This window comes from Pristis pectinata, chromosome 4 (assembly GCF_009764475.1).
Source record: "Pristis pectinata isolate sPriPec2 chromosome 4, sPriPec2.1.pri, whole genome shotgun sequence".
Classification (NCBI taxonomy): Eukaryota; Metazoa; Chordata; class Chondrichthyes; order Rhinopristiformes; family Pristidae; genus Pristis; species Pristis pectinata.
In genome coordinates, this window is record NC_067408.1 from 29948295 (window position 1) to 30154325 (window position 206031).

At 39.9% G+C, this 206031-nt stretch overlaps 3 protein-coding genes across 7 annotated transcripts; 1 reads left to right on the forward strand and 2 right to left on the reverse strand.

Moving 5' to 3' along the window:
- Positions 1 to 1940: 1940 nt before the first annotated feature.
- LOC127569131 (glutamine--fructose-6-phosphate aminotransferase [isomerizing] 2-like) lies at positions 1941 to 53639 on the reverse strand. Of its 2 annotated transcripts, none has more exons than XM_052013503.1 (19): positions 39181 to 39311; positions 34006 to 34113; positions 28526 to 28627; positions 27082 to 27207; positions 23594 to 23652; positions 23371 to 23505; positions 21168 to 21229; positions 19519 to 19598; positions 18434 to 18545; positions 15791 to 15954; positions 13850 to 13945; positions 13608 to 13705; positions 11020 to 11140; positions 10591 to 10748; positions 8320 to 8434; positions 6929 to 7056; positions 5147 to 5314; positions 3459 to 3620; positions 1941 to 2734 (listed from the first exon to the last, which is right to left on the reverse strand). In XM_052013503.1, exons 1-19 carry the CDS (start codon positions 39185 to 39187, stop codon positions 2690 to 2692), a joined length of 2046 nt encoding a protein of 681 aa, XP_051869463.1. In that variant the 5' UTR covers positions 39188 to 39311; the 3' UTR covers positions 1941 to 2689. The 2 variants fall into 2 exon arrangements, with proteins under 2 accessions (XP_051869463.1, XP_051869464.1); XM_052013504.1 differs by lacking the exon at positions 39181 to 39311 and adding an exon at positions 53574 to 53639 and having other exon boundaries at positions 2152 to 2734.
- A 14676-nt stretch (positions 53640 to 68315) lies between these two features.
- LOC127569133 (CCR4-NOT transcription complex subunit 6-like) lies at positions 68316 to 126725 on the forward strand. 4 transcript variants are annotated; one of them, XM_052013505.1, is made up of 12 exons: positions 68316 to 68441; positions 82512 to 82633; positions 84645 to 84831; positions 92737 to 92822; positions 103744 to 103848; positions 103925 to 103993; positions 108418 to 108575; positions 109304 to 109458; positions 109928 to 110082; positions 112641 to 112874; positions 119677 to 119879; positions 123005 to 126725. In XM_052013505.1, exons 2-12 carry the CDS (start codon positions 82522 to 82524, stop codon positions 123215 to 123217), a joined length of 1677 nt encoding a protein of 558 aa, XP_051869465.1. In that variant the 5' UTR covers positions 68316 to 68441; positions 82512 to 82521; the 3' UTR covers positions 123218 to 126725. The 4 variants fall into 4 exon arrangements, with proteins under 4 accessions (XP_051869465.1, XP_051869467.1, XP_051869468.1 ...); XM_052013507.1 differs by having other exon boundaries at positions 68369 to 68519; XM_052013508.1 differs by lacking the exon at positions 68316 to 68441 and adding an exon at positions 68932 to 69077.
- A 14387-nt stretch (positions 126726 to 141112) lies between these two features.
- LOC127569822 (interleukin-8-like) lies at positions 141113 to 143043 on the reverse strand. Its single transcript, XM_052014762.1, has 4 exons — positions 142960 to 143043; positions 142680 to 142809; positions 142505 to 142585; positions 141113 to 141584 (listed from the first exon to the last, which is right to left on the reverse strand). The coding sequence occupies exons 1-4, from the start codon at positions 143021 to 143023 to the stop codon at positions 141569 to 141571; spliced, it is 291 nt and encodes a 96-aa protein (XP_051870722.1). The 5' UTR covers positions 143024 to 143043; the 3' UTR covers positions 141113 to 141568.
- Positions 143044 to 206031: the final 62988 nt, after the last annotated feature.

The window sequence follows — 206031 nt, forward strand, 5'->3', positions numbered from 1 at the left end:
GCCGTTGACCTTCGCCTTCCACGAGGTCTCAGATCCCTGGTCAGCGTGGCAACAGCGGCACTTGTCGTACATCTCAGAGTTCACCACTGACGTCCGCCATCTGTCGGGGAAAGAGAACGTCGTCGCGGATGCACTGTCATGGCCCACCATCCAGGTTTTGTCCCAGGGGGTGGATTTCGGCACCTTAGCAGAGGCACAGCAAACGGACATGGAGATGCCCAGCTATTCACACTGTAGTCTCGGGCCTGCAACTGCAAGACCTTCTGGTAGGCCCCGGTGAGTGCACCCTGCTCTGCGATATCTCCACGGGTAGACCCCGTCCCATCGTCCCAGCTGCCTGGCACAGACGGGTGTTTGATGCCATCCACAGCCTTACTACTGTCTGGATGGTGTCTGACAAGTTCGTCTGGCATGGCTGCGTAAACAGGTTTCCGAATGGGCCCAGACCTGCACTCACTGCCAGACCTCAAAAGTACAGCAGCACGTCAAGGCCCCCTTGCAGGATTTTCAGCCTACCCGCTGGAGGTTCAACCATATCCATGTCGACCTGGCCGGCCCACTTCCAGTCTCCCGAGGAGCGCGGTACCTCCTCACAATTGTCGACCGTTTTACCCGCTGGCCTGAAGCCATTCCCCTCGCAGATACCTCCGCCCAGTCCTGTGCACGAGCCCTTTTGTCAACTTGGGTGGCCCGTTTCGGTGTCCTGGCCCATATCACTTCAGACAGGGGAGCTCAATTCACCTCTGGCCTGTGGTCTGCCGTCGCCGACCTGTGGGGTTCCCGGATCCACCTCACCACCGCCTATCACCCACAATCCAATGGGCTGGTGGAGAGGTTCCATCGCCACCTGAAGTCGGTGGTCATGGCCCGCCTTAAGGGGCCCAACTGGGTAGACGAACTCCCCTGGGTCCTGCTAGGGATACGCACTGCGCCAAAAGAGGACCTGCATGCCTCGTCCGTGGAGATGGTCTACGGAACACCCTTAGTTGTCCCGGGCGAGTTCCTACCAGCCCCTCGGGGGCCAGAGGAAGAGCCTGCCGGGGCGCTCGACCGGCTGCGCGAGTGGCTTGGAAGCCTGGCTCCGATTCCCACCTCGCAACATGGACGGGTCCCGACCCGTATGCCGACTTCCCTCTGAGACTGTAAGTTTGTCTTCGTCAAGACGGGCGCGCACCGATCACTGCTGCAACGGCCGTATGAAGGGCCATTCCGGGTCGTTGGGAACAATGGATCTCTGTTCGTGCTGGACATTGGAGGGTGTGAGGAGGTGTTTACGGTTGACCGGCTGAAGCCGGCTCATTTAGACTCGGACCAACCCATGGTGGTACAGCGAGCGCGGCACAGGGGCAGGCCACCCAAGTCATAGTTTATTTAATTCTGGTTTTCGCGACGGTATTGCCGGTTCTGGGGGGGTTATGTAGCGGCTCAACGCACCATTATCGAACCGGCTCCTGACATCGCAACGTCATTGGAGGCCCCGATCCAAGATGGCGCGGGGCCCTCCTTCTTCCCCAGCGTTGGGTTGGGAAAGACCACACGCGGGAAGGTCAGGTGACCCGCGCGGGAAGTTTTCGGCTATTAAAGGCGCACCATGCCCCGGTCGGCATTCGACCTCTGATTTCGAAACCAGCGACTCTGTGTCTTCATTTAATGGTGTGTAGCTAGCTGCTACAACACATTGATTTGATGAGAATATATTAAGTTATGAGAAGGGAAAAGATGATGCAGTGGATCAAGGATCTGGAACTCTAAATGTTACAAGCTGGGAATAAGGATATACACGCACTATTAGAAAGATTATGGAATATGTTACTAGAATAAGTGATTAAGGCTGAGAATGTCAATTTTTAAAGAATTGGTCAGATTGGTGGTTGAAGAGAAGGTGAAACACTGGGAACAATATGGTCATGTAGGATTAAAACCACTGCTCATGTGGACCCGTAAGGTCAAATGACTGTTCCTCGTTTTAATGATAACCTGCAAAATGTTTGGCTAAAGTCTATGCATTTTGAATGCTGAAAAAGCACATCATAATTAAATGATTTACTCTGTTTACAAATCATTACCAAAGTACAAGACACATATACACAATGCACACCTTCATTTTTTTTTGAAAATGGCTTTTATCATGGATTTAAATACAAGCAAACGGCAAAAAACACTTCATCTTGCTTCTTTACTTAATTCAAACTTCCAATAATTCCCTTAGACTTAAAACGATATACAATAAAATACATTCAGTGAACATGACCAGTATAGATATTCTCAACAACCAGAAAACTGAGGGATTTTTGTAAAATTCATAAATAATCTTAAAAGGCATAAAATAGAAAAAAGGACTATGGATAATGTTTTAAAATTGATTTCCTTCATTATTAATATTGCACTTTTGTATGTATCCATTCTATGTAAACATCAGCTTCCTCCAAATCATTCAATCAAGGTAGCTACAAGAAGATGTATTTACCACATGGATAAAACACAAAGGAAGAGGCACTTAATATCGTAACCCAGCTATGTATAACCTCATTTGATTTGTATCAGACATGCATATATTCTTCTTTACTGGAGAAACCTCAATTAGATAATTTAATTAGAAGCATGTTTTCCACCAGAAGAAATGATAACCAAAAAAAGAACAAAGGTTGGTCAGAACATCGAACTTCAAATGGGCGAGGTAGTCATATCCTCATTCAACAGTGACAGACTTGGCCAGGTTTCGAGGAAAGTCAACCTGAAATAAGTAATTCAATGTAGTTAATGATCACCCACTTTTAAAAACATTCTTTCCTGTCCAAGAATAAACTAAGATTAACAGTAAAAGACTGATGAACCCCCAAAATCTTTGTCGTCAATAGTGTGCTCCTCCAAGCTTTCTGGAGGAGCATCAGGAAGATGTCACTTCTCAGATCCAGTGATATTCTTGCCCATGCCCAGTTAGGACCACTCTACCAGTTAGGATAATTAAAGGGTTTAACTTGATGAACCACCAGCAGTACAAGGGAGTTCCTAATTATTAGATGTGGTTCCCAAGGATGATAGGGTAAAAAGAGTGAAGAGGAAATCTCTTTTGTCATTTTGAATTGTCCTAGGGATGTCCAATGCAATATTTCTTTCACTACAGCTTCCTGAGCATGAATGTTTAAAGACTCAGAAACTAAGATGACTTAACAGACCAACTCAAAACCTGCCATTTCCTTTATCTTCTCCTGACCTGCCTTAAACCTACTTGAAGAATTCAACGAGACATACTCTCTTTACCACCAAATTTTATATATGTACAAACAATTGACTCTAATAGCTCAGGTATCAAACAGAACCTGTTTATAATTAGATTCAAGCTTTTAAGTGCATGATATTTCAAAAAGATTCACATTTTAAAATATTTGGATACTTTCACTTGAATAAATCACTTTGTTATTATGGTTAGTACATCTTAAGATGTAAAATTAACTCACATCATATCCTCGAAGAACAGCCAAATGGAATGAAAGAAGCTGAAGAGGAATTACAGTTAAAATACCCTGTAAGCAGTCAACGGAATGTGGAACTTCAATAGTTCTGTATGCAAATTTCGTACTCTCCTCATCATTCTTTGCACAGAGTACTATTGGACGGCCCTAAAAAAGGAAGTACATGTTAGAACTGCTGAACAAGTTCATTGTAAACACAAACAAAAAAGTTCCAGTTAAATATTTTGGTTAACAATACAATATCATATGAGGATCTGGAAGAAGAAACAACTAAAATATTCTGTTGAGAACACAGAAAAACTACATCACAATTCAGGCCCTTCGGCCCACAAAGCTGTGCCGAACATGTCCCTACCCTAGAAATTACTAGGCTTACCCATAGCCCTCTATTTTTCTCAGCTCCATGTACCTATCTAACAGTCTCTTGAAAGACCCTATCGTATCAGCCTCCACCACCGTTTCCGGCAGCCCATTCCACACACTCACCACTCTGAGTAAAAAAAAAACTTACCCCTGACATCTCCTCTATATCTACTCCACAGCACCTTAAACCTATGTCCTCTTGTGGCCACCAGTTCAGCCCTGGGGAAAAGCCTCTGACTATCTACCCTATCAATACCTCTCATCATCTTATACACCTCAATCAGGTCCCCCCTCATCCTCCGTCTCTCCAAGGAGAAAAGGCCGAGTTCCCTCAACCTGCTTTCATAAGGCATGCTCTGCATTCCAGGCAGCATCCTTGTAAATCTCCTCTGCACCCTCTCTATGGCTTCCACATCTTTCCTGTAGTGAGGAGACCAGAACGGAGCACAATACTCCAAGTGGGGTCTGACCAGGGACCTATATAGCTGCAACAATACCTCACGGCTCCTAAATTCAATTCAATGCAAAGTTTATTTGCATTCAGCCCCCAAATACATAATGTACATTACAGTGGACTTTTCTGTCCATGCAATTCAAACAAAATAATTTTAAACACCAAGTATGCATGGGTGATATTCATTTCTCAGGTACAGTTAATGTGCACACAAGATCCAAATTTAAAATTAGGCATACAAGTCCAATTGCTGCTCCTGTAGCTCAATTTCAAAAGCTACCTTCATTTAAATGATTTGAACAAAAATACCGTCTTAGTATACAGTCTGAAAGTAAGACCTTGGGCTCTTGGACACCTGCATCTATAAAATTCTCCATCCCACTTCCACTCTGATTTCTCTACCCTTGGCCTTCTACAATATTTAAAATCAGGTTAAATACAAGCTTGAGGAACACTTTTTAATGTTTTGACAAGGTGCATTACAGCCTTCTGGATTCAGCATCGACTCAGTTCACTTAATGATCCTATTTTTACTATTAGGATCCTTTCCAGACCCATCTTTTGTTCCTTTACATTCCATTACCACTCTGCCTTGTACCATCATCAATTGTTATTCAACATCTCCTGTCTTCCACTTTGTTACAGACCTTTAGTTTGTTCTTTCATTGCCTATCCTGAAACATCAACTCTCTCGTTCCATAGGTGTTGCCGATTATTTTTATCTCTTTCAGTTATTTATGATGGATTTAACCTTATCAGAAAGTTAGAATTCAACTCCTCAAACTTGCGGTTGAATAGGGTAACATACAAAACACAACATCAGATGCACTCTAAAATAAATCAACAATAACTCTACCTGTCGTGCAGCGACCTGTTGCATAGCATTCTGACACTTCGTGTAGCATGAATCCTTCATAACAATCATTATAACAGGCATCAGCTTGTCAACTAAAGCTAAAGGACCATGTTTCAATTCTCCAGCCAGGATCCCTTCAGAATGCATGTAAGTGATTTCTTTGATTTTCTATTGACATAACAAAAAAAGTTAATTACCAGAGTGTTGTACTCAATATCTTATAGAAAGCTATATATAATTAAACCAGAAATGGTCAAAAAGAGAATAGCTTTTCCTCACACAATCAAGCACTTATAAATACTTCACAGCTAATTTCATCATTTACATTCAAGACTGCAAAACAGATATACAAAAGCTTGCACACAATTAGAGGAATATGAAGTTGTGTGACACAATAGGAAATTTTTTAAAAAGTCATATTAAATGGGTGAGCAAAAACCATGTCAGCTGGAGTTTAACGTGAAGTAGTATGAAGTCATTTGCTTTGAATCAGGTTTATAAAAAGAGTATTTTCTTAATGTTAAGTGATTTGTAGCAATTATATATAATTAGGATTTAGGCGTTCTTTCTACAAATCACTTTTGCTTTTGATACATATAGCAATGAAAAACCAAGTATTGTACTTCCCTAAAAATGTTTAGAGTAACATCATCTGAAGGGAGATGGAATATAAAAGGAAGTGATGTACCAGTTAGACTGCAATTTTTTTTCCCCCTACAGTCTTCATCTGGGGTAATCTGGACACCTCAGTCTCAAGAGACACTTAATAAAGTTAAGTGCTCCATAACATTACCAGCATTTAAATTATGGGAACACATTACATGACTGTAGTTCATATCCCCAGTGTTTACAAAAGTGAGGAGTGAGTCAATCAAGTATGATGTAAACAATACAGGAGTTGCAATTGGTCCATGCAGATGAACTATGTTGTTCACCAGGGAAAGTCCTGCCTGAGGGAATGTACTTAATAAATTAAAGCTAGGGCAGTTACGAGCCCAACCAGAACCCCCACCCTCACAACGCAAATTTGACATTTTCTGCCTCAAAAAGATGGGTACTCTTAAAATTTTGAACATTGAAATTGACATTTCATTCTAAAGGCTATTGAATGTCAAGGTGCAATGATGCATAAATGGAGTCGGAGAATAGGTTAGTCTAATCTAAGCAAATAGCTAAGGGGAAATCATAGAGCTGTATTTATTCTACATTTTTATGAATACACAAACAAGAAAATAGTCAAATTGGGATAAGGGAAGATAAAATGCTTTTCAATACTTCTCGGGAAATAAAGTGTGGAAACATGGAATTAGTGGGATTGATATGGAGCTGCCACATAACACAACTAGCATGGGGCTATCCATCAATGCACAGAATAGACTTAACAGACAAGGTTAATGAGTGGCATTACATACACGTGTAGCATATACCACAAAAAAAATGAAATAAGTAGTAAAAAAATTATATTGGTTGCTGTTATTATTATTGCCAAATGTCATTCATTGACACTTTTTAATAAGTGGACTGACAGCTAGAAAAGGTGGCAGGAGATGTATTTATATCAGAAGGATTCATCGAAGGATGGGATGAAAGGGGAGAACACATACAAGTGAAGAATCCAAAGAGCACAATGGTCTTTTCAAGTGAATGACTTGAAAAAGTTAACTCTATTTCTCTTTACAAATGCTGCCAGATTGCCTTAGTATTTCCATTTTTTTTTACTTCAGTTTATAGCAGCCTCTGATTTTTTTATTACAAGGAGGATTTTATAGAGGTTCTACTTACTAAAGCTCCTTCAAGGCAGGTAGCATAATGATACCCACGGCCCATGACTAGGAGTGATTTGTGCTGGAACAGCTCTTGGGCCAATTGCTGAATTTTTTCATCCAAGGACAAAACTTCTTTGATCAAGTCTAAGAGAAGTGACATGGAAATAAAAATAAAGGGTTAGTAAATGAGGGCAGTTGTAAGGCTAATAAATATATCTGAACTGATCTAGTTATCTTCTAAATTTATCAGGGATTTGCAATCAAAGCAACTTGCATGCAAATATTTAATAAGAAAAGCATGTTTTCAGATACAATTATGTTTATCACAGAGAAGGAGCCTGTTTTCCCCAAGTTCAATGCCAGATCTTTCCCAAACTAGACTTAATCACAATGGCCTGTTCTTCCTTTATAATCATGCAATTTCATCTGCTTCAAACACCTTAGTCGAATGGAAAACTATTCCATGCTCTGGCAATTAGAAGTAAAAGGAAATTCCTCCAAACTTTCAAATTGATTGATGCTCTCTCATTACCAAGTTCCCAAGGTGGATTCAGAGAGGATGTTTCCTCTTGTCGGGCAACAAAAAAAAACTAAGGGTCACTGTTTAAAAACAAGGGTTTGCTCAATTAAACCAGAAGTTTGGAGATTTGTTCCATGAGTTTTTAAGAACTCTTCTTCAGAAGTGCAGTGTAAACAGATTGCCAGTGTAATTCCCTATGTTTTATAGGGTGAAGAATGAATGATATAAATGGTTATGGTGCCAGTTGAGTAAATGTGGTGATGGCTTGTTTATTGCAACCAATCTGTCTGGAGGAGATGCAAATAAAAAGGTGATGAATGAGACAGAGTGAAGAAACAATGCTGGAATCACGAGATGTAGAGCACTGCAATTGCTGCAAGTTTAAAATAAAAGAGAATGGTGGAAATACCCAGTAGGTCAGGCAGCATTTTGGGAGACAGAATTTAATCCCCAATTTAAACTCAGCTGGAACATGGCATTTAGACAAGGGAATTCTGAATTACAAGTCTGCACAATTACACAGGCAAGAGAAACAAAATATTTAAACCCCATGTCTTTGTTCCCATCTTTTAGAACTGAATCCTACCCAAACATAATGTAAATGATGAGGAGGCTGATGGGCAGGAGGCCACAACCTGAAGTCAAAGGGAATAATCCCCAACTTCAAGTTTTGGGAGTAGCAGGTCAAGAGATGATCAGTGATGGTGGAGAGAGCGAGGGGAAAGTCCAAGATTTCCTAGTTGGACCAGTAGAAACAAACAAGCCTTAAAAAGTGGTTCAACAGAATACAGCAACATTTAATAGATGAATCTAGTTAATTTTATGTAATTTAATAAACAGTTGTCTGGTTACATTTCAGTTATGGTTTGATAAACAATGATAACCACCTGGTAAAAATTGAAGCCCAGCAATGATGTCCTTTCTCCTTTCCTGCATTGAGATGCGATCCTCAGACATCATGAGGCCAAACATAATTAAAGAAACAAACTGGCTTGTATAGGCCTGTAAATAAGTTAAGATAAAACAGTTATCAGGAGGTTCACAATGATGTATTTAAGAAATGTTTAAAAGATCTGAAGAATATTGTGCTGGTATAGGGATTATCAAGCATTGCTCATTTTAAAGAAAGATTTATTTTATCATTTCACTCAGCTACTTGCATGGCTGGCAAATAGCATTCAATTTTTATTTCAAAGCAGCCAATGCAATGCCAAGTTGAGATCTAATATGAACAATAAATGGTTCATATAATACAATGTTGTCTACGTGGATTTTAGTAAGGTGTTGTTTGACAAGGTCCCTCATGGGAGGCTCATCCAGAAGATTAAGATACATGGTATTCATGGTGAATTGGCTGTTTAGATTCAGAATTGGCTTGCCCATAGAAGACAGAGGATAGTGGTCAATGGGACTTATTCTGGCTAGAGGTCTGTGATTCTGCAGGGATCCATACTGGGACCTCTGCTGGAAAAGGGAAAAGAGAAGGTTGGTCAGTGCCAACGACTGCAGAATAGACATCTCAGAAAAGTTCTTTGATTTTGGAGCTTCATGCATTTACTTTCTTTGAAATAATTCATTCCAAACAAAAGCTCTTTTACGGAAGAGTTCAGCTTGAACTCCAGCGGATGGCAATTCAAATAGAGAACCTAATAGAGAAATTGAAGACTAGAAAAAGATAACTAATATTATCTTGATAGAACGTGGGAGTTAGACAAGCCTAAATTCATGTTCTTATGTCCTTGCAAACATACAAATTAGCTTGTTAATTCTTTTTATACCATCCATATACAAATGAAATATATTTGATGTAAAGAAAATCATGTTACTTATTCCATCACATAGCACGATTTCAGCTGGGGATCACAGTAAAGCTCTGCTAACCCATCATGCTCAGGACTTTTGAGGTGCTGGACTGTCATTCTGACTACCTCATTAATTCCTATTAATACCCCCAACATATATTTTACATGTTAACACTGTAGTATAATAAATTTTCCAGTGAACAAGTTTAAAGGGAGTGATCGAAACAGTGCCCCAGTGAGCCATATACCAAACCATGGGGATTTCCAAACAACCAGATAACAGGAGTTTCACCACACTACTTTTTCCCTTTATGTCCAGGTTCATTCTTCTTGCTTCAAAATTGATTGAGAATGTCATTACGTCTTCCAAAGAAAATTCTTTTAATCCTTTTTTCTCTCTCAACTAGCCAGGAACTGAAGACCTGCTTCTTTCAACAGCTAAGATATAAATTTGACTAAACAGAGATTAAATCAGCATAACTTATTTTTGGCAAAAGAAAATTATGAGGGGTTATGCAAGATCTTTTGCTGTTGTAGTAGGCGTTCTATTTCACCAACTGTAAGGCTATCACTTGCAGTTTCCACTAGATGCACTGGCAGATTTTCCAGATGAACAATATAAATGGCTAATAATGATTTTATTACCATAGTACCTTCAGGGTTTCTGTCAGAGCTACAGAGATCAGGACATCCCTGGGGAAATTCAGTCTTGATGTAAATAGGTACAGTGGGTACCAATTGCTGGGAAAGGGCCATGATATTTGGTGAAAAATTTGAAACTCTTATCAGTTGAAGACAACATGGATTAAAATGCATCTCCCCAAAGCAGGGAAATACTGATCACACAAAACATCACAAAATGTCACATCAGTGGAGTACAGTCCCAGACCTGAAATGGTAATTGTTTCACTATCCATAGATGCTGCCTGACCTGCTGAGTATTTCCAGCATTTTCTGTATTCAGGTTGCACAATTAATTTGCATCAGTATTCACAGCCAAGAAGATTGTATGCTGAACCTCACAAATAATATTGAATCAGTGACAATACACAAGGTTTCCTTAAATAAAGTAATAAAGAAAATAAGACAAAACCCCAAATGGTTCCTATCCCATGGTTTTAAAGGACATGACACAAGAATAATCTTCTGATTTCTCTCAATTAGGGAATAATTCCTTTAGATTGTAAAATTCCATCTGTCTCTGCTATTGAGATGAAATGTTAACATTTTTCTCACCTGACCTGCTAAATATTTACAATGTTTTCAGTTTTTGTTATGAAATTGCATAGTGTTTGTTTAGTGGTACTCACAGCATAAATAAAAGATAACATTGATCGTTTAAAAAAAGTCATTAACCTTTGTACTTGCTACTCCAATTTCAGGTCCAGCATTAATATGTATACCACAATCTGTTTCTCGAGAAATCGAGCTTCCAACTGTATTTGTAATGCCAACAGTCAAGGCACCACGATCCTTACAGTATCGCAGAGCCATGAGGGAGTCTGCAGTTTCACCTGTTAAACAGAAGTAGATTTGGGCATGATACAAAACGATATCTTGGCAGGATAAAAAAAATTATTTTACAATCATCTTCTTTCACTTTACTTCAGCAATTAAAATTACTATAGACAAACTTATCTTCTGATGGAAGAATCTTGTTCAATAAGTAGTTTTTAAGTTATACCTTCCAAAGTGTCAGAGAGCTAATTTGCTCATAACTACATGTAGATGTATATTATTACAAGAAATAACAACAAAATTCAAAACTCAAGTTTTAATACATACCTGACTGGCTAATGAAAAAACAGACGTCATCTCTGAAAACAGGAGTACTTCTGTCCAAGAAATCACTAGCAAGTTCAACCATCACCGGTAGTTCAGTTAATTCTTCCAATATTTGACGTGTCTAAGTTGACCAAAAATTAAAATACAGAGATCTATCTACACTGGTTACAGAATAAAATGAACACCTCGTTATGAACAATTCAAGGTAAACTTTGCTCAAGCTTCTTAGAATCATTGACTGTTCAATCACAAGCAGATGTCAGTCACAACATTGAATATGATTGCTGTTTTATTTATGTTTTTTTATTTTGAGGGATACAATTTAGCCAGCACTTCCAGATAATACATATGTTCTAGTGCAATAGAATCTTTTACATCAATTCAATGAGACAGATGGAGCTTCCAGTCAATGTTTCTTCTGTTGCAAGCCTTTTGACCTATTATTAGAGGAGAATGAAATGCTATTCAGTTTCCTCAAGCCTAACATAGTTGCAATTGGCACACTGGAGAAAAAGAAGTCTGGTGGTTCTCCAAGATGGCTAATGAAGGTAATAGGGAAGAGACTGACTCTTCCACATAATGTGGCATTGTGGGTGGTACTTTCTCAGGTGGCATGTTCCTTCCACTAGGTGCACAGAACCTAATGTGTGCTTCAGATGCATGGCCAGGTGGTTCTCAATGTCAAATGCTCCTTCTCCATCTTGAGTCCCTAGGAGTAGGTAGCGATGTTGCACTTTCAGGAAGCTTTAAGGACATCCTTGAATCTTTTTCTCTGTTCAACTGGCAATCTCGTTCTATGACACTACTTGGAATAGACTGTCTATCTGAGGAATCCAGTGTCAGGTATGTGCATGATGTGGCCAGCCTGAAGGAGTGCAACTAGAAACTCAATGCTGGGGATGATGGCCTGAGAAAGAACACTGAAATTAGTTTGCTCATCCTTTCAGTCAATTGAGGATTTTACAAAGGCATTTTTGGTGCTATTTTTAAGTGCTGAGAGATGCCTATAGTTCTAGTCTCAAAAGCACATCGGGAATAATTAATGGGAAAGGGAACGTCCACAGCCAACTGCAGTATTTTTTTTTCTCCTCCCAAATTCTCCAAAAATGTTTCAGAATGAGATTATCCGAGGATGCTCAGATACAAAGGCCAGTGATTGCACCTCACCATGGCTCTCACCATTTGTATTTTGAGGTCTCAGATGGAGTCCTAAAGACCATAGATATTTGCAAAGGCAAGAAGCATTCCTTCATGTTTCAAGTCCACACCATACAGTCAGTCATCTAAGAGAAATGGAGGGTTATGGGCTGTGTAGGAGGGAAGGGTTAGATTGATCATAGAGAAGGTTTATATAGGTCAGCACAACATCATGGGACGAAGGGCCCATACGGTGCTGTTTGTTCTGTGTTCTATGTTCTATGTCTACAACAGGTTGGCCCAGGACATTCAATAGATGACACAATTTCTTCCAAGTTCAATTTTCCAGATGATTAAACACTTTCAATGAGAAATGTGTGAATGGCAATGGAAAAAAAGAATGTTCCCCAAAAAGGTACCCGATATTTTTCTGCAACATTAATCAGGGAGAAAGATTTAAAACAAAAACCAAACAAAACACAAAACATTGTGAACAAACCAAATCTAAAACAGAATTTCTGGACAACTATTTTAGCACTAACACATAGCCCAGCTCCTAAATGCAACTGTACTTTGTGCTCCAGTGCATTTCCAGATTTTTGAAAGAGGTACTCCATGCACTTCTAGAAGCAGCTTGACATGCAGTGACACAAATAGCATGCAACATTTGCTTTGATGTCACTTGTAATAACTTATACTGCACTTATTGTACCTGTGCTTCAAATACTGTTGCAGTACTTCACTGGAAAGCCAAAGCAGGTTTGGCATTGGTTAAAAACCTCCACCTTATCTCAGCTGCTGCCAGAGATGCCAAAGTCTCTAAGAAAGTTCTTTAAAGTATGGGTAATTATTGCTACCCATCTTTCCTGACCTCCTCAGTTTACCTACCATAAAAGTGATCACGTCCCCAACAGACAGCACCTCCTCCCCCACGTGAACTCTCTAATAAGCTCTACCTATCCGAGGAAACCCAACCCTGTTTATTACCTTCAATGACCTTCCCCAACAATCTTACTGACCTCTCCCACAGCCTCCCACCATCTCAATCTCTGTGGCTGATCTCTGCACTGCCCAAATGCCAGTACAAAATTCTTCCCACATTGGTCTGCACCCAAAATCTGTCCAGTCCCTAAAATTTTCTCCTCAAACCCTCTCTTCCCTTCATCCTTCTTAATTATCTGCCCTTAAACCCACTCCAACGCCAGATGTATTTTCCTGCACTTTTCCTCTGCAAGCTTCAGTCTCTGCCATGGTTGCAAGTTTTTTCAAGGCTTTAGGCCTTGCTTATGATAAAATGGAGCAATTAGAGAGTCTTACACAAAACTGGACAGGCTTCTTCATGCAGTGCTGGTTTAACTCCTGCTTATATGTTTTTAGTCTACTGTGCCTGAAGACTCAGGCAAGGTAAACTGAAAGAAAATGAATAGAAGACACTGAATGTTCAAACTTACTGCCACTGCAGCATGGTAACTGGTGCCACACCCAATCAAGAGCAAGCGTCTGCATCGTTTTATTTCTTTGACATGGTCTCTCAATCCACCCAGCATTACTGTAATAAATAAGAACGGCCCATGTAGTGACTCCTTATAAAAAAAAATTGCATTCAAAATACTAGTAATTTGCTAGCTGACAAATAACATAATAGATATTGAAACTAAATCTTGTGCCACAAATGTAATTATATATTTATTACCTGTGCTATTTGTAAAATTTACTCTTCCTCGCAAAGTATTAACTATAGATTCTGGCTGTTCAAAAATCTCTTTCTGCATGAATGCTTTGAAGTTACCTGCAAGAAAAAAAAATATTACATTCCAAATTATTTTAAATTTAACTACAATAACAAATCTTTACAATCATATCTACTGTTCAACTTAGGGATCATAAACCATACTCATTTTATCCAGTGGTTAGAACAAAATCAACAGGACATCCTCAACCCAACAGGGGATGCAAGAGTAATTAGAAAGAATTGGGGAAAATTAAAGAAATTAACTGTACCCCAGGATACAGTAGAAAGAACAGATCAGATAGGGTAATTGGAAAAATTCGATGCTGGTAAATTACTTCCATGTTTTTGAATGATTTATGGTAATAATATATGAAACCAAGGAGCATGAACAAATTCTTTCTGGAACCATTAATGCAACAGTAGTTTCCTTGAGATGCTTAAAGTGTAATGAAAATAAATGGATGATCACTTTCTGCAAACACAGTCTGAGGGATAACAAAAATTAGCCATTTTTTAATAACTTGTTTCCGTGCGGAATTCCACAAAGGAGGCCATTTTGCCCCACTGAGTCTTTCCCAGCTTACAGAGCAAACCTATTCCCTCACTCATTCTCCCTGTAAACTACTCTCTACAGATTTCCATCAACTCACCCTCAAATTTAACCTAGTGTACTAGTGGCAATTAGCCTATTAACCAGCATATTGGGGACAATAAACTCGACTTTGACACTGAAACCGAAGACAGAGGGGTGGGGCGTTGGGGGGTGGGAGTGGGGGAAATCCATGTGGTTATAAAAGGTGAAAGTACCAGAGACCAGAAATGAATGCAGTTCTGCAGTTTGTTGGAGCTGCAGGGCAGCAGTTCTATTAGCTGTGCCCCTGTTCCACCCAAAGATGGGGGCATTTCAGTTTGAAACTGTATCTAAGAGAAAAAAAAATCTGTGGTAAGGTTTAAGTAGTAAGAGTGCACAAAGCCAGCTCAAACTTGGTTACTTGGTTGCAGGGCCTTTCTGCAATTGGCAAGGTCGGCCTGAAGAAGTCAAAAATCTTTGGCAATCATTTAAGTCTGACCATCAAGCTGAACTGAGGCAATTTTGTTAGAGTTTAAATGATCGGAGATACTTAGAAGTAAATGTAATACATTTACATAATTAAAAGAACTTAAATACATTTGCCCAAATTATTTAAGATATTATTAATATTTAATAATTACTAAAGGAAAAAGCAAACCCCTTAGCTAAGCATATCTGGCCTCTCAGTTCAGTATGATCAGGAACCACTCATGGAGTCACTGCCAAGTCCAAGAGCTTTGTTTAGCCATCAGGAGTTATTCCTTTTCATTGAAGTAAATGGAGTCATTGAACCTGTGGCAGTTGGAAAATCATCAGCTGTCACCTGAGAGGTAGCTTCAGACTTCTATGTTCATGAATACTCTGGGGGGAAAAAATCATATGCAGAACAGCCAGCATTTAAGGTAAATCTGATGATTAAAATGCAAGGAAAAGGACTGAAATACGTGAGAGAAATTGGGGAGGGAAGGTAGCAATTAAAAATGTCAAAAATTGGCATTGAGTTTTCATGAACCTGACTAATATTATTAAATAAAACTTAAGAAATTTATGATTTGAAAACTATACCCAAGAGAATACCTTTAATTCCATCATGCTGGAAATGACTATATTCTGTCATTGTAGATATAGTTCAACATTACAACCTGAAAGCTGATCTAAGAAATTCTTGTTAAGTACATTTATTAAACTGGTGTGAGATGACATGAATTTATAACACCTTTGCAGAAAGTGTGTAATCCAGCGTATGCTTACTGTAATAAATATATCATCACTGCTCAATGGGTTCTACCTGATTTTTTCCCCCCAAAACTGTTTCTGCAGATACCACCTACCTTTCATTATTTGTTGCAATTCTATCTGCAGAGTATGTATGGTTCTGGATGCCGAATCACCCACTGATCTTTCAGCACGGTGAATGGAGAGACAACCATCCACCACTGCAGCAATGTCATCATCTTCCAGAAATATCACTTTGTTTGTGTGCTCAATGATTGCACTGTTGAATAATTGATGAATGATTAAGCCACTGCTGTAATTATTTAATGTGTGAATATATATACACACACACACACACACACACACGTGTATATATATATATATATACACACACACAAACAACCTGACACAACATACTACTACAAAATGAATTTTTATTATTCCTGTATATGCAGCAATATTTATAAAGTCAATGACTGATAAATTTTTCCTGCAATTAAAATCTGCCAAGACATCATTTCAGATTTGCTTTAACAATAATGCTGTACTTTTTATAGTAATATTGTAAACCACTCTGAGATGTTTCACCACATTAAAGTCACTAAGTAAATGTGAGTTGATGATCACTTAAGAAATAAACAGAAGAACAAATACATCTTATCACATTCTCAAGATGTTCCACAACAGACACCAACCATTTAACCATTTTGAAAGCAGAGTCACTATAATGGAGTTAGATGCAATGGTGAATTGCCATAAGGAAAACACCCACGCTTAACTTTAATTAATGGGTATCCTTTTGATCATTTGACTGAAAGAACATTGGCATTTTTGTTTTAAAACACATTACAAGATTATTAATGTTTCTGAAACCAAGGCATTAAATTTAGCATCTCACCAGAACCTGTGATAATGCAATGCTCTCTCATGAATGCACCAAATTGTCAATCTACATAAACACTAAGAACCTGAAACCAACAATTGGATTTGACTAACTGCTTGAAGGCAAGAATGAAAGGTGAATGAGGAATGCAGTGTCCCTCATACAGAAGCTGGCCAGCGAGATTTATTAATGCTAGTTCCAGATTTGGACAGTGGTTCAAGTTTTCTGAAGTGACAGTGGCTATGGCCTAACTGTAGTTGAATTTAAGTCATCAGAGAGTGTTTCTTGCTATAACCTGCCTACCTGGGTACAGCCCATAGAGTGAAGTCCTCAAGAAAATTTCCAGGTAATTAAATTGTATCTGGCGGTACATCCAGAGGGTGTCCTTTGCCTGTCTGTCAAAATCCTCCTCCTCCTCTGCCATCCACTGTCCCTGTCCCTCCAAACACTTCTGATGGAGATGTCTCAGGCAAAGCCCGAGTCCTCCTGGCAGCAAGGTTGTGTAGGAGCCAACAAATGATAACATATGAAGTCAACTATAGAGACAACTACCTGGCACCCTAGGAGCAGTGAAGACATTAGAATCACTCCAGAGGTCCCCACTGGCTTTCTTCACTAGATGCTTCATGGTTCTATATAGCAATTGTTATATTGGAGAACAACAATAGATGGAAGTCACAGAGAGAAGAGGAGCCATTATTGTCTGAGATGCAAACCCCAGGACACAGCAGTGCCCAAAACACAGCAGACAATTTGGACTGCCTAAAGAGTCCAGGATACAAGGAATTAACCAGGAGAAATTTCCATTATAACAACTCATGGTAGAGCATAATTAATATTTCAAGGATTGATTGTTTGAGCTTCTTGAAGAGTTGCGGTTCTCCAGTGGTGTCTGACACACATCATTCCCCGGACTTTCAGGAAGACTGCGATGTAACATTGTCACTAACAAAGCAGACTACGTCCCCTTTCCTCAAGTACAGATAAACATGACTTCCCCAATGCAGCAGTGCTGAAAACTACGAAAAGAGGTGTAGATTAGCCACTGAAGCCTGGATTGATCTGGAGGCTAGAAAGTTCAGATGATAATGACGTTGGCCTCTACAGGAAGAGCTGTCCAGGTAAGAGTGCTTGCTGTAGGTCACGCACATCTGTTATTATTGTTGTAAAAAACCTTTGTCTTGGAATACTTTGTTCAGCAGAGAGCTAGAGATAAGAGCCAGGTGCAAGTAGGGGCACAGGCCTCCTTGATAATCATCCAAAAATGTTTAATTTGGAGTTTATGAATGCACATGCATATTTTCCTCATAACATTATGCCCATCTAAAAGTTGTGAAATTTAAATACTTGTGAATATCTTTCATATTTGTCCTAGAACTCCAGCTTGTGCACTGAAACTACAATGGAAGTATGATGAAGAAGTAATACATGAGAAATGACAGTGTACCTCACCCAAAGTCACTAAATAGAAGGCTTCTCCTAAATCCTCAGAGATCCTCCAGACTGCAGAATTAACTGTCAGTGTTTGCATGGTCTTTCAAACTGCACAGCTACAGTAAATACTGCACTATAAAGAAGTGCTTCTTTTTGAGTGGCCAATTATTTCTCTAAAGTGGAAAACTCTGACACTTTCACACGGCAATTCTCAAAATAACCATTGGATGATAAATTACATCATCATGTTTGTGTCCCACATGCAAACTGCTTGATGTGCGTCACAACTGGAATTGCCAGGTCAAATTTCATGAAAATGCAAGCTTCTTGTAGGTCAAATAAATTTTGCATTTTCCTTCCAAATGACAAATTTTTAAAATTACATAATGATTAAAAATTGATGCCACCAGATTCAATTTCTCGGCAATGGTTTTACACTTACCTAGCATCAGATGCAAAGTAAAATTCAACAGTTTTGTCCTCTCCAGGGAATTTAAAATCTTCATGCTCAATTTTGTGTGCTTTGGATATTGGGTCATTTTTGTTATTTTTGTCTATAATGAAAAAAAAGTACTAAGTAATTTAGTTAAGTTCTTTCACCATAAACAAACAGAATGGGAAAAAAAACCAAGAAATTCCTTCATAAGATGTAAGTTAGGAATAAAAGAAATCTTTGTGTGTCAAAGTTTCAAAAGTGCTCTACGAATTTACTTGAGAGAGATCTGCATGGTCTTTCAGATGAAATGTTAAACAGAAACTCTGCCAACTCTTTCAGGTCAACCTAAAAGATCCTAAGGGTTGACTTAGAAAAATAAACAGGGGGATCTTCTCGTGTCTCAGCCAATCCTCACTAATTTGAACAGTTTAATTGGTCATTTGCTGCTGTTTGGATTTTTGGGTCCTCATTGTGTGAAATCTGAGTGCCATATTTCCATACATTACAATAGTGGATATTCTTTCTGTAAATTCCAAGTACAAATTTCAGAAGGCTATTTAGATAAAGCTAAAGGGAACATTTACTGGTTTAAATACATAAGAAAATTTTCCTCATATTGGAGTGAAGTTTAAAATTTAATGATTCAAAGACAGCAACTTTACAATATTGGAGACACAAGAGATTCTGTAGATGCTGGAATCTGGAGCAACACACAAAATGTTGGAGGAACTCAGCAGGTCAGGTAGCATCTATGGAGGGAAATAAACAGTTGACGTTTTGGGCAGAGCCCCTTCATCAGATAAAGAGTCTCGACCTGAAATGTCGACTGTTTATTTCTCTCCATTGATGCTGCCTGACATGCTTAGTTCCTCTAGCATTTTGTGTGTGTAACTTTACTATATTCTCATCATCCCCAGTACATTTACCATTAACAAGAACAAACTGATATTTGAGGCCAGAGCAAAAATTTGTTTGAGTTTAGCTTGAACCAAATCGGTTCTTTTTGGTTATACAAGTTAATTAAGAAGACAGAACAGTGATACAGTTCTGAACAATTAACTGTCCTACTTATTCATTGATGGCCAACTTACGTGCTTGGTACAGGATTGGAATTTGGTCAGTGAAGAGCCTATTCTTGCTGCGAATACCAATCAGCAGAGGGCTCCCTCGCCTAAGGGAGATAAAAAAAGAAAATACTGAATTTAATTTAAAGCCATATTAAAAAAATTATGGAGAATTGTACAAATGGAATTATAAAGGCGTTACCAACTGTGCAGGTACATAAAGTAAAAAAAATTACAATAGTGTAACATCCAGATTACCTTATTATTGATTCACGTCTTATTAGTTCTACTTTTAAGATGTTCTAGTGATAAAGTGATTTTTGAAAATTGTCCATAGCTTTATTTTTGGGACACCATAACTAAAACAATAGGATTGGGAGGCAATATGCAAGCATGGATTACAGTCTGGAAGGATGCCATTTGGCCTACTGAATCCATGCTGGTTCAATGCAAGAGCAATTCAGCTTGTCTCACTCATTTGTTCTCTCTCTGTAGTCTTGTTTTCTTTTCAACTACTTATACAGTTTTCTTTTGAATTTTCCACCGCATTTCAACATTGTGGGTTTGGAAAGGGGGTGGAATAAAAGAGTAGGAAACTAATGACTGCCTCAACCTGTTTGGATGGCTCTCGCTGAAAGATGAAAGCGGTACTTCTCTAAATTAATTCTGGGCTAAATAGTGTGGAATTTGCCCTATCGTCCACCTGTTATTTTGCTGCACTGAATTGCTGATTCTCTACAGATGGGCAGATTAGTGTAACAAGGCCACATTGGTGAATAGGTCTTAAGCAAGGCCACAGTGGTGAACAGGATTTCCAAAAGAAAACTATAACATTCAATGAACTAGAAAAAAAGTTACTGAAAAACACTAGATCACATACAAATCAATGAAATCATTAAACCTAATTAAAACAGGTTTTCTAAGAGTCACCCATCTTCACTATTCTTCAGGTCAGAAAAATGGGATCTCTGATCCTATGCCAGGTCTGAAAGAATACTGGGGAATCCCAGGAAGGTTGGCCTCTGCTGTTAAACTCTATGTGGAGTTCAGCAATGAAGCAGAGTGACAGGTGCAGTAGCAACTCAAGACCAATGGTATGAAAAGGAAATCACCATTGCCCTTCATTTCATTACTTAAGATTAATGTTAGTGCACCTGTTTTTGTACTACAGAGAGAAAAAAAAAGAGACAAGAGGCTGCAGATGCTGGAATCTGGAGCAAAAGATGTATTGCTGGAAGAACTCAGTGACCAAGCAGCATCTGTGGAGGCAAAGGGATGGCCACTGTTTCAGGTTGAGCACCTTGCATCAGGGACAGAAAGAAAAACTGTGACATATACAAGAAGTTTTTAATGAGGGATTCCATTCATAACCTTACCAGAACATAGAACTTCATGCAGCAATTTTGACTATGGCTGTGCATTTCATTTTCAAAGTTCATAATAAACTTATGCTTGTATTCAAAGACTACTTATTTTACTACTGATTAACTTTATGTTAGTCTTGACACAACAAACAGTAATTGGAATACCCATTTTATGATTTTTAAAAAGTCCTAAATAATCTGCATGAAATAAACATTGGCTGTTATGAAATTAAGAGACGTGCTTGTTAGAAGTAAAATAGGGTTCAATGATCTGGCAAAGAAGCTCAAATTGAAGTTATACTAGACACCAACCTGGTAGCAACAGCTTCACCTGGGAAATGTCTGCTCTTGAAAACAAGTGCAAATGCTCCCTCCTGCAAGGACAAAAAAAAATTAAAAGTTCTCTTTCGTATCATCTTTCTGACACCAAAAAATTGGCAGTGAGGAAATCAAGAAGATCTTTTCAGTACAATTATGCACAATGTTCTGGATTGTTCAGCATCTTTACATTTAGAAGCACAGTAAAGTACCTGTTTTAGAATGGTGATTACATAATCTTGGGAATACTATGTTAATGATAACGTAATCAGCATAAACAGATAACCTCAAAAGTTATACGAGTCATCAATCTCAATTAAACCATTCTATCTGTGCAGCTTAAAAGAATAAATTGTAACTTTCATTATTGTTTTATACTTAGACTTCATAAGAAAGCTCAAACCAGCACCAAAGCATAGGTTAACTAAAATAAATGTTTTATAAATTACATGATGTCTCAAAATTCAATTATTTCAAAACTAATTATAACCATACTAATGATATTTGAGCCACACGTGCCAGATGATGATCACCTCCAACATGAATCTAATCGTCGTCTCTCAACATTCAAGAATGTTACCAATGTCAAGTCCTCTGCCATTTATTAAACAGAAACTTAACTGGTCCATGGCTATAAGAACAAATCAGGAGCTAGGTATTCATAGCAAATGACTTACCACCTGCCTTTCAATGCATTTCCACTATTCAAGTCAGGAATATGATGGAATACGCTGCACTTTCTTGGATCATTGCAAACAAACAAGAATCCCTACACCATCAAGGACAAAACAATTGACCAGCATCCCTAATATTACTTTAGATTTACAGCACACTTGCACCAACTACACAATGCACTGGAGCAGCTCAATGAGGATTCTTCACATTATTTCCCAAACCTGCAACCTTTACCACAGAAGGACAAGGGCACCAGAAGCATGGGAACACCATCATCTCCTACCTTTTGTCAAAGACACAAACTGTGCCTTTTTGGAAATTATGACCATTCCTTCATCAATACTGAATAAAAATCTGAACTGTGAAAGTTCCTTATTATACAGACTAGGCAATTCAAGTGCAATTGGAAATATACATTAATTCCTGGCCTTACCTGTAATGCCACATTCTCTGTAAGCACAGCAAAATTAATATAGCTTTATTTCAGGGCAGGAATGGCTGCTGGATATTCTAGGGTTTAGATGTTTCAAAAGGGACAGGGGCGGAGGTAAAAGAGGTGGGGGAGTGGCTTTGCTGATCAGGGACAGTGCCACAATTGTAGAAAGGGAGGATGTCCTGGAGGGATTGTCTACCGAGAGCTGCCAAGGTAATGTTGCAGCTCTATAGAACTCTGGTTAGACCACACTTGGAGTATTGTGTTGAGTTCTGGTCGCCTCATTACAAGAAGAATGTGGAAGCAGTAGAGAGGGTGCAGAGGAGATTTACCAGGATGCTGCCTGGATTGGAGAGCATGTCTTATGAGGATAGGTTGAGCGAGCTAGGGCTTTTCTCTTTGGAGTGAAGGAGGATGAGAGGTGACACGATAGAGACGATAAGAGGAATAGATCGAGTGGACAGTCAAAGACTTTTTCGCAGGGCGAAAATGGCTAACACAAGGGGGCATTATTTTAAGATGATTGGAGGAAGGTATAGGAGGGATATAAGAGGCAAGTATTTTTTTAAAAACATAAGAAAGTGGTGGGTGTGTGGAACGCACTGCCGGCCGAGGTGGTGGATGCAGATACATTTGGGACATTTAAGAAAGAGACTCTTAGATAGACACGAATGATAGAAAAATGGAGGGCTATGCAAGAGGGAAGGGTTAGATAGATCTTAGAGCAGGATAAAATGTCGCCACAGCATTGTGGGCTGAAGGGCCTGTACTGTGCTGTAATATTCTATGTGTCTATTTGTATGGTTATTTAATTGAAATACCTGATAGTAGACTCTACCATAAAATATTTTACATGGAATATTTTGCATTCATGCAAAGTGTCTCATTTTCCAAAGCCTAGCACATAATTAATGAAATTCTACTGGAAAACACTGAAAAGAGTAAATGAACTATAATACTATGAATATAGAAATATATGAACCAGATTACTATGAATATATAAATAACCTCAATTTGCTATTTACCACATACTATAAATAAATTTGTACTTCTTTCTAAAAAAGAAAAAGACAGACAATTACAGCTCACCAGTTGTTGGACAACTCTTTCTACTAAAGCAGAGAATCCAATATCTTCATTTTCTCTGTTGTCATATAGATACTTTGTTAGTTTGGGAATCACCTCAGTATCCGTCTCAGATTCAAACACATAATTTTTGCTCTCCTATATTGATAGAGCACACAGTGAATTATTGGAACATATTCTTATGATGATGATTAATTTTTGATTAGCTTATCAGTATTCTACTTACCAGAAATTTTCTTAAATCTTTGTAGTTCGTGATAATTCCATTATGAACTACCACAAATTCTAAAAAAAAGTACAGTCCAGTTGAATCTGCAAGTCAAACTTTTAAATCCAGACAAACTTAAAATTCAATATGATACCATAGGTCACTGAATCATCTGAATGGTGTGGCACAAATCATCACTTGTATTCCATGTCCAATGATTGCAGCGCTGCATTTCTTAGAAGCTAGAGATTTCCCTCTTCATCAATTTTAGATTAATTCTTTGTCCAAGATTCTCAAAATGAATCATTGATAGTGTCCTAACAATCTAGTAGGATATCAGATGCAGTTTTAGGTCAGTTAGATGTGTAAGTCAGGTGAGGCCAGTGGGCAGTTAAACTACAATTTGTGCTCCAGTTTCTAGAATAAAAATTACACTGAAAAATCATTGCCCTTCTTAAAAAGTGTACTTTACTCCTTTACTATAATCAACACATATAAAATAGCATTATTGACAGGGAATATTTACCCAGTATCTGCCAAAGCCATTATCAGAAATCCAATTACCAATATATGCATTCCTAATAAGCTACATTTGGCTGGTAGCTAACATACAGGAAAATGCTGTTCCAGAGAGGCCAATGATACTATTCTTATGCTAAACTAATATCCATTAATATATTTTATATTCAATAAAGTGTTCCAATAAATGTTAAGAAGTGTGGGACCAAATGGATTGTAGACAAACATCAGTACAGATATTGGCAAGAAAAACAACAGCATCTGAATGACACAGTAGGACTAATGCACAAATTGGGTAGCAACTTGCAATATCCTCTCCTGCATGGCCAGTTGTCACAAATTATCCAATATGGGCTGCTCTACTACTGGCCTCTTAAAAAATAGCACATCATGCTCATCTTCTCCAGGACTTAAGATTTTTATGTCAGTACATTGTTTGATCATTAACCTTCTAACTGAAACTTAATTTATAAATGGATGACACGGTAGTGTAGCGGTTAGCGTAACACTATTACAGTGCCAGCAACCTGGGTTCAATTCCCGCCGCTGTCTGTAAGGAGTTTGTACGTTCTCCCCGTATCTGCGTGGGTTTCCTGCCACATTCCAAAGATGTACAGGTTAGGAGTTGTGGGCATGCTATGTTGGTGCCGGAAGAGTGGCAACACTTGCGGGCTGCCCCCAGCACATTCTCAATAATGCAAAAAGACAGATTTCACTGTGTTCCGATGTACACGTGACTAATATGATTAAGTGGATGTTTAGATATTAATGATGCTTTAACAGTTTTTTGTTTAATTATTCATGAGATGGACGACATTGCTGGGGAGATGGAAGAGAGAAAATAAAAAAGTGGTGGAGAGAGTCAGCAGCTTTAAATTCCTGGGCGTTAACATATTTGATGACCTGTCCTGGGCTGTGCATATAGATGCAAATCACAAGGAAAGCATGCCAGTGTCTTTACTTCCTTAGGAGATTGAGGTGGTTCGGCTTGTCACCAAACACTCCAACAAACTTCTACAGGTGTACTGTTGAAAGTGTCCCGACTGGTTGCATCATGGTCTGGTACTGCAATTTGAATGCACAGGAATGCAAGAAGCTGCAGAGTAGTGGACTCTGCCCAATACATCACAAGCACATCCCCCCCACCATTGGTAGTATCTACAGGAGGCACTGCCTCAAGAAGGCAACATCCATCATCAAAAGATCCCCACCATCCAGGCCATGCCAACTTCTTGCAGCTACCATCAGGCAGGAGGTACAGAAGCCTGAAGTCCCACGCACCAGGTTTGAGAATAGCTACTTCCCTTCAACCATTCAGTTCTTAAACCTTCCAGCACAACCCTAATCACTACAACACCATAACCACTTTGATCACTTTGCACTAAAATGGACCATGTTTTGTTTTGTTATAATTGGTGTTCTTCCTTGTAAAAAGTGTGGATAATTTATGTTTTTCTTGTGAATGCTGCTTATATGATGCTATGTGCCCATGATACTGTGGCATTAAAGTTTTTCATTGCACTTATGCATCCATGTACTTGTGCATATGACAATAAACTCGACTTTTATTTTGATTTAATACCTTTCCCAATTTCCTTTAATGTGGTGTTGGTGAGTCAATTCCTTCAAATTCCTTCCTACTTACTCCTTTAGCATAAGTACTTCCTTAGTTCTACAGTGAATAGGGAATTGCAAGAATTAGACCAAGGGATGATGAAGGACTGGTGATACATTTCTCAGTCAGCTGGTGCATGGCTTGGAGGGGAATTTTGGGGTTGTCGGATTACACTGTGCTGATAGATGTTGCAAGTTTGGGAAATATAGTTGAGAAAAGACTTGGTGAATTGCTACAACAGTGCATTGTGCAGGTGGTACAAACTACAGTGTAGGGAGTAAATGTCTGACATGATGAATGGAACAGCAATCAAACTGGTCGAATTATTCTGGATGTTATCAAGTTGCACTTATCTAGGCAAGTGGGAGCATTCAGTCTTTTTATGCACACAACTTTGTTACATTGTGCAAAACTCTGCTCTGATCATCTTGCAATGACCTTATTTATCAGCAAGTTCACTTCAGGAAAACAATTTCCATATGCTGGTGGCAAGTGCAGAAGCTTGTCCCTGACAGCAAATTCTGGCCAATGATATTTGGAGAGATTGACATGACAGATGTTGAGAAACTGACAGAACTCGAGGGCCTACTCTCTGGATAACAAATTGGACTGAGAAGAGTTGCAATTTTTCAGAAGCTTGCAAATCTTTGTAATTAACTATCACAGAGGCTCCTTGAATACATTCAAAGATTTTTTGGACTTTAGGGGATTCAGGGATTAAGGGAAAAGTGGACTTGAAGCAGAGGATAAATCATGGTTTTATTGACTGGTGAAACGGGTTTGTGGAGACACACAAACCCATGTTGAAGAATACAACAAACCCTAGAAATTCACAATCACCACCACGTAAAAGGACTAGGACAGCAGGCAAGTAGAGCAGCAACATCACCTCCAACCTTCCCTCTAAGTTACATTCCATCGCAACCAAAGTATATTGCCATTCTTTTATTGTTACTGGGTCACATACCCCTAACTCTCCCAATACCATCCCATTCCTCACTACCAAATAACATCCTGACAGTACCTTTACTCCACAGATTCAAATAGTTCACAAAAACTTACCATCACTTTCAGACTGGCAATTAGGGATAGTTATTAAACATTGACTTTACTCATATCCAAGAAACAAGCTAGGTTTCATTTTGTCACAGCAGCTGTCTCCATTTTATTTCCTGTATCTACAAATATATTCAGCATGCATACTACTCAACTGCAAGAAGTACTTTGTAGGTTCTATTTTAAATGGTTAACAGAGTGTTTTGGCTTTACCTCAATAATGTGGTGCCCCACTAAGATTTAAAAAGTTACTTAAACAATGTTTCCAATTTAGATTATCTGTATTCATCATTTTCGATGTATTAAAAACACGTACCATTGCTTTTATCAGAGCGATGAGGATGACTGTTCACTTCATTTGGAACTCCATGTGTTGCCCAGCGAGTGTGAGCAATCCCAAAATGTATTTCAAATTCCTTATCCAAGTCCAAACATTTTTGCTCTGAAAACGATAATTATTGGACACAAAAATGATGTTTAAGTATTAATATTCATCAATGCAGATTAACAAGGAAATGTTTCAAAATTGAATTTATAACATTCCATATAGCAAATTGGAATGCAGAAAAACCAAATCTCACATTTAACTTCAAAAAGGCCTTTATTTTTGAATCAAGGTATACCACCTATCTCCATTCCAAAAGATGGATCATGGAGTTGTCCTTCTACCTGCCACAAGATTCAGGATGGCCATTTCAAAACCTACCTGCACTCAAGAGAATATTTCCAGACAGAAATTGTAATGAACAGTCTTTATAGGTTATTGGGGGTTTAAAAAAAAATCAAATTTCACACAGTGACTTCTCAGTGGAATGAATTCTTCCGAAATATTTTAGCCACTACATGTGGAAAGGCTCTTCCTCTCCCGCATAATGTAACTAAGACAAATTTTCTAAAATTATACTAGCAAAATAAAGTGGGCTTGATTTTGTGATAAAAAAATTAAAAGCAACCATGGCCAGTTTTAAAAAAAAAACAAGAAAAACCTTATGATCTTTTAGACTGATTTCCTCCTATCTAATGGCACATTACACACAGATGACTTGTGACATCCAGAAATAATCATGCAAACTTAACATAGAATAGAATTTTTGTGCATGGCAAAACAGGGTGTGAAAAATTATGATATACTAAATTTTTAGCACTATAAATAAAGAAAAAATAAAGAAAAGATTAGGGGGGGAAATCCTGTCTAATCAATTTGATTAAATTTTTCAAAGAGTTAACAAAATGCATTGATGAGGCCAGTACAGTTAATAAAGTACACATAGACTACATCAAGATCTTTGACAAGGAAAACTCATCCAAAAAGGTTCAAGCCCATGGGATCCAAGGCCAGTTGGGAAATTAGATGTATAATTGGCTTGGTAGTAAGAGGAAGAAGGTAATAGGGGAGGGTTGTTTTTGTGAATGAAAGCCTGTAACCAGTGGTGTACTAGAGGCACAGGTTTAAGGTGAGAGAGGAAAGATTTAAAAAAGGGATCCAAGGGGCAACTTTTTCCACATAGAGGGTGGTGCATTTATGGAATGAGCTGCCAGAGGAAGTGGTAGAGGTGGGTACAACTGCAGCATTTAAAAGTCATTTGGACAGGTACATGGATAGGGAAGGTTTAGAAGGTATGGGCCAAATGCAGGCAAATGGGACTAGTTCAGCAAGGCAACTTAGTTGGCAAGAAAGAGCTCTATGTACAGCTCTATAACAATTAAATTATGTATCATCAAAATAATGAAGTGAGAATTAATAGCCATTTATCACTTACCATAAAGCTTTTCAGCCAGGGCCTTCACTTTGCCTCTATTTCTGAAGAGACAGATATATCTAGTTTTTTGATCTGTGTCATTACCATCATCAACTGCCATACCTGGTATTTAAAACAATTGTTATTCAGAAATTAAAGTAGATTCTATCAATTTCTACAGAAGAAACTTTATGAAGTGTTAGCATAAGACACAGCAAAGAATTTTCAGCTTAATAAATTCATAATGTAGCACATTTTTATAGGCTACTCCAGTGGTTATCAAAAAAAATTGTATTGTTGACTCCTTATTAATTAAAAACATTTAATATACTACAAGCTTTTTTAACATTAACATCTTTATATTTTTCTGCATTCAAAGAAAATGTATTGCATCCTATTAATGTCATAAGCAAAACATTTCATGATATATTTTGGCTTTTCAATACCAGAGGTAATCATACTGGATAGCACATGTTAAATCACTTTTTGGCAGTATTTAACAGAGCAGCCATTATCAGTGCCCTAATTGGTCTGTGATTTAGTACAACTCTTCAGCTGCCAATCTATTCATCTCACATCTGAACTGTCATTGTCTTGTCTTTTTGCTGCAAGCCAAATGTTGATGCTTCACTAGTGATTCCCATATGTAAGGTTGAGAACCATGTGCAGCACAATCGAATTTTATCTGAAACAGAGTCATGTCTTCCATCTTTCTCCTCTGTGCACAAAACATACACAAACACAGGGGCTGCTGAGCACAAATTGCTATCACTATCACAGCTTTTTCTTCAGTTGTGCATGGTTTTTGATAAACAACACAATCCCTGACTTGTGCAATATATTCACCTTCAAATGCATTATTTTCTATCAGCTGTCAAAAGACACAAGGTGATCTACTCCACAAACATCTTCCTTCCCCCCCCCCCCCTTACCCAAACATACAGTATATTTTGAGAACAAATCTGACCCAGAACAGCATGGCTTAGTTGGAATTGTAGTTCTGCTCCCAACATGGTGGGAGCCCAGACAGCAAGGTAAACCTCTAAGTTAGGTTAGTGGGATCTGCAGAAAATGATTTTATCCAACAGGAATAATTTACGTGCAACATACAAGGATATGGATAAAGTCAGTCAGAGGGATAACCAAAATGCTGACCAAAGATTCATCATGGGTAGATGGGAATGAAGTTACAAATCAGATCAGTGGGTGATGATCTTATTAAATGTTGGAGCAGGTTTGAGTCCTTAAAACAAACAGTAGCTTTTAACTTTGGTAGCCACCATCTTCAGGGGAGACAATGACAGATTTTTTTTAAGAAAAGGGGTGTCCAATACTTATGACTTCCACAATGGCTAAATGAATCAATAGGGGTGCAACTAAAAGTTATTCTTAAAAAAAAAGTGCTGCAGTAATGACTCATTGGTACAGTACTGAAGTGTCAGCCTAGATTATGTCCTCACAGTCTTTGAGCAGACCCAGAACCTATGACCTCTGACTGTAAGATGAGAGTACTACTACTTAGGCAAGGTTGTCAAATAAATCAAGTGAATTCAGTTCTGCTGCCTGCAACCCTGAAATGCAAAAGTTCTATTCAATGATTACTCATGCTCTTGCTAATTTACGTTGGCTCCCCATTCCACTTATCAAATAAAACAAAATCCTCATCCTGTTCTTCAAATTCCCTGTACAGTGTCATAATAGACATCTCTATCAACCGCTCAAGCTTTGTAACCCTTACTGAATGCTTTGATCCTGAATTTTTGGGCAATTGCCTTCTTTTATTCACTATTTGTGTTGGAGCCTTTACCGATCTCAGTCATAAATCTCTGCAACTTTCATCTCAGCACTTTTATACCTATTGAAGACCTATCTCTATAGCTTAACTTTCAGATACCAGTCCCTGTCCCACGGCTGCACAGTGTTATTTTATTTCAATTTGGGTATTTTTACATTAGCAGCATTATATACATTTAAATTACAGGTATCAAATTGAATTAGGTATTTCCAGCTTACACTTATGTTTTTGACACAATTTTTTCACTTAATGAATTGTTTTTCTTTCAGGTCCCTAAAGTACTATGCATGTAGAGTCTCTCCATATTCTTCAATCAAGCCTGCAATTCTTGTTCCAACAGTACTCAAATTGGCTTTATTCATCTGTACACTAGTCAACCTGGCTGAATTTGAATAGTTCTTTTAAAAAACACGTTGTACTCCTCCACAACTTCTATTTTCATCTTCCTAAGAGGGCTAGGAGGTCTCAATCAATTACCATTTTCAAGACAGAAGTTGATAGAGTTTTGGATATTAATTGAGGAATATGGCACCAAGAAGAAAAACATCAGCCACAGTCTCACTGGAGTAGGCACAAGAGGCCAAATGGTCTAAGCCGACTTCCATTTCTTCTGTTCTTTTTTCCAGTGGGGCAAGGAGTCAATACAAAAGAAAATTAGTTCCACGGAACAAGTTATCTGAAACTAGCCTGTTTCTAATCATATTTGGGCAGGAGGTGGAATCCAGCTGGTCAGTGTTGGAAACAAAGATATCATTGGTAATGGATGAGAGAAGGTAGGGAGAGATAGTTCAGAGATATGGTTAATGCCACTCGGGGAAATGATGGTCTTGCTCACAGGGAAATAGGAGCTATCAGACAGCCATCATTTAGCTGTAGCCCACTTGATTAACAATTTTAGTAATGGTTTTGACATTACAGCAGAGAGAACACATCCAAAGGGAGATATTAGAATGAGCTAGAGAGTGGGGATTCTGACAGTTGGTATTAGATAAGAAGCTGTGGGGATAGTGGAAAAAAAACGGTAAGTGAACAAAAGAAGTGATAAGGTTGAAAGTAAGTAAGTGGCACTGGAAGGTAGGCTGGCATCCAGTACAAGTGTCTCATGTCTCCAACACCATGATCGAGGTCCAATTTTTTTTTAATGCTCTTATTTCTAATGCCTCACTTCAGAGGTATTCAAACTTCCTTAAATGTCTCAATTGTCTAGGTTCTTTTATTTCTCATTGGGTTGAATATGCTGTGGAATTGCAGCAGTTTTATGCTACCAACACAAGGTAGCAACATGAATGCAGGAAGTCCCAAAGTTTCTTGCTGCTCCTTGTTGATAGCCCTGATGCTGGATGTGGCACGAGTACAGAAGTCCATTCAAATTAATGGAGAGATGGACCTTCGTATGATTTAGTGCCCAAAAATTGGATCCAGTTGTGCCCTATTTTTTTTGTTTTAAAAAGGTATACAAATGAATTGTAGCAATCTTTTCCAGGTTGATTAATGACCATTGGAAAGTTGGTCTGGGCATTTCAGTGCACTATTCACTGCTGGGGCTTTCCCCAATGTCAGTCAAGTATTTAATGACACAGCACAGATTTCCTTCAGTCCAGTAGTAAATGCAGCTTCTGGGTGGGAAAACCTACAGTCTTCACTAGTAATTTACAGAAAGCAATTAATTGGCAACTAAAGAGTCTATACCCTCAGACTGGTATCCTGCATGCAGCTTCTCCTAGCCTCACTTCTTAAAGGCCGACATTTTGTTACATTGAACACTGGAACTCTCCTTGAGAACGGCATGCAGCTATCACTGGCCTCCTAATTAGTTCAAAGCTCATAATGGCTTAGGGCCTGCTGGGCCAGTTTATCACATGGGGGGGGGGGGGGCAGGGAGGAGGGGGAGGGGGGGTGGTGAAGGAGGAGGAGGAGGGGCAAACACACTGGACAGAATAGAGTTTCCATTCCCTTATAAATTTTACTTCACCTTCATGGCAGTTTTTTCTGCCACTCTGTTGTGCCTGCCAAAGGTGGGAGTGTTTTTTTTAAAAAATAAAGCATTGTCTGACTTCACAGTGGTCAGTGCAGCAACGGCTCTTAAGAGCTGCAGAAAATGCATTTTAGCATATGAATTTGTATACTAACTACCATTGCACTACTTTTCACATAGTTTTGCCCCATTTTGTGAATTCTTTTAGGAAGTCTGAGTGGGTGTTAGCATTACAGGCAGCAAGCTTAGCATGCCAAAAGAGGGCGAATTCCAATTTTTAGGCAAATGTTTTTGAAATTCGATTAATTTAACATCAAAATATTTGATAATTAAGATTTTTAATTATTTCACTGCCTTTTAATAGTTTTTTTCATGTTTGTGGATATCAGGAATATTCAGAAGAATTATGATCAGTTTGACAGTCAGCCAAGGCAGATTCATGTTGTTTCATGGGCTGGGCTTGTTTTGTCTGCCCATGTGGTGCTATTACATTACACAAGGTTATGTTGCTGTGGAAGGCCTTGCGATTTTGGAATGGGATGGCTTCACTCAGCAACTCAACAACGGTGTATCTGGTAAACGCAAGCCTGTACTCACCATTTAGCATCAGGTCAGCACAGACAATGTGGATTGAATGGCCTGTTCCTGCCTGTGCTATTTTCTATATAGACAAGCTGCTATAAGCAAGCTCTGGTCTATTAATTTTCCCATTTTCTTGCAATATTATTTAAGTCATTTAATTTTCTGTTTTCCACTCAAACTCTTTTCAAGACAATCTATTTCCTTTTGTAAATATGGGTATATCAGTGATGGCGTACCCAGTCTATCTTCATTTCCCTTTTATTGTTTATTTTTAAATATCACTTCTCTGGAAAATCCTCCAATTGTAAAGAAGGACCCACATTTGAAATATTTTTGGAAGAAAAATATTGCAGCCTGCTGTCCGCCCAAGCTAACACTTATCAGGGCCAGCTACAGAGGAGTCCAGCACCTCTGCCCCATGTACCCTGACTCCAAAAATGACCCAGTAGTTTTAGACCACTAGCAAAGCTGAGATCTGGCCCTTGCTAACTGCAAAACCTGTCATTGATTTTAATAGTTCTTAAATGTTTCTGAACTGAATAAAACATTTATTTTTGAATAAGTTTTATAAGTAATTAAAATATCAAACTCAAGCAAAATAATTTCATAAAGTAACTTAACTTCCCCTTTGTCTCCTAAATCTTTGTACTACAATACTCATTGAAATCAATGAGGTCTTAGATCCTGTTAGGTGCAACCTCAGAAGAATTTGTTCTGGGATGCTGGGAAGCTTCAGCAAGACCGGCCTCTGCTTCTGGACTCCAAACTTAGTTCTTTATAAGTGGTTAGCAGGTCTGGATTTCCACATTTCACATAGCATGTATGCAAGTTCAAGATTTGTTTCAGTTACAAAAGCTGAATGCTGTTAAAGATCAGAATGATCCAATCTGTTATCATGTTTATTCATTCCATGGATGCTGTTTGATGTTAGACAAGGGATATGGTTCACTAGATAACCAATGACTATATTATCTATACTGAAAAATCTGCAGTCTATTAAATGTACTTTAGTATTTGCTAATAGTGATCTTTTCTAATGCTGATGAATTGGGCACATAGTACTGCACAAAATTTAAGAACTGAAACTTGTGCTCTGCAGCGTACCTCAATAGAATAGAATATATTCAAAATTGTATTTTACTGATTTACCTGCTGAGTCATAGCCTCTGTATTCAAGTCTCTGCAAACCTTTGACTAAGATCTCCAAGATCACCTTCTGCGTTTGAGGGACTCGGTAGTTCAAATATGCAAAAATCCCTGCAAAATTAGATTTTGATACACAAATTGAAGATTTCACCAAGCGCACAAAAGGCATCCAATAAAATTAAATCAATATTTTTTGTCTTTCCATATTTACTCCCTTTTGCTTTGATATTGTTTACTCTGATATTCTGAGTAAACAATATCAGAAAGCAAATGGGATTAAATTTTGAAAGACAAAAAAAAATTGATTTCCAATTAATGAGGAAAAAAAATCAGACTTCAAGAGGAATCATACCATTTTACAGAATATAAAGTGGCTAGTTTTTTTGTTCTTGTTGGGTGCTCATGGAACCCAAGATTGAGTCCTTCATCCTTCCAGGCCATTCCAACAGAGATTTTGCCTGGATTACAAAAATTGGGATAAGCACACTTTCCCGACATTGTTTTCAACTGCACCTGGGTAGATCAGTGCTCAACATCCTTCTGCGCTTGATGAGGTTTTTAAAACCATGAAACTTACACACTACATGGACTTATAAATCTGTGTAACCAATCCAATACAAAACATTCAGATAACTAGTTACTATGCATTGTCATATATGATACTGAAAAAAATTATAGAAAATAACTAAAAAAGTGGTAAAAATAAATTGGGGCATCGAGGATTAGGCAAAAGGTACCAGAGTAGGAGAGCAGTTACAGGGTTGAGCTATAAAGAAGGTCTCCCCGATATTGATTCCATACGTTGAATTTCCTGGGTAGTGATTTGTTCATATAGGTTCATCTTAAGGAAGGCCAAAGCTGGCCCTCCTCTCTTGTAAGGGCTTGTTTTTGTAGTAGTCTGTCCTGTCCACTGGCCTTGCAGGCATAAATGAAAATGGCATTACATGCTGTTGGACACCATTTCATATGTTCAAGTGCATTCATGTATCAAACACATGGAGAACCCAAAAAAAATTGCAGCAGTGTGCAAAAAAAACCTAATTAACTTTTTTTCATATAAAACATTGCACTGCTGAATAGAATTTCTAAAGTATCCCCTCAAAATAAGACACCGCAATTGAAACTCTAGAGAAAAACAAAACTACAGATGCTGGAATTTAGACCAAAAGCAGAAATGTTGAATGAATTCAGCCAGTCAAGCCTTCCACTTGCTGACTAGAAATGTTTATTGGTTTCCCTTTCCCCAGATGCAACTTGACTAGGCAAATTCTTCCAGAATTTTTGTTTATGCTTTAGTTATTCTACAACTGGTTCACTGAATATGTTACTTATTATGTTGATTCATGGTTGATAATGTAATTAAATCAGCTTGTTTTAATATATTCCCATCAGAAAGCCACAATTAAGATATAAATATGCACAACAAAATGCATTACATTTGAGAGAATATATATTGGGATTAATGAATGCAAACATAAAAATACTACCTGAGGCTCTATTGAAGAATTTTCAAACTGGTACATTTTTCTAAACGATTGAGGAAGATGGCCAAAATATCCTCATTCAGCCATTAAATGATAAACCCCCAAGAACTTCTTTTTAAACCATAAGACATTTGGTCATCATTAGTCACTTGACAGAAATGACTTATTTCAGCTCTCTGATTAATAACTGCTGATATATTTTTCCAAGGTACAATTTAGTTTGAAAGCTTGTAATGATCAAATTAAATAAAACAGCAAATAGCCAGTGCTAACTTTTACATAAAATAACCACAAAAAAACAAATGAGATTGTGAATTTCTTTTAGCATTTGTCACCAAAACATCTTATTTGGGAGGAGTTCTTCACATTGCTCTCACAATGCTCCCTTTATTCTTTGGCTGGCTTAAATTTCATTTTCAAGTGAACCCTCATTTGCTCCTGCACATGCAAACCATAAGGCTCACCAGTCACTAGAGACCACTTCTCTGAGACAGTATGTCTCAAAATAAACTGCCAAAAATCCAAATTAACATTTCCTGGACTAAAGTCAAACAAATTATGCTTTCATTATATTGAGCTTTTTCCATGCTGCAGATGCTAAATTCTGGTAGTGACATCTTCCTCTTCCAAATAAAATACTGTTCTCCAAAATAATTTTTAAAATTCAGACAACAACCCTCTTCTATCTAAAAGTGCCTATGCTTACTGACAGCACACTAGGACATAGATTACGCACAAACTAGCCATTGGAAAAGAAAGTTATGAATCAACCAAAAATGCATTGCCAAGAAATTCATCCCCAGTCATCAGAACACTACATAGTAGCAGCTTCACATTCTACTCTCATTTCCAACAGTCAATGGAACAGAATTTCAAAAACCAATTAGAATGCATCATCACCGAGGATGGAATTTCCAGGCATAACTGTTCCCTCACATTGTCCCCACAACTCTGACTACATCCTCATAACAGAGCAATGATTGTAACTGCCTCAAGGGCAGATTCTCTTTATTGCCTCTCAGTTAAGAAGTGACCTGCAATGTTGATAGGAAGTATTACAAAAAATGATTTTTTTCAAATTAGGTTCAGTAATGTTACATGCAAGTGTACTGTAAAAAATCCTCAAAAACTCATCAAGCATTATTCTGCAGATTACAATTCTTAAAAAAGGAATTTTAAAAGCAATCATAAAGATGTTTTCATTAACTTACTGAATCACTGAAGACTATCCTCAATTACATCAATTAGAAACAAGATTGTCTTCAGATCTGAATCATTTTATTTCACTTGTTTTTTTATTTAATGAACATACAATTACCAAAACTTTTGGCAGAGAATAAAATATTTAGTTAATTAGGTTAAGTAAAGTTGAAGTCATCTTTAATTCTAATCAATATGTTCAAATAAATGCATAACTAAGATTTAAAGAAACAGACATTTATTTCTCCATCTTCAGTCAAAGGTTCACTTAACTTTTCCCACAGGACTGGATACCATGCTGTATGACTAACAATGCCTGACAAAAAACAGACATTGTTTCACCATCACCAGTCTGGGTTCAGTTTTTGTAATGCAACATAGATCCATAATGCAGAAACTAATGCAGAAAAGAAATTAAAATATTCAAATTGATAGGCACTGTGTTAAAAAAAGTCTGGAACTATGTATTATTACAAATATTGTTAACTTACTTTTCAGATGCTAACTGTACTCCAGTGATCTAAGAATTAAATAGCTTATTCCCCCCTCCCCACCCAAAAGGGGATCACAAATCTGGAGAAGAGGCAGGGGAAAAAAAAAGGAGACTTCAGAAAAAAAAATCAGCAAATTATATAAAATCTTGCTAAATCAACATACCATTGAATTGGTAAACTTCAATAACTTAAACCAGATGAAAAAGATAGCACCATATATCCAAGTTTGCAGATGATACCAAGATAGGCAAGACAATTGAAAAGGAACACTGGTAGAATAAATCAATAGGTAAAACTGTGGCTGATAGAGTTTAAAATTAACCACTTTGGACCTAATAACACATTAGCATTTATTTGTGCCTTTAATGGAGTAAAACATACTAAGCACTTTGCAGGGTGATTACAGAACTGAATTTGATACCGAGCCATACCAGGAGAAGTCAGGACAGCAGACCAAAAATTTTGCCAAAGAGATCAGTTTATGTAGCACTTGAAAGAAGAACATGAGAGAAACAGAGGGGTAAGGGAACTGGAAATCTCAGAAGGTTGCAAGGTTGGACGAGTTACAGAGAAAGGTGTGCGGTAAAACATGATAAGGGCATTTTAAAATTGAGGCTTTGCAGGAATGCAGACCTGTGAAAACAAGCATGATGTCCCTTTGGGACTAGGTTCAAGTTAGAAAATTGACAGTTGGTTTGAATGAACTCAGTTTATGGAGAGTGCAAGACTGATGCTTCATCAACAAATCAAAGTCTGGGACTGAGACTGGCAATAAAATGATAACGGCATAAATAGTCTTCATGTTGAAATCCAGAAAAAGGATGCTGAAAGTTTGGCAAAAGTATTTAAAATGCTGTTCAACCATGTTCTAACTGACTGGTCCATCAGACATGAAGAGCTGAACAGCCGACTTCCATTTTGATGAACTTACTCCACACAGCTGTGTAGTAGCCAGACCCTGAAATTTCATTACTATATTAGCATAGTAAAACTGAATTCTAAATGCTCTCTGAAATATACAAAAATTAATGATTGACACAAGGTGACCAACATTTACGACAACTGGGAGTGAAATTTGTGATCAGGAAGAATACATTATACGAAATATTTTGTACCATACATCTCAAAAATTGAAGGTTCTGTAGAAGTGCAATATTCGTTAAGTACCTGATTCCAGCAGAGGTGGTACATTAATAGGACACACAATATAAATGTTTAGTTTACACAAGTGATTTTCCTGTCGTTTTGGTCAACATTTATTTTTCGACACATAACTTCAAAATAGATTATCCATTTAGTTTTCTCAGTTGCTTTCACCAAAATCTTGCTGTATGCAAGCAAATCAAACCTTAAACTACAGTAATATTAGACATAGAATTCCATATTTCAAAAACTAATCAAGGTTCTCTAAGTATGCATATTACAACAGTTAGACATACTTTTGTATTGTTTAGAAATATTTTATAGTTACTTAAACAAAAATTTTCAAAACAAAATCACTCACTTATATCTTCCCTATGTTAACTCGCACTCATTTATAGAGGCTGATATTGGGAAAAATACACAACTGCTTTAGTTCCAATTTTAAAATAGTTAACCCAGCGGTGTTTATTTCTGAAGGCTGGCAACTCCTTTTCTGGGTAATCCCACCTGTGTCAGCAGATTGGCCAAGCCAATATATATTTACTAAACCGATCAGAATTATCAGCCCCAATGGGAACTTGCCTGCTGCAATCCAACCAAAATACGAAACATGCGCATCAAAAAAAAAATCAGCTACTTATATGAGCAACCACGCAACAATATTCCAATAGGACTTGAGTATGCACATCTCGGTGAAAGCCAAATGCAAGGTTATGTAAAAGGATAAGTAAACTACGACAAAGAAAGCTAGTTCGGGGGGCGGGGGTGGGAAGGTAGAGGAGTGTGTGAGAGACCTCCGTTCATGATGCTTTGTAAAAATCCTCAGCACTTTTAAACTGACTTTCCGCTTTGCTTACCGCACATCGTGGTAGAAACAACTCCGAGACTCGAGAAGCTGTCCTAATAACTTTCCCCAGCAACTGTATGACTTTTTCCACGAGTACCTCGCTCAACCACTCCTCTCACTCCCGCTTCTCTGTCCCTACTTAAACAGCGCGGATCCCGAAGCTGCAATATCCTCATCTCTGATTGGCGCTCGGTTGCCTGACGATATGTTCAAGGAGCATTGGCTCTGAGCTGGGTGCGGTTGAAACGCTCCAGTTTGACAGGTTGGGTGCTTTCGGCCACCTCAGGCTACTTCAGTGGGAGTTTACAAAAAAAATGCTTCCTTATGACTATGCGTCAGTGCTGATGAATGAAAATATCCTTCCTAATATATTTTTCAGTCAAATCCAGAATTACAGTTTAATTGGATTACAGAACAGGGAAACAAATTATTTGGAAATAACATTAACCATGCGAGTTAAACGAAATAGATTCAGTGCACAACCAGTAATAGTTTTAAATGTAAAGACTTTTTAAAGTTTTCAAAGTATGTTTTAGTTTTCTATCTGATGGATGTGTATATAAGGTTTTGTAAGGTATTAAATTTCCTTTGGATTTTTTTGAAAGAAAGGAGACGAGATCATTGAAGACACAAGAGTTGCCGATGCTGCCTGACCCGCTGAGTTCCTCCAACAGTTTGCTTTTTGCAGATTACTGGAGATCTTCTCATTACAGTCTCCAATTTCACAATTCCCAATCATACTTCTAACTTCTTCCAATGTCCACTGGCAGGATCATCCTGGGAGATGTTTCAGCCCATTCATCTCCCACATGTTATTGCAACCTATCTTGACTATCCTCTATCCCTTTTCAGTCCCGTCCCTTCTGTATCTGCAAATCTCCCGATGCCTCTCTCCACTTTACTAACCTGCTTCATAGCAGAGACCAGACCACTCCCCATATATCACTACCTTGTCCACTTGACTGAACTCATCCCTAAATTGAACAACTTTTCATCTAACTCCACTCACTTTCTCTAAATGGAAACTGGTGTGGATCCTAGGTCAGCCCCCATTTTGGGGCTTTTTTCCCATTTATTCATTTTCTGGGATCTGCGTGTTACAAGAAAGGCCAATATTTACTCCCCATCTCTAACTGACCCTGAGAAAATGGTGGAGCTGCCTTCTTGAAATATTGCAGTCCTTCTGGTGAAGGCACTCCCACACTGCTATTGGGTAGGGAGTTCAAGATTTAGACTAAGTGATGATGAAGAACTAGCAATATATATCAAACCAAGATGTTATGCTACATGTAGGGGAATCCGCAGATGGCAGTGTTGCCATGCGCTTGCTGGCCTTGCCCTTCTTGGTGGTAGTGGATTTGGGAGATTGTGTCAGAAGAGCCTGAGTGAATAACTGCAGCGTATTTGGTTTATAGTACACACTGCAGCCACTGTCTGTAGCCGGGATGTTGTCTGCTCTCAAGGTCTTAGCTCATGGTCAGTGCTCTCAGCCATTTCTTGATATCACAAGGAGCGAAACGAATTGGCTGGACACTGGCTTCTGTGATGAAGGGGATATCTGAAGGGAGCTGAAATAGTTCACCTGCTTGTCATTTCTGGTTGAAAATGGTTGTCAGCATTCTTTATTCTAGTATTACTCAGCACCCCTCCTTTACCTAGGGCTGTGATATATTTACCTCTGTTATTTCCTTCTTTCACCCTGAAATGCAAAATTTCACAAACTTTGTTGACAATTTACATACTTCCTTCACCTTCACTTAGCCTAGCTTCTACTCTTCCCTCCTGTTTTTCTATTTATCTATCCCCTATTTCTCAGAAAAGGCAAGCAACCAATATAAAGAGTAAACTCTGTGATTCCCTCTTGCATGTCTTTTCACTCTACTTCCTGTAAGGACTCTGTTCCATTCCCTCAGTTTTTCTGTCTTTTTTATGGTGCTACCTCTTACTGAGGTGTAATCATCTTCCATTCCATCAGTTTTCTCATTCAATGACTCTCCTCCAGCAATTTCTGGCAACTGCAATTTGATGCCATCTCTAGATATATCATCACTTCACTTCCCTATTTAGCATTCTGTTAGGACATTCCTTCTGCAACATATTGGCATGGTCCTCACCCACATCCAACACCTCCCTCCTCTCTCCACTGCTCACGGTCTCCCCGCCCTATCCCCTTTCCACTGCAAATTCCTGTTTAAGCACAGAAGACACAACACTTGCTTTTTCATCTTCACCCCACTGTCTACAGCCCTAGGTACAACTTAAACTTCCACGTCAAGAGATGATAGATAGTACCTTCAAGCTCAACAGGGTGGGGTGTTCCAACTCAGCAAATAAAATGAGATGATTCAATCAAATTACTTTCCTTTGAAATTTATTGTGAAAGAAATCAATAAGTAAAATACTTCCCTGCATGCATCATTATCAAGCAATGAAAAAATCTTTCAAATCACATTTACTTTCAGTCACTTTTTTTCTATTTTGAATTGTATTAAATTGAACAGGAAGGGTAACAAAAGTAAAAATGTTTCAAAGGCACGAGTGCACTACCTGTAAGACTCTTAAAAGCACAGTTTATCAAAAACAATTTCATAGTTTAGATTTTTATCAGTTCTATTAATCATGATCAACATCTCCATGCCCACTCCTCCACATTGATCACCTTCTCATGTCAGCTGTGTCAATGCAAATGATGCAGCACCGCTCTTTAACTTTCAGCACCCAATGTTCTTTCCAAGTGAAATGTTACTTTTAGCAGACAAATTGAAGATTAGGGGACTGCTTAGTAAAACTCTATGCAGACTGCAAGCCGTAATTGCTGGTGCTTTCAAATGCCTGTCACTTAATTCTTGATCCCATTCCTACCGACATCTCTGCCCTCAGCCTCCTACATAGTTCCATTGATACTCAATGTACGCTTGAAGAAAAGCATCTCAACTTTCATCAGCCTTCCAGAGTCAGCATTCAGTTATAGTTTTCAGGTAATCATTCTGCTATTCCCAGTTTTACTTCCTTCAGACTAGATTTTTGTTCCTTTACCTGTCCCATTACGACATGATGGTCACTTAATCTCTTTGCCTTCCACCTTTCCTCTCCTCCTCCCTTTCTCTACTGCTGTATTATATCATATACCACACAAGTCCATTCAGCTTATTGTGTCTGAGATGATCAAGAAAGAGCTACCCAGCCTAATCCCACTTCCAGCACTCAGTCAGTAGCCTTGTAGAAAACAGCTCTTCAAGTACACATCCAAGCATGCTCCAAATGTGATAAAGTATGTAACCCTCCCCCACCCCACTCCCAACCCCGGGCAGTGACCCCCTGACCTTTGCCAGCATCCTAGGCAAAGGAATATCCTCTTATCCTCCTCAATCCCTCCACAGCTCACCTTATATCTGTGACCCAGGTGTTCCCATCCATCTGTCATGTGAAATAGGCCCCTTCCATCCACCGTCCCCAGGCATGTTACAAGACCTCAACCAAGTCTCCACCCAGCCTCCTCTGTTCCAAAGGAAATAACTCCAGCCTACTTAATCTTTTTTCTTAGTAAAACTCTCCAGTCTCAGCAACATTCGCACAAATCTTCTTGTGTTGCGAAAGTTAAGTGGAATTCTATTTCAGAGTTGGTACTTCTCCATTGCTTGGAGTGATTGTTCACCAGGACTGGGATATTCTGCACCTTGCTTGCAATAGTCAATGTTAGAGCTTCTGAAACAGCCTGGAAGGTCACTTCCACATCCAGACCAGTGTTCTTAGAGGTTGATATGACAAGTAGTTAGCATGTTGACCACGTCCTCAATGCTTTCATCTAAACTGGGCAAGTACTCAAAGCCACAGGTATATGTACTATGCCCATGTTGTCTCTTGTTAAAAAGATGAATGCCACACCTATATCTCACCTGCTTTAAAGAGCTATCTGAGTGGCCCTTGCACTATAACAGTACACTGTTATAGATCACCTGAACTCAAAATATCTCCCTTTGTCTTATGAGGACATATACTCTGGTGTTTTGGTCTGGGGTCCAATACTCTGATATGAAGACAACCATTCTTTGCAACCATGCTGCCGTGGGGGGAAGACTAACTTTGACCCTATATTAGCCAGCAAAGGATTGTATTGTGTCATAAGCAAAAAAAGCCATCCCAAAGGAAACCAATGGAACTGAATATCCCAAAGATAATTACAAATGCCTTTTTGGATTTGTGCGTAATTCATTCCAGTTTTTGTAAGTGAACACAATTGGTCACTTGTGAACATTGCCCATAGTTTGAATGATGACCAACATAGCACCATTGTTCAAGGTGTCACATGCACGTTTAACATCCTATTACTATCAGCAAAAAAAAAACAAGTTACTGGAGGAAGTCAGCCGGTCAGGCAGAATCTGTGGAGGAAAATGGACAGTCAATGTTTTGGGTCAAGACCCTTCATCTGGACTGAGAGTAGAGGGGAGACAACAGTATTAAGAAGTGAAGGGAAGCGGTGAGGCAAGAGCTGGCAATTGATAGGTGGATCCAGGTAAGGAGGGGTTGATTGGCAGATGGAGTCAGGTGGGGGAGGGAAGGGTGGAGACAGCAACAGAGGCTGGGAGGTGATGAGTGGAGACAACAAAGGCTTGCAGATTGTGGAACCTGCTAAGAAAGGAAGATGAAGAGTAGAACCACATAAGGGATGATGAGCAGATCGGAACGTGAGGGGAAGGATAGGGGACCCAGTGGGAAGAGTGTGTGGGTGAAGGGAAGGTAGAGTAGGTGGGGAGGGGGAAGAAAACTGGGTGATGGGGGCTGGAAGGGGGGTTTTGGAAAACAGTGGGTGTGTGAGAGGACCTGGATAGTTCAGAAGAGAGAAAGGGATAGATGGGGAGCAAGTCACCTGGAATTGGAGAATTCAATGTTCATGCCATTGGGTTGTAACCTACCCAGGCAGAATATCAAGTGCTGTTCTTCTCGTTTGCCTCACCATGGCAGTGAAGGAGGCCAAGGACAGACAAGTCAGTGTAGGAATGGGAAGGAGAATTTTCACTTCTGATCCTTCTTTCTCACTTGTTATATGCTCTTTGTTGTTCCTTGTTCCAATGTCACAGTTCATCCTTTCATAGTAGCCTTTGGCGAGGTGCTGATATGGTTGATATGTTCCATAGTTTATTATCTTAGGCCTATAAAACTTCTATTGGCATCTGGTGAAATTTATAGATTTGTTTCCCTGAATTATAACTGAAAATGCTGGAAATACTCAGCAGATCAGGCAACATCTATGGAAAGAGAAACACATACTTTTGTATTTATTTATCCATCCTTTTCCCTCCCTCCTCTAATTTCACTGCTGCCCTGTCCTCCTTTAACATCTCCCTCCATATACACTCCTACCTAGACACATCCACCTCTCAACGTTACCATCTCATTTAACTTCTTCCATCATTAAAGACAAGGGCAAATCTGTTCACTTTCTTCTTTCTCTCATTTAAGCATAGATTTGATAACCAGGGTTTTGAATGTGAGGAGAGGAAGGGAACCATTTAACAAGCATTAAGTCTTTACCGAGTGTATCAAGTGGGTGATCTTAGGATTAAGGTAAAAGCACAGAAGGCCATTTGGCCTTTTGAGTCCATGGTTCCATTCCCTTGTTCTTTTGCCAAAGACCTGTAAATTATTTTCCCTCATTTGCCTATCCAATTCCTTTTTGAAAGCCTTCATAGACTCAGTTTCCACCAGTGTTGCAGATAATGAGTTCCAGCATTCTCTGCTTTAAAAGACTTTGCCATATCTTCTGTGTCTTTTACCAATCACTTTGAAACTGAGTCCAATAATGAACTTGTACAGCTCTGACAAGTGTCCTTTCAATCCACTTTGCTCTGAGGAGAATAACAACAGCTACCACAGTCTAATCTTTCGACAGAAATTACCTGGGAACTATTCTTATAAACCCTTTCTGTACCCTCTTTAGGATCTTAATATCCTCCCTAAAGTGGAATGATCAGAATTGAATGCAACATTTCCATTGAGGCAAAACTGGTTCCTTATAAAAGTTAACCATAACATTCTTGTTTTTGAACTACACATATTATTGAAGCCCAGGATTCCATAAGCTCTATTAACTGCACCCTCAAATATGATCTGCCATGTTAAAGATTTGTGCACATCTAGATCCAGATTTTTCTGATCCTGGACATCTTTTAGAACTGTGCCATTTAACCTAAATTGTTTCTCCTAATTTTTTCTGCCAAGTATCACTGCCTATCTCTATTGATTTTTATCTGCCTTTTGTTTGCTCATTCTGCCAGCCTACATCCTCTTGTATTCCATTATCTTTCTGACTGTTTACACAGCCCCAGGTTTGATGTCAACTGCAAATTTTGCACTTTTATCCTACATACCCATATCTAAGTCACTAAAATATATCATGAAAAAGCAGTGATTCTAGCACTGACCTGAGGAATACGACTATCTACCATTCTCTAATCTGTGAAACATTGCTTTATTCTCTGTTTTATGTTCTTGAGCCACTGACCTCTTCATTCCAAAGCTTTGATTTCGCTAACCAGCCTTTTACATTGGATTCTGTCATGCATTTTCTGAAAATCCATGCAGGCATCTGTTGTATTCCCTTCCGTATTACCTTTATCAATTTTTTGTTGCCTCCTCAGAAAATCCCATAAAATTCGTCAAACATGACTTGCAGTTATCAAATCCATGCTGGCTCCCCTTAATTAAGTCAAACTACTCCAATTCCCTATCAATTTTTTCACTGATTATTGTTTCAGAAAGCTTCCTTTCACTAAGATTAAATTGACTAGTCTGCAGTTAGGGAGATAATAAAGCACATGTCTAATAATTTAGCAAATTGTATGAATTAGTCACCAACTGTGGGGTGAATACGAGTGGAAAGGTATGAGAGACTAGAACCAGAAGAAGGAATTTGGAGAGAGTGGGGCCTACAGGGTTGGAAGAGATTATAGAGAAAGGAAGGATATTTTAGCACAGGGCAGAGAAATTTAAATTTGAATTGTTGTGGAAATGAGCAGAGAGGTAATGGGTGGTCAGGACTCAAAGCAGGAAAGGATGTAGGCAGAGGAGTATTCATTGAAGGGAAGATCACGGACGTTGGAAGCTGTCCAGGAGGGAATCAAAAAAAGTCATGCTCATCGAGGAAAATCATTCATCAAGTATTGAGGGTTATGGGCAGCTGGGGCAAGAGAGGATATGATCCCAGCATATATCAGCCATGATCATATTGAATAGGAGGACAGGCTTGAGGGGCCTGGTGGCTAATTCCTGTTCCTATTTTCTTGTGTATGCTGCAGCAGAAGCAGAGGCAGATCATGTTGCAGAGGTGGAATTAGGGAACCTTTAAAGGTGAGGATATGGGATTTGAATCACAGCATTGATTTGAATAAGATACCTTTTTTTACTTGCAATTTCCTTGCACTTTGTGGGAGTGTTATGATAACTGGAATGGCACAGCCATATGTTGTGCACAAGTTGCCTCACCACGACAAAACAAAGCCTAAATTGTAGAGCTCTGACCAGATGTTTGGAGCTTCTGTTCATAATTAAAGGGTTGTGCTTGATGCACAATATCTGAACAGGAATCAAGGGGTACTTCTGTATGCCCAACAAACTGGTATTTCTCAAATAATCAATACCTCTATCCTCAGATTTTTCTTGGATTTCAGGAAACTGTTTGAACTTGTATCTGATGAATAACAGGCAATATTTTCATTTGTTACAGTTGAGACATGACTTTTTATTGGTTTAAGTGTGGTTTCAGTTTTTTTGAAATAATAATCAAAGCAGATAAACCCCAAATACGTCTTTCAAGCATCTTAAATCAGAAATATTGAGTATTGCTTATCTTCATACAACTCCTGCAGGAGAACTGAGGCTGTAAACTGAGTCAAATGTAGAAAAGAGGTCAATACAAATAAACACACATGAAAAATATCCCGTGCCAAAGTACCTTTTCTAAAAGAAATCTAGGAAGTTCAGGAGTAGACAAGCATTGAAATACAAAAGGACTCTGTAAATAAATATTCCAAATGTGCTCACTGGTAGCTTTACACAAAGCCAAGCTTATAGTACACCAGTTTACCAACTTTTATGAAATATGTAAATCATAAAACTAAAAAAGTTTGCATTTTTATACCAATCTCTCATAAATATATCCAGTTAATACTGGGGATACAGAAGATGATTGAAATCTATTCATCTTTGCTGAATTATTCAATTATATATTGCTTGTTTTCTAAATATAGATTACATTATGTTCTGAGGCTGTAATGGCAATTTCCTGTTATCACAATTTATTAATAGTTTTGTGACAACTTCAATGCCTGCTTCCATTACTTTAAATAGATATTTAGTCTATGTGCCACTGCTGACATCTCAACAAAGGTTTCTTAAACCTACCTGCCATTTAACCTATTACGATGAAACTTAACCTCAAGAAATTCCTCTGACTTACCTTAAGAATATTTAATCACATTATAATAGCTGAATTGCAGCATTTTATTTTTATCTAATGTTTCCCATTTATAGTTAGATAAAACTAAATTTAGAAATGAACTGGTTATTCCTTTATGTAAAACTGAGGAAGATGCATATGGACACTTCTTATGACTAGGAGTCATCATTGTTTCCTGAACCAGAGATAGTGTTTGACAAACTTACTACAGTTCTTGGAGAATGTAGCTAGCAGGATGGAGAAAGGGAACCAGCGGACATTATGTTTTTTGGATTTCCATTGTAAGGGCTCTTGGTATTAAGGGGTAACATATTATAATCGATAGAGGATTGGTTAACTGACAGAAACTAACATTAGTGTTAGTGTTTTTTTAATGAATCTATGTAAACTCTAATTAGACCATTCAACAGATTTTAACAATACTGTTTGGCAAAATGAATGTAAATAGTTGTGACTCTCAAATGACCATTGTTCAATCCTTCATCACTGGGGTTATGAAAAAATAAGTGAATTTACTTGACTAAATTCTGCAGGAATATCCAGCCAGAGATTGCAACCCTAAAAGAAGCTGAGCACTTAAGAGATATAAAAAAAGAAACAAACCTGAATTTATTAGATAATTAAAGATTAGTGCATCAATGTAATTAATTTCATTGTGAAATACATCAGTTTTTCTACTTTCATTTTATTTATTTTAACTAGTTTATTTTCTAAATTGATGGAAGATAATTCAATAATTTCTTCACCAAAAAACATGTTGAATTAGATTTTCCTTCTACATTTGAAATCACCTCACAATTTTCTTATAGACGTTCCATGAAAAGTAAGATTCAAAGATGCAACAATGTTGTATCAGTGATGTTGGTATTCATATTACATATATGCTATTCCAAAGTCAAAGATGTAATATTTCCATATTCTCTGCACAAGACTACTGCTGAAGAGAAAAGGGAATGGTGTGCAAGAAACAAGGATCTTCTTTAGGTACTAATCTGGAACTAGAAGTTACAAGAATATTAACAGGACAAAACTAAAAGTTCTATATCTGAAGGCGTGAATTAAACTTTTGAACTGGATGTAAATAAAAATAAATAATTATGATCAGATGGTCATCACAGAAATGTGGCTGTAGGGTAATGTAAATTGGGATCAGAGTATTAAGGGATACATCTAAGAAAGACGATAAACTTGGCAAAGGTAGAGAAGTGCATTGTTGATTGATGGAAAGGGATGACCTAAGTTCAGAAAACCATGATGTAGGAGAGGTTTAGGTAGTGATAATGAATAATAAAGGCAAGAAATGTCTTGTGGGAGTGTCATACTGGCTACCCATCAGTAACCATTTAGGAGGACAAAGTTTAAAAGATGAAATAATGATTGTTGGTTGATCGAATGGCAGTGCAGCCTCGATGGGCTGAATGACCAAATTCTGCTCCTATGTCTTATGGTTGAAGAGTATGACAAAATCATGGGATTTGTAAATTACAATGTCGAGTGTAAAAAAAACAAAGAGCAAAGATAGTCAAGATGAGGAATTCATAGTGTTTTCGGGATAGTTCCTTCAAGCAGTATATCAGTATATTCTGGAGTTGACCAGAGAACAGCCTATCCTAGTTAGGGTATAGTGCAGCAATACAAGATTAATTAATGATCTCCTGGAGAAGATATCACTAGGTATTACTATGATTACATTTTACATTCAGTTTGAGAGAGCGAAGAATGGATCCTACATTAGCATTTAAACTTCAATACAGACAATTAGAAAGGCATGAAAGCAAAAGCAGAAAAAGAACTGGCAAATTAGGTTAAAGGATCAGTCAATCAAGATGTAGTGGCAGACATTTAAGGGCATTGTTCCAAACAAACAGAATAGATACACATCAAGGAAAAAGAAAAATTCCAAGAGTAGTACTCATTGTCTGAAGTTAGTTTAAAGAGTATAAAAAAGCATATAATTGTGCACGCATGTACTGGGTAGGAAGATTGGATAATATAAAAACTTACCAGAAAATTATTAAGGAAGGAAAGAACAGAGTTTTTTTAAGATTCACTTCTTGAGATTTGGGCACTGCTGGGAAGGCCAGTGTTTAATTGTTTAATTGCCCTTGAGAAGATGGTGGTGTGATACCTTCTTGAACTGCTGCAGTCCTGCTGGTCAAGATACTCTTACACCGTTGTTGGATAAGGAGTCCAGGATTTAGACCCAACAACTACGAGGATAAGTGATTTATTTCCAAACCAAGGTGGGCTGCAACTTGGAGGGGAACCTGCAGGTTGTGGCGATCCCGTGCATCTGATATCCTAGTCCTGAGTGGTAGTAGATTTGGGAGGTGCTGTTGGAGTAGCCTAGGCAGGTAACTACAGTGCATTTTGTGGATGGTATGCATTGCAGCCACTGTGTGGCAGTGGTGAAGAGGATAAATGTTTAGGATACCTGATGGGGTGGCAATCAAGTGGGCTGCGTTGCCCTGGATAGTATCAAGTTTCTTGAGAGTTTAAAGGAAGAAGTGGGAAACAGAGCCCCAGTGAGTTTAAAGGGAGCAGGGTAAACAGAACTTAGTGAGTTTAAAGGGCACATGGGAAACAGAACTCAGTGAGCCAGACGCCGAACCATTAGGATATGTGAACAATCAGATACCAGATTATTGGAGTTTTAGCGTTATGGCATAGTTGATTAATTAATTTTAACTTTTCAAAATTCCCTTGATTTGTGCAAGGCTCTGGTAGATTGAAAAAATAGCCAAAATAACTACTTTATTCAAAAAAGGGAGCAGAAAACGACAGGCCAATTAGCATCTGTCATTGGGAAAATATTAGAAGCTATTATTGAAGATCTATAGCAGGATATTTAGAAAAATTCAAAGTGATAGTTAAAATCAACATGGATTTGTAAAGGGGAAATCATGCTTGATTAATTTATTTAAGTTGTTTGAAGAAGTAACATGCTGCAGATAAAGGTGAACCAGTGGATGGACAATACACAGATTTCCAGGAGGCATTTTATAGTCTGTGTTGAAATTAAAATCTCATGGTGCAGGAAGTGACATTTTGGCATGTCTAGAAGTTTGGCTGGCTGACAGGAAACAGAGTAGAAATAAATGGGACGTTTTCTGGTTGGCAAGTTATAATGCACGGTATGCCATTTGGTGCTAGGACTCAACTTTTTACAATTTATTGTTACGGACTCAGTGAATGTCCCTTTAAGATAGAGTGTGTGTGTGTGTGTGTGTGTGTGTGTGTGTGTGTGTGTGTGTGTGTGTGGGGCGTGCTTACGTCAATAGAAGATAAAGGACGTAATGACGTGGTTGAAGAAAGCAGAAGGAGAGAGAGAGAGAGAAGGGAGAGAGACACCAGCCTGCTAGTTTTCTCTATCAATGGATGAGAAACAATAACTGTGTCTGCCACTGAAATCCATGTATGGAAGTTGGAAGTAATCTGGTGGAGTTCACTTTGTTGCTGACCTGTAGAAGGAAACAGGTATTTGTGTGTGGACGACCACGATTCAGATGCTTTTCGGGGTGAGGAAGTCACTACCGAGTAAACACTGAAGTGTCGTTTGGGTTCCATCGTGGAACATTTGGATTTCGTATTTACTCTCTCTATGTTTCTCTACGTCTACGTTTTATCTTCAGACAACGGTGGTTGTTGAAGAAGCCCCGCTCATGTTTCACCTTATGGCTTGCGGAACTGAACTTTAAGAACCATTCCTGAACTTGGAGTTTGGGACTTTGTCACACACACACACAAAGAGTTTAGTTTTGGGGTTAACGTTCAAGGTTTAACATTTTTGAATTCTAACATACTAACATTTTTACTTTTATTTTACGTATTATCATAAGTAGTGATTAATAAAATAGTTTTTAACACTGAATCATGCTCAGTGTGTTTCTTTTGTTGCTGGTTCGTGACAAAATATAAATTACTTGGTTGAAGGCACTGAAGGTATAGTTGCTATACTTCATGATGACAGAAAGATGGGTAGAAAAGTAAGTCGTGAAGACGACATAAAAAAAGCTACAAAGAGATATAGGTAGGTTAAGTGAATGGGCAAAGATCTAACAAAGGGAGAATATGTGGGAAATGCAAAATTGCCCATTTTGGCAGGAAAAATTTAAAAGAGCATTTTATTTAAACGTTGAGACATCACAGAGCTCTGAGATACAGAGGATCTGGGTATCCTAGTTCACATTTGTAGAAAACTGGTGTACAGATACTACAAGTAATTTGGAAAGCTAACAGCATGTTCTTTATTGCTAAGGGAATTGAATAGAATTGAAAATGAAAGAAATGAGATAAAGGGTATTGGTGAAACCAAATATTTGAAGGAATGTATACAGTATTGGTTTCCTTATTTAAGGAAGGATCTAAATGTGTTGGAAGCAACTCAGAGAAGGTTTAATAGACTGATACTTGGAAAAGATGGGTTGTCTTATGAAGAAAGGTTAGATAGGCTAGGTTTGTGTCCATACAGGTTGGGAAAGATGACTTAATTTAAGTATCTAAGGTCTAAGAGGGTAGATGTGTAGAGTATGTTTCTTCTTGTGGGTGAATCTTAAACCAGGGTTCATTGAGAATAAGGTACGCCCATTTAAGACAGAGATGTGAATTTTTTTTTCTCTCAATGTCCTGAGTCTTTGGAACTATCTTCCTTAAAGGATGGTAGAAGCAAAGTCTTTCATAGTTTTTGAGACAGAGGTATATAGATTCTTGATAAATAACTGGATGAAAGTTTACTGGGGGATAAGTGAGGAAACAGAGTTGAGGTTTCTGATCTGATGGTATCTTACTGAGTGAGATCACAGACACAAGATGCTGAATGGCCTACTCCTGCTTCTAATTCATTTGTTCCTAAACCCTTTGTGCCTTCACTGGAATACTTTTTGGGGAAATCGGCACTGAACAAAGGCAGAGGTTAGAGAATTACAGGCAAGACCATTAGCTTGTTCACAAAGATACTCAAATGATGCATTTACCTGAAAATTCTGCCTCAACAGCCTCAATCACATTTTCTTCTTCACATTCTGGAAACAACATTAAAGACTTGGTTTTTAGAGTGTTGAACTGCACTCTTTCCTGGCTACAGCACAGTTGAGTGGCACTTACCTTTCTCAGGAAGAAATAAGCCAAATTTTATTCCTGTCCTAATCCAGAGAGTGGTTTGCTGTTGGCGAGTGGTACAGTGCTAAAGCCAGTACAGTTGCTACCTTACAGTTCCAGTGATCCAGATTCAATCCTGACCTCCGGTGACGTGTGGAGTTTGCAGGTTCTCCGTGTGAACACTTGGATCTCTTCTGGGTGCTTCGGTTTACTCTCACATCCAAAAGTATGAAGTGCAGGTTCACTGTCCACAGTAAACTGTCCCTATTATGTAGATGGTGGGGGAAAGGAAGTGGGGGAATTGATAGAATGAAGGAGAATATGTTGTAGGGAAAATTAGTGAGAAATAGTATTGTGCTGTGAGCCAGCATAGACGATTGTTCAAAATGCCTTACTTCAATGTTGTAAGGAAATATAGAAATCTGGTATCAATTTCAGTTCAAGCAGTAACTCTGCCTATTCCAGGAATATCTCAAAATGGCAATAGTAAGGTTGCAATCTTTCATCAAGTAGCCACCTGCTTTATGTGTTGTGATAGTCATCAGCCACCTGACCTTCACTGAAATGGAATCTTTTGTGATACATAAGTATGCCTGCAAGGTTGTCGACATCAAGATCTGTTCTATGTGGAGCCCTAGAAACTTAGGAGAGTGAGAATCATGTAATATCAACTGGCACTTATTTGATTAACCACACCGTCTGTAATGAGCCAGATGGAAAAGAACTTCTCCCATAAAATTTGGAGCTCCTGCAGGCAAAAGGGTGGAATGCAATTTAATAGAATTGGCATTTAGGTTTAGATAATTGGACTTATTCAACTGTCAAAACAAATTAAGGAGATCACATACAGTATGATGTATGAATTGCTGATAGTCCTCATCTCTTGAACTCTAATGGCTCGGCATGCTGAAACTTCTATTTATTTTCAGTGCTTCATCTTCTCTGGACAGGATGGACCACATCTGGTTTCTCCCGATCCCTTCTATTTTAGCTTCTCTTCTGCAATGAAGGAAAGAACAGGCCAATCAATAGCTACAATTAGAGCAAAACACTAGCTGCTGGTAATCTAAAACAAAAACTGAGAACGTTGGAAGCACCTAGCAGGTTAGGCAGCATCAGTGGAGAAATAAAGCCTATTTTCTAGGCCAAGGACTCTTCATCAGAATTGGAAATGTGAGAAGATGCAGAGGAGGTAGAGGTGAAGAAAACAGGGAGAGCATCTGTGATAGGGTATGGAACAAAGTTGTCTGGTGATAATTTCCTCAAAAACTGGAAGCTGGAACAAAATGCTACAAAAACAAATCAAAATACAATAAATTGAAACAAAGGTACAGTCATTTCTGTTGAATAAATGGAGGTTGTGGAGGGGGCAGGATTAACCTAAATTGCTCTACAATATTAAGTCCCCAGGGTCATAACTTGCCCATTGTGAAGATGAGGTACTGTTCCTTGAACTGGCATTGACCATCATTAGAGCAATACAGGAGAGAGAAGACAGAGATGTCAGAGTGGGAGTGGAATGAAGAAATGATGTAATAGGCAACTTGAAGCTCAGGGTCACCTTTGCAGATTGCAGTTAGTTTCACTAACGTTGAGGAGTTCATATCATTAGCACCCATCACAATAAACCAAACTGGAAGATGCAGAAGTGAAATGCTGTTACACCTGGAAGGACTGTTTGGGGCCCTGAATGGTGGGAAAGGAAGAGTAAAAGGGCAGGTGTTGCACCTCCCACAGTCACATGGGAAAGTGCTATGAAATGAGGAATGCTTGATAGAGATGGAAGAATGGAACAGAAGGCCACTGAAGGAACAGTCCCCACAAAATGGTGAAAGGGGAGTGGAGGGGAAGACATATCTGATGGTGGATCATGTTGAAGCTGGCAGAAATAGTAGAGGTTGGCAAGGTGGAAAGTGAGGATAGAGGGAATTATATCCTTGTTATTTTCAATCTTGTTATTTTCAATCTTGTTTTGGTGAACAAAGTTACTAAAGATACAGATGATGCAGATCTCTAACAATTATTTTGTAGATGCTTGTTTTGATGAGCCAGTTTAGTATATGTTTGGTATCAATTAAATATTATAAGTGAAATTGTTTTTTAACATAGTGAATGATGAGGGTTTGGAATACACTAATAGGATAAAAGTGAAGCAGACTCAATGATTGCATTCAAAAGGGAACTGGATAAGTATCTAAAAGGAAAGAATTTTCAAGGTACAAGGAAATAACACAGTAATGTGACTAGCTGCATTGCTCCTTTATGGAGCCACTGTGAATTCAACCAGCTGAGTGGCCTACTTCCATGCTGAAACCATTCTGTGATTATAGAAGCATAAAGTACCTAAGGAGATAATTAAGTGTATCGCACCTTTGCTAATCTTATTAAAACCACTCCTTTACTCTTTCTTCTCAGCCCTATAAACTTCTTCCTTTTAAGCATTTATCCAAATCTCATTTGAATGATATTACTTAATCTGTTTCCACCACTCCTTTCAGGCAGTGCATTCCTGAGCAGAGAAACTTACATGATTAAAAAAAAACTGCCTTCCCATATTATCTCTAATTCTTTTGTCTATGTCCATATTTTAATTGTTCATATCCTTGAGCCTGTCTTTCTAAATTATTAGAACCATTATTTAGATTTAATGAGGAATACTTCTTCTTGATAAACAATGTATATTATTTAAAGGCATTTCTGAAAAAATGAATATGATTATTGCAAAAATTAATAAAATAAAATTTACTTTATGAAAATTACATTATAAACTAATCATTTATTACAATATGAAAGATAGTTAATTGCACTGGTGTACCAAGGATAAGCTAAAAATGTAAATAGCTGAATAGCTGCACTTGAATTTTGGCTTCAGATTATATTAATGAAATATTAGTCACTTTAATGACTTTAAAACAGCTAAGATTTAATGAAAGTCCCAAGTGTTATTTTGTTTTCAGTTTTTGAAATAATACAATTTGTAGATGTATGGTGGTTTAAGTTAGGGCAGGCAAGGAGGTGAGGGGGCAGGTATCCATGTAAGAATGCAAGCACGGTTTTATGGAATGATAACATATAGGCTGAATAAAATGTGATATTTTTCTTTCCGTTAAGTTTATGTTGCACATCTGAGAACACAGTGCCACCTGCTGGTATACTTCAACTCTTCGAGTCAAAAAGACATACTGTACAGAAAAGGACTCATCAGTTCACATGTCCATAACAACTATCAACCACTTATCAATGCTTATCCCAGCATTTGGCCCGTGGCCTTCTTTACCCCAGGCTTTCAAGTACTCACGTAATACTTCCAAAATGGTGTTAGAGTACCTGCCTCCATTAACCCTGAGGCAGTGAGTACCAGTTTTCAACTACCATTGAGGTAAAAATATTTTTCCTCAAATCCCCTCCAAACCTCCCAGCCCTTACCTTAAACCTATGTCTTTTGATAGTCACATCTCCTTATCTATGACCCTCTTACTTTTGTACACCTCAATTAGGTCTCCCTCAGCTTTCTTTACTCGAAATAAAACAAACCCAGCCAATCCAGTCTCTCCTCATCGCTAAAATACTCCATTCTGGGCAACATCCTGGTGAATTTCCTCAGCAGCCTCTCCAATATAATCATGTTCCTTCTTATAGAGTGGCACAGTGTTCCAGCTGTGGCCAAACTAAATTTTATATAGTTGTTTCATAACACGCCTGCTTTTATGTTCTATGCCCTAGCTAAAGAAAGCAAGCATCCTGTATGCCTTCTTAAATACCATATCCTACTGCCTTCACGATCCTTGGCCATGTACACCAAGCTCCCTCTGTTCCTCAGCACTTCCTCAAGTCTAACATTTATTGTTACATCCTAGCATTATTCATCTTCCTAACATGTAATGTGTTACATCTTTCAGGATTAAATTCCATCTGCCATTTCTCTGCCCATCTTACCAACTGATCAATGTTGGCCTATAGTCAAAGACTATCTTCCTCACTATCCACAACACCACAAATCTTCATGTTATCTGCAAACTTACTAAACATCTATTCACATCCACAGCGTTATTGTAAGGGTCCCAGTATTGACCTCTGCAGTACACTGGTCACAGGCTTCCGATTACAAAAAAAATTCTTGACCATCAATCATTCTCTGCTCCTATCACCAAGTCAATTTCAGATCCAATAAGCTAAATTGCCTTGGATCCCATATGGGATCTAGTCTATGAATCCATGTAGATTATATCAACTGAATTATCCTCATCAACACAATTAGTCACTTTCTCCAAAGATTTCATCAATCAGTCAGAACCTCCACTTTAATAAAGTGTTGCTTATTATTTGGAAGCCTGTAATACACCCCCAGCAAAGTGATAGCCCTTGTTATGGACTAGGTTGCTATTGGTGAATGTCCCTTTAAAATAGAGCATAGTGGTGTGTGTGTGTGTGTGTTGTGTGCTTACGTCAATAGAAGATAAAGGATGTGATGACGTTTTTGGAGCAGTCAGTCAGAGGGGAGAGAGAAGAGAGAAGAGAGAGACACCAGCCTGCTAGTTTCTCTATCAATGGATGAGAAACAATAACTGTGCCTGTCACTACAATCCACGTATGGATTTTTGGAGTAATCCGGTGGAGTCCACTTTGTCATTAACCTGTAGAGGGAAACAGGTATTTGTGTGGACGGCCATGTCTTGGATGCTTTTTGGGGTGGCAGATACTTCGGAACAAAGTAGTGGAGTTCACTTTGTTGCTGACCTGTAGAAGGAAACAGGTATTTGGGTGGACGGCCATGATTCGAGAGCCTTTCGGGGTGAGACAGATGCAGTGGAGTAGTTAATGCTGAGTAAACACTGAGGTGTCGTATGGGTTCCAAAGTGGAATATTTGGATTTCATAATTACTCTCTACATCTATGCTTTGTCTTCAGTCAACGGTGGTTGTTGAAGAAGCCTTTGCTTATGTTTCACCTCATGGCTTGCTGAACTGAACTTCCATTCAGTTCAACTGAAGAACCATTCCTGGACTTGGAGTTTGACACACACAGTTTAGTTTTGGAGTTAATGTTTAAGGTTTAACATTCTTACTACTAACATTCTAACATTTTTACTTTTATTTTTCTTATTATCATAAGTAGCTGTTAATAAAGTAGTTTTTAAACACTGAATCATGACTCGGTGTGTTTCTTTTGTTGCTGGTTCGTAACACCCTCTTTTTATTTCTAAGTTCCAATCAAGTGGCCTCATTTGAAATACCTTTGAGGATACCTTCCCATCCTAGTGGACTCAAAGTCTGCAAGATTGAGGTTAAGGAGCCAAATTGTGCTGGCTGTGGCTGGTGGTTCACCAGCATAGAGTCTAATGCTGGAATCCACAGCATTTTGCTGGGAAATTACACCAATGCTAAGATCAGAGACCCCATTCATTTGATCTCTATCCATGCACATCTAAAATTTTAGATTTAGAAAGGGTATGTAGGGCAGTGGGGAGGAGGGTTTGTTGAAGGCAACTAGGGAACTCCCAGCATAAAGCATCCAAGCATTAATGCAAGGATCCCAATATTGACCTCTGTAGTACACCACTGGTCACATTTTTAATCTTTTTATTTGTCTTTCCCAAAAGATCAGAGTTTTGGATGAGGTGCACTGTATGTGTATGTGTGCATGTATATAATTAAGTATCACAATAAGAAAAATTAAACTTTGTAAATCAATCTTTAATGTAATGATGAAAATTATAAAAATAAATTCACATTTTTCCATATTAGTGGTGAATTAATTTTTTTTAAACAAACATTCAAGCAATTAATCAGTTGAATATGTCCCAACAGTTAAGATGGAGAACAGTAAATAATCATCTTTAAAGCTTTCATAATAATTTTTCAGTGGACTAATCATCCCTTTGGCCATATCCACATCACTAAACATTGAAATAACAACCTAACAGGAAGCTTCTATAAATACACTTCCATAACAACAAGGACATTCACGCAAACAGTTTATTCAACCTAGGTGTCCAAGCTTTTAGTTTCATGACCCACATGAGTGCATAAGGGTTCGGCTTCTACAAAAATGAGTCAACCTTCCTACTAATGTATAATCATCTCCATTTGCTGACATTAACATATTTTCTTGCAATATATCCAACATTATCACAGCTGCACTACATCCAGCAAAGTAGAAACCCACCCTCAGTTACAAAACATCATGGGCTGAATCATACTAGTTGTGGCCAGCAGTTCTGATTGGAATAGCTGGCACCCATCCATGTAAATTGAAGCCAGTCTTGAACTTAGGCCTGTGCACAGAATCCAGTACTTCCTTATAGACTTGAGGGTTGCACTTGTCATTATATTCCATCACTAGACTCTGCACTTTGGTGAGATTCACCAGCAGTTTTCCAGGGAATTACTACTTAGATCTTATGCCAGTTTAGACCTGCCACAGGTTCTGTAATCTCAATAAATTCAATGGAGATTCTAAACCCCCAGATTAAGAGAGGGTAGTAAAGAGATATTTGTAATTATTTTGTCTTATATATGTTTTTTTATTATTTCTATCTGCTTATGATTTTAAATGTTTTAATAACTTTAATTGTTTAAGAACTATTAGAATGAAGGAAATGTCTCAAATTCAGAGACATTTAAAAAAATTGTTAAAATCACTTCTCTTTTACAGCTGGCAAAGCTTTGCTCCTGGCTTTGCTGGCACTGACACTTAGCTCTAACTGTAGATTGCTCACCATTTGTTCCTCCCTGCAGTGGGCCAGCGAGCTTTTTTGTTTGACCTACCACCACTTTTGTTTCACTGGCTACCATTGTGTGAGAATTTGAAAACTTTACAGTCAACTACAACTGTCCACACATGCCGCTGATTTATGATAAAAATCTATACTCACCTAATACTGATAGTCAAAGCCCAGATTGTTGCACAAACTGGTTCTACTGTCAATTATGAGGCCCCACGTGAGTATCAAAATTAAGAATAGTGAATGTTTTTGACATTCAGAAACATTCAAAAACATCGCAAAACCCTGAAAAAAGATTCAAACTTTTAAAAATAATTGTAAAAATCCAAAACAAATATTGTTAAAAACATTTAGATAAACAATTCAAAAAATATAATTAAGTTAAAACTTATCTAGGTTTCCTGCAATTTTCCTCTGCATGCAAGTGAATGAAGGTTCTGTTCTTGTTCCAAGGTCGTGCTCCAATGTTGGACTCTGTGAACTTATTACAGAGCAGTGGGGAAAACACCAGCAAACAGGTTCTGGTCTTTAACGATCACATATATGCTGGAATCCTGAAAGTGGTGGCACTTATAAGTGCAACTGCTGACAATTCCAACAACTCTAGACCATTGTTTATTACAGTGACCTTTGTATCAAACTGACAGAAGTGGTTGTAATTGTTTGATTCTTTATTGTTGTTATTCATATGACTTTTATAATATTCATAAGTGAGATTTATTTCACAGATAATCTTCAATTGTGTTCCTAATAATAAAATTGTCCTGATTTTCCAACAACAGTTCATGGACTCAAGGGTTAGCTCAGCCCAGACAGTGAATCCTGTTGTATTTGTGCCAGGTCTTCAGGGAACAATCCATTTTGTTTCATTTCCCTACAATATATAACAATATATATTTTCTGTTTCTGTATTTATCCAATTCTAAAGATACTATTAAATCACATCCCACCACCCTATAAGGCAATGCATTCAATATCCTAAGCAGTTATTGCATGAAGTTTTATCTCATACAGTGTTTATTTCTTTAGCCAATTACCTTGCTCCCTTCACTTGTTGGCAATTCAGCCACTGATATCAGTTTTTTTTCCACTTTGCTTAAACCTATCAGGATTTTAAATGCCTCAATCAAATTTCCTCTTGGCCTTTGTTGCTTTAGCACACAAGAACTATGATCCTCCATGTCTGGTAAAACTCCTTGCCCTTCTTAAAGTGTGGTGCCCAAAAATGGCTGGGTCCAAATTAGTACTTTTAATTAGTTCCTGGCTTTTGTATTCTATGCCTCTATTTATGAAGCCTACAAAGGGCTTTCACATGTTCTGTTAAGTGCTTTGTTAACCTGCTCGGTCACATTCAAAGAATTGTGCACAAACACTCCAAGTCAATTCTTGTACACACTTTAAAAATATATAATTTTGTATGCATTTTTTTTATATATTTCCAAGAAAAATGCTTCAGCTCTTTCTTTTCATCTGCCAGGTCTCCAGTCATTGCAACAGCCTGTATATAGCATTTTGAGGTCTCTAGTTCCCTGCTTTTTGCTATATTTCCAACTTTTACATCACATGCAAATTTTAAAATTGTCCCTTGGAGTCCAAGTCACTAATACTTATCAAAAACGGATGTGATCCTGGCACAAACCTTGGGGAATGAGACCATAATCCAGAAAGGAGAAATTCAACACAACTTTAATTTCTTCATCAGCTTTGTGAACATGTTGCTCCTTCCACTTTTATCCCACAGGCTTCTAACTGCTTACAATTTCAATGTTCGGTACTTTATCAAGTACCATTTGGAAGTCCATATACATAATATGAACTGCAGTGTCAATTTGCCACTTTTCAAAAACAAATAAAGTCACTCATATGTAATTTACTAGATTATCGCCCAAGTGGCTGTTAATTTTCTTCACTTATTCTTTTAGTTACTCTTTATGCTATTGTTAATTGATCTGTAATTGCCATATTTATCCTACTTCCATCCATTGAGGGATGTAATAGTTGCATTCCTTCAGTTTTTTGGCAGCACAGGCAAGTAAAGAGAGGATTGGGTCAGCAACTTGACATTACATTGAACACAATTTGGAAGCAGCATTTAGCAAGGGGAAGAAGTGCAATCTGGATGAGGGACTTGAAGATTACACAAGGTCAATGGCTTAGTAGCACTGCTGCTCACTAAAATGGAAAAGCCCTGAATGGCCTCTTCTGAGGTGGTGAGAGAATCAACATGGGAAAAACCTTCAAAAGGTTCCAGAGCATAAAGTATATCCTTACAAATGGAAGTATTATACAAGCAATATTGTACTGGAACGCCATGACTGTTTTTGACCAGATCAAGGTTTATGTATGAATATGTTGCAATGCCTTGTCTTATGAATGAACTCTAATTCATAAGACAAGGTTTATAGATGGCCATCTAAATATGAGATGGCTCAAGTGCCATCTATAAATTCGCCGATGACACCACTGTTGTTGGTAGAATCTCAGATAACAACAAGGTGGTGTACAGGTGTGAGATAGATCGGTTGGTTGAGTGGTGTCGCAACAACAACCTCGCACTCAACGTCAGCAAGACCAAGGAATTGATTGTGGGCTTCAGGAAGGCGATGTTGGGAGAACACACACCAGTCCTCATTGAGGAGTCAGGGGTGGAAAGGATGAGCAGCTTCAAGTTCTTGTGTGTCGATATCTCAAGATCTATTCTGGGCCCAACACATTGACGCAATCAAGAAGAAAGCACACCAGTGGCTCTACTTCGTTAGTAGTTTGAGGAGATTCAGTATGTCACCAAAGGCAAATTTCTATATATGTATGGTGGAGAGCATTCTGACTGGTTCCATCAGAACCTGGTATGGAGGCTCCAAAGCACAGGATTGCAAGAGGCTGCAGAGGGTTATAGACTCAGCTAGCTCATTCATGGGCACAACCCTCCCCACTATTGAGGACATCTTCAAGAGGCGGTGCCTCAAGAAGGTGGCATTTATCACTAAGGAGCCTCACCATCTGCAACATGCCCTCTTCTCATTACTACCATCAGGGAGAAGGTACAGAAGCCTGAAGACTCACACTCAAGGATTCAGGAACAGCTTCTTCCCCTCTGCAAACAGATTTCTGAACAGTCCATGAACAATACCTCATTATTCCTCTTTTATAAATTTATTTTTGTAATTTATAGAAATTATATATCTTTGCATTGTACTGCTGCTGCAAAACAACAAATTTCATGTTATATAAGTCAGTAAAAAAAATTCTGAACCCCATACTTCTAGCTATAACAAAGTTGTTCATATGTCTGAATAATCTACGCACAAATTGTTCCAGCCCTCATTTTTTCTTTACCTTCTTTTCCAAAATATTCACCATCAAGTTTCTAAATGCATTTCTATTGCAGCACTGTGTGTTTCTTAAATAATTTCAGGGTTTCTGCGGCCTTTGTCTGGAAACCTTTACTTGTGTTAAGAATTTTCTATTAAAACTTTCCTGATATTAGTCAATTTACAATTAATTTGAATATATCCTTCTGTTCTACAGCTTTATTTTAAAGTAATGTTCTATATTTCAATTTCCTATTCCTTTAAGTATTTCATACTAAGACCATTGTCCAGGTTATCTCAAATAGTCCATCTCTGTGGAGACAACAGATAAGTCTGATTATTTTCATCTCTGCACTCACAACAAACCTTTTTGGCATTTCTATTTTCTCCAGTGATGCAAGTTTATCTGTTGACTGTTTCCTGGATATTCCTTTATAATTTTAGGTTTCCACAATTAGCATGCTTTATGTTTAAGCAATTTTATTTTTATGTTTTTGGACAGGATTGTTAAACTGGATTGAAGTATGTTAAAGGTGGTGGTGGGCAGCCTTGTGTTAGTGATTTTTTGGTTAGTTTTTGTGATAGAGATGAACTTCATGTATCTGGGAGCATCAGCCCAAAAGAAACTGCATGTAGACTAATAGTGCTAGACATTTTATCTAAATATGAATTAACTTCAAGTGAAAGAAACTAAGTGGTTAAAATGTGGAAAGTCAAAAGTTGTGGTCAGAGATGTGCAGTTACTTTTCACTTGTAGAACAACATCTGGTGCCTGGTTCCCCATTGAGCAGTTCCCATAATTGCAGGATATGAAGGAAATGGTCTACAATAATTAAATCAATTCAAATCTAAATTCCTTTCAACAAAATGCTAATTGTTAACTTTATTGTTAACTATAAAAGTGTGGAATTTCATTCCTTCTTGTTGCTTTTTTGTAATGTTTTCTAATTAAACGTTTTAATAAACAACATTTTTGTTTCTCTGTTCATTTTTCCCCTTGTGACTAAACATTGAATTCATTATTTCTTCTCAGCTTCTGTGCTATTAATTTCATAATCATTACGTCTAATGAGTTAAGAAAATACAAAGTTGTAGTGAAGAAACCTACAATGGAATGGAGATAAGTGTGTTTTCATATAACTGCTTTCACCAGGATTTAAACTGAGTGCATGAATCACTAGTTTGTTCTTACATCTCTACCCACTGCTCCACTTTTTATGGCACTTTCCCATGCAACTGTGAGAGGTACAATACCTGCTCTTTCACCTCTTCTTTTCCCATTCATCCATGGGCCCAAATAGTCATTCTTTGTGGAGCAGCATTTCACATGCATTTCTTCCAGTTTAGTGATTGCATGCAGTGCTCATGATGTGGTCTCCCTGACATCAGGAGAAACCAAATGCAGATTGCGTTACTTCTTTGTAAAACATTTCAAACTACGTAAGGATTATATGATGCAAAATTCCTATTATATTTCTGTTCATTTAGCCGGCAAAATTTGCTTCCTGGAATTGAACAGAAAAACTCAGATTATCTGGAACTCTCAGGATTTTACTGGTGTCAGACTGGAGGATTTTCCAGACTACTGTAGAGGGAAGGTGGGAAGACAGGTGGAAAGAGGAAGAAGGAAGGGCAGAGAGGGAGGGTGGGGAAAGAGAAGTGAAGGGAAGGTTGGGGGAAACAAGAGTGATTTCAGGTGGGAGAGAGGGGGGGTAAAAGAGGAAAGTGTGACTGAAGTGGGGAGGGAGAAGAAAGGGAAGGCAGAAGGGTAAAAGAGGTCAGAGAGATAGTGACTCACCCCTCTCTACCTCCTTGCAATTCTTTATATTTGCTGAATTTGACCCTCTTGATTATTTGCAGTTTTAATTGCACCAACATAAACAGCTCTGCCTTCAACTCTGTAATTGCTTCCCTTATTATTTCTACCTTAGTTTCCTCTTCAAAGATGGTCATCAAAAACTAAATCAATAAATGAGCTGTCTAATATGTCTAGTATCTGCTTACTTTGTGGCAAATTTTGTTTCCTAATACTCCTGTGAATCTACCTCAGAGCATTTTACTAAATTAAAAAAGGACCATATAATTACAAGTTTTTGTTGCTGAATGAATGAAGTGCCAACAATGTGACAAGCAATGACATCTGAGATTGCAGATGAATTGCATGAATATAGCAGAATATATTTAAGTCACACCTTCAACAAATAAATATTCTAATTGGCTAATGAGCTGGAGAGGGAAATATTAGCACAGAGGAAGCTGCAACATGCGTGCTTAACAATAAAAAATACATACTGTGGACAGAGCTATGTAATCCTGAAGGCATGCTGGAGAGGGAGGGAATTTTAGTAAGCAGATTGGAAAAAAGGAATAAGTGAAGAGACTATTAAAGAGAAAAGTGACAGAGAGGGGGTTGTTGGAATCGGAGGAAATACACAAAGGCATGATCTCAAACTGAATGGCGTAGTACCATTGGGATAGTTGGAGCAAGGGACAGTCATATAAAGCAAGGAACAGAAAACTTTGAGGGGTTAAGAGTGAGGTGGAAATAATATTACAGATAAGGCTGTGGTCAACAAGAGCCTTATTTGGAAATCATCGATGCACAGGAAGTTATAGCATGGAAACAGGCCTTTTGGCCTGAGTCCACGCCCACTATCAAACACACAATTTTTCACTTATCCTACCCTAACTCATTTTATTCTCCCCACATACCCATCAACTCCCTCCAAAATTTGCAATCCATTGAAATACAAGGGACAATTTATAGTGACCAATTAATCTATGAATCTGCAGATCTTTGGGATGTGGGAGGAAACCCATGTGGCCACAAAGAGAACATGCAAACTCCTCACAGACAGCAATCAAGGACTAAACCCAAGTTCCTGGAGCTGCTCTACTAACAGTGTCACAATTAAAAGAAAACATTTTTCCCCGAGCGTTGAAAAATCACTAATGTCACTCCACTCTTCAAGAAGGGAGGGAGGCAAAATACAGGAAATTATAGGCCAGTTACCCTGACTTCAGTGGTTGGTAAGATGTTAGAGTTCATTATTAAGGATGAGGTTTCAGGGTACTTGGAGGCACATGATAAAATAGGCCAAAGTCAACATTGTTTCCTTAAGGAGAGATCTTGCCTGAGAAATCTGTTGGAATTTGAGGAAGTAACAAGCAGGATTGACAAACCGGAGTCAATGGGTGTTGTTTACTTGGATTTTTAGAAAACCTTTCATAAATTACCACACATGAGGCTGCTAAACAAGTTAGGAACCCATGGTATTACAGGAAAGGTACTATCGTGGATAGAAGATTGGGTGACTGGCAGAAGGCAGAGTGGGAATAAAGGGGGCCTTTCCTGGTTGGCTGTCAGTGACTGGTGGTGTTCCTCAGGGGTTGGTGTTGGGTCCACTACTTTTCACATTATGCATTAATGATCTGGATGATGGAATTGATGCCTTTGTGGCTGAATTTGCAGATGATACAAAGATAGGTGGGAGGGGCAGGTAGCGCTGAGGAAGCAGGGAATCTGCGGAAGGACTTGGATGGGCAAACCAGTGGCAGATGGAATATAGCACAGAAAAATGTGGGGCTATGCACTTTGGTAGAAGGAATAAAGGCATAAACTATTTTTTTTTAAATGGGGGGAAAATTCAGAAATCGGAGGTGCAAAGGGACTTGGGACTCCTAGTGCAGGATTCCCTAAAGGTTAACTTGCAGGTTGAGTCAGTAGTAAGGAAGGCAAATGCAATGTTAGCATTTATTTTGAGAGGACTAGAATATAAAAGCAAGGATGTAATGCTGAGGCTTGATAATGTGTTGGTCAGACCACATTTGCAGTATTGAGAGCAGTTTTGGGCACCATATCCAAGGTGGCGTTGGAGAGGGTCCAGAGGTGGTTTACGAGAATGATCATGGGGATTAAAGGGTTAACATGAGGAGCATTTGAGGGCTCTGGGCCTGTATTTGCTGGAGTTTAGAAGGTTTTTGGGGGTGGGAATCTCATTGAAACTTACTTAGTATTGAAAGGCCTGGGTAGAGTGGATGTGGAGAGGATGTTTACAGTAATGGGAAAGTCTAAGACCAGGAGGGAGAAAAAAAAGTCTCAAAATACAAGGAACAGAGATGAAGAGAAATTTCTTTAGCCAGAGGGTGGTGAATCTGCAGAAATTATTGCCGCAGATGGTTGTGGAGGCAGAGTCATTGAATATAGTTAAAGCGGAGGTTGATAGGTTCTTGATTATTAAGGTCATCAAAGGTTGCAGGGAGAAGGCAGGAGAATGGGGTTGAAAAGGAATAATAAATCAGCCACGATTGAATGGTGGAGCAAACTCGATGAGCTGAATGGTCTGATTCTGCTGCTGTGTCTTATGGACTTAAATTAACCAAATATGGTAGAAAGGTAGAATAAAGCACAAGGCTGGGAAATTGCAGTTGGCTTAATCTAAAGCAGTGAGGTGGATGGAAGGTGGCATCATGTGAATTAAAAAAAAGTCAATGGTCTAGAAGGCAAAAATTCCCGTGATGAAAGAGTCAAGATCTAAAGAAAGCAAATATACCATTTATAGATGGAGAAAGAGAGCTGGAAGGTAGTGGAGCAACACACAAAATGCTGGAAGAACTCAGCTGGCCAGGCAGCATCCATGAAGGGAAATGGAGTGGAATGGGATGTTCGGCAAATTCTCATAACACCTTTGTGGAGCGAGGTCGTGGCTTCAGCAGCAACCAGAGTTCAGTGAAAATCAAAAAAAAACTGCAGATGCTGGAAATCTAAAAGGAATCTAACTGCTGGGTAGGGAATTAGAGCCAACGTTTCAGATGGGAGACCCTTAGACGTAGTTCTGAAGACCCGTTGAAGATTTCCAGCACTTTATTTCGAACCAGAATTCAGGTGTTGAAGGCATGGGAAGAGTATGCAGAAGAAACTACTGACAAGTTTGTTACAGCAAGTAGATCACAGTTGGGAGTATAGAATCACGACTAATGAATATGATTAGTTCCGGGCCGGAATTACGAGAAGCCAAATTAATTTCGAGTTTTAAGCAGGAATATTTTGATGCTCTTCGCTAATAAACTTACAACCCAGTTTGTTGGGAGAACATATATAATTCGATAGCGACCTAAGCCACTCCCAATATGTTACCTACATTCGGCGCCACTAAATCGTTACAATTATAAATCTGTTTTCAAGATTCACGGCAAGTCGCCGATAATAAATCGAACACCAGCCGTGGTCCCAGCAATAGTATTCAAAAGTTAACCAAGTTGCGCGGCGGCGTGAACATTTCCGACGATCCACCTTTTCTTCCACAAGAGACCACAGGCGCGACTGTGAGAATGAACTAGTTCACAGGCGCGGAGCTCGTACCTTCGACGCATTCACCGGAGCCTCTCCCACCTCCCTCCGTCGGTTACTGGCGAGGCGACCCGCGCCGCCAACAGCCGCCCCTCGGCTGCAACCACGAGCCCTTCCCGCCCGCGCTCCTCCTCCCTCCGTTTGTTTTTCTTCACGCGAGGCCGAATGGTACGGTCCGCGCCGCAGCCAATCAGCGCGCCCCGAGGCGGGGGAAACTCTCCGGGAAATAATGGAAAGCGGGCGCCATGATGATTGTTTGCTTTTAGAACGGGCTCGCTGGGTTTATAGGCGAAAGCAAGAAGGGTCTAGAACTTTTGTTATGTGTTCGCAGGTACAAAAGAATGTTTTTTTTCACTTCCAACCTATTGGATTAAGGTTTCATTAATTCCCTGCTTTGCTTAATCAAAAGGTATTTATTGTAATATGTAAACATATGAGCTCTGAATCTAGCGAGGTTTTATATTTAAATTCAAAACTTCCAACTCAAGTTTTTTTAAAAGATAACTTAGTTATTTTTTCAAGCTTGTCGACATCATTCGTTTTATTAGAGTATTATATTTCTTTAGAAGTCTGCAGAGTCTTGGTTGGATGGAAAAACTAAGTCGCTTCTTTTATGTAGTAAACGTGAGGCCTACACGTTGTTTGGTACTGGAGGGGAGCTTTTATTTGAACGACAGAGTGACCTAGCTTTATGGCGGAAGTGTGTGTTTGGTTTGATTGACAGGCGTACATGCCACTCAAAGGCAGGTCGTTCACCAATGCGGTGAGCGGCGGGTTTTTCAGGGCCAATGGGTGTAGTTCAGGGGCAGGACATCCGCAATGAAGGTAGGTTGATTTCGAACGTAGTTTTTGTTGCGTCCTAGTTTAATAATGGTAATACTAGGGATGCGAGATTTGGAGGTAATCAGCCAGTCAGCAAATTATTATATCTTTTTGTGTATGATATTGCATTTCATACCATCATTTGGTAAGTGAATGCAGTTAGTGTGTTAGAAAAAAAATAAAAGAAATGATTATATTTGGCTGAAAAATAATAGTTTTCCTGTGTAATTCTCAAGCCTTTGACTTTACTACCACGTTTTTATTATACTGCATATGTTTTAACTTGATCTAGTATACCAGTTAAGTTTTTAAGACTAGGTGTTTGCTTCATAGACGCGGACTTCGAATTAGATAACCAATAGAACGACGAACTTGTGCTGTGTGTGCATCTTGCAATAATAAATTTTAATTGTAATTCACAGTATTCTTTGACGGTAGTCCCAAGGAAAACCAAACCCCAATGTTTATTTATCACGTGCAGTTGCTCAATATTCTTTTGAGCTACTCTTTGGAACGTGAATTACAGGTGGAAATAGCACTTTAAACATTAAGAATTATTATATGCAGGAAATACTTAACCTGATGAGGTGTAAACATAAAGAGACATTTTTTAAAGAGTTTGCTTTGTAGATTGGACGTTTTAGTGAAATGTTTTTTCTATTTGTCCATATGTGTTCACAAAAGTTCAAGTTTGCATTCAGAAGCATAGGATTTGTCACAAATGAATTTATGATATTTACATTGTGAACTGCTCACATTTATTGCCAATTCTTTGTCCTTTTCAATGTGCTTGTATATTTTCCATCCTACCTACCACTAAATATCTATCTACTTTAAAGTTATCATTATTTCCATTTATATTTCTGGTTGGGCACTTGAATTCCCCAGTATATTTGTGTGCTTAGATAAAAACACAGCAAAAAACTTAACTTATGGAGGTTTTAAAAAAAAAATTTGTACTTAATTGCTATAGCTTCACTGAACAGTAAACAAAATTGTTTAATTTATCAAAAATATCAAATTTAATAGCTTCAGTTGGCCTTCCTTTCAACTGCTGAAAGAAAACAGAAAATTGCTGTGGCTGAAAGGTGCTGGACGTACACTTATTGTTTGATTGACTGGATTTTAGCACTCTTCTTGACCTCTTCTGCGAAGAGGCTATTTTATTTCATCTTGTAGTCATAACCACTCCAACTCTTTGTCACTTAGTAAATTTCATCTGCACAACAATTTCTGTTGGAATTCCTTATGTACTAAATAGCAAGTTTTCTCATGAGTATACAGAGTAAATGAGCTGACAGAGTAAATATGCTTTTATTTTTTATACTTTTCATGATCTCAACAACTTGTGTCTGACGGAAGGCAAAGAACTGCATATGCTGGAATGAAAAATAGGAAATTCTGGGAATACTCATCATATATGGAGAGAGAAATAGCTAACATTTCAGGCCAATGGACTTCCACTTCTGATGAAAGGTCGTGGACCTGAAACTTCCACTGTCTCTCTCTTCACAGATGCTAAATATTTCCAATTGATATTTGTTTAGTACTTTTAACATAGCAAAATCATTACAAGATGCTTTTCAAAGAAAAATCCATGAAGGATACATAAAGTTGGTCACCAAAAGCTTGGTCAAAGATTTAGATTTTAATGAGCCTCTTAAATGAAAGAAGAATGGAGAGATGGGGGTATAACTGGAGGCATGGTTGCCGATGGTGAAGCAATTGAAATTGGGATGAATAAGAGTTTAAATGGATTGTTGAACCAATATTTAGAGATAACGGGGGCAAGACAATGAAGGAATTATAAGATTTGGGTGAGAATTTTAAAATTAAGATGTGGTTTATACAGTAGTCTGCAAGTACAGTGCTGATGTGTAAATGGGATTTGGTGTGAATTAGGATACAAGCAGCAATGTTTTGGACAACCTCCTGTTTACAGGTGGTGAAATGAAAGAGGCTGGCCAAGAATATGTTAGAATAGTGAAGGCTGGATCTAATGCAGGCTTGCGTTTTGGCAACAAATGAACTGGAACAGGGAATGTATAGGGTGATGTTATGGAGCAGAAATATGAAGTCTTTGTGATATGTATGGTCTGAAATGAAACTTGGGTGGGGTGGGTGGTCACACAAATATGACTGAATCAGATTAGTTGTATCCTTGGTTTCATATAGTTGTTAGGGAAAGTGGCAGATTTGGTTAGAGATCAGAATTTATGACAGATGTAGCAGGTGAAAACCTTGGTGATAATTCAAGGAAATTTATATTTATCCAGCACTTGATTTTGGACAAGCGATTCAGCAATTTTGAGGCAATGGAACATGGTAAAGCTTGGTGTCATCCATGTACATATGAAAATTCATACAACACTTTTGGATAATGTTGCCGAGGAGAAGCATATGGATAAGAAATGGGGAACAAGGATAGATTCATGGAGGTTATCAGAGGTAACGTGGGAAGAGAACACAGGGTTGTGATTTTTCTGGCCACACTTGCATAAGTAAGAATAGATCCAGGTGAAAGAAGTTTTACTCAGCAAGATGACAGTAGTGAGGTGTTGCAGGAAGTTGGTGTGATCGAACAAGTCAAACATTGCAGACGGATCACACTGATGAGGAATTCGTAACCTTTGCCAAATTGAAGTAGGACCTGATTGGTGTTTTTTAGCAAAAGTTTTCAAAAGTGAAATGCTGAATGCTGGAAATATGAAATAAAAGTAGAAAATGCTTGAAAGCTCAGAGCTTTGTTAGTATTGTGAACATGGGAACTAAAAATAACAGGAGTAAGTCACTCAGCCCCTCAAAGATTGTATCTGATCTTTTACCTCTGCATCACTTTCCTTGCATCGCTGGATTCCTTTAATCTAAAATAATATTAAACCTGATTGGTAGTCAAATAAATTTGAGGCTGTAATACGTTCAATAAGTTTAGAAAGGGAAAGGTGTTGTTTGCAAGCATAGAGGCATATTTTAAGGAGAGGGGTTCTGATGACAGATATGAAGCAAAAGAGATTGTACCTCCAAGTAAAAAGTTAATACAGTCTGCTAATCTGCCTGGAAGGGAAGGGTAGTGCAAAAAGAAATAAAGGAGCAGGGCTAATATCTTGGGTACCAGAAGACATTGGAGAGGGGTTGAAAGAAATGGGTGAAAACTTGTGCCAAGGCTGGGACGAAGGAATGGTAAAGGCAGTTGGCTATTATGAGTTCCTTTTGATTACTTTGAAGTTAACTCTGAGGAAATGGGAGACAGTTTGCATCAAAGCATTTGGCATGGGGAGGGGATAGGTTTTGCAGGTGGTTATCTCTGCATTCCATGATTATTGTGGAATAATAACTTGATTTTTAAGAACTGTTTGTTTAATCTACACTTCTGTCATGTTAAGATTGAAAAATATTATTTTAGTTCATGATGAATGCTACCATGGCTAATTAATTTAAATGTGATCACCACAAGTTTAGTGACAGGTAAGAAGGCTTGTGTACTAATGGAAGTACTCCTGATCGCTTTTGTGCGGCTATCTTTTTAATCTTGCTTCTGATAAAAATACAGCAAATTTCTTTTTCCTCCCTTTTTCTCCTTCTCACTCACCCCATCAACTATATTTTCTGGCCTATAACCAGCTTCCTGTGTGTTGCTGCTTTCTTCTTGAATGGTGCTACAACTATGCCTTTGTGAGAAAACTTTTGTACACTTCTGAAAAGTTGTATATTCAGTTCAACATAGTTTTGACATGAAGTTTCAGCCAGTCAATCCAATGAACCAAGGCAAGTCTGTCCTTCAGTCCTGGAGACCTGGACTCCACTTGGTACTCCAGGTGTGGTTTTCTCAAAGCCCTGTACAATTGCAGAAAAACTATCTCACTTGGATCCCTTGAAATGAAGGCCACTGTATCATTTGATATTCTAGTTGCTTGCTGTGCCACATGCTAACTTTGTTTTTTGTACAAGGGGACCTAAATCTGAACACCATTTTGTGTTTCTTGCTATTTAATAATATTTTGTTTTCCTATCCTTCCTAACAAAATAGTGTCACATTTTCCAAAATGCTCCATCTGCTACTGCCTTGTCTTCTTGCTTAACTTATGTTCCTTTGCAGAGTTTCTGCATACTCCAAACTAAGCTTTATTATATCAGCAAATTTAGATTCTGGATCCTAATCAGTGTACATAAATCATTAACCTAGATTTTGCATGTAGCTGAGCCCTCAACAGTGTCAGTTAATACTGTCATTTTTACATGTCTTTTAACAATTTTTCACATGACATGGAAGGAGGGCATTCAACCTATGCCAGCTATCAGAACTTTCCTATCAGTCATGTTACCCACTAATTTCCCCATGTCCTATTGTCTCGCTCATCCCATCAACTTCTCATAATTCTCTTGCCTCCCATCTTATCTGGGAGCAATTAAAGTTAGTCAATTGCAATTTGGTAGGAAACTGGAGCACCCAGAGGTAATCTAAGTAGTCAAAGCTAAAATGTACAAACTTCACACAGTACCCAGGATCAAGATTAAAAACTCAAATCACTGGAGCTAACCAGCATTGTGTGTTGTGTCAATTTAGTGGTTATATCTTCATTTCTTGTTTCTTTTCGATCCTTCTCTTTTGTAAGAGTTATCTTTTTTTTACAAACAAATTATTATATAGCTTTGCACACACTATATTTGTGCTTTATTAATTTTCTCTCATTGTATATCATATGAATAGGTGGTCCTTGTGACTTTGTAGTTGACATGCGGTCCTCTGGGCCTCTCGATTAGCTCTCATTCTGCATCACTTCATTTTGATGCTCTCCACAAACTCCCATAAATTCTTGCTGATATGACCACACTGTACATTTATCAAATTATTTTGGATATCCCATCCTTGCTACACCGCTTTTCATTCTTTATCCTGATACCATGGCCTTTAAAGAAGCAGTGGAAATATATTTTTATTTCTTTTACTTTGATTTATTGATTTATTATCCAGGGCAGTTAAGGACATGGTAAGTGTGAAGGCCTTATCTTGCAAACCTTAATTGTTTTTGGACTGTTTGCTTTTGGCCAACATTGCTTTCTCATGCCAGTGCCTCAGTTTCAAAAATACCATTCTTGTGTTCAAATCCCTCTGATTTGTTAGCCTTTCCTATTTCTGTAACTTCCTCCAGTCCTATAGCAATCATTAAGGAGTCCCATTACCAATATACCAAGCCCAAACTAGCTGTTACTTCAGCTTGTTTCTTATGCATCTTCATGGTTTCCTTTTCCCTGTTTTCTTTGCCCTATTAGTTGGCTGTGCCATCAACTCCTGAAGCCCTTGGCTGTAGGATTCCTTCAACCTCATCTCTTTTTAAGGTGCTCCGTAAAACTTCTTCATTGCACTTTTGGTCACATATCCTAATGTTGCTGCCTTTTGTTGCCTATCAAATTTCTTTGTCACCAGTCTATTCTCATAATCTCATTTTGCCCCTCTTATTTTCTTTACCTCTGTGAACTTTATATCATCTGCTTGACTCTCCTTGTATTATCATCCCAGCATCTGCCATATCTCCAATTTTCTTTCTTTATTTTACTCCTTCCCTTTCTTTAGTTGTCCAGGGAGCTCTGATTTTTTTTTAATTGTCCTTGCATTCTCACAAGTGAATAAGGTTCTGGACTGTACGTGAATCCTCTCCTTAAAAGGCCTCCCATTTCAATTAGTTTTGTATGTCAATTTTTGTTTCTATTTTACTTGCCCAGATCCATTCTCCAGTTAGACTTTTACCATAGCTGTTGAAAACTGCTATGTTAGTTTCTGGGTGGAGATTAAAGGATATCCTGGGGATCAGTGATTCAGTCTGGGACCATTGACCTATCTTGAAAATACTAGATTATGGTTTGGTTCTGAACTACCAGGAGGCTATGATTTTACTGGAAATAATCCTAAAATGTTATTGTAAAATAGCTAAATGCAAACATTACTTACCCCATCAGAACTATCAATTTATTCTGATGACTGTTGCCAATTCTTTTTTCGCAATTAAAAAAAAAATCTGATGTTCCTCTAGCTGAGTTTCCATCTAAAAGCATTGTTTCATCTGCTGATTATCAAGGATAACATAACATTTGTGCGCAAATGTCATTATTGTAACTTGGCTTTTCTATCGGCTTCTTTGCCCAGTATACTATTTTATATCTGCAAGGTTTTACTTTGAGCACACATTCTTATAAACATTGTAGGGTAATTTGGTGACAATTCTGTCTCAAACCTGAAGGATTTTTGAAAGCAGGGGAGTAAAGCCCAGTGCTAAAAATTGTTGACTCTTGTAATGTAGCTCTCGGCAGCTATGTCAAAGAATTTGTATTTGGAGATCGGAGATTTTTGCCACTTTTTGGTCAGATCATGGACTCAAGTATTAGGCCACACAGTGTTGTCGAACAAAATTCGAGTACGTGAGATTGGGGTATTGTACAGGTATGGATTGACTTTGGATAATGGATGGAAAAGAATCAGAATAAACACATATTTCTCCGACTTGTGGGTGCCACAGGATTCGGTGCTGGAGCCCATGTGTTCTGTTTGAGTGATTTGTACAAGGAGACCAAGTGTAATCGATCCAAGTTTTGTAATGGTACAAAGCTGAGTGGCAGTGTGCATTAGGAGTGGAATGCAGAGAAGCTTCAGGTGATAAATAGGCCTCATGAATGGTTAAGGGCATGGTAGATGGAATATAACATGGAAAATGTGAGACTATATGCTACATGAAACGTTAGATGCTGCAAAGCTGAAAATAGAAAATCAGGTTTGTTAAATGGTGAGAGTTTGAAAGGTGTTGATATTCAGAGGGACCTTGATGTCCTACACATGATTCATTGAAAGTTAACTGCAGGCATAGCCAGCAATTGAAAAGGCAAATGATATGTTGGCCTTTATTGCAACAGGATTTGAGTGCAAGATTAGAGATTTCTTACTGCTGTTGTATAGAATCCTGGTGAGAGTGCACTCGGAATATTGTGTTCAGCTCTGGATTCCCCAACCTAAGGAAAAATCCCTGTTCAAGAGGGAGTGCAATGAAAGTTCACCATATTGTTTTCTAGGATGGGAGGTATCTGTCCCAGGAGGAGAGATTAAGCAAATTGGACCTGTATGGAAGAATGAGAAGCAATCACATTGGAAAATTACATATTCTTAAGAGACTTGATAAGATAATGACTGTGTTTTCCCTGCTGGAATGTCTACAACCAGGGTCACACTTTCACAGGAAGGGATGGCCTTTCAAGACTGAGATGAGAAGACATTTCTTCACCCAGTGGACAGTGAATGTTTAGAAATCTCTACCCACAAAGGTTGTGGAGGTGAAGTTGCTGAGTGGCTTAATGACAGATGGATTTTTGTATGCCTTGATTCCGTTAATATCTAAATAAAAGTAATGAAGGAAAGTGACACTGAGGTAAAAGATGAGGCTTAATTTTATTGCAGAGTGGAGCAGGCATGAGGAGCTGAATGGCCAAGTCCTGCTATTTCTTTTGTTTTTGTGACTCTTGACTTTGACCAGTGTCTGAACTTAAAATGTTTTCACATCTTTGAGCATATGGACAGATCTAGTTTATTTTGGTGCCTCCCATAACTAAGCATTGAACTTCTTGATCAAAGTAATACATTCTTGCTGAAGGAGCTGCTGTAAATGTGAAAAGCAAGTGTCATTGAGGAAAATATTATTGTTTATGAATTTTGTCAAAACATTTTTTCCCTCTTATTTTCTGCTCCTGTTATAATAGGAATTTGTAGACTTGAATGGTCTTGTTATTTAAGCAGTGAAATGGTATACATTGTTAGTTCTCAAACTTGAACTAAATACCATTAGAATAGAAGTTTGGAGTGCATATATAATGTGAATTTTTTGTGAAATCATGGCAGTAGTATTCGGGGTGGGTGACGTGGCAACATGTGGTTTGTTGTACTGAATGTCTACCATTGAGTATTCTCTGCCTATTTATTTGGTTGCACTTTTTTTAATTGTTTATAAGATTATGAGAGGCATAAATTAGACAGCCAGTATCTTTTTCTCAGGGTTGAAATGTCTAATAATAGAGGGCATGCATTTAAGGTGATTGAGAGGGGGTAAGTTTTATTTTTACAGAGTGGTGGGTGCCTGGAATGTTCTGCCAGAGGTGGTGGTGGTGGAGGCAAATATGATAGAGGCATTTAAGAGGATCTTAGATGGGCACATGAACATAATATAAGATAAAATAGCTTAATTAGTCACGTACATTGAAACACACAGTGAAATGCACCTTTTGCGTAGAGTTTTCTGGGGGCAGCCTGCAAGTGTTGCCACACTTCTGGTGCCAACATAGCATGCCCACAACTTCCCAACCCGTACATCTTTGGAATGTGGGAGGAAACCAGAGCACCCGGAGGAAACCCACGCAGACACGGGGAGAACGTACAAACTTCTTACAGACAGTGGCCGGAATTGAACCTGGGTTGCTGGCACTGTAATAGAATTACACTAACCGCTACACTACTGTGCCTGCAGTGAACATGAAAAGAATGGAGGGACATTGACATTGTGTAGGCAGAAGGGATTAGTTTAGTTAGGTGTTTAATTAGTTTGGCACAACATTGTGGGCTGAAGGTCCTGTCCCTGTGTTGTACTGTTCTGTCTTTTGATGTGAGAAGGCATTTGTGAAGATAGGGGGCACTGTCCACCAGCAAGACAGACATTCCTAGCAAGTCATTTGTTTGCAAATTGCATGTGAGGTACAATTTTGTCAAACCTGTTGAACCTCTTTGGTTTGGATGGGCTGCAGTATTTTCCACTTTTGTGAGTTAATCTACTGGCAGGTTAGTGGTTTCTGTTACTTTAATGTTTTGTTTTCACTTTGCCAATTATACCCAGTTAGGACTTATGTGAGTTGGTTCCATTTGCACTGCACATGAGCTTTAGCCTTCATTTGCTACACCTGTAGCTTGGATCATGTAGTTTGGTATCAAATCAAGGTCTCTGTCAGTAAGCATTTCCAATAAAGTCCAATGAAGATAACTTGGCCTGTTTAGCACAATTAAGTCCAGATATGGCATACTTTTACCTCTTAATTAAACTGTTCCCACTTTTGTGTTATCCGGATTTTCATGCATACGGTCAACTGTATTTATTTTCTTTTAGATGCACCAGTTGAAAAGTAAATCTTGAATCAAATCATCTGTTCACTGATTCCTTATTCGTCCTAACCTGCCCAACCTCTCCCTACAACTCAGGTCCTCGAGTCCCGGCAGCATCCTTATAAATCTTCTCAGCACTCTTCCCAGTTTAATCATCTGCCCATTTAGCTGATCAAGATGCCCCTGTAATTTTTTTTTATATAACCTTCTTACTGCTTTGGCAACTTTCTTCCTGCTTTCCTCAAAATCTGTCAAAGCAACCTCTGCTCATTCGCTTATCTATCCTCTAAAATGCATCTATACTATTGCTTCAACCATTCCCTTTGTTTGAAGTTCTGTATTGGCACCACTCCAAATATAGAAGTTGGGGATTTCTTGAGACTATCATATATTGAAGGCCTCTAGTTATTCTCCTCAAGTGGAAATATGCTGCATCCATTCTATCAAAATCCTTCATAATACAATACAACCAGTGCAATGCAATGGATAAATTGTTGATCAGAAAACTTCAAATATGTATGAACTTAGAAGCAAAGTCATGTGCAGAATCATGTTAAATCATAATGCCTATCTTTTCTGTATAAAGTATCTTGACTTATACAGTCCAATCAGAAATTGGTTGTAGATTTGGTTATATGCCTCCATCAATCTACGTCGTTAATTAGGATAACAATGAATTTAATGTATTTCTATTGTTCACCTTTATTTTCCTTTATTTAAATTTGGAACATGAACTTGCAACATCAATAACCTATCTCTTAACAGACCCATGACACTTGGGTAACTGTTGAATGTTGTGCATTCATTTCCCTTCTAGTTTTTACATAGGGTTATTAACATTGACCAAATGCATCTCAAAGGCTATCAGTGTTGGTAAATTATTATACTTGATTGTATTAATCATTACATTCAACTTCTGGCTTGTGTGGCCATTCCACTAAATGAATCCAGACTGAATAGAAATAGGGGCTAATTGTGATTAGTGATATATTGATGGCTGAAATTGAGTTTACACTTGAGAAGGATGCATAGGCTGTTTAAAACACCAAATTGTCCTGGACCTTCCCGCACTGTCAGGTCCTGCTGCTTGCAGTCCTGCCGATTGAGATATGAATGAGTTGACTCTCCACTCCCAATATCAGACAAGTTAGAGCAGCTACAGCGTGACAGCTAGGCTTCCCATATCGTGAGGCAATGTCTCTAGAATACCATGGCAGTTTAATGGTTTTGTAATTCCTTTGATAGTGGAACTTAAAAACTTCAAAATTCTTAACAAATGTATTTGAATATGACATTGAGAGAAAAATGCTTTATCTAATGTTAGTGACCTTATTCAAGTAAAAAGCTCACTGTTCATAAGCTAGCGACCCTTTTTCTTCCCCCCACCCCCTGACCCCCACTTGGTATATAGTAGTGTGGTGGATACAAAGTTCATCCCAGTCCTTTCCTTAGTGAATCATTATTCCACTGCTGAATTGGCCATTGAGTATGGTTTTGAAGCATTCAGATGTGCCAGCATCTTGCTTTCAAATGGTCTCAGGTTTTCACGTTTGGCCACCCATGTGTGAATTATGAGACTTTGAGTCCCTTTAGAACTGCTGGCTATCAATCACCATGATTTAGACCACTTTGGCTGAGGAATTATTTAAGGAGGGGAAGCAGGAGGAAGCTAGTTAAATATTGTGTAATTTAACCTCTTGTACATGTGCTCCATTAACATCTGTTACATTTTGCAGTCCTAATAATCTAAAATTGTAATTGGGTATTGTGGACTTGCAGCATCAATTTTATTTGTTGGGAGAGCAAATTAAAAGCAATCAAAGTGTCAGTATCTACCAAGAAATAACTGTAAATGGTAAAATGAAATTGAGCTTTTACTATTCCTGCAGAAGCTTCCATGTCATTCTTTGTATTTTGATGTTTTAAATGGGCTGTTGAAGAGTATATGGTTTTATAGTGATTAACCTAATAGTGAGTTTACTACAAACACATACAGTGGCATGCAAAAGTTTGGGCACCCTGGTCAAAATTTCTGTTACTGTGAATAGCTAAGCGAGTAAAAGATGACCTGATTTCCAAAAGGCATCAAGTTAAAGATGACACACTTCTTTAATATTTTAAGCAAAATTACTTATTTCCATCTTTTACAGTTTCAAAATAACAAAAAAGGAAAAGGGCCCAAAGCAAAAGTTTGGGCACCCTGCATGGGCAGTACTTAGTAACACTCCCTTTGGCAAGTATCACAGCTTGTAAACTCTTTCTGTAGCCAGCTAAGAGTCTTTCAATTCTTGTCTGGGGGATTTTCGCCCATTCTTCCTTGCAAAAGGCTTCTAGTTCTGTGTGATTCTTGGGCCGTCTTGCATGCACTGCTCTTTTGAGGTCTATCCACAGATTTTTGATGATGTTTAGGTCAGGGGACTGTGAGGGCCATGGAAAAACCTTCAGCTTGTGCCTCTTGAGGTAGTCCATTGTGTATTTTGAGGTGTGGTTAGGATCGTTATCCTGTTGTAGAAGCCATCCTCTTTTCATCTTCAGCTTTTTTACAGAAGGTGTGATGTTTGCTTCCAGAATTTGCTGGTATTTAATTGAATTCATTCTTCCCTCTACCAGTGAAATATTCCCCGTGCCACTGGCTGCAACACAAGCCCAAAGCACAATCGATCCACCCCCGTGCTTAACAGTTGGAGAGGTGTTCTTTTCATCAAATTCTGCACCCTTTTTTCTCCAAACTTTCCTGCGTCCTCACCACAACATTCAGCGTCAGAAGTTTGCAAAGGAATATTTAAACAAGCCTGATGCATTTTGGAAACTAGTCCTGTGGACTGATGAAGTTAAAATCGAACTTTTTGGCCGCAATATGCAAAGGTATGTTTGGAGAAAAAAGGGTGCAGAATTTCATGAAAAAACACCTTGCCAACTGTTAAGCACGGGGGTGGATCGATCATGCTTTGGACTTGTGTTGCAGTCAGTGGCATGGGAAAACGTTTTCACTGGTAGAGGGAAGAATGAGTTCAATTAAATACCAGCAAATTCTGGAAGCAAACATCACACCATCTGCAAAAAAGCTGAAGATGAAAAGAGGATCGCTTCTACAACAGGATACCAATCCTAAACACACCTTAAAATCCACAATGGACTACCTCAAGAGACACAAGCTGAAGCTTTTGCCATGGCCCTCACGTCCCCTGACCTAAACATCATCGAAAACCTGTGGATAGACCTCAAAAGAGCAATGCATGCAAGATGGCCCAAGAATCTCACAGAACTAGAAGCCTTTTGCAAGGAATAATGGGCGAAAAAACCCCCAAACAAGAACTGAAAGACTTTTAGCTGGCTACAGAAAGAGTTTACAAGTTGTGATACTTGCCAAAGGGAGTGTTACTAAGTACTGCCCATGCAGGGTGCCCAAACTTTTGTTTCGGGCCCTTTTCCTTTTTTGTTATTTTGAAACTGTAAAAGATGGAAATAAAAAAGTAATCTTGCTTAAAATATTAAAGAAATGTGTCATCTTTAACTTTATGCCCTTTGGAAATCAGGTCATCTTTTACTCGCTTAGCTATTCACAGTAACAGAAATTTTGACCAGGGGTGCCCAAACTTTTGCATACCACTGTATGTAGGCTCAACAACTTGCACTGCAAAGAATATTTCGTAGTTAAGTTAATTTCCATTGCATCAAGGCACAAGGTTAATTGATGCCTTCTGTAATTGAAGATTTTGGAACAGTAAAGTGATTTTTCTGCATTGAGAATGATATTACGCAGTACATTTGTGCATCAGTGCTTTAGAGGCAGGAAGGGAAAATGTAGGAACAAACATCATGCTACGGAACAAAGATTAGCAGAGGTGAAAATGTTAAATTCAAAATATACCTTTGGAAATTTTTAAATATGGAGAAAAAGGTGCCATGGTTTAGAGAGAGGAGTTCTTTCATTGGACTGCCCAGAGTCTAGACTTGCAAATAAAGGGTTGAAAGTTTCTAGAAAGCCGCGAATGAATGATTAAGGAATTTGTGGATGTTTTAATATTTGGTTGGGAACAGCCATGGTTAAGTTTTGCATGGTATAGAGATTCATAAAGGCATAATATTATGCACTAGGAGTTGGTATCAGCAAGTGGAACATAAAAGGAAATTCTGTCTGGAGGTGACAAGATCATGGTTTCAGCTCTTCAGAAGCAAAAGGTGGGAGGGAAAATGCATCTTGCGAGGTGCATACAGTTGAGAGTTGGTTCTAAATCCAACAGATCTTGACTGGTCTGGTGCAACCCAAGTGTATATATGGGAAGTTTGGAGTAGGGGCAATAGATCAGATGGCTTTGGATATCCTGGTGATTAGTTTTGAAAATGCCTTTTATTTTGGGCATTATTATGCATTGTAAGCATTTGATATTGAATGGGTCTTAGCAACTGTATATGTGTGTTTCTCAGAATTTGTTTGCATTGTTGTTTCAGTGTAACCGGAATGCCCAAGGAAAAATATGATCCACCTGATCCAAGGAGAATGTATACAATTATGTCTTCAGAAGAAGCTGCAAATGGAAAGAAATCGTACTGGGCAGAGTTGGAGATTAGTGGTAAGTATTGTGCCCAGAACTAAATTGGTTTATTATTGTCACGTGTACTGAGGTACAGTGGAAAAACTTGCATACTGTCCATACAGATAATTAAAATGGTAGCAATTATGTTTTTAAAACTGCATCAAAACTTATTATTTGAGAGAGCTTTGAGTCTAAATATTCAACTGAGCAGGATTTCAATAAACATTGGAAATTCTTAAAAGATTTTATTTGAACTGAAGGATATTCATTCCAGACAATGAAACATTAAAGCTTGTGCTGCAGATTCCAACAAGATCCAAAGAAGCATCCGTTCTATTTTTCCAACATTATCAATTAATTTTCATGTTTGGTAACCTTGACTTCTGTCTTGATAAAATTTTGATCACGTTAAATGTCAGATAATCTGATCTCCTGTACCATTCATTTATTGGTTCACTTAAATGCTCTATGAAACAGTAAGTAATTGAATTTGAGTTGCTTTGTCACCTCAAAATAAGTCTAATTATAAACAGTGGGTTTGTAGATTCAAAGTATTGATTAAAATCCTGAAAATGCATGTAATAAAGTGGAATTTGACCTTCAATAACTGTGAAACAATAGTCCTATTTATTGCTCCTTAGTTATGAATTGTTTCATGCTATGGACTTGCAGGAATGCAATAGAAGAATTATTTGGGTGGTTTAGTCCTGTTGCTCTGCATCTGAACAGGCTGATAACAAGGGTTAAGAGTTCAAATCCTACCATTGCAATTGGACTCTATAAATTGAGTCACATTTTGAATGTGGTATCAAATGAAAACCTTTTCTATGCCTCAATCAGAAAATCTCCCAACGATTTTTACAGAGGAGCAAGGATATTCTTGACAAAAAAAAAGAATCTAGAGATGATTTTTTTTTCCCCATTCAAGTTGTGATCTGGCATGCGTGCATGACAAAATGGTAAAAGCAGTCAGTGTTGGCATCAATGTGCTTTGAGATTTTTAAAATCATAGAAGATGCTATATAAAGACATTTCTCTACCATTTTTCTCTACCATTTTTCCTATGTATGATGATCAGATTAACCTGTTCAATATTGGAAAAGAGCCTGGAGTGAGTGCTTCACTTGGTGCCCCGTAGCTGGATTCCATATCCACACCCTCCACTGCTAGCATTCTTTTGTGGCAGTGCATTAGCAGGATGTGCTGCCGTAGATCAGCACAATTAATTCGATAGTCCTTTTTTGCAATCTTCGCAATGGATTTCGAGCTGAGCAAAATAGTATCATAGTGCTCTCCTTGGACTATTTACTTTAAATATTCATCCAAGTACAGCTCCACCTTCCACAGTCTGTAAACTTGTATCCATCTTTGCGAGCAACTTAATTTGTGCTACCTCCTATGTATCCAGCTCTGTGCCTGCTGACTACTTTGGATGCAGGTCTCTAAAGAGCACAAAATTAAAACTTCTCACATTGTTCAATTCCTCTACAGCTTACCTTTTATAATTTCCTCATTCTACAGCTCTAATTTCTGCATTCGTACAGTTCTGGCCTTTTATGCAACTTTGAAATATATAACAATTGGTTGCTGAAGTACCTGTGCTTCTCCTTTTTAAATTACTTATTAAAATGTTTTGATTATCTGTTTCTGCAATTTGATCTAGTTTTCTTTTGTGTCAAGTATTGTTTGATTACAGCTCTGTGAAGCACCTGGGATATTTCACCAAATCAAGTATTATTTAAGCTTGAAGTTCTTCCTCATTTTGTTTTGATAATTGTTAACAAAGACTAATATGTGTGCTGCTCTGTAATTCACAAATAAAGATTTTGCTTTCAAATTCTAAATGATTTTTTGTGGTGGGTGTATTTTGCCGCCATTTGAATTAGTAGAAGATGACATTGGGCATTTAAGTATTGCATACCGTGCTTATGTGACAGCAGCAAAATTATAATGTTTGTCAACTCATTGCATCTTAGGATTCCTTTTTATTCAAGGACATGAGAAAACTGAAGCAAAGTTTTAACATTCTTTTATTTGTGTTGCGCAGGGAGAGTTAGAAGTTTGAGTTCATCCTTGTGGTCACTAACACACTTGACTGCCTTGCATCTTGGTGACAATTCCCTTTCACGTATTCCTCCTGATATCGCCAAACTGCATAACCTGGTTTACTTGGACCTATCCTGTAACAAAATACGGAGTTTACCATCAGAGCTTGGAAATATCGTATCACTCAGGTAGATGTTCAGTTGAATGATATTGTTTATTTTTTTTAAATAAAAGATTGCATGCATGCAAGTTCTTTGCAATTTAAGGATACAATGGGAATAGTTTCAAATAAAAATAATTTGAATAACTTTATAGTTCTGTTCAATTTCAGCCCTCCCATTAACATGATGAATAATGTTATTCCAAAATCTTGGAATGCTACTTGAGATAATTTTGTTTGATATTCTATTTGGGTGTATCAAATTTATTTTTTGACCTTAACTGCTTTATAATGTATCATGGAAAACTTGGGTTAAAACTTCAATGTTATGCTTTTATAATGCATTTTCAACTAATTGCATAGTTCAGAAAATAATGATTCCATCTTTAATATCATTTCAAAAATGAATTCTATATCAGATTTAAATCATGGATGGGGAAATAACATTTAAAAGTAAATCAAATTCAAAAACTACAGCTGCTGGAAATCTGGGATACTAAGAAAATCCAAGAAACATTCAGCAAGTCAGGCTGCATCTGTGGAAAGACAAACAGAATTAGCCTTTAAGAAGACCCTTTGTGAGAACAGGGGAAGACAGAAAACTAGCTAACTTAAGTTGCAGAGAGCATGGGGAGGGATGTTTAGGACACAGAATCTTGCTGTTAGGGTAAGGCCGGGGTTGCCTTGGGAATAAGTTGTAGAGGTCATGCAGTCAATGGGGGTACTTGGAGATGGAGAGGAAAAAAATGGACAAAAGCTATTAAATGAGGGCAGTTAGTGGGATTACAAATAAAGGAACCTAGAGGTTGTGAAATAGAGCTGCAGGAAGTGCCCAACAGGACGGTCTGTCCGAGTGGAGGGAGCAAAACATAACCAGTATCACAAATGTGACTTGCAATAGGAATGACCAGTTCTGTTACAGACAGAAAAACAGAGTTGCCTGAAGTCGTAGAATTCGATATAGAGTCCAGAAGGCTGCAATGTGTCCTGATGGAAGACCAGGTGCTTTTCCTGCACCTTGTGTTGGGCATTGATATAATAACATAATGGGCAGATCAGAGCGGGAGTAAGATTGGGATTAAAATGGCATGCAGTGGGGAGCCTGCGGATTCGATGCAGATACTAGTCAAAGTAGTCAGCCAACCTAAGTATTGTTCCACCAATGTAGAGGAGGCCCCAGTGTGAATGACACATTTAGTATATAAATTGGAAGAAGTGCAAGTGCAAATCACTGTTTTAGCTAAAAGCTCTGTTTGGGTCCCGGATGGTGGGAAGGGGTAATAGGTCTGTGGTTGCATGAAAAGTTCCATAAGAAGGGGACTGGTTGGTGAAAATGGAAGAATGGAAGTAGGTATTTGCAAAAGGAATGGTTCCACAAAATTCTGAAAGGGGATGAGAGAGGAGGTTTTGTCTGGAGGTGGAATCTTGTCGAAGCTGGTGGTGAAAATAGGTGATGTCGTAGACAGTGTAGATGGTGATCAAGAATTACAGGGCCGAGGAGTGGCAAATGGGGTTTAATTCAGATAAGTGCGAGGTGTTACATTTTGGGAAGACAAATAAGGGTAGAACTTTCGCAGTGAATGGTAGGGCTCTGGAGAGTGTTGTAGAACAGAGGAACCTTGGAGTATAAGTGCATTGTTCCCTGAAAGTGGTGTCACGTATAGACAGGGTAGTGAAGGAAGGCCCTTGGCATACTGGCCTTCATCAGTCAGGGCATTGAGTATAGAAGTTGAGATGTTATGCTGCATTTGTGCAAAATGTTGGTGAGGCTGCATTTGGAATATTGTGTTCACTTTTGGTCACCCTGCTATAGGAAAGATGCCATTAAGTTGAAAAGAGTGCAGAAAAGATTTACAAGCATGGTGCCATGACTCGGGTCTGAGTTATAGAGAGGTTGAGTAGGCTAGGACTATTCATTGCAGCATAAGAGAATGAAGGGTGATCTAAGAGGGGGATAAAATCATGAGGGGCATAGATAGGGTGAATTCACACAGACTTTTTCCCAAGGTATCAAGAACTAGAGGGCATAGGTTTAAGGTGTGAGGAGAGAGAGCTTTAATAGGAACCTGAGGGGTGTTCTGTATGTGGAATGAGCTGCTAGAGGAAGTGGTTGAAGCAGGTACATCAACAACATTTAAAAGGTACTTGGGTAGGTACATGGATAGAAAAGGTTTAGAGGGATATGGGCCAAACATGGGCAAATGGGACTGGCTTTAAATGGACATCTTGGTTGGTATGGACTGGTTGGGCCAAAGGGCCTGTTTCTGTGCTGTATGACTCTATGGTGGAAATTGTGAAGGATGACCCATTCGATGCAGAAGCTGAGAGTGGAAAGTGAGGATCGGGGAGTTTTATCCTTGCTCTGTTCAGGAGGAGAGGGTTGAGATCAAAGGTGTGGGAAATAAATGAAATGTGGTCAACTGAGGAGAAATTATGGTTCAGAAAGAAGGAAGACACGGGTATCTCTTTCTGTGTGGAAGGTATCAACACTGGAGAAAATACAACAGAGGAAATGGGAGAATAGAGTGGAGTCCAGACAGGATATAGGATGGTGGGGAGGGGAAGAAGGATAGGTTAGTTTTGGCTGACGCTGTCCCTGTCTTTTTGGATACGTAGTCTTTGTTTCCATCCTACTGTGGACCCCTCCTGTCATTTCTTTTACCAGTATATCGACAACTGCATCAGTGTTTCTTGCACTGGCAAAACTCAAATTTCATTTTTTTTGCTGCCAGTTTCTACCTAACTCTCACCTTCTGACTTCTAGTTTTTCTGCATCCATCTCGGGGAAGCAAACAACAAACATCCACTACAAACCAGGGCTATCTCGACTATATTTTTCTTCCATCCTGCCTCTTTTAAGAATTTTGTTCCACTCACCCAGCAGCAGAGACTGATTTCTTGGGCATGCCCACAGCCCTGCATTTCACAACTTTTAAGTTCTGTGTGTTCTCACTGTCTAACTGTCCTCATTTCAAATCAGTTGTTCATGTCTCTGTATCCCCATAACCACTCTATTCTTGCCCCCTCAGAGTGAGAGAGAAAGAGGTTCCCTTTGTCCTTGCCACCTCCCTCCCACTCTCTCTACTAACTGCTTTCTCTCTTTCCTAGTTTTAACAAAGGGTCTTCAATCTGAAATATTAACTCTGTTCTTTTTCTACAGATTCTGCCTGACCTGCTTTGTGTTTCCAGGACTTTCTGCCAACATTTAAAAGTACACTGTACAGGAGGTAGAATAGCGTCCTGGCAGAATAGTTTGCAGGACACTCATTGTTTGATTTTAAAAAGTCTTGGTGTCTTGAACATAAAACAAAAAGAAAATATTTTTGAGTATTACGATGTTTTGATTAGAACAGAAAGCAGAGGGTAATGGTGAAAGGATGTTTCTGAGTCTGCAAGAAAGTGCACATTATTTCCTCAGTGATTGGGCCATAGTGTAATGGAATGTCTAGTATAATGGGCTGTCTAGTGGCGTGCCACAAGGGTCGGTGCTGGGACCTTTGTAATTTATATAAACGATTTGGATGTGAATGTACAAGGCATGGTTAGTAAGTTTGTGGATGATACTAAAATAGGTGGTGGTGTAGATGACTATGAAAAATTACAGGGGGATCTTGATCAGTTAGGTATGTGGGCTGAGGATTGGCAAATGGCTTTAAATCCAGTTAAGTGTGAGGTATTGCATTTTGGGAGATCAAACCAGGGTAGGACTTGTACAGTGAATGGTAGTGCCCTGGGGAGTGTTATGAAACAAAGACCTTGGAGTGCAAATGCATAGTTTGTTGAAAGTGGCGTCTCAGGTAGATAGAATGGTGAAGAAGGCTTTTGGCACAGGGCATTGAGTATAGGAGTTGGGAAGTTATGTTGTAATTATATAAGGTGTTGGTGAGACTGCACTTGGAGTATTGTGTACAGTTTTGGTCACACTGTCAGAAGGAAGATGTTATTAAACTAGAAAGTGCACAAAAAAGATTTACCAGGATGTTGCCTGAACTTGGGGGCCTGAGTTACAAGGAGAATTTGCATAGCCTAGGTTTATTCCTTGGAATATAGGAGATGGAGTGATGACCTGATAGAGGTATAGAAGATCATGAGAGGCATAGACAGGGTGAAAAGCAATGCTGTTTTTTTTCCAGGGAGAGGGTGCTAAAAATAAGAGCATAGGTTTAAGATCAGTGGCAGGAGATTTTAAAGGGACATAAGGACAGCTGCTTCATGCAAAGGGTGCTGTGTCTTTGGAATGAGCTGCCAGAAATAGTGGTTGAGGCAGGCACTTTAGCAGCATTTAAAAGCCACCTAAACCAGTACAAGGATAGGAGAGGTTTAGAGGGCTATGGATCAAACACGGGCAGATGGGACTAGCTTGCTGGGGAACACAGCATGAATGAATTGGGCTGAAGGGTCTATTTCCATGCTCTATGACTCTCTTTATAAAGTAAATTGTTAGGTCCCATCAAGGGTATTCTAGCCCATTCTGGTCATCACTCTTGAGAAATGTTAGAAGAGATTTACTAGGCCAGTACCAATTGAAAGGAACTTGAGTATGTTGAGAGATTCGAGAAACGAGCATTGTTTTTTAAAGCAGTGTTACTGATTAATGTGCTGAAAATTATGAAGGCAATAAATGGAGTCAGTAAGGAGAGAGTCTGTTACCAGAAGATACAGAAAGATGGTTATCAAAAGTAGAGTTGAATTACAGCCTTGTCTTTAACACCCTCAAGTTGGACCCTGCCTGTGTTAAGGACAAAGGTGTTTGCAGGGTTGTTTCCTCTTATTTGTTGTTTTAATTGTGCATCACCACTTAGGACTGAACGAGATGGTGACTTGGGGATAAAAGAATTTAGAGATAAGGGAGCCTCTGGAAGGATTTGTAAATAAATTTGAATTTTAGAAAAATAATTCCAAATCAAAAGTCAAGTAAACTTCTTTTGCACTGAGTTAATTTGATATGGAAGCTGGTGCCTGAAAAGGTCCTAGAAGCAGTTTCGGTGGTAATTTTCAAAACCAAATTAGATAAATACTTGAAATAAATTTACAGGGCTTTGAGGAAAGAGTAGGTGAATGAAGCTAATTTGAATAGATCTTTCAAACAGCTGGCATAAGAATAAAGGGCTGAATGGCTCTCCTGTGACTATTATGTAATTATTTTAGTCACATTTTGTATGAGGTCACAATCATGAAAAATGGCTTCCTAGATCTTTGTGACTGAATGGATTGTGGTATTTGTACAAAATTGTAGCATCTTTGTAATCTACAAAGGAGTGGTTCCCATGCTCATTTAAATTAGGGGGGTTTAGGATGCAGCAGAGTGGGAATGGGTGTGGAATAAAAAATTTTTTTAAATCCACGTTGAGTCGTGTGGTTCCTGGAAAAAGTGGTCAGATAAAAGATTAGTATGGCACAAATGCCATGAATTGTGCAAAATAAATGTTGAGTAACAGAAAATGTGGTCAGTTAGGGCTCTGGTGTATAAGTATGGTTGTTACAGTTGATTATGTTGCGAAAGTTTTCTCACGATGGCAACACTTCTGCATAGTTTATTTGCGTATTGTTTACGTGTCCACTGAATCTGTTCTGTTCTCTGATGTGATGAGTTAGAAACTGCAACCTATTTCCAGAAATGTTTAAGGATTTCAGACCAAATTCAAATTGTATTTTTTCATATTTGTATATTTGCTACCTTTATCCTGCCAGCAAGTCCTTGATCCAATATACAAGTTTTCCTTTAAAACACTAAAATGCCTCAAGCTTTCTTTTTTCTGTGACTAATTGAACTGACCAGCATGCAACTAAGTAAAATTCATTAACCAATTTTAGAATTGTACAGTTTCTATGTCAGATAGGCAAGCTAAGGTGCATTTAACTTATTGAATAATACTATAGCAGTTTGAAATATATTTAGCTTAGTAACTAAGAGCAGTCAAAAATCATCTTTTTCCTCCCCTTTGGGAAGATTAATGAATTTAAAAAGAATTGTTTGAAGCAATCATTTGTTGAGAAATAGAATGGAGTGTAGCATTAAATAATATTTTAAATCACAAAATACACATCCAAAGTGTTGTTTTATTTGGCAATTTCATTTATTGGAAAATTCTGCAGTTAAAAATGTTTGGCAACTTAACTAGACCCCACTATTTACACAGTTACTAAACTGTCACTGTTTTCCTTATACCTGGAAAGTATTGAGCACCTATTTATTTATTTATTTATTGATTGATTGATTGATATTTCCCTAACTCCCCTTAAATGTGGAAGTGAGCCTTGGACTGCTGTTGTACTTCTGATGAATACTCGGGTAGAAAGTTCCAGGATTTAGACCCAGCAGCAATGAAGGAACAGCATACAGACAATGTTGCCATGAGCCTGCTTCCTTTGTGTAGTTCGCAGGTTTGATGGAAGCTGCTGCAGTAGCCAAGGCAAATACTGCAATATATTTGTAGATTGTACATATCACAGTCGTGATGCTTCTATGTTGGAGGGGAATGCATTTGGGTAAATGTCATTTTCGTGGTTGTACTGGAACTGCTTGGCTGGCTCTGGAGCAAGTTTTCACTGCTGTAATCCAAAGTTTTCTGGTCCCAAAGCCTTTGCTGTATCCAGTACTCTTAGCATTTGCAATTCACCTGGAGTGAATTGAAATGGCTGAAGACTGGCTTCTATGATGGTAGATATGGTGAGGAAGCCAAGATGGATTTCAGCTTTGTCTTTAACAACCTCAAGTTGGACCCTTTCATTGTTAAGCATGAAGATGTTTCCGCAGTTGTTTCCTCTCATTTGTTGTTTAATTGTGCCTCACCACTCGACTGGATGAGGTGGTGACTTGGGGATAAAAGAATTTGCAGAGATAGGGGGCCTCCTGGAAGGATCTGTAAATTCATGTTAATTTTTTTTAAAAATCCGGAACAAAAGTCAGTGTTGTTCGGTGAATAAGTGAGTTTTGATTTGGTTTTAGATCGGTAATCTTTAAATTCTTGTTGCAAACAAATGTGCCTCAGTTTCTGATTTTGCCAAAGTTGAAATCATCCTTTGTATTTGTCAATGCCTTTCTCAACTTCTTCCTGTTCTCCATTGAGTATTTATGGCAATTTTGTCTAACATTCTTTCATGTACTTTGCAGATAGATTGATCAAACAAAATATTGATTTACACTACCTTGCTCCGCTCTGCTTCCAGATAACAGATTGAAAATCCTTGTCTTTGTCTCTAGTTCCCTCCCTGCCACCACCCCACCACCCCCCCCAACCCCCAACCGTGCATCCCTCCTTTTTGTCTTGCCCTTCATGCTTGAGTTTTCAGCTGCTACCTTGGAAGAGTTTCTTTGAAACTTTTATGTATCCTTGACCATGTACTCCTCATCCCCCTCGGTAGTTTGATGATCCCTATGGCCTTCTGCTTCTATTTCTCCTGTTATTTTGCCTTATTAATGGCAAGCTTTGGGGTTGTTTCTGTACTATGCTGGCACTACAAAACAGGTGATTATTGCACTTCATATTCACCTTCAAGGAGCAAGGTGAACATGAAGTTCAATTTGTTCCCTCTTGGCATGGCCCTAACAATTATGCAGTTTAAAAGAGTACTGGTGATTTTAATTGCTGACCCTAATCTTCTGTGACAATATTTGTGGGCAATTATAATGCAACTTCAGGGTTGATGGTGACATGCTGTTTGTGAAGCAGATTAAATTGTCCCAGTTTTGGATATTTGCAATGCAATTGCACTCTGATTTGTATGTTAATAACAATGTGCCTCTTCACTAATCTGTTATGCAAAATTGTAATGCTTTTATCTTTCAGTAATCTGCCCTCTCCACATTTAGAAACTGATAGCAACAGATGTTTTCCTTCTGCAATAAAGTAGATGGGGAGAAACAGCTTTCTTAACAATTTATGTTTTGCACACACTGAAAACTGTTGTAATCCTCTCTTTATTATTTCAGGGAACTGCTTTTGAACAATAACCTGTTACGGGTTCTACCATTTGAGCTTGGAAAGTTATTTCAATTACAGACCCTGGGTTTGAAAGGTAAGAGGTCCAATACTAAGTTATATATTTTATAAGTGCACGTTTCTTGTATTACAAGATATTTGTTTCCTTCATTCTGCATATTATCGATTTGCCAGTGAAGAATAATTCCACTGTTATTTGCCTTCCAGAATCTGTGAAACAATTGTTTTGAAAGTGTGAACAGTATGATTGTTGGCAGTCTACTTGATTACATGGGTGGGTGGACAAGATGGAGTGGCAGGAAAAGGTGGCCAAACCTGCTCATGTAATCAGAGCAACATGAGCACCAACCCATATAGACCTACATAAGTAAATAATTTGCAAATTAAAGCTTTACTCTACTGGTCTGTATTACTCTGCCACTTGATGATTTAACTAATAATCAAGTATTATCAACTTGCTTTTAAAGCTGTGTTTTTTTTCCATGTCCGTAAATTCCCTTGAGTAGTTTAGTTGTAAGATTTTTAATTGTAAGAATGATAGAGAATAAGAGAAAAGACCCTAGGGTGCTGACTTTTAGATTGGATGGAGCTGAGGCTTTTATTTACCATTGGTTGTTAAAGATGGTAGTTACTTCATGAATTAAGAAACTTAATTGAAGCAGAATACTGTGGCACAACTCCATATAAAATGAATTGCCCAATTGATTTTGAATGTGCAGCTTGGGGATAATAAGAAAATTGTGACCTATTTACTACTACAAATTCTCAGTTATTAAGGATTTGAGAAATTAATTGGTGCTGTTCCGTGGGGGGAAAAGTTCGAGGAGATTTGATAGAGCCGTACAAGATCATGATTGCTTTAGCAAGGTTTACTAGAAAGAAGCCGATTCTATTAACAGATGGTTCAAAGGCCAGGAGACACAGACCAACAAAGCTTTCCTATTGCCTTTTTGGGAATGTCCAAAATAGATTTGGCTATCACTCTTATCTATTATTCAATCTGATCTAAAACAACTCTCCCCACTAGCATTTCTTGCAGCTGCTTTTAAATAACCTTGGAATAGATCTACCTGACTAACTGTTTTTCAAGTCAGTTACAGTGTTATGATTTGTTTTAGAGAATTCTATTTAAATATGTTTGAAGATCAGATCACACAAACTGAATTGTTGCTGGCTGCTGTTCCTTCACACACTGCTTCCTCACTTTGGTTACTTAAGCAGCAAGGAGCTGTCCATAACTGGATGTTGCATTCCAAGGTCCAGGATTATGTTCTGAAACATGCACTGAAATTTGGTATAGCTGCCACAAAGGTTCCAGAGGAAAAGGCCACAGTTAAGGCCTCCTTCTCTTCAACACTTGAGGGGATGGAGCCTGTATAAAAGCTGTTGTCTTTTTGATTGAGGAGTGCCAGTAAAGAAAAGATAGATACTTGCTGAAAAGTTAATCTTGCAACTGAACAGAATCATAAATGGAATGATTCTTGCATTGTGAAGGGTTCAGAGATGTACGATTACATCATCAAAAAATTTTATGAAATATACTTTTGGGAAACTAACTCTTTCAGTGCCTAAACAATCCAGATAAAAAGGTGCTTAATTTTAATCCAGATAAAGCCCAGCAGGTTATATGCAGTAACTATACTTCGATATTGTTACTTGAGCTGGCAGAGGATAATTATACTCATTCTGATTTTGAAAACTAAATTGCAAGATATATTTTGTTTTAAACATGCATTTTGTGACTTTCAACACTTCTTGCTGAATTGCAAGAATTATTCACTCATTGTTATCAGCTAATATCTGTATTAGTGCATCTGGTTATCTACTCGCTAATCGTGTTTTTTTGGTTTTGATAAGGTTCAGCCTATTGAAAACAGTTCAGTGATGAACTTGACATGTTGATTGTGTTACTGACCAGTAATTTCAACAGCTAATTTTGTTTGCAAAATTCCCAGTGTAAAGTTACATAGTTTACTGACTTTTTTTAAATTGAAACTTGACAAAACTAAGTTTTTGAGTTGAGTACTGCTGTATTAGAATAGTTGAAGAGCCCATGAGTTTGGTGATTCAATTGTTAAATTAGCTAAACTGGCTCTGATATATTTTGGAAATGGAATGAAACTACAATAATCTGCCTTCCACTGCCCCCACCATAGGTGCAACACCTGCCCCTACACCACCTCTATCCAGGGACCCAAACAGTCCTTTCAGGTGAGACAGAGATTCACCTGCACCTCCCTTAATATCATCTACTGCATTCGGTGCTCCAAGTGTGGCCTCCTCTACATTGGTGAGACCAAACGCAGACTAGGTGACAGTTTCGCAGAACACCTGCACTCTGTCCGGAACGATAACCTACGTCTTCCCGTTGCCAGTCACTTCAACTCCCCCTTCCACACTATCACTGATATGTCAGTCCTCGGCCTCCTCCACTGCCAGGAGAATTCCAAGTGCAAACTGGAAGAACAGCACCTCATTTTCCATCTTGCAGCCTACTAACAGCATGAACATTTGAATTCTCCCACTTTAGGTAATTCCACTCCTCCTCCCACCCCCCCCCCCCCCCCCCCCCCTGTTGTGTGAAATCGTTCTTTTAACTGTCTTAAGGATCAAGGACCCTGGAAACGAGCTTTGTAGACCAAAACTAGTTTAATCACAAAGGAAAACGCGGGACAGAATGGATGGAACAGACACACTCTCACTCACGCACAGGATACCACGAACACGAGAGGGGAAGCGCAACTGGGGTAAAATGCACAAGCACACAGTAACAGTGTACAACTTAAGGATATAACACTTCAATGCCCGTCCCACACTAGCATTGGCTCTAAAACTACCCAGAATCTGAGTGGAACGCTCCCTGACCATGTGGTGATGCACTCTTACCAATGATCTCTGCAGCGTTGTCTCACTACTCCTGGGGTCGTCAAAAGAGCAAGGGCTAGTGGACACAGCCCTTTTTATGGTGCTAGGAGGCTGGGTGGAGCCTCACTGTTATGATTTGAACGAGCCAATGGTGTGGAAGTCAAAGACAAAGGTTCCTGCTACAGCCAATGTCAAGCAGGTTCGGAGACAAAGGATACTGGTCAGGCAGGTTCAGATGCAAAAGGTATTCTCACACCTGAGGCGTGGTTGGAGCCGCACCTTGATTGACAGTAGTATCACTTCCGATCAGAGGACCAATGCTGTCCTCCGGTCAGCAGGGGTCACTGTCGTTACTGTCACGTGACAGCCATGTAAATTTCTCACAACACCCCCCCCCCTCCCACCATGCTGCTGCTCTTCCCTTTCCTAGACCTTTTGTCCCCCTCTCTTTTCTCTGTCTTCTTACTTTTTTACCCATCCCCCGGTGGATCTGCTCTCCCCTCCCCTCACACCTGCCTATCACTATCTCTTACCTCAATCTATTACCACCCTGTGCCCACCCCACCTCCCCTCTTTTATCCACCTACCACTGCTCTGCTTTTCCCTCCTATGTATTGGTCTTCCCCTTTTCCTATCTTCAGTCCTGAAGAAGGGTCCTGACCTGAAACGTTGACCGCCTGCTTTTCTCCACGGATGCTGCCTGGCCTGATGAGTTTCTCCAGCATCATCGTGTTTTTCATCTAGGTTCCAGCATCTGCAGTCCTTCGTTTCTCTGCAATAATCTGCTATCTGACCATTCAGAAATCCTGATGGTTTACATCTGGCTCGCCAGGATCCCGGTTTGCGCACACTCTTGAAACTTTCTGGGTTCACTGAAAAATTTAATTTTCTGCTGTTTAATATCTTAAAGTATATTAAAATATGTTGAAGTGTTAATGAGTAATATCCAACAGTCTAGAAAATCTGACAGTTCAGCAGCACCAAAATTGAGTGTGCCAGATTTACAAAGTTTTACTGTTTCTATGTTGGAAGCTGAAAAGCTGCTTAAATTGATGGCTAAAGCTGTCTGGCTATTTTACAGCACTGCTTACTGCTATTGGAATAATGTTGTATTTGGTATTAGATTTGAGCTAACGCACAACCCCCTAACAATTTTATTGTCTCTACATTCAAGTGTAGTCACCTACAAGTGCGTGAACACTTCCCCTAATTTGATGCCGCGTCTCGACTGGAAACATTGACCATCCCTTTGCCTCCACAGATGCTGCGTGACCTGCTGAGTTCTTCCAGCAGTTTATTTTTTGTTTCAGATTACAGCATCTGACCTCTTATATCTCCAGTAATAATTTTAAAAGAGATTTGAAACGCGGTTAGGTTTTTTTTGATAATTGGAATTATATTGATTATTTGTCATAACCAAGAATTGTTGTCCCGATTTTGAAATCCCACTTCTGTCCGCTGCAAAGTAACACAAGTGCCACAAGGTTGATTCGATAAAGCTCATTTATTAGCAGTATACTGCGGGAGAATTCTCCTCAAACTCTCACATAGAGTCTCTATCGGAGGTCTCCATAGTCCAAAGCAGCAGGCAGTAATTTATACAGATATTGTTATGCACACTTAATGAATTCGGCTCCACGAGTTTCGGTCAGGCCTCAGAGAACCAAAGACGGACGTTGCACCTGTTGCTCAACATAATTGAGTTATAATCAAGAGATTCAAAGATAGGTATCACCGTCATTGTTTAAAACAAGCTTCCTCCAGTCTGTTTATTACACCCACCACACTTATCATCTAGTTGGCCTGCCGCCAAGGTCCCAGACACAACAATTATCACCTAGCTTGAGTCAGTAGCTTGCCTGCTCTTGCTTGCAAGTTATTTTTCCATCAGCTATATGTATAGATACAATCAGTCACAGTTTCCTAACCCTTTACTTCCTCATTCCCTCCTGTTATCATTTCATGATGATCTCGAGAGGTGCCGAGAACGAGGCCGAGAGTTTATTAATAAGGACCTTGCAACAAGTATTTAAACAGGCCAGCACCACACAGCATACTATAATAATAACGATTAACCCCACTGCTCCATGCAGCAGGTGTGATGCCCACGATCCTCCTAGTAGCCACCCCAACCAACCCGCCCCTCCTGTAAGTCCCTGCCTAAAGCTATCTACTTGCTTCTGAATGTCCTGAATGGCATGGCAAATGTAGGACTCATCTCTCACATTGGTGACACATTTGTCCCCTACTATGGCACATCCTTGCTGAGCCAACTGGTAGTCCACAGCATACCGGGTCTGCTGGACATAAAGTCAAGGCTCCGCCAGTTCCTGGTTCACGGCCTCCAGGCCCTTTATAGTACTGTTTCCCAGCACGGCCAGTCCACAAATAAGGTAGTTCTGTTTTTTTTGTTTGCGGCTATAGTTCCTGCCGAACCCCCCAGAGAGAGAGTACTCAGAAACCCATAGCCTAATGACGATAAGGGAGATCCCAACATAATAGGATCCCTCCAGTCCTCGCAGAACTCCTCACTAACTGACCGCACCACAAGCCTTCTGGGGGCAGGGGACAGTGACCAGCCCGATCGTTCTTATTGCAAACCAGACTGGCAGAGTGGGGGTGGTGGTAGTGTAAGTACCATTAAAAAGGAACACATACCCTTCCTTGGCCTGGTAACAGGTTACATTACCCAATTGCCGTGGACTGGACATCTGAGAATACCAAGAGATTCCAACAATGTTTCTCCCATGCCCTCTGAGGTAATTCTCCCTGGTTAGCCATTCTAAAGAGACGTTAGACAATTTCACATGGGTCCCGTTCCCTTCTCCACAAACCCATCGCTCCCCTGCAAGTAATGTAACACACCTAGTAGTGGCACACTCTCACCTAAACCATCTTCCCCCCCCCCCCCCCAAAATCCACATTTTCTCTCTGTACAAGTGGTGGTGGCACACAATATCTTGTGCTGTATAATCGCTATCCCACTACCCTATCCTTTACCGGTGAAGCAGCGGGAGAAGGACTGGTGGCTAGTTGTGCTACTAGGATCTGTTATTGTTCTTTGCAAGCATTTACCCGGTAGCACCCTCCTGTAAGTTCCCGTCAGCCCAATACACTTTGTTTTTGAGTGTTCATATTTTAAGAGAGTCCTGGGGCTCCAGCTTGGTGTGGCTACAAAAAGACCTTCCACTGATTCTGCCAAGGGGTAGCAAACAGTGCGATTCCCATGTAGTTGCATATGTGCTTTGTAAAACAAATTATCCTCTAATGCCCACGCAAGAGTACTGGTAATGGTAAGGAGTCCGAATCTAAGAAACATCATTTTTCTTCTGGCAGCCATCGTTTACAGCCACTCAGATGAATCCAGCGTTCCTGGCCCTGTACTTTCATAGCTTTAAGAGTTTGAAGTAGTATCTGGAAGGGGCCCTTCCACGGAGGTCCTAGTTTAGGGCGCTCCCAATCCCATATCAGTACTGAAATGCCGATTTCCAGGTCAGGCAACTCTGCGTTCTGTCCTTCCAGTGGCTTAAAGGCACTTTCCACCTGTGAATGAAGAAACTTTAAAGAGGACGTAAGTTGTCTGAAATACCTTTGCAGTTCATTCCCCATGATGTTAAGGTCAACCTGGGTGGGGGGCTGGGTGTCAGCATCCCATGGGGTTCTTCCTGGACGTCCATAGACAATTTCGGCAGCCAACACCCCGGTGGCCAAGTGGGGGGTAATTCTCATGTGGTATAATGCTAAGGGGAGAACCTTCAGCCAATTTAGACTTGTCTCTGACACTAATTTAGTTAATTTATTCTTCAGGGTGCCGTTGGCTCGTTCTGCTATACCCGCTGCCTGATGGTGGTAGGTGCAATGGAACTGCTGTTCGATATGCAGTGCCTCGCACAACTCCTTATTTATTTTCCTTATGAAGTGGGGACCATTGTCTGAACTTATCTGTCGGGGTACCCCAACCCTTGGTATGATCTCTGTAAGCAATAACTTCACCACCATTGAGGCCTTGGTGGTGGTTGGAAAAGTTTCAATCCATTTACTGAATACATCCACAATAATAAGACAGTGCTTATAACAATGTACACGCGGTAATTCAATAAAATCAAGTTGCATACATTCAAAAGGACCGCCTGGCAAGGGGGTTTTTGCCTGGGGTGCACCTCACCCTTTTTCACAGCATTGGTTTGTTGCCATATTAAACACGATCGTATTTTGCCTTGTGCTGCTTCCTCCAATCTGGGGTGCCACCAGGTACGTAGTAAAATGTTACTCATTCCCTCCTTGCCAAGGTGGGTGGCAGAATGTAGGTAGTCAATAAGCATCGGTAACAAAGAATCGGGTATACATGATCGACTGGAGTAGTCCAGAGGCCATGTGGCGCAGAGTGCATACACCCGTGCGCCTTCCACACTTATTTTTCTGAGTCGGGGTGTCCCCCTGTAAGTGCTGCACGGTGACCATGTCTGGGGTGCCCTGCGTTGTTGTCTTGCAAGCAACTGCCTGTTTTTCCGCAGTCGAAACGATTTTAGACCGCTGATGTGCTGCCAATTTAGCCTCCGTGTCTGCCTTGTTATTGCCCTGAGAGGTGAGCTGAGCATTTAATGATGGCCAATTTGTTGGGGGCGAGGAGGTTGGCTGGCTTGGAAGAGACTCTTTGCATAAGCGAGGAGTGGATTATTCAGGAGCGCTACCTCGTATCAGTTTAAGTGGGCCTGGGTAAGGTGTTGAATCTGATGGGAGGTCAAGAGTGCCGTTACGGTATGGGAGGAATAAACAACCACTGACTGTTGCAGGGCGATTAGCAAGGAACCAGGATGCCCTGTTTGCAGAATGAATCTATTAAATGGGTTATTCTGTCTCCGCAGGGGGTACTGTGGGACAGAAAGCAATTGTGCTCCCAGTCTTGCACAGATTTGGACTGGGGTGAACCCTACCTCAGCTTTCGACGTGGCCCATGAATCGGGGGTTGGTTCATCCGAAGGGAGTCAGTGGGGCTGATGGTGGCGTAAACAGTCTATCACCGAGAAAGGGGTGAGGTAGTAAGTCGGGGTCCCTTCTGCCAGTATTTGGGGAACCCTGTAAAGGGATGTGTCTGCCTGTGCCTCAAGTTAGTGTGCTAGGAATCCCAGCTCCTTTGGTTTATGACCCTCATTAACTGACAGGGTAATGTGAGGGGACATCAAGCCCGACTGATTCCACAGTTCATTAGGTACTTGAACTAAAACTGCTGTACCCTCCTTAGCCGCGGTTTCATTGAGTGGTTGTGGACAGTTTAAAATCATGCTGGGTGATACAAGGAGCTTCGAGGGTTGAGGTATTGGCCCCTGTATCTATCATAAAGGGGATCGGTTTTCCCTCAACTAATAAACTGACAATAGGTTCATTGTCTGGGTTATCGGTGAGGGCAGGGTACATGGAATGGTTACTTCTCACAGCTAGTTAGGCGGAAAACGGGTTGCTAGTTGAAAAAGGTTGTCATTTACTGGGGGTCTAGCCTGCCATTGGTGGTAGTGGGGTCAGTCCTGCTGCCAATGGTCAAGTGTTCCGCAAAGGTAGCATGCTGTCGACCTGGCACTCACTGGTGTGGGTTGTTGGGGTCCCCTGGGTCCTGGGTAATTATGAGGGGGTGGTGGTGGCACGTAAGGGGGTCCGTCCACTGGGGCTCTTGGGCCGTTGGGGTGCATTGGATCCCCTTTACCTCATTCAACATAGGTGGTGGGCTGGGATCTTTAGGGTCGTCATTATCAGTGGTAGAATTGGAGTCATAATCGGTGTCCATCTGAGAATCTACTAAAGGTCTGTCCCCTACCAAAAAGTCTCGTCACTTGTCTGTGGCCTTCGAGTGGTTCGTATGCGGGCTTTCTCTCCGTCTAAGCTGATTTCTAGTTCGGGACGCAATAGGGCCATGGAATTATCCTTGGGGCAGGACTTGGCTAACAGTCGTTGGTGGTGAGAGCAGAACGGTTTGCGGACTAGTCGCATTATATGGAGGCGGCAGTGAAACGGGGGGGTAGGTAGGGGCTTTGGGTCAGACCATCCAATCCTCCCCACTTTCGTCTGTATCATTACTTTGGAACAACAGGGGCACGCCAGACATGTCAGGAGGTACCTCCACTTTATCCTTTTCTATTTTTTTTATTCCTACGTTTTTCCTTTTTTTTCCTGATCTACCTATTCCCTCTCCCTTCTGTTTCTCTCAGCATCGTGGTCTCCACACTGAGACTTCAGAACTCCCCAACTCTTAAGATTTCCCTTTTCATCACACAGTAATCCCCCTGCTGCATGCATTATGTTCCCAACTATTCTGTTTAGATCTATTTGTTAGGCCTTCAGCTGTTTTTCTCCAAGTGGACATTAACATTTTCCATTTTTCCCCTGTGTTGCGCTCCCAAATCACCCTTTCTGCCTTTAAGCACTTATCCACATCCCAAGTTCCTCCTAATGGCCATATTTCATTTCCCAATTTTTTGTTAAGGCATGCCGATAATTTACGGAAGTTATTCTCATTTTTTGGATAGTCTTTACGTAACTTAGATAGTGGGGTATTGGACCCAGACTTATCAAGAGTTTGTCCCACTTTTTCCAACCGTATGGTACAAATTGCTGCAATTATCCATAAGGTTGGTCTCTTTCCTTCACCCACTTCAGGTTCCCGACCTTTCCGTGGAGGATTTCCCCTCTTAAGAACTGGTCTAAGGCAGGGTGGTAGTACTGGAGAACCGACCTCGAAACTTAGAGCTCAAAACCTTGGAAGTCACAAACTTAAACCCCGAACCTGAAACTAACTGGGGACTCTAACCCTGAACCTGAAACTAACTGGGGACTCGGACAGGTTCGCGAGGAGTCCGTCAGAGGATATTCGACAAGTGAAGGGATCAATCAGGGGTCTGATTCCCTGAGAGGGATCAAGGTGAATCTTACCTTGTGGGCCCTTCCATCTCAGGTAGTCGTTATCCCTGTTGATCGCTCACACTGCTTCTGAAACCTCGTCTTGGACTCCTGGCTGGCTTGCCAAATTGTTGTCCCGATTTTGAGTTCCCACTTCTGTCCGCTGCAAAGTAACACAGTGCCACAAGGTTGATTCGATAAAGCTCATTTATTAGCAGTATACTGCGGGAGAATTCTCCTCAAACTCTCACGTAGAGTCTTTATCGGAGGTCTCCGCAGTCCAAAGCAGCAGACAGTAATTTATACAGATATTGTCACGCACACTTAATGAATTCGGCTCCACAAGTTTCGGTCAGGCCTCAGAAAACCAAAGACGGACATCGCACCTATTGTCCAATGTAATTGAGTTATAATCAAGAGATTCAAAGACAGGTATCACCCTCATTGTTTAAAACAAGCTTCCTCCAGTCTGTTTATTACACCCACCACACTTATTGTCTAGTATATTGGCCTGCCACCAAGGTCTCGGACACAGCAATTATCACCTAGCTTGAGTCAGTAGCTTGCCTGCTCTTGCCTGCAAGTTATTTTTCCATCAGCTATATGTATAGATACAGTCAGTCACAGTTTCTTAACCCTTTACTTCCTCAGAATGGCTTTCCATCCAAAACTAAGTGAGAGAAAAAGGTAACTTGCAAGATTATGATCTGTTACTCGAGTCCAATTCTTCCATCAACACGAAATGAATTGTGATGATCCTTGTGCTGTTCCAGTCTTCATTATCAAACAAATTGGCTTAAACTGTTGTAACTTTTTAGCCTGATGATCTTTGCAAGACGAGCACTTTCGAATCATTGTACCAATATTCCACTGATGTTTTGATTCATTCAGTATGATAGAGCTCCAGTAGGTGGTGCTTCAGACCACAGAGTTAATGCATTAATTTAGTACTGAAAAATAAATTTCTAAAAGTTGAGGCTGTTTCAAGTCCAGGGGATTCAATTAGTGCAACTCTTAATTAGGTTGGTGTTATTTGGAACCATGATAGATTTGATGAAGTAAAAGTAAAATGTGTTGTGGTTGTCTGAACTGAAGTAGGGCATTGGTTAACTGTGCATTTTTGATTAAGTAAAGAGCCTGCAGGCATATGTAGTTAAAGCATTAATTGCAGTGATAGTGAAATAAAGTTGCTGTCCACAACTGATTTGTGAATCAGTTGGCTGAAATTTTAATATGATTTGTAGGCAACCCTCTGGCACAAGAAATCCTTAGCCTCCATCAGGAACCAGATGGAACACGCAGGCTGCTGAATTACCTGCTTGATAACTTGGCAGGTACTTCAAAGAGAAGTAAGTAACAAAACCTAGAGATTTTATTTAATTTACAAATGGTTTTGAATTAATAAGTTTTGATTTTTGTTAATAGTTCAGCCAGACCAGCCACCGCCTCGATCATGGATTGTCTTACAAGAACCAGAGAGGACGCATCCCTCAGGTGAAGAAAATTGTCTTGATTTGATGTAAGATGTTGAGTTTTAGTGGAGTAAAAGTAAACAGCAATTGCCATAAAATTAGAAGCTTTCAAAAGTTGAACATGTCATTCAAAAGGACATGAATTTAATGTTCATTATTTTAATACCTAATGCAAGTTCAGGCAGGTGAATCATTTATAATATTTAATAACAGTTTGTGATTCAGATTGTCAGAGTTGAGATTGTTCTATCTAAAGTATTTTTAGATGAGTGTTTTGGTTAAAGTTAGAAACAATTCAGCTATTCTAATGATGTGTGTTCACCTGTGGTGGACAAATAGTTCTTCCAAACAGAACCACTTCATGGGATGGTTCTCTGTAGCTCAGCAAGACATCCAAGCTTGCTGCTACACATACCCCATATTTAACTGCAGCACATTCTTAATGGATGAGGTCCTAGTACAGTTGCTGTTGGATGCCAGTGACTTAGTGATGGACAAAGAATAATTCTAACATGTCAGCTCGGTGTCCTAATCAGTGAGTCCCTAAGGAGGATTACCATCCTGTTAAGGCATGCTGCCAGGGAGAATTGGCTGCATTCAAAAATAACAAAAATTGTTCATAAATTAAAAGCATAGAACCATAGAACAATACAGCACAATACAGGCCCTTCGGCCCACCATGTTGTGCTGACCTTTAAACCACGCCTAAGACTATCCAACCCCTTCCTCCCACATATCCCCCTATTTTAAATTCCTCCATATGCTTATCTAACAATCTCTTTAACTTGACCAACGTACCTGCCTCCACCACTACCCTAGGCAGCACATTCCATGCACCAACCACTCTCTGGGTGGAAAAACCTCCCTCTGATATCTCCCTTGAACTTCCCACCCATTACTTTAAAGCCATGCCCTCTTGTATTGAGCATTGGTGCCCTGGGAAAGAAGTGCTGGCTGTCTACTCTATCTATTCCTCTTAATATTCTGTATACCTCTATCATGTCTCCCCTCATCCTCCTCCTCTCCAAAGAGTAAAGCCCTAGCTCCCTTAGTCTCTCCTCATAATCCATACTCTCCAAACCAGGCAGCATCCTGGTAAATCTCCTCTGCACCCTTTCCAACGCTTCCATATCCTTCCTATAATGAGGCGATCAGAACTGGACACAGTACTCTAAGTGTGGTCTAACCAGAGTTTTGTAAAGCTGCATCATTACCTCGCAGCTCTTAAACTCAATCCCACGATTTATGAGAGCTAACATCCCATAAGCTTTCTTAACTACCCTATCCACTTGTGTGGCAACTTTCAATGATCTGTGGATATGAACCCCCAGATCCCTTTGCTCCTCCACACTACCCAGAATCCTGCCATTAACCTTGTACTCCGCCTTGGAGTTTGTCCTTCCAAAGTGTACCACCTGCCACTTCTCCAGATTGAACTCCATCTGCCACTTGTCAGCCCAGCTCTGCATCCTATCAATATCCCTCTGCAATCTTCGACAGTCCTCCACACTATCCACAACACCACCGACCTTCGTGTCGTCAGCAAACTTGCTAACCCACCCTTCTACCCCTTCATCCAAGTCATTAATAAAAATCACGAAAAGTAGGGGTTCCAGAACTGATCCTTGTGAGACACCACTCATCACAGCCCTCCAATCTGAATGCACTCCCTCCACCACAACCCTCTGCTTTCTACAGGCAAACCAATTCTGAATCCACACAGCCAAGCCTCCCTGGATCCCATGCCCTCTGACCTTCTGAAGAAGCCTACCATGTGGAACCTTGTCAAACGCCTTACTAAAATCCATGTAGACCACACTACTGCACTACCCTTGTCAATCTGCCTGGTCACCACCTCAAAGAATCCTATCAGGCTTGTGAGACATGATCTTCCCTTCACAAAGCCATGCTGGCTGTCCCTAATCAGTCCTTGCTTCTCTAAATGCTCAGATCCTATCTCTAAGAGTCCTTTCCAACAGCTTGCCCACCACAGACATAAGGCTCAATGGTCTGTAATTCCCTGGATTATCCCTACTACCTTTTTTTGAATAAGGGGACAATATTTGCCACCCTCCAATTCTCCGGTACCATTCCCGTGGACAACAAGGACTCAAAGATCCTAGCCAACAGTTCAGCAATCTCCTCCCTTGCCTCACGAAGCAGCCTGGGGAATATTCCGGCCCTGGGGACTTATCTGACCTAACATTTTCTAACAGCTCCAACACATCCTCTTTCTTGATATCTACATGCTCTAGAACATTAACCTTGCCAACACTGTCCTCAGCGTAATCAAGACCCCTCTCCTTGGTGAAAACTGAAGAGAAGTATTCATTGAGAACCTCACCCACTTCTACAGCTTCCAGGCACATCTTCCCACCTTTGTCTCTAATCGGTCCTACCTTTACCCTCGTCATCCTTCTGCTCTTCACGTAAGTGAAAAAAGCCTTGGGATTTTCCTTAACTCTACTCATGTCCCCTTCTTGCTCTCCTCAGCCCCTTCTTAAGTTTAACGTTTAATGTTAGTAACTAAAATTTAAAAGACTGGGAAATGCTTGAGTATTTAAATACATTTAAATATTTGTTAAAGCCATTCAAAAAACATTAAATAACCTCAAACTAATTAATCTTTCTGAGGCCTTGCTGTCCAAGAGAATGGAGCACATGCAGTACCCAGATTTCCCATTAAAACTGCTGACAGAATGCAGGAAGGTGGCATTCCATCACTGGACTCCAAGTAGTTAAAATCAGTGTGCAGTTGGAATAACAGCATTAAGGATCACTCAGAACATTATGGACTTCCATGGTCATATTAATGGCCCTCGAGCAGTGTTTAGGGCTGTCAATCTAGTTCTCCCAAAAATACTGTGCATCACTGGTGTGCATTATAAACCAAGTGGATGGAAGAAGATGGAGAGGAGAATCTGCAAATGGACTAGAAATATGTCAAAAACAATTATCCAAACATAGAATGGAAAAGTAATGGTAAAAAGGGGAGAGAATTTCTTCAGTGTGTATCATATTTCCCAACCAATGTGGAAGAAAGTAATGCTGTCTGTAATTCTGGACTAAAACAGAATAAATAAAAGATATTTCAGAAAGAGAACTTCAGATGAACAGGTGGGTCAGCTGTTGCAGTAACCAGTTACTGCCTGGAAACTTATCTTTGTCAATTATAGGAGGAAGACCAGATTGACTGCTCAAAACATTGTACAAGGGTCACTGATGTGACCATGGTAATCTAGAATTTCTTGAGAGATTCTTGGTGTTGTCATTTCAACTGCAGTCGAATGTTAAAATCCTTGTGGAATCGTGTGATATCTGGATGGCAGTTCACTTTAGGATGGTCTAGAGCAGAGGTCCTGTTCCGTGAAAGCTAAGCTTTCCCTTGTCGAAGTTGTCATGAATTTTAACAGTTCTTCTATGTCTTTTGAGGTTCCATCATGACATTAATACTTCAATTTTAATAGAATTTTATAAAACACAGTTAATTGAAAGCACTCAAGGAATTAGAAGAATTAAGTAAAAGCAAATTTTAAAAATTGGATTCTACTTTCCCTTCTATTCTGCATTGAATCAATTCTTTAATTTTTGAAATCTGGCTGGTGGCAAGACCGATGTAGCATCACCCTTGAGAAGGCGATGATAAACCACCACCTTGAACTGCTGCAGTTCCTCTGGTAGAGGTACTCCCACAGTGCTTTTGGCCAGGATTTAGACCAACAATGAAGCAATATATTTTCAGGTTAGAATGGTATACAACTTGGAGAAGTGGAGTTGGTGGTGTCCCTGTACCCTTGGTATCTCTCTTGATATTATAGGTCACGCGTTACAAAAGAGCTGTTGCTGTAGTCTAGGCAAGGAACTGCAGTGCATTTTGTGAACGGTACGCATTGCAGGCACTGTGCGCTGATGGCAAAAGGAGCGATAGTTTAGGGTGCTTGATGGAGCATCGTTTGAGTGTGCTGCACGGTCCTAGTTCACGAAGAGCTTTCTGAGATTCCATGGTGCACCCTTCTGGGTTCTGGAGAGTATTTCATTGTGTACTTGACTTTGGGTGATAGAAAGGTTTTGGGATGATGGATCTGGCTTTGTATTATAATGCTGGGAAGTTCCAGCAATATAGAAAGAAGGGGAAGAGAAATTGGAGAGGTTAAGAATTAGAGGGTTTAAAAAAAACTGGCAATGCCAAAAGTTTTTAAAAAAAATTTAACTTGCTGATGGAATGAAATTGTTTTCCTCTCTACTTGTTTTTTTTCTCCAAGCCACTCAAAACATGTCTGATTTCTAACTTAACTTCTAATGAAACGTCTTGGGCCTGTAAGTTAATTCTGTTTCTCTTTGCACAGATGCTGCCACACATGCTGAGTAATTCTAGCCTTTTTTTGGTTTTCAGCATTTGCAGTTTTTTTTCCCTTTTGAAATTGAATTGTGTGTGTTTTTTTTAAGCTTTATTCTCAGTCATGTGCTACAACGTACTATGTGACAAATATGCTACAAGGCAACTGTATGGGTACTGTCCATCATGGGCGCTGAACTGGGAATATAGGAAAAAGTCTATTATGCAAGAAATTTTGAACTGCAATGCAGATATCATCAGTCTTCAGGTGAGGCATTTTATGGCTAAAATTTATTATCCTAAAGTTGGAAATACTTTATTTGTACATAGTCATTTAGTATACCTGCCATTGAGGTTCCATGTTTGCTAAATGTTTTTATTAGAAATTGTGCAGTTTCCTTCATTTCAATACAACTACCTTCATTTCAATGACATTCCAAATTTGCAAATGTATTGAGATTGAACAGGACAAATTGAAATTAGATGAACATTCTCCCAATTAATAGCGTAGTGATTGCGGAATTATTTCCATATAACTTATTATGACCACCTGCAACAGAACACTAACAGTGGTGCTGCAGGAAGTGCAGTTTTCTTACAGTTCCAGTGACTTGTGTTTAATTCTGACCTTCAGTGCTGTCTGTGACGTTTGCGTATTCTCCCTGTGACTGTGGGTTTCTTCTGGATGCTTCAATGTCCTTCTACATCCCAAAGGTGTGCTGGTTGTTAGGTGAATTAGGGTAATGTAAATTACTCCTAGTCTGGAGTGGGGGAGGGATGTGGGAGAAATGTGTGGAGGGAGAGGCGGTGGGAATGAAAATGAGCATGTGAGAGAATAAGTTGCAGGGAACTAAGTGGAGGAATGAGAGGTACAGGATTGCTCAGAGACTCAGCACAGACTCATTTGGCCAAATGGCTGCCTCCCATGTCTTGTGAAAATATTTAAAGAAATCTGTTATTTTAATCCATTTCTGTTATTGTTTACTTTTTGTGCAGGAAGTTGAGACTGAACAGTACTTTGCCTTTTTCCTGGTTGAACTTAAAGAGCATGGTTATGATGGTTTCTTCAGTCCTAAATCTAGAGCTAGGACAATGTCAGAATCTGATCGGAAGCATGTAGATGGTTGTGCAATATTCTATAAAACTGAAAAGTAAGTTTTTAATGGCCAGAAAAGGCAATTTTTATACCTTTCTAATATTCTTTATCCTAATAAACTAGTTCTAGAAAACTGTTTAGTATCAAAGCAATTTTTGAGAGAGCAGAATTTGATTTGCAGAAATTTAGTTATGTTCTGAGAGCTAGTTTTGCTAATCTTTACTGTATCCTCTAATGTTTCTTGTCAAATGCCTATCTAATTTTTAATTTCTGAAAAATATCTTTTGTATTGTTCCATGCTGTCCTTGTCATCTACGGAGAGAGTCCTTCTAACTTACTGTTTCAGTTTTGTAGTGAGATGTATATTTATGGATTGTTGATTCCAGTTTGATTAGAAGGGATTGCAGTGGAAATCATCTATACTTTGGGTTGATGCTCCGGAAATTTGGGATAGCCAAATTTATCATTTTTTTTTATTTTTATATTTTAAAGTTTCTTTTACAGTGTCGTAATTTTTGTTTTAGATTTTGTCTGATTCAGAACCATACAGTTGAATTCAACCAGTTGGCCATGGCAAACTCTGATGGCTCAGAAGCTATGTTGAACAGAGTTATGACAAAAGACAATATTGGTGTTGCTGTACTCCTGGAGTTGCAGAAGGATTCTTTTGAACTATCCCGTAAGTATTTCTCTCCAAACTGTGTTTATTGTGTACTGCTACTAATAACTATTCTTAAATACTATTTAAGTCCTCATCTTCTTTAGCGCATGTATTTAAATGGTTCCAGAATCAGAATTTCTCTCGCATCCTCTTATTTTAAGAAACAAGTTCTATTATGTTGTCCTCTGCTTTTCCTTTTGTGCTGCTTTTACTTTGCTGCATCATGTATCCTTTAGACTTCAAGCTGAAGTGGTATGTTTAATTGTCTACTGCAATTAAAAATGATTATTCTGTTGTTGGGGTTTTTGACAATTAATTATATGTATTTTCTTTTAAAGTAACTTGTGTCCCTTTCATGTAGTTTTGATTCTAATTGGTCAGAACTACTGTAATGATACAGGTTGTGACTCTCTGGTCTGGCAACCTCCATGGATCAGGATGTTTTGAATCTGTAGCATAGATCTATATTAAATAACTAATTTTTATTAAGATCTAACTTGGATCTAAAATTAACTAAGATCTGTTACTAAATAACCTACTCATGCAATTTTTGTGAACTCAGCCAACAGCCTTTCCAACTTAAGGAAACTTTGGGTTGCAGGCAGTTCTCAGAGCCCTTGCGTGACTCGGTACGTCTATACTTAAAAAGAGCAGTTCTTTTGCTCGGAGGAAGATGATTGGGGGAAGTTTCTGTGGTCCAGCACCAATCAGGTCCCATGGATACCAGACTAAAGAGTTTTGACCTGTAAAAGAATGCTTTTGAATCAAATGGGGTCTCACTATAGTTGAAGAATGAAGGAGAACATGAACTAAATGTTAAATGGATGCTTATTTAATGTGCTGGGGTGGATGCCAGGACTTGTTACATGTACAAACTTGCTGCCTCTTTTGATTTTAAATGGGGATTTGTATTTACCAACTTGTCTGGATTCGTTTATTCTGTGTGCAGTGCTGCTTATAAATGTATTCTGTAACAATGCATCTCAAAGGTTTAGTGCCTTGTTGAGTTTCTAGGCTGCACGGACAGATAACAGAAATCGTACATCATGGAAGCAGGCCCTTCGGCCCGACTTGTCCATGCTGACCATGATGCCTACATAGGCTAATCCCACTTTCCTGCATTTGGCCAATACCTCTCTATTCCTTATACCTGTCCAAATGCTGCTTAAATGGTGCAATTGTACTCGCCTCTACCACCTCCTATGGCAGCTTCTTCAATATACCCACTGCCCTCTTTGTGGAGAGAACCTGCCTCTGGGGGGGGGAATGAATACTTGATTTTTATTTTCTGTTGTTACTCTAAGCCAGCTTTCCAAATTATCCTCTGTTCATGGGTATTTTTATTTTTTCTAATGTAGCAATTCCAGCTGTAAGATTAATAATGACCACAAAATGATAGTTGTTAATGATAGTAGACTAATTGGGTCACCAACAAATTTTAAAAGGCATATTGAATCCTTGGCTTTGTAAATAAAACATAAACTTTCTTTTATAATCTTATGCTAAACCATTATAAATCACTGGTTGAAATTTTTTAGTTAGAACTAAAGGCATTTAGACGGATGGCTAGGTTTAGGAATTCTCAGTAGATATTTTCCAGAATGGCATCAGTAATGAAGATATGTAGATATTAGCAGCTGGGGCTGTTTGCCTCAGACTGGAGAAGATTAAGGGCAGGATAATTTGAGGTTCTTTTTCATAGTTATACAGTATGGAAGCAGGCCCTTTGGCCCAACTCGTCCATGCTGATCAAGGTATTGATAATCAAGTGCTCAGATAAGTAAATGAAAAGAAACTTGTATCAATAACAGGAGTCTGTAAACAGAAGACACAGCTGGGAACTGGGATGAGGTCAGACACTGAGGGATGCTGGGTCTTTGGAGTTTTCAGTGCAGTCTTCACAGCACACCTTATGGTCATTGGAGTAAATTGAGTGATGATGTCATTGGTCACTCCTTTTGCAAAGTTGTAGCTATCCTGGGGATTTCTACCCCTGCAGCTTCTATTGGATTTATGGTAAAATTTGTGCACTGTATTGCTGTCATGTAGGATGGACTATGTCCCTTTCAGATTTGGGAAGTACCATGGGACTGTTGGCAACCCTGTGTGGGAAATGCAGTATGCTATAAACCTGACGTGAATACTGAATTCTTGTATTCTAAAGAATTCCACATTCCAGCATTGGCATGTGTTGATGTACAGAATCACTTTTGTGACATTTTTAAACAACATTATATGATGGAAAAGTTGTAAAATGCAGTTGATTTGGAATGCAACCGAGTAACGTAGAAAGTAAAGCTAAGGTACTGCTTCACCACTGTTCTTGGCAGAGCTTGATTGCATGTGAAGTGCAAAAACTCTTGAAAATGTAGACATTTTAAAATAAAGTTGACAAAGCTAAACAAAAAAGTGATGTGTGATGTTAAAGGTTTTGTCAATCAGAAATGTGTGCAGATGTAACATCTTTGCATTTTAGATATTCATGCCTGAGAAATCCATCAATTTGATATACCCTGATTTAGTTTTTACTTTTTAAACTAGATATCTCCTGACAATGTATTTTTTTTTAATCATAGCTGGGAAGTCTTTTCATGGGATGGAAAAGCAGCTCATTCTTGTTGCAAATGCACATATGCATTGGGATCCTGAGTATTCTGATGTAAAGCTGATACAAACCATGATGTTCCTATCTGAAGTGAAGAATATAATTGAAAAAGCTTCTCGAACACTCAGACCAGGTGCCGTCTCAGGAGATCTTAATGTCATTCCACTTGTACTTTGTGCAGATCTCAATTCACTGCCAGATTCGGGTAAGAATCACTAATCTGCCTTTTTAATTGTAATATACTATAGCTGTGCATACTTTGTGCATTAATTAAAATTAGACTACTTCTCACCCACAAATGTTATCAGTTGTCCAGATGAATCTTGTGAATTACTAATTTAAATCATTTTAATTTGTAGTTGTCTGATGTTAGATGCAAGGCCACAGTGGTACAGCTGAAAGTGTGGCTTCAAATGTGTCATCCATCCAAGCAATTTTTTAAAAAAAACGAAATGGTGTGACAAAAGAACTTCTGTTTAATCTGTTTCTGCTTTACCTACTAGATGTTTTTTTATCCAGTTTCACTTATCTGCACTGCCTATGTCAAAATGAATATGTAATGTGATATTTTCAAAAAGTCTAGCAGTTGTTGATTATGATTTTAAAAATAAGCATCTGGGCAATGGAGTGTCATTCTTTTCCTTAACTGTAATCTCACTGCTGTTAATGTTGTATTCTGGATCATTTTCTCTGGAATATTTTCCCAGGTATTAGAATTTTATACAAATCGTATTAGTTGTACACTTTCATTGGAAATAAACCTGGTAATCCTGTAGGTCTTCCTTACTGGTACATTGATAGGCAAATTCAAGGTACAAACTACTATTGTATTTTAAATTACTGGTATATGTGTTCATAATCTGTGGCCAAATGCTGGTTAAACTTGTACATCATTGTTGAACAGCATGAAGCAATATTGCATTACTAAGATGATACTTGTTTATTTTGAGTGGGTGAATTAGTGTATCCTGGAGGAGGTGTGATGAGCAAACTATCCAAATGGTCCTTTTTGTTTTTAAAAGGTTTCCATCTTTTATTTATATACATACATACATACACACACACACACACACACACACACACACACACACACACACACACACACACACACACACACACACATATATATGTGTGTACATATAGCAAAGGATAAAAGCACACAGTCAGAGGGTTGAACTGGAGACAGATTTATTTCAACATCCTGCGCTAGCTTTTTAAACCTGTTAACATCTCGCCCTCTCTGGGCAGAAGTGACGCCCGCAGTGCATCACCAAACTCTTCCCATGTGCAGGCTTTCTCCCCTCGCTGTTGGATAAGAAGGCCCAGCGCCATTTTGCAGCCGGTCTTCCTGCCGATGCACGCTCCGATTTCGGAGCCGGTTCGTTTACCTTGAAGGTGGGTCACCACATAACACCTCCCCCCCCCCCCCCCCCCCCCCCCCCTAAAAGTCTACAGTCTGGGGCAGTCGCTGTTTGGGTAGTCTGCCCCTGCGCCGTGGAGCCTGAGCCTCGACAGTCTGCAACAAGTCCACGTGGGCCAGTTTGAGCCAGTCCACCGTGAAGATTTCCTCTTTTTCTCCCCCCAACATTCAGAATGTATGTGGACCCGTTGTTCCTCAGCACTTTGGCCCCCCGTACAGACGCTGTAGCGGTGTGCATCCCTTTGAACAAAGACAAACTTACAGTCCTGTACGTCTTTGGGTATGCAGGTCGGGGTTCGTCTGTGTCGTGAAGTCGGAACGGGGTCCGAGTCCCTCGCGTAGTCTGTCTAGGACTGCTGCTGATTCTTCCTCTTGCCCCTTTGGGGCTGGTATGAACTCTCCTGGGACGACCAGGGGTGTGCTGTACATCAGCTCAGCCGACGAGGCATGCAGGTCCTCTTTTGGTGCTGTGCGGATTCCCAGCAGGACCCAGGGGAGCTCGTCCACCCAGTTAGGCCCTTTCAGGCAGGCCATGAGAGCCGACTTTCAGTGGCGGTGGAAGTGTTCCACCAGCCCATTCGACTGTGGGTGGTAGGCGGTTGTGTGGTGTGAACGTGCTCCCAACGGGCTGGCCACAGTCGACCACAGGCTGGAAGTGAACTGAGTGCCTCTGTCAGAGGTAGTGTGGGCCAGTACCCCGAAACGTGCTACCCAGGTCGCGATCAGTGCTTGGGCGCAGGAATCGGTGGTGGTGTCAGTGAGCGGGGCCGCCTCTGGCCATCTCGTGAACCGGTCCACTCTAGTGAGGAGGTACCGCGCTCCTCTCAACACAGGCAGGGGCCCCACAATATCCACATGAATGTGGTCGAACCTCCGGTGGGTGGGTTCAAACTGCTGCGGCGGGGTCTTGGTGTGCCGCTGTACCTTGGCTGTTTGACACTGCACGCACGTTTTGGCCCACTCGCTGACCTGTTTGCGACGTCTGTGCCACACGAACCTGCTGGAGATCATCTGGGCGGTTGTCCTAATGGATGGGTGTGCCAAACCATGGATGGAGTTGAAAACTCGCCGCCGCCAGGCTGCAGGGATGATGGGGCGGGGTTGGCTGGTAGCTATGTCGCATAGGAGGGTCCTCCCACCTGGGCCTACCAGGAAGTCTTGCAGCTGCAAGCCCAAGACTGTAGTCCTGTAGCTGGGCAACTCGTTGGCCGCCTGCTGCGCCTCCACTAGAGCTGCATAGTCCACACCTTGGGACAGGGTCTGGATAGCTGGTCGGGAGAGTGCGTCGGCCACGACATTTTCCTTCCTGAGACATGCTGGATGTCCGTTGTGTACTCAGAGATATAGGACAGACGTCGCTGCTGACAGGCTAACCAGGGATCGGGCACCTTCATGAATGCGAAGGTCAACAGTTTGTAGTCCATGAATGTGGTGAATGGCCTGCCCTCTTAAAAAGTACCTGAAATGCCAGATTGCCAGGTATAGTGCCGCCAGGTATAGTGCCAACAGCTCTCGGTGGAAAACACTGTACTTGAGTTCAGGCTGCCGCAGGTGCTTGCTGAAGAACGCCAGGGGTTGCCAGCGCCCCTCGATGAGTTGTTCCAGCACCCCACTGACTGCCGTGTTGGATGCATCCACTGTGAGGGCGGTTGGAACGTCCGTTCTGGGGTGCACCAGCATGGCGGCGTCTGCCAAGGCTTCCTTGGCCTTAACGAAAGCGGCCGTGGCCTCTTCGTCCCAGGTAATGTCCTTGCCTTTACTTGACGTCAGGGTGAACAAAGGGTGCATGACTCTGGCTGCTGAGGGGAGGAAATGGCAATAGAAATTGACCATACCAACAAAATCCTGCAAGCCTTTGACGGTGTTGGGCTGGGCAAAGTGGCAGCCCACGTCTACCTTGGCGGGCAGGGGTGTTGCCCCATGTTTGGTAATCCTGTGGCCCAGGAAGTCAATGGCGTCCAGTCCGAACTGGCATTTGGCCAGGTTGATGGTGAGGCCAAAATCACTCGGGTGGGAGTAGAGCTGGCGTAGGTGGGACAGGTGTTCCTGACGATCACGGCTGGCTATGAGGATGTCGTCGAAATAGATGAACGCGAAGTCCAGGTAATGTCCCACCGCATCCATTAGCCACTGGAACGTCTGTGCGGCATTCTTCAGGCCAAATGGCATTCGGAGGAACTCGAATAGGCCGAATGGGGTGATGAATGCTGTCGTGGGGATGTCTTCAGGGTGTACCGGGATTTGATGGTATCCCCAGACGAGGTCCACCTTGGAAAAGATGCTTGCCCTGTGCAGGTTTGCAGCAAAGTCCTGTATGTGCAGCACGGGGTAGCGGTCTGGGGTAGTAGCCTCCTTCAGCCTATGGTAGTCGCCACATGGTCTCCAGCCCCCAACTGCTTTGGGCACCATGTGAAGGGGGGAAGCCCATGGGCTGTTGGACCACAGTACGATCCCCAATTCCTCCATCCACTTGAACTTGTCCTTCGCCAGGCGGAGCTTGTCCGGGGGGAGCCATCGAGCGCAGGCGTGGAGGGGTCGTCCCTTCGGATGTGGTGCTGTACCCCGTGTCTGGCTATGGCTGCCGTGAACTGCGGTGCTAGAACCAATGGGAAATCTGCCAGGATTCTGAATTCGTTGTCCGACAGTGTGACGGAGTCCAGGTGAGGGGCCAGCAACTTGGCTTCGCCTAAGGAGAATGTCTGGAACGTCTTGGCGTGCACCAGTCTTTTCCCGCGTAAGTCAACCAGTAGGCTGTGGGCCCGCAAGAAGTCCACCCCCAGGAGTGGCTGGGCCATGGCAGCCAGTGTGAAGTCCCACGTGAAGAACAGCTGCACTGTGCGGGTGCCGTAGGTCCGAATCGTGTTGCTGTTTGCGGCCTTGAGGGTGGGACCTGGCTCCCTGTTGCGGGTGTCGTGCCCTGTCGGGGGTAAGATGCTAATCTCCGCTCTGGTGTCGACCAAAAAGCGGCGTCCCGATTGCTTGTCCCAGGCGAACAAGAGGCTGTCTTGGTGGCCAACCACCGTAGCCATCAGCAGTGGCTGGCCTCGGCGTTTCCCGGGAACTCACAGGGCGGGCGACATCAGCGGGCTTCCATGCTCCACCGTTGGTGGTAGAAACACCACTGCCCATTGGCCCCTTCACTCCTGCCTCAAGGTTGTGCACGCTCCGTTGCCAGGCCTGGTCTGGCCTGCCATTGGGGCCTTGGCTTGGTGATCTGTGCGATGGACGCCTCTCTCTCCTCCTTGGCCTTCCACAGCACGTCTGTCCGGGCCGCCACCCCTCCGGGGGTCGCTGAAGTCTGCGTCGGTGAGTAACAGGTGTATGTCCTTGTGGAGTTGCTCTTGGAACGCCTGCTCGAACACGAGGCAAGGCTTGTGTCCATCAGCTTGGGCTAGCATTTCGTTCATTAGAGCTGATGGTGGCCTGTCTCCCAAACCGTCCAGGTGCAGTAGGCGGGCACCCTGATCCCTCCATGAGTGGCCGAAGGTCTTTATAAGCAGCGCTTTGAATGCTGCATATTTGCCCTCTGGGGGCAATTGAATGAAGTCCTCAACCTGGGCTGCTGTCTCCTGATTGAGGGAGCTCGCCACGTAATAGTAGCGCGTGGAGTCGGAAGATACCTGCCAGATCTGGAACTGGGCCTCTGCTTGGTCAAACCACAGTCGTGGTCACAGTGTCCAGAAAGTTGGCAGTTTAAGTGAAACAGCATGAACAGCTGTTTGGACCACCCGTTTGGACCACCAATGAAGCGAAGTGCTACACACTGAGCGAAGAATAAAAGCACACAGTCGGAGGGTTGAACTGGAGACAGATTTATTTCAACTTCCCGCGCTAGCTTTTTAAACCCGTTAACGTTCTGTCCTCTCTGGGCGGAAGTGATGCCCGCAGTGTGTCACCGAACTCTTCCCGCGCGCGGGCTTTCTCCCCTCACTGTTGGAGAAGAAGGCCCGGCGCCACTTTGCAGCCGGCCTTCCTGCCGACGCGCGCTCCGATTTCGGAGCCGGTTCGCTTATAAAAATAAATTAGCTAAGACTTGTGATGAAAACTTTGGGTACTAATTCACTTAGTGTACTTCAATTCAAAGTGTCACTGGAGTAGGAAAAGCAATGATAGGTTTTCTCCAGGTTACAGCAGGGTTCTGATCCTGTGAATTGTTCATGACACAGACAGTCACAAGTCAGAAGTGCAGTTATGAACAGAGTTTCTGGATGGCAGAAGATGCCTGCAGCATCTGGCAAATCCATTCCGCCGGTCACCCAAATACTTGTTTATATGTACAGGCTGTAAGCAAGTCAGGCATTCATAACCTGAGGAGGATCTGTACAGCGTGGCAACCTTTGAACCTGCGAGTGTCTAAGCAAAGGCTTAGTGACTCACATTTTATAAAGTGAGGTGTTGAGCAAGGAAAGTGATGTTGTGCTATCTCAAGTACAATCAATTCTGCTAGGGCAGATATATCTCAGTAAGGCTACAAAGGGAGGCTTAATAAGTATGAGTGTTGCAGTTAGGTTCAAGGAAGATAATTTTGGAGGTCTGCATCTCTGAAATGGAGACTCTTGCCACACCAATCAGTTTGCCCCCTCACACTGGCTCACTTGTCCCGTTTTATAGAACATAGAATGTTACAGCACAGTACAGGCCCTTCAGCCCACAACGTTGTGCCGACATTTTATCCTGCTCTAATCGCTATCTAACCCTTCCCTCCCACATAGCCCTCCATTTTCCTATCATTTATGTAGCTATCTAAGAGTCTCTTAAATGTCCCAATTGTATCTGCCCCCACAACCTCTGCCAGCAGTGCATTCCACGCACCCACCACTCTGTATATTTTGTAAAAAAAACTTACCTCTGACATCCCCCTTATACCTTCTTCCAATCACCTTAAAATTATGCCCCCTCGTGTTAGCCATTGTTGCACTGGGGAAAAAGTCTCTGACTATCCACTCGATCAATGCCTCTTATCATCTCGTACACCTCTATCAAGTCACCTCTCATCCTCCTTCACTCCAAAGAGAAAAGCCCTAGCTCACTCAACCTGTCCTCATAAGACATGCTCTCCAACCCAGGCAGCATCCTGGTAAATTTCCTCTGTGCCCTATTCTAAAGCTTCCCTATCCTTCCTATAATGAGGGGACCAGAACTGAACACAATACTCCAAGTGTGGTCTAACCAGAGTTCTATAGAGCTGCAACATAACCTCGCTCTTGAACTCAATACCCCAACTAATGAAGATCAACTTGCCATATGCCACCTTAACAATCCTATTGATCTGCACGGCAACCTTGTGGGATCTATAGACATAGATCCCAAGATCCATCTGTTCCTCCACACTGCTAAGAGCACTGCCATTAACCTTGTATTCTGCCTTCACATTTGATCTTCCAAAGTGTATCACTTCACACTTTTCCGGGTTGAACTCTATCTGCCACTTCTCAGCCTAATCTGCATCCTATCAATGTCCTGTTGTAATCTACAGTTTTGTAACTGTGTATCTTTATCCTGGAAGCAAAAACATTTAGTCATTGACATTTTTTGTTTTTAGCACAAAATGGTAGTGGTTTCAGAATGATTTTTTTTTCCCTTTCAGGTGTTGTGGAATACTTGGCCACTGGAGGAGTTGATACAAACCACAAGGATTTCAAGGAGCTAAGATATAGTGACTGTCTTATGAAATTCAGTAATATTGGAAAAAATGGAACTCCAACTGCAAGGATCACTCATGGCTTTAACTTGAAGAGTGCCTATGAGAATGGTCTGATGCCTTATACAAACTACACCTTTGATTTCAAAGTACGTATGTCAACGTTAAATGTTTAACAGTGTAGTCAGGGAATTTGTTCATTTGTTAAGATATCCATTTAAATATAAATTTTATATTGAATTATCTTGACAATTTGGGGTCCAATCTTTATAGTTTATTAGTGTGAAGCAAATTGTTATTTGTTTTTTTTTCCACACTTCTAGTGGTATCTTAATGTTTTTTATTTTTTTTCCCTGTCCCTTCATGTAAATGTATGCCATACTGCTGATTTCAGTTTAATAATGTACATGCTAGCATTTGTATTAGATTTTGATGACCCCCATCTTATTCTTCTCCCTTTCCACAATTAAAGTTTAGAGATTAGAAATATTGCAGTTCAATTGGGAGGAGGATCAAGAAGAGGCTATAACCCTTCCTATTTTGCTGCCTGATGTTTTCGTTATAGTCCGAGTTGGGCAGCATAGAAATGGTTCCTTCGGGCCCACCACTTCTATGCTGACCATCATGCCTATCTATACTAATTCCACTTGCCTGCATTAATTCATATCCTTCTATGCCCTCCTCAATCAAGTACCTGCTCAGATGCCTCTTAAATGTTGTTACTGTTCCTGCCACCACCACCACCTCTGGTAGCTCAGATTTACCCCTTAGATCCTCTTCAAACTTCCTTCCTCTCACCTTAAACCTAAGAGGACATATTTCCTCTATCATATTAGCTTTCAGCTGCTTCTGCTCCATTGAGGGAAAAAAAAAGATCTAGCCTATCCAATCTCTCCTGATAACTCAAGCCTTCCAATCCTGGCAACATCCTTGTGAATCTTTTCTGCACCTTCTTCTCAAGCTTAATCATGTTCTTCCTATAGCATAGTGATCAGAACTGGACACAGTAGTCCCAACTGTAGCCTAGCCAACATTTTGTACAACTAACATGACATCCCAACTGTGGTACTCAATGCCTTGGCCAATGAAAGCAAGCATACTATATGCCGCCTTCACCCATGACTGTTCTCACTTTCAGGGAGCTATGTACTCTTATCCCAAGGTGTCTGTGTTTAAACACTCCCCAGGGCCCTGCCATTCACTGTGTATTTCCTGCCCTGGTTTAACTTCCTGAAGTGCATCACTTCGTACTTGTCTGAGTTAAATTCCATCTGCTGTTCCCTTGCCCACTTTCCCAGATGATCTATTCCTGCTGTAATCTTCAGTAACTTTCTTCACTGTCCACTATACTACCAATTCTGGTATCATCTGCAAACTTACTAATCATGCCACCTACATTTTTATCCAAATTATTAACATAGATGGCAAGCAAGAGGACCCAGCCCCGATCACTGTGGCAAACTACTGGTCGCAACCCTCCAATCTGGGAAAAGAAAACCTCCTCTACCAGCCTCTGCCTCCTACCCCAAGCCAATTTTGTATCCCGATTGCTAACTCACCCTGGATCCCATGTGTTCTAACATTCCAAACCAACCTACTATTCAGGACCTTGTCAAATACTCTGCTGAAGTCCACGTAGACAATGCTTACCGTCCTGCCCTCATCAATTGTTTTTGTCATCTCTTCAAAAAGACTATCAAATTCATGAGATATGATTTCCCATGCACAAAGCAATGCTGACTATTCCTAATCAATCCTTGCTATTCCAAATGCAAATAACTCTAATCCCTTCCGATAACTTTCCCACCACTGATGTAAGGCTCGCCATCCCTTAGTTCTCTGGCATATCTTTGCTGCCCTTCTTAAATAAGGCACAAAATTAGCTGTCTTCCAGTATCTCACTAATGGTTAACAAAGATGCAGATATCTCTTCCAAAGCCCCAGAAGTCTCTTGATTCCCTTAACATCCTAGCATGCACCTGATCAGGCCCTAGGGATTTATCTACCTTTACGCATATCAAGACCTCCAACACCACCTCCTTTTATAATGTTGATATGCTCCAGGATATTACTGTTCTCTCCTTTGAACTCACGACCTCCCATGTCCTTGCAGATGAGAAGTCTTCATTTAAGACCTCACCCATTTCCTGTGGTTTCAGACGCATCACACTAATCCTTAAGGGGACCTACTCTCTCTAGCTACCCTTTTGCTCTTAATATACCTAGAATCTTTTGTGATTCTCCTTTATCTTGTCTGCCAGTGATATCTCATGGCTTTTTTTGCCCTCATAATTTCCTTGGATTACTTGGATAATTTACAGGCTAAAACATCAACACATCTCTGCAAGCAGAACAAGTATTCCATTCACTAATTCCCAACCAAAGCTGCAGCAATGGGAGCCTTAATGATCTAACTCTATGGGGTATGTGATAAATTTCCATCCTCCTCTGGTCCTCTCACTTTTTCTAATACATTGACATGGTATTGCTTCCTGCTACCTTGTTGTATTAGAAAGTTTCATCACTTTTGCTGCCAGTATCCATCTTGCTGTAACCTTATGGTCCACTTCCAAATCTTGCTTTCCCTGCCTCCATTTCCTCAAGTTCTCTACCTCTATTTCAGGGGATAGATTTAATGGCCTGTATACATACAATCCCATGGGCTCCCATGACTGTTTTTCCTCTTTCTGCTTCTTGTAACAACTCTCTTCCATTATCCCAGTTTTTCAGTGTATGTCACATTAACCTGCTTCCCAGTCTTTATCTTATGTTCTTTGGATGCTGCCTTCTGCTATGCAGTACTTGCCTATTGAGATTTGTGGTCGAGGAGGTTCTAACTTGGGATAGAGTCAGGAAGGATAGACTGGATCCAGGAAAGGCATTTTCGGCCTGTGTATACATACATTATTGCCATCCTCCCATGATGAGATTTCTGGTTGGGTTGAAACTATGACCAGGAGCCTATTTTAGTTCTCTGGTCTTAAGGCCATCGAAATACTAGTAAGAGTGTTAATTGTTTTCATGGGTTGATTAAATCAAGTTTTGGGTGCAGGGTGAACATTTGAGAAGCTGTCATTTTTGTCTTGATATTTTATTAACTGATGCATTCTGTTACAATTGGTGCTGTTTCCATTTTGAAATTAATTTGGATGCAGCTGCTTTTATGTGATATCGGTACTTTTTAAAATTTGAAGCTGCTAACCTAATGTATGAATTTTAGGACAATTTTAAGATTGAATGTTTAAAGTTAACTTTCTTTTTCATTTGACTGTAGGGTATTATTGACTACATCTTCTACTCGAAGCCTCACATTAACATACTGGGTGTTCTTGGACCTTTGGATCCAAATTGGCTGATAGAAAACAGTATAAGTGGCTGCCCACATCCACACATCCCATCAGACCATTTCTCACTTTTTGCACAACTAGAGCTTTTACTGCCTTTTGTGTCGCCAGTAAATGGTATCCATCTGCCAGGCAGAAGGTAGTTGTGTGTGTACTCTGGAGGGAAGCCTCTTAAACAATCTTGTAAAATTGTAAAATCAAAGTACTGAGGAGTGAAGTATGGCCAATAGGATTGTTGTCAAAATTATGTTCTTAATCAGTTTTAAATTTGTTTCTTGGATAGCTTGTCTAAATAATAAACAATAGTAGTCTGGTGCTATTTACAGATAATGAAATTGAGCCCTATTTCCTACTTTGTATACTGTAGACATGCTGAAAATGGGTTTCTTTACAAAGCCTGTACTGCTTTATGCTTCTGCATTTTCAGTGGAAAATGAAGCAAAATTTCCAATCTCTTTACATAAGTTTAAACAGTTGATTCCTTTTAGAATTGGAGTGGTGGTTGGGAGGGTGGAATGGCTTGGGGAGGAGGTGAACTTCACAGTTCTATTGTGTAGGAATGTTCACAGAACAGAAATTCACATCTCAAAATCCAACAGTGCACTTTGAAATATAACTAAGAATTATACATTTCAAATTAAAAAGGTGGCAATGTGGACTTTTTCTGACACAATGGGAGGTCTTTATAAGTTGCTACAGAGTGTTAAAATGCAGCACGAATGGAAATCTGAGGGAGAGAATTATAATCAGACCAAGAACATGTAAAGGAATTTTCATTAATTATTTTGGTATATCAATGATTAATCAATTGTTTTCACTTGCTCCCTAAATTTATTTTGTATTTAGTTTTAAACTCATCATGCAATAGGCAGTGCATTAAGATGGGTTTAAACATATTGATTCTTTCCCATCCCACTCCTTTCTGTTAAAAAAATTCTGCCTCAGTGTCCAGTAGCCCTCCAATTCTTCTTCCTTTTCAATAGAAATGAAAGTACTTCAAGCCAAAGTTAAACAGGGATATTAGGTTTCTATGAAACATCCTTGGAAAAACATCACCACAACTTGGCAGTTCTGTGTAGTCTTACCCCGGTATTATTGCATTGTTCATTCAAAGCAAAATATACAAGTGCAAATGAATTGTGAGTTTTTTTAAAATTGCCTACTTGACAAAATAATTTGCTAAAGTGGAACCAACTGTATATTGTTGCACAAAAATTCTGTATAGCACTACCTTTTCAGGCCAGTAATAGCCATTAAGGACCTTTCTTTCCATACTTCACTCCCACACTTTTGAGAAGTGTTTGTATAAATTTGAATTTGAATTTAGCCTTTAATGATTGTATATGAACCATAGAAGACCTGATTTAAGGTGTTTTGTACTAAAAAGATTTAAAACAGATTTGGAAAAATGATTGTATTGTAAACTAAGGCTAAATTTTTATCTGTTTCATGCTTTAAAAAAAAACATTTGTAAAAAAAAAGAAGTTGCAACAGGTTTCCTCTGCTATTATTTGCACTGTTCTGGGTTTGTAACTCATGTACTACTTTTACAGTTGAGGACACAGTTGATTTAAATTCAAGTATTTCACTCCTCAGGATTTGGTATCAGCATTTGAACCTTACGATCTTTGAATTACCCAACTTCCTCTGATTGATTTATTTTTTTTACATGATGTGCCTCATCAACTTTTTTATTTTTGAGGGGATTTTTGGAACCAGCACTGCCTGTGCACGCGGAGAAATCCTGAGCATCTTCTTTGAGATTTTTTAAAAAAAATAAAAACTGTTAAAGATTTGTGAGATTTTATGAAGACACTTTTGTATAAGCTCTGTGGCATTTTTTTTCTTGTGGAGCAATGAACACCACATATGTTGATCAGGTTGGGTACAGTTGGGTACAGAGTGTAACTTTAACCCTTTGTATCCTAGCACTGCTTCTGTCTCTTTGCACAGTGCTACTTTTCACCAAGGAAAGCTGCATCATGTGAGACCATACACCATCAATGTTGTGTGCTTTGATCTTGTAAAGAAGTAGCATTCCTTGGTAGGAATTTTAATGTTCTGAAGCAGTGTAAACTAGAACTGAGCTATGTTTTCCGTGCAGGTCTTCCAGACAAAGTTTCAAATCCATTAATTTTTAAATGGTCATGGTTTTGTGTTTTTCAGCTGGACCAGTGCTATATCTCTTCTCTCTGTTCATTGTGCCATTGGTAGCATATTCTTAAAGCCAAGTGTGCAAGCTTTAGTAGGTTAGCTTTTGCTATGCTTTTGTTTAAGGTGCTAGGGGGAAGAAAGGGGAGCCTTTGGAATTAGCTTGTACTATATTATGCATTGAATGAGCCAGAGGTATAGTTTGATCTAGCTCTTTAGTTTCGACTGCAGGCAGGGAGACAAAAGAACACAACATGGCATTCAAAAAAAATTGGACCAGTCTTCATTCCGGTTTACAGTTAATGTGGAATGCAGCTAAGTTGATTGTGACAAATTTTAACTCTTTTAAAACATTAATTAAAGACAAAGCACTTAAATAATTGGTGCAGACAAAACCAAGATGCAATGAGCAATTTGAGATCAACTTGCTAAGTTGAAAATGTAATAAATACCCATAATAGATTTATGATGAACCCTTGTCTGGGACCTGCAGTCATTTTTGTTTGTACTATTAGCAAACATGTCCAATTTATAATCAGTAAACTAATTATTGGTAGTATTGTTTGTAGTAGATTTAATGAGTAGCTTTTTGTAAAGTGTGAATAAAAGGTGTTTGCTCATGTTTTCCTTGCTTTACCATTTTATTAATGTACATCATGAAACCCCAATCTAAAGTAAATTAGGCAAAAAGTGACCTATCAGTATTGATCTCATTGTTTCAGCTTTACGGTCACTTGGGATGGGTATATATCGTACACAGTTTTAAGGGGCTGTTACTTCACAGACCAAATCCAAATGCTATTGTATACTTCATTTCTGTGATTAAAATGTGGTGTATTATTTAAATGCTGTACTGAAATTACATTTTATCTCTTTGGTAGGATATTTGTAGGAATTTTTATATGCAGTAATTTTTTGCATAATCCTACAAATGTAGAAATGTTTGATTTTTACATAATGCAAAAAAGTGTACATTTTATGTAAGATTAAGATGCCCCTTTTACATCTATTCAGGAAATTAACAAACCAGTTTACTTTGTGTACAGTCACATTCACTCTCCTGTCCAAATTTAGTGTATTCCAATGAGTTCTTGATGGTAACTTGTAGGCTACATGAATCTGAACCTTCTCCACATTTCACTAGTGATTATTACTCAGGATAGAAGGACATTTTCAGTTCTGTGCTAAACCTATTTCTACAGATTTCATTATATAAATGCACTGCAGCAACTCTTGTTTACCATTCTTCATGGGTGCACTGATCAAACCAGCAATTACATCTGCACTAAGTAATTAATAAAATAATTACAGCTACCTAGGCAGCTCTAAAGTTAAATTTGGGATGGTAAACGAGGGCTTTTTAAATGTTATGTGAACTTTTTGGCTTGAATAGCAGTTAATAGCACGATGTATTTCCCATAAACAGGGTCTGCTTGTTCCCGTGCACAGGTGTATTTTTCCTACTCACAGCTTGGACAATAAATTGTATATCTATTTCGATCTTTGTTTGCTGTGTTTATTCACTATAGAAGTATGGTAGCAACAGTCCTTTTCTAAATGCATCACATCCAGAATTTTGAAGCTTCTAAAGGTAGAGAAAAGTTGAGGCACAAGTATATCAACAAAGATTTTCAAAAGCAGTCCCAATTATGACAAACAAACATCTCCATTTGTAGGATGTAGAGGGCTAATTAGAAAGAAAACAACATTCAGGAAAGATTAGGACAGCCACCATTTACTGAGATGATGTGGTAAGAAAGATTAACTGATTGTTCTTAAAACTATCTGTTTTATTAGTTCCCATGATTTTAATTTTGCCCTGGTATATGGCAGCAGAGTTTTGACCTGGTTAGTTTCTGAAGAGGTGAAAAATGAATCAGTAAGAGCACTAGAATAATTAATGCAGGGAATCCTGATGTAGAGTTTTGACCCAAAATGTTGACAATTCCTTTCCTCCCACAGATGCTGCTTGACCTGCTGAGTTCCTCTGGCAGATTGTTTGTTGGTCTAGATTCCAGCATCTGTAGTCTCTTGTGTCTGCTAGAATAATTGAATCTGCAAATGACAAAGGCACATACAACTGCTTCAAAAACCAAGGGGTTGCAGCAAAATCAGAGGCAAATGAATGTATGTGGTAATAGGGTGAAGGAATAGATTGGAGTTAAATCTTGGTGCTGGATCAAATACAACAACATTACCAATAGTTCTGTCTTGGTGAAAGAACAGGATCTGTGGTGGGAAACAAGATTTTGAATGCTCAATGCCTTGAGGATTTAATGACATACAGTTTGAAAAAAACATTTTAAAGGAAACTAGTGTCATCACCTTACTATTGGTGTCCCCTTCAGGCAAAGAGCTAGATTTAAAAAATGCAAGAGCTGTACTTCGGATCTGGATAACAAGGATAACAGCATAATCAACTTTTAAAGTGCAACAAATAACGAGTGTAAGTTTAATGAAGGGTTCAGATCAAGTTTGAGAGAGACCTGGGAGAACAAATTTGACAACCTTGACAGAAAAGCTGATATGGAGAAAGGCTATGATTAGAAAGAACAGTTGAATTTTTATAAAGAAGGTTGTAGGTTTCGAGAGGACTGCTGACACTGTCAAACAGGCTAATTTTTACATGGATGATTTTAACATATATTTACAGAGGACTTTCTAATAGAATACTAGGCAAGTAAATGGATTATATTAGAGTAAGTGCTCAACTTTGGTATACTCTGAAGGTGGGAATTTGAATTCAATCACTTATTTTTCCCTAATTATTCTCAGCAATTATGTATTTGCAAATCCTAGTCTATTTTATAGTAGATTGGAAAGATTAGAAAAGTAGCATTAATGGATTTATGTTATTCCATGGATTTTCATTGAAATTTTAATCTTCTGCCATTACAGTAGCACAACTCCAGCCGTCTGCAAACGGAAAATAATTGGGGGGGGGGGGGGGTGTGAAATGCAGCTCCAGCATTGTTCAGTACTCAGAGGCATCACTGGGGTTTGTCAGCACAGGATGACAGAACAAAGTGGGACTGCAACTGGAAAGCCATCAGCAGAACTCGGCCAGCAAGTTCAGACCCTTATGTTCATGCGGAAATCCTAAAATGCTGTCAAAGTCCATCTTATTGTAAAGTGGCTCTAAATTGTTTCAAGTGGATTTTCTTTGAAATTTTAATAACACAAAAATAATTAACACTCATTTGGCATGCTAGAAGCTGTCCTTTTCCACAAGATTTTTCTTGCAACACATTGCAATAATTAAAAAACAAAATGCAGAAATTGGAAATCTGATATAAAAACAAAATGCTGCAAATATTTAGTGGGTCAGGCAACATCTGTGGAGTATGAAAAGGTTAATATTTCAGGTCAATGATCTTTCATCAGGGCAATGTAAAGTTGGAAAATAATTTTTTTTATATAGAGTTTGGGGGGTGGCAGAGGGAGGAGACAAAGGGAATGCCTGTGATCAAGTTGAGTCCAAGCAAAATGAATGTTGGCTGCAGGAGGGTAAAGAAGGCTTATTAATGGCAGCCAATCTATCTGGAGGAGGTGTAAATAGAGCGTGATGAAAGAGAACAGGAAGACAAACAAATGCAATGCTGGAGATGCAGAATGCTGAAGTTTCTGGAAAGATGAAATAAAAGAGAATGCTGGGAAAGCTGAGCAGGTCAGGCAGTAATGGTTATGAGAGAAAAATGGGAGTTACAATTTCAGATGGTTGACCTTCCATCAGATTGGTCAGTTGTGCACAAGGTGGAGTGGGTAAATGATCTGAAATAGATTTAGTGTTGAGCCCTGAGAGCTATAGCATGCTAATTATTGAAGATGAGATGGTGCAGCTCCTCAAATTTATACTGCTCCAATGAAGTTTTTCATAAGAGTCAACGATGGAGCGGTTAGGGAGTGTGCAAGATGAATAACTAAACTAGCAGGCAACAGGAAGCTAAAGGTTACCTTGTGGACTAAATGCAAGTTGTCACAGACACTGTGTTTGGGTTCTCCAATTTAGGGAAGACTACATCATGAGCATTGAATGTTGTGTGCTAAATTGAAAGAAGTACCAGTGATCTGTTGTTTCACCTGTATGGGTGTTTGTGCCATTAGATGGCGGGAAGGGAAGCAGTAATAGGAATGGTGTTGCATCTCCTGCAGTTGCATGGAAGTGTGTTATGAGAAGAGTTGGTGCAAAGAGAAGAGTGAATGGGTCCAACGTCCTTGCGGGAAGTTTGCTAATGCTGTAGGGGAGAATTTACGTTAACTTGGCAGGGGAATAGAACACAGTGTAGATGTACAGTTGGAGGGAGATATAGTCAAATATAGAAGGAAAACCTGGTCAGTATAGTAAGCAGAGAAGACACGGGTGTGTGGAGGAATGAAAGGCTAAATTGCATCCATTTTATTGTAACAAAGTAAGGCAGATGAATATAGAGCAAAATGGAATATGATACTGCTTTACAGATTTTTTAGAGAGAGTGATTTATGTTGCCAGAGGATAAGATATCTTTATTAGTCACATGTACATCAAAACACGCAATGAAATACATCTTTTGCATAGAGTGTTCTGCGGGCAACCCGCAACTGTTGCCATACTTTCGGTGCCAACGTGACATGCCCACAACTTCCTAACCCGTATGTCTTTGGAATGTGGGAGGAAACCAGAGCACCCGGAGGAAACCCATGCAGTCACGGGAAGAACGTACAAACTCCTTGCAGACAGTGGCCGGAATTGAACCCGGGTCGCTGGCGCTGTAATAGCGTTACGCTAACCGCTATACTACCATGCCTGCCCATAAGATGCAATTGCTATGTTTAAGAGATATTTAGACAGGCACTTAAATAGGCAAAGCATAGAAGGATACGGATGCAATGTGGACAAATGGAATCAGTGTAGATGGGCAAAAAGGTCGATGTGGACATTGTGGTTTCTGTGCTGTACTGTTCTTTGACTCTACCATTTCTGCTTTTAAATTTTATCCCTGCAAAAATGACACATGGTGTGCTTCTAGGTACATATTAATCTGTATTAACGATTTTTGATACAGGCACAACCCTCCCCACCATTGACGTGCCTCAGGAAGGCAGCATCTATTACTAAGGGCCTTCACCGTCCCAGGTATGCCCTCTTCTTGTTACTACCATCAGGTATCTGAACTCTTTGATCCCTTTGCTATTCTTCCCTACTTAGACTTGATTTCTTAGTATTTGAATACCTTATGCTGCTTGTCAAAATGTACACCCTCAACTTTATTTGAAATTAATTAACCAGCAGAATTTCCCTTGGAATATAGATGTAGATACATCCTTTGAAGGTAAATCTTTCACAGCTCCTGCTTATCTGGAAATAACATTATATTTCTGAACTTTTACCATAAACTTGTTTAGAAATTCAATATGATGTCAAATTCACTGTTGTGGCGTTGACCAAATGAAATTATTGACTAGCCTTGGTTGTGGGCTTCTATTTTAGCCACATGCACTGATTTTAATCAAAAGAACTTTGTATGCATTCACACAACTTGAGCATTTTCCATCATTCAGTGTGAATTCTTGTTATCTTTATCTTTCATTTGTTTAGAAGCTGTTCCAACTTAATAGTTGGAACTAATAAGTAGCAACCACAAAAAACCACAGTCCAGTCTGATGTTCAACTTCTCATTTTACCAACAAGCCCACATGTGCATGGACCATGCAAAGATGAGCATTAAGATCACATGTATAATTTACTGCCCTTACTAATCAAAATGTCCTTGGTCATATTGGACTCCTAGCTGCATCTGACTGTTGGTAGAGGAGGACAAACCAAACCTATGAAGCTTTCTGTGATTTATTCATGCTGATATAACTTCCCAATAGCCAGAAATTTCCTCAGAGTTGCTCCTACTTCTACAAGCATGATTTGGGTCGCATTTTTGGAAAGTTATGTGCAAATTATTCTGTTAGGTATGTGGACTGATGTCAGGAATAGTTTAACTTTGAATCTGAGGGGTTTGAGTTAAAGTTGCATACCAGGATTTAAGCAATTTTATAATGATATTGAGGGGTCTGATGTGCCCAGACTAAAGATAAGGTTTTATTCCTCAAGCTTGTGGTGGCCCTCAAGGTAATAGTGCAGGAGGCCACAGACAAATAGATCAGAAAAGGAGTAGAATAGAGAATTAAAGTGGCAGGCAACTGGAAGCTCTGGTCCATTCCTGTGGACTGAAAGCAGATGCTCTGCAAAACAATCATCAAATCTATGTTTGGGTTCTCCAGTGTGGAGGAGACCAGACTGTGAACAGCAAAAGGAGTACACTAGATTGCAAGAAGTGTAAAAGAATTGCTGCGTCACTCGAAAAGACTGCTTGGGTCCCTAGATAACGGGAAGGGAAGATGTGAAAGAACAGGTGTTGCATCTCCTGAAGCTGCATGAGAAACTGGCGTAAGATGGTTGGTGGGACCTGAAATGGAAGCCATTTATATTACTGTTTTTATTTGACTTATTTGGGGGCATGTCCAGCACAGCCTCATTCAATTAATATACTTGTTGTCTGAATAATTTCACTACTTGGACCATTTATGCTCCGTTTATGGCAATCGCAATTACATAGATGAAGACTGCAAAACACACAGATCTTATTGACTTTACAATTTTTAGAATTTTTTTAATCTAACAATTTGCCTCTTTTATTAATTCTTCAGAAACACATTAATAATATTATATATGGTATATTACTCATTTGATTTATAAAATATCCAAGCATAACTTTAAAGTTCATCATTAGATTATGGAATTTGATATTCAAAAACTGTTTTTGGAAAAAAAATTATTGCAATGATACCATTGACTGGATAATGTATTGAAAACATTGTATTATGTATCTATGCTGTGTAATATATGCTCATTATCTTTGACAAGCAATTTTGTATAAAAACTTGAACTCCAGGTTTATAATTAATTACTTCCAACACCAAAACACTGTAATGAAGTGCAAGATTTTAACCAAAAAGTGCGTAACCCTAAATTAGTAGCACATAACATATATTTTAAGATTAACTGCATATAACATTTAATAATTGTATACATCTTGGTTAACATTAATTTCTTTTTTAGTTAACCATAATGTAAGTTGAACAAAAAAATATTGAACATGTTTGAATTGTAAAATTTATAGATGACAGCCAGGGGGCAATGGAGATCTGCTGCAACAGAAACTTGCAGTTAAACACCAAAGTGAAGAAAGTTAAATGTTCTGTTTATTGACTTCATAAAGAGTAATAAAAGTGCTTTTTAGTTATATAAATTGTGACTTATATATAAAATAAAAAGCTAAGAACATTAAACAATCTGTCTTTACTTACTTGTAAAGGGTTAAAAGCATATAATAAGAACATAAAGAGCAAAGAGAACAGGCTGTATAGCCCCTCAAGACTCCCTGAATATACATTACAGTCATGACTGAATCTGTGCCTCAAGCCCACTTCCCACCCAATTGGATATCTTCATATTTCCTTAGAGTCCAAAAATCAATCAACCTCAGTCATGAATAAACACAGTGATTGAACATCCACAATCCTCTGAAGAAGTCCAAAGACTTATAAATAAATTTCCATTTATCTCAATTCTAAACGGCCCTCCATTAATCCTCTTTCTAGCTCAAAGAAACAACCTCTTGGTATCCACCTTGTCAATCCCTCTTAGAATTTTGTGTGTTTCAATAAGATTACCTCTTATTCTTCTAAATTCCAGTAAGTACCAGCTAATCTTACTCAACCTCTCTTCAGGAGACTATTTCCTCATTGCAGAAATTAGTCTTATGAATCCAAGTGACTTTAAGGCAAATATATTCTTCATTAGGAGCAGAAGCTGCACATAAGGTATTGCCAAAGCCCTATACAATCTCACTAAGGCTTACTATTGTATTTCTACATCTTTGCAATAAAGGTCTGCCTTCCTGACGTACTAAGTAGATCATTAGTTGACAGTGATAAGGCCCTGACCCAGCTTGCATCTGTCAAACCTACTATTTAAATTGAATGTTTTGATCGCCACAAATATTCGCAATCACTCACAATGTTACAAAAGATGATAAAAATTTGAAATTAAAAGAAACATGAGGGAGTAAAAGCACATCTGCATTTAAAATAGATTTCAAAGCAATTGAAAGATTTAACTTAAGTAAGTCAAATAATAAACATTATTTCCTTTATTCCCAGTAGATGATTTCATCCATTTGTATCAGTGGGCTGTACATCTAACAAGTATTCAATCGGGAGAGAACTAGGAAATCTGCAGATGTTCACCATATACCATGGATTCCAGGATGAGTTTAACTGGGCAGTCCAGAAGTTCTGCAGCTGTACTTTTGTTGAGCAAAAGTCTGTGAGGAATTGGCCAATTATGGAAAAGTCTGTCATCAGATCCATCACAGATCCCAGTGGAAAATTTGCTCCATTGTTTGTGAAATCAAATAATATAAAATTTACACATACAAATCTATATAAAAAATTCTGAACCAAATTATAGGCCTCTTCGATTGTCCTCTGTAAATTTCTCCTACTCCATCGCCTCTATTTACCCAAAGTTCCACTGAGTTTCAATTATTAACATCCATAATTTTCCTACAGATTGAATGAATGTTTAAAGCCATATTATTCTCTGTCTGCAATGTCAACTCTTCTCCCATTTTCCTCAATGAGTGGTTCAGTGGTACATCTAGTAAAACCACTGCCTCACAGCTCCTAACCTCAAGTGTTTTGTGTGTGTGTGTGTGTGGAGTTTACACATTCTTCCTGTGACCATGTGAATTTTCTCTGGATGCTCTGATTTCCTCCCACATCCTAAAGATGTGTGGTTAATTGGCCATTGTAAATTGCTTTTAGTGTGTAGGTGAGTGGTAGAGTTGATGGAAATGTGGGGAGAATAAAATGGGATTAGTGAAGGCTTAGTCTAAATCAGGCTTAATGGTTGGCATGGACTCAGTAGGCCAAAGGGCCTGTTTCCATGCCTGGTATCTCTCTATGACACTTTCCAGCTACTAAGAAAATTGAAGTGTTTGGCAATTCTTGAGATTGCATGCCAAATTAGCAGGTCCAAAAATAGGCACAAAAGACCACACTAAAATCTTCCATTGCATCTCAAAATCTAACAAGTGACTTCACTGACAGAATTTCAAAGTTTGGTCAACTGACTGTGAAAAATAAATTGATAAGACCAAAAAGATAGATGAGATTTTTTAAGGAAACCTGAGACATGAAAACGTCATCTTTCATCTAGAAATCTTGCTGAGTTGCTTAAAAGTAAAAATCTGAAAGAGTGGGATCTTTAGTACAAAATAAAGAAACACAAAATCTGGAAACCCTCAGCAAGTCAGACTTAGTAACACTATCAAATTATTTTATCATTTGAAAGATATTAATTTCATCACCACACTTTACTAAATTGAAAGAAATGCAAAGCTGAGTGTTTCAAGCATTTTCTGTTTTTCAGATTACCAGCATCTGCAGTTTTTTGATTGTTGGAATTTTTAATACTTGGAAGAAAGCAATAAAGCTGTGTTCAGATAGTCCAAGGATCAGGCAAGAAATTACATTAATTTGTACTTCGTTTATGTAGGATTCATTAGAGCATATAATGACAATGACATTCCTAAATGAATGATGAATACTCACTATGAACATATTTTTTTCATGTAAGGATAAACCAAATGCTGTTTAACTGAATTTGAAAGCTAACTCTCAGAGTATTATCTAGTATGTAAACTACAGAGTTTAAACACAGGAGCACAGATGCATACGTTATGTGATATTTTACTCGTGATTTTCAGAGGATAAGATTGGGTGATTTACAGAGCTCTGATAGGAAAGAGTTAGTACTGGTAGAGGGTACTGAGAGGGAAAAAAAGGACCAACAGCCCATATGGTTCTTCATGACCACAGTGAATCTGTTTTCACACAAAGGGAATTGGCATATATTGATGAGTGTGGTAGTTTTTTTTGGAGAGATATGTACATATATATGGGGAAAAATTATGACAGATGAGTTCATTGTGGAGAGGTTGTCCACTTTGGATCTGAGAAAGAAAAATCCAACATTTTTCTTCATGGAAGAAGACTGAAAACTTTGAAGGAGCAAAGGAATTTGAGTATCCACGTACATAAATCATTTAAACTGGTGTTCAGGAATAAATGTATATTAAAAGGCCAATGGAAGGATAGCTTCTAAGAGATTTGAGCTGCTTCAGTTAAAAAGAACCTGTTCATACCTAGAAGATTATGTTGAGGTTTACTTACTGAAACCTCTGGAAAGATACAGTATATTGTCCCCAGAAAGATTATACTGAAGACTCATTAGGATTGGATTGAATACAGGATTAATTTATGAAAACACTTTTGCACTTCCTTCAATTTAATGAGCTAACAGATGATCAAATCAATATCTTTAAAATAATAAAAGGATTTGAGAGCATTGCTGAGCCATTTCCTCTGGTGAGAATATATTTGGAGCAAGGAAGGGGAATGAACTTAGAAACAGGCCCATCAGGAATGAAGTAAATTGCATTTTTTTCACAGAAAAGGTAGAAGACAAATGGTATTCTCTTCCTAAAATTCTTTGAATGTCAGGTTTGAAATGTTTCCAGACTAAGATAAATTTTTGATATCTAAGCTATCAAGTGGTATAGAATGAAGGTGGATTTGGATTAAACAGTGGAATATGTTTAAGGATCTGAACAGTCTACTTGTTCTTACATTCTGTCAACAATCCATTGCATTGAATAGTTCTTAACCTGTGGAACCAGTTCTCCAATCCTTCTTCTTCTTCAAAGTGCTTTGTTTTGTAGCAAAATATTCAGGAAAATTGCATTGATATTCTTAACTTTCCACAAAGGATCACACAGTGTTTATATTCTTATCCTAACATTTAAAGATTCAGAGGCTGGATCTTGAGCATAATAAATCAATAGTCTCCTCTGATTCGCACTGTGGCTGCCTGGAAGGAACCTATAGCCAGCCAAAAGTTAATGCCAGTAATTCCCTCAAACACCACCTTTGGTGCAGTCCATAGAATGAACTATTCTTGCCATTGGGTGGTAGACTCTGAGTAAAGTGTTTCTGTTGGGACCGATGCTCATCATGCAATATTCTTTTGAGATGCCTGGTTGACTACCTTTGTTTTGCTATAGCTAAAAAAAAACTGCTCGAGGAACTCAGCAAGTCAGGCAGCCTCTGTGGAGGAAAATGGACAGGTGATGTTCCGGGTTGAGACCCTTCGTCTGGACTTTGTTTTGCTATAAATTGTCCACCTCCACATATTTGGACTTGTTTCTCTCAGCCCTCATACTTGTGTGCAATCAGAATAAAAAAATACTTACACTAAAATTTCAGAATGGTAGGATATCAAAATAAGTAGTGATTAATCTGAAACATATTATCTACATCATTTGATTTTCTTTGCCATTAAAGTCAATCGGCAATATACAATCAGGTGGGTTGTACAGCAAATGACTAATTTTGTATCTCCACCAAACTTAGACTTCACTCCTCTCTGTTGTGCCAATTTCTGATTCTGCTTGTGCGATAAATTGAAATCTTTCTCTTCGTTGTGTTATGAATATGTGAAAAGGACTCACTTTTTGATTGCAAGGTCTCTTTCCTATTTTTTGACTTGGGTGAGGGGATCAAGTCAAATATTTCCACATTTCTGATGATACAAATTTAGGTGGCAGGGCAGGCCCTGAAGAGGATGCAGAGATATATGTCGGGAAATATAGACAGGTTAAATGAATGAGCGAGGACATGGCAGATGGAATTGAACAAGGATAAATGGGAGGTCATCCACTTTGGTAGAAAAAAAGAAAGGCATAGTATTTTTAAATGATGAGAGATTGAAGGTGCTGCTTTTCAGAGGAAGGTGGGTGTTTTGTACATAAAAAAACTGAAATCAATTAGCAAGACAAACTACATGTTGCCCTTTAATGCAGGAAGGAGGCACTGAGATGAAAGATCAGCTACGATCTAACCAAATGGCAGGGCAGGTATGTGGGGTTGAATGGTCTACTCCTGCTTCTATTTCCTATATTTCTAAATAAATAATATTTTGTATGATCCTCATATTTGACTTCACAAGAGTATTTTGAAGTGATTAATTCTAATTTTTAGGGAAGGAGGAACACACAGTAATATTAAACATTGGAGAAGTCCATTTCTAGATATCCCTATCTGAATGAGGCAAGTACTGAGAGGTTAAACAGATAGGTTAAGTTCTAATTGTTATTGTACAACTTTTCGGTAATAAAAATCAGCTTTTACATTCTTCTTATTGACATAGTCTTCCATATGTAAATAATGTAGACACATAGAACGATACGCACTAAAGAAGGCTATTTGGGCTCTTCAATTTGCATGGATCCCATACAGAGCAATCCAATTGGACCCATTTTCTCATTCTTTACTCATGTTCCTGCAATTTTACAGAAAAACAAGCAGACTACCAGCAAAGTCAAATCAACACCCAGTGATATTGTGTCAGAAATTGTTTGGAATCGTCATAGAGTGATAGATTTGAACAGCACAGAAACAAGCCCTACAGCCCACCATGTCCATACCGACCATTGTACTAATCTATTCTTGTTCCATTGACCCACATTTGGTCTGTAACTTTCTCTGTCTCAGCAATTCAAGTGATTGTCTAGTTGCATCTTATATATTGTGAAAGTACCTGCCTCCACTACCTCCTTAGTCAGTGTGTTCCAGATTCCAACCACTCTCTGTGTGAAAAACTCCCCTCTCAGTTCCTCTCTAAACCTCCTACCTTTCACCTTATACTCAGATCCTCTTATTTTAGACACACCCACCAAGTGAAAAAGACTCTTACTATCTACCTCATCTATCACCTTCATGCGCTCCAAGGAAAACAAATTCAGCACACCCAATCTTTCCTTATAAATGGAATGTTCCAATTTAGGCAACACCCTGGTGAATCTCCTCTGCACCCTCTCCAGCACAATATCATCCTTGTCTAGTGACCAGATCTGAACACAATACTGCAGGTGTGGCCTCACCAATATTTTATAAAGTTTTAACATGACATCCCTGCTCTTATATTCTGTGCCATGGCTGAAGAAGGCAAGGATCTTGTATGCTTTCTTCATCACCCAAAATGCCTCACTTCGCACATGTCAGAATTGAATTCCATTTACCATTGCTCCACCCAACTTTCCAACTGATCAAAATCATGCTGTAGCCTAAGACAATTTACCTTGCTATCTACAACACCACAAATTTTAGTGTCATCTGTGAACTAATTGTAACTCCTACATTCACATTCAAGTCATTAAAGTTCATTAATAACATCAACGGTCCCAGCACCAATCCTTGTGGTACACTGCTGGTCACAGACTTCCAATCAGAAAAGCAACTCTGTATAACCATCCTCTGTTTCCGATTACCAAGCCAATTTTGGATCCAATTTGCCAGCTTGCCTTGGATCCCATAGGCTTTAATCTTTTGAACCAGCCTACCATGCAGGACCTTCATTGCAGATCCATGCCAAACTGCTTGAAGTTCTTCACATGAGTATTCCAAATTTGGGATTCTTCCCTAAATATGAAGTCCAGTGATGGAGTGCAAATTTATAGCATTTCCTAGCAGTTAAGCTGAGGAAGCTGCTTCCTGAACCTGCACAAAATTAAACCTGTTTCAGGAACAACAGTGGCATTCATCAACATCTGTGAAGGAGCAAGATATAATTTATATTTTATTTAATTTAGTTAAGCATTATGTATTTTTAAAGTCTGTATCTGTCCTAAACAATTTAAGTTTCTGTTTTTTAAGTATTAAGTAATTTTCGTAATTTTTAAATACTTCAATGATTTTTATTAACCATTGACTGCTAAAGATCATGAATGTGCGAGTGTATTCCACTTTGCCCCTGAAATTCATTCTATTGAAGTCAATGAAATGTATTTCACAGGCAGGGTACAACAAAGTTAATGGTTGTATAATATGTATAACATGTTCAGGGCTACTTGGGGGGGTGGGGGTGGGGATGAACTCCCCAGGCATCAAAGTTTTTGCTAGGTTTGACAGATAATTCAAGTGTGGCTTAGCCACCTGTTAAGCTTTTTAGCTGTTTTGTGGGCAAGGATGTTCTGGGCTTCCTTTCCCCCACCTCCCAGCCCCTGTGATATATCACACAAGGCTCTGCTGCCATTGGCAGTAAGTCAGCAATGGTGACTTTGCAATAGCTAGGTCTGTATTTATCACATAGTCACTGGTCAGGTGGCTTGTCATGGGCAGGAAGTTCTGGCTCATCTGTTTTTAAATTGAAAAATGAGTTTATATTTCTAGATTGTATATTTTTGTGACAATATGAAACAAATCCTTAAACAATCCTCTTTGTAATCTACATGTGGTCTATAGTTCTATAAGATAATATATTTTGAGTAATTAAACTTCTACATGTGATATTAAAACATTGTCCATTATATTTAACACAAATCTCATAATGTCTAATAACTTGGATTTCTAATAATTATTAGCTTAAAAGCATAAATATAAACTTTGAATGTTACATGTTTATATGATTGCCATCAGGCATAGACCTTAAATCAAGCAATTGACCAGCTTTTGTTCAGCATCTTTCATATCATTTTCAGAACAGCCCGAAGTTTTTAAGAAAAAAGGAAAGTCTTCTGAAGTACAGCTACACTTGCAACATAGGAAATGCAGCAGCCATTTGCACAGAGCAAGCTTCCACAAACAACAGTGTGATAATGACCAGATATTTTTATGATCTTGATTGAGGGATAAATATTGGACAGAACATCACGGATAACTGCCCTACTCCTCTTCAAAAAAGTGACACAGAATCTTGTGCCCAATCTTAGATTGCAAATGAGACCTCAATTTAATGTTTCACCTGGAAAATGTTTTTTCCAGCAGTGAAGCACTTCCTCAGAATGGACTGGAACAGCCTAGATTTTTATGTTCATGTTCAATCATAAATTGCTCTGAATCTCACTAAATCTCATGATATACCTTGAAAGCAACACTTGAAAGAATTCTGTAAAGCATTGTTGTGTTCCTGAGTATTCACTTATCAAATTTCCATCTTTATATTTTATGTGAAAATCAGAAAGAGAGAAAGAGAGTGTGAGAGTTACTGTTGTAATTGGAAAATCCTGCCTGTTTAAGCACAGCAGCCTCAGAAGCAGGGAAAAAATAAATGACCAGATCTTCTGTTTTTGAGTATTGGTGGAATGTTGCGGACGACGCCAGGAGAAACTATCTGCTCTTTTTTGAATAGTGTCTTGAAAGCTTTCAGTATCCTTTTCTGAAGACAGATGAAACTTGTGTTTGAAGACCCATCCTGTAAAGGACACCTCCAGTACTTTAACTTTCAGTACTGATACAAAGAATATAATTCTAGACCTACAGGAGTGCTTGAATCCATGATACAGGATGAGGGTGCTACACTGGTAACAGTTAGCAATTCTGCTGAATTTTGTTTAGAACCTCCTATTTACTTGTTACTTTGTCATCAATGGGAAAATATTTTACTGGCAATTTGTTTGTTGTCTCAGAGCAGATTTTATTCCCTGAAAGTCAATGGTAAATCTACCAGAACTTTCCATCAGTAAGCTGCAAGATCTCTCCTTATTCTTTTTATTTCTTGTATTGATTCAGATGATGCCCAATATGTTCTAAATAGAACTGTGGAACATTGTCACATCATTTTAACTTACAATGCAACTTAATGAATCCTGCGTTTGTTATCTTTGGTTGTCTATGTATTTAATATAAGAATAGAACACCAACAATTACCAATGTTATAATTGCAGCTTTTAATAAAATAAACATTACAACAATTCTGAAAATTGCACAATTTATATGCTTACATAAATGCCAGATAAATTGATGTAAAATAAAAGCATCACTGGTTGTCATGGACAATGAAATATAAATGCAGAAAAATTAAAAATAAAAAAGTTCTTTGATATGAAATCAACAATAAGCTGAATATTAATAGGTAATTTTATTGTATCTTGTCAAAAATAGCTTATTTATATTAGAATCAATGTTAGTTTAATTACGAAACCATAAATGACAAATTTTTAAAAATGGGACTTGTGACTGGCTTAATGCCCAGGCAATCTTTGTAACAGGTCCACATAAAAAATTCTAAGCCGACAATGTTTATTCTGCCTTCCTTCTACAGATATTTTGGTTTATAAAATGTCTAAAGAAAATTCAAAGCACATAACAAAGTTTTATTTCACTAATGATGCAATGATGAATTTTAAATTTCTGTGAAGCACAGCCCTGTTCAGACAGCAAGATGATCCATTGTTTGATACAATGGTTGTTCAACTTATCATTTTCCTGTGAAGAAACATTTTTGTCAATATTTATTTTAAGAAGGTCTGTTTCCAAAGATAGAAAGCATTTTAGCTTTAACATTTTTTTATTAGTTCAGCTGAAAGGATAGAGAAATGCATTTTTACAAAGGAAATTTCATTCTTTGAATTATCCAATTTAAAAATCATTGAAAATGGCCTAAAGAACTGGTTCTGAACCACTTCATAACTTCGCCATAGAGCATGGAAACAGGCCAGTTGGCCCACTAGTAAACTCCCATTCATATTAACCCCATCTTCTAGTACTTGGCCCTCAGCCTTGTCTAAACACTTCTTAAGTGCTGTCAGTGACTCTGATTCCACTACTCTCTCAGGAACTCATCATTCCAGGTACTCGCCACTCTCTGGGTGAAAGATGTTCCCCTCAGATCCCATCTAAACTTTCATCTCTGTACACTTCCTGGTGAATTAAGCATTCTCTGATTTATTTTTTAAACATGTCTGGTATACCGACAAGGGAAAGAAAACAAATACAATTTGAAGAGCTTTCCCTGAGTAACGCTATCAGTGGAATCTCACAAATTTTATGAATGGAACCTGATTTGAATGAATGGTGCACAAATGTAAATAGCTGTGGAAAATTTGAATATGTTGCATGAATGTGAACATGGACAGATACTTAGATAGGCAAAGCAGAAAGGAATATGGACCTAATACAGGTAATAGTGATTAGGTATCACATTCAGCATGAACGAGGTGGGCCACAAGGGACTGTTTCTGTGCTGGATGATTCCTTGACTCTATAATGGTTCTGGAAATAAATCATGTTTAAAATTCCATAATCTTTTGTGTTGAATTAGCCTATTTCATCTAGCTTTTGCAGACAAAACTGACCTAAACTTCCCCATTTTGTATTAAACCTCAAGTGCTTAACTTTATACTTACTTTCTCATAGAAGTAATCATTTTTCTCCCTACTTCTGCATCAGGATTCAAGCAAACTCTTTTCCCATTTTCCATATTGACACTAAAAGGAAATTAAGTGCAATTAAAATCAAAGTTATTTCCATCTTAATCTCTGTTTTATAAATATTAAGATGTATTGGAAAATGGTGACTTACATGATTTCAATGTTTTGACAAGAAGGTTGCTTAAAGAATATTTTAATGTTGCTGATTTTCATATTTGGTCGTAATGCATCCATTGGTTTAATGCATTTGCAACGTTTCCGTCTACTTAGGCGAGGTAGAGCTACAAAAGAAGAGAATAGACTCTTAAACTTCAATCAATACTTTTGTAACTAACACTCATTTAAAATGCATCTGTATAATAATTCATATGATAGCATATTTAGTGTTAAGTTCAGGATATAAAAAATCTCTACGTTAAAAAATATCTTACCATCTGTAAATACAAGACACAAAACGATGACTGATAACACAGTGACTGAAGTTTTGCTGAACATTCTGTTATCGACACTGTTACTTCCCCTTTGGTACGAGGTGCTTCTAATGTGTAGAAGCAAAAAGCGAGAGACTTTATACAATGTGGTATGGGGCAGTAGTGACGTCTCAGAGAAGCAAGGGAGGAAATGGCTAAGGTTCTGACCATATTTTTCCAATTCTCTCTGTGCAAAGGAGTGGTGCCAGGTGGCCAGAATACTGCTCATGAAATACTGTGTATTTAAAAAGAGATAAAGTGATAGAATTAAAAATTACAAACCAGTCATCATAACATTGGTTGTGGACAACTCGTTGGAAAACATTTTCGGGGATAGTTTCAATTATCATTTAAGAAGCAGGGTTTAATCAGGGATAGTCAATATTCATTTGTTAAGGATAATCATGTTTAATATCCCTGACTGAAATTTTAGAGGAGGTAACAAAAATTATCATTGGGATAATTTATTTGTTGTAGTCTTCTTAGATTTTAACAAGGCACATTATGAAGTCTCACATAACAGAAAGATAAAAGCCCATGAGAAAGTGATGACTGGTTTAGTTCCAGGAAGCCAAGAATACTAGTTGATAATGTGTTTGTTGAATGGAAAGCTGTTGTAGTGGGCTCCCTCAGGATTTGGGGAGATGTCCATGGATTTTGGTGGTATAGATATCCATGATTTAGACTTTAACATAGGAGCCATGATTAAGATGTTTGCTGCTGGGTGGTTGATATTGAAGAAGCAACTGGTAGACTTCAGAAAAATACCAATGTCCAGGCCAGCTGAGCAGAAAAGTGACAAGTGGAATTTAATCCAAAGGTATTAAATAGGGAGGATAAACAAATAAGACAATTTGTGGTAAATGGTAGATTATTGAGGTGTAAAGGAGCATAGGGGCTTAAAAGTGCATGTCCAAAGATTCCTGAGGTAGCAGGGCAGGTCCTAATGCTTACTATCAATAACTGAGGTCTGCGATAATGCATGGTTACCCTATCCATTCGTTGTGTGATTCTTTTTCCACTGATTTCAGTGTTGTTTTATTAATCTGCTGTTTTTAAAACTGAACTTACTCAGAGATTCTTAACACTATGCACCATTGCCAATTCTGAGAATTACTGAAACTCTGGTGTCGTGGAGGAGACTTAGAAGTAAGATCACGATTAAAGATTTTCAGGCGCTTCCAGTATTTGAAAAGTCATGCTTTGGTAAATAAGTATTCAAGTCTACATTAACAAAATATTATAAAGGCAACATGTGCCATTATAAAGAATTACTGAGACCTCCCTCATGCACGTATCTGTATTGAGCTGGAGTTTCCAGGGGTACAGGACTACTGACATCAGAAATACTAACCTCAAGTTAACACTGTCACCTTTTCCTCCACTCTCCTTCAGCCATGGCAAATGTTTCTAAAAGGTCTTCTGATCCTTTTCAAATGTTTCAAAAACATTTATGTGTGATTCTGATGCACCTTGTTTCGGACAAGTAAACAGAGATAGCATTAATGCCACGTACATGTGGGGTAAGATTGACTTCGCAAGAAAATGACCAAGCACCTGCTGTTATGTTGCATAATACTTTAAGTCCCACATTATCAATATTTTTCATGTCACCACAGGCTAGACTTTTGACTGGGATCAACAAATCAACAACATGACTGCAAGAGTAAAACAGAGACTGCATACTGTGGTATGCAGCTCACTCCAAGACTGAGGTGTGTGGAATTTTTCCCAATCCCATGTTTGGGTGCAGCTCTGACAACACTAGGGAAGGTTGACACTAAATATAAGGTTGACAAGTGGAAAGTAAAATAATTTTGTTCAGACACTGTGGTAAATATTAACCATGGAACATACATTCATTGTTATCTGAGAATTTCCTTTCTGGTTGCCATCTGCAAAAAAGGTGTGAAAAGCTCTTCTGGTATCAGTTCCTGCTCAAAGCTAGCAATTTTTTTTATATAAAGAGAGGCACGTTGGTAAAAAAAAAGTACACATTAAAATTGTGGCCGTGAATGTAGCTTGCCCAGAAATTTACTCATAAAACAGTATTTGTGATAATAAAAAAAATGCACTTTCTGAAAATTACTTGGCTCTTTTGGAACAAATAGGATAAGCTTTTTCAACATAACAAATGCCAAGCAACCAATGAATGAGACTATTACAAAGGGGATTACAGAGTCATTCTGCTGCAAGAACCACAATGAATTTTACCCCCTCCCCCGCACCCCATCTCCAACAAGCCTCTTAAAATCACCTCCGCTCTATTTCTAAAGTTTTAATTAGTGCATAATTCATGGAATGGGCCAGAACTTCAGTCATAGACTCACAGAATCATAGAGTCATAGAGAGATACAGAATGGAAACAGGCCCTTCAGCCCACTGAATCTGCACCTCCATCAACCACTCATTTACACTAATCCTATATTAGTCCCACTTTTTATTCTCCCCACATTCTCATCAATATCTGTCAGATTCCACCAAGGTCCAGCTAACACTTGGACAATTAACCTACCAACCAACATGTCTTTGTGACGTGGGAGGAAACAGGAGCACCCAGAAGAAACCGATGTAGTCACGGGGAGGATGTACAAACTCTATACAGACATTTGAGATCAGGACTGAACCCTGTTCCCTGCTGTGAGGCAGTTCATGGTTGTATAGTGATTATGTATGTGACTAACTAGAAGAACTAGAAGAAACCTATACAGATAATCTGGAGACATGAGTTCAAGTCCCATCTCAGTAGATAGGGAAATTAAATTAAATGAATAAAAGGCTAAAGCAAAACGATATTGTGGCTCTTGCAGAGACTTGGCTGTCACCAGGGCAGGAATGGATACTGAATATTCCTGGATTTCAGTGTTTTAAAAGGGATAGGGAGGGTGGGGGGGAGAAGAGGAGGATGGGTGGCGATACTGGTCAGGGATACTATTACAGCTGCAGAAAGGGTGGATAATGTAGAAGGATCCTCTCTAGAGTCAGTATGGGTGGAAGTTAGGAACAAGAAAGGAGCAGTTGCTCTACTGGGAGAATTCTATAGGCCCCCCGGTAGCAGCAAGGATACTGAGGAGCAAATTGGGAGGCAGATTTTGGAAAGGTGCAAGAATAACAGGGTTGTTATCATGGGAGACTTCAACTTCCCAAATATTGATTGGCACCTGCTTAGTACCAAAGGTTTAGATGAGGCAAAGTTTGTAAAGTGTGTTCAGGACGGATTCCTGTCACAGTATGTTGACAGGCTGACTAGAGGAAATGCCATATTAGATCTAGTATTAGGTAATGAACTGGGTCAGGTGACAGATCTCTCAGTGGGTGAGCATTTGGGGGACAGTGACCACCGCTCCATAACCTTTAACATTGTCATGGACAAGGATAGGAGCAAAGAGGACGGGAAGATATTTAATTGGGGAAGGGCAAATTATGAGGCTATAAGGCTAGAACTTGCGAGTGTGAATTGGGATGGTACTTTTGAAGGGAAATGTACTATGGAGATGTGGTCGTTGTTCAGGGATCTCTTGCAGGATGTTAGGGATAAATTTGTCCCAGTGAGGCAGAGAAGGAATGGCAGGGTGAAGGAACCATGGGTGACAAGAGAGGTGGAACAACTAGTTAGGAAGAAGAAGGCAGCATACATAAAGTTTAGGAAGCAAGGATCAGATAGGTCTCTTGAGGAATATAAGGTAGCAAGGAAGGAACTTAAGAAGGGGCTGAGGAGAGCAAGAAGCGGACATGAAAAGTCCTTGGCGAGTAAGGTTAAGGAAAATCCCAAGGCTTTTTTCACTTATGTGAAGAGCAGAAGGATGACGAGAGTGAAGGTAGGACTGATTAGAGTCAAAGGTGGGAAGGTGTGCCTGGAAGCTGTGGAAGTGGGTGAGGTCCTCAATGAATACTTCTCTTCAGTATTCACCAAGGAGAGGGGCTTTGATGATGCTGAGGACATTGTTGGAAAGGTTAATGTTCTAGAGCATGTAGATATCAAGAGGGAGGATGTGTTGGAGCTATTAGAAAATATTAGGACAGATAAGTCCCCGGGGCCTGATGGAATATTCCCCAGGCTGCTCTGCGAGGTGAGGAAGGAGATTGCTGAACCTTTGGCTAGGATCTTTGAGTCCTCGTTGTCCATGGGAATGATACCGGAGGACTGGAGGGTGGCAAATGTTTTCCCCATATTCAAAAAAGGAAGTAGGGATAGTCCAGGGAATTATAGACCAGTGAGCCTTACGTCTGTGGTGGGCAAGCTGTTGGAAAAGATTCTTAGAGATAGGATCTATGAGCATTTAGAGAATCATGGTCTGATCAGGGACAGCCAGCATGGCTTTGTGAAGGGAAGATCATGTCTCACAAGCCTGATAGGGTTCTTTGAGGAGGTGACCAGGAAGATTGATGAGGGTAGTGCAGTAGATGTGGTCTACATGTATTTTAGTAAGGCATTTAGAAACATAGAAACATAGAAAAGCTACAGCACAATTCAGGCCCTTCAGCCCACAAAGCTGTGCCGAACATGTCCCTATCCTAGAAATTACTAGGCTTACCCATAGCCCTCTATTTTTCTCAGATCCATGTATCTATCCAACAGTCTCTTAAAAGACCCTATCATATCCACCTCCACCATCGTTGCCGGCAGCCCATTCTACGCACGCACCACTCTCTGAGTAAAAAACTTACCCCTGACATCTCTATACCTACTCCCCAGCACCTTAAACCTATGTCTTCTTGTGGCCACCATTTCAGCCCCGGGAAAAAGCCTCTGACTATCCACCCGATCAATACCTCTCATCATCTTATACACCTCTATCAGGTCCCCCCTCATCCTCCGTCGCTCCAAGGAGAAAAGGCCAAGTTCCCTCAACCTGCTTTCATTAGGCATGCTCCGCATTCCAGGCAGCATCCTTGTAAATCTCCTCTGCACCCTTCCTGTAGTGAGGCGACCAGAACTGAGCACAGTACTCCAAGTGGGGTCTGACCAGGGACCTATATAGCTGCAACAATACCTCTCAATTGACTCCTAAATTCAATTCCCCGATTGATGAAGGACAATACACCACATGCCTTCTTAACCACAGAGTCAACCTGAGCAACCGCTTTGAGCGTCCTATGGACTCGGACCCCAAGATCCCTCTGATCCTCCACATTGCCAAGAGTCTTGGCATTAATACTATATTCTGCCATCATATTTGACCTACCATAATGAACCACTTCACACTTATCTGGGTCAAACTGCATCTGCCACTTCTCAGCCCAACTTTGCATCCTATCTATGTCCGCCTGTAACCTCTGACAGCCCTCCAAACTATCCACAACACCCCCAACCTTTGTGTCATCCGCAAACTTACTAACCCACCCCTCCACTTCCTCATCCAGGTCGTTTATTAAAATCACAAAGAGCAAGGGTCCCAGTACAGATCCCTGAGGTACACCACTGGTCACTGACCTCCACGTAGAATACAACCCTTCAACAACCAGTCTTTGCCTTCTGTGGGCCAGCCAGTTCTGGATCCACACTGCAATGTCCCCTTGGATCCCATGCCTCCTTACTTTCTCAATAAGCCGTGCATGGGGTACCTTATCAAACGCCTTGCTGAAATCCATATACACTACATCTACTGCTCTCCCTTCATCGATGTGTTTAGTCACATCCTCAAAAAATTCAATCAGGCTTGTAAGGCAGGACCTGCCCTTGACAAATCCATGCTGACTATTCCTAATCATAATATACCTGTCCAAATGTTCATAAATCCTGCCTCTCAGAATCTTCTCCATTAGCTTACCAACCACTGAGGTAAGACTCACTGGTCTACAATTCCCTGGGCTATCCCTACTCCCTTTCTTGAATAAGTGAACAACATCCGCAACCCTCCAATCTTCCGGAACCTCTCCTGTCTCCATCGACGATTTGACAAGGTTCCGCATGGTAGGCTCCTTTAGAAGGTCAGAGGGCATGGGATCCAGGGAGGCTTGGCTGTGTGGATTCAGAATTGGTTTGCCTGTAGAAAACAGAGGGTTGTGGTGGAGGGAGTGCATTCAGATTGGAGGGATGTGACTAGCGGTGTCTCACAAGGATCGGTTCTGGGACCTCTACTTTTCGTGATTTTTATTAATGACTTGGATGAGGGGGTAGAAGGGTGAGTTGGCAAATTTGCAGACAACACAAAGGTTGGTAGTGTTGTGGGTAGTGTGGAGGACTGTCGAAGATTGCAGAGGGATATTGATAGGATGTAGAGCTGGACTGAGAAGTGGAAGATGGAGTTCAATCCGGTGGTACAATTTGGAAGGACAAACTCCAAGGTGGAGTACAAAGTTAATGGCAGGATTCTGGGGAGTGTGGAGGAGCAGAGGGATCTGGGGGTTCATATCCACAGATCCCTGAAAGTTGCCTTACAGGTGGATAAAGTAGTTAAGAAAGCTTGTGGGATGTTAGCTTTCATAAGTCATGGGATCGAGTTTAAGAGCTGCGAGGTAATGATGCAGCTCTACAAAACTCTGGTTAGACCACACTTGGAGTACTGTGTCCAGTTCTGGTCGTCTCATTATAGGAAGGATGTGGAAGCTAGGGCTTTACTCTTTGGAGAGAAGGAGGATGAGAGGAGACATGATGGATGTGTACAAAATATTAAGAGGAATAGATAGAGTAGACAGCCAGCGCCTCTTTCCCAGGTCACCAATGCTCAATAGAAGAGGGCATGGCTTTAAAGTAACGGGTGGGAAGTTCAAGGGAGATATCAGAGGGAGGTTTTTTACCCAGAGACTGGTTGGGGCATGGAATGCGCTGCCTGGGGTAGTGGTGGAGGCAGGTACATTGGTCATATTGAAGAGATTGCTAGATAAGCATATGGACGAATTTAAAATAGGGGGATATGTGGGAGGAAGGGGTTAGATAGTCTTAGGTGAGGTTTAAAGGTTGGCACAACTTTGTGGGCTGAAGGGCCTGTATTGTGCTGTACTTTCTATGATTCTATGAAAAGCTGCTGGATATACTTCACAGGTTGGACAACATCTGGAAGGAGAGATACTTTTAATGTTTCAGCTTGTTTCATCAGAACTGGAAAAAATTAGAGATACAATGAGGTTTATAATGGAGAGAAAGGGGAGACACAAAAAAGAGATAAACCCAATCCTACCAAACTACTGGCCTATAGTCTACTCTCAGTCATCCGTAAAACATTCCACAATGTTGTCACCAGTACTTTCAAGCACCATTTCCCATTAACCTGCTCACCAATGCTCAGATACTGTTGTACTGGGTCATTCAACTGCACATCCCATTACTGCCTTGGTTCAAACATGGACAAAAGAACTAAATTCCAAAGGTGAAGTGGCATCAAGGCACCACTTGACAAAATATACTATCAATGGGCCTTAGTAAAATTAAAATTAATGGTGAGCAATGGCTGGATTCATGTCTCAGATTAAAAAAGGGTTGTTTTTACTGTTGGAGGCCAATAATCTCAGCCCTGGTATGTCACTGCAGTGTCCTGGATCAAGCTGTTTCATCAATGATTTTCTCCTCCATATTTGTCAGAAATGGAGATGTTAACTGGAGATTCCACAGTGATCAGTTCCATTTGCAATTCCTCAAAAAATGAAGCAGTCCAATCAGGGGTGGGCTGTTCGGTGCATAATAATGTTCATACCATACAGCAGCCAGGCAATGACCTTCTTCAGTTAGAGCTTAACCACCTCCTCTTAATATTTATTGCCCTTATCATCACCAACTCCCCAATGCCAATTTACTGGCATTCACTAATATAAGTTAACAAACCTAACTGGACCAGCATAAATAATTTGGCTTAGTTGTAGACTCTGATGATGAGCTGGTGAAGGAACATTCCTGCTACCCACCAAGCCTGGTATGTTTACTCAATTGCTACTGGACCAGTGGGCTTAACCAATTTCTGAACTCCTGAAGGTAAAACCTCTCTATCCATTAAATTTTGTTTATGAGGAATTTTTTTTACACACAACAATCTGAGGTAATCTTCCCCATCTCTTTTATTTCATGCCAGTTGATTGGTAATTGTTAGTTGGTTTATTATTGTCACATGTATTAAGATACAATGAAAAGCTTTAGTTTGCATGCCATCCAGACAGATCATTCTATGCGTAAGTACATCGAGGTAGTACAAAAGGAAAAAGAAACAGAACGCAGAATATAGTGTTACAGTTACAGAGAAAGTGCGGAGCAGGTAGACAAATAAAGTGCAAGGGCCATGATGAGGTAGATTGAGAGATCAAGAGTTCATCTTTAGCAATATAAGAGGTCCACTCAAGAGTCTTGATCTCACAATCTACCTTGTCAGGGCCTTGCTCCTTATTGTTTGCCTGCAGTGCCCTGCACTTTCTCTGTAACTGTAACACTATATTCTACATACTATTATTATTTTTCCCTTTTAGTACCTTGATGTACTGATGTGGTGAAATGATCTGTATGGATGGCATGCAAAACAAAGTTTTTCACTGTACCAATAGTAAACCAATGACCGATTACCAATTATAACAGCGGGATAGAAGCTGTCTTTGAAGGGTCCGGTACGTGCTCTCAAGCTTTTGTGTGATGATGAGGGAGGGATTAGAAATGCTGCTGCATAAATCACTGTTTAAGAAATTAAGTTCATTTCATACTATCCAGAGGAACATGGATATATTGGCCCAGATTTTGCTGTAATCAGGTTATGTATTGGTATCGACTATTAAGTAAACTTTCTCTTTCATATTTAGGTTTTTCAGTTTGGCTTGGCAAGTTGCAGGAAGTGCAAACTGATAATGTCACGGTGAGGGAATCTAGTACTTGTGATTTGGGTGAGCAGCTCAATTAACAGGATATCTTCTTAATCGATTAGATCAATGATTTATGAGATTAACAGTCTATATCTAGGAAAATGTAAATTTGAGGCGTGAATTAAATATTATATCAGGTATGGAAAGAAATAAACTATGAGAAAAATTAGATTAAAAATGGAAAGAGACAAAAGGGAAATGATTAAAAAGGGATATTAACATATGCACATTTTTAAAATCTCCCATCATTAGAACTTAAGAAATGTAATAACTTTTATTGCCATCTAGGTTACTAAGCATTAAATTACACTTTCATACAGTTAAAAAGATGCTTGAACCAGTGGCAAACTTTAACTTGTTGTGACGAGTTTGGTTAAGGTAAACTTAGTGTGCTTAGTGGTGAGACAGTCAAAGAGATACTTAATTTGCAAATATGACATTAAAGATTAACAATGCACTGACTCCTGCTGCTGTACCAATTATGTACAAAATCGGTGAGAGCATTTAGTGGTGTAAATAATTCAGATTTTAGTTGTTTAGGTCTTCAGCCAAAATTAATTAATAATAACTGATTTGATTGTTAAAAATAAGTTTCTATTCATTATAGGATATGGTATTGGACCATGACGTTATTTTAGTACATTGAACTACTTTAATCATGCAAGTGGTTAGAATTTCTCTTAATCTGTGATGTCAATCAAAGATTGCTTTCTATCTTATTTCTCACTTTAAGAAATGTTTCATAATCTTTGAACACATCCTTTGTGTAAATCAAAACAACTTACACAACCAATGTCAGTTCTTTTCCAGTAATGCTTCAGTCCATGCTTTATTCACTAATTGTATCTCCATTCTGAGGAACACTGGGAGACACAAGAGAATGCAAATACTGGAACGTGAAGCAAAAAATAAACTGCTGGAAGAACTCAGTGGGTCAAGCAACATCTGTGGAGGCAAAGGGATGGTCAATGCTTCAGGTCGAGACCCTGTGTCTAGTCCTGGTGGGACGTAATCTCAAGGTTTTGTATCTTCTGCCCAATGGAAGGGTGGAGAAGAAAGAGTGATCGGGGTGGAAGGGATCCTTGCAAACAGGACTCCTCTACAGGAAAATAAAAGGGGAAGTGGTCTGAGGAGATTACTCTATAGGGAGTCATCATGGACCCAATGGCTGAATGGACCTCTTCTATGTCATAAAAAGTAACTAACAAGCATTTCTCAAGTTGCTTCCAAGACAATGTAACAACAGTTTTGAAATTGGATTTGAGCCGTCAGTTAACCATAATTCAGTGGGATGCAGATATCTCCACTGAAGCAGATTCCCAAACTCCTCCAGAGCAGGATCTACCACAATGTATATCAAGATACCCGATGATGTGACATTATTTGGGATAATGAGGGGAAATGGTCTTGGAGAATAACATAACAGTTGTGATAGCCCTTCTAATAGCCTCCCCTAGTTTAACCTTCCAATTATTTCAGAGCTGTGGGGATCAGGGTTGTTGTAGGGTGGTACAGTGGGTATGAGGGAAGTAGGTGATATGTGGTTGGATTGAGGATTGAGATACCCATAGGTCTCGCTGATCAACACTCTGCCATAAGACCAGTTTTCCCATGAGTGCCATGGATAGGCACCTGAGAACAAAGTGGTCGAAGTTCATATTACTTGTAAAGGACTCATAAAGAACTGGTGGCAAACACAATCTATTCAGGGTTACATCAATTTTCATTTGCACAGAGATGTAAAACACAATGGTATGTGACGTAATATTTTGGCAACTTTCTATTAATTTTGCCATAACCCAGAATAACAGCACATCTTAGTCTTATTTTCTGTGTATGTAGATTTACTTAGGTCTGAAGCATGTTCCAAAGATACTGCTGATTCACAATTTCACATTTCAGTTTTGTTGCTGAATGTTCCTTCCTGTTATTTGAAACTAGACTATTTGTTACCTTAAGGACTTTACTAACTCAGTGCATGATCTGTGAGCCATGGCCTGTCCTGTTCATCTGTCTCAGCTTTTGTCCTGCTTAGCAAATGCTGCCTGATGTCTGTAGCGATAAATGAGTAAAATTAAACAAAGTAATTTCAAAGAAAGTCAGTAGCTGTGGTTTACAGGATTGGGTCACAGGCTCTACCACTTCTGACATCCCTGATTCACAAGTAATCTTGTGCAATATACGTTGTAGTATATGCAGTATAATATTGGCTGTGAACAATAGTTGTTCATGAGGCTGTTATTTCTTTTAGGATTGTGCCAAGTGACTAACTGCTCTCTGGGCTGCAACAATGTTTATAGAAAGTTTCAAAGGCAAAGTGAGAAGAGCACTTGAATAAAGAGGACACAAATCATTTTGAGGTCCTCGTGTTTCATGGTACTCTGGTAAACTATTTAGTGCTATCCCATTGATTGCTGATTTCTTGTCGTTCTCTTGGTCTTCTATTCTGAACACTTACATGCACATAACTCCCGTATGTGGAACATGCTTGTTATCATAGGGAAAACTCTGGGCTTGGGAGAGTTGTGCAGTCAAACAAAGAGGGGGAACTACAGCTTCCATCACATCTAACAGGTGGTGATGAAGAAGACTGTATGATCTGAGCAGTCTGTCAACACATGGAGATACACTGCAGTCTCTGACAATGGCCCCCACTCATCAGTCAGGGTGCAGCCCTGAACCCCCAGCTGTGGGATGATTCATTGCTGGATGTGCATTAGATTCCCAGCACAGACACACTGCAATAAAACATCCCTCCATATATAATGCTGTAAGAAACTCTTCTGGTGCTGATTCCATTTGTGCTCTCTCTCCTCAATGCTATCCTGCATGCTGACTAAGGTACCAATGTACTTGTCTGCACGGTCTGCTAGTTGAACATTTGGAACCCACAGAGAACACTGGTCTCAGATAATTCAATGACTAATTCAGAAATGATTAAAATACATTTGCAACAGCAAGGCAGATAATGATGAAGGGTCTTGACCTGAAATGTCGACTGTTTATTTCCCTCCATAGATGCTGCCTGACCTGCTGATTTCCTCCAGCATTTTGTGTGTGTGGCTGAAGGCAGATAATTTGGCAACTTTTGCTGTTCATGTTGTTAGTATTGCTGCTGAAAGAAATTCAAAGAAATTAATGAAAAGTTTAGGTAAAACGGATAGCAGGAAAGACTGACTTACTCAGAGAATACTTGAAACAAGCTACCAAGTAAGAAAATAGAGAAAAATATTCTCACTGCTCATCAAGTAGGGAACAGGCAGGAAATGCTGCAACAGAGAGTAAAGTTAGGGGCAAATTCACAGACTGGAATTTATGAAAATATAATTGCTGGTATCTATCTTAAATATTAACTTACTCATTAACATATTAACATACTCATATTAACTTGCTCTTCCACCTCAATGCCATTTTCCTGCACTTGCTTCATTTTTGCTTTGAATACCTAGAATAGGCCAGTCTGTTTAACTAAAGTGATGAGATAATTGTTCAAAAACATTTGGAAGTATAACATTAACTATTATTTGCCATGAAAATGTTAATTGAGAATAGTTGACATGGAGTTGCTAAGGGAAGGTCACACCTGACTAAGTTGACTGAATTTTTTGAAGAGTTTTTCATATCAGATACCAACTTCCAAATCCATGAATTATTGCTTGGTGCTATTGATCAGTTTGTTCATTCCTTCTACCCTCTTTGGGTGATTGTAAAGGCTGATGCTTTTAATTAAATGTTGCACTGTCTGGGGACACTACATTCACACAGGGAGCTGTCTGAGATTTTCATTTTGTGAAATGTTTTTCTGATGCGACTGTATCCAGATACAACTAAGAAATCTAGAAAACCTAATGTGTCCAAAAACAGATAATTCCCAAGGGTCTGATGATTCACATCCCAAAGTTTTGAAATATGGACATAGTGGCTGCTTCAATTATTATCCTCCAAACGTCTATGCATCCTGAAGTGTTTCCTGCAGATTGGAGGGTAGCAAATGTGACCCCAGTATTTAAGAAAGGAGGGAGAGCAAAAACAGGGAACTTTTGATCTGACAATAGTATTAGGGAAAATGCTGGAATCTATAATAAAGGCTATTTGTAATAAATATCAAGACACAAAAAATAATAGAGTACACATGGATTTATGAGTGGGAAAAAATGTTTGACTAAACTATTGGAATTCTTGTGAATATTAGTTCAGATTTCATTTCCTTTACTTAGACCACCCAAATGTTGCTAGCTGTTTTGGGTATTGGTATTGTCCGTAGTCTGGGTTGCCATTACACTGCAATGGTATATCTGAAATAACTATGACATTAAATTTTCCACCAGATCTAGCAGCTTTGGCTACAAAACACCCATGCTGGTGTCTAATTATATGCTGATCATGCCTCTACCTTGTCCCATAAATTACACACAGTGGCTGATGATTGCAAGTGTGAAATCGTGGGAAGGTGTTCCTTCATCATCACTGTCTTTTTCCCCTGTCTGGAGAGATTACACTTGGTGATCTGAAATAAGAAAGGCTTAAAAGTAAAGCTGTGGTTTAAGTGTGGGTGGGGAAAATAAAAGATACATCTTACACCATCTGAAGGTTGTAAACCAGAGAGAGTGTGGCCTAAGGGGGGGCTGGGATGCAGGGAGGTGGATTATGCATTAGCAGCCCATCAGATTCAAGAACTTCAAACTTGCCACCAGCCTTGTCCTTGTCAATGATTGTCCCAGTGATAGCCAGCGCCATCTTCTCCATGGCAGTTAGGCCAAGAACATTCGCCTGTCCTTCTCTGGTTATCAGCTGCTGTGTCCAGTTCTCTACAACCTTGTCCTGCTAAACAAAGCAAAGTCTATTACAGAGCACTGGGCAATGTGTCTGAGTGAAGTGTACCTCATGGTTGAATACCTAGGGGTGTGCAGGCTGTGTGTGGCTTGCAGGAGAACTCAGTGCATGAGGATGTGGTAGAAGATATGAATGTTTGGTGTGAGTCCTCACCGTTAGAAGCTGTTTTTTGGGTGAGGTAGTGAAATGAGCTGCTGCTGAGGCCAGTGGTGCAGCTAGTTGAATATAGCAATTAAACCTTGCTTTTTCTGACCTTGGCCACATTGGTGAGGTCATTGAACTTTTTTATGACACTGAATCCATCTCAGGTTTGGATTTCTGGCATCAACCCTGAAAGGCATCAACTTCCTTTGTATTTGTAGGCAGCATATTTGTAGGGTCTCCTAACAATCTCCTACTTCCACCCTCACCTCCTTCACACTTCCTTCATCGAAGTTCCCAGTGCAATGCCAAAGAATCAGAGAGCCACGTTCCCTTGTTTTCCCCCACTGATGATGTTTTTTCCCAGCTCTGTATAGAAGATCAGCTAGCACCTGTTTTGGCCACAATTCATCTCTTTTAAGAGGTGCAGGCTAATTTTAGGCATGTAGATGAGCTTGAACTGGAGATAACCACTCATAATATGGTCCCTGGCTGAAGGCTCTACCCAATGAAAAGCATGGATTTTTTAATAAGAAAAACTTAAAGGGATTATGATAATTTCTATGTGATTTATTATTTAATTGGATCAACTGAGCAGAACGTTTCACTATTTACTGCAGAAATTCTACGGATGACATTTGGTTTGTTTATTATTACAGTGGTGACAGTGCTTTCAGATGCCTGCTCCCTAAGCTCAAGAACTCCCTTCATAAACTCTCAATGTTTCATCTCACTTTTTAAACATTTTTTTAAACATATACTTAGATGGTTATTAGTCATCTGTCCTAATAGCCATGTATACAGCAACTTAGCCACTGAAAGCTGGCTCCCAAGGTCCATACCCCTGGATATGTTAGAATAATCACAGTTGGTACAAAAGAATGATGCTACCCATGTACTTGTATTTTTCTGATAATCCTTGTGTGAAGTAGCTTGATACATATTACAATGCTAAAAGTGCTGCATAAATGCAAATTGTTGTTACCTATTAGTAGCATCCACTGTTACTGAAGGATTATTGGCAGTTTTAATCATACCTACCTGACTGAAACCAAGTTTACAGTTAGACTCAACTAGGTCAATTATTTACCCTGGAGGAACTGGTAGCTGTTTTAACCTGTTCAATTGAGGAGGCAGCAACAGTGCATGCTTCAGCCAGTGGGATACTGTTCATAGAAATGGGAGGGAAGGGTTAGATAGATAAAATGTCGGCACAACATTGTGGGCTGAAGGGCCTGTACTGTGCTGTAGTGTGCTATAAGAGCTGGATCCAACTACCAATTTTTACTAGAAGTCCTGTGAAGGAATTGGTAAATTCTCTAAAAGGCAAACAAACAGGGAACTGGTAAAGCCCCTTATGCCCATAAATATGTCCAGGATATCCACTCCTTCCTCTCTCCCTGGAAGTCTGATCACTCTGTGTGTGAGGAAGATCTGTTTTGAGAGTATTCTTGTCATGTTTTTATCTGAAGTAAGTTTTTGTTTTAGTGCTATTGATGTTGTTGTTTGCACATAGTCCATGTGCTCAGGCAGGAAATGTTCTCATTCTTGTAAGGTTAATCTAGACAGCTAGGTTAGTGTTTGTGTGACATGATCACGCCATAAATCAGGCTTCAAGCTGATTCCAGTGGAAAAGGAAGTGAGATGCCCTGTGGGAAGGACAATGGCATCACATGTGGAGTGTAAAACTAATGGTGTTAAATATGCTTTAGAAAATGCTGAAGCCACGTTGAAAATCTTGAACAGTCTTTGAATATAACTAACCTCTGATATTTAGGTGATCCTCTAGTTTTAGCATCTTGTTATTCTGAAGTTAATTGCTTCACCTCTGGTGGTTCTGCTATCATCAGCCAAACTCCAGAGTTCTGGAATTTCCCTCCCCAACTCTCCAGCTCTCCACTCCCCTTCTTTTTTAAGGTACTCCTTAAAGTAGATCTCTTTTACCAAGCTTTTGATCATCTGCACTATTATATGGCTTCATGTGTAATTTTGTTTAAAACGCTCCTGTGAAGCACCTTGGGGAGTTTTGTTATGTTAACAATGTTATATAAGTGTAGGTTGTTGAAGCTATTGTGCATTAAAATGTTTTGATGTGTAAGGTGGAATATTTACCGCATGACTTGTGAAAAATGCCCAGACTGTCTGCTTGTGCTGATGATAACACCAGCATGTGGAGCTTTTGCTATGATGCTCTCTCAGTGATACTTAAAATAGATTCCAACAGAAAATTATTCCGCTTGTCTAGCAAGTGTGGTTTTACCTGTAATAAAAACCTAAAATACTGGAAATACACAGCAGGTTAGGCACCATTTGTGGAGAGAGAAACAGAATTAACATTTCAGGTCAACCTACACTCATCGCAATTTGTCCCGTCACTCTGTGTGTGTGTGTGTGTGTGTGTGTGTGTGTGTGTGTGTGTGTGTGTGTGTGTGTGTGTGTGTGTGTGTGTGTGTGTGTTTAAGAACATTTTTTGCAATGACTATAACACATAAAAAACAGAACATTTCTAGCATTTTTCTGTACTGTACTTATTCAGATTTCCAGATTTGCAGTGTTTTTTTTCTTTTCGATTTGTGGTTTTATCTATTGTGGGTTTTAAGATCATAATCTGGTAGACTTTTATTCCTCTCAGAAAAAATGTTCAATCTTTAATAGGAGCTAAACTGACTAATCCTCAAAAATGGGTGCAGGGAAGCAATGCCTGATAAGTTCACACCTGTTGCTTCTGATTGAGTTAACAAGCCAACTGTTTGCTTTCTCCAACTGCAAGCAGCTGGTGCTAACCTCACTGTGGAGTGGCTGTATGCCTCAGGCGTGAGAGTGCTAGAAATTATTCACACCCACTTAAAACCAATCTGCATTTTAGAGAGCAGGTCCACTTGGGCTTCTACCAGGTGCTGGAAACTTTTGTAAAGTCATTCTGAGGTGTAAAATAAATGATAGAGTTTTAAGAGTTTTTGATGTTGTACTGGATGCCTTGCAGAGGAGGTGAAGATGAGGAGAGGTAAACTCTGTGAAGCAGAGGGACAGACAGCTGAGCTGGTCAATTCTGAGGATGTTTATGCAGTGTCACATGAAATTTCAATGACTCCATGTATGTTGCTAAGGTCAGTGAAAGCTTCTTCAAATGACATTGTCATTGGCTGCACCACCAGCCTCAGCAGCTGGTTATGATTTACCTATCAAGACCTAGAGTGAACATTCATACTTTCTTCTAGACCTTCACACACTATGCATCGACATCGGTTTCTGATTCAAAGCTTACAGACTGTCCACACCTTAGCGGGCATTTCATCCAGCCATATACCAAAGAATTTCTAGATCAGTGGTTTTGTCCTAATCGCTACACATTTCCCTCTCTTTTGCAAGACAAGGTGGATTACAGCCAGAGGCAGAAGCAGTAAACTTGTAGGGACAAAATATCTGCACAGTCTTAGCCCTGTGGAGAAGGAAGTGTCCTGACTAACAGCAGGACTGAACCAATGGAAGATAATTGTATCACTGTAGCTAATTCTCCCTTGCACGTCCCGTTCCCACTTGCCACAGTCCCTTCTTGCTTTCCACCACTTCTCCCCCACCAACACTCTTCCCCACAGCGCCAGCTTTGTGTTTTCCTCTTTTCAGACAGCACAGGACTGAAACCTGGTCAGGTAATGGTGAGACACCAGGTTGCATTGAATTATTGCAGATCTGGCTATCGTCTCTCCACAGATGGCTTTGGTGAAACTTGGAAAGAATATATTGAATGACATTTTGGGAACTTCTCATAACTTTATATGAGATATACATTTTCATTTACTTTAGTATTGGTGGCTGATAATTTATTAAATTATGACAAGACACCGATCTAGAAATTCTTTGATTTGAAAAATGTTTCTTCAACCACTGCTGTGAGGATGAGGTCTGGTGCTTGTGTTGGGTTTGTGCATGACCTCTGGCAGCAAAGTTCTAATGCCCATGAGTTCCAAGTTGATAGAATGACATTGTAAACATAGTTGTGAACAAAAGCCTTCACTTCACTAGAGATACAAAAGACCGCAGGTGCTGGGATCTAGAGCAAAAAAATAAGCCGCTGGAGGAACTCAATGGATCAGGCAGGATCTCTGGAGGAAAAGGGATGATCAATGTTTTGGGCTGACACCCTGCATCAGTTTTGCACCATGCTGCATGACCCACTGATTTCCTCCAGCAACTTGTTTTTTGCTCCTTTACCACTCGATCTGTCATTGTGAGGAGTGGGATCAGGGCACTGAGGGATGGGACACTGAAAGTCAGCACTTTGAGGGATGGGATTTTGGAGGTAAGAGCCATGAACCTTATCCAAATTCTCCCCAATTAGGCTGAAGCCATTTCATGGCTCTGTCCCCTAATATCCCATCCCTCAACCTTTCCTTCAATGTCCCATGCGTGCCTAAATGAAATTTTGTGGAAGCTGCTTCTAAATGTGCATTTCAGGCCATTAGACTGAATACCTCCACATATAAATGATGGAGGACCCAGATCAAAATTGAATTTCAACCCCAAGAGACTGTCCCTGATCTCACTTAGTGGTTTTCTTGCGCAATTCCATCTTGTAGAAACATTACATGGCACAATATCAGTAGACTATGTTTACAGATACTTCTCACTTGTTCTTTGACAGCCTCCTATCCTAATTTGTCTTGGTTGTTAAGAATTAAGGTAAAGCAGATTGGTGGGAATAGAGATTTTGTGACACTGCAATTGAAGTTTTAATGAAAATAACTCACATAATTTGTACGCTGTCACCGGATTATTACATTATTAGTGAAAATTTTATGAAAATTATTGTAAATTATGAGAATTAAGGTTTTCAGTGATGAAATATAATGGATAATGACATTGTATCACTTCCTGATCTACCAAGGTTGGCATGTATATCACTCTACATATAATAGGCTGAGTTTAGCACAATGGTAAAGGTAATTACCTTCAGTGCTTTTGAAGAATAATTCAACCATCAAACTCTGGTGATGGTACATTAGAAATAAATAGAGAAATCATAGAGCTGCTGTTGGTGTTACCATGCTCGTCCAGATGCTAAGCCTATCTCTGTGGCAATCTCAGCATTGAAACACAAAGGGATGAACTTGTGTTTCTTATTCATGTGATGTCCCAAAATACATCAGAAAAGTTTTGGCTTGTTCTCTTAAGTGTAAGTCCTAATTGCTGACAAGTGGCCTCTCTGGAATTGACAATTGGCTTTCATAAGTGTGGAGTCTTCTTCCTTCAGATATTGTTAATTTTTGGACCGTTAAAAAATATGTTTTATTACTTTTTCTTCTTGTCTCTTTTATTTCCCTTTCTGAATCCCTTCTTTCTTCCCGTTTGTTTTAATATGACATCATCTGGCATTCACTTTGTGATAAATAAAAATAGACAAAATCTGTAGCCATGTATTTTTGAGACCACTTCCTCAACATACTTGATTCACACCTTTATTCAATTATCTATTTATTTCCCTGACAGCAGTGTTCACAATGAACAAAAATAGAACCTTGTGTAAAGTTGCCCACTCCAACTCCCACAATGAAGTTATGTTACTTTTTTTATTGGTGGACTTTTTGTGACAATTTTTCTGTTGTTATGCTGTAGATTTTGCCATCACAGTAATTTTGCTGCTGTTCCATTTCTCAGTTCCTGTCTCCAAAACCACTTCTGATTCAATTGCATTGTCTGCTTTAATTAGTGAAGTTGTGAATTCTGGCCTGCTGTTGATACCTATTCACGTTGTGAATTCTGGCCTGCTGTTGATACCTATTCACGTTGTGAATTCTGGCCTGCTGTTGATACCTATTTATGTTGTGAATTCTGGCCTGCTGTTGATACCTATTCACGTTGTGAATTCTGGCCTGCTGTTGATACCTATTCATGTTAAATTGTACGATTGCTCCCTTAAAAGGCATGGTTGTCTGCTAAAATTTCTAGAGGCTGTGTCATGAGAACTTAGAAACATAAGAAATCAAAGCAGGAATAAGCTATTTGGCCTCTCATGCCTATTCCATCATGTTATAAGGTCATGGTTGATTTTTAACCTGAGAACCCCTTTCCTGAACTAACCACTTATCCCGTGATTCCTTCAATATTCAAAAATCTATCCACCTCTGTCTTGAGCATACTTCGGTAGAGAATTCCAAAGATTCACTAATCTCTGGGTGAAATCATTATTTGTCATCTGTCTTGATGTGGGACTGTGACCACCCCCCCCCCCCCCCCCCACCACCGTTCTAGAAATCCCAGTGAGGGGAAGCATCACCCTTGCACTTATCCTGTCAATCCCCATAAGAGTTTTGTATGTTTCAATGAGGTTACCCCTCGTACTTCAAAACACTAGAGAATACAGGCCTGTTCTGCTTATTCTTTCGTTATAAGACAAGCTATCTCATCCCAGGAATCTATCTGGTGAATTTGTTGCACTCCATCCATCACAAAGGTATATTTCCTTAAGTAGAGAGACCTGAGTTGTCTCACCAGTGACCTGCATTAAGACATTTTTTGTCATTTATTCAAATCCTCTTGCAATAAGTATCAATAAACAGCTTGCTTTCCTAGTTGGTCTTTATACTTGCATGTTCACTTTCCCGGGTTCATGTAGGACATGGCCATACTGCCTATTTCTGCCCTGCTTCTATGAATCTATTTGTCTTTTTTACCATGTTTCCCTGATCTATCTCTAATTGGAGCTTCACTGTCATGTTTGTATGTTCTGTCCCTACTGGACAGACTCTGGTTATCACTAATAAAGACAAAATGCTGGAAATACCAAAAGTTCAAACAGTACTCTGTGGAGAGAGAAACTGGTTTAACATTTCTGGTTAATCAACCTTTATCATAACTGGAGAAGTGAGAAAACATGTGTGCCATAAATTGGAGAGACAGGGAAGGGCAGAGAGAAGAAAGGAAATGTCTGTGATAGAGTGGAGACCAAGGTTGTCCAGGTGACATAATTTTTTGGAACCACCTATTTGATAGATGAATGAGGGCAATTAGAAAAAAAAACAAACCAAAATAATATGCTGGAACTGTGAGAGGCAGAAAACAGTAGCTGCTGAAAATCTGGGGGAAAAAAAGGAGAAATACCCTCCAGATCAAGCATCATCTGCTGAGAGAGAAAAAATTGAATCAAAATGAATAAACCTGTATCAAAACTGGCGAGTTATGACTCAAACAGGGAAGGCTGGTTATCTGAGATTGTTGAATCCAAAATGGAGTCCCAAGGGCTGCAACATGCCTAGACAGAAGATGAGGTGCTGTTCCTTGAGCTTATGTTGGACTTTGTTGGAAAAATGTATAAGGTCAAAGGCAAAGTGGTCAATGGGATGGATAAATAATGTGACAGGTGACTGGAAGCCCAGAGGGGCAATCCTTGCAGACTGAATGGAAGTGTTCTGCAAAGCAGTCATCTAATCTGCATTTGTTTTCTCCTATGTGAAAGAGACCACTTCATCAGCACCGAATGCAGTGCTTTGGATTAGAGGGAAAAAACACTAAAGTAGATTTGTTGTCATTACCCATTTCTTTACCCTGCACTATTGCCTTATCCCTTCTCTTTAACTGTCTAAACCTTTTGCCATCACCTCCCCCCCCCAAAAAACTATTTTTAAAGCCTTATCTACAGCCCGAGATATTTGTTCTGCTGGGACATTGACCCTAGCCTAATTCAGATGAAGTCCATTCCAAAAAGAACAGCTCTCTCCTTCCCCAGTATAGGTACCAGTGCCCCAGGAATTAAAATCCATTTCTCCCATACTAATTTATAATTCATGAATTGAACTCTCTGATCTTATTTTCCCTGTACCAATTCGCTCATGACTCAGAGCAACCCAGAAATTGTAAATTAACTAATGTAACTCCTTTATTTAAAATGGGAAGGAGACAGAAAGCAAGGAACTGCAGGAGAGTTAGCTTAACATCTGTCACAGGAGAAATTTTAGCAGCTATTACTAACAATGTTATAATAGGTCACTTTGGAAAATCCATAGTAATCAGGCAAATTCAAGATTGTTTGGTGAAAGGGAAATCATGTTTGATCAATTTATTGGGACTCTTTGAAGAAGGAAGAAATTCTGTGGATAAAAGGGGGTTGGAGGATTATTATATTTAGATTTCCAGAAGGCATTTGATAAGTTGCTGCATCAAAGGTTATTGTGTTGCTAAAGAAAAAAATTCATGATGCAGAATGTAATGAATTGTGGTGGATAGAATATTGGCTAGATGACAGAATACAGAGTGGTCATAAATGGGTTTCCTTCTGGTTAGCAAGATGTAACAAATAGTGTGTGATTGGACTGTTACAGGGAAATAGTGGTTTACAATCTATATAAACAACTTGGATGAAGGCACCAGTGGCATCGTTGCTAAATTTAGTGATGACATAAAGACAGGTTTACTGGATTTATGTCTAGAATGGGCAGGTTATCTTGTGAGAAGAGGTTGGACAGGCTAGGTTTTTTTTTCTGCTAGGGTTTAAAAGAGTGAAAGGAAACATAATTGAAACACAATCAGTCAAGATCCTGAGGTGTCCTGACACAGGGTGAATGTAGAGATGATATTTCAGCTTCTGAGAGAATCTAGAACTAATGATCACTGTTTAATAATAAGAGGTGGCCCATTTAAGACAGAATTGAGGCAATTTTTTCTGCCAGAGTGTTGGAAGCAGCAGAAGTTGGGGAGTGTAATGAGGAAACCTACTTGTGATTTAATCTGATGGCCTTATTTTAAACAGGTGTTAATCTTCATTCTTAAAAAAACAGAGTTAACACTAACTGTTCTATTCTTTGGCTCAGGATAGATGTTGCTTTATTAAACAGTAGGTAAAACATACAAAGTACAGATAAGTTAAAACTTATCTGGCACAATTAAATCAATTTCTGTTTTTTGCTGTTACAAGAATCGAAACCTGTAAGCGGATCCTTTATTTCATATGGGCCCAGATTTTGCAGTAATAATATTTATTGATCATTCTGATGGCCTCACCAGTACTAAAGAAGAAATCAAGCAACATTTTCCTTCTGGTTACCACACAGCCATTTAAACACAGAAATTGGGAAATTGCTCTCCAATTTTGCCTTGTTCTTTAACAAGCTTTCCTAAACTGGTCTGTCACTGAGAAATTCAAATTCAAACACGAGCATTTTGGTACTTCCCTTTGGAAACAAAGAACACTCAGGACAAAGTAGCTCATTTGAATAGTACCCATCTATTTCCTTAAATATTAGGCTGCAAGGTGTACCATAGACGTTACCTTCACTCCCCATATCTGTCAGGTTCTTTTGTAGATTTGTCAAAAATAGCCACACTCTGATAAAGCTATGTCAACTCTCTGTTCTGTATTTGTCCAAGCTCTACATCCTCGTCTGCTTCAGGATGTTCTGTAAGGCATGTCTTGGAGCAACCCCACAACTTTCTGAGGCTGGTGGTTGCTTACATGACTGTAATGAATGCAGTGTGTTGGAGCAGGGCATAGAGAGCTGATCACTTATTTTACTCTGCACCAGAATGTTCCCCGTAGCAATAGGAAACAGAATGTTGTTTATATTTTTAATTTCTTCTTCAGACAAACAAGTGATTTGGGGTTTTGAGCAATGTATAATTGTTTCGGTTAATGTTTTAGTGAAATGATAAGCTGATGTAAACAATTCTCTTAATGGAATGGTTCTCAACTTTTCTAAAACATACAGTGTATTTTTTGTGATACTTCATTTTAAGAACAGTAAGTTTTTAGGTATTATTTCTGCAAAGTAACATTCAATGGGGTTCCTAACAGTTATTTTCATTTCACGTAATAGATAAATGTTGAATAGTTGTTCTCATAGACATACAACCAACACTGGCAAATAAGAAGAGTTTGAAAATTACATATCTGCAGAATGTCAAATTATGACATTCTGTTGTCAAACTTCAGCAATGGAAGGGCGTAAGCAGACTCTCTTTGAGGCACTGCCCCAGACAATTCAGCAATCAAACAACCAAATGGTGAGCCAGATTTTTTTGTCTGCAGTATTATTACTTTGGAATATCTTAGAGTCTATTGGTATCTTTAAGGCATCTTCATAATATTCCAGAGGCTTCAACCTTTTGATTGCCACATCTCTGGTTAACTAAGCTGATGACATCTGGAGCTTCCTATGCAATTGTTGTAACTTGCAGTTTGGAATAATTTCCTTCAATAGCAGAGACCTGAGCTTATTGCGAATGAGAAAATTCATTGCAGTGTTTGAGATCCTTTTTGCCTCTGCGCTTATATTATAGTGCTATGCTTTTTTGAGTTTGATGTGTGCAAATTCAGTTCAGGGCAGCCTATATCTCTCTGAAATAAGTCTAAAGAGGAAATTTGTGGGATACCAACTAACTTTGTCAAGTATTTTTTTTCTGAACTTTTCACATTTTAGCAATGCATTGGGTATTGCAAAATTGTTTCTTCAGTAGCTTTGTTTTGAGGGAGATGGGAAGGATTTGTTTTAGAAATATTTGAGATATTTGACCAGATTTCTTTCTGGCCATATAGATTTTCCAATGGATCAGACTGGGCAAGAGAAGAGGTTTTATGCTTCTTTTTCAATTTGATGCAATCATTGTTCAAGGAGATTATGTCAGCTTCACAATATTTTGTGGTATTCTTCAAATAAATTTCTGAGGAATGAGGATCCAATTGTGAAATCAGCTTTGGGTGTTGAAGGAAATTAAGTTTGCTCGTATGATAGATTTCATATGACCAGTTATGTGGTGCAAAAAATGTTGGCTTTGCTAGGTGACAGATAGACTGCAGATAGATATCTACTGATGTAGAATCAGAATTAATATCGTATTTAGTGAGGCATTTAGCAGTGGTATCTTGCAGCATTTCTTCATTCTCTTCACTGATTGTTGGGAGACATGGAACCAAAGTCTGCCTGGAGTTCGTCCTCATGGCTAGGGACAAAAGAGAACTTGTTAATCTCAGCAAACTAAGCATACAATTTTAATATTGTAATTTTCAAATATATACATTTTAAATGAACATGCTAATCTATTGTAGGTTTCTATTCTGCTGGAAGGTCATCTGTCGCAATTATTTTTAATTTGCTAAGTTTCTATCAGCTTAATTCTATCTTCCCCATCTTAAAACAATCCTTTATGATTTATTATTACAGATTTCTTTAATGGCCTATTTGTTGCAGTCAAAAAATCTGTAGGCAGGAGCTCCAGCACATCGGCAGTTGGTTCAGTGACTTTCATGATCAACAGGCAGATTTCCACTTGGAGACAAATTTGATTCATGTAATAGTTCACCCAAGTCCAGTTCAAAATATTGCAAAATATTTTCTGTTTCTCAACAGAAAATACATGTGCTGAGACAGTGCAGATGGTTAACTTCAGCGACAGTACAATTCCAGCTTTGGAGAATTACTGAATTTAAAATGTGGTTCAAATTTGGGATGTGCAACACTAACAATTTTTTAAGGAACAAATAAGAACAAAATATCAAAAGAAACGTAAGTCTGGAAATAGATCTGTGCACTGCGGATGGCATTGAGCAGACAAAAATTAGGTTAATGCAGTTTTAAACAATTTTGTATCTTTGGGAAAGTTAACATCAGCTGTTAACATCATACAGACTTTTAGTTGTGAAATCTTTGCGTACCCTTGCACTAACTTTTCTGGAAAATGTGTCAACAGTAGTACAATGCCCAAATTTTGTCTCCAATAAAAATTTTGACTCACGTCTGGAAGTGTCCACACTTAAAAGAACCAGATTTTAGTCACATTGAAGGCTCAAACTGAACGTTTAAAGGGTCAGATGCACCTCTCCTGCGGAGTGCTACATAACCCTCTACAATACAAACTGACTGAAACTGGCACCACACCACTCAATGGTTTTTGCAAGTTCCCCCTCAAAATTAGGAAGCCAGTACATGGAAATGCTTTTGTATTTCCAGGAATTTTTCGTACATTTTTGGCCACTTAGTTTTGAGGAGGGACATTTAAAACCACCTGCAGGTGTGATAACTTGGATCTCAGTTTGGTCAATGTGCTTTATATTTGTGGTTTGTCTGTGACCTCTGAAAATCACAAGGGTCTGTTACATAATACTGCAACTTCAGGTGAAAAGCATTCAACATCTAATCTGTACATACCTGGAATACCAATGTATAAAACATCACTTTGGGACCTTTCTTTTATATTAATCAGATACGATTATGCCTGGTTTTCGGCCATATCATATGTCCTGTATATTGCTCAAAGTAAAGAAAGGAAAGACTTGAGTTTCTGCTCCACTATTCATAGCCTCATTTCAGAGGGTATTTAGGAGTCAACAAAATGCCAGCTGTCAAGACTATTGATTGTCAGCTGTCGATGCCACCGCATAGCACAGCAATGAGGTTTGGATATAGACACATGGGAAAATGTAGGCTCATGGAAAAAGGAGCAAGATATGACTCCAGATTTGTAGCTTCTCAATAAATATTGATCCTTGACGGACATCAATTTAGGAGAAACCTCAAACAATACCCTATGTAGTTCAGAAAAGCCAGCAGTGGCTGCTGAAATGAAATATCTTGCTGCTGCTGCTGCTAAGTTTAGATTTCTGGGCCTTCAGTTCCCAGAGTGCAGCTCTTTGAAGAATGAGTTATTGTGATGGTGAGAGAGAATAGGTTCAATATTTTTTTTTTGTTTGGTACTCTCAGTTTAGAGAAGGCAAATGATTACAAATCATCATTGTGCCCATGTGTTATTTGGCACATGATATTTGTAATTTTAAGCTTAGAACTGCACTTATTACTTTGCTTTTCAGGTTATTCTGTTATGAGATCCCAAAAAGAAGCCACATAAAAATGTTTTTACACAATAGATGCATAAACAACATAATCAACACACTACATAGAAGTAGATTTTCAGGTTGTACAGACAGAGGTAACGCACTGATATCCATCCACCAGCTGTTTGCAGTGCACACATAAGCGAGTTTATTGGTTTATTATTGGTTTATTATTGTCACTTATACCAAGGTACAGTGAAAAGCTTGTCTTACAAACCGATCGTACAGGTCAATTCATTACACAGTGCAGTTACATTGAGTCAGTACAGAGTGCATTGATGCAATACAGGTAAAAACAATAACAGTACAGAGTAAAGTGTCACAGCTACAGAGAAAGTGCAGTGCAATAGGGTGCAAGGTCACAACAAGGTAGATCGTGAGGTCATAGTCCATCTCATTGTATGAGGGAACTGTTCAATAGTCTTATCACAGTGGGGTAGAAGCTGTCCTTAAGTCTGGTTGTACGTGCCCTCAGGCTCCTGTATCTTCTACCCGACGGCAGGGGAGAGGAGAGAGAATGTCCCGGGTGGGTGGGGTCTTTGATTATGCTGGCTGCTACACCAAGACAATGAGAGATAAAGACAGAGTCCAAGGAGGGGAGGCTGGTGTCTGTGATGTGCTGGGCTGTGTCCACAACTCTCTGCAGCTTCTTATGGTCCTGGGCAGAGAAGTTGCCGTACCAAGCCATGATACATCCAGATAGGATGTTTTCTATAGTGCAGGTTGGTGAAAGTCAAAGGGGACAAACCAAATTTCTTTCGCCTCCTGAGGAAGTAGAGGCACTGGTGAGCTCTCTTGGCTGTGGCATCTATGTGATTTGACCAGGACAGGCTGCTGGTGATGTTCACTCCCAGGAACTTGAAGCTCTCAACCCTCTCGACCTCAGCACCATTGATGTAGACAGGTGCATGTACACCGCCCCCTTTCCTGAAGGGAATGACCAGCTCTTTTGTTTTGTTGACATTGAGGGAAAGGTTGTTGTCATGACACCATTCCACTAAGCTCTCTATCTCCTTCATGTATTCCGACTCATCGCTGTTTGAGATACGGCCTACAACAGTGGTATCATCTGCAAACTTGTAGATGGAGTTAGAGCAGAATCTGGCCACAGTCATGAGTGTATAGGGAGTAGAGGGCTGAGGACGCAGCCTTGTGGGGCACCAGTGTTGAGAATAATCGTGCCTGAGGTATTGCTGCCTATGCTCACTGATTGCGGTCTGTTTGTTAGAAAGTCAAGGATCCAGTTACAGAGGGAGGTGTTGAGTCCTAGGTCTTGGAGTTTGGTGACAAGCTTGCTTGGAATTATTGTATTGAAGGCAGAGCTGTAGTCAATAAGCAATAGTCTAAGTGTTCTGGACGTGTGCCAATGTACTCCAGTGCGGAAGGTGCTGGAGGTCAGATCGGCGTCCATTTGACCTCCCCTGAACTTACCAATGAGTCGGGGCCATTTTGATCCACCCCGAGCTGAGAAGCTGGATCCACCTTGTACCTGCTGCTCAACTCTACTCCGTCATAGCTGATGTATCTGTCCAGTCCCATTTATTCACTTGGGTTTACCAACCTTCCTGAGGAAGGGAAGTGAAAGTAAACGGCTTGCTTTCTTTTCCTTTATCTTAATCGATTTACATCAGTTAATATTTATTAGTGATTTTACAAATTATTTTTTTCTGACTGTTTCAAAATGTCTTTTATCACCAGATGTTTGGAAGCAGTGAAAGCCCTTCTGACAGCCATGGTGTTGAGGCCCCAGGGTTGCTGGGAGCTACACAGCTGCATGAGATTAGTGTTGTCATGGGACTAGATGAGAGGATCACCTCGAAGTGTGAGCTGGGTTCACTATGAACTAACCCATTGTTACTTGTTTGCATATTCTACGTTATTTCCACTACATTCCTGTATTTCCCTACAGGCATTCAGGCTGCGACTGGTAAGACTGGTAATATTTTCAGCTGATAATCTTTACATATTTGAAGAAAGAAAACCTCCTAAATGCTGTCAAAGGATCACTAGGACATTAGTCCTGTTGAACTTTATCACACTTAGTTACTTATATCTCCCCTAAATGAGTTCTTGTCAGTGAACATGTTTGCAGCAAAAGGAAAAAATATGTAAACAAATTTGACTGTAGTCCACATCGCAACTAAAAATAGCTGACAGCTAACCTACCACATGACTGATGATTGACACAGAAGCTTTGCAGACTCACAACAACATGCAATAAATTGTCTCTATAGAGAGAGAAGTATTAGTTACAGAGGGAAGTGAACCACAAATAAACATTATGCTTCAGAATCAAACAGTAGCTTTTTAAAGCCAAAGTTGTTGATACTATGGTGTTACGTAAGTTGTTTATTTGCTTTTGAAATTGCATTTATTGATGATGGAAGGACTATAACAAATGTACATTCAGGGTTTATTCAAATTTCAATAATATTCTGATATGTATAACTTAATTGAAAACAACTAACATAGTATATATTAAATAAAATTTGAAATTTAGGAGGAGATTGGTATATATTGAATTCCTATTATTTTTGTAACATTTTGACAACATGCTTTGACACCCAGAAAAGTGAAAGGTAACTTTCTGGTAAAACAAACATGCATGCTTTGCTGAGCTATAAAAACACACTGCTGGACTATGCATCTCAAGCTACTTCCCTTTCCTGTGGTCAGAAGGATCAGGATCCTAACGCTTGTATTCAATGCAAATATTATCATTTGATGTAGTTTGCACACTTGAGTTAAACCATTGCGTTACATGTTACTGTTTAAGGACTGAAGAAATATATCAGTATTAAGAATGTTTTTCAGAAATTGAGTCTACTCAGAAAAAAATAATTTAGTGAAGAAATTTTCTTTGGATTTTTGACATAGTGATAAGGGGAAATGAAGAATTCAATGCAGAATCAGAAACAGCTCTAATCAGAACTGGCCCTAATTTAACAGAGTTACAAACATTGGTTTAAACATAATTCCTGTTCTTAAACAGAAAATGGTTAAAATGCTCAACAGTTTTTTAAACCTACGAGGTGGTTTGCACGCAGTTTGCTCAGTGCATTCAGCATTCATGTTTGCTGCTTTGAGCTTCACTTAGGGATTCCTGCAATTTAGAAGAAACATAACTTTGATGTTTTAAAATTGTAAGAGCATAACATAAGAGATGAAGGCAGGAGTAGGTCATTAAACCCTAGTGTTTGCCCTGCCACTCAATAAGATTATGACCTCAGAGACACTTTCCTGCAATAACCTTATATCTCACTACTTCCTTAAAATTGAAATATCTACGGATACCTACAGATATCTGTCTTGACTATACTCAGTGACTGAGTTTCCATAGCCCACTTGAATACAGTATTCACTACCCTCTGGGTGAAAAAGTTTCTCCTCACCTCTGTTCTGAATGGCCAACCCTACTGGTGAGAATATGATAGTTCTAGACACTCCAGCCAAAGGAAACATCAATACTGCACCTTGTCTGTGAAATTATTAAACCCCCTTAATAATTTTGTATGTTTTAATGAGATTACTTCTCATTCTTCTAAACGCTAGGGACAATAGGTGCAGCATGCTTAATCTCTCCTCATATGATCAATCTGCCATTTGAGGAATCTATCTGGTACCTACCATTTCAGCATTCTGTTCAACTGAATAGGAAAATCCCACAGCACCTCTTGAACAAGAAAAAAGGGGTTAGCTATGTGAAGTAAAAGCTAACATTTAAATAGAGATGCTGTATCTGTATTTGAAAAATTGGTGGATTTGGTTTGTAAGCCTGTGCTGTAAAACTTGATGCTGACATTCAAGATCTGAAATGAAGCAGAGATATTTAAATGGACCTCCATTAAGGTAAATAACTGAGACCATAATTGGAAAGACAAATTAGAGGAACTGTATAACATGTGATTGAACTGTTATTGCCTGTTTTACATAAACAATGAAATCTAAATAACTGCTTTGTACTGTGATTATAGAATTGTCAAGTATATGAGGCTAAAGTGAATGGAGATCATAAAGGGATGAGTTTTCACAAAACTGTAGGGGGTATATAACTATGAATCATAATACAAATAACCGTCCAATTTTTCATACAAGAACCTGATATTTAGATCTGCTCCACACTGATCCCAATGACCTAATACATGAAATAAAAAATATTTTTATTGTCTTCCCTCATTGAGGTTACACCACTTTATGTTGAAAGCAGAATATTTCTGTAGTCTGCACAGGATGCAGTTTCAAAGTCAAAGTCAAGTTTATTGTCATATGCGCAAGTACATGTATGCACAGGTGCAATGAAAAACTTACTTGCAGCAGCATCACAGGCACATAACATCATATAACCAGCATTCACATGAAAAACCTGTATTAAACATAAGTTATACACTATTTTCACAAAAAAGAACAAGTAGAACAAAAAAAAAGTCCATCTCAAAGGGTCCATTTAAATATCTCTTCTTCACTTCAGATCTTGAATGTTTTGAAGCAGTTGTGCTATTGCAAACATACAAGCCTATCTTAAGAAGGTACATTATGGATAAATTATCAAATGAAAATTAAGAAATACTAAGAAATATTAAGAAAGAAAGAGCTAATGGGCAGATCTTCTGTTGCTTAGAGGGTTAATGGGATATAAATCTCATTACAGTGACTTGAGTACAAATAATTCCAGTGTGGTACCAAGGAAGTACTGCTGTTGGAGGTGCTGTCTTTTGGACCCAATATTAATTGTAGGGCCATTTGTTCTTCCTGATAGGCATATGTGATACCACCAGACAAGGGAGAACAAAGGACTTAGTGTCTCATGACCAGGCCAATATTACTTGTTCAACCAATACATAGAAACTGATTATCTGATTGTAGGAACATGCTGTGTGCAGATTGGCTGCTGGATTTCCTGCATTATGGCCAGGGTTTCAATGGTTCAGATGTGATAGAGAGGAATGTAAAAGAGGTTGGGGAGTTGCATTACTGATCAGGGACAATGACAGCTGCACTCAGAGAGGACATACTGGAGGGCTAATCCACTGAGGCAATATTGGTAGAGCTCAGAAATAAGAAAGTTATACTATAGACCTCCCAGTAGCCAGTGGGAGATAGAGGAACAGATACATAGGCACACATGAAGACACAAGGGATTCTGGAAACTGGAGGAACAGACAAAATGCTGGAGGAACTTAGCATGTCAGGCAGGCAGATTGGAAAGCTGTAAAAGCAACAGGGTTGTCATAGTGGGTGACTTTAATTTTCCTACTAATGACTGGGACTTCCTTAATGCATGAGGCTTTAGATGGGTCAGAATTTGTTAGGTGCTTCCAAGAGGGTTTCTTGAAAGTCTATGTAGATAGTCCAATCCGGAACTAGACCATACTTGGCCTTGAATTAGGAAATGAGCCTGGTCATGTGATTGGGTTTCAGTGGGTGAGCATTTTGAAACAGTGATCAAAACTCCTTAAGTTTAAAGATCATTATGGATAAGGATAAGTTTGAACCTCAGGGTAAAGTGCTAAATTGGGGGAAGGCAAATTAATATTATTAGGCAGGAGTTCGGAAGAGTAGATTGGGAGCAGGTGTTATTGGGTAAGTCCACATCTGACATGTGGGAGTCATTTAAAGACCAGCTGATCAGAATTCAGGACCAGCATGTTCCAGTGAGGAAGAAAGATGAGGATGGCAAGGTTTGAGAATCCGGGTTGACGAGAGAAGTTGTAAATCAAGTCAAAAAGTTAAATGAAGCATATGTAAGGAGGGCTAAAAGGGGTCATGAAATGTCCTTGGCAAGTAGGATTAAGGAAAATCCTAAGGCATTTTATATACACATTTAAAAACAAGAAGGTAGCTAGGGAGAGGGTCAGACAACTCAAGGACAGAGGATGGAATTTATGCCTGGAACCAGAGGAAGTGGGCCAGATACTAAATGAGTGCTCTTCTTCAGTATTCACCAAGGAGGAGGACATGGACGATGGTGAAATCAAGGAGGTGTACTGTATGTGATATTCTAGGGCATGTTGATATCAAGGAGGAGGTGGTTTTGGGTTTCTTGAAGAATATTAAGATGGATAAGTCCCCAGGGCCAAATGGAATCTATCCTAGGTTCCTGAGAGAGGCAAGAGAGGAGATTGATGGGGCCTTGACAGAGATCTATGCATCCTCTCTAGCCACAGGCAAGGTTCCAGAGAACTGTAGCCAGAGTTGTTCCTTTGCTTAAGAAAGGCAATGGGGATAATCCAGCAAATTGTAGGCGGTGAGCCTTGCATAACTGCTAGTGAAGCTATTGGAGAGGATTCTCAGGGATAGGATTTACTTGCATTTGGAAAAGCATGGGCTTATTAGGGATAGTCAGCATGGTTTTATGCAGCACAGGTTATTTCTTATAAATGACTGAATTTTTTGAGGAGGTGATGGAGATGATTGAAGGTCCCTCATGCTAGGCTGATCCAGAAGATTAACACAGTGACAGGGTTCATGGTGACTTAGTAGATTGGAATCAAAATTGGCTTGGCCATAGAAGACGGAGAGTAGTGATGGAGGGGTGTTTCTCTAACTGGAGGTCTCTGACCAGTGGAGTTCTGCACGGTTCATTGCTGGGACCTCTGTTTATGATGTATATACTGTAAGTGATTTGAATGAAAATGTATCAGTAAGTTTGCAGACGACACAAAAGTTGGTGGAGTTTGGATAGTGAAGAAGGCTGTCAAAGAGCACACCGGGATATAGATCAGTTTGAGCTATGGTCAGAGAAATGGCAGATGGAGTTTAATCCAGACAAGGGTGAGGTGTTGCACTTTGGGAATGTAAGAGGAAAGTACAAAGTAAATGGCAGGACCCTTGGGAGCATCAAAGAGGGATCTTGGGGTCCAAGTCCATTGCTCCTGATAGTGGCAACTCAAGTAGATAAGGCGGTAAAAAAGGCATACAACATGCTTGCTTTCATTGGTCGAGGCATTGAGTATAAAAATCACAAAGTCATGTTGCAGTTGTAATAAAAAACTTTGGCTGGGCCACGTTTGGGGTATTGTGTGCAGTTCTGGTTGCCGCATTACGGGAAGGACGTGGAGGCATTGGAGAGGGTGCAGAAGATGTTCAACAGGATGTTGCCTGGATTAAAGAGTATTAGCTATAAGGAGAGGTTGGACAAACTTGGATTGTCTTCTCTGGGGTGTCGGTGGCTTTAAGGTGAGAGGGGGGAAAGTTTAAAGCAAGAAACAAACTGCTGGTGGAACTCAGTGGGTCAGGCAGCATCTATAGAGGGAAATGGACAGTTGATGTATTGTGTCGAGACCCTTCATCTGGAAAGTTTAAAGGAGATTTTACATCAAGTTTTTTTTTACACAGAGTTGTAGGGGGCCTGGAATGGGCTGCCAGGTGAGGTGGTGGAAGTAGCTACAATAGTGATGTTTAAGAGGCATTTAGACAGGGACATGAAAATGCAGGGAATGGAGGGGTGTAGATCATGTGCAAGCAGATAGGATTAGTTTAATTTGGACTCTTGGTTGGCACAGACATCTTGGGCCAGAGCATCTGTTCCTGTGCTGCTCTGCTCAATGTTCTATAATTACACTGTACTTATTTGGCTGTAACATATTTTGGAACATCCTGAAACTATGAAAATGACAATATTAAAGTTACACAGCATGCAATAGGAAGTGCTAAGAAATCCACAACCAATAGATCAGATCAAAGCTCTGCAGTCCTGTCATATCGCATCATGAATAAGCAACTAATGGGAAGAGAAGACTCCAAGAACATGGCTATCCTCAACAGCGGAAGGGCCCAGCATGTGAGCGCAGAAGATGAGGCTGAAGCATTGATTCCCATGTTCAGCTAGAAGTGCCTCATGGATAATCCATTTCCGCTTCATCCTGAGATCCCCACAGTCACAGAAGTCAGTCTTCAGCAAAATCTGATTCACTTCATGCGAGACCAAGAAGCACCTGAAAGTAATGGACACAGCAAAGGCTATTGGACCAGATAACATCCTGACTGTAGTCCTGACAACCTGCACTCCTGAACAAGCAGTGCTTCTAGCTGACCTGTTCCTGTACAGTTACAACATCATCTCACCAATGTAAAAATAGCTGAGGTACATCAGGTTAACAAAAAGCAGGACAAATCCCATCTGGTTAATTATTGCCCAATCAGTCTACTCTCAATCATCAGCAAAGTAATGTAAGGTGTCATTGACAATGCAATCAAGCAACACTTACTCACCACTATTCTGAACACTGATGCCCAGTTCTGGTTTTGCCAGGGCTACTCCAAATCTCATCATGGCCTTGGTTCAAACATGGACCAAAGAACTGAACTCCTGAGATGAGATGACAGTGACTAAGTTTGTCATCAAGGATTTGGAAAAGTATAGCATCAAGAACCCCGAATAAAACTGAAGTCAAATGGAAAATACTCCAATGGTTGGAGTTATTTGATCACATAAAGGAAGATGGCTGTGATTGTTGGTGGCCCTGGATGTTGCTGCAGGAGTTCCTCAGCACAGTGTCCTGGGCTGAACCATTTTTGTTGCTTCATCAATGACTTTCCTTCCGTAATAAGAAACCATCATAAGAGATCTGAGGGAAGCTCTAGGAGACAGCCATAAATTGTAAAGATTATATAAAGAAACACAAAGAAGAATGGAAATCTGTGCAACAATGCAAAAGAGTTTCAGAAAGATTAAAGCTATCAGGAAATGAACAAGAGTTTGTACATTTTTCTTGAATGTTTGACCATCATGAGCCATGTATATACTGCATTTAGAAAGATCAGAAGGCTTCACTTTATTTGCCTTGGATCATGTCTGGATTATATAATGCCATTTAAGTGTTCAAATATTAGTAAATGATGCTTACAGTAACTCACTGGAGAGGAACAGCCATTTGTGGTGAAATTTGACCTGTGTTGGACACAAATGGTGTTATGCATCTGTCAACAGCTTACATCCATCCAATGCTTAGTAATATTGAACTGAAGTAAAAATTGGAATTTACAATAAATGATGGCTGATTAGAAATTATCTGTGCTGCGCCTATATCCACCTAAAGCTGCACATGGCTGAGAGTTATCAGTATCAAGAAGCATTTGGAATAGCATATAGAGCATATGTCAAAAGCACAAAAAAGCGTAGTGTAAATGATCTCCCAAACTACCCATCCATAAACCCCATTAAGCACCTCCTGTCCCACTTGGGGTAGAGACTCTGGCCCCCATGTGGGCCTCATTGATTACTTCAGGACCCACAGAACTGGATTGGAAGCAGGTCATCCTTGATCTCAGGGGAGTCCCTAAGATAAAGATTTATGAAGTGTTGCTGTTTAGTTTGCACACAGAAGTCCAAACCAAATGACATTGTTCTCAAATTTCTTACCTAATCATTTTGGCTGAAAGCTTGGGAGGTATTTGGTAATACTTGCAACAAGGGCACAATTTGCCCATGCCCATGACAAGGCCCATGTTTATTTACAGAAGTATAATACCTGCAGCAGAAGTGCATACTTTGTACAGCAAACTTCTCTTGCTGGAATCTAATCTGCATCTTGTGGTAATCCTCAACCCACTGTGAGCAAGTCAGATATCACAGGATGTAAGGTTTGTGCTACCATTTCAGTCATTTACTTGAGACAATCATACAAAAAGCAAGTGGTTTACTGGATAATTTTTGTTTTTGAAGATAAGCATAGCTCTTACCTTAACTTGCTGATATTGATTTCTGTTGCCGGATTGACAAAATTCAGAACCTGAAGGGCTCTTAGCTTAAACTGTGCTAATTATACTTTGTATACTCTGGGATCTGGTGTACTACTTTGCACAACCACTGCTGCAGAAATCTCTTCTGTGAGTATGGGGTCTTTCCACCGAATTTCTCTCCTGCTAATCAAGGGGAAAGTTGGCATGGAGACAACTGGGCAGGCATTTAGAAAATCTGAACTGGATCAATCTGTGTTTTTTGACTACAAATAATAATTGCTGGTATAATTCATTCTCTATTGTTTACTAACTCTCAAATCTGCAAACTTTTATTACAAAATTGAATAAATTCCAATAAACCAAAATATGAACAGTAGTTTTTAATTAGAAACAGCATTTTTAAAAAATTACCAATATTACAGTATGGGCAGCATTACTTTTTATTCATTTTCAGGATATGGGTGTCATTGACAAGGCTGGCCCTTTTTTCCCATCCCTAATCACCTTGAACTGAAATGGCTTGCTAGGCCATTTGTCACTCTGGTGGCTCTGGAGTCACATGTAAGTTTGACGAAGTAAGAATTGCAGAACAAAATAACATTTTTTTAAAATTCCAGATTATTAACTGTATTTGAAATTCCAGAGCTGCAAGAGTGGGATTTAAACTTGTATGTCTGGATTACTATCCAGTAACTTAAGGGCTGCCTCACCATCATACCCTAAGTCCATATAGAAGGTTAATAGGACTAATTTTCCTGGCCTTCACCTCAAGTGCTGAGCAGGAACAGTACACCCAAACACTGTTCCAATCCAGCCTGACCATAGCTGATTTGGTCAAATGGGAACTTGCTTCATAACAAGTCAGTGGGTGTTCTCTTGATCATGCTGAGAAGAGGAGTAGGGTTCATGGCAGGAGATTTGGTATTATTGCAAAGTTATATGAACTGGAAGCTAGGAGCATGCAGATCATTAGGATCTGGGAGAGATGCTGGAATCTACTGAAAGCTACAGAAAATTAAATACTGTGATTGAACAACCATGATAGTTCTGTGACAAACACAAAGTAATTTAAAGGTACGGTAGAAAGACCAAATAGGAATGGTGGAAATTATTAAGAGTTGATTGGTTGTGTGTGAATATAAAATAAAGGAACAATAATGGTGTTGCATCAGTGATGTGATCAGAAAATTGGTGGAGTGTAAGGAGCAGCTGTTTGGTAGTATAACGTGACCAAAGGAAAACTTTTACTTGCATGGTGCTCTTAAGCAACAGATGGTGGGCCAGAAAAACAGATTTGGGAAACAACAGGGGATCTTCTGTTCATTCTATTGTGGGCATCGGGCTGGGAAATAGGAACAAAGTCAGGGTGACTTGGATTAGGCTAGTGAAGCCATGGACTTTAAAGGGAAAAGGAATGATGATGCCTCTTAAAGTAACAGAGTGAGAATCATTGGGAATCACTCTGGTATAATTTTGTTAGATTTACCCAGAATATCCCAAAGATTACATCTTGAGAGGACATGAGCATCACTATAACTACAGGAAAATAAATAGCTGACCTGTAAAATTGCAATAAGGGGAAAAGATAGAACTGGTACAGTCTAGAGGTTTCATCCAGCACGTTTCACACTGCAACCTGATGGAGGTGTGGTTGAAGGGATATAAGCAGCCACAGGATGTGGGTCTCTAGCTGATCACAATGCCATAAAAGGCCTGCTGGAACTTAAGCAGAGACTACTGAGCATTTGAACTGTTTGCAGGCTGAATATGGAAGCTATCTCAAGCAATCTATCCCAGGTATTCACATAAAACAGCATATTGAGTGCCTGATTGAAAACCCATGCATGCAATTAATGACATGGAATATTGATAATGCTGGTTTGCTGGGGTTTGGGTGGAGATGGGGAGGAAAAGGAGACTGGAATCCAAGCTTGTGTGTGGTAGATGGATCCCAATGGTAGGCACCACGTAACCTAATCAGATTGTACCCAAGCGAGTGGGTATAATCTGATCACTCTCATCCCCCCCCACCCTCTTTCCAATCCCCCACCCTCTCTTCCCCCCGCTCCCCCCTCTCTTCCCCCCATCTTCCGCCCTCCCTTCCCCCTCCCCCCTCTTCTCCCCCTCCTTCTCCTCCTCCCCCTTTCTCCCCCTCCCTTCTCCCCCTCCCCCTCTCTTCTCCCCTCCCCTTCCCCTTCTCCCCTTCCCCTTCCCCCTCTCTCCCTCTCCCCCTCCCCTCTACCCCCTCTCATCTCCCCCTCCCCCTTCCCCCCTCATCTCCCCCCTTCCCTTCCCCCTCTCATCTCCCCTCCTCCTTCCCTTCCCCCTCTTGCCCCCACCCTCTCTCGACCCCCACCCTCACCCTCTCTACCTTCTCTACCCCCCACCCCCTCCCCCTCTCTCTCCCTCTCCCCTACCCTCTCTGCCCCCACCCTCTCTCCCTCTCTCCACTACCCTCTCCCCCACCCCCTCCCCCCTCTTCTCCCCATCCCCGTCCCCCTCTTCCCCCCTCTCTTCTCCCCCTCCCCCCTCTTCCCCCTCTCATCCCCTCTTCCCCCCCTCATCCCCTCTTCCCCCTCCCCCTCTCTTCCCCCTTCCCTTCCCCCTCACTTGCCCCCCACCCTCTCCCCTCTCTCCCCCCACCCCTCCCCCCTCTCTCCCCCTCCTCCTCTTCCCCAACCGTCTCCCCCACCCTCTCCCCTCTCTCCCCCAACCCTCTCCCCCCTCCCCCCCACCCTCTCCCCACCACACTCTCTACCACCACCCTCTCTACCCTCTCCCCCAACCCCCCCTCTCTCCGTCCCCCTCTCTCCCCTCTCCCCTACCCTCTCTGCCCCCACCCTCTCCCCCCTCTCCCCTTCTCCCCCTCCCCCACCCCTTCCCGCCTCTCTCCCCTGCCCCACCCCTCCCCCCTCCCCCTCTCATCCCCCACCCTCTCCCGCCCACACTCTCCCCCCTCTCCCCTACCCTCTTTGCCCCCACCCTCTACCACCTCTCTCCCCTACACTACCCCTCTCTCCCCCTCCCCCTCTCTCACCCCACCCTCTCCTCCCTCTCTCCCGCCCACCCTCTTCCCCCCTCTCCGCCACCCTCTCCCCCTCTCCCCTCTCTCTCCCCCCTCCCTCCCCCACCCGCCTCTCTCCCCCCACCCCCTCCCCATCCCTCCCTCACCACCCTCTCCCCAGCACCCTCTCCGCCCCCACCCTCTCACCCATCTCTCCCCTACACTCTCCCCCCTCCCCCCACCCTCTCTCCCCTACCCTCTCCCCCTCTCTCCCCCCACCCCCTGCCCACTCTCTTCCCCCTCCACCCGCCCCTCCCCCTCACTCCCCCCACCCTCTCCCCATACCCTCTCTGCCCCCACCCTCTCACCCATCTCTCCCCTACACTCTCCCCCCTCCCCCCACCCTCTCTCCCCTACCCTCTCCCCCTCTCTCCCCCTCTCTCCCTCCACCCCCTCTCTCCCCCCACCCTCTCTCCCCTACCCTCTCCCCCTCTCTCCCCCACCCCCTCTCCCAACCCTCTCCTACCTACCTACCCACCCTTTCCCCCCTCTGCGCCCTCACCCCTCCCTCTCCCCCTCCCCTCTCTCCCCCCACCTCTCCCCCTCTCTCCCCCACCCTCTCTCTGCCCCTTCCCCTTCTCCCCTCTCCCCCTCCCCCCTCTCCCCTACCCCTCTCCCTACCCACCTCTCCCCTACCCCCCTCCCCAACCCTTCCTCCCCCATCTCCCCTCTCCCCCTCCCCATCTCCCCCTCCCCCCATCTCCCCTCTCCCCTCTCCCCCACACTCTCTCCCCCTTTCCCTCTCTCCCCCATCTCCCCCCTCCCTCCCCCTCTCCCCCCATCTCCCCTCTCCATCTCCCCTCTCTCACCCCCTCCCCCCACCATCTCCCCTCTCCATCCCTCTCTCCCCTCTCCCCCTTCCCCCTCTCCCCCTCTCTCCACCATCTCCCTCTCCATCCCCCTCTCCCCTCTCCCCTCCCCTACCTCCCCTCTCTCCCCCCTCTCCCCCATCTCCCCTCCCCATCTCCCCTCTCTCCCCCACATCTCCCCCCTCCACCCCATCTCCCCTGTCCCCCATATCTCACCTTTCTCCCCCTCCCCCATCACCTCTCCCTCCCCCCACCTCTCTCCGCCCTCCCTGCCACCTCTGTCCCCCTCACCCCCTCCCCCTCTCTCCCCCCACCTTTCTCCCCCCTCCCCCCACCTCTCCCCCTCCCCATCTCCCCTCTCTCCCCCTCTCCCCTCTCTCTCCCCCTCTCCCCTCTCTCTCCCCCATCTCCCCCCTCTCTCCCCCATCTCCCCTCTCTCCCACCTATCTCCCCCATCTCCCCTCCCCCATCTCCCCTCTCCCCCACATCTCCCCTCTCCCCCATATCTCCCCTCTCTCCCCCTCACCTCTCTCCCCCCTCCCCCACACTCTCTCCCCCTTCCCCCTCCCCCTTCCCCCTCCCATCTCCCCCTCCCCCCTCCCCAACCCCTCTCCCTACCCCCTCCCCAACCCCTCTCCTCCTCCCCTCTCCCCCTCCCCCATCTCCCCTCTCCCCCACACTCTCTCCCCCTTCCCCCCTCTCCCCTTCCCCCATCTCCCCTCTCTCCCCCATCTCCACTTTCCCCCACACTCTCTCCCCCCTTCCCCCCTCTCCCTCTGTCCCCCATCTCCCCTCTCTTCCCCATCTCCCTTCTCTCCCCCATCTCCCCTCTCTCCCCCCATCTCCCCTCTCCCCTCTCTCACCCCTTCCCCCTCCCCCTCTCCCCCTCTCTCCACCATCTCCCCTCTCCATCCCTCTCTCCCATCTCCCCTCTCTCCCCCATCTCCCCTCTCTCCCCCATCTCCCCTCACCTCCATCTCCCCTCTCTCCGCCCCTCCCCCCTCCTCCCCTCTCCCCTCTCCCCCCATCTCCCCTCTCCTCCCTCTCCCCCCTCTCCCCTCTCTCCCCCATCTCCCCTCTCCCCTCTCTCCCCTCTCCCTGTCTCCCATCTCCCGTCTCCCCCATCTCCCCCCATCTCCCCCCTCTCCCCCACCTATCTCCCCATCTCCCATCTCCCCCCATCTCCCCTCCACCCATCACCCCCTCCACCCCATTTCCCCTCTCCCCCATATCTCACATCCCTCCCCCTCACCTCTCTCCCCCTCCCCCCTCACCTCTCTCCCTCCCTCCCCCCCACCTCTCTCCGCCCTCCCCACCACCTCTGTCCCCCTCACCCCCCTCCCCCTCTCTCCCCCCAACTCTCTCCCCCTCCCCCTCCCCTCTCCCATCTCCCCTCTCTCCCATCTCCCCTCTCTCCCATCTCCCCTCTCCCCCCTCTCTCCCCATCTCCCCTCCCCCAACTCCCCTCTCTCCCACCTCTCTCCCCCACATCTCCCCTCTCTCCCCCCTCCCCCTCACCTCTCCCCCTCCCCCTCACCTCTCTCCCTCCCTCCCTCCACCTTTCTCCCCCCTGCTCACCTCTCTCCCCCTCCCCACCTCTCTCCCCCTCCCCTTCTCACCTCCCCCCTCCCCCTTCTCACCTCTCCCCCCTCCCCACCTCTCTCCCCCTCCCCTTCTCACTTCTCTCCCCCTCCCCTCCTCTCACCTCTCTCCCCCTCCCCTCCTCTCCCCCTCCCCCCTCCCCCCTCCTCCCCCCTCCTCCCCCCCTTCTCTCCCCCTCTTCTTTTTCTACCTCTTCAGCATCATAGATGAAAATGGTTCTAACACTGGATAACCACAAGGTGATCATACATGCCTCAAAAGAAAACCAAATGCAATGGTTTACTGTTCTACACCATTGTGCCAGATATTTCTAATTGAAGTTTAGAGAAAAAGTGGCCTCAGCACTCAGATCTCAACACATGTAAACTTTTAAATTTTGATCATGCAATTTAGATCCTGTGGCTGGTGAATTTTCCTTCCACATAAATAAACCATGATGTCATTTGGTCATAATATCGCTTCCAAAACTGTAGGCCACATCAACAGAGCTGGTTACTTTGCTCAAAGAGGTCTGAATAGGGGCATTACGAATGAACAGGTGATTTTTTACAAAGACTGTCTTGAGACCAAAGTGGAAATGTTAAATATCCCCATGTATATGAGAGGAGGAAAACCACAATTAAAGTAAACATTTTAAGATAAGCTGCAAAAAGGGGCTTGCAATTTTATTTGATCTCAATCAGTGCCATCAAAACAGAGCAGCCAAGGTTATAAAGGTTCATAAGCAGGTAGTGCTGGTTCACTGCCCGGAATGCCAACAGGATGTTAGCCATGGAATATTGCCAGAGGCCTAATATGATTTAAATATATAAAGATACATTAAATAGGAATTTCCTTGGAGCTACCCAAATCTGGCCACCGTAACCTTCTTAGTAACCAAATTAACGTAGCAGTGTAGGAGTGGCACTCTGGAAATTCTCAACCATTACCTTCAGAGTCAGCTTGGCTCACTTGAGAGGATTATCATATGTAGATCAGATGTTTGTGGATTTAGGCAATATAAAATATTTTTTACATCAGAAATAACGCAACCTCTTAGTTTTCCAAGAAATAGGGCATTGCCAGAAATTGCTCAAGTCAGTGATGCATGCCTAATCATGATTTAGTTTGTCAATGACTTTCATGTCATCATGAAGTCAGAAATAGGATTGTTCTCTGGTGATGGCAGAGTATTCAGATCCATTCACAACTCCTCAGAAAATGAATGAGTCACGCTTACATGCAACATGGCTTGGACATCATTCAGTTATTGGCTGATAAAGTGGAAAGTCAAGTTTGTACTACTCAAGTGCAGGCAGTGACCTGTTCCAACAAGAGGGAGTCTAATGACCAATGCTTGACATTCAATGGGCTTACTATCAGCTAATTCCCCCCACCATCAATATTTAGCGGTGATTGTTGTTAGAAACCCAACATGACCAGTCACAAATATACAATGGGTAGACCAGGGGATGTGACAATTGATTCAATTCTTGGTTCTCCAAATCTTTTTCACCATATGCTAAGTATAAAGCAGGAGTAAGAGGGTCTCAACCTGAAACATCAACAATTCTTTGCCTCCCACAGATGCTGCTTGACCCTTTGAATTCCTCCAGCAGTTTATTTTTTTGCTCCAAATTCCAGCATTAATAGTCTCTCTTGTGTCTCCAGTGGTGTTCAGTTGCCTGGTTAAGTCCAACAGTAACGACACTTGTGGAGCTCAGTACCATTCAGAATAAAGCAATCCATTGACTGGCAGCTTTCTAGATGCTCGATCTCTTTGCCAACAGTGCACCAACTACAAAGTACACCCCAGCAACTCAACAGTACATTTTCTGCAGCACTTCTTCAAACCTGCAATCTCTACTATCCAGAAGGACAAGGGCATTGATGAAGGCAGGGAGGTAGATATGTTTTACATGCAGTTTATCAAAGCTTTTGACAAAATTCTGCATGATAGGCTGGTCCAGAAGAATAGGCCCATGGGATCCAATGTGTTTTGGCAAGCTGGATCCAAAATTGGCTTTGTGATAGGACGCAAAATGTAATGGTCAAGGGGTGTTTTCCTGATTGGACCATTGCTGTGTGTCATAAATTACTTAGATGAGAATGTAGGTGGGCTGATTAGTAAGTTTGATGATGCAAAAATTGGTAGAGTAGTAGATAGCAAAGAAAGTTGTGAAAGGATACAGAGGGACATAGATCAGTTGAAAAGTTGAGCGGAGCTGGGGCAGATGGACTTAAATCCCAACAAATATGAGCTGATGTATTTTGGGATGTCAAGCACTTAACAGGACATATAAAGTAAATGGCAGGGACCTTAGGAGTGTTTATGTACAGTGGAACCTTGGGGTGGAAGTTCACAACTCCTTGAAAATGGTGACAGAGGTGGATAGGATAGCAAAGAGGGCCTTCAGCATGCTTGCCTTCATAGGCCGAAGCACTGAGTCTAAGAGTTGGGATGTTATGTTGCAGCTGTAGTATACATTGGCTGCACTTGGAGTCTTGCCTAAAGTACTGGTCTGCACACTGCAGGAAGGATGTGGTAGCATTAGAAAATGCAGAAGAGATTCAGCAGGATGTTGCCTGGAATGGAGTGCTTTATTTATAATGAGAGATTGGTTAAGCTGTGTTTATTCTCATCGGAATGAAGGATGCTGAAGGGTGACCTTAAAGGTTTATAAAATTATGAAGGCCATATATAGGGTTGATAGTCAGAGTCTATTTTCTGGGTGGGAAAGTAGAAAACTAGTGGGCATAGGTTTAAGGTGAGAGGAGGGAAATTTAAGAAGATCTGAGGGATAAGTTTTTCACCCAGTGTGCTGGTTGTATGGAATGAGCTGCCAGAGGAAGTGGTGGAATCAGATACAATTATAATGTTTAAAATGCATTTGGACAGGTACTTGGAAATGAAAGGAGTTGAGGGATACAGGGCTAATGCAGGCAAATGGGATTAGTGTAGGTAGGCATCATGGTCAGCATTGATGAGTTGGGCTGAAGGGCTCATTTTTTGCTGAGTCTCTGAGTCCAAGGTATCAGGGCTGCAGGCAAACCCCTACTAAAAGCTCTGCTCCAAATCACACAAAAGAAAGTCACTGTCCATCTACGTCACTGGCTCAAAGTCCTGGAACTCCCTACATAACAGCACTGTGGGAATTCCATCATCACAAGAACTCCAGTAGATCAGGAAAGTAGGCTTGAGCTGTGATTACCTCTTCAGGGTCAATTAATGCAATAAATGCCTGCTTGTCGTAACACCCTTAACGTGGGTGAAACCACCCTGCTTGACATTTAAATGCTTGTGGCTGGTAGAATGGCAAACTAATAAAAGGCATTTGAGTGAACAAAGCTGGACAAAGGAACATTGTGCTTGATAGCTTAAGGAGTAGGCTTAAGCAGTGAATGTTAATTCATTGAGTATTCTGCATGGATTCAGTTAGGGTAGTCTGGGTAGATTTCAGTAAGACTTTTGACAAGGTCCCATATGGGTGACTGGTCCACAAGATTAGAGACCATGTGATTCAGGGCAAGTTGGTAAATTGGATCTTAAATGGCTTGGTAATAAGTGTCAGAGGGTTATGGTTTTTGTGACTGGAAACCCATGACCAGTTAGGATCAAAACTGTGATCCTAACTGTCTGTTATATACATTAACGATTTGGATATGAATGTAGGAACTATGATTAGTAAGTTTGCAGATTATCCAAAAATTGGTGTAGTTGATGAGGAGAAAATTTGGATGCTATAGGATGATAATGATCAGGTTATGTGGGCAGTGCAATGACAGATGGAATTTAATCCAAATGCATATGAGGTGATGAACTTTGGAAGGACAAATAATGGTAGGATATACACAATGTATTGGTTGAGCCCTAGAAAGTATTAAGCAACAAAGATCTCAGTGTACGACTCCAGTGATCTCTGAAGTTGACAGTGCAGGTGGCAATGCATAAACAGTGTAGATAGGGTAGATGGAAAGAATACTTTCCCCAAAGGTGAGGTATGTAAACCCACAGGACCTAAGTCTAGGGGAAGGGAGTAAGAGGTTTAGTGGGGATCTGAGGAAGAACTTCTTCCACTTGGAGGATGGTTGAAATCTGGAAGGCATTGCTTGAAAATGTGGTAGAAATAAGCACAATCAGAACATTCAAGAAACATCTAGACAAGCACTTAAATAGCCAAGGCCAGAAGGTTACGGATCAGGTGCTGATAAATGGATTAGTATAGACAGGTACTCAATAGTTGGCATGGACATGGTGGGCCAAAGGGCCTGTTTCATCCTGTCTTACTCTGAATTAATGAGTAACCTAAATTATATGACTTGGGGTAATTTGAATTTATTTGGAACATTCTAATTTGACTGAATGTGGATATTCTGACCTGGATGTGCCTGTTCGCATAAATGGGAATTCTTTCCTAATATGCTGGACATTTACAAAGCTTTCAGCTGATGTAATAATTGTTTTTTGATAAAGTTCTACTACGTAATGAATAAAAATGTGCTTCATTAGAGATCTTCTAGAATAAGGCCTTTTGTAGGCATGACCGGCATCATTGAACCAAAGGGAATGCGTAAAGCAGAAACAAAGTTGGTAAGAAATCATCATTGAGCTGTAATTAATTAGCAAAGGTCTATCTTTGTGATAACAATATTTTCCTTCACTTCACGTATTGATATATATGTTCTGCTAACTGGTTGCATCTATATTTAGTGGAATGGCATGATATATTTCAAATGAAGATGTTTTATGACTTAGATAAGGGCATACAGGTGGTGGTTTTGCCATGTGCCTCATGCCTTTTTCCTTGGTGATGGAAGTTGCGGATTTGAAAAGTACTGTTGGAATGGCCTAATTGCAGTTTGTTTTATAAATTGTGCACACTTCAGCCACAGTGCACTAGTGAAGAAGGAAATTATTGTTTCAGTTGTGAATAGAGTGCTAATTAAGCAGGTTGCTTTGTCTTGGCTGGCATCAACTTTCTTGAGTTGTTGGGAGTCACAATCTTCCAGGCAAGTGGAGGTATATATTGTAAAATACGTTTATGCTGTTCATTTGAACAGCCTGCTGACTCTTATTATGCAGACCGAGTTAACGTACATTTGAGTAGGTTACCAGAATGACAGTGCAACTGTACGTTAGTGTGAATGCCCAGGTCTGTGTAATTGGGAGAGGACTGGAGAAAATTAGAGGAAAAATAAGCAATATTTATAAAAATGTTAGATTAAAACCATTTTGGTATGTGAGCCCTTAGTTTGATACAATACTGCTTTGAGTTAGTGAGTATGAACTATAAGTAAGTAATTAGTGGAGTTTTTAAATGTCACCCTAATTGCTTGAAGTAGGGTATTAAAGAGAAATGTCCAGTCATCTCCAACAATTCCCTACAGTGCAAGCAGCAAGATCACTGATTCATCATTTTTTTATGAATAGCAACAGTCAGAGGTTGCTGGACTAATCAGTAATTTGAATATTTTCATCTTGAATATTGCCTTCTCTGGCTTGCCTGCAAGGGCAGAATTTACCAACCATTTAGTAGCGTACTTTACATTTGAAATATCAAGCAGCATGCATAGTTTTAGATGAGAAATGACTAATTATTAGGTAGTAAGGATAGTAAATCATCATTGTTTAAAGTAAGTTAAAATATTAATTAAATGTGATGTTAAACCCTAGCACACAATAAGTATATTGCAAAGACAAGGAATTTTTATATAAAGTTAAGTAAATACGGGCCTTGTTGTAAAGCCTCAATGTTTACATTGAATGGAAATGCGGCACAGCAGGTAGTGCTGGTATCTCACAGCTCCAGCGATCCAGGTTCAGTGTAGATATCTGATGCTGTCTTTGGGAAGTTGGCATGTTTTCTTGTAACCAATGGGTTTTTACCCAGTTTCCCCTCTGGTTTCTCCCACAACCTGAAGATGTTCTGGTGGTAGGTTAACTGGTGATTGTAAAATTAACCTTAGTGTAGGGGAGTTCTAGGAGAATTCAAAGTGGAGTTGATGGGCATATTAGGGAGAACTGGTTAAAGGAAAATAATTGGGGTATGGGATTAATGGGATTGCTCTGAGAACTGGCCCAAATGGTCTCCTTCTATGGCATGAGGTATATGAAATTACATGCACTGAATGGAAGAAGTAGCAGAAGCAAAAAAAGAATCTGAAATGAAAATAGAAAGTGCTATGAACACTCAGCAGGTTGAGCAGCATCTATGGAGAGAAAAGCAGAATTAACATTTCAGGTCAATGAACTTTAATCAGAACTAGGATGGCAGACTGGTGAGTATTTTTTAATATTTCAAGAAGAATTAGTACCCTTACTGTGAGATATTTAACAAATGACAAGTATATGTTCTCTTAAATTTAGAATGTAAAGAGAATGCATACTATATTTTCACTGAAGGAGAGTTCATTCTAAGGTGTTAATGAGCTTTTGGAAAGTCCTGTGGTTTTGAATGCATTGCTCTGTTTGTAATTCAACAATTGGGTAAAGCTTTCTCTGTGAGTAGAGTTTGAGTGTTGATAGGGGCATTTAATAAGCAATTTTTATAAAAGTGTTAGATCGCACCATTTTGCTACATGAGCCATTAGTTTGGTACAATACCGCTTTGAGTTAATGTGTATGACCTATAAGTCATTAGTAGAGTTTTTAAATGTCATCCTAATTACTTGAATTCGAAACTGATACTTTCATACTGACACCCAACACCTACCTATCCCACCCACCAACTGTGTCCTCATATGCGTTTTTTCTTCACTGTCTAAGGAATGCCAGTAGATGGCTGGAAACCTGATAAAATAGTCCTAGAATTCTATGTGTTGGGAGAAAATGCATCAGCTTGTTACTCAAATGGTCATTATGATGCAAGATCAAGATTTCATCTGAATGTGAAGAGCCCCAGCACGGTGATAGGTCAATAATATTGGTCTCATTTCACACTGATATTCTTCTATCCTTCTCGGCTCACGTTCGCGTTCTTCTACACCTCCCACTGAATTCAATCTGACACTCATTTTTTCACCAAGAAGGTTTGACTCACTGCTCTTCTCTCTCCAGCTGTTGTGAGTTTTCCTTTGGATAACCATCCGAATTCAAAGTCAAAGTTCAGGAAGGAAACCTAGTGTTTTGTGTGAACTTTAGCCCTTCCAACTCGGGGCTAACGATATTATCATTAAGCCAGAAGCTATCTCCATCTCTGGATTGATGCAGTATTTCACATTGTAACACCTTCACAACATTTGTATAAAGAACAAAGTGAGAAGTTGGCTCACTTATATTTGTCTTTGCAAATGAGGAATGGCATTTGATTGAACTGCAAGGTTTTACTTTATCATTTGTTTGCCACTCTGCAGGCCAATGCCTATTATCTTTCATTCTCATGATAGTTTTATTTCACATTACTCATCTTTGTCAAGTCTTTTGCAGTGGACCGAGAAAAGGAAGGATTTCCCCTGAGAAACAAGTTTTGTCATTGCAATGACATACATGAACTTTGGATAGGAGAAGACCAGTTGGTCCATGTAGCATGTCCATATTGTTGCAATGCCTTATGTGTCATGAAAAGAAGTTTCAAGGTGTTAATGGAGACTGATGGTAACAAAGTGTTTTCAGAGAATCCAATGGTGTTTGAGCATTTTGTGAAGATCTAATGGTAACTAAGTATGTTGTAAAGGTTGAATTTACCCAACCCCTGAAAGGAAAGCTGATCAGCTACCAGGATTCTCCTTGGTTTTATATAGTCTTGTGGCTCATTATGTTTAATTTTGAACTAAGGTAAGTTAACATTTTTCTTAATGCATTCTCTTGTCCTGAGTTCTTCTACCTGGGTGATGCTTATTTCAAGTCAATTCTTATCAAATGAAGTGAATAAATCTGGGAAATATATGGTGTTAAATCTCAAACAGATTTGTTAATGACAGCTTAACACTGAAACAGAGATGGAATGTTAACTTACAGAAAATTGATTTAGTGCTTGATCATCTGCTGTAAAATCCTTAGAAGGATCCAGAGGAGATTTACCAAAATGATTCTGGGGATGAAGGACTTCAGAAGTGTGTACGGATTGAAGAGGTTGCAAGGGATCTGATGGATATTTAAAATAATGAAGGACATAGACAGAGGAGATAGAGTTGACAAATTGTTCTTATTGCTGGAGAGGTCAAGAAATGGGGGACACAAAGAAGGTAACTGGTAAAAAGCCAAAAGGACACAAGGAAATGCTGGAAGCACTCAGCTGGCAGGAACTGCTGAAAGAGAAATTAAGTTAACATTTCAGGTCCAAGAGATAACATCAGGTAGTAATTGTAATAATATTCTCACAGCGACTGTAGTTATTTTCTAGTCTGAATCATTGCCAAATACTTCGCTGAGATGTGACACTATTAAATGCTTTCTTGTCACATGATGGCACATGGAGTTGATAAAGGTGCAATAATGCAGGCAAGGCATTACAATAAGATTAAAGAATGAAAATGATTAGAATCATCAGCAATATAATCAATACTGGTGGATGATGATTGAAGAACCAAGTGTAATGAAGATAGTGCCCTCAAACAAATGCTATGTTCATGAATACTTGCTTTCTCTGAATTACTCCTGCTCTGCTGTAGATCATGAATCATCACTTAACTCTTTTGACATGGACTTACGATTGTTAATTTGAAAACTTGATCTACAAAGTTAAAATATTTTCTCCAAAAATACATAGACTATGCAAATAGGAGTATTTGACAGAGCTATTGCTTAATTATCAGTGACAGCAGAACTATTAGTATTGTGATTGTCTTGTCAATACTTTGTCATTTGAAATTATATAATGTAAAAAGAGTCTTGGCATGTAGAACCATATGATTATCTGCTGTCACCTACAGTGCTATCAAAAGGCACCTACCTACTTGCTAATCCCCAACGCAGCTTTCAGCAGGACCATTCGGCTCCAGATCTCATCACAGCCTTGGTCCAAATGTGGACCACAGAGATGAATTCCAGAGACAAGGTGCAAGTGACTGCCCTTGACATCGAGACAGCATTTGGCTGAGTGTGGCATTGAGGTGACTTGGTAAAACTGAGGTCAATGGGCATTAAGAGGGAAATACTCCAATGGCTACGTCATATCTTGAACAAAAGAAAATAGTTTCAGTGGAGGTTAGTAATTCCAGCTCCAGAATGTTGCTGCAGGAGTTCCTCAGGGTTGTGCCCAAGGCCCAACCATCTTCAACTGCTTCATCAATGACCTTCCTTACATGATAAGGTTAGAAGTAGGGATGTTCATTGATGATTGCACAATGTTCAATTCCATTAGCAATTCCTCCTCAGGAAGAACTGGGCAACTTCCAGGCATGAGCTGATAAGTGGCAAGTAACATTCGTACCAGAAAAGTGCCAGGCAATGCCCATCTCCAATAAGCGAGAATCTAACCAACTACCCTTGATTTTCAACATATTTATGATGACTTAGTCCCCCATCAGTGGTATCCTGGGATCACCATTGACCAGTAAATTACTGTGGATACAAGAGGTGATCAGAGGGTGCGTATCCTGCAGTGAGTCGCTCGCCTCCTGAGCTTCAAGACCTTTTCACCATCTATAAGATAGAAATCAGGTGCCTGATAGAATACTCATCTCTTGCCTGGATAAGTGCCGTCCAATAACCCTTAAGCAGTTCAATGCACTCCAGGACAAAGCGGCTCACTTGACAGGACAAAGGAGCCCCCTCAACCACCCTGAATATTTGTTCATTCGACCACCAACACGCAGTAGCTGCAGTATGTGCACTCCAGTTATACATCCAGGCTGCTCCAAAAGCACCTCCCAAACCTGTAACCTCTCACGTCAAGAAGGAAAAGGGCAGTGAACACATGGGGACACCACCACTGCCTGTATGTTCCCCTCCTAGTCGTCCATAACCCCTGACTTGGAAATAAATCACTGGTCCTTCATCATCACTGTATCCAAATCCTGGAACTCCCTACCCAATAGCAATGCAGGAGTACTTTCACCAGAAGAACAGCATTGAAAAAGGCAGCTCATCACCTTTTGAACGGCAATGAGGAATGAACAATACACTTGGGTACAGGTATGTAGTTCCCTGAAAGTGGCAACATGGGTAGACAGGATGGTGAAGAAGGTGTTTGGCATGCTGGCCTTTACCAGTCAGGGCATTGAGTATAGGAGTTGGGACATCATGTTATAACTGTACAAGTCATTGGTGAGACCACACTTGGAGCATTGTGTGTGGTTCTGGTTCCCACCTATAGGAAGGATGTCATTAAGCTGGAAAGGGTGCAGAAAATGTTACTGGGACTGGAGGACTAGAGTTATAAGGAGAGGCTGGATAGGCTGGAACTTTTCTCCCTGAAGCATAAGAGGTTGAGGAGACTATATAGAGGTATATAAAATCATGAGGGATGTAGAAAAGGTGAATGGTCACTGTCTTTTTCCCAGGGTGGGGGAGTCTAAAACTAGAGGGCGTAGGTTTTAAGGTGAGAGGGGAAATATTTAAAAGGGACCTGAGAGGCAAGTTTTTCCACACAGAGTGTGGTGCATATGTAGTTGAGCTGCTTGAGGAAGTGGTAGCTGCAGGAACAATTATGTTTAAAAGACACTTGGACAGATGCATGGACAGGAAAGGTTTAGAGAGATACTGGCCATGTGCAGGCAAATGGGACCAGTTCAGGTACACAACTAGGTTACCATGGATGAGTTGGGCCGAAGGGCCTGTTTGAATGCAGTACAACTCTATGACACTGTATACTGGTCTTGCAAGTTGTGTGCAGATCCTGAATATGATGTAAACTATACACAATTTGATCCAAATGAATAACTAAATTGAAGGGAAAATCAGGAACTTACTATGAATTGCACAAAGTCCACAATTTTCTTTCTTAGCCCTCTGTGCACTTGTTGAGCTGATGTACTGAAGGACCCAGATATACAATAGCATGCAGAAAATGTCAAGGGTTTTCATCCACAAATTTTGCCATTGCCGGTTCTTGACACACATTTGGTGGCCTACTGTGCGCCAGCTGTTTAATGTATTTAAATTGGTGCCATTCAGTTTCTAGGTAATTGTTTCAAACTTGATTACATTGACATCCTGCTTATGTCAAAAACAAAGAAAAATCCTAACCTTGTCTTCACACCTCCAAAGAAAACTATGTGTTTGACAAAATTAAAATATAAGTGGGTAGGAGTACATTTTCAGTACTTTAAACCACAAAATGCACCTGCTGCTTAGTCATTGTTTTAATTTTTAATATAGATAGGATGAACCATGGACTGCTCTGGGGTTTTCCCTGATCAATGAGATTGATAGTACATTGCAGATATTATTCTATTTAATCCTGAGTGAGGAAGGGAGAATTTTGAAAATACTACTAAATAAAGCATTCCTTCCTTTCAAAAGGGGATTGGGCAGGCACTTGAAAGAGTAAAATTAACAGGAATATTGGGAAGGAGTGGGACAATGGGACTGAGAGGATTGCTCCACCTGTTACTAGCAGACTTAGTTGACCTAATGGTCCCTAACAACTCTATGATTCTATGAATTACAGTTCATTTCCTTCTAAATTTTTCCTTTAAAAAAATAGGTCCTAATCTACAAATTGAGGAAATTTCAACTTAAGTACAAAAATTGTAGAAAAATTTTTAGTTAGTGATCACCTAAAGACTTTTCATTAATAATAATGCTTCCATGTTGTTAATGTATTAAATTCCAGGAAGGATATGAAGGCTTTGGAGAGGATCCATTGAAGACTTAATGGGAATGATTCCAGGGATAAACAGGAAAAGCTGGGACTGTTCTGCTTAGGGCAGTGAAAGGTAGAGTAGGGTACAACTTTTCAAAAGAGCAGTCAAAACCTTGAGAAATCGGATGTCTCCCTTTGTGCTGTGCTACTCCATGATTCCATTTTAGGTACGGGCTGTCTCAGACAGTGAAACTGAAACACTCTTCATGGGAGTAAACACGAGCCAAACTGTATTTAACCGCATTATCACACAAAATATACAAAGACGAATGATTAGTTAGTCTGGTCTACTTCAGTAAATTTATTTGAAGGAGGGTTGAAAGAGAACACTTAACTTCCTGAAATCCAAATACAGAACCTCCCCTGGTCCTCCCTGTCTGTTCAACCAGTTAGGTACTTAAAAAAAACTCCAGTACATTTGTTAAGCATTAATTTCCCTTCCATAAACCTGTGCTGAATTTGCCCAAACCTGTTAATGCTTTGAGTGTTCGGTTTTTGCAACTTTTATAATAGATTCTAGAATTTTCCTTCCCCTTTTAAATAGTATGTTATGCTTGAAACTGCTCCAGAGTCTAAAGAATTTTGGAAGATGACCACCAGGGCATCCACCTTTTCCAGAGCCACTTCCTTTAGTACTCTGGGATGTAGATTATCCTCCTTAGTGATTTGTGGTCCTTTAGCCTCATTGATTTCTCTAGCACTATTTTTTTTTACTAATACTGATTTCATTCAGTTCCTCATTCTCTCTTGACCCTAACATATCTGGGGATTATTTCTGTCCTTCTTTGTGAAGATAGAACAATAGTATATGCTTAATTGTTTTGATATTTTTGTTCCTAGTTATGATTTCTCCTGTTTCAAACTGTGGGAGACCTCATTCTTATTATCCTTCTTCTCTTCACACATTTACATCCATTTTTATGTTCCCTGCAAGCTTAATCTCATACTCCCATCTTCCCTCTTTTGTTGCTCCTTTGCTGAATTCTAAATTGCTCCCAATTCTCAGGAATGTTGCTTTTTATGGCAATTTAATGCTTCCTCTGTGGATCTAATTATACCTCTCATTTCCTTCGTAAACCCAAGTTGAGCCCTCTTTCCCAGTTTATGTTTGTGCCACACTTTGGCGGCTGTGAGCTTTTTCTCAATGGATGCCTCTCGGGTATTGGGGGTGAGTGGGGGTGTAATGGCACCTCTCCACATCTAGAAAATTAAGTCCAGATAGAGAAGCACTGCTGGCATTGAGTCTGGGCAGGATGCAGGATAATCCATTCCAATGCTTCATTGAGATATTACATCAAGATAAATAAAAGCTTCAATGGATGTCAAAATCATTGGTAAAGTTTGCAGTGTAGAACAGTTTAAAAAATACTATACTGGAATGACGGTCACTAATGAAATCAAAGCTCCCTGTGCTTTTTATCTTTCTCTGTCAGAACTCTGTATGCCTGTCATCAGGATTAAGCTATCTTCTGCTATTTTACAACTTATTGCTTTAACAATAAAACATTAAGACTGCCTTTTTATTTCAAGGCTAATGGAAAGGTTTTTGTTCCTTCTAAGATTTTTTTGCATACCTGATTTTCATTGAGCTCATGACAGATTTTTACTTATTCACTCATCATGAACGTAGAGCACTGCTAACGTGTAATAATTGGCTCACTAATGTTTCTCAGATGCTCTTCCCTGGAACTTGCTGATATCAGCATGTTTTCTGGAATCTCACTCCTGCTAACAGTAAACTGCCAATTCCTGGATCACAGTGTGTTTCTACTTAATCATCCTGATTTTCATTAATTTGTTTCAAAAATGGTGGTTGTGTCCAGTAGCTTTTTTTCTAATGATTAACTGCACCTTTTTTTTAAAAAATAGTGATTGCTTTTTGTTGGCTTCTTTAGAGTTATAAAGATTAAGTTTTATTACTTTATATGTGTCTTTTACATTACATATAATGCATAGCTGCAAAATTAAATCAGATGAATATATCCCAAAGTGATGACTGCATCTGTGTTCCTCACTTCTGGGCATTGCTAATGATCATTAAAGCCAACTTGCAAGTCACCAGCATTTTCCCAGGGGAGAATGTTTTCTGGAATTGTGTACTGTTTCACAGTAGTATTTTTTGTGATTAAACTCCAGGACCCGAAATTTTCACAATTTTGTTCCCAACCAACCGTCATAACTTCCGAGGTACCTCCTGGGAAATGTATCAATGGTTGAAGAGATTCACTCATATCATGTTTTTGAGAGTTCCAGTGATTTTACTGTAGCAGATTGGATACACTCAGTGGAGTTTTAGGGCTCTGATTATCCGAAATGTATAATTGTTGAAAGCAATAGCATTGTGGAAAGAGAGCAGTTAAATGCCAACTCCGTTTAATGTCCCTGGTTGATTAAAACAAGGGAGGGTGGGAAGCTGGTAACTGGGGAAGATGGGTGTAGGATTAGTTTGACCTACCTTCATCAATCTTCACTTGACATGTAGGGCTTCAAACATGGCATCTTGCATAGTCTCTCCTGATTTGCTGCTGCCTCATACAGATTTCTAATTTTCAAAATTGATGTTTCACCTTGGATATTTATTGTGAACATGCATTTGAAGGGTGCATTTGCACTCTCTATCCTTGCACTCTCTATCCATCTCTCCCAACAACAATAACTCAATAGGTGCAGCAGCAGCCTACTAGTTCACCCTACGTGCATAATAAAGTTGGCCAGGGAGAAAGCTACAGCAACTTAATTGCAGTCACGCAAGCAGGTAGATGTTCTACACTTCTGCTTACCTTCCAGCGGGAGAATCCAGTTGTCTTTGGCTCATTATATCTTTCCCAATTAGGAAATTACTGTTATTAGATTTGGTAGTGAGTAACAGAGCAGAATTAACTAACATTTGGAAAACAATAATCTTATTATGGTTCAGTTCATACTGGTCTGAAAGGAAGAAGGGAAAGCCATAAACCAAAGCTATACTTTTTAGTGAAGGGAAATTCAAAACAATAAGAAAACTAACTGTGGTAAATGGAGTAAAACTATTATGGGGAAAATCTATGGACAGGAAGTATGAAGTATTTTTCGGTAGGAAGTATGTAAACAAAACTAGTAGATATCTCAAAAGGCTAAAGTGCCTTGTGCAGTAGTGCATGGTTGGCAACTGAGCAATGAAGCAGCCTCAAGGAATAATGAAAAAAGCTTGCAATCATGCAAAGCCACGTGTTGATTCACCAGAATGTGGGAGCTTTAAGAAGCAAAAGTCTAGAAAGGAGGTAATAAAAGGGGTGAAATTAAAGTCTGTTGCATCCTATGAATGCATATTTTAAGTCTTCAAAGTACAATTATTTTGACACCTATCTCAATATTGGATTGTAGATCCACTTTGTGCAAATGGTTACGATATTTTATAGCTACCAAATTATACAGAGCAGGGCACCTGCCAACTTCTCAGGAGAACTAGGAAAGGAAACATATTTGCCCAAACTACTTCTGGAATTATCTTAGTGCAAGCAAATGGCCTCCATTTGGCATTATTATCAATGTTTGGAGGTCTAGATGACAAATATGTTTGTAACAGTCTGATAACCACATCAGTGGGGAAAAAAAAATATCCTGACTCATTTGAACATCCGCATCATGATTTATTTAAAATGGATCTTAGCCAATGGATTGCATTAGTGGAGTTCTGCCAAGATTCAGATATTCAGAAGACCTCAAGAACTTAAGACAATTAATGTTCTAATTACAGCTATTTTATATAACTGGATTTACTTTTTTATACATGGTATTATCATAAAATTTAATAAAATCAGAATAGTGTAGGCCTTCTTGCAACTATTTGCAATGTTAGCAACACTTCATGCATCCACATGGTATGTTTTGGAGACTCCTTCACAGAAGCAGTAGCCCATTAACCCAGTGTTTCAGTAGCAGAGATGTGGCTGCGAAAAATGCAGCTTATAATATCAGGGGACATAATTGGAAGAGCACAGATGGTTATAAGGCTGGAGGAGGTTATTAAGATAGGGAGCATGAGGCAATTCAGAGGTTTGAAAAAAGGATGAGAATATTAATTTTGAGAATTTGTGGGGCTATAGCTCAATAAACAGGGGTAATGCTCGGAGTTAATGATATGGGGAGCAACCTTTAAAATATTTCATTCTCTCCAAATGTATCCCCTCCAAAGTCATTCTGCCAATCTTCTTTCTATCCCATTCAAAGATTCTTCCCCCAAGCCTCTTCCAAATGCAGTTTCCATTCCCCAAAATTCCCCCTTACCACAACATTTCTGTAGTCACCAATCTCCTAAGCCATACCCTCAACTTCACTTTTGATGCCCTTGTCCACATTAAAATTATTGTTGTATTGGTTTATTATTGTCACTTGTACCGAGGTACAGTGAAAAATTTGTCTTGCATACCGATTGCACAGGTCAATTCATTGTCTACTCATTCCTGGCATAGGTTTTGTCTCATTTCTTGTATTGGGGGAATGGTTCTGAGGATTGCTCCAAAAGCTGGTAGAGATTCGATGGGTCAAATGGTCTCCTTCTAATGTCATAAGAACATAGAAAAGGATTGGGAAGGTGCTGTTTCAACATTGGACCTGTTGAGGCACATGTTCCTCAGATGATGGAAATCTGAAATAATAAAAAAAACAAGGTTCTGAACATAGCAACTCAGGCAGCATCTGTGGGGAGTGAAATAATATTAACATTTAATGTTAATGACCTTTCATCAGAACTGGAGAAACGGAAAAATAATAGTTGATTAAGTTGCTGAGACAGGTAGGAGTGGAGAGAATAAAGGGAGTGCCTGTGATAGGGAGGAGGCCAAGGTTGTTTAGCTCAGATTTTCCCTCTCCATAGATGCTGCTTGATCTTCTGGGTATTTCTGGCATTCTCCTCTGCTTCAAATTTCCAGCAAGTGCTCTCGCAGTTCTTTTATTTCTTATCATCTCCCCAGCTGTTCTCATTCATCTTTTAACTAAGTGGTTCCAAAAACATGGTGTCACCTGGGGGTTAAAGCTGAAAGAGTAAGATGGACCAGGAGAGCTGTGGCAGGGATTTCAAATTGCAGAGTGCTTGAGTGGGGAGGAATAAAAGAAAGTGAGTCAACAGGAAGTAAGGACCTGGAATGGATTAATAAAAAGGAGATGGGAGGGTGGTGGGGTTTATAATGTCTTACCATGAGGGTGCATTATCAAGCAATGTGGCTCTGTGATTTGGAGCATTGGCAAGGTGGCCCAATGTCTAGCAGTATTGGGATGTGATCTCAATCCCTCTCATCCCTCTAAGGAATCAGCCGGGTTACATGAATAGTTAGAAATGGGTCCTGGAGTTTCAGGAATACTCTAATGACAGAGACAAGGAATACTGTGATTAACAGCAGGTAACCTGGATGTATCCAATGGCTGAAATATCCATTTGGGTTGAACTTCATAAATAGTCGATGTGTCCTTTATAAACTTTCAACTCAGAAAAAGCTCTTGAAAATAGTATGCTGTTAAAGGATCACTATGTGGCCTCTGTGTGGTATCTCTTCAGGGTGGGGCTGTGCTGGAGATTGAGGCCTCCACTTCGCCAAAAACAGAAAATGCTGGAAACACTTAATAAGTCAGGTAGCATCTAGGGAATGAGAAAAAGAGACAATGCCTCAGATTGAACATCTTCATGAAAGAAATGTGTGCCTTAGTTGTGGATTTTCACCATCTATAGTTCTTTGAATTTCACTTCGAGGCATTTGAGGGATCAAGGAAATAGTGATCGGAGGGTTGGGGCTGAACTATGGGAGAGATGGGCTAAAACACTGGTTTGATTGGGGAAGAGGTGGGGATCAGATTGTTTGGCGGAATTGGCAAACCTGAAGGAAAAAATGTAAGTAATTCAACTTACCTTAGCATGGGTTCCAGTATAGCTCCATCAAAACCCAGTTTTCTTCAGGTGCTCAACAATTAACACTCTTCAGACAACATAGACTTATTTCCCTGGCAAAAGTCCAAAAGGGAATGGCATCACTTGACACAGATGTGGTCAGACTCATGTTGAGAAGTGCCTGCTTGTATTTCTGGAGTGACATAAAATGACCTAGAAATGACCAGTGTCTGAGATAAAGCTTTCTTTGAAGTTTGAAAGTATGTTGTAAATTAAAGTTACTCACAATTGCCTGCTGGGAATCAACTATTACTTCAGCTCAAACTCGCTGATGCATGCTGGGAAATTTACAGGACCTCAGAAGAAACAAAAGTGATAGTTGAAAGAATAATATCTAGTGAAAGCTGGGAAGTATAAACAGAAAACCCTGGAGATACTCAGACAGCTTCTGTGAAGAAAGGAACAGAGATAAGCTGAGAAATTCTTCTACCTTAAAAAGGCAATGAGTAGCAGGTCAATGCATAGTTTGTGTGAACTAGCAATGCTGCCAAATTCTATTGCACACGAGGCCCACGATAGCCTTGCATGTTTATTGTGCACAAAGGGTTTTACTCCACTATTCCAAAGCAGTGCATGGGGAACACGTGGCAGTTGAAATGTGATAGTGGGAGGGTGGATCAAGGCCATGAGTAGGCCAGGATATAGTCATGATAGTTTTTGTGATGATTTTATTTTGTTTGAAAATTCATTTTTACATGACTGAAATGTTTTAATTCATTGCAGCATTGCAGTGGGAAACAGAGTAAAATCAAGGGTTCATCTTTTGATTTTGAGAATGCCACAAATGCTGCTCTCCTGGGATCTGCCTGCGGTTCTAAACTTTCTGGCATTACTCTTCAGAGTTGGCATGAAGGATTAAAATTGTATATCTAAATTTACTGATGATGCCAAGTTTGGGAAACAATATATGATTTGGATGGGAAAGAGTTCCACAAAAGAACAAGGACAAGGTGTGTAGACCAAATTCTGCTAGATGTGGAAGAATGAGATTATCAATTAGATCTGGGAAAGACAAATCAAAAATATTTTCTGAATGATGAATATATACAGGGATTGTGGAGGGCATTAAGTATTCATGTACACATAATGAAAAAATGTGCTTGTGCATAAATGTAATCAAAAGGATAATAATAGTTTGGTCTTTTATCTCAAGATAAAAGTGAGGAAGTAATGCTTCAGCTGCAAAGCAGACAATCTGGTGTCTGTAGAGTTTTGGATTCAGTAAAGAATTGTTGGTCTTGGAATTTGAAATGGCACAGATCAACAAGAATTGTACCAGGGCTTTAATGGTTACATTCCAAGGACAGGTTCTACTATAATACTGCACGTTAAATAACAACAAAATGCTGGAATTCCTCCGCAGGTCAGGCATGTTACGTACCAGCAACAAAAGAAACACACTCAGTCATGGATAAGTGGCAGAAACTGTTTTATTAATAACTACTTACGATAATAAGAAAAATAGAAGTAAAAATGTTAGAATGCTAAAAGTAAAAATATTAGATATTAAACATTAACCCCAAAACTAAACTCGAAGTGTATGTGTGGCAAATTCCCAAACTCCAAGTCCAGGAATAGTGCTCAAAGTTCAGTTCAGCAAGTCATAAGGTGAAACATGAGTAAAGGCTTTTGCAAAACCACCGTTGACTGAAGAGAAAATGTAGAGAGAAAATAGAGAGTAATTACGAAATCCAAATGTTCCACGATGGAACCCATATGAGACCTCAGTCACGGATGATCTTCATTCCTTTGTTCCAAAGTATCTGCCACCCCGAAAGGCATTCAAAATGTGGCCGAACACAGAAATACCTGTTTCCTTCTACAGGTTAACGACAAAGTGGACTCCACCGGATTATTCCAAAAATTACATACATGGATTGTAGTGACAGACACAGTTATTGTTTTTCATCCATCGATACAGAGACCAGCAGGCAGGGTCTCTCTCTCCCTCTTTTCTCTGACTGCCACATCAGCATGTCCTTATCTCCTGTTGTTGTTGTAATCACGCCACACACACACACAAACACACACACACACACACAAACAAAAAACTGTACTATGCATTAAAGGGACATTCACCAATAGTAACCTAATCTGTAACAGACAGCATTCATGGAGTTAGCATTGCAGGTCAATGACCTTTCAGGTTGTATTAATTGGGCTTGTACCGCCCTGAGCTAGTAGGTTGAGGTAATAATCTATCATATTGTTAAAATGAATTACATGATTTGACAGAAAAAGTGCAAAAAAGATTTTCTCTGATGGATGAATCCAGAAAAAAGATGACACAATTTTAAAAGAGAGCTATGTCATTTTTGACTGAAATTATTGAGTATTTTATACCAAAGGTTGTGGATATCTGGAATGCTTTCCTCCAAAGGATATAGTGATGGCAATGGAAAGAAACGGAGAAGTAGGATGCTCATGTGGCACACCAGCATTGTTGGGCTGAATGGCTTGTTGCAGGCTAAGAACTTTAACCTGGAAATTCTGTATGCCAGGGAAATGCATGCTAAATATTTGGTGTGTGCGGGAAGGGATGAGGGTAGCACCAATGGAAGGGTGTACTGGTATTGTGTTTATAGTATTGTCTAGTAATTCAGAAACCTGGGCTAAAGAAGTAAATGGGTATGTTCAAAATCCATCTCAGCAGCTGGAGTATTTAAATTCAGCTTAATAAATCTGTAATACAAAGCTTGCAAATACTTTATTCTTATTCTGTTCTCTGATGCCAGCTGATATATTGAACCACTTCACATAAACTGTTTTGCCACTTTAGTTTTTTAGGAATTTGTTTTAGTCATTCTTGTTAGCTTGATCTAGTAGTCAGGTACCAGTCACTGATCAATATTGCCATCTTGTGGCTGCTTCTACATCACATTTCAGCTGGTCATTCTATTCATATTATAACGACTCCAACAAAATTGACTGGGTAATTATATACAAAAGATCATACTTGGAAGAAATGAATTGACAATAGCATACAATTATGCAAGTGAGATGCATGTGGAATGAAGCATGTCAAGCAACCAATGATAGTGTGAATAGGAGTAATGGATGTATGTAGTTTATTGAAAGTTCTTGCATGTCCTTCAGCTAATACTATTTCTAATGTTTTAAATGAAGTGTCAACATTTTCTTTGTTGCTGAATTCTGAAGGAACTGGATTCAAAATTGGACCAGCCTCCAATTTCAATAACTACCTATCCAACAAAAATTAATAAGCTTAAGTCCAATTAACTGTAGACGTGATAAAAATATGGGGTGACCTTTAGTGGATCAAATACCCACTGAATGAACTCATAATCTTCCCTATATAGTTCACTTATTGCAAAGAGATGCAAAAAAAGTCATTCGCAGGCTATAGATGTCACTGACAATGAAAGCTTTCATTATCCAAGTCTAATTGTGCTTGAACTGAGGAGGTAGTTAAAAGATGGTCATTCTGAAGATACACAAAGGCCAGTCTGCATCAGGGTGGCAGATTTCCTTCTCTGAAAGACATCAATGAAAGAGTTTTTTATGATAATCCTGTACTTTCATGTTACCATTACTGAGACTAGCTTTTTTAAAAAAAATTCAAATTTATTTATTACTTGAATTGAAGTTCTCCAGCCACCAGGGTGGGACTTGAACACAAATCTCTGGACCATTGGTCAAAA

Excerpts from the sequence above, each read along its gene's own strand:
- LOC127569822 (XM_052014762.1), bottom strand. The coding sequence starts at position 143,023 with ATGTTCAGCAAAACTTCAGTCACTGTGTTATCAGTCATCGTTTTGTGT. Across the intron at positions 142,810-142,959 it reads GTGTCTTGTATTTACAGATG|CTCTACCTCGCCTAAGTAGA; the intron begins GTAAGATATTTT and ends CTTCTTTTGTAG. Across the intron at positions 142,586-142,679 it reads TGTCAAAACATTGAAATCAT|TGTCAATATGGAAAATGGGA; the intron begins GTAAGTCACCAT and ends ATTTCCTTTTAG.
- LOC127569133 (XM_052013505.1), top strand. The coding sequence starts at position 82,522 with ATGCCCAAGGAAAAATATGATCCACCTGATCCAAGGAGAATGTATACA. Across the intron at positions 84,832-92,736 it reads GGAAATATCGTATCACTCAG|GGAACTGCTTTTGAACAATA; the intron begins GTAGATGTTCAG and ends TTATTATTTCAG. Across the intron at positions 112,875-119,676 it reads CAATTCACTGCCAGATTCGG|GTGTTGTGGAATACTTGGCC; the intron begins GTAAGAATCACT and ends TTTCCCTTTCAG.
- LOC127569131 (XM_052013503.1), bottom strand. Across the intron at positions 18,546-19,518 it reads TCCAATCCTGTACCAAGCAC|ACAAAAATAACAAAAATGAC; the intron begins GTAAGTTGGCCA and ends TTTTCATTATAG. Across the intron at positions 10,749-11,019 it reads TTTTTTCATTAGCCAGTCAG|GTGAAACTGCAGACTCCCTC; the intron begins GTATGTATTAAA and ends TCTGTTTAACAG.